Source organism: Cupressus sempervirens, chromosome 1 (genome assembly GCF_028749045.1).
Source record: "Cupressus sempervirens isolate cs-2001-9-10 chromosome 1, ASM2874904v1, whole genome shotgun sequence".
NCBI classification, from domain to species: domain Eukaryota; kingdom Viridiplantae; phylum Streptophyta; class Pinopsida; order Cupressales; family Cupressaceae; genus Cupressus; species Cupressus sempervirens.
Window position 1 is genome coordinate 428,143,560 of NC_143118.1, and position 288,358 is coordinate 428,431,917.

General features: G+C 35.2%; 1 protein-coding gene across 2 annotated transcripts; it reads left to right on the forward strand.

Moving 5' to 3' along the window:
• Positions 1 to 40,924: 40,924 nt before the first annotated feature.
• LOC149578103 (rhomboid-like protein 19) lies at positions 40,925 to 220,430 on the forward strand. 2 transcript variants are annotated; one of them, XM_089827562.1, is made up of 8 exons: positions 40,925 to 41,275; positions 59,906 to 60,030; positions 87,681 to 87,741; positions 126,653 to 126,819; positions 160,464 to 160,578; positions 160,714 to 160,916; positions 161,393 to 161,533; positions 213,968 to 214,519. In XM_089827562.1, the coding sequence occupies exons 1-8, from the start codon at positions 41,267 to 41,269 to the stop codon at positions 214,065 to 214,067; spliced, it is 921 nt and encodes a 306-aa protein (XP_089683688.1). In that variant the 5' UTR covers positions 40,925 to 41,266; the 3' UTR covers positions 214,068 to 214,519. The 2 variants fall into 2 exon arrangements, with proteins under 2 accessions (XP_089683688.1, XP_089683689.1); XM_089827563.1 differs by lacking the exon at positions 213,968 to 214,519 and adding an exon at positions 220,305 to 220,430 and having other exon boundaries at positions 40,937 to 41,275.
• The last annotated feature ends 67,928 nt before the right edge of the window (positions 220,431 to 288,358 follow it).

Consider the following 288,358-nt stretch of genomic DNA (forward strand, 5'->3'; position numbering starts at 1 on the left):
ATAATCTAGTTGTTGAATGAGATCGCTTTGACTTTCCAAGACCATGATTTATTGTTGTATCTATTCAAGGTTACAATATGATGTTGAGACTATTTTCAATCTATTCATCAACATCCATGCTTCTAGTGTAGCATTTGTTAGGATTAAACAAAGGATAGAAATAACAGTTACATGCAAATATTACCAATAACAATAAATAATAGATCACGCATAAAAGAACACAAGACACCAAGATTTAATGTGGTTCACCCAATACCTGAGCTACGTCCACCAAACAACAAGTCCAATATTATTATGATCCAGTAAATACAACCTGATTACAATTCATAATCACTTACAGCTCAATACTGTCACAAGAACCAATTTTGCATCACAACTATAAAACAATCCCTAACCCAAAGAATTTATGAAGTATGTACAGTACTTTCCTAATCAATCACCACAATCTAACAACATTGAGAAATTTGTTGCAAGGGATAGATAACCACCATACAGTAAATGATTTCTATTAAAAGTCGTTATAATGACTACCCAAAAAACTCTAATGCAAAGCATTGAAGTTCTAAGTGTTCTCACCATCAAAGATCACAAAACTCTTTCGAAAATGGTGTAACACCAATTCATCTCCATGATCACTATTACAGGTGTTGGACATTGATTAGTAGGCAATGATCAAATGTCTTCAATGCATCACTACATAGAGAGGAATCACCAACGAGTGCATTTGGAGGTTGCAACACATGATTGGATGTGGCCACCAATGGTGGACTGGGCTTAATGATGTTAGATCATTTTTCTTGATGTTTCGCAATTGAGTTGGCAAAAGAATGTCACTCTACATGGATGAATTCCTTCATCTAGTATGAGATCTCATGAAAGGTCAAATTGTTGATTATTGGCTGTGTTTTTAAAAAATAAAAGCAAAATGCATATCACGACATGGGGAGAATAATCACCCTTGAGTAATAATAGAAAGGTTCCAAAGAAGGGGGATGTACCAGGTGATAACAATGGGGAGGAGCATATGATATTAACATTATCCTTGGGCTTCTAACCCTAAGTTTATTCTATACATGAATGAAGGACCACCAAATATAATGGGAGGACAATCAAGACCCAAAATTATAGTGGGTAAGTAACATAATGGTTGTAATATCAAAGGTAATATCTTTTCTTAATTAAAAAGGGTATCTTTTAGTTAGGAGATTTATTTCTTTACATTAGTGATAACATTATTGATAGGATATCATGGTGATATTTAATTAGTTTGATGTTATGCTCAAAATGAATACTTGGAGAAAAATAATATGATGATATATTATGGAGATAAAATATATTGGAATAATGGGGATCATTTTCAAAGTAGGATAAGAGGGAATGAAATTAGTTAATAATTATCCATATTGGAAAGTTCTTATATTGAGAAGTATATTATTATTTCTTTTATTTTATGTTTAATATAAACTATAAGAGCTATTTTCTTGATCTTTTCCTCTGAGAATGTTCTTACAAGTAAAGGAGGATTAATATCAGATTTAGAGAAAATCTAACACTTTGTTAAAGGGAAGTTTATTTTAGAAGCTTAGAAGGTTTATATTTAGAAGGATTCTAACACATCCATTAGAGGGAGAAGATAGAGGATATGGTTTCATCAACCGTTAGTGATATCGATCATATTGATTCAAAGGGAGTAAACTAATGTTGTGATGGAATCTTTAGTGATTGATAAATTGTAACAATCAAGAGGATTGTAATTCATGCAACTATGTGAATGGGCCTACCCCTTGTGTACATCATAAGAAAGTTGTGACTTTAAATTAAACTATCTACAAGTCTCTCTTTGATAAATGAAACTTGACATATGAGTTGTAGAGTCATTCAAGTGGCACAGTCATACTCAATCAAGATAATGGTGTATTGTGGACAAGCTTGTGTTAGCTTCTACTATTAACCTTAATGAATGTTTGGAGCTTCAATGGATGAAAAGAGAAAGTTGAAACTTAGAAAGAAGTCCTCAAATTTGATGTGATGTAAAAGTTTACAATGATATAAGAGTGGGAATTTTACATTTTGGGGGGAATAATAGGCAATCTTTCATTCCTACTTGAACCATCTTTAGAAAAGGAGATATTCCATGACCCTCATGGGTAGATAAGTACTTTTATATTTTACATTTATCTATTCATTTATTTGTAATTCTATATATACTATAAAGGTTATTTGCTTTGATCTTTTCCTTTATGTTTGAGGATATTCTTACAAGAAAACAAGGTTGGTACTTCACATATGCTACCAAATATTGTGCAAACTAAATCTAATGATAATAGTTCCAAGGACCTTGATGATTAAGATGGATAAAGTGAGGCTCTTAAAGAAAACATCTTTGATGGTTAATATTATGATATTCTTCTTCATTAAGAGGAAGTATGATACTTCTTCGAAGGCAATGCGGGAGCTTAGAAGAATGATACTCAGATGGAGTCTAGAAATACATGCGGGTGACTTTATGATGTTCATGGGCCTACTCCTATGTATATCATGCGGGATTGATTAGTTCAATAGGCATCCTTAGGTAAAGAGAGTTGTTGAGGAAGTAACTAGAGGACCTGACTTCCCAAGATCGATGTTCAGAGGGAGAAATTTTGAGATACATTCCTTTGTGGATGATATCTTCTCTTTGAGGAGAAGTTCTTTACAATACACTCTCCTCCATGAGAGAGAAGAATGAGGTGAAAACCCTTTGTACCACCCTCTGACTAGGTTCATGGTGATTACTATTTCACATATGATATGTAATGAAAGGTGACAATCTTTCATTGACATATATAAATAGAAGGTAACCATTATAAGATGATGATCTTATAAATGGTAGACATATTATCATGGTTCTTTGGGCCAAATTTTGTTGGACATCGTGATAATGAATAGACAAAAGGTAATATTTGTAAGATGACAATCTTGCAAATGATAGGCATGTTATTATGACAGTTTTTGTTCTGGATATGTTGGAAGTCATTGATAACAAAAGCATTAAGATTACTTTAGATATTGTTTCAGACAATTAGAGATCATAATAAATGTTATGATAGTGTTCATAACATTGTGATCGTAGTTATTTGACAAGTCACTATTTCAAAGTGTTAAAGTCAAATAATATGTTGTGTATAGATATCCTTGATACTAATATCTCATAAAATGTTTTTGTCACTTCTCCCTTGCCAAGAGTGTGTTGAAGTATAGCATCAGTCGAAGTGATATACTCATTACATTGAGTATTTGTATTCATGATTTATATGAACATTATTTTATGTCTTATATTATTCATAAGAATTATATATATATATATATATATTATATTATACATTATATAATAATATATTATATATATGGTTAATATATTAATATTACATATATGCTTAAAGGTGATTTATACATATAGTTATCTAAAGATGATTAAATATAGGAACATGTCTCTTGAAGAGACATGTCTCCTCTTCTCATATTTATATGAGATCCAAATCTGCATTTGAAAAGTGTCAATAACATTGGCAATGTTACTACATTTGTAGAAATGATCCTAGAAAAAAAATAGGCTCAATACTATTATGTATATTTTTCTATCTTAGAGGAGAATTTCTAGGGTTCCCACTCTACAAATGGAGTGAAGACCAACTAGTAACCGCACAAATATGCAAAAACTACAAGAAACTAGAAGGAAGAGGCAATGCCATGTTGTGGGAATATTTCAAAAATCAAATGGAAATGCACCAAAGAGAAAGAATTCAAGTCAGTCTAGTGGAAAGACACAAAGCTAACATAGGTTTCGTTACAAGCATAAATAAGTACGTCATTTGTTTAGTTCAACCAAGAACTCATTGGGTGACACCTTTTCGGTATGAGGTTAGAGAAGAAGAAGATAAGCCATACTTAGAACAACTTATATCAATGAAGGAAATGTAAATCCTACCAAGATTTGATACTTATGCTGAAATAAGAACATACTTCTCATGGAAAAAAAAGTTGAGGAGAGAACCCCTCAAAGGGTAACAAGAAGCCAGATCTCAAAACCATTCAAGAAGACATCGATCAACGTGATGAGCATGATAGAAATAGAAGCAAAATCAGGAAGGAGTCCCACTCACTTGACTCAATCACGGGTGAAGGAAAAAGAGTCACCACTAGCACAACTAGAAAAAGATTCATAAGATATCGAGATTAATGATGAAGCAACTAGAGCAGAAATAATTGTAGAAGCAATAGAGGAAGCTAAAGTTGAAACAAAAAATACACCAAGGAAAGGTAAGAGGAAATCTAGTTCACTCCCCATTGAAGAAATTGTAAAAACAACTATTTAAAGGCACATAAGACCATGTGTATGGTAGTATGTAGAGGAAAGTTCAACATTACCAAATACATGACTAACATCATAACCAATCGCATCAATAAAGCTTAAGCAAGCATTTATCAACATTGGAAAGAAATGGCTTGTGAGATAGACACACACATCAATATCAATCACCCACAAGGAAGTGGCAAGGAACCGTATGGTTTAAAGAACAAAGAAGAAGCTAAAGAAAAACATATGCTTGAAGAACAAAGTGAAAGGACTGAGATAGGCACAAGTATAGAAGGAAGAAGATAAGAAATGCATAGTCCAAAAAGAGAGGAGGAGAAACCAAAGGAAGCTATGCATAGAGCTACAAAATCCACCCAAGATAGGTTTGAAAGACCTCAAGCATGATAAAGTACACATGCGAGTTAGACTACAACTATTGAAAAATTGGATGATGCCCCACCTAGCATACATAATACTACACAAGGTACTAAAGAGACATTCAAGTCTCCTATGGGAATGAATCAACAATAAATTGAAGAGACCATCAAGGTTGCCACCATCACAAATGATTCTTCTCTTAAGAAGAATAAAGTAGAAAAGAAGAAGTCACCTAAACTCATATAAGTACAAGACAAGGAGCCTCAGAGGAGAAGTCTCCAAAATTGGAGAAAGTACAACAAGAGTCACCACAAAGAGAATGTGAAGAACCTATAGAGGAAGAAAATAAATAAGAAGAGGAAGAAGTTATGGTTGTAGGGCCAATATCTTTAAGATCTAGGGTGTTTGAGATTAGGACATTCAAACTGAATGACAAGAAGAGAGCACCAAACATGTCAAGGACAATAGGAGGTGAACATTTAAGAAATAAAAGAAGACCAAGAGAATACATGAATACATCCTCATCACCATCATCGTTGTATTCAAGGTTTGAAGATGAAGGAGAATTCTTTGAAAAAGATGCAAATATAGTGGAAGAAAAGATCTCACTAGATGGTCATCATTACAAAAAAGAAACCACTGATAAAGGATGTGGATCTAGATGAGCTCAATAAAAATATAGACAAATATTGAAAAGGCAAGAAAAGTTAAATGAAGTTAGAAAGAAGTAGTACAAGGAAAGAACATTGGTAGTCACCAGAAATATTATTACAGAATTAGCTTATGATGCCACATATGATCCTGGTACATATCTCATCAACCAACTCATTACTTTGGTTGACAACATCAAAGATGAAAGAAGCAACATTGAAGACCCAGTGGAGAAAAATTTGCAAGCTAGAAGAATAGAGAAATTGGTACAAATCTAGTAGAACTCAAGAAGGCCACTCTACAATAAGTGAAGGATAAAATGGTTGAGAAACTCAATACCACAACACATATCATGCAAAAGGCATCTAATCCAAGTTCACTCACATCTAGCCATTTTATCCTTCACTTATTGTAGAGTGGCCTTCTTGAGTTCTACTAGATTTGTACCAATTTCTCTATTCTTCTAGCTTGCAAATTTTTCTCCACCGAGTCTTCAACATTGCTTCTTTCATCTTTGATGTTATCAACCAAAGTAGTGAGTTGGTTGATGAGATATGTATTAGGATCATATGTGGCATCATAAGATAATTCTATAATAATATTTCTAGTGACTACCAATGTTCTTTCCTTGTGCTACTTCTTTCTAACTTCATTTAACTTTTCTTGCCTCTTCAATATTTGTCTTTATTTTTATTGAGCTCATCTAGATCCACATCCTTTATCGGTGGTTTCTAACATTGCTTCTTTCATCTTTGATGTTATCAACCAAAGTAGTGAGTTGGTTGGTAAGATATGTATCAGGATCATATGTGGCATTATAAGCTAATTTTGTAATAGTATTTCTGGTGACTACCAATGTTCTTTCCCTGTGCTACTTCTTTCTAACTTCATTTAAATTTTCTTGCCTCTTCAATATTTGTCTATATTTTTATTGAGACCCCTTTTATATTTTTATTTGTACCAACACCCTTTGTCATTGATGATAAAAATGGGGAGATAAATATGAAGAAGAGGGAAACCAAATAAAAGTAAAGGGGGAGATGCAAAAAAATAAGAGATGAATGAAGTAAAAGGGTAGATAAGGAAAGAATACCCAAAGGGGGAGACAAAAAAATAAGAAAAAGGGAAAAGAAAGATCAAAGCAAAGAAACAAAGGGAGATGAATAGAAAATTCATAGGGGAGACACATGATTCAACTAAAGAAGAAGTATATGTGACACTAAAAATAAAGCACAAAAAAGCAAGAACATGAAAAGCAAGAGGAGAAAAGTGAGGACAATAAAGGTAAAGGATAAGGTTGAAAAGAAGGAGCATAACATGAACATGGTAGCACACCATTAGTGGGAGATCTAAAAAATAGGTGCTAAGTCTATACACTAGAACAATGTCTTCTTTTGGTACGAATGGAATAAATTTGATAGAATGATGGATAAGAAAATGTTTTTCAATCAATTCCAATGGGGGATATTGTTGATCCAACAAGTCTCAATTCCACGAAGATTGTGAAATGGCATTGTCATCGATTGGAAACCAGTCAAAGTAAGGAGATGTTACAAGGTAACATGGTCATTGGTAGAAGAGTAAACCAATATGCACATATAGGTTATGCCACCACCAATAGACAAGTGCAAATGGGTTGTTGATCCCAGATCATCTACAAAGTGAGTCACCATGAATGTAACAAGATAGCAGAATAGTCAGAATGGATGTGATAGAAGCAAAAAGTGAAAAAAGAAAAAGTAGGTAAGGATGAAGGCTACACATAGGTTCACAGAAGAGCTGGTAGGGCTACTAGTTTAGACCCTAGGAGTAGGGGTCATGGGATTCATGTGAACGAGTTGAACAAGGAATTCAAAATCTGAATTTTAAAACTAAGTGGGCTTTTTTTCATGGGCAACTATGCCTTGACATAGCAGAGTGCATATAAGGCACTCAGACTTCATTATCAAATTTGTTGTCAAAGAGAGGAAAATATCTCAAGGAAAAAGAACAAAGGGAAGAGTTGTTGTTAGAAGTGCAAGCTAGAAAAAGAAGTAGTTGCAAAGAGGAGTAATATGATGACAAGTTTATTTAACAACCAAAGTGAAAGGTGAGACTAGAAATACTCATGAAGTAGATAGTGAGATTAGTGCATCTTTGAGGCATGTTGTGATTGTTAAGTTGTTGAGTTGTTATCCTTGCCATCAAGGTTCAAATCTAATGGGGATGAGGTTCCGCATTTGTGACCTCACTGGTTCATAGCTCCAAGTCAAAGTGTTTACCCCTCTTTAAAAAAGAAGAAGAAGAGATTAATTCATCTTTGAGGATATTCAATAGATATCTACAAGGAAAGAAAATGCTATATTTAGATCATATACATTAGATTTCTTTCTTACCATTACATCTAGTTGTAGCTCTTAACAAAGCAAGCTTCATTAGTAAGATTTTGTAAATCCTTTAACAAGGTGTCTCTCAAAAGGATATTTATAAATCCTTTAACTAGGTAGCTTTCAAAGGCTTTTGTAATCCTAATAGGATTTTTACATTCCTAATAGGATGTGTTTCCAAAAGAAACAATTGTAGCTCTTAATCAGGCAACACTTTACATGTATTATAAAGGCTAGTGGGTATATTACTCCCACTATGGTTTTCACCCTCTCATCAAGGGTTTCCATGTATAAATTTGTGCCTCTCAATGAATGATTTTGTGTGTGAGTTTATATGCTTTTACTTTACTACATTTATCATTGATGTAGTGGTTAAGTGGTTGTTGTTCAATTTGTTGAGAATGGTTGGGAGAAAATTTGGTTTAATAGACAATAATGATTGACACCCCCACCCCCCCAATACCAGCTGGAACCAATAGAGGTGACTAGAGATCTATTAAAAATGAAAAACAAAATATAAAATTATTTATTTAGTTTCAAGTTAAAACTATTGAAACCATTAATGTATCTAAGAGTTGATGAAATAATGTGTTAGTTACCTCTTGTTTATCATACTTAATTAACTAGAGTAATCACTTACTCTAACTTAGTAATTTCCAAATTATGGGATGGAATATTCTTCAATGCTTATTTTTCTTTAATGGAAAAAGGGAGATAGGTTGAGTTTTTCCGTTTCCCAAATGTATAAAGTAGAGAGGCCTAAGGAACACAAAAATAACAAAATTGTTCTTAATTATAATAAAAATAAGTTGTCAAGGGACCCAAAACCCTAAATAACAAAAGATATTATAAGATAATCAATAGGCAATAGAAAATTTAAAAACAAAAAATATTCCTAAAAACCTAAAGTTAACCAGAAGATTGATAAAGACAAAGGTAGAAATATATGGACAAAAAGACATAAGCTTAAAATAGGAAAGATAAAAATGGTAAAAAATAGGAATAGGTAAAGCTAGTTTCTCAAGAACCCATTACACCTCCACCTAATGCTTGACATGTCCTACATAACCTTCTTGAAATATTCATGATCTAGAGAAGTACTCTTATTTTTCTTCTTAAGGTTGTCTCTAGTTCTCTTAGTGCTAATACCTCTTAATTCTTAGCTTGATATAATTAAATCATCTATTTTCTAATCTACCCCTTCTCCAAGTTATCCACCAACCATTTCATTGAGTTAGAATGATCTTAAATCATTTATGACTCTAATTAAGCATAGTATAAAGAAAATATTTGTCACAATTAATCTTTCCCTTGACATGAGACACATTTTCTCATGATCACTCTATAACTTTTTAAGGGTTTCCACCATCTTATCTAAGAAATTAAAAATTTATTAATTGTCCTCTATTTTCTATGTACTCTAACTCTAATCCACATCATTCCAAATTATAGTCTAAAACTCATAATTCTTAACTAATCTTCAAATGCATTTCACATATCATTCCACTTGGTAATTGAGGCATTGGGTAGATTATGAAACTAGTCTACCACTACATTTGTAAGGGTTTGAATAAACGTCATGAAAAAAATATCCTTGGTCACCACAACAAGCACCCCATAGGCTACATTGAATGCATTAATATGATCATTTGTTGATACTTCTCCATGTCTGATGAACTTAGGTAAGAGCTCTCTAGCTCCCTTTGGTAGACTATTAAAATTGTCCCCTAGGATCAAGAGACCAACAGTGGATCCCTATGATTGAGCTTGTGTCATTGTTGGTAAGATAATATTCAAGGATTCTAAGCTGATACAAGAAGGAACTAAGGTTCGTATAAAGATCAAATGTTGAAATACCATAGGGGAAATAATAGTCTTTAGTGGTGAATAAGGCTTGCTAATTGACTTGGTTTTCCTTCTCCTTATGGTAACTTGAGGTGAGAAATGGAATTTCTTTAGGGCCTCAACATTTCCTTCAAAAATACATTTATCTCTATCTCATTGGGTGTATCTCTTTCCATCCATCTTATTGGTTTCTATTTCTTATACATATAACAATGAAAAAAATTATGACTACCATGTTCTTCCCAATGAATGATTCCTAATGACTAAAGATGCATAGTTCTAACCTAAAAGTAAATAAGGACATGTAAACCATTTCTTTGGTGTCTAGTTAATATGAAATCAAATGAGTATAAAAATCATTATAAAAATCCATTTTTTTTGCATATAACTACTTTCAAAAATTTGATAGATAATGATAATTCACATATTAGTGTATGTCAAACTATATAAACTTTAAATTTAACCGATCAATAGTGCAAAGGAGATCATTCAAAAAAATCACTCTATGAGTTTAAATGCAATGCTTTAAACTATTTTAATAGATCCAAAATACTTTTGTTCATAGTGAGAGATTTTCAAATTTTTATCTTAAAAAAACCATATCAAAGTAAAATAACAAACTTTTTCAGCCAAAGTTTTGAACCTACATATGTTTATACTTAGCATATTTATAGTATCATCTAAAATATGATTAACCATGAGAATTGAGGTTCAAACTGACCTCTAGATAGAGTTGAAAGCAACTTTATATTGAATAGAGTTTGGGATAAGTATCCTTGTATCTTAGAAGAAAGTTAAAAGAAAACTAAAAAATATTAAGAAGAAGGAATCAAAAACTTGTCATGTGGGCTGACTGTACTCTCAAGGGGTTCTATGTGATGCCTTCAACTCCTTATAGGCATTAACAAATTCCTAGAGCACCAAGACATTAGGATTCATGGTATGAAAGACTCAAAATTTCTTGGATTCTTTCTCCCACTTAAGCTTGGTCACCCTATCTGCGTGTTTTGGTAACTGATTGACTCAAAGGTACAATATGGATTCTACCTTGTCTACTTTGGGTAAGTTAACAAAAATTGGATCTTTCCCTATCTTTATTTGCCCTACTTTGTTCTCAAAAGTCCTTAAAATTATGTCCATGTCATTCTCTACTCTACCATCATGCCATACATAGGTGTGTTGACATTTCAGTCATGTTTTTTATTAGTGACATAGACTTATTCAGATTATAAGGATATATCAAGCTTATTGTACAATTAGCAGTGTTAACCAAGCATTTTAGTTGCTACTGAGTTCTACAATTGCTATCGAGTCCTTTGGATAGATTTCAATTTGTGTTTAGTAGTTACTACTATGGTGATAATTAGCAGTGTAAATTGAGTATCTCAGTGTATGCTGAGTTTACCAGTGCAAACTGAGTTGCGCAGTGCTTACTAAGTTCACAATTGATGTGATGTGAGTCTAGTTTTAATCGAGCTACTCAGTGTTAACCAAGTGACTCAATTTATACTAAGCTTCTAGTGATAGAATTGACTGAGCTATGCAGTGAGAATCAAGTGATTCAGTTTATATGTCGAGTTTCATAGTATTCGTCGAGTCACCAATACAAACCAAGTTCAAGACTACTTGGAAGTGATCAGTATGGACTGAGCTTCTATGTCTATTGAGTGCATGATGATGTTGAGCATTGACAATCAATGCTAAGTATTAGAATCTCACTAAGTCACTCTTCAAAACCCAAGTTTCTACACTTTGGTCAACTTTGTAATATTTGTGTAAACTTGTATTGTGGTTGACTTTGTAATTTGTAATTGGATTGGTATATATGTAATGTATTGTATCACATCAAAAGTAATGAATTGAAGTAATGTAATCATTAGAGGAGAGCAGAAGAGCAAATTACAAAGGCTACAACAGTATAAAGAGTAGCAAAGATTTATCTATCACAGCAAGGTGATTTGGACACTTAGAGGAATCTCATTTAGCAAACCAAGTTGTAGATTAGAGATTAGCCAGTGCTTCGTCTTAATAGGTGGATCAATCAAATCCTTTAACAAGGTAGACCTAACAGTATTGTGTAAATCTCTTTACCAAGTGCATACTTCATTGAATGTTTGTAAATCCTTTTGCAAGGTGGACCTAGCAGTCCTTATTGCTCCTAACAGGGAAGATCATCAGAAGTGATCATTGTAAGCCTTAATAGACCAACTTTATACCGCAGTACTGAAGCTTGTGGTATCATCCTCACCCCAGCTTTACTTTCTATTTGGAAGGTTTTTGGGTCACCAAAATTGTGTGTCAAAAGTGTTATGTATGCTTTAATGTTTTCAGTTTCTTATGCATGCAATTAGATTAGAATACTCATGAAGGATAAATTGCTAATTAAGGATTAAGTTTTATTGGTTACTGATTCAACCCTCCCCTCTATGTAACTTAGCCAATCATAATATTTCCAACAATTGGTATCCGAGCTTTATAGTTCTCAAATAAAATTTTAATAGCTTGATCAAAGATCAAAGGCAATGGAGGTATTCAGACTTGACAAGGCTATTGACAATTAGAAGCTAGATTTGGAATTAGCTATGGGACAACTCAAGAAAGCAAAAGAGAAACTCTCTCAATCCCTGAAAAGAAGAAAAGATCTTGCAATTCAGATGAATGATCAACTCTATATTGAAGAAAGAATTGAAGACATCCATTCAAGCAATTCAAATGAAGTTGATGAAGCAATCAAAGAACTATTTGAAAAGAATAGTACTCTTCAAGAAGAAGTAAGAAAACTAAGAAGAGAGTAAGAAATCCGGTCAATAAGATTGTGTGAAGTCATTGAAGAGAAAAAGAAGATAAGAGAAGAGATAGAAGGAAAGAACAATGAAATTCAACACCTATCCCTTTAGCAAGAAAAATTCATTGATCAACTCACCAATGCAAATGAAGAAATCATGAATCTAAGATTAGAGAATGAAAGATTGCAGAATGATCTAAACATTGAAAGGAAAACCAATGAAAGGATGATAAAATCTCAAGTAGACATGATCAGTTAAATGAGAAAAGTCATTATAGACAAAAGGAAAAGTAGGAATTGGATATACAGAAGAAGGTGAATCATCCAAGCAAGGAGCTCAAAAGAATCAAAAACCTACTTGTAGTCACTATGGTAAGATAGGTCATACATCAAACAAATTTTGGAGCAAGAGGAAAGAAAAATTCAATGGAAAATGTTGCAATTGTAATCAACATAGTCATAGAGCAAATGAATGCAAAGAGAAACCAAAGTTTGAAGGCAAATGTCACAAATGTAAGAAGCATGGACACAAGTCATCAGAATGCAAAACTAAGATATTGAATCTAGTAGAACAAATTGTAAAAGCTATATTTGGTTGGGACTACAACACTTGGTGTAGATGTCATTACTGTGGAGAATTTGGACACATTGGAATGAATTGTGAGAAATATCACATGAAGAAAAGAGATACTACTAGAAGATGTTTCATTTGTATAGAACTTGCTCATCTTGCCAAGAACTGGATGAATACTAGAAGAATTGAAGATGAAAAGAAGGCAAAAGCTGATAACATTAGAAAGCAAATGAGACAACAATGGGTTCCAAAGTCTATTGAGAATGCAAGTCTGAGCAATGATGATCAAGTCACTCAAGAATTGGGTGACTCTAATATTTCCACTTGATTTCTCATAAGAGAAATAGAACTAGGATACTGAAGAAGACATCTAATATCAGTTCTAGATGACAGGATGAAAGATCCATATTAGCATTCAAGATGCAATGGAATCACCGAGTAAGAGGTGCCAGTCATTACCAAGTTACTATGCTTACCCAGCAAGGTTAGGTTGCAGACTCTATCAAGCAAGGTTAGGAGTAACTTAATTTTGTGTGGTTACTAAGTCTCGAAAGACTGTCGAGTATTCAATGCAAGTGAAGTGGAGGACAATTTGTCATTTGAGCGAATAATTGTACCAGGCATTTATGGAAAAATTTGATGAAAAGGTGAAATTGAAATCATTTCTCACCGTGAATTTTCAAGAGCTATCTGTGCAGAGTGATCTTCAGAGCATTCAAGCAATTTGAAGAAATTGTTACTAAAAGATTTTGTATTCTCTCAAACCCTACCGAGCGAAGATGGCATCTACTAACAACAAGTCGAAGAAAGGTTTAGACATGTTGGTTTGAGGTGTGGAATGGAAAGCACCAAATTTCAAGCTAAGTCCTGCAGTTGCAAAAACTCTAGATCCAAGTGGAGTGCAGTCACAAATTCCATGTAAGGTACTATTAATCAATGATATTCATTCACATTTTAAATGTGTTATTCAAGATATCAAAACATTAGAGCTGGATGAATGTCTGAAGGAGTTATGCATTGATGGTGTGTTGAAACCTAAGCATCAACATCTTGAGACAAAAGGTTTAACTCACATTCCTCATATGCTATGAGATTTCCAAGTAAAATGGATAAGGTTTATCCTTACCCGTGTGCACAATGGCAAGTTGTGGTTGGATCAACCAATTTTGATAACCAAGAAGATGATCCATAGGATCACTAGTCTTCCAATGTTGGCAAAGAAAAAATAACTAAAACCCTAGGTTTGGTTGAATTGGAGAAGAAAACCCTTACCGAGTGGGATGGAAGGGGAATGAAGATAAGATGTGTCACTGACATGGAATTGAAGTTTGACATACATATCATAGCTCATAAAATCTACAGTTCAAGTAAGTTGAACATTGTATCTTGTGAAGCAGTTGATTTAGCATACGAGATGGTAAAAAATAACCTGTCACTTGACCTTGCCGAGTTACTGTTGAACCAGTTCAATAAGAACATGGAGAGCATCAAAATTTCCAAAAATAATCCATGTAAGTTCGGTTCACTCTTGACTTGTTTATTTTTCTATTTTCAAAAGTTCTTCCCATCAAAAGGTATAGTAGTTTGGAGGAAAGATGTACCAATTCTATATCAGATTAATGAGTATATTGTTGAAATGGGAGAGAACTATGCAACATTATGGACAACTACTTTGATGCATTTAAAGAGAAGATAAATAATAGATTCAAGATCCCCAAAAAGTTAGTTGAGGATTACAAAGATGATGTTCGTTTCATGGTTGATAGTGACAAAGTACACATTTAGGTAGTTAGGCCAAGAATAGTATGGGTAAAACCTCTAGGATATGAGGTAAACATTGATGAAACGAAAGACATAATTGAGGCATTGATAAATGAGCCTGTTGACACTAAAGTTACTAATTTTGGCACTTATGATGAGGCAAAGGCCAGGATAGAACTAGAAATCAAACTTCCTTAGGCAGTTAACAAAGGAAAGAAGAGGATTGCCAAACTGAAAACCAGTTCGACTCTTTTGTTAACTAAATGAAAAGGAGATGACATTGAAGATGAGGAAGTAGAAGATGAAGAAAATTTAGAGGAAGAAGAGCCACTAAAGAAGAAAGGTAAGGTAATCATTACCAAATTTTCCAAGACATCTACTAATGTGTTCACGAGGAGATCATCCAAGAACAAAGTAGATAAAGTAGGAGGAGACATAATCTTCAAGAGGTCTCCACCCACCTTTGAGGAAAGAATGAAAGAATTTAAACCAGGATCTAGCATTACAAACTTCAAGTCACTGAAAAAAGAGTCCAGGACTATAAAGGAGTAGAAGCAAATAGAAGATATATTAATATCCAAGATGGGTAAGTGGAAGTACTCACATGACCAGCTAGCTCAACAGATTCTTAATGCTTTGATGGAAAAGATTAAGCCAAGATAGGAGCATGCCATGAAAACTATAAAAGATATATATGAGCAGACCCTGAGGAAACTCATGTCAAGTTTAGATGACAAGGAGGTAAAGGAATCTTTGAAGAAAAATGAAGAAAAGTTAACTTTGAGATTCAACACTTATCTTACATTGTTGAAAGATATAGAGCATGTTGTGAAGAATGCTACAAACACATGGAAGAATGTCTATCTTCTTCACAAACTGAGTGATTTTGTAGTTAGTGTAAGTAACAAGGATGATGATGAGAAAGATGAAGAGATTGATAATGAAGAGGTCACTCATTTTGATAATGTAGATGATGAAGAGGAATAGGGGCAAGAAGCTATCAAGGCAGATGTGCAAGATATTGAGGAAACTAATGTAGTAAAGATTGTTGTAGCTATCATAGCCTCACTTCCTCATTCACCTAGCAAAACATTGAAAACACCAAGCCTGGTGAAAGCTTCAACAAGATTGATTGTGACTAGCATTGAAAGAACAAGCACTCAATCAATCTTTGCACATGTCCAGCTAAGTACTTCATTGATAGAAGTGGCAAGAACTTCATCTACTGAGCAACAAGCTCTTCCCTCTACATCAATTTTGGCTACATTAGGTATTTCTTCTATAGGTATTTCAACAATGAGTGCAGTATCCACTTTTTTAGCAAGTTCTACCATTTCTACAATTGTTTCTATTCCTACCATGCAAGTAATAAGTGCAAGGATAGTTGAGATCAAGCCTCAACTGAGCACAATTTTTTTGGGAAAAGGCATAGAGAAGGAAGAAGATATAGATCTTGATAAGGAGATTGTCATTCCTAATTGGGACATCTCTAACCTCAATCCTGATAATATGCATGTTTTTGGAGAACTTCTTCAAAAGAAAGCCAAGCAGCAAAGGCTTAGAGGAAAGAAACAAGGAATTTAAGATAATTGAGGATGCTAAGAATATTTTAGCAAAGGCTCTAGGCATTAAGGTTGATACTTCTCAACCAATATTGTATCAGTTAGCAGAGGCAGTCCAAAATAATAATAAATATTTGGATGGATAGGACAAATTGTTGTAGAAAGCCAAGAAAAAGTTTGAGAATAAAGTTTTAGAACTTATTTCTCAACAAATTGCTATTCATTAAGTAGACTTATCTACTTTTCTAGGCTCTCTAGAGACCTCCTACATCAATGTATCTTTACTTTTTGGTAGAATTTGTGATACACCAATCTTCACTAAGGAAATAAGAGATAAATTGTCAAAGATTGATGAGGATCTAAAGGTAAGTGCACTACAATTGCAACTTGACCCGAGTTCAAGCTCTGCTCACTTCAACAAGATCAGATTTATGATAGATATGCAGGCATAATTGCTAAAAGAAGAGGCCATAATAAGATCAACATTGATAGATATTCAAAACATGATTCTCCCAAACATGGATGCATTGCAGAAGCACATTGCACATTCAAAAATGCTCATCCATGACAACAACTTCTCCATTGCAGACCATATGATAGAATTGTCAGTAGAAGTGCAGATTGCATTGCACACATGCAAGGTGTTGCAAGAGAATTGGGACAAGAATTTGGCACTTATATTAAAGGTACATTTAGATTTCTTGTCACATTTCGGCATTACTATAATATATACCATAAATCTTTGGCATTAATGTCAAAAAGGGGGAGAAGATTGGAGAAGATGTAAGGAGAAAGGGGGAGAAAATTGCAGATTGTAAAGAAAATGTATATTGTATAACAAGGAGAAGATGTATTTAGATGTATTGTGAAAATATGTAATTATACTATATATTATGTATGGGGGAGCATTATTGTATTGCTCATGTACAGAAATACATCTCTTACAAAATTAATTGAAAAAAAAACAAAAAAATCTCAAAAACAGTATACTCTACCGAATTGGAGACATAAGGTAATGGATAAAGATGTTCTTGAACATTCTTGAATTCAATTTTTACTAATAAGTGTTTTTTGTCACTAATGCCAAAGGGGGAGATTGTTGACATTCTAGTTATGTTTGTTATTAGTGACATACACTTATTTAGATTGTAAGCATATACCGAGCTTATTGTATAGTTAACAATGTTAACCAAGCATTTTATTTGCTACCAAGTCCTTTGGACAAATTTTAGTTTGCATCGAGCAATTACTACTATGGTGATGATCAGTAGTGTAAATAGAGTATATTAGTGTACGTCGAGTTTACCAGTGCAAACTGAGTTGTGCAGTGCTTACCAAGTTCACAGTTGATGTAATGTGAGTTTAGTGTTAACTGAGCTACTCTGTGTTAACCAAGTGACTTAGTTTATACCAAACTCATAGTGATAGCATTGATCGAGCTATGTAGTGAGAATCAAGTGATTCATTTTATATGTTGAGTTTCACAATATTCGCTGAGTCACCAGTATAGACTGAGTTCAAGACTAGTGGAAGTGATCAGTATGGATCGAGCTTCTATGTCTATCAAGTGCATGACAATGCCAAGGATTGATAATGGATGTCGAGTATTAGAACCTCACCAAGTTAGTTTGCAGAACCCGAGTTTCTACACTTTGGCCAACTTTGTAATATTTGTGTAAACTTGTATTGTGGCCAACTTTGTAATTTGTAATTGGATTGGTATATATGTAATTTATTGTATCACATCCAAAGTAATGAATTGAAGTAATGTAATCATTAGAGGAGAGCAAAAGAGTGAATTACAAAGGCTACAATAGTATTAGGAGCAACAATGATTTATCTATCACAATAAGGTGATTTGTACACTTAGAGGAATCTCATTCAGCAAACCAAGTTGCAGATCAGAGATCAACTACTGCTTTATTTTAATAGGTGGATCAGTCAAATCCTTTAATAAGGTAGACCTAACAGTCTTGTTTAAATCTCTTTATCGAGTGCATACTTCATTGTATGTTTGTAAATCCTTTTGCAAGGTGAACCTAACAGTCCTTATTGCTCCTAACAAGGCAGATCATTAGAAGTGATCATTGCAAGCCTTAATAGGCCAACTTGATACTGTAGTACTAAGGCTTATGGGTATCATCTCCACCCCAGTTTTACTTTCTATTTGGAAGGATTCTGGGTCACCAAAATTGTGTGTCAAAAGTGTTATGTATGCTTTAATGTTTTCAATTTCTCATGCATGCAATTAGATCAAAATACTCATGAAGGATAAATTGTTAATTAAGGATTAAGTTTTATTGGTTACTGATTCACCCCTCCCCTCTCAATAACTTAGCCTATCATGATATTTCCAATAAGGTGATGTTAATACATCACATATCATTAGTGAGGGCTTAGCTCAGGTCATTAAATTATTTTTGTATCTTCTCAAACTTGACGAGGAAGCCCTAAACAAAAAAATTATCCAATCCATATTCCTTTTGATTGTGACCAAGAAACATGCATCCCCAAGTTTTAAGGGTTTCTTTGTTAGGAAATTGGTAGTCTTATACTTATGAAGATTATAGATTTGGAGGGAAGTGATTATCCACTTTATCTCCTCTATTTTCCACACTTGGGCTTGAATCTATATTTTACCTATGAGAGAGGAAGTGTCATCATATACCTGTCTAGAATCCAAGATGAACTTATTGCCTTCTCTGTGTAATGCCCCTCTAACCCTGACATATAAATTAAGATAATAAGAGTTGTAATTAACACACTCAACTTATTTGAAGGTACATTGTACCTTATTGTTTTTTCCCAGCCACTATGTTTGGCAATCTAGCATGACAATGATATAAACCTATATGACTAAGTGAATGTGATATTATTGTGTTTGATATTATGTCTTTTAGTTAGGATCTTAAATATTACTTAGCACAGAGTGTTTCCTATAGTTGGTAATGATCCCATGTCTACATAATAACCTTCTAAATCAATCCTAATGATACGTTCTGTTATGGGATATAGAAAGTCCTATGATTGACTATTATTGATGAAAATAATACCAGAGAAATATATTTCAATAGTACCCTCATGCTCTTATGGAATAACGTGTTAACATAATATTGCCCACCCTAGTAATGCTATTAATTGATTAGTGTTTGGGGGTAAAATGGAAGCACTCTAATAGGATGTAGGTCTCCACTTTATGGGGCACCGAGCCATTCAAATATGTATGTGTGAGGGGAAGAGGGGAATTTCCAAATATGATTCCACTTTTAACTCAAATTAGATTAGCTAGGACCAAAAGAAGAAGGGTGCTAACACTAAATTCGGATTGTAAGGAGGGATGCAATATAAGGAAATGTACTCTCTCAGGCCCCTGATAGGATAATGCAAATGTGACATTGAACTAATAATGTAAATCTAGATGTTATGTGAGTATAATTAGCCCTATTAAGATGTAAATATAAGGTAAAGATGTGCAAGGAAAATAAAAATAAAAAAATCACCTCAAAATTTATAGAGGAAGATGTATTTTCACTCCAAAACTTGTAATTTGAACTATATCTAAATATTTGTCCATGAAATTTGGACTGAAAATACGAAAGGAATAAAACCTAGAAATCTCCCTAGAATATGAGATAGAATGACTAGGTCAACTTGGGAATATGTCCTACAACCAAGTTGACATAGTCCAATGATCTAGAAGTGATGACTCCAGAAAGATCAGGAAGTGTATAATCTAGATCTGCAATCCTTTTCATTGTCACCCTGCAAATCAACACCAAAAGCAAAGGTTTTATGGTTTGGGTTTGATGAGGGCTTGCCTTGGTCAAGTCCTAGGTTAAGGAATTAACCTTAATTGAGAAATGTGAATGTAAATGATTGTAAAACAAGACAAATGTTAGGATTCACCTTGCTTAAAACCCTTGTTTGTAAAATTTTTGTATGTAAATATATTGTAGATCTTGAATTAGGAATGTAGGGTGTCTCCAATATTTACAATAGGTCTACCACAATTACATCATGGTTTCATGGATATACAAGTGCATTAATGAAGAAGATATATGCTTCAATGTGTATCTTCTCCCTTGATGGCCAACAATAAGCTAAATCTTGAAGAGGAAATGCTCACAAAGGATCCTTCAATGGAAATCCCCTTGCTTGAATACTTGAGCTCCTTGAATGTAAAGGCAAAAAATTTTAGTAGAGAGAAAGAGCTTGAATTACTCAAGTGGTGATGTAATTTTCTTGATACAATATGAAAATGAAGCCTCCAAGTCACCTTATATATGAGTTTTCAGTTGGGAAAACAATATAGGCTAATTGAGTAACAATAAAAAACTAATTAAACCCCTAATGTATTTTGATCCCTAAGCTCCAAAGCTATCAGAGTCTAGGTCAACCTAGGTCAGCCTAGTCCAGAACAGGTCGACCTTGGTCAATCTAGTCCTAGAGATCAGCTCCTAGGTCCCATAGAAAGAAGGGGTAGATACCAAAGAGATAAGGTGGAAAGATGGAAGAAAACATGAGAAAAGGAGGTTTAGAAAAGACATATCCATGGTCCAAAGAGGGAATTATGGAGAGGGATCTCAAAGGTATTAAAATGCAAGAGCGTCCATTTTAAGATTGTACATTAAGCCCCCACTTTAGCGAGAGTATGAGTTTCCTCAAACACACAATAAAGTAGATCAAGAGAAAAAGAGAAAGTCTTATTAACATTTAGGAGGAAAATAAATCATCAAGCCCCCAAGATATTCGAGTCTTTATCACATCCAAAAATCATAATAAGTGAGATAAGTTCTTTGAACAAAGGAGTGTAGTTACTTGCCCAATAAGGTTTGTGTGCCTTATTGTGAACCACACAAGAAAAAGAAAAGAAAAATGGGAAAGGTCTCTAAAAAAGGAGATTGTGTCGAATAGTCTAGTAAGCGTGTGTGACATGCTAATCAACCAATCGAAAGATGAACCAAATGGTCTAGCAAGTGTGTGTGGCATGCTAGTTAGTCTATTAAGGGATTCAACTTGAAGGGAACTTCATGTCCCAAAAAGAAGAATCAAAAGTGACTCAGGAATAAGGATGTGTGTGTCCGTAGGGGATCGAGATCAAGCTTCCCAAACTATTAGCAGTCAAAAGAAGGATCAAAATACGATTGGGCCTCCCAAACTGTCCATAGTTTAGAGAGAGATCCAAAATAAAAAAAGAGACCAAGCCCCTAGGAACCATCAGTAATTCCTGGAAACTAAAAAGCAAGAAAGGGGTAAGCATGAAATAGCAATGCATATACCTTTAGAAATCATACCAAGTACTAGGTTGAAGTACTCCAAGTTATACACAAAATTTGTGTTTGTATTCCATGGACAAAGGATGAGCAGAGTGTATGCTCCTGTATAAAAGAGATTGTAATACCTTAACGGGAGAAATAAATTCAACAAAAGCATACATGCATCCACTATATAATGTTTCCATTATGAAATGCCCCCAAGAAGAGAAACATATCAAGTGAAATGAGCACATGACAAAGAGAGAGAGAACAAAAGGGATCTCAATAAGATCACATGATAACATGTAATATTATGTCAATTATGAAAATATCATCATTCCCCAAAGGAAGTAGAACTATGACACAATGGAGGAAAAGATACACAAGAGCTACGAAGAAGAGTCTTTTTGGACCAATAACATGGAGACAAAAAGAATTAGTGCTACCATATCAAAAGCAACCAAGAAGACTACACAAGATCATTAGTACGAACAATAGCAGAGTTACAAAATATAAGAGAAAGATATACAAATAGAATAATGTGTATGGTAGAGTGATTACATTATCCTCTTGAGCTCAATAAAGCAACAAGGATCATATAAAACAATCAAAAGACAAGACATAAACAAAAACACAACACGAAAATAAAAAGACTATTATGAAAAGTGAAGTCCACATCAAGCATTCTTTGTGCCCCCACCCCACCACCCCCATCTTAGTCTAAAATGCTAGGGAAAGGATGAAAAATCACAAGAGGAACAACATCCATCATAGTAGGAATCACAACTAGTTCTAGGCAAGGTCTTTGAGAGTCACTATGCTCATTGCTAGGAGTGATTGTAAGCTACGTAGAAAACATGTTAGGAAAATCACTATCCATATCAATTAATTCCCCATCACTACTAACATATTCATCATCTAAAGTATCTTCCATATCTAGATTAATAAAATCTAAAATACAAACAAAAATGTCATGTTAATCCATATGCAAAGTATTACCTTGTTTACCCTCTTCCAAAGATGCATGCATATCCTGATCAAAGGAAGGTAAAGACTGAGTTGAAGATGTAGCTTGAGAAGCAAGAGAATGAGATATAGCCTGAGCTTTAGGTTGACGGTTCTTATGACTATGATGAGCATGTTGATTACGAATAATCTAATGAAATAAAGAAGGATTAAGATCAACTACCATAGGTTTTGAAGAAGGAACATCATTGGGTTCAAGTACAATAGTTGAAAGAGTAGATGTAGAAGGTAAAGTAGATTCAAAAGTGGAAGTAGCCAATGAAGTAAGCAAGACAGGTGTTGGTAGACAACCCTTAGGAAGACTAAGCTCCATGATTTTGTCTATCCTAATTTTTTGATAATTTCTATAGAGGTGATTAGTACGAGTAGGTGGTTTCTTAGGACGAGATGGCCAATAAAAATCAATCTCAACACAATCTCTAGGACGTAATGTTTTATAAAGAGAATGGTTAATAGTAACAATGTCTCCGTCATGAGGAAATTTAAGGCATTTTTGAATAGGAGAAGTGACAATTTTCATGGAAGAAATCCATGGGATACCAAGCTTAACTTGAAATTGATCAGAAGTAGAAATAACAACAAAGGTAATATAAATAAATTTCCCTAAAAGTTCAATAGATAGAGTGATAGAACCTTGAGGTCGATAGAGAAAACTATTACAAGTTTGTATCCACATAGGATTTGAATCATAAGTATCTCTATGTAATCATTTATTAAAGAGGTGTTCCTTGGTGATGACATTCACAATGTAGGAATGAACAACCAAAGTACTAGTTGAAGGACTATGAGAAACTCTAGTAATAATGTAAAGAGGACCATTAGGCACTTTAAACATATCAGACTAACTAAAGCTAATAATGGGTGTTTGTTGAGGTTCAAGTGGAGAAGAAATCAGAGGTTGAGGATCCAACTTAACATGATTAACCAAATAATTTGCTTCTTGTATCTTCTCATTAGAATCAATATGAAAATAAGAAGAAGAAGGTTGATTAATAACATTTTTTGAGTGTTAAGGTAAAGGATTAGTGTAAATAGGAAGATTCTAATTAGGTGGTGCAACAAATTTATTCATGTTATTAATTTCAACATCAATAGATGTAACCTTAGAATCAATAAGGTCTTGGATAACATTCTTCAAACCATAACGCTTTTGAGCATCATGACTTGGTCAAAAATGATATTGACAAAAAGTATTTGAATCAAAAGACCTAGGCAATGACTTACTTGGATCAATTGGATGAATAGGAGCAAGGTTTAGGACATGAGCTTTAATCAATTTATTCATCACCTTAGACAAAGGTTTAGATAATTGAGTATAGTGATGATTAAGGTGATATACAAAGGAAAAAGTAGTCATACCTCGAGATGTAGTAGCCATTTGATCATCAATTGTATTTGACTCGATTCTGATGAAAGGGTTAGGTTTATAAGACTTGTTTGAATTTCCAATGCCATCACTCTCATCACTAGAAACATGAGCCATTAGAGTAGAGCTCTCAAGTTGACTCACTTGTAACTAGTAATGCTGAAGCACTATGTATAGATGTGAAAATGAGGTATACTTAGTAAGGAGGATCTTATCCCTAATGTATTTTTTAAATCAGAAATAAAAATGCGTTGAATATCATGATCAGTCACAACATAAGAAGTCTGAGCACACAAATGTTTAAATCTACCAATAAATTCAGTAACTTTCTCTTTAACATTTTGCTTACAATGCATCAAATCAGCTAAAGAAATTTGTGGACCAATATTATTCTAAAATTATTGAATGAAACCATTAGCAAGAGTTTGAAAAAAATTAATAGAATAAGGAGGTAGAGAGAAATACCATTACAAGACTCTATCCCTAAAAGTGTGTGGAAACAACTTAGCCATAAGCCTATAGTCATAAGCAAAATCACTACATATAGTCAAGAAAGTTTTAACATGAATTACGAGATCTCTCTTACCATTATAAGTCTCAAGATGAGGTACCTCAACATGTTGTGGAATAAAAATACAAAATATATATAAGGAAAGGGGATTAACAACATCAAATGTAGGAATATTGTACTTAGATTGAGTTAATTGAGCAAGTTGTTGTTGTAAAGTAGAAGTGGTTTGAATCAATGTACTAATGGTAGGATTAGAAGACACACTAGTAGGCATAGGTATGCTGAATGGATTAGGAAATTTATTACAAACAAAAGGCATATGTAAGGATGTTGATAAAGGATGAGAAGGAATGGGCAAAGGGTTTAGATAGGTAAAAGGAATTGCATTATATGACGGTAATGAAGAAGGAATGAAAGTAGGAGGAACACTCATGAGAAGTGACAGAATAGGAAGACAGACACTTAAAGGAGTGGACAGAAGTGTAGAAGTAGTCATAAGTGGTGGAGCATATGTAGGAATGCTAGAAAGAGAGGTAGAAATCAGGATAGAAGGTTCAACGGTTGTGGAAGGAGGATATCCTAACTCTTGAGCACATTTCATCGAAGATTTAGCATGAGTATTAATAAGGTGAGAGATACCACACAAGATAGAAAGATTATTGTCATTGTTGTTAATGAGTTTCTTAAGAGCTTCAATGTGAGGCCTCGCCCCCGACTCATCGTAGCATAGTGATACATTACTCTTATTTTGTTATCCGCGACTCGAGATGTCGAGACATTATCTGAAGCTTAGAACATATTTTATTATTTCATGTTGTGTGATGTTATTTCTAGATATATTTGATGATTGTCATTTAATGTTCATGTATATGTATGTTGACGAAATCAGTAGATGTAGGATTGAGATTTGATTTAAGATATTTCAAATGGTTAAGAATTATGAAGGATGAAGAAACTTTATTGATGTATGTTTTAAATTATGAAAATTTCTAATACGTATACATATATGTACATGTGATTTTACGGGACTACTGATGTGTGCAATGAGTGTGCAGATATTTAGCCGAGAAACCCTACGGAGGAACAAAACTGATCTCCATGTGCTAAAATTTGGAAACCCTGTTGTTCGTAATTATGTTCTTTCAGTGTCGCTTGACACTCGTAAAATGTTATGTGCTTCGGTATGCTAGTTAGGGTTAATTGTTTAACCTTTGGATTCAAGTTGGTTCAAGTTAGTGTCAATTTTTCTATTAGGTTCTTAATTAGGGTTAGTCATCACTAATTCGATTTTGTGCTTAATTTGCAAGTTAGAGTTGTTAGATAGACCTATTTTATCTCTAGATTTTATTTGACTCTAACCTCTTCCCTAAGGCTTTAAAACATGTTTTTTTTCTAACTAAAGGGTATGGGTATGGGTTAGGGGTCTTTTCCAACCCCTAAGCCCCTTTTTTTGACTTTTGAGGTCACCCAAAAGTCCCCTTTTTGCCTTTGTGCGAAATTGCAAGTGGTTGTCATGAGTTGTCTTACCTCATCTCCACTTAGGGTTTAACCTTGGTGTAGGTTGAGTTAGGAGTTTCTAGTGTGGCTAGTGGGTGGTGATAGTTATTGCTCCTTTTTGGGTGGTTGAGTTGGAGGCTTATTTAGAGGCCTTCCTTGGTCTAGTGGTTTTGTTACCCAATCTCTACATTTAGAGAAGTTTTCTTGAAGCTTGAAGGAAGGAAGGGGATACTCTACTCAAACTGGTTCATTGCCATTACCTCCTTGTGAAGGTAGGAAACTCCCATCTCCCTTATTCAGTTTTTATGTTTTGTTTCATGTTCTTGTTACCTTGTTGTTGTTTTATTGTTGTATGGTTGTGGGTATGTTGGGAAGATTTGTAAACCATGTCTTTTTGGTTGTTTTCCTTTCTTGTTTATGTTTGAAATTTTGAGTTTTCCTTGCATGGGTGTTTTGGTATTACTCACCCTAGGAGAGGGCAGAAGTGACCAATTTTGGGAGAGGTCTGTTTAGTTGGACTCCAACCTGTGTAGAGTCTCTTCACAGGATGAGAAGAGGGATAAAGGGTAGGGTGTTATGGGCCCCTACCCGTCAGCACAAACCTGGTATGAGTATGGCAAGTTAAATGGAAGAACGAAAGTTCTTGGTTATTGGCCCCGATTGGGCATCTGAATTTGGTGTTGTGCTTGACTTCTCCAGTTGGAAGAATCCACCTCTCCCTAGTCTTGATTCATTGTGAATCTTATTGTGTAAACCATGTGAGATTTTGCATGCTTGATGTTCTTTTGGTTCTGCTTGGTTGTCACCCGATCAGTTATTGGTATCCTCCAGGGTTCTAGAAGTGAGATGCAGAAAACATTACAAACTCCTTGATTTTGATCATGAAGAAAATTTGATTAAATTATTGAAAATTGGGATTGAGATCCTATTGTAAATTGTATTTTTAATCCTTATTGTATATGGCAACGAAACCAGGTTTTCTTCCTGATTCTTTCCTGGCTGAGCCTTTGAATCAGGTTAGCCAATAAAGTAATGGATGAATGTATTTGGTTCTCATAATATTTGTTCATAATGTTCAGTTGTACGAGTTCTCATCAAAATAGAATAAATAAATTTGTATATATATAGATGGGAGAATAGAATCATAGATAATGTCTTGATTTATGAATGTTCAAGTTTTAATTACGATAATGAAGAGTTGAATTGATATAGTGAGTTTCAATTATGATGTATAAGTATTATGATGAGATCAATCAAGAGCAAACCCTATATTACGAAATCAAAGATAATGCATTTCTTGATAAATTGCATGGTGGTTATAATCAAATTTGAATGAGAATAATCCACCACCTTTTCTTTTATTATGTGTATAGTATCATTCACCTCCTAAGTTCTTCAAATATTATCAATTGGACTAAGAGGTTGTATTCTTGAAATCAATAATAATAATAATCAGAACTTAGAACTCATACCATGTCCTTGAAGAATTAATATAAAACATACATGTTTAACTAGAGATTGAGAAACTATACCTAATGTACTCCTTTGCATTGGAATACTTGTATTAAGGAAGAATGTTAATAATAGAATTATTCAAATCCTTAGTAACATAAATGAAATGCATAAAATGGCATGACCATGCCTTGTTAAAATTATGCTTCAAAAAAAAATATGCACTCCCAGGAGTAAAAAACTCTCTGGAAAATACATGAGGAGAAAAATTCATTGCTTCCAAACCCACAGAGCATATTCTTGCTCAGATTCCTTCCTAAATGAATAAAGAAACAAATAAATATTATGTAAATCTTATGGGTGCATAATTTTGAATATATAAATACGTATATTTTTAAATAAAATCAATATCTAAATATCTTTTCTTCACCTATAAAACTTTATGAACTTATTGCTCTCCTTGGCCTTGCACGTCAGTTTAAGCTTGCCTTATAAAGGTCTTTAGTGTCTGCCTCATGTCATAGTGGATGGGATGGGTGGGTGACGTCATCCTGCCACCTTGTCCCATCCCCATTTCTCTTCATTCCTAGCGGCCAGTTTGGGGAAGATGGTATTTATGAGAGAAAGGCAATTTGAGGTGGTCACCTTCATTCCTTAAAAAAAAACTCCCTTGCTCACCTCTGTTCACGTGCCCACCTCTTGGGTTGCGTTTTCCTTACCTTGGGCTGCATGGAAAGTGGGGTGGAGAGAAGCTAGGTCATGACATGACTTTGATTTTGAATGTTGGTTTAGTTGGGATGGTATTGTTGCTAAAAGTTATTGCTGGTTTTAAAACTTTAGTATTTGTCCCCCCTACGTACCTTCTCCTTGATGTGCAGGTTTGGGATTGCGTGGGGCCTAGGGAGAGGAGTAGGGAGGGGTCACATCCACTTGACTTGTAGCCAAGTGGATGTTAGGGGCTAGGGTGTAGGTAAGATCTTAGGGTAGGAGGGTTAGTGGTTAGATGCTAGTTAGTAGGTAAGTGTAGTTAGTAGTGTATGATTTAATTGTTTTTCAATTTTAAATGTAGTTAGAAATTTAGAATATGATTAGTATTAATTTAGATAGTTTAGTATTTATTAGTTGGTTTCTTAATTAGTATAGTTACCTTTGTTTTTTTTTTGTTATTTGAATTTTGTTTTAACTTATTAGTTTAGTCTAGCTTCTATCTCAATCATATCAAACATAGAGCATGTTTAAATATTAATTATTAATCAATTTTCAAAAACAAAAGTTGTGGGTGTTTTGCCCTCTTAGTTTGGGCATGACATTCAATAGCAACAACACTATCAGGATTTTGATTTTCTTGAGCAAGCCAAGTTTCCAACTTATCAAATTCACTAGAAAGCTTATCAACTTGTGAAGGATGAACTCTTAAAGTGTCATCTTCATCATGAGATGAATGAGAAGATTTATGCTCCATTACATGGTTAGGATTATGAGAAAATAATGTGAGTATCATCATGAGTCGTAGAAGGGAATTCATGATCAAAGGAACCCATGAGTCTATGACTTCATCTTTGGGAATGCTATAGGTTGGACTTCACGTAATCAAGCTCATAAAAAAAGAAGAGCACAAAGGGAAAACCTATTGAGATCTAACCAAAGCAAATAAAATCCAATATAAAAGTGAAACATATGCAAAATAATCCATCATCAAAAAGACAAGGGGTTCACATCAGGCTCACCAAAATGTTCATGGGTACAATGGATGTACTCTACTAGGATGTAGGGCTCCACTTTATGAGGCACTGAACCATTCAAATGTATGTGTGAGAGAAAGAGGGGAATTTCCAAATATGATTCCACTTCTAACCCTAATTAGATTATATAGGACCTAAAGAAGAAGGGTGCCAATACTAAATTCAAATTATACAAAGGGATGCAATATAAGGAAATGTACTCTCTTAGGCCCTTAATAGGATCATGCAAATGTGATATTGAACTAATAATGTAAATCTAGATGTTATGTGAGTATAATTAGCCCAATTAAGATGTAAATATATGGTAAAGATGTGAAAGGAAATAAAATATAAAGAATTGACCTTGAATGACTAGAGGAAGATGTATTTTTTCTCCAAAACTCACAAATCTGGCCTGTATTTGAATATTCATCCATGAATCTTAGAATGAAAAGACGAAAAGCAATAAAACCCAAAAATCTCTTGGTAATATGAGACAAAAGAACTAGGTCAACTTGGGAAGACATCCTACAACCAAGTTGACATAGTCCAATGATGTGCAAATGACGACTCTAGAAAGATTGTGAATTGTAGGTTTTAGGTCTGCAATCCTTTTCACCACTACCCTGCAAATCAACACTGAAAGGAAAGGTTTTGTGGTTGGGGTTTGATGAAGTCTTGCCTTGGTCAAGCCCTGGGTTTAGGAATTAATTGTAATTGAGAAATGTAAATGACTATAAAACAAGTCAAATGTTAGAATTGAACTTGCTTGAAACCCTTATTTGTAGGGATTTTGATGTAAATGTATTGTAGATCTGGAATTATGAATCTAGGGTATCTCCACTCTTTGCAATGGATCTATCATAATTTCATCATGGTATCATGGATATAGAAGTGCATCAATGAAGAAGATGAATGCTTGATGTAGATCTCCTCCCTCAATGGCCAACAATAAGCTAGATCTTGAAGATGAAATTCTCACAAAGGATCCTTCAACGAAAATCTCCTTGCTTGAATGCTTGAAACACTTGAATACTTGAACTCCTTGAATGCAAAAGGAAAAAGTCTTCACTAGAGAGGAAGAGCTTGAATTACTTGCCTATGTGATGTGAATTGCTTGATGAGATATGAAAATAAAGCCTCTAAACCACTTTATATATAAGTTTTTGGGTAGGAAAACAATACAAGTCGATTGGGTAACCATAAAAAACTAATTAAACCCTCAAGGCCTTTCTAGCCTCAAGCTCTGAAACTGTCTGGGACTAGGTTGACTTGGGTTGACATAGTCCAGAATTGGTTGACCTGGGTCAATCTAGTCCTAGAGATCAGGTCTCAATTTCCATAGAAAGAAGGGGTCGATATTAGAGAGCTACAGTAGAAAGATGGCAAAAATAGGAGGAAAGGAGGTGGAACACATGCATATCCATGGTCCAAAGAGGGAGCTTATGGAGAGGGAGCTCAAAAGAATTAAAATGTAAGTGCATCCATTTTAAGATGGTACAATTAGATACCTGCATTTGGTTATTTATATCTAGATCATAATTCATACTATGTTTTCAGAATATGGTTTAATGGAAGCACTTACATTGATATGATTCATTTTATTTCTATTTATGATTTTGGCTTAGCTTGCTAACTCTATTGAAAAAAATTATTCAATTGTATTTTGTCTTCAATGTTACACAAAATGTCAAGCCTTGACCAAGCAGTCAGTGATAGTCGAGCTCACTCAAGCATCGAAGGTAGTTTCTTATGTACACCGAGCGTTTAGTTATAACTAAGTTTAGAGACAATATTGACCAAGCTTAGTCAATTAATGAAGCAAAGTCAATATTGACTGAGTTGGGTTAGTTAACATTAGAACTACTATTCTAACCAAGTTGGGTCACTTAACAAAGGGATCCTCTATGTTGACAGAGTACTCAATTTTATATTAGCCGACTATCAACATATTAAGTTTGATACATTTATTGGTTAATACAAGCCAACATAAGGGATGAAAGTTATTTGATTAAAAGAGTATTCAAGATGACTTGAAAAGGTGAATCATATATATGAAAGGTCAAGTTGAGGATTGAAATGTGAATTTGAACAAGATGAATAAGGAAGCAAAATTGAAGGATATTTGTAAAGGGCAGAGCATCCGAGCTGATCGAGCTAAAAAGAATAGTCTAATCAAGGAGGATCAAGTAATCAAGCCAGAACCGAGATCTAAATCATAAAATTTAGTTGCATCAACAACTGGGTCAAGGCATTGTTACTCTCTAACAATTGTAGCAGTGAATCAAATCTCCTAATAGAGTTAGCCTAATAGCTATTTAGAAAATCCTCTAACAAGGTTGCATTTCTAAATTGAAGTGTTTAAAGACCTCTAACAAGTCCACTCCTAACAAGGTGAATTAAATCCTCTAACAAGGTCACGCCTAACTGTGTGTTTTGTAACCTTTAACAGGGTTGGCTCCTAACAGGGCTCAATTTAAAAGAGTGAAAAATAGTAACTAGTTGCAATTGGCAGTTTTCTCAAATTGGGTTTTGCATGTTAATTCTTGGTGTCTCTTGTGTTCATATTATTTCCTTTATGTTTCTACACAAGTTAATAAAGGCTAAGCAAATTAATATCTTAAGATCTAATTATCTTTTTGCTAACTGAGTGACAGTAATATATTCAGTGTTAACTGAGTTACAACAGGATTTGATTTTTATATTGCATTGACATCTTAAAAGGGAATTTGGATTTGTTTTTGTAGTAACTGATTCAGCCCTCCCCTCTAAGTTACTCCTTTCCATTTCCAAAAATTAGTATAAGAGCTTTTGGTGCTTGCAAATAAGGTTTCAAGGACCTAGGCTAAAGATCAAGATGTCTTATAGAACCTAAGTTGAACAGAGATAACTTCCAAGCATGGTAGGAACTCATGAAGCTGCATTTGAGACATAGGCCTAAAATACCTAGAGAACAAGTATGTAGCACCTGTTGGACCTCTGTCTGTGGATCAAATTGTGGAAAAGAAGAATCACAACATAATGATGATTGACATTGCCTCTACTCTCAATTATGTTGAATTTGATGAAGTCAAAGATTGTCCTATTACTCATGAAATGTGGATCAAGCTAAAAGACATCTATGGAGGAGATGACAATGTGAGGAGAGCTAAGGCATAAATTCTAAGAGGTTAGTTTGATCAGATGAAGATGAGACAAGATGAAAACATTGCACAATATAGTGAAAGAATCAAAGCATGTTTGAGTGCAATTAGAGCCTCAGGAGGAAAAATAGATGATGTGATAGTAGTCAGCAAGGTACTTACAACTCTTCTTCATGTTTATGGAATTAGAGTTTCAACTATTCAAGAAATGAGATGTGATCTCGAAAATGATATAACTTTGGATGCATTAGTGGAAAGGTTGACAACCTTTGAGTTAGATAACTTTGATAGCTATGTTCCTAACTCTGGTAGCATTGAGTCTGCATTTCAAGCTAAACTATCAGTCAAATAGAAAGGTGGAAAATCTAAAAGCAAAAAGTCTGATAGTGAAGATGAAGATAATTTTGATGATGACCTTGAAGTCATTGAAGCCCTACTTTCTAGAATATTACCTAAAGGAAAAGGAAAGTACAAAGGTAAAATACCTCTAATATGTTTTTCTTGTGAAGAAGTTGGTCACATTTTTGCAAGGTGTCCAAACAAAGAAGGCAAAGAAGAAAAGAAGCATGACAAGTACAAAGGCAAGAAAGATTTCAAAAGATACAAAGACTACAAGGATAAAGGTAATAAATCTTGTTACATGGCTAAGGACTCTGATAGTAGTGATGAAGATGAAATGGTTTACATTGCTATTAAAGATGAATTAGATGATGAAAATGATAATATGGCCCTCATTGCTCGTATTAGCAAGAATGACACATAGATTATTTCTAGTGGTTGTTCTCACCACATGAATGGTGATAAATCAAAATTTGAGCACTTAGAACACTATGATGGTGGGAGTGTTAGATTTGGAAATGATGAATCTTGTTATGTAAATAGAAAAGGTTGATTTACATTGACTAATGAACTTAGATGTGACAATGCTTACTGGGTTGAAGGATTGAAACACAATCTACTTAGTGTGGCACAGTTGAACAACATTGGATTTAAGGTAGAATTCATGAATGGAAAGGCCAAGTTATTGGATGGAAAGGAAATCTATTTGGGACTAGCAATCAAACAAAAGGTAATCCATTCTATCTAGATATGATTGAAAGCTGATGTTTCCTAGCTCAAGTAGAGGAAAGTTGGTTATGGCCTAAAAGGTTGTGTCATGTGAATTTTGATAACCTAGTCAATATAAGCAAGAATAAAAAAGTGAGAGACATTCCTATTCTAAAGAAACCTGATATGGGGATGTGCAAAAAATGTGAAATTTGGAAGATGGGAAAGACAAATTTCAAAAGAAAGAATTATCATTTTGAAGAAGTTTTGGAGTTGGTTCATACATATCTTTATGGACCTATTGGCATAGAAAGCTGCTATGGAGATAAGTACTTCATATTATTTGTTGATGATTATTGTAGGATGATGATAGTGATGTACCTAAAAGGCAAATCTGAAGCCTTTCAAAAATTCAAGTAGTATTTGGTTAGAGTGGAGAAAGAAATGGGAAAGAAACTAAAATGTCTACTTGGTCAGATAGAGGAGGAGAGTTCATTTCAAATGAATTAAATGAATTATGTGATGAAAGAGGAATCAAAAGATAGGTATCTGCACTAGGTACACCTCAGGAGAATGGCATAGAAAAAAGAAAAAATTGATCCATTATGGATTGTGCAAGAAAAGTGATGATAGAGAAAAATGTTGCAATCAAATACTAGAAGGAAGTAATCAATATAGCAGTTCATATCGTAAACTGAGTTCAACTAAAGGACATAGATCAAACATCTTATTAATTATGGTATGGTTATAAACATAATGTTTGTTATTTCAAAGTATTTGGAAGCAAATGTTATATCTTAAAAGAAACCAGGAAAGGAAAATTTGATGTGAAAAGTGATGAAGGCATATTCTTAGGATACTCTAACAAAAGAAAAACATATAAATGTTTGAATCTAACTACTCACAAGGTCATAGAAAGTGCACACGTAAACATTGATGAGTTTGCAGAAAAGAGTGAAGAACAAAGTAGGAAAGAATTTGAAAACCACATAAACTTTGTCTACTTTGATACTTTACCTGAAATTCAAGCAAACACAATTGGAAATCAGTAGTCTTCACCACCTGAGTCCCTTAAATCTCTAGTTCAACCCGAGTTGTAGCCAGTGCAACCCGAGTCACAATTTGAAGGACCTAAGTCTCAATCAGAGGGACTTGAGTTTCAACCAGTGCAAATTGAGTCGTAGTCTAAAAGATTCAAGTTATAGACAGTGGGACCTGAGCATGATTCAGGAGCTTTCCAAGAATAATGATTCCAAAGAAGTAGATTAGACTACTTACAGATCAATGATTGGAAAATTACAGTATATAGTGTATACAAGGCCCCTAAGTCCCCTAAGCCAACTTATGGTTATATTTAGACCCCCAACCTATACTACTACCATGTGGGTGTCTTATTTTCACTAAAATAACACTAGGGAACCACTTAAGTCTCTCTAAAGTTCCCATCAAATTTTAATTTGAATACCATCATGAAAGTGACTCATCTCGACACTCTCCAAGGTGGGTTATTTTAATTTCATAATGAGGATTAAGCTTAGGTTAAGTGACTTCATGCCAAAGAATCCTCTATGACATGTCATTTACACATAGACAACACAAGTGTCAAATGACACACACACATTAAAATACTTTACACATCACGATGACATGTCTCTAAACAATCATGATCTCTAACTATAACACTCATGCACAATCACATTACGAAATAGACACAATACAATGAGGTTTTGAATCTTCCAAAGATTCACCTTGGCTTTACCGTGTTCACATAAGATTGAACCTTGTTTTCCCCAATAATCTCCATGGTTCTCTTTCCTGCACACTCAACTTAAACATCAGTATCTCAATAAAAATACATACAGAAAAATACAAGATAATCCAATATCACATAATTTGTATAACATATAAAATTAACTTTCATCTAATCATTCTCGTAAAATATTCAAAACATTGAAATATGGAATATGTGTATCAATAGTAATCTCTCTTAATATAACTCATTATCATTCTGAATATTATCACAACTCCTTCTAACATAACAATGATACTCTAAGCCCTCTTTAGTAAATCATGAAAACATATAAAATGAATCTTAACATATATGTCCTAAGTGAAAACCGCTAATGTGCAGACTATTTAACTAGTACCTTTCAATCAAATTAAATATAATGACGTTCCTAGCAATATCCCTTTATCACATTATGAGGGGTTTGTGTGATTTTCTAGGGTTAACTCCTCAGACTGTTAGAATGTTTCAATAATTATGTCATAACAATTTAGAACCAATTTTCCAAACATATCCATATGTCTTAATGTCATCACAACCTATGCTCATAGTTGTTCTTAGTAGAAAAAATGCTATTTTATCTTATAATAATCAAAATCTACATTAGCCTCTAATAGGGTCTCATAAATCATTATCAGTAACAAAAATTTCCATCATAACCTAATTAACTCCTAATCATAATTATTTCATCAAGATCTATGATAGGGTATTAGCGTGGGCCTTACACTTGTGTTAATGTTATTTCCTTTGTATTTCTGCAACTAAGCTAATAAAGGCTAATCACATTAATATCTTAAGATCTAATTATCTCTGTGCTAACTGAGTGAGAGTAATATATTCAGTGCTAACTGAGTTACAACAAAATATTCAGTGTTAACCAAGTTACGATAGGATTTGGCTTTTATATTGTGTTCACATCTTAAAGGGGACTTTGGATTTGTTTTTGTAGTAACTGTTTCACCCCTCCCCTCTTAGTTACTCCTTTCCATTTCCAATAAACCCATCATGCTTATATAATCTATTTATCATGTGTTGGAAGAGGGGAGGTAGTAGTAGCCACTCCTATGGGATTTTAACATGATGTCACACTCCTCCTTTGTTGGTTCTCTCTCTCTCTCTCTCTCTCTCTCTCTCTCTCTCTCTCTCTCTCACACACACACACACACACACACACACACACACACACACACACACACATGTTGTGTATATGTTATTGGTTGATGATATAGGTGTGTACAAGTACCAGATATTGACTCCACTTGGATACATAGGTCCAAGAGTGCCTTAAAATCCTTGAATAAGTTGTTGATATAGAAATGATATCATGATTCACATAGATACCCTTGAACCTATAATTCTATTATGGAGTTACACACTTGGCTTGGGGATTATATAATATCTTTTGTTATTTGGAGATTTATATGTCTTGTGGATTTTTCTTTTAGTGACTATTAGATTTAAATAAGTAATTAATAATTCTTGCCTTGGTGTTATAATGTATATTTGTGGGGACATATATGGTTGCACACATATATGCTTGAGTAAATATACCAATCATTACAATTGTGATAAGCTAATCAAGTGCTTTTGTATGTGTCAATTAATCACGTGAACTTATGTGTGGGTGTATTCATAAACATAGGTAATTAATTAAAAAATAATAAATAAAGAGAAATATATAAGAGAGAAATAAAATAAAATAATTTAGTAAAAATAGTAGGCCACTTTCTAGTGGTTCAAACCAAGGACCTCCTAACAACTAGATTAGTGGATACCATTGATCTATTTGTGTTCCTTATGAATGCTTCTTGTAATTTTGTTAGATAAATATAAGAAAACTAATATAAGAAGTAAATAATAGTAGCCTAAGTCTAGAGACATTTGAACCTATAACCTAGGGACTAGTAGTGGTTGGTCTTGGCCATTAGGCCATTTGGAATTCCTTCAACCCTAGGCCTAGAGGAATTAGTAATAAGAAGTAAAAATCTATGAAATTAAACAAAAACATAAAAATAAAAATAAAAATATAATAACAAATGGATCAGTTGATATATTAAATACATTTTTAAAAATTTAATCAAACACTTCGTTGCACTGCTGGGCAGTCCTTGTAACCAAAACAACTTCATGAGAATTTATAAATTAGATCATCTAGGAATTTGGGAGGGAGGTGAGCCAGAGATCAAATAAAGGAATTCAATATAAGATTTTCTTAGCATTGCTCAAAGGATGTTCTTGTAGTATATTCTCAACATGTCAAATCCTCCAACAATAAAACCAAGTAGGTTCATGCCCAATGAATTAGATTCCTTTGGAGCAATAATGTTCTCTAAAGTTTCAATGGTTTAATATTCTATGTTGTCTATGTAATTTTTATGATGTGGGTGTATGTTAGAAGAAATTAAAACAATAAAGGGAATGGAAGACAATAGTAGTTAGTGAACTATACAAAACCATTCAAATAGAAAAGAGGCCATAGTTTAATAAAATGAAATCATTGGGGGGGTTGATAAAGCAAACCTATGTCAAGTTTAATTGATAAAATCTTGATGGAATTAGATTGAAATTAAATTTAGCCAATTTACCTTAGTAACATAGAATCTGACAACTACATAATAATTTACAAAAGGGGAAAGAATTTAAAATGCATTTCAAGCTACAATTATTACAAGAAAATTGAACCTCTTGGAATAATATTTCAATTAAATCATGTTTTTATAGAAAGTAAATAAAAATTTAAAGTTAATTTTACTTAAAGAAAGTAAATAAGTTTTAGAAGTTAGTTTTTCTTAGATTCATAAAAAAGAAAGTAAATAAATAATAAATGTAATAATAATTTTACCTTAAATTATATATATAGAACTTTATTACCTCAGCACATTATTAGAATTTGATTACTTCAATATGCTATTAAAGTCTCATAGATGCATTAATAGGTAAGTTGTCTGCTTTTGGATTGGGTAATGTTGATAAGAGCATACCTAAGCTTGGAGCTTCATTCAAGTCATTTATGACTCTTGCTCCTGCAAGAAAATAAAAGGATATTTAAAGTAATTCTTTTGCTATAACCTATTGCTCTAATGGTTATGAATTTGTTCTATCTAAAGAAAAAGAATATGAAGAATTAGAAGTATCATTTATTGGAGATTACCTAGGGGAAGTGGTAAGTACAATGGTATATTTCCTTTAATTTTTTTTTTATTCAAAAAGATTGGACATCTTTCTTTCAGATGCATTGACAAGGAAAAGAAGGACAAAACAAGAAGATCCAAGGAGAACAACAGGAAAGCATACCATCTAGATGAAGAATGTATAACCCATGAGGAATCCGATGGAAGAGACAAAGAAGAAATTGTGCTTGTTGTTTTAAAAGAAAACGCCTCTGAAGGTGGTGAAAAGGTATTGGTTTCTAGTATGAATCATAACAAAGATAAGATAATTGATAATGACTACTCTCATCATGTGACAGGTGATAAAGTCAAATCCATCAAGATGGAAGAATTTGTCAGAGGCTCGGTAAGGTTTGGTAATGATACACCTTGGATAGTAAAAGGTAAATGATCCATTGATTTGAACAATAAAAAAAATTATGACGATATCTACTAGGCTAAAGGTTTAATGTACAATTTGATAAGTGTTGCTTAATTGAATAACAAAGGATGCAAATTGGAGTCCAATGAATGCATGCACAAGATTATTGGAAAAATAGGAGTTGTGATTGCTACCGGTGAACATACCAAAGGTTCCTTGTTCCATCTAAATTCTACTATTAAGAGCTGTCTAATTGCTAGAATGGAAGATTTATGATTATGGCATAAGACATTTTGTCATGTACACATTTTGCTAATCTAATCAAAGTGAGTAAGATGAAGATAGTGAGAACTTTGCCTAACCTAATGAAACTAGACAATGTAGTGTAATAAGAATGTCCGCTTGGAAAGTTAACCAAGGTAAAATTCATACTTTATTCATCATGTTTATGTTAGGCAAGATACTAGGAACACTAAATCAATAATTAACATCAATGACAACACAATAACTTATCATCATGCAATTGGATTCGTATCATGACATTACTAACATTACCTACCATCACACTATTGGTTATGCCAACAAGGTAATGAGCTGAAGCCTATATTTTGTTTTTATTATTATTTGTTGAGATTAATTATAATTATGTGTTAAGCTCGAGTAATCTCAAATGCAAGACCTCCCAAATGAGAGGCTCACAATTTATAATTGTGTTTTAGGCTCTTGCCTACCTAATCTGGTTATACTACTTAACACACCCTTAATAAATTTTGTATCGAGGGAGTAAGATATATAACTTTTTAATTTTCTATTCTCCACCACAACTTAGCATTAGAATTATAACACATTTTTTTCTTAGTCTCTTTAACTATTTATCACTAACTCTATTCTTACAAACTTAAAATGAGAAGACTAGACTTGTTAAAAAAAGTTTTATTATAATGTCCTTATCACATGAAAACCAAACCTACCTTCATATTAGATTGTCATGCTTTAAATGATAATGTACCTATTTTATAACAAAAAATGGCATAAATAAAATGATAAGACTTGGTGAAATGTACTACATATAATGACATCCACATCAGCTACTAAACACATAAAAATAGTAAATCACTTTGATTGAAGAAATAAAATTATACAAAACAACAAACTTTTGATTAAACTCTACTTAAAATAATATATCTTTTATAAAACTAATAAAATAAACCATATATAAATTAAAAGAGTAATATGAACACTTTTAACTCTACTTAAAACAAGTGCCACTTAGTGGCTTAGTACTTGCCTTTAATAGTTTAAGTTTTGATTTTATTTGTAGATTTAGCTTTAATTTAATTTAATATTTATTTAATATATTAAATACTTTAGTTTTTATTTGTTCTATATTTTTAGAATTATATTAAATGTATTTTTAGGTGAGATTAAAAAATAGTTTTAAAATATTTTATTTTTTCTAATTTTATAATTTAGTATTTAAGTTTAAATAAAGAATCAAAAGAACTATTTAATAATATTTAATATTAGCAAACAATTATAAATATTATAATACATTAATTGTTCAACATAAATATAACTAAAAATAGTAAATGATATTTATCCACCTAATTAAATATCTTATATGTACAAGTAAATAAATATAAGAAATAATAATATATATTAGAATTAACACTTTATATAATATTTATATTATAATCTTATAATTCTTAAATTTCTTAAATTTCATTTGTAAATGAATTTTATAATTTATAATTTATACTTTTAACTTATAAATATCACCATGGAATTGTTTCTAATAATTAGGGTAAACTATATCATCCAATAATTTTGATGACAAGGATGGAGTGAGAGTTAAAATAATATTTTTCAGATAATTTTAATGATAAGGATGGAGTGGGAGTTAAAATAATATTTTATAAAATTTCAAAACATACAAATCCTCATATAAGACTTGATTCAACCAATTAAAAGAGAGATAAATAATTTATACTTAGAAAGTTAAAAGTTTAACATCTATATTTTAGAAATGTAATACTCGTAATAAAAGATCAAATATAAAAAAAATTGATTGTTATTATACCTTTATTTAATCACCAGTTAACCTCCGTAATCCAAAATGATACAATAATACTTAGCCTATTGACAATAATATATCTTTTATAAAACTAATAAAATAAACCATATATCAATCAAAAGAATAGGAACACTTTTACCATATAAATCTTGATCCTAAAAATTATTTACCTCATGCACAGAAATAATTTCTTTTAATATGGACGTGAATTTAAATTTCATTGGAACATAAATAATCACAAAAAGCCCCAAATTACCAACTTTTGAATTTCCACAAGCAAAAGTCGGGAAACGGGAGCTCACGTTCCTTTCCATTCAGTTTAAAAACGCACTTAGCCGAGTTTAAAGTCAAAATGCATTCGAAAATGGGCTGCAAATGCATTGTTTAATCATCTCCTAAAGAAAATTAACAGATAATTGCAAGTATAAAGAAAAACTCTGTGACATGGCAGCGGCATTTTGTTAATAGGAATAAGATTGGCCTCATCGCTAACCTTGTAAGATCATAGCACTATCCAACAGAAATAAAGATCCGAACAAGATTGGTCATAAATCCGACAAACAACCGGCCAGATCTGCAAGTATTTTACTTCTAGTTCAATGGAAGGGGTAAGTACAAACACCCATTTTTATCAAACATGTCAATTTTAAGATCCAAGTCGTCTCATTGATTGGTCAAAGAGAAGATGGTAGTTAGAATTGAAATTTAAGACTGATGTTATATCTGAATGTATGTCCTACGAAGTAACTTGAAAGGTCTATGATTGATTTTTTCAAACGAAGTTATTTAGTGAGACTCGAAACCGTGATCACCCATTAGCTAAGACATGCCTGTTTGCTTTCGTTTTGATAAAAACGTACCCGTTTTCACAGCATTGTTTAATGACTTCAGCTATTTATATGACAAACTAAATTTCTGAGGCCCAACTGCTGGGAATGAAAAGTAAAAGGCAAGAATGTTCACTTTGATCTTACTTAGCAGTTTCTCATGGTCTGAGGATCTTTTTTCTTTGAAAGTTTGATCGAGAAGTAAGCTTTCTTTTCCTGTTCGTTAGTGGAGTGGTTCTATTGGAATAACTCTCTGAAAATTTTAGAAGATGTAAATGACATCGGCTTATGATTTCTGCATTGTATATAGACTGTTCAGGCTAAATGCGAGAAATCACATGGGAGTTTCATATCAATCATTTTTACATCTGTTGATTCTCTTTATTGAACTTGAAGATTTGAACACGAAAGTTAACTGAATATTTCAGCATATTACATTGCGTTTGGAAATAATGTCGAAATTTGTTTTCCCTTTTGGAACATGAAACAGTTACCCTTAGAAGCTAAAATGAAACTTCTATGCTAAGAACTCACATCCATTCTTCTATGTTCATTAATTATTTTCCAGACGGACGGACGGGAGCTCACTCAATAACACATGTTCAGAACAAGTGTGCTTCTATGTTTCTAAGCATTCTCTATTTTTAACCCTCCTTTTTGCACTTTTAACTAATTAATGTGTAAATAAATAATCATATAAATAAAAATAGCACCTATATGCATAATTATATAAATAAAATAATATCTTATCCATGCAGACTATTTATTGCCTTTGGAGAAACTTCCGTGTGACTAAATGAATGAATGAAGCTTATAATAATATCCACGAGGCCAAACAGCTTATGGGACCCTCGGGTAGCTAGCAAACAAAACAACAACGAAGCCCAAACAGAGAGCTTACACCATTAGATTTCTTTATCCTTCTACAACTTGGATCTTCTATTGTGTATCTTGCTCAGGGAATCTGCGACCTTTATAATCCTTTCTTCTTCAAACAACTCTCTCAAGGTGTTCACATTTAGTGTATCAATGTAATTGGTCCTAATATCCTTGTAGGCTGAGCACTCTATGATGTTATACAATTTTGTCTCCACCATGTCTTGAGCGCAATAACAACATCTTCTGTCTGCCCACTCTTCTTTAGGGATTTTCCACCTTCCACTTTCACATCTTAGTTGGTGCAAACTAGTTCTTCTCTGTGCAATTTACATTTTTACTTTTCATTTTATTTTCATTCTTATGTAGTTCTTTAAGTATGATTGTGTGTGCAATTAAAATGTTTGATGTAGTACTCCTTTTTCCTCCAAGATGTTCAGTCCACATGCTTTCCTTGAATTTGCCTTGAACATATATTTTTATTTCCCCATTGCTGCTTGGGCACTCACTCATTTTAAGACTTCAGTTGTCTATTTAACTATTTGACTTCAGTTTGACTTTGAAAATGCCCTATAGCAGTAGTTATCTTTTTCTTCAGTTGACCTTTAACCTCAAACAGTTGGTCCTTGACAGAAATCTTACAAGAGTAGATTAATCTTATGAATGTTGGCCTTGTCAGACCCTTAGATAGGTGTTTCCTTTGACTGATTCAGTCAACCCTGCAATTATGACAATTGCTTCCATTAATAAGAAAGCCAGTCAACCCTAACATCAGTCTGTTTGCTCCTTTGTTCCTTTTAGTCAGGTTGGCCATGCTTTGTTTGACAGTTAAGATATACACTGTGATTCATTCTATTGGCCCCTTTGCACATCAAATCCGTTTGGTGACACCTTTTACTGTCAATAGGTTGGCCCAACCAAAATGTTTAGAACAAAGAATCTTTCACATAGCATTATGAAAGTGATTTGACAGTTCCTTAACAGCAATTCCCCCTCTCTTCTATTTTCTTCCTTGTCAAATTTATTTAGAGTAGCCTCTCTTAGCGTTTCCTCCCTCTTAATCAGCATACCTTTTCCTAGAGCTTCCCTACTTTGAAGAAGTTTACTTCTTCATTTTGATGTTCAATGTTGGACTGAATGCATGGAGTTAGGCCCAAATTTAAGAGAGTGGATGCTTGCATTTATTATTCTAAAAAGTAGTTGTATGGGTGGTTGCGACCTACATTCTAAGTTGCTTTTTAGATATAATTAATGGGGTGTTAGTACATGATTAACTAAGCATTAAATGCCTGTCTGCAAAATGTAGTCTAGCATTTTGTCTAACATATATTATATCTAACATAGAACACGCAAAGTATAGAAGTGAAATAAATTAATTGCATTATCATTTAGTGCATGTTTTAAACATAATAACTATGCTACTGAATGAGCAGGAAAATCATGCATACCTGTTCATGCTTTGTCCTGAAATTCAGGTGCAAGATAGTTCAGAATTGGGCAGGATAAGGAGATTCTATGGTTGGAAATATCTTGAGTCATTGATGCATGTATCCTGGCAATTCCATGTTGGATGGGGTGTTTCTATCGTATTCCATGGTTATTCCAGCATTAGGCTAATCTCTTGACATATTTTATTTGATCTCCTGACCATAATATTTTTACTGCATTCATCACCCATAGAGTGCATTCTTTCTGCTTGATTGAACCTGCTGATTCAGATTCGGGGATGGGTTCGGGTTCAAGAATAAAATTTGTGGATTCGTCATTTTTTTCCCTTTATGATTCCTATAGATTTGTCATTTGTGTGTGTGTATCTATATATGTATATATATGCATTGTATATATAAATATATATATATGCATTTTATATATGGATTTGTGTCTACTTATTCCATGTTTGGCCTGCGGGTCCATGGAGATCCATGCAGATTTGTAGTGAATTCCCCTGGGTCCACGTGGATTCGTGACTGATTCCTAAATCTGCGGTTTCAGACGGATCCACAGGGTCAAATCTGGAGCCTGCGTGAATCTGGCACAATTGGAATCTGAATTCGATTCATGGCCTAGATACTTGAATCATATTTACAAATTCTTATGATTTGATCAAAAAAGGATATATAATAAGGAAACATTTATAACAAATAATTAGGATTTATTAAGGAGATGGCAATTTTAGTTTAAATCTTAATTTTAGATTGTACTGTATATTTAGTATATCCTACAATTTAGGATTTTAATATTTACAGTATTTTTAATATATAAATTTATCTGTTGTGATTTAAGGATGAGGAGTTTTCCTCATCTTGATGATAGATCATTGAGTAGGAGATTTGAAACTTTGATGCAAAATAAACTTACATAGTGGAATCCGAAAGCATTTACTCATTTTCATGGACCGTGAAAGACTCCTGCTTATAAAGTATCATACTGTTTTTCTTTGAATGCAGTTTTTTGATTTTAAAATAAAAAATAAAAATTGTTTCCTTCCTATATAACCTGTTTCAAATCTGTAATATTTATGGTATTCATGCTGTTTAATCAGGAATCAATTGCATGGTTTTTGAGTCAAATTCATTGATCCATATCTCACAAGTGAGCATGAATCGTCCATTTAGCATTGAGTGCATGTGGGTGATGGTGTAATAACCCCAATAGGTTATAACTACTTCAAACACCAAAAATCTTTATACTTAGTTGTTTGACATTTCGTCAAACACTTTGCAAGCAAGCTTTGATACCATTGTAATAACCCCAACAGGTTATAACTTCTTCAAACACTAAAAATCTTTATACTTCAGTTGTTTGACATTTCGTCAAACACTTTGCAAGCAAGCTTTGATACCACTGTAATGGCCCTCCTCAAATCTGCTCTAAAAAATGCTGATGAAAGCTCAAGAAATTTCATCAAACAATTCACATGCAAGGGACGTATGACTGATATAGTATTTCAGCTGGCTTTAAATGACTCTTTTTCCAATTTGCATCAATGAGAATCTTGTGCTAGAAGACTCCAAATGGACTACACAATGGCCTAACATGAGTGTGCTACCAATTTTGACAATATTCAGTGCATATATATGATTTAAGCATGAGAAATGAACACCTACAACCAACTGACATTTTTACAAACAGTTGGTATGCGAACTAACTAGCTGATAAATAATGATATTGAATTGCTTAAATGACACCAACAACTATTATCTTCTTAATTTGCAATGAAAATTTCTAATACAATGCTCATGAAATATGACCAAGACTTTTGACATTTACATGGATTACAAAATGATAATGCTGGTATAATGCACACTTACAGCTGAAACTTATAACACCTAAGAAAGCAATACTAATAAAGGAACCTGGTTGTAGATGGCCTGTAATGATTTTTCTTCAATGCTGCCCCTTCTGCTTTGCTTTTCCGATTTGCTTTTTCGAACTGCTTTTTCGGATCTACTTTTGAACTGCTTTTTCCGCCTGCTTTTTCGGTTCTACTTTTTCAGACTGCTTTTTCGTATCAGCTTTTTCGGACTGCTACCATGTTGAATCTCAAGATCATATCTTTCAATGGCGTCAAGATTTCCAGCTTGAAGGGATTTCGTCCTTCAAACTATTGAGACATAATCTCCAGAAAATTTTCCAATTTTTTTGATATTTCCAAGTATACTTAAAAGAAGCTCTTCCATTTCTTTTATAGTGTTCTCACAAGGGCTCCATCCTTCGTTTTCTCAACATGGGATAAAACATAACTCCCTTTATGTAACTTATGTCTCCAATGTGTTATAAAATAAAGGGGACTCTTTTAATTTAAATATTTTCCACAAACTATAGTCTATGCATTAATAAAGTTAAATATTTAAATTTAACTTTATAAAATAGCTTTATCAATGCATAACAAATCTTATTAGTGATAAACAAGTCTTCTTGTCGATTTTAAACAATTACCATCGACATACCGTTGCCACTAGATGTCCGCCCATGCTCGAGATGACTTACTATAAATAGTAAGTATGCCCAAAGTTGCCTCAAAACCCCTCAAAAAGACCTGCAACTGAAACTATCTAGGCCAAATGGCCTCTAAGTCTCTTTAATGTCCTGGTTAGCCTACGGGACCGTGGGGAAATAAGCTAATGACAACATCATGCTATGAATGCTAAAAAGGGGACATTACAGATGGTCATATTTATGGTAGTCATTGTTTAGCATATGCATGATATTTGGTATGTCTTGATGATATTTATGTGTTTTATGTACAGATGTACTCCATCCGCCCCCATCTCCCACCAATTTCTTTTTAATGCACCAGCATACACATACTTGTACCCAATTTGGTTTGGAGACTAAGCACAATAAGCTTGCTTTACATGATCTACAATTGACAAAATATTAATAGTCCTTGTTGTCTTGCATTTTGTCACCACAAAATGTTGGTAACAGCACGAAACTTTTCCAAGCTAGTTTCGTGTCTCTCTAAGCTTGAATTTGATATTCAATTGCTTAATGTTGATCGATTGATCCATTTCAATTCGAATATCAAATTGTTTCACTGAAGGCCTTCGTCAAGTCGTTTTTGTTTTTCTTTTTGTCGAGCCTTTGCTTGATTTTTGAAGCCTTCAGAGTCCGTTCTTTGCTTTTGAGTTTGTGTTTGCTTGTTTTTGGTCCTTTGAATTCGCTCATCTTATGCCTTTCGTTTTTCCCTTCGATTCGGTCTAACCTAGAGGTCAATTGGAGTTGTCAGTCAAGAGATATGGTCATTTTAGTGACTCAAAAGTGGACATTTTAGGTGCAACAACACGAATTAAAAATATGATGTTATATTTTCATTTTGACATTCACTTTTTGAAAATATAACATTTTATTCACTTTTTGTTATGTTTTGAAGTTACTTTTCATTTAAATTTATAACTTAAAGTGACTATAGTGCACTTTATGTTATAATTTTAAGTTGAGTTACTTTTAAATTTTTCACTTAAAGTGACTATAGAACTATATAGTTACTTTTTAAAATTTTGATTTTTAAATCAAATACTTATATAAATGTCACTTTAACTTAATGTTTATGACTTATATTGATTAATATAATACATAAATGTTATTTTTGACCCATATTGTTGACATTTTTATAAAAATAAGTGAAATGCATAACTTAAAAGTCTAAAAGTTGACATTTTATATGCATATGCATGTAAAAAAACTATGAAAAGTGGAAACTTTTCATGCTAATGCATATAAAAATTCATTTTGAGGACCTTTTTCAAGTCATTACATCAAAAACTTCTTAAAGTGGACCTTTTTGATGCAATGACATGAAAAGTTGAGTTTTCATGCTTGTGCATGAAAAAGGTGAGATATGTTTTTAAAATATGTAAATGACTCCAAAAAGTGAGATTTTGGAGACTTGCACATTTTAAAATATGTAATGGGCTTAAAAAAGTGAGATTATAACCAAAAACATATTTTAAAACATGCAATTGCATCAAAAAGGTCCTATTTTACCTTATTACATGTTTTAAAATATGTAGTGAACATAAAAATGTCCTATTATGTGAAGAAAACATGTTCTTGCTCCAAAAACCTCCTATTTTGATCATAACTTTTGATTTTCTCCATGGATTTGGATGAAATCAGTTGCATTCAAAACGTGTTGGAGAGGTGATCATTTTGCCCTCATCAAAAATCAAGTTATTGCACCTAAAAACATGTTTGAAACTTCAAGCTAGGGCACGTTTTTTGCATAAAAATCCATAAATCTGCCAAGTTTGATCATGTTTTTGCATGAGATCAAGTCGTTTTTACCTTTTTAGGTGATTACATTGGTTGAGGATCATTATTTTGGTGTTAAATCATCAAAATACTTTACTTTGAAGATCACGTTTTTTGCTTGTTTTGATAAAAACGGCTCAAGAACTTTCAAATCTTTAAAACGTGGCAATGAGGAGCTAATTTAGGGCCCATTTTGTGATCTTGCATAATAATCTCCTTGTTTGCTGCCCTCTATCATTCGGATTTTGGAGATTTGACAAATTCTCATCATTTTTGAAGAAAATTTCAAAGAAAGAGCATCTTTTCCTTCATTTTTGGCACATATTCATCAAGTAAGTGGACTTCTTCTTTCTTATGTTTTAATTCATGCTTATCCTTGCTGATTTGATGCTTGAAATCGTTGGATGGATGCCATTTGTGAAAATCTTTGCCTTAGAATGTGCATTTTTTCTTTAAATATGAAATTTTTCTTCATTTTGATGTCTTTGGTTCTTCTCCAAGTTCCAAATTCGAATTTCATCTTTGGGAATGCATTACATCTTGGCATGTTTTGAGTTATTTTCAAAGGTATGTTTTTCTCTTGTTTTGTTTTTTGTGTGCTTGTTGCCGGTTTTTCTCTATTTTGGAGAAGTTGCAAGTTTTTTCCCAAAAACTTGTTTTTCCTTCACTAGATGCGAAAGCATTATCATTTCATTTCACATTCTGTTTCCATGTCATTACATCTCACATTTCATCCGACAAATGCGATTACATGTTTTCCACTTCATTCGCCATCCGCACATGCATGTAATCCCATTTTCATCCATCTCATTTTTTGCTTTCATTTGCACGACACGATTACACAAAATGCTTTACATGTAATTGCATCTAAAAGGTCCGATTTTGATCAAAAGTCATATTTTGAAAAGACAAAAAAGATGTTATTTTCACTTTTCGTGAATTTTGACTTCTTTCTTCCTCCAAAAGTGACTATATAATTCATTATCTCACCTCCATTGTTTCATTTCCATCTTCATATACGCATTCGCACTTACATGAATAAATACATGTTTCCATACATGTTTCCACCTCATAACATATTTTACATGTTACCCTCCATCTGCATCCGTATATGCATGTAAAGTATACACATTCGCATTTACGCCTCATTTTTTCACCTTTTGTTACATATTGCATTTACATATATGCATGCTTCATTCAATAAAGCTTTGAAAACATTCAAGTCATTTTTGAAAATCGGCAATCTCCATTTACACGCATTCCCATGCACCAAGCACTTTACTTCAAAAAAGTTGTTGATGGAAAGTTGTTCCGAGTGTACATCCAAACATAGTCAAGAAGGTTTCCAAAGTGTCAATGACTCCAGTTTGTGCTGATCTACAAAGGAGAATTCACGACGACTTGAGCGAGAAAAGATGGATCACATAAAGTTTCCACATGATAATGGATAATTCATCAAAGAGAGCTAGAGGTTATCAAAAAACGCAACACTATGGTTATCAACGTGAATGCAGCAGTACAAGATATAGGAACTCCCAATCTTGTTATCATCTAGGATTGCATCATCAAGTACAAGGCCTTTCAGAATTGTTCTTTTCTCTTCCGTCTTCTTTCTTCTTCTTTCATGTTTGTAGTTGGAGAAGATGCATTACATGAAAAAATGGAATTACATGTAATGCGAGTTACGTGTGTATGTAAACAATGTAATGCGAGTTGCACGTGCAGTTGCATGTAATCCTTTTAGTTTCTGTAGTTAGACTTGGTCAAAGTTGGTTGAGTTGCTCCCACTTTTTCCTCCCCCTTTTTTCTCAACTTCTTTGCCTATATAAAGGAGTGCCCCCCTCATTGTAAAATCATCATTATCTTTATGCAAAAGAGCTCTGGAGAAATTGTGCCAGTAGAACTTTGTTTGTGTAGCACTATTTTGAGAGAAAGTGAATACAAAGGAGCATTTGAGACTTAACTTTGATTAAGTGAGATTGTTATTTGTGTGAATTGTAAGCTTTGTCTATAATTCATTCAAGTTACCTTCGATTCATACTATCTTTTGTCATTGATATTGTATCTTGTGATTGATAGAAAAGAGTTAAGAAACAATTGAATCCCGAGCTTTGACCAGGAACAACTGTGAGAATCCATAGCTAGAAGCTTTGTCTGTAGCTTGTATTTTCGTCTTAATTCGCAAAATAGTTAGATTGTTATTACTTTTAGGAGTCTTTGTGCCCTAATTGTAAACATTTTACCACATAGAAGTACAACAGGACTTAGAGCCAAACTGCTATGTTTTGGCTAGCCTTTGAGTTAGTTAAAATTTATCGGTATCACTGTTTCTAGCTCGTGATAGAAGTGTAATTAGAGATTCACCTTGCCCATTATTCGCCTTACGAATAAGTGGATCCTTTCTTGAAAGTTAAGAAGAAAGGATAATAGTAACACCCAATTTATAAATCTCTCAATTTCTTGCTTACCTTGAGTTGATCCAAGGAACAGTGAGAAGGGGGAGCCTTCCCTTTAAGGTAGGAAAGACTCTGTCTCACATGCTGTGGCTGGTCATCCTATTTTGCGATTGAATTTTTACCCAAAACTGTCGGTTGCAAAATATCCACCCAACAGTCCTCAAGGAGGTAAGCGTGACGGCTGAGCCAAAGGTTATGTCAAGAACAATAACCAAACCAAAAGTTTAAATCAACAGTTAGCAACAACTTACCCAACACAACCTGAGATAACGAGACTTCTATTTTTCATACTTCATTCTGGTCACGTGTGTAAGGAATCACATGGTACAAAAGTTGGAAGGATAACTGATCACACTTAGAAGACTGCAACCTGTTGCAAATAAACTTATTTCAATCAAGAAAATGCCCAATAAATTGTTAAGGGCAAGCTATATATTTTCTGGTGTAATTAATGAATGGTTTGCATGACAAGTAATGGTACAAAGCTAGCAACATGAAGGGTTGCAACATCTAATTGATAATTTTACGTGCCTTACTAGGCATATCTTTTGGTCCTTGGACTCTCACCACATAGAGAATGAGAGCATCTCATTGTGATTGAACTAGAACAAGCGGGCTAAATTGATCATTGTTCCTCCCCGCAGTTACCAAAAGCTACTCAAGGATGGGATCAAAGAGAATCCAAGAAATGTTGGGCATGAGATACATAATGCGTGACAACCTTTTGTGGTTTACATCTACAGCACTTTAATGAGCCCAATTGCTTTGATACCAATAAATATCTCAAGACAAATATGTTAAAAATCTTATGATATTCAAACTAAATTCTATTGATTCCAATCTGAAATATGATAATACTGAAAACAGAAACCCTCTGGAATAATGAAATATTTATTTCTGAGATCTGAAAGGGAATCGATCCATAAATGAACCTCTGACTGTAAAGAATAATAAAATTCTGTTCTAGCTTTATCAGTACAGAAAAGAGCCAAAGCTCTTAGATGAGCCACTTTGAATTGCAAAAACCAACAGTTTTAAAAGTTAAATGTGTTGAAGTGCTGGTTTAACCAGATCACGAGTTTTATAAAGAACCATCTCCTAGAATAGACTTATCCTTTATTCACTTTTTTTTTAAATTCCCAATTCTATAATGTTTACGCATGGACAGTCCCAAAAATGATTTTTGATTTGTTTTGTTTTTCTTGTGTGCTTAGTTTCTCAGTATTCTGATTAGGATTTCCAGGCTGTATTCAAGATAGAAAGCATTGCATAAAACATGATACTAAGCAATATATATATGTATATCTTAGAGAAATAAGTGCTGACACAATAAATTGATTCCAGATTTCAAGAATTTATTTGATGATTACAAACCAGGAGTAAATGACTTGCAGACCTACTACAAATCAGAAGTAATGACTTCACAGACCTGTTAAGTCCTCAAAACATAGTAATGGGTGCCCAGAACTAATGCTGCAACCGAGACTTAGGCATGAAAGATCAAAGGAAATAGTGCAGCCAAACTTCAAGCCCCCAAATCACTAAATCTGCTGTAGCATTCACAGAACTTCACCAGCAGTCTCTGACGTCCAGGAGTGATACCATAGAGCCTTCATAATGCAGATTTCAATACTGCCAAATAGTGCAGCAGTCTGTGTCAGAACTGAATAGGAAGGGTGCCCTTCAAAACACAGTTGTATCCTCAAATGTCCCTCGACAAAATTTCCACCAGTCTCACGTCCAGTCCAGGAATGAAGCATAGCTAGTATGAATTGAAAACAGCCCTAGCTGAGAGATATACAGCCCAGGATAAACTAAGAACAGCAATGCAAATCGCTTTCCAACACTCCAATGTGTAACGTGCCTCCAAACTTGCCCCAACACAAACATGCTATGAAGTTTGATCCCTATATCAGAAAGTGAGAACTTTGAATGTATGGTTTGATACCTAGAAATAGACACCAACTAAATTCCCAATATTAATTGCTCAAAGATCCTCCTGACCTTTTCTTCCAACAGCAAAGGGAATGTCATTCATGAGGGCTTTTGTCCTCACAAATCCTTTGAAGAACTTTCCAAATTTCATAATTTTCTTTTATCACTGAGCATGCCTGAAAGAGAGCTCTTCAATCTTTTTTAGGGCGCTCTCGTAAGAGCTCATTCATTTACTTTACCAATTTGGGATAAACAAAATCACTTTTTGCCTTTTCCTATTTTTTAAGGATTTTGCTTTGCCCCTATTTTATCATGATTCCTATTTTTCCACAATGCTTTTTCCTTTAATCTTAAGTCCCCTAACATTTATAACTCCAACATGTTATTAAATAAAGGGATGTCAAATATTTTCCTTTCAGCTATAACCCCAAATTAATAGAGTTAAATAGTATATGTAACTTTCTAAACTAACTTATTAATGCATAAATAATTGTATCAATGATGTTGAAATCCTTTTGCCAGTATCAAACATTTGTCATCAATATGTCACCATCATTGAAGATCTTGATCATGTCCAAATGAATTACTATAAATAGCAAGTATGCCAAAATTACATCTGGACACTTCAGATTGACCTGCAATGAAAATTGCTTAGGCCAAATGGCTTTAAAGTCCCTTAAATGTCTTGGTTAGCCTATTGGACCATGGGGAAGTACATTAACAACAAACTCATACCACTTGTTCTAGAAAGGGGAGTTTAAATGTTTTATGCTAGTCTTATCCTACGTTCTAGAATGGCTCTATGCTTCTCATCCCTTTTCCTTGAATAAACATATTCATGTTATGATCCTATGTAATACCATATAGGCTTAATAATGATTAAGGTCTATGATATTGTGGAGCTTAATTTGGCTGATCTTCTAGGCACCATTTCCATTTCTGTTTGGACAGTACTTGTACCTTGCATATCTTTGTATAACACACCCAATGTAAATTCTCTCTATACGAATCTTTTGTGGATTGTTTTTTAATATACTTTTGCAGTTGTTATTTGTTCTATTTTATATACCACAGCGACTCACTTGTTTATACTCATCTACTTTTAAGTGATGTTACTGTCACATTTCTTTTGTCCTAAATTTTGAATTTGAACTTTACAAGTGACTAACCATGAAACAATCCCAACTAGTTATAGGCTAGACCAACATTGAAATCCTCCACCAATCAGTTGTTTGACATTTCGTCAAACACTTGGCAAACAAGCTTGTGATATCACTTACACAATGAGCTGAATAACCATAGACAATAATAGTCCGTCCAAATAGATCTAACCCTCAGCAATGAATTATAGAAACCATCAATCACTCCAGATTGGTTACCAAATGATTGACTCCTCAGTCACAGTGAAAACAGTAGGAGAAGCCACCAACAAATTTCCAAAATACACAATTCCAATCTCCACTATACTTCAGCAATGGAGAACACCCCAGAACAAACCCTTATACTTCAATAAGGGCACAAAATTCAAACCTTCAGAAAGTGTCACAAAGACAACAAAGAAAAATAATATCCAATCAGATGCCTCTTCCAATGAAATGAGCTTGTATTTATAACCCTTTTTGCCAACAGTTTCCAAAAAGACTCAACTCCAAAAGCTGTCAAGTTTCCTAAAAGAACTCAGCTCTTAAAACTTTCCAACACAACTTTTTAGAAATATCTTTTAATGACATTATTATAATAAAATTTTATTATGCGATTTAATAATTGATTAATAAATAAGAGTTGACACCGATGATAACTGCATCTGCTGCAGGTGAGGACCAACTGCCAGAGCCAACCACTGCATTGCCAAAAATGGCAACTGCCAAAATAGACTTACTAAAAATAGTAAGTCCGCAACTGAGACCCCTAAATCACCTTGTTAGCTCACGAGGGTCTCTATAATGAATTGACTCAACCAACTGTAGGAACCTGCTAAAAAAAGGGGACATTACAGTCCTACCTCCCTAAGATTGCTTGTTCCCAAGCAATCCCAAAGCAAAATGAACATCACAATCCATCGGGATCCCAAGGGTAGAACTGTGTACTATCCTTGCAGTGCACATGTAACTCGTGCAACATCAACACCCAGATAATTGATATCAATGACAAAATCACCTAGAAACTGATTGTAGGCATTGAGGATGATAACAACCCATTGGGACTCAATCCAACTGAAATACCAATTCTGTCCACACTTGAGTCCCCATGAAATTGACAATCACACCTAACTGCACTATGGAGATGACAACGACCTTATGTAGTTGGATCACTATCACCAATTGCCAAAATAGACTTACTAAAAATAGTAAGTCCGCAACTGAGACTCCTAAATGACCCTGTTAGCCCATGAGGGTCGCTATAATGAATTGACTTAACCAATTGTAGGAACCTACTAAAAAAACGGGGACATTACAATCCTACCTCCCTAAGATTGCTTGTCCCCAAGCAATCCCAAAGCAAAATGAACATCACAGTCCATCGAGATCTCAAGGGTAAAACTGTGTACTATCCTTGTAGTGCACATGCAACTCCTGCAACATTAGCACCTAGATAATTGATATCAATGACAAAATCACCTCGAAATTGACTGTAGGCACTAAGGATGATAACAACCCATCGGGACTCAATCCAACTAAAATACCAATTCTGTCCACACCTAACTGCACTATGGAGATGACAACGACCTTATGTATCTGGATCACTATCACCAACTCCCACCTTTGATAAACTGTCCTGAATGTGTGGATACTATAAGTTGTACAACTTGCAGCTGCTGATTGCATCTGCAGAAGATGGTGCTAACCCAACCCATAATGGATGGTATGAAACTGGAGCCAACCTACACCGACGCTAAACCAAATGCTCTATTTGTGGGTCAAAAGAGAAGTGATGAGCACTCCTTACAGTGTAATGCCGATAAAAACTCCAAATCTTTGTCAAGGGCTCATCAATATCAAATTGGGAATCACAAGACAACTCAACTCTCACTCTGAAGTACTAGTTGGGCAAGAATGTGGGCAACCCCCTCAGCAAACCCAACCTCAAAATCCCTGTGGGGAAGCATGGTAGACAGAGTCTCTACAATCTTTCCCACCAACCTCTGAATAGCAAGAGAGCCTCGGATATGTGTACCCTCAGACACTTTGTACGAATCATCCTGCACATTCGAACTCTCCAAATGATACTCCATGAAAGACTCCGTGCAATAGAATTTATATGTGGAAGAATCAACTTGCTCCCTTGCTACCCAGAGTTGATCCCTCTGAAAACGTGGCACAACTGGAATCACATTGAAGTCCACATCTTGCTCTCACCTCATCCATACCTATTGCAACCATCTCCTAGACAGACGTGTATGCCACATCATCATGTCCCTTATCCCCAACTGTGGAAGCAAACACACCACCAACCACAATATGCAACTGAACATGATTTGGGGCTGGTGTTGGCTATACCCGCTCTAACTCCACGGTAACGTCATCCAATTGTGACTATGACTCTTGGAGAGCCAACTAAGTACACTGAAGAGAGTCCACAGTCACCTCAAGCTTGTGGGTGAGCTCAACCACCTTCTCTTTCTCTAACAATGTCTCATAACAGGTACTACCCCCTTTAGAAGGTAATCCTTGTTAGCAACTAGCTGCAAATAGTTATGCTTCAAGATCCTGACAACCTCTTGAAGTGCATGAACCTCTGCTAGAGAAAGAGTACCATCACCGAGCTCGTTAGACATTGGAGCACCCCAACCAGATGTAGGTAGCATCTGACGGATCACATCATAACACACAAAAGATGAAGAAATGTCGCTTTCACTCACCTTCAGCTGACTGGTCACATGATGCCTCTGTAACCCTTGACTCCTATGCAAGCTCTCTATCCCACTAACTGCACTGTGATAGGAAGGTGAATCAAAATTGCCCACCACAAGATCGCTCACTGCATGTGTGCTACCGACCTTGCACACATCCACAATCGAGGTACAACTAGTCGGTACCTCAAGCAACACCTCCTTTGAAGAAGCAAAAGCCCTCGTTGTATTGCACTCCTCGCATGACTCTACTTCCTCCTCAACAGAAAGTCCTTGTAGATTGTGATCCTGATCCTAGGACCTATCCAAAATCTCCTTGGAGTCATCACCTAACAGCTGACAAGGGACACCAAACTTGTTGCAACTCAGAGCATCCTCCAATAAATCATCAGAGGTTTCCATACTCTTTGTAGATCTTCTAACAGAGCCTCAATTGCTATAACCAAACTTTGCATGCATGACTCAACGTTAGTTGGTGAATCAATAATGCCAGAGCATGAACCCCCATCTTCTAACTCCGCTGTAGCACCTAGATCACTAGCATCACAACAAGATAGCTCCATGCTCTCACCTCTCCTACCTGACAAAGATATTGCTTCCAACTTTGGAGCAACACTACGATAGCTGACATAGAAGTCTCCAATAACAACTCCCTCCTCAAGAGAGTCTGAACAGTTAGTGGCAACTACATCATCAAGTGCCTTTGAACTAACCACAAGGACTACTTTGGGAACCTGAACTTGCTGAAGCTCAGTGCTGCTATCCACCAAGGGCATTGATACATCTACTGATCTCTATGAAATGAGTCCATCAACATTGCAGATAGGACTAGCAGGTGTCGTACTAAATATAGGTACATTTGCATTATGGACACCTGTCGGGGAAATTTCAAGCGTCCTACCTGCTGACCTTCTAAAGGTGGAAACCATATGCCTCGATGCCCTCTCAGCCGTCTCTGGATTTGACAAGTTCTCTGCCATCCTTTGTTGATGAAGCTTAAGTTTCTCCATACTCTCCCTCAAGGCATTTATTTTCTTGCTATTCTCCACATCATTCCATCGTCTCATAGAACTACTAGTCCTCCTATATCTCTCCATAATTGGAAAAAGCTAGAAAATGTGAAAGTGCTGGTCACTCCCAAAAATCTGAATTTAAAAAATATTTTCCTACCCCACAGTATGACAAGAAACCACTCTAATACCACTAACAATCCCAACCGGTTATAGGCTAGACCAACATTGAAATCCTCTATCAATTAGTTGTTTGACATTTCGTCAAACACTTGGCAAACAAGCTTGTGATATCACTTACATGATGAGCTGAATAACCATAGACAATAGTTTGGAATGTTTGAAAAATAAGAATGTTGAAATTCACCTGAAGCATAGACAACTAAAGTGCCACTGAATTTCCTTTGCAAGTTATTCCACTAATGCCTTTCCATACACTACATATAAATATTACAAACCCTTGCGAGCAATTCCAATTGTTTACATAATTATGAATGCTGGAAATTGAAATTGCACAAATTAAATTTATTGCAATGGAACCTGGACAAATGCAGCAATTTCCCAAAGTCACACTGGCAGTTAGGGACAAATACTGTCCTCAAAGAATGAATCGCAGCCTCGTCCTAACCCCACGTGAGCTTGCAGGAAACAATGTGGATCTTAGAGCATCCACACAGGCCCAAATATTGAAATGGTGGTCCCCAGTAATGAAACGCAGGTCTGCAACAGTGAACACAAGCCTCAAAAGGGTAGTCGCAGGCGTGAAAAAAACAACACAGGTCGACATTTTCTGATCACAGCTTGTCTAGGAGATTAAATGCTGCCTTAACAATAATGGCAGTCAGTGAAAATGGCAAACGCTGCCCAGTAGGTAGCACGGAAGCTCACCCAATCACAAACAAACTCTAATCATTACTGCAGGTGTTCACAAGACAATAACAGTCCCTCCAAATAGATCAAACCCTCAGCAATGAATTAAAGAAACCATCAGTCACTCCAGATTGGTTACCAAATGATTGGCTTCTCAGTCACAGTGAAAATAGTAGGAGAAGCCACCAACAAATTTCCAAAATACACAACTCTAATCTCCACTATACTTAAGCAATGTAGAACACCTCAGAACAACAGCAAGGGCACAAAATTCAAACCTTCAGAAAGTGTCACAAAGACAACAAAGAAAAATAATATTTAATCTGATGCCTCTTTCAATGAAATGAACTTGTATTTATAACCCTTTTTGCCAATAGTTTCCAAAAAGACTCAACTCCAAAAACTGCCAAGTTTCCTAAAAGAACTCAGCTCTTAAAACTTTCCAACACAACTTTTTAGAAATATCTTTTAATGACATTATTATAATAAAATATTATTATAATAATGCAACTTAATAATTGATTAATAAATAAGAGCTCACATCGATGATAATCGCATCTGCTATAGGTGAGGACCAACTGCCAGAGCCACCCACTGCATTGCCAAAATAGACTTACTAAAAATAGTAAGTTCGCAACTGAGACCCCCAAATCACCTTGTGAGCCCACAAGGGTCGCTAAATGAATTGACTCAACCAACTCTAGGAACCTGCTAAAAAAACGAAGACATTACAGACCATTATGACTTGTATTACCTGTCCTGCAACGTCTGATCTATCGACTCCAGATCCCATTTGAGTACTAATTTTTCATTTCCAATGAATTGGTAAAGTGTAAGTCCATTGTCTAGGGGTGTTGCTGCTGTTGTTTTAACATTGAATATTTCTATGGTGGAAGCCCTTTAATTTTATGTAGAAACATTGAGCTGTTAGTAATCAGATGTATTTTAGTGTTCATGCATAAGCTCCTTGGTGTTTTTAACATCCACGGTGGGCATTACCTTGTGCTATATCACTCCTTACATCTTAGGGTGATTGCACGACATATGCATCTTTCCTTGAGTCTTTTTTTATGTTTACATATATACCAATGTCATTGACCAGTTGGTGACTTTATGTCAAACTTTACTATTGGCATTGGGGGATTAAATGCATTTAGCAGCGTGGTTGATCTTGTACACACGGGTGAAAAGGGTTGTAACATTTGTCTGATGATGTGATCAAGCCTTTTTTCACTCTGTGAAGATTTTAGCATATATTCACATCAATGATCAATGTATCTGTTTGTGAAAAGGATGAGGAATGCAAGCGAATTTTGAGTTGTCTTAGGGATGTTGAACTCTACAAACAGATTCAATATATATTAGGATTGTAGGAAGATCATCAAAGGGAATATGATGTCTGTTTAGTGTCCAGTAGAGATATATAGCTAGCATGAAGGCCACTTTTTTTTGTCACAATTATGTAGGTAAGTATCCATAAACGAGATCTAAGCACATAATCTAATAGTTTCTTTTTTTTCTGTTATTTCGTTCTTGATCGATCTAACTTTGAAGTGCTTGTTTGCATCGGTTCAACTGTATTTTGATAGGTTATGCATAGACATATGTAGATTCAAGCTCATATCTTGAAATAACAGATAAGTATTGTTGATCTCAGGGGCTTGCTCAATTCTCAGGGTTTACAAGACTATGCAAAGGGTTAGCAGCAGTTCTTGTCATTGGATACGTCATTTCACAAATTTTTCCATCAGCAGTTGACTACTTAGCACTGGTTCCAGGAAAGTACGATTTGCTATCTTTCATCATATAGGGGTTTAATAAAAATCTACATTTGCTTTTCAAGTTCTTTACCACTTTCTTTCTTGAGTTTGCTTTGTACGATTCAAAATCATTTGCAATTTTTTTATTACTTAAGATGCTATTTTTCATCTCACAAGGAAACAGTCAACCTAGAATCAAGTTCTTATATGCGTGCAAGGTTTTCATGACACAAAGTAGGAAATAATACTTTTTCTATTGAGTTGTCGAATACTATGCGCTTCTATTGATATACTGATGTTGATCTATTTATGTTCTTTCTAGTTGGAACAGGGTTCTTTCTATTTGGAATGCATACAAAAATATTTTATAAAAACATAATATATTTATTATTTATTATTTTTTTAAATTTAATTTTAAATAATGCTTACCTATAGTTAAAGGATTCCAGAGCCACAAAAAAAACAAATGGAGCAAATCAATGCACCGTATGACTTCCTTCTTTACTAAAGGACAACCAAGAAATTAAAACAGGAAGGTCAAGCTCCCTTAATACAAATTTGCCAAACTAGTAATAAAAATTCAATCCAAGTCTCAAGGAGCAGGGGACTTTAACCATCTAAACCAAGATATCCTTTTCTTCCACAGAGGTCCTTCTTGAATCTGGTAAAAATTATGAACAATTCAGATAGTAATTCGAATTGTGCAATCATTGTATCATAATGAATGTGTTTGCAAAACTGATGGGCTGGAACAGAAAACAGAAAATTGACTTCATGGAAACCACGAGAGACAGACCCTGAGATCCATAAGAGAAGCTGATCCATGTGGGATCTCTTAAGTCAAACTCACTTAACTTGTTAAATGCAGACAGACAGTCTATGCACATTAAGAACAATTGCAAAGACTTCCCACTGCCCACCTGCAAATGTTGAAAAATCATCCTGTCTGTTGGCTTGCGTATGACACCCAACTTTTAAAATCTTAAAACCAAATCCAAAAGAAGAATCTGCTCAATTTCCCAATCTTGGTATCAGTTTTTTTGTTGACAATACATTTATAGAAGTGACATCTTGTATAAACACATCATTCAATGACCTCTTGAACCATTGAACTAAAAGATTGAGGTTCAAAGTTCAAATTCAGAACACAGGTTTGTCAGTTTAGAAGTGCAAGTTCGGGTTCAGAGATTAAACAGTTCAAACATACAGATTTAAATTCATGGTTCGGATTCAGTGATTCAGAATTTCAGATTCGTAGTGATCCAATCAGAAATAGAAAGCTCAAACTCAAAGGTACAGCCCAAAGTACAGTTTAGAAAGTGTGTTGGAGATACTGACACATATAAGCAAGTGGGTAAAAGACCAACCAACAATTCGCTGGCCTATATTGGACTTGTAAAACCTATATCAGAGTCTTGATGTCGCCCCAATTGTCAGGAATTTTTCAATTGTGTATATCGAGATGGCTTTGACCATTGCCCAAGTCGGTTTAACTGCATGCTTGGAGCCTTCAATCTTAAGATGGATATAAGGGAGATGGCTCTGGAGGGTTTATCCCCCCGAAAACAAGTTGAGGAATTGTTGAATCAGTCCAGTAAATATGTAGAAGAGAAACTTCTTCAATTGAAAGAAATGATTATCTGTAATTATGAGCCAAAGGTTCAGATTCCCATGCACTGGATTATCAAGGCATGCATAAAGACCTATAGGCAGCTCCATCTGGCACCATTGCTTTTCCCTATGCATGTGCTCATAATCTTACTAGAGTTGATCCTACCCAAGGGCAACGGGATAGAATCTATCAATTAATTGGAAATCATTGTGAATGACTTGTCGCCCAAGTTATGCACTATTATTTTCATATAATTCAAAGGTGGTTTGGGTCGTTTACCCTCAACTTCACAGAGCAAGAGCTGATATGAAGTAATGTTTGATAATAAGTTATAGATAAGCATGTCCCATGTGATTGTGGAGTGCTCAACAACACAATTGGCACTAGTCGATCCAAATAAGGAAATGGGAGCATGTAAACGGTTTGGCAAAATGCTAGTGGCAGTGTTCGACAGGAATAATGCACATGGAGAAAACTACTTGGAAAAGTCACGGGAGTCCATACTCATACCAAACGGCTCATCAAGGTGTTATGTCTTGTAATACCATTAATTTTCTTGATAGGGCATGATACATATGATGGATAGGCTCTGCATTCAAGATTGATGCTAGGCTACTGTTATCGGGTTCCATTTCAATTTAAACAAATTGAATTGATTCAAGTCAAAGTTAACCTGTGCAGCATCGAAGGAAGAAGTTATAAAGACAACATGCTTTTGGTAACAGGATTGGGACGTCCTCGTGAGCAATGGATGTCGAGGGTGCCAGTGGTTGGATGTGGCAGATCCTATGCTACCTATGTGACAGTAACAATTTAGTAACAATTTATTTAGACACCATAGCTGAATGGAATGGACGGTTTTGAGAATCTCTACCCAAGTCCACCATTCCAAAATTGCAGAATGTAACCCTTGCCTGATCTTGCTTGGTTAATTAGCAAAAAGAAAATGATGCATATTAGTGTTAGTAACTCCACAGTGCTTCAACAGACTAAATAAGTTTGTTGACAGAGTATAGTAGAACATTGATGGTGTAGGAAGCATTGCTACTCCTGAGAAGTGCTTGGAATCAATATATCAATAACAAGGCCGTAGTTTTGCTTATACTAGAGATTCTTCTATTAACAATGTTGCAAATGAGCAAGCAGGGGATCGCTACGAACTGTTTGACAAAATGTCAATGAAATTGTAATGTTTGTTAGTTGACGATGCTTAGACACATGTGGGTATTTATTTGAGTAATGCATGAAGTGAGAAATTGCAGCTTAGATGGTCACAAGGAATGGCAACACTTCATAAACTTGATGCTGAGTTTTCCGAACTAAGTTGTCGGGTCATTGATGAAAACATGAATCGAGTTCATGCTATGTGATGAGAAAAGGGTTTCCAACAAGTTACGGTCATTGCCATTCATCAATCTCCCATATGCTTCCTATCCTTTCAAAGGTTCGCCTTACTAATTCATGCTCGAAGATGAAATTTATTACAAATGATTTGTAATTCGGGATTCTCAAGAAGCGGGTAGTCAAGGCACCACAATAGTAGCCTCTTTTGCAATATTCCCTCAACTTATCGACAAGAATGAAGTGAAATGTTGCTCCCATCACTAATGAAATGTTGCTCGAACAAATTCAAGTTTGTTGGCATACTCCTGGAGCCTAAATGGAAGTATTGCAACAAAACATCAATACGAGCCCAAATTTTCTACCCAGAGCTAATAAAAAAGCTCGTGTGTCATTCAAAGTTAACCACAGTGAAAAAGCAATGAGCCCCGTGTGTATGAGGAAGTTTACATTACCCACAAAGACATATTTTGCACAGGTTCACAGAGTAAGCTCCCACGATAGTCTCCAACTGTGAAGCGATTTTCATTCCATCAGTTCTTTTTTTGTCACCGCCAATTGGACAGAAGTCAAAATATGGGATATTTCCCAAGAGATATGCCACATGTCCACGTATAAAGACATATATTATAAAAGTATCATGTTTATAATGTATAAACTACTTTTATAATGATATAGAGGGCAAGCTGAAGATAGGTAAATTTTTTTTGGGGTTTTTATTTCAAGATTCAATTATCAAAACTGAATGAGGTTTATCTGAGAATGGATTTTATAGGAGTCTTTTTCCAACAGTCATGTGGCTACAGGGAGAGGGAAACATTTTTCGAATATTGATTGTAATGGAGATAGGAGGGAATTAGTATGATCTGCTTTGTTTTCCGGGTAGCTTGACAGGATTGCAGGGACAGAATGATCTTGTGGTTGTCTTGTTATGTGTTTGAAATAAAGAGGAATTTATATATATCAGATCTTGAGGTCTGAATATTTATTTCTCTGATTGAAATTGATCAGGTGGTTATTTCTTCCATATTTTGAATATTGTTCTATATTGTCATGTCAAGTAAATGAATCTATTGGTTTACGTACTCAAGTTCTGCAGATTGAGGTATTTAAGTCCCTTCGATTTCTCTGCAATAGGGAAGATTTAGTGAATGGTCTGCTGGCCATTTGTTGGTTTTTTCCCTAATTATTCTTGTCTGGAAACACATTCATTTCATATTGATGAGTGAATGTCAATGGCCTTCGTGTCTTTAGGTTAAAGACATAATCTGCATTTGATTCATTGAATATCTTTTTGGAGGTAGCCTTCGTGTCTTCAGGTTAAAGACATAATCTGCATTTAATTCATTATATATCTTTTTGGAGGGAGCTCTACCTCCCAATTTAGAGGGAAGCTATCAATCTCATGATAGTCTTTCCAACTGTTAGTTCAGCCTATCTTCTCTTTTTGGGTGTTTAAGGGTCATATGTGAAGGTATTTTTGAGAGGACAAATCTGTTTACTAACACCGTCAATTAGTTGTCAATGAGTTGCAAATAGTCCCTTGTAATACATCTGGCATTTGCAGTAGAAATGTCCCTGAAGTTGCCCTTCCTTCCCCAAACTTACAGCAGGATCCCTTTTCTTTATTTTCTGCAAAAGACTACTGATAATCAATGAAATCATTCTTTTTTCTGATTTTCCTCACAGGCTTACTAGTAAGTACTGCCCATATTCTGAGGCCAAACACCTTGTCCAGCCAAACATGTCATGGTAAGCTGCATTTGTACTTAGTAGGACATGATTATGTATCTTAGTGCTGAAGTAGTATTAGTAAGGCTTTCATTCTGACAGGGAGCTTTACTTCGAACAATAAATTCTCCAATTTTCTGAACAAGGATATATACAGTCCACTCAAATCATACTCAGAAAGACAAATATGGCCAAAAAAGGGACTCACAGAATATCAGTTTAAACGATGGATTGCACAATCTTATATCTTTGAGCTCACATAATACCAGTGAAGGGATTAAACTAGAAACCTTGGCTGCAATCTAACCAGCCATCTGAGAATCCCACTGCATTTTTTGTTTATATTCGAGTCCCAAAGACAGAAGCACAAATGTAGTAATTTTTTAGGGCACAACACAGGATTGGAATCAGTATCAAGGAAAACATACCTATGACTACTTGTGAGAAGTGCAGGAGATATGTTATCATCTGACTTCCACAAGCTAGACTGGTGAACAAACTCTAATCAGCTTAGGGTACAGGACACAACCACAAATATACATATGTTTAGACAAAATAAAGGAAAATAAACATTTTTAAGAACGGGAAAATGCTTGGCAATTTTTTTTTTAAGATTGCATAAATACCATTTAGACATGGTGCTGGCCATATCCCATCCATGATTTGTCTTTCATTTAGTCAATTTTTTATTTTCAACCAATCTGCCAACTTATTGCCAGTTCTGTACACATGCTGGAAGGAAATATGTTGAAAACGTCATGAGAGCCAATTTTCTTCCAGCCCTCCTGAATATGGGAATTAAATTATCAATCCTCCTTGCCTTGGCTTTTCTTGATTGCACAACCTTAATAATTTAACCCAGTCTCCTTCAATCATGATAGTTTTCCATCCCTTAACTGTTGATGACTGCTATCTATATGGTTTATACCTTTGAGCATTGAGAATCTCTGGCATGTTTTTTCTTTCTCTCCTAGTATCTGAAATATAGATTAGTAAAGGTTGACCCCTTGAGCCTATGACAGCAGTGCACCAGATAACTCCAGGCTATCCTTCATTGCCCTATCAATATGGAGCTTTATTTTTTTGGCCGTGGGGCATTTTCATGGGGAGCTTAGCTTCATGAGCTTATATTGTTGAACCATCGATGAAGAAACATAAAATTAGTTTTTACATAAAATAATTCTCTTTGGATATTAAAATCATCTTGTAAAATAAAGTTAGATTATTGATAAGTCCTATGGCTTCAAAGCTGTAGGTTCCAAATCCCTAAATTTGCATCTCTTCCCAAGTGCTATGGCCATTGAACTTGGAAATTAGGTCACACACTTATGATTAGGTTTGGGGCATTGAGGACCAATTATTGTGGTGGGCAGCACCTCCTCCTCTTCTCACTTTGCCAAACCAAGTTAATTACTGCTTTCCATAGGAGTGGGTGGGAGGATACTATGGGGGGCAATGTAAAGATTCAAGTGGGTGGGAAACTATAGTTCGGGGATAGTTCATTGGGAATCATAGTTCGCCTATTAGCCCTACCCCAATTATAGTTGCTAGCAGAAGCTAGAATCAGCAACTATAATCTCCCTTACTATTTTAAGGGTTATCAACTATAATTGCAACCCGAGCCTTGATAATTCTATGGGCACTGATTAATGGGAGAACTATTGCTTACCGCCCCTCTTTATCTATGCCCACCCATAGCAGAATATGGAAATGACACGTGGGCTTCGAGCATCATTGATGGTTCAACACAAGATGAGGAGTAGTCAATGCTAAATGATTTGACCATGTATAAGAATCAGATTTGGTTAGTACCTTAATCTTCTATCAAGCAAAAACTCTTGAAAGCTTTGCGTGAATCCCCTATGATGGACCACTGGGGATAATTTAAAACTTACAAACAGCTAAGAGAGCGCTTCACATGGAAGGGGCTCAAGAAAGATGTATTGCAACATGTTAGGGAGTGCAGAGTTTGCCGACATAATAAACACGAGCATTCTTTTCTTGGTGGATTATTGCAGCCATTTCCCATTCTAGAGAGGAAGTGGGACAACTTGTCGATGGATTTTATTACTGCCTAAGGCTCAAGACCGGGATTGTATTTATGAGGAAGTGGATTGTTTGACTAAGTTTGCACATTTCTTTGCTATTGCATCGACATATACCATTGTTCGGGTGACAAAATTATTCTTTAGGGAGAATTTCAGGTTGCATGGGTTGCCATGGATCATTGTTAGTGACTGGAATAGTAGGTTCATGAGTCTCTTTTGGCAAGAGCTTTTCAAATTATGTGGGACCGAACTTACCCCGAGCACTAGCTATCACCGTCAAATGGATGGTCAAGTTGGGATAGTGAACAAATGGGTTGAGGGTGATCTCCTCAATTACATAGTTGTGCAATAGAAAGCGTGGATGACGTGGGTGCACCTAAGTGAGTAGTGCTATAACACCACATACCACTTGTCTATCCGGATGACACCTTTCATGGCTCTCTATGGGTATGATGCTCCAAATTACATAGATTTTCCCTTTAGTGACAATAGAGTGTTGATGGCCACAAACCTATTGTAGGAAAATCAGGACAGCATAAGGTATTTGAGGCAGAATATGCAAAAGGCACAAAATCAGCAAAAACAATATGTAGATAAGTGTAGAGTGGAGCGGACCTTCGAGATAGGAGGCATGGTCTTTGATTTGAGTGAGGGTCTGTGGGACAAAATCCCCATTGGCCAACAACCTCGACATCAAAACCTAAGGGTGGTCTTGGGGCTAATAGAGAATAGGAAGATGCTACTTGACTACCGTTGAGTTTGGGACCACATTGGTATGGCGTCGTCCTCCATAACAGGCTGATTGGTATGGCATCGTCCTCCATAATGGGCTGAGTGGTATGTTTGAGATTTTAGGATATTGACAACGTGAATATTAAGGACAGTCCGATTGGAATTAGCGAGTGGAGTAGCTAGCGGGACAGCCTGGATACTATTGGATTGGAGTCCATCAACAGTCTTGAAGAACAATCAACTTTGACAATGCATGCATCAAATGAATTGGATTGGGGTATAATATGTGTTAACATATACTTAGATTGGTTTGAAACACTAGCCTTTGTCTAAGGATGCCTACACATTCTTTAATGGGTCCAACAAATTGACTAGTCTTGATAGCCACGATAGCAGAACAAAGTGAATGTTGAACATGGATGAAGCATCATTCATGCTTGAGGCTGCATTACCAGGTGGTCGGAGCTCAACATTCACTTTAGCCATTCTAATAATGTTAATTGCATAGGTTGGTCTAACCAGCTGAATAGACTAGCCTGAGTATTGTATTTGTAATGTCTGACTAATAAATTGTTTTGTTGCTGCTTATTAAATTTTTTTTCTTGAATTAGATTGTTTGTTCAAATTTATATTTATTCTTTCATTATACTGTAAGCAATCCAAAAACGTGGGAAGTCCCGTTGCACTAACAACACAAACCTACAACTTCTTATTTGCATAAATCCGAAAGACAACACAAGAAAGTAGAATACTAGTAATTTTCAATCATCAACATAGAGGGAGCAATTTTCAGATAGGCTAGGTCATTTCACCTTCTTAAGATGTGATTTGACTTGGAGTTTTAGTGTTCTTTGGTTTGGTTAATATAGTCTTATGTAATGTCCGGTTTTGTAAATGTTATTGCAAGTTTGTAATTAAAAGTAAAAATATTATGTTATTATGTAACTTGTAAATCGAACTTTATAACCCGAAATACAAGCTACAACTTATTAATGTCGTTTAAAATTTGTAACATGTTCTTGCAAACCCAAAATGCAACTTTAAAGTCTATATTCAAGTTCTAAATATGTAATGACTTGTACAATGCTTGAATAAATCCAACCTCATAACATGTGTTTTACAAACATTTTAACAGGTCATGATTTGCAAGCCTCATAACATGTTGCTTTTTGCAAATATAATAATATGTTTGGTTTTAAAATGTCGCAACACGTCATGTTTTAAACGTGTTGCGTTGCAGACGTGTGAACTGTTGGGTGAATATTTTACAACTGACAGTTTTGTGAAAATCTAGTCCCAAAATAAGATGACCAACCACAACATATGAGACAGAGTCTCTCCTACCTTAAAGGGAAGGCTCCCCCTTCTCACTATTCCTTGGATCAACTCAAGGTAAGCAAGAAGTTAGGAGATTTGTAAAGGGTGTTATTCTTTCCTCTTAACTTTCAAGAAAGAATTCACTTACTCGCGAAGCGAGTAATGGGCAAGATTAAATCTCTAAACTACACTTCATCTAATAGTTGGAAATGATGATACCGATAAGCCAACACCAACTCAAAGGTTGATTGAAAGTGTACTGGTTTGGCTCTAGATCTTGTTTTAATCTATTCTATAAGAATAACCTCTACCATTGGGGCACAAAGACTTCCAAAAGTAGGGAAATTCTACCTATTTTCCGTGAATTTGAGATGATAACACAAGCTATAGTCAAAGCTTCTAGTCTATGTATTACCACAACTGCTCCCAGTCAAAGCTTCGGCTCTGATTGCTTCTTAACTCACTATGATCTATGATTAAAGACACAATAATAACATGAATCAAAGACAATTGGCACAAATTACAGTCAAAGTTTCTAATTTGCTCTATCACAATTGCTTCCAATCAAAGCTTCGATTCGAGTTGCTTCTTTTATTCACTTTTCTACCAAATTGGTACTACACAATCAAAGTTATGCTTGCACAAGTTTGGCATAGCTTTCTTCCATACAACAAAAGATGATTTTTACAATAAGAGGGCACTCCTTTATATAGGCAAAGGAGTTGAGAAAAAGTGGAGGAAAAAGAGGGAGCAACTCAACCAACTTTGACCTGATCAAACTAGATGTGAGAAATTATTGGATTCATGTCATGAGGACATGCAATTATTACAAAGTAATTGGAAAATATTCGCTTGTTATTAACAGTGATCAAGAGATCAATTTATACAAGAGACTGAATGATGTTTCCTTAAGAAACACTTGTAAAGAAGAGAAACATTCTATTCTAGAAACAAAAAACTAATTATTAGAAACATTCTAATATTTACAGAAGATTACAATAGATAACCATTAAATACTAAACAAAGATAATAGAAACTATTTATAATAGTAATACCCTCCCTTAATGGTTAATCTATCCAAAGCACGAAGCTGTCAAAAAGCATAAAAGGCAAATTCTATCTGCTCAGAGTGCTTCCCACTGTTCGCTGTGGGTTGCGAATCAGATTGCTTAGATAGGGCAGCTAAGTGCTTCCGACATTCAACCTTCATGTGCCCATACTTGTGGCAATAGTTGCATTGAATGTTCTTTGTCCCGGAGCCTTCTGAATCTGGAGCAAAGGATGTCTGCTGATGGTATTTTGGATAGTGCTCCAAAACTTTGCAGATGAGCATAATGCTCCAAAACAAACTGCAAAAAACCATGATTTTTAGGAGAAAACTGAAAAAACTGAACACGATTTTTGAGGTGAAAAATTAATCAAACCTTACAATACAAAGCTTTGTTTTTTAGGAAAAACGGTAAAACCCAATAGATAATTTTTGAGGAAAAATTTAAAATCCCACAAAGGAATCCCACACAACTTTGCGAATTACAAAATTAGAAAATTTTAAGGGAAAAGTTATAGAAACCCATAAGAAATTTTTTTAGGGGAAAAAAAAAAAAGAAGAAAACCCATAAGAAATTTTTTTTGAGGGAAAAAATTATGAAAACCCACCAGAATTTTTAAGGGAGGCAAAATTCGAGACTTTGCATGGTAAAACAACCCATGCAAACAACATGCAAGTACATGCAACCCTCAAAAAGTAGAGACCTAGAAAATTTTAAGGGTGACCTAGAAGAGAGCTCGAAAAACCCAAAAAGAACATGTCAGTTTTTGAATCGGCTTGCTAAAAAATTGAGACACCTAGAAAAACAGACAACCTAGTTGAGATCTCAACAGGTTCATCAAGAATTCGTAACTTTTTTTTTGATCCGGTACAAAAATTAGGATTTTGAACAAAAATGGCCCTACTGCAAAAAATGGCGGAAATGTGCAGAAAAATAGATGGAGCTGTACAGAAATGGGTTGTAGAACCGAACTAGAAGTTGGCGGATTTAGATCTCTCAAAACAGAAACCCTAGTGGGATTATAGAGAGAGCTGGAAGCAAATATGCTTGTAAATAGTTTGAAAATAAAAGACAGATAGTTTCAACCAAGAAATTATAATTATTTTTGAAAAAATTTAGAGTATTGGCTCTGATACCATATTACGAAGCAATTGGAATTTATATTTGCTTGTTATTAGCAATGATCAAATGTCATGTCCCCATTTTGAGAGGCAATTTGATTTAATTAATTTAATTAATTAGGTTGTCCAAAATAATGAATATTTTGTGAGGATGACTAATTAATTATTTTAATTAAATAAATAAGTGGTATTAAGTTAATTATTTATAAAGTTATCAAATAAATAGATATTAAAAGGTAACTTTATATTTAATTAATTTAATAAAGTGACTTGAATTATAAAATATTTTATAAAGTCACTTAATAGATAAAACAAAATAATGTTCTAGAAGCTTCTGGAGAAAGTGGAGGAAAAAGAATAAATAGGCACCTCGGGCTTCATTCTAATCATCCAGATTTGTTATTGTTGATGTTGATGTTTGTTGATGTGCATTGTGGAGCCTAGGGTTTCTGCAGTAGTCACAACTGACCATTGAGAACGAAAACTCTCAATTGGTGCGCAATTTTGAGGGTGTGAAATATCACTTGAATTATTGCAGCTGGGAGGAAGATACTTCAGTTTTCTATTTGTGCTACATTGAGAAAAAATATTTGAGTACAAAAAGCAGGCCGAAAAAGCAGGCCGAAAAAGCAGTTCGAAAAAAGCAGGCCAAAAAAGCAGTCCGAAAAAAGCAGGCCGAAAAAGCAGAACCGAAAAAGCAATCCGAAAAAGCAAATCCGAAAAAGCAAAAAAATTATTACAGCTATTTACAATTAGGGGCGACAGCTAGAGAGGCACGACTTGGGCACTTGAGGAGGTTATTTTCTGTTCAGTGGTATTGCAATACATCTATTCTCTAAGGCGACTTCATATGCCAGGTCTGATGTGTATTTTCATAGTTGCCTTTCACTATAGAGTGCTATTGTAATTGTCATTTCGTATCAGACCTATCATTCATTAATAGATACATCATTCATTTTTACATTTCTCACAATGGTATCAGCAATCCATGGCTTTAGTTGTATTTAATCATGCATGTGATTAGCGTACTGCTAGAGGGGAGTATTGAAGTTAGATATTTAGTATTGCATTAGTTTTCATTGGCAGCTGTAGGTGCATATTACTTTACCAGCAATCATCATATTTTGATATCTTTGTAAATGCCAAGAGTCTTGGCTAACTTAGTATGAATATTGTATTGGATACTCATTCTCAATTAAGGAGATACAATTGCTGGTCATTAATAGTTGTCTTTGAGCGTTAATATATCATTTTTTATCAGTCAGTTAGCTTGCATACCAACTGTTTGTTAAAATACCAGTTGGTTGTAGGTGATCATTTTCATGATTAGAACTCATATATGCATTCACTATTGCCAAAATTAGTTGCATGTTTATGTTAGGTCATTGTTTAGACAATTTGGAGTCTTTTGTAAGCATTCTCTTTGAGGCAAATCCAAACAAGAATCACTGCAGCAATCTGAAAAGTTATATCAGTCAGAGGACCCTTGCTTGCAAAGTGTTTGACGAAATGTCAAACAACTGAAGTATAAAGATTTTTGGTGTTGGAAGAAGTTATAACCTATTGGGGTTATTACATCAAAAGATCAATTTATACAAGAGACTTAATGGTGTTTCCTTAAGAAACAATTGTAAAGAATAGAAATATTCTATTCTAGAAACAAAAAACTAAATATTAGAAACATTTTAATATTTATAGAAGATTACAATAGATAACCATTAGATACTAAATAGAGATAATAGAAACTATCTATTATCGTAATAGATAATAGCAACTCAACCAACTTTGACCCGATCAAACTAGATGAGAAAATTTATTGGATCACAAGTGAATCCTTTGTGTTTATCACACACTTAAGATTTGACACTCAGGTCATATGAATAATAATATGCCTTAGGTGCAATTTCTTAGGAACTACATTTTGAGTTGCATGTTTAATTTTTGGTCAAATGCAAGTTCGAGTTCACTTGCAGTTGGGTCCTCAAGACTTGACTGTACTTTATGTTTCTCTTCCCCAATACAAGTACAACCGAACTTGTATTTCCTTTCACTTGTAATGCATTCTTCAAGTTTCAGTCCCACATGAAATGTTGCAATTCATTTTTCTAAACTACAAGTGCAACCAAACATGATATTGTAATCCCACTTATAGTTGACCTTTCATAACCCAAATTTAGTTCAAAATGCACTAAAAACCACTTGAAATTAAGTCTCTGAGATCCAATCACAAGTGCAAGTTCACACATTCTCCCTAGTACATGTGAAGTTGCATTCTCATTACTCACAATTGCAAGTCAATATCCATATGCTCAAATTTCACTCGCCAATCAGAAGCCTTGAAATTGAAGCTTTTAAAGTGGGCGACTTAAATTTTTGGAGAAGTGCAATCAACAGATTTGAATGAAACAGCATAAACTAGGCAGATGCAAAACATTTAGAAAATAAATATGATGATCTTAGTGAATTTGCTTGGTTTCCACACCTGTGCATTATCATGTAACTTACCTTTGTACTGGGGGGTGCGGGTGCGGGGATGAATCAATAGGCAAGTTACAACTTAAATCCTTAATCCTTTAAAACAAATTGATCAATAAACTTAATCATGAGAGTCATAGCACATGATATATGTAGAAAAGTCCCAGAATGGGAAAACAACCACAGTGAGAAATGTTAAATCTGTAACTTGTTAAAACATACTGATCTGATAACAGATCAATTAGATCTGATATAGCATGATAAGTAAAGGTTTACATCTTTGCATTATTTCCTTTGCAAGATTGGCATCTATCCTTAGAGGTTTAGTTTAATGCTAATCTAACACCATTGTTTGGTTTGTGATTAATATCTAATTATTCCTACAAAGTTGCCGACTTCTAGAGGTTAAGCAAATGATTTTTGGACTCTTAATCCCTATACTTCTAGAGGGTAAGGATGAAGTCTAAGAGCACACAAGATCAATATAAGTCTGCTCCTTAGTCATTACTGCCCTCATACGAATTGCAGAAGTAAAAGACAGAATTCTGATTTATATTTTTAATCCAGTTAAAGGCAATAATCTGAAGTTACTCACAACAAGTTATAAGAAGATAGAGAAGGTCGAATTAAATCTATATCTAGTCCAAAGAATTTGATGAAACTTTACATGGTATCAGAGCTCTGGTAGTCGAACCTAGGCTCTGCAACACTCAGTAATCAGACTTAATATATATCTATCAACTATCTCCTATCTTCAATGACATACAAAATCAGACCTGAGGACAGGTTTGATTGGAAAGAACACTTTTATGCCTGGAAATTCAGAATCATGATGATTCTTGAAGAGAATGATGTAAAACAATTTGTTGATAGAGCATCCAAACAACCTCCAGTTGAACCTCATAAATCTATCTGGAGTAGAGGAAATAGAAAAACCATTCAAATCATATTAGATGGAGTAAAAAATGATATCGTACCGATGCTTACAAAACATCAAACTGCATTTGATATGATGAATGTATTACGAAATGCATATGAGGTCAACAATGCAACTAGGGTTCTCACATTGAAAAGGCAACTAAAACACATTCAGATAAAGAAAGGAGAATCAATAAATTCTTACTTCCTAAGAGTTGTCGGCATTAGAGATAAACTGTCAAGTATAGGAACCATTATTAGTGACACAGAATTAACACAAATGGCTATAGATGAATTACCAGATTCATGGGAGACTTTTTCACAAGGAATAAGTGTCAGAGATAAATTTCCTGACTTCAACAGACTTAAGAACGATTGTCTTCAAGAAGAATCCAGAAAAATGAAAAAAGGAGGGAAACTGAAAACAAAAGATGAAGAACTTCATGTTCTTAATACAAACTCTTATAAGGGCAAGAAGAAACATTTCAAGAAGAAAAAGGGAAATCAAAATAATGGAAAACCCAAGAAAGATCTATCCAAAATAAAGTGTTTCAAATGTGAAAAGTTTGGACACTACAAATCTAATTGTCCTGAAAATTCTAAACAACAAGCAAACTGTACAAATGTTACTAGGGAAGAAGATACCTATGATCTTGAGAATTGAGTATTGTACTCTTCACTATCAAATGAAATTTCAAGTAAAGCATGGGTAATTGATAGTGGATCTTCTAGACACATAACGGGATACAAAGAAACACTAGATTCTTTATCAGAAAAGGTTAACGGTGAAGTTACCATTGGTGATAATTCAACACATTTCGTTGAAGGGATTGGGAATTGCACCTTGAAACTAAAATCAGGAAATTCTCTTCTTCTCAAAGGTGTACTCTACGTACCAGGAATTAAAAGAAATCTAATCTCAATTACAACGCTTGAAGATGATGGGCATAATGTTGCATTCGTGGACAACAAAGTATTAACTTGGGCAAAGACCTCCTCAATCAAGAAAGCAAAGTTGATTGGTTAGAGAAAATGATATTTGTATGAATTGAATACAGAATCTAGTCGACCTATTCAAGCCTCAATTCATGAAGCTGCAAACATAAATGAAATATGACACAGAAGATTAGGGCATCTAAATTTCAAAACCTTATCAACTATGGAGAAGATGGTTACTGGATTACCTAGACTAAATAAAGACCACTCAAGCATATGCAAAAGGTGCACTCTGGGTAAGAACACTAGAAGTCTATTTCATGATAGCACTAGAAAAACAAACAATGTTTTAGAATTAATTAATTCAGATTTATGTGGACCTATGTCTGTTCCTTCTCTTGGAGGATTCTGGTATTAGATTTTGTTCATAGATGACTTTTCTAGGAAAACATGGATTTACTTTTTAAAATGTGAAGAATTAGAAGAAATTCTGAAGAGATTTAAAGAATTCAAAATATTAAAATATTAACTGAAAATTTTTCAGGACATAAATTAAAACCCTTAGAACTGATAACGGAGGGGAATATACCTCAGACTTGTTTAAAAGGTTTTGTAAAGAATTAGGGATTAAGAGGGAGTACACCGTTCTTTATAATCTAGAACAAAACGGGGTAGCAGAAAGAAAGAATAGAATAATTATAGAAGCTGCTAGAGGTATGATTTTTGATGAAAATCTAGAATATTATCTTTGGGTAGAAGCCTCTTGTATTGTTGTCTATATTCAAAACAGAAGCCCTCACTCTTACCTTAGAGATAAAACTCGTGAAGAAGTATTTACTAAGGTTAAACCCAATATAAGTCATCTTAGGATTTTTGGGTGCCCCGTATATATCCATGTTCCAAAAGAAAAGAGAACCAAGTTGGAATCCTCTGGGAGGAAAGATATTTTTGTAGGGTATAGCGAAACATCTAAGGCATATAGGATTTTCATACCTGGACAAAAAAGTATTGAATTTAGTAGGGATGTAATTTTTGAAGAAGATCTAGCATTCAAAAGAGTCCTACGTTTTGAAGAATCTTCTCCTTTATCTAGTTCTGAAAGAAACAGTGAATCTGGGTCCTAGAGGGAGAACTTAGAAGAAATTGAAGATGAAATTCAAATTTGAATCTTGAAGAAACTTAAAATTCAAAGAAAAGGCCAGTTTAGGCCATTAAAATAGTCGAGGTAGCTCAAGACTTTGTTGCACCTTCCAGAATAGTCAGAGAAAGCAAAAGACCTAAAAGATTCTCTAGTTATACAACAAACATGAGTGATTTATCCAAAATAGAACCAACCAATTTTTTTGATGCTATTAACATACAGCTTGGAAAGAAGCTATGACAGAAGAATACCAATCTATTATGAAGAATGATGTTTGGGAAATTGTTCCAATACCTAAAGGAAAATCTGTTGTTTCTTCCAAGTGGATATTTAAAATAAAGCATGCTGCTGATGGTAGCATTGAGAAGTATAAAGCTAGATTTGTAGCCAGAGGATTTTCTCAGAAAGAAGGGATTGATTATGAAGAAACCTTTACTCCTGTTGCCAGATATACCTCCATAAGAGCAATTTTAGCAATTGCCGCATCGAAGGGATGGAAAGTACATCAGATGGATGTAAAAACAACATTCCTAAATGGAAAGATTACAAAAGTAGTATATCTGGAGCAACCTGAAGGATTTGAAACTCATGACCCTAACATTTTTGTTTGCAGGCTCAAGAAAGCTCTCTATGGGCTTAAACAGGCTCCATGGGCTTGGTATGAAAGAATTGATAAGTATCTCATCGGCTTAGGATTCTCCAAGAATGAAGTAGATCCAAATTTATATTATAAAAGAGATAAAGATGATATGGTAATTCTGATACTGTATGTTGATGATTTATTAATAACAGGTGATGATCATCTTATAGATCAATGCAAGAAAGATCTAATTAGAGAACTCGAGATGAAAGATTGGGACTCCTTCACTGCTTCCTAGGGTTGGAAGTACGGCATAATTCTGACAGTATCATACTTAATCAAGGGAAGTATACATCATACATTTTGAGGATATTTAGAATGTGGAATTGCAAATCTATGTCTTCTCCAAAGGAGACTAATCTACATAAACTTAAAGAAGCAACTGTAGAATCACCTTCCATAGATTCTACTCTTTATAGACAGATGGTTGGATCCCTTATGTACTCAGTAAATACAAGACCTGATATTTATTATGCTTTTAATGCTTTAAGCCAGTTTATGTGTGAGCCAAAGGACATTCACCTAGTTGCAGTTAAACACATAATGAGATACTTACAAGGCACTCTTAATTTTGGACTCAAATACGAGAAGGTTGGCTTAGATTTACATGGATTCACTGACTCAGATTGGGGTGGAAGTGTTAAAGACAGGAAAAGTACTTCAGGATGTTTCAGTTTAGGATCAACAATGATATCTTGGATATGCAGAAGGCAGTCTTCAGTAGCTCAAAGCTCCATAGAAGCCGAATACATTGCAGCCGCATGGCCTCTCGAGAAGCAGTCTGGCTAAGGAAGTTAATTGTGGGATTATTTGGGCAAGTCATGAATCCTACAATTATTCATTGTGATAATCAGAGTTCCATCAAGCTTTCAGTGAATCTAGCTTTTCATGACAGGTCCAAGCATATTGAAATTCCTTACCATTATGTAAGAGATATGGTAGATAGGAATTTTGTAAAATTAGAATACATTTGCATTGCAGATCAGACAGCAGACATTCTCACCAAACCTCTATCTAGAGTAAAGATAGACCACTTGAGGAGAAGACTTGGTATGGTTGAATTGTAATCCATTTGTATTCTTCAAATTATGTATAAAATAATTTTATTTGTTAGGCTATTGATTGTTATGGGCTCTACCATTTGTATTCATTATTTAAGAGGTGACGATCTCTGAGATAATGAACACTTGTATAAAAGACATTATGAGAGATGACGATCTCTTAGATAATGTGCTAAACAGTAGAGTTCTATTGTAAGATCTAGATGAGTTTAAGATCATATTGTGATGTAGACATTGCTATGTCTATGAGTCACAATTTGGATAAAGGAAGAATTTTAGTATTCTTCAGGTTTATCTTGTATTTTGGAAGGTCTTAAACTCAGGATCATGTCGTGATATAGAAATACCAATATCTATGAGTCACAACTTGGATAAATGAAGAAATTAAATTACTCTTTAGATTTATCCTGTACATTGTATTCTTTGCAATACTGTTATCACTAGTAGCAGTGATTTGTCATACTATAGGCTTAGTAATATGACATTGTATGATGTGTTCTATGATACCACATGCTAAGGAGATTCAGATAGATATAGAGTATCAATTCTTGTTTGGTCATTTTTATTGATGTTGCTAGATATGATATCTCTCAGTATGATTATCAAGTTAAGAGGGAGTGTTAAATCTGTAACTTGTTAAAACATACTAATCTGATAACAGATCGATCAGATCTGATATAGCATAATAAGTAAAGGTTTAAATCTTTGCATTTTTTCCTTTGCAAGATCAGTGTCTATCCTTAGAGGTTTAGTTTAATACTAATCTAACACCATTATTTGGTTTGTGATTAATATCTAATTATTCCTAGAAAGTCGCCAACTTCTACAGGTTAAGCAAATGATTTTTGGAAGATACATGTCCTTTCTAAGGACATGTCTCTTAATCCCTATACTTATAGAGGGTAAGGATGAAGTCTAAGAGCACACAAAATTAATACAAGTCTGCTCCTTAGTCATTACTGCCCTCATACGAATAGCAGAAGTAAAAGACAGAATTCTGATTTACATTTCTAATCCGGTTAAAGGCAATAATCTGAAGTTACTCGCAGCAAGTTATAAGAAGATAGAGAAGGTCGAATTAAATCTATCAGTCCAAAGAATTTGCAGAAACTTTACAAGAAATATTGCTAGGATCTACTGTCCTAATCCAGCTTCATAGAAAGACTGATTACAATTGTTAAGGGTACCAATTCTAAGGATTCACCAACTCCTAATTTTAGAGCACAAACTCTAAAGAAGCACCAACCCCTGTTGAGGGCACCCACTAGGTATCTTATTGGCACCGAACCTAATGATCTTACAATTCTTTCTCACCGAACGTTACAGACTTTCTTCTTTCATTGCATAAGCATTCTAATAAATTCATTTCATCAGAATATCTTTCAGAGCATAAGATGTTACCTCGGTATTTTTCTGCCTATTGTGGTGTCTACACGACCATGATCGACTCCTCTATTCTACAAATATTTTCACACAAATCCTTCAAAATATTATACCATTTTGGTAAAATCAATTAGAACCACTTGGAAACAAACAGATATAGCTAATCACCACTTTGGAGTATCAGTATTGATAGAAGGATATAACTGAGAGGATAAGTAAGTTTGCTCCAATGTCAAGGCAGCCCGATGTGGACAACATATATGAACATTGCTGCTATGCCCAGACAGTTCGATGTGTAGAACATATATAAATATTTCTGTTTATTCCCTCAAATCTCTGCCCACAATCAGATCCCAATTCTGATATAGCATCTTGCTCCACTGATAACTAGAGATTTTATCAGAAACTTTTGTGGAAGAGTCACTATGTCTTTTTGTGAAGTTCAGTTACGACAGCAACTGTAGAATAGAATTCTTGTCACCACTACTTCTATTATTTTCAATGCTATTGGCCAATACTTAAGCTGGTTTAAAATGCAGAGTGAATTGCATCAGAATTCTTTGCCAATATCAGGAGTTGCCAACACCAATAATAGGATCGTGGGGGTATTTATGCCACTAGAAAATGTTCAGTTTAGACCTGATATCGGGTAGATATGCCAGTTCCACCTTTCTGCTGCTACTGAGAATCACACAGATTATTGGGAAGTGTAATGAAAACATTCTGTTGTTCTTCTAACAATGTCTCCCTTGTAACATATCTGTTAAACTGCATTGATTCTTGAACAGAACTCAGAACTTTATTTTGTTCCGCCATCACTGTCAAAGTGATCTAGAGGAATATCTTTAATAAAACTGAGCTTTCCTTATATCTATACCTGAATATCCTTCTTTAAAGATGTCCCAAAAATATCAGATTGGTCATATAAAGATCATGAATGCCAATCAAACATCAATCCATCAATGGTAATACAATGCTACATTCAATCCATAGTACAAGGTGCTTCAACACTTTTTGACATCAATGACAATTTTGTCTAACATGGCATTGAAGCTCGTTATGGACCTCTTTTGTCAACTTCTATTCTTCAGTGCATGCCTTATTTCGAATTATGTTGAAGCTTCTGACTGATATTATAAAAGGAACCATTTAAAATTTGGCTAGCATCAATGTATCTCTTTTAAATTGTTTGATGAATAATTTTGGAGCTTGATATATTTTTTTTCTAAGATTAGGAATTGAAACACGTTTATTCATCTTTAAAAACAGAGACTGCAAAAATAGTGCCAGAATTTTCTTTGATCGTCTACAGCATGTCTGGCATTGAGACATTGGACAGCGCAAACCAGGATCCTGCAAAGTCTAATGGTGGAATCTTGGTAAATGATACAAGTTCCACCCGAGATAGGGGTGAAGACATTAAGATTTCGTTGCCTCTGACAAATGCAAATTGTTATGCACCAGTACAACTTCGTATTATAGGTTTCAGCTTGTTTTACACATTCTGAATGTCATTTGGTGTTGAATTATCATAAAACACCTAGGGCCTTAAACAACCAAAAGCTTCTAATACAAGCTATGAAAATTCAGAGTTTTCCAAATGTTCTCTTTAAAAGATTTCTCTCAACTCTTATTAAACCATCTTTTTTATATTTATTGTGATTTGTGTAACCCCTTATTCACAGGCTTTTTAATACAAACACATATTATGAACTTCCAGATCACCATTCTTTGTACTTGTTGCCAAGGCCTCAAGTACAAGCAACTGATAATGATCACTAAATCGGTTGGTTTAGGTATGGAGGAATGTAATGGTTTACTCAAAACTTGAGGATAATAAAATAAATAAAATTTTGTAGAATTCACTGATATTGCAAACTAATGAGAAAATTAGTGACAAGGATAACATATGGTAGTTCCCATAGCAAATGTATAATGTCCCCTTTTTGGGACATTAGAAAAGTTAAAAACAATTTTATATAATATTAAAATTGACTTGGAGAGCATGGACTCAAATTATAAAAGGTCAATTTAATATTATAAAGTGGGCTAAAAAGGACATGGAGAGATAAGACGAAAAATTAGGAAGGGAATCGAAGAGTCACAGCTGTGAGAATAAAATGAGGAGAGACTCATTCATTTGGGGATGCTTGATTTATGATTCAGATTTTAGTTCTTTCTTTCGAAAGATATTTGGAAAGCTTAAGCTTTGAGCCAGTGGAAGGACGTAGCCCTTGTGCTTGTAGACAGTGGATGCAAACCCATTGTTTGTGGAGACATCACTTTAGGTGTCTCGTATGTGCTTATAGGTTCTCTTTGTGTTCAAATCTGATTGTAAAACTATGTTTAAGATTGGATTTTGAATGCTGGTTATTGTATTGCTGTTGTATAATGCAATAACGTTATTTTAAGGAGTTTTATGAGAGTTTATTGGTTTCATTTTGTTGGTTTGTAATGCATTTCCATATGTTTGAATCTTGAATCTTATTTTGAGAAAGAATGGGTTAATATCTATTGGTAAATCTACTGGTTTCTATTGTGTTTCGTAATACATATGCCTGTGTTTAAGTCCCAAATATATTGTTGAAAAAAGAAATCGAGTAAATATCCGATCTGGGATATTTCAATGGTATCAGAGCTAAAGGTCTTGCTAGCCTGTGAGGTTTAATAACAATGGAATTTATAACGGCTTGGTTAGATTTTTGGAAATGGTCACATTGAGTTTCTTTTCGAGTGTCCCTGGTGAACATACGTGGACAAGGAAATCAATCGCAAAATATTGATTAATCTCCAGCTTACCGAGCACTCGCGTGGAAGTGAAAGTTGTTCATATTTCCGTCCTCATCAATGTCAAATCTATCACAATAGAAGTTAGACCTGTACAACAAAAGCAACACTAAAAGCATGTTTGGTAGTATTCATACATAACAAAATTGTGCTACGTAATCATATATCTATTCCTATACCAGTGAAGACTATGACTATAAAAATAGAAGAGCAGTGATACTTTATTCTGAAATGTGGAGACATAAACCAACCCATTTGATCGATATATTGCAGAGTTACTATTCTCTACAAAAGGTTCACACTCGTTAATAAATGCCACTGATAAACATCTATTATCGTCATTTGATGCGGAGACTAGGACAACTTCTTCCCTAGTTACATCAGGATTAACACAGGAGAGAGATGCACAAGGAGCAATTGTAGCATCTCCATATTTTGCATTGACGACATTTGATTCAGTAGATCCTTTTAATGGAATATCTAAGTTAATAAATGTTGAAATGCCCATAGGAGATGCTGGGACAAATCATAGATCGAAAGGAGACAAAATAAACAAATGACTAGGGATGAAGCATGGGCAGTTAAATACAAAATACGACAGTGAATATGAACTAGTGTCGACATTGGAAAAGGGCAATGGAGCATCTTGGAATGTAGAAATCTTACAGGGAGTCATTATTGTAACAAGATTTGTGGATATTGTCGAATGAATTTTAAAGCGATTCAGCGTTTGAGTGTATGCTCAAGAAGGAATGCATCACGAGATAAGAGTTAGAGTTGGGAAACAACAATAACACATAACAGTGGTATTGAACAATTTTTGGTATAGACGAAATTTTTATCGTGAATACCGGTTGCATGCAGTAACTGTGAAGATAAACAATGTGCTTGAAATAAGTGTAGCATGTGTTTGAAGATGCATTATTAATACATCTGCAGAGATTGTAACTATATTTATGTTGTGTATGCACTAAGGAAGGAGTATTAACAGTCTCAGATTGAAGGAAGCAAAGTTATCGTGACGAGATTGTGAGACTACAGTTTGGGAAATGAATTGGAGTTTCCTTTTCTTGTTCGTTAACACCTATCATGTGTTGTTTGTGTGGAGGTATTTCTTGTCAGTTAGTCATTTTCAAAAAGAAATGATCATAATGTAATGTCTCTGGCAAAAGAAAAGTATTTGTAGGGGATTAGTAGTAGAGACGTTATTTTAGAAAAATCATTCATGCCATTGTTATTGAAGAGACACAAATCACTAGAAAATAGGAATGAGCAGTTAACTGTGCGTGGACTTGATGGGTCGGTGTATAGCAGCATTGACAAGGCACTTGATGATTGCATTATTGGGCATAATCCTGGGCTTTTGAGTTTATTGAAGGGAGGCGTTGTTTATAGTAATGTTGTCACAACAGTTTCACCAACATATGTTAATGAAACACGTTGCTCCTGGTGGTTGTCCAATATATTGATGCAGATGAAGCAAAGCTAATTCCCCTAGTTGCATGCATAACCAGACTTGTAGCACAAAAGGATCTTCATCTTATTTGTTATGCAATCAATCGTGTTGCGAAGCTGGGTGGACAATTTATTTTGCTTAGAATAGCACCGGAAATCCTTTGGAAGATAAAAATACTCTCTTATTGGTGAAGTGATTTGTTTATAGTGATTTTCTGCAAGTAGCTTGTCCAATTCCATTTGACGAAGCTGGATTGTGGAAGGGTCAAAATGGGCATGAATTGAAAAGTCAAATTCAAAAGCAGTTCAAAAATATGTCGGCTTTGGGAAAGCTACACAAATTCTTGGTCTTGGCACAACCTTTAAGATATTCTTCTCGGTGAATGGCCACAAATTCGAACCGTTACAGTTGCAATGGAATGAAGGATTGCATTGATTAATCTTTTTGAATAGATTATCTGAGTCAGTTGAAACTGTTCGTACACTGGCTCCCATTATTGAAGTGGCTGAAAAGGAAGGCTACAATTCAGTACCCATCTTTTAGACTTATGAAGATTTCTAGCAATCATTTTACTTTCGAGATAAAAACTAATTATAGTTAATAGTTAATGGTGAGAATTGAATTTTATCAGGTCATAGAAAAGTTGGGTGTATCTTTTGGAGCCAATTTTTAGTAGCGAAAAGTGTGAAGAGTGCTTGTGGGTGATTGCATAGCTACCATCAGGTATTGCTAGAAGCAGTGCTATTTGGGAAGGTAATCCTATTAGTTACTTCCATAAGGCGTTAGTTAGCAGGAGTCAGTAGACAATTAGTTTGCAACACTAAGAAATCATTGACAATATTTAGGTGCACCTTTGTAGAGCCATTATTTTGTTATATTAAGCACTGAGGCTGTAATGATTGAATTGTATTAGGCTATTAACCTTCATTGCATGTACGTAACATAATAATCATAATGCGATAAACGGATTAGTGTTGTTGTACATGAGTGTAATTAATCTTTGAACACCTTTGTGCAATTACCTTGAAAACATTTCTATATCTACTGTATGGTGGGGAGTCGAGCTTTCGTACCTAGGACAAATGCAAACTATTTGTCAAAATTCCATTAAGGATATTTTGATTTCCTGTGTCAATTAAAGAATGTACCAGTTATCAGTCTTACAGTAATAGGATAACAACATTCAGGAATGGGAAAAGATTTGGATAAAATCAGGAAAGATACGATGAAGCTACAAGAGCAGTTAGCCTAGAATTCCGAATCCGATATAAGAGCAGAAATACTCAACATTTATATAGAGTATAAAGAACTTCCAACCCAAATTTAGAATGATTTATCATTCAGTGATTACATGAATTTTCATCTAGAGCAGCAAAATAAGTCTCATATGGCAAAAAGGAAGTATTTGGAATTGGTTCAGGATCTCCTTGCAAAGGACCAATGCAAAAATGTCTATAAAGAATTTTCAGTAGACCAAAATCATCTAATAGAGGGTCTTAAAAAAGAAGAGCAGTTAACTACCATTGATTTACAGCCTTCCCGTGATCACATGGAAGATGTTACATGGGGTGCAAGTTTCTACGTTGGTGATTTGGAGGCCAGCTTTGACAAGTAGGTTGATGAGGTCGGTTGCACACAAGGTAATAGCAGATTGGAATTACTGTATGATGAACCTTATATTTTTGATACCCATGACAAGAATTTAGAGGAGCAATCTAAGATGACACTGCAAGACAATGAACTGCCTCAACATGACAATAATGAAATGCATACCTTAAAGAACCAACTAAAGGTTAGTGAAGACATGGTTGTGGCATCTTTGGTACGTTATGACAGCACTGACAAGATCGTTGAGGATCTCTATAGGAAGGCTCAAAAGGGGGAGGAAGGAGATTGACTTGTTGCTGATTTATAGGTGATCAAAACAACTCTTGAAATTATGAAATCAGATTGTTTATGTTTGCTTTCCGACAGGGATTATATTCTTAAGGTTGCTGAAATATATGCTGACTAGTTGAATAGAGAAAGAAATGAGATTAAGGAGCTCAACATGGACCTTAAGTATGTTCGTGAGGCATTGGATGATACTCAGTTTTCTCTTTAGGAAGTAGAAAATCAGATCAGGATCACTAACCATTTTTGGGAACATGAGTGTAAAGAGAGACAGAAGTGTTTCCAAGAAGTAATTGATGAACTTGATAGCATTCAGCAGATGTAGGACTTGGATAGCTGCCCCAAACGATCAAGTAACAAAACTTCAAATCACATTCAGTTTGTAGACAATCCTTTGTTTGAAATAGATGCGAATTGGATTTCCGATAATCCCCTTTTTGTGATAAACGAGGGAACTCCTTTTGATTGTCATGAAGAAGATGGTTTTGATTTTAGAATATGGAATCCTGGTACAATTCCTAACAATGAATCTAGGTCATAGGATGGGAGAAGTGATTTGACTACTGTCGCTTGTCATTGGATCAGTCCAAATATGGTTTCCGATTTCACCCCATACATGAGTTGGATGGGTTTCCTACATCAACCATTGAATAGATCCTGGTGGAGTATTGATGAGAGCTATGTTTCAATCATAGCGTTTAGCTTTTCAGCTTCATACCTACTCATAGAACGTATGGCCTTGGGGGTGTCCAAATTGACGACTACAGAATGGTATTTGATGCACCCATGGTGTTATTCTTAGCTTTTCAGCAACTTGTTTCTTACATCATCTATTTTGGTTAGGTCATCACCATCTACTGGGTTATACATAGCTCTTGGATACACTTTACCTCATCATATTAGATGGTCATGACAACAGGGTTTGGGATCTAGGTGTTGATAGTATGTACCTATGGCTTAGTGAGGATTTTGTTATAGTTCTGCTCAGTTTGAGACTGGATCCGAGGATAATCAGAGTTGTACAGTATACAGGTGCAGTGTTATTTGATAGAGTTATATGGGATCCAGGGATCCAGTTGATGGATGGGTTGCAAAGTGACACCTTGCTTTGCAGTGTGACCAAATTTGTTTTCAGATTGGGCTATAGGGCTACCTGCTAATGCATATGGGATCCTGGTACTCATTGCTTGAGGACAAACAATTTCAAGGAGGGGAGATTTGTAATGTCCCCTTTTTGGGACATTAGAAAAGTTAAAAACAATTTTATATAATATTAAAATTGACTTGGAGAGCGTGGACTCAAATTATAAAAGATCAATTTAATATTATAAAGTGGGCTAAAAAAGACAAGAAGAGATAAGACGAAAATCTAGGAAGGGAGTCGAAGAGTCACAGCTGTGAGGATAAAATGAGAAGAGACTCATTCATTTGGGTATGCTTGATTTATGATTCAAATTTCAATTCTCTCTTGCGAGAGTTATTCAGAAAGCTTCAGCTTTCAGCCAGTGGGAGGACGTAGCCCTTCGTGCTGGTAGACAGTGGACACAAACCCATTGTCCATGGAGATGTCACTTCAGGTGTCTCGTATGCGCTTACAAGTTCTTCTCTTAGTGTTCCAATCTGACTGTAAAACTGTGTTTAAGATTGGATTTTGAATGCTGGTTATTGTATTGCTGTTGTATAATGCAATAATGTTGTTTTAAGGAGTTTTATGAGAGTTTATTGGTTTCATTCTACTGGTTTGTAACACATTTCCATATGCTTAAATCTTGAATCTTATTTTGAGAAAGAACGAATTAATATCTATTGGTAAATCTACTGGTTTCTATTGTGTTTTGTAATACATCTACCTGTGTTTAAGTCCTGAAGATATTGTTGAAAAAATAAATCAAGTAAATATCCAGTTTGGGATATTTCAAAATGAAATATTTGAAATACAAATACATTTTTGTTTTCTTTTATATTGAATCACTAACTCTTCAATGGTTCTCTTTTGGATCTCACACTTATAACTTATTGTTAATTCTGCAGGACTGTACCTTTTGCATGGAATCTTGTAACTGCAGGTTATTTGGAGCAATCAATTTTTGGGGTAATTTACTAATAGAATACCACTTGGCTGTATGATATGGAATTGGTTCACACTCTTCATGAATTGTGTTTTTAAAAAGATTGGGCAGCGCAGCATTATGAATGCACAGCACTCAATATGCCATTTTTTTCCTGTAGAAGATTTGAAACTAAATGAGTGCTTATTTCATCTTGATGGGAACATTTTTGTCTAAATCAAGATATACAGATAACATATTGTAGTTGTTTGTATTATAATAAATTTAGTATCCAGCATATTAAAGTTGTTTTGTACCTTACTAAGTTCTGATATGAATTCCTTTCAGAGAAACATCATATGTAAAACAAGTAAGATGTTTTTTGGGGAAAGGAAAACATAAAATATATAAAAAATTAGTTTCAGCAGGATTCACCATAGAAAAATGGGTAAAACACAATTCAGAATTTGCATTAAGAGAGCACAGATATCATAGAGCATAGTTTATGATGTTATTAACAAGTCATAATTTCCAGATAACCAATTTCCCAGATTGAAGCATTACCTTGAATCAAAATATATTATACATATTTCTTTACCAAGATTTGAATATAGGTTTTTCCTAGAAAAAAGCTGCAGTTTTGAGCAGCGATCAACAGCCATTATGAAATATGCTCAGTGGGAGGGTAAGGGCCAGTTCAGGAAAGAAAGAAAGAAAGAAAAAATCATATTAATGTCCACGGATGAACAAAAACAAGGTCAACTAAACTCATGAGAACTATAGTTTGAATGAAAAATTCTAGGAACCCAGAAATGCCCCATAAGCAGGAAGAACAAAAAGAAGTATGGAACAAGGGAAAATTCACATATGTGGTCAAGAAACTAGTACATAGAGCCAAGAAGAGGGAACATTCCTCCAAAGGTAAACAGTGAAGAAAATTAAAGATTATTATCAGTATTTGGACTAGAAATGGTAAAGTTACTGATGCAATCAAGAATTGTTATGGGAGGTATAATTGTGTAAGTAGAACTCCAATGCCAGGAAAACAACTGGTGGTTTAACCTTCAAGAAGAAAAGATATGTGACAAGGAAGGTGAAAAATATATCGAGATGATGAAATAATGTACAGAGCCTTACTTATAAAGGCAAGGAGAAAGAGAGCCGGTAATAAACTGACAAGTAACCAATTATTAACAAAGATATAATAATACCTAGGTTAAATTCAAGCTTAGAGCACATGTTAATTTACTCCAACAGTTAGGATTGTTTTTGGGTTTATTCCAATTCTTTTGGGAACTCCACACTTCTTTGAGAGACCTGTCATCTTGGGTGAGCACCATGTTTCAAATAATCTGTTCTCCTATGCATTATCAGTGATGTGGCAAGGTCAAAAATTACAATTCTCATATTTTAATATTTTTGTATGTTTGATGGTTGTGTTGAAAATAATTAAAATATTAAATCTGGTTATTTCAACTGAGCAACCAATACATAATCTTAAGAATAAATACTTCCATCATCATCATATTCACAAATAAGCAAAATCGAGATGAATATATCTGACCTTTAACAGTTCAACTCTAAGCAAATTATTGGAAACTTGAAGTCATTAAATTCTGAATTGCATCTTGACATAAGCACTCCAAATACATACTGAACCTGGTGAAATAGTTTACTGCTTTGTGCAACTTTATTCTACTGAGAATATTTACAAATATCTGCAGCTAAGGCAAAGTTCACCTGTTCAAGAAACACACTTCACAAATATGACAGTTTCAAAATATGCTTCTGAAGCATTCGTCCAGTACTCTAAATACTCTATGTTTTTGTCAGAGTGAACTCATGCATCCATGATACTACTCCTTCCAGGGCCATGATCTTAAATGTAATTAATGACATTCCTTTTTAATTAAACTTTAGGTAATAATAATTAATTATTATTTAATCCCCTTTTGGAAATATTTGAACTTGAGGAATTAAAAAATATTATATTTATAATCCTTTCAAAAGTGGGACAATAAAAGTCCTCCCACCCTGAGATTGCTTGCCCTTAAGTAATGAGACATTTGTAAACTAGACCAACTGCCATCTGCACCATTATGCCAAAACAAAATACCTGGATTTCATATCAAACTTGTAAATACTTCACCAAGGTTCTTTTGTGCCACTGATATAATTGAATGCAACTATATCAACCTGTAGTACTCCATCAATCATGCAAGTTCTCGAATCCCAAGTCTGACAATTGTCCTCAGCATGTATCCTCAAGGAATAAGGGTAAACGTTGCTTATCAGAATCTCCATCAGTTGGAGTCTCATCAATGCTCTAAGGCTTGAAATTGGAAAATTAATTCCATCAACATGTGCAATCAGCTTTACTCAATGCTATGTTTAATAAGATTGATGAACCCATGTCATCTTTATGAGTGAACATGTCCTCTAGGGATGAAAATTTGGAAGACACATAAGAATGAGCTACCCATGCAACCTCATGACATCCAGCTGCCCATCTTTTCACACTTACTACCTTTGGCTCCTTATTCTATCACAATCCTCAATTCTATCTGTCGAGATTTCTGACTATGTTGATCATGCGAATGCATTCACTGAATTCTCAATGCAATATTGGGATCATAAAACTCAATTATGTTTCCATGCCTTCACTTAATTTTCTGCAAGCACTTTCTTGCACGAGCCACTATCATCTTGGCATGGTTAGCTTTCTCCATCCACTCGTCATTCTGCAGTAGAGTCCTCTTAACATCTGCAGTGCTTTCCATTAACTTCCTTGGCTCCTTGTCCATTGCTGACGTATCATTACATGCCATAGTTTCTTCTAAGCATCTCTTTAATATACTTTGCTTCATCCTCACTTTGCTGATTAGAATTCTTAATTCTTTGCTAATGCTGGATCCTCTCTTTTCATTTTATCCTCTTCCACATATTGTCTCATGTCTGGATGTTGCAACAATTCATACCTATGGATTATATCAATCCTCTCAACTATTAGCTGAATTTCCCTAATCTTTGTATTACCTTCCTGTTCCTTAGGTGTAGCTGCAATAGTTATACGATTTTAGGCTTTCGTTAAGGAGTAAGCCATACTTAATTGGTTGCAAAATTCATCAACATCTTTATATTAACGAACTTGATGCCAAGATACCTATCCATAAGTAGCTGCAAATAATCTGATTTCATTGTTTGTAATGCTTCTTTGATTGTTTGTAATTGTGCACCAATAGTTCCACTTACAACCCCTTTTTGCATCTCTTTCATTTGAGTTTTCCACATAAGATCTTCAGAGTGTTTATGAATATTTTCATTCCTTGTTAACACTTATACAATCTTCTCCTCTATGATCAGTAATTGTTCTTTGATCTGTCAAATCTTGCCCTTTCAAATTTCTTTTTTTATTCTCATCAAAGTGACTAGAATTGTTTTTGATATTAAAAGCAGCCAAAAAGCAATTCTAGAATTGTTGTTACACAATGAATCTTTTAAATTGCTTTCATTTGTAAGAACACTCACCTCATCATAAAAATTGACTTACTTAGAGGATACCATGTCATCCTCAAAAGGTTAGGAGACATTATAATTAAAATCCATTTTTCCATAAGGCTTATCAATAGTATCTCCAAATCACTTACATAAAAAGACGAGCACCCATTACCTGTAAAAATGATAAATTCATTGTCATGAAAGGTAACTCTGTTATTATGCTAGGCTAAGACTGTGTTAGTCCAAACTTCTTTTATAGTCTTAGTGAAATTGGATTCTATGATTTCATCAATGTACTCATTTGTAATAGAAGAAACAAATGAGAATTCATCTTCATTTTCATCGGATTCACAAATAATTCCCCCATCCCATATTTCTTTGCAAACTTATTGGAAATTTGTCACACATCATGAGGCAAGGTATTCTCTTCAACTTGTAATTTGAATATCTCTTCTTTCATCTTCTTTTCTTTGTTCGAGTGAGGCTTCAACTTCCCTTCACATTGTTTGAACAAATTGTGGACCACTGCATATTTAAATGAAGAAATCTCCCATTTTTGTTTCCAAACAGTCCAGAATGTAGATAAGATGGGTTATAAAATAGAATCACTCTGATTGATAGACAGGTTCACAATATTCTACATGTTTGCAATGACATCTTTATCATGTGTTCTCTTGATCGTGACCAAGAAATGATGAAATATATTGTAGATGAAGTCTTCCAATTCCATGTCCAATAGGAGGCTAATCTAATTTCTGCCTAGATTTTCAGTGTGACAACCTTTTTTTGAATAATGAATACCACTGACGTCATCAACGTTTTGAAGACTGTCTACAACCAGGTGCAATGACTCCTTCATTGTCTCATCATTTTAGGGAACTTGAGGTCCCAATATTCTCATAATCTCACTTAAGCACTGAGTAACTATTAGCTTGATCTCATTCTCTGTTTGTCTCAACAATCTGTGTTGACTTAAGGAACTATAGGAACAAGAACTAGCTGCAACACATCTGTAATGTCCCCTTCTCTGCACTAGGTCTTACTGGCGCCTTGTTGGTCTATCTCCCCATCTGGATAGGCTAATGACATTGATCGTGAGGATGCCAGCTAGTCACAAGAGTTTATTTGGTTTCATTGGGGAAATATTTAAGTGGATTTATAAAGTTACTTTTTGACTTAAAGTCATTTTATAACCAAAGTAACTTAAGTGACTAGAAAACGAAAATGTCTTTTATCCCACGTCGCCTAGTTGTTTGTACTTTCCCTCATATCGAGGTTATAAAAGCAATGAGCTCCTTGGGATTGTCACCATGAAATATAATATTGTTGTTGAAAAGTCAAGGTTGCTTAAATGTGACTGGCCTTCTTAAGGACAAAACCCCTTAAGGAGAATTGGGAGACTGGACATAGCCCCAGCATCTCTTCGAAATTGTCCAAGTTCAGGTATGACATTTCAGTATAGTTTATTCAGTAAATCTACTCCAGAAGCCAAATCGAAAGGGTAATAGAATCACTTGATAACCTGTATTTCTAGTGGGGGCAACTTATATGGTCTGCATTTGCGGTTATGAGATGGATGTGTATCAGTAGCAGGCATAGGGGAAGCAGAAGTGCAATGTGCAGGGCCTAACTGAGGAGTTTGGATCACTACCCGCAAGAAGCAGCGACAGTAGAACAGTCAACCACGTGCGGAACCAAACTGAGGTTATAGGGAGCAGCTGACTTAACAATCGTTGGAAGGACACGTTTGCTATAAGGTCGTGACTGCACTTTCTCCAGTCACGTCCCTGTGGTGGGTTACATGACAGTCAGTTGCAGCAGACCCCTCACTCAGTAAACAAGAATGTGGGCGTTGCAATTGATATTGCTCACCAGTGCACATTCACCGCAAGCAACACCAATCTGAGATACATGTATGAAGTGGGGAGCTCTGAGGGCGCGTGATCAGGTGTTAGCTACAGGTGCCACCTCTTTATTACCTTGCGTCTGAACATGAGATATGTTTGTCAATTCCTTTTAGTCGGGTGGCTGTAAGTTTTATGTGCTAGCTAGTACGTTCTTTTCCTATATGGATGAAGTAAAATTTATGTGGTTGAATTAAAGATTAATGAAATGCATTTAGTTTGTCCTATGTAATATCTTCCACCTCTTTAAATTAGTGTGACTGTCATCACCTTAACAGAAGAGTTCGAATACTTAGCACACCATAACAGCATTCTTCTCTTTGTACTGGTTATTCTTGGCTGTGTCCTCCTACATTACGAGTATGGATCTTTACAACATGATCTGAAGTGAATGGTGTACTCTTCTCATGCATCCATGTAATTCATTGAAGGTGTTGAAGACATCTTCCCTAGGTTGATGTCGAATTTCAAGCTTGCTACTCACTTCATGTCGAACTTTCATGAACCACTGTCTGTCTTTTGATGCCATGGCTCGATCTACAAATCGAAACTCTGAAATTCCAGAACAGGCTGCCAAGGTTATCAGCTCTGATACCACTGCAAAATCCCCTATCTAGTTTCAATAGAAACTTACATTCTTTATAATAATTATTTGATAAACAGTATGTTCAAATGAACACTTGCAGAATTTGTAGAGATAATGATGGTTATTAAAAATGTTTGGAATATATTTATAAACTCGAAGAATGATAAAGTAAATATAATATTCGGATAATCATTCCATTTTTGAAAATTCAGCTTGGCAACCAATGCTGAATCTTAAGAATAATATTTCCATCATCAGCATATTCACAAATAAGGAAACTGCAGTTACAGATGAGATGAATATATCTGACCTGTAACAGTTGACCTTTAAGAAAATTATTAGCAGCTTGAAGTCATTAAATCCCGAGGTGCATGTTGACATAAGCACTCTGAATACAGACTGAAACTGGTGAAATACTTTACTGCTACATTCAACTCTATTCTACGGAGAATAAAGTGTTGGTACTTACTAACTTCTATGGCCAAGGCAAAGTCTACCCATTCAAGAAACAGACTTGACAAATGTCATAGCTTCAATATATCCTTCTGAAGTATTCACCCAGTACTCTAAATACTCCATGATTGTGTTGTAGTGAACCCCACTGCATCCATGATACTTCTTCCAGGGCCATGCACAGACCATAGCCCAAGCACCAACAGTACGAAATTCTCATGATTGGAGAAGAGGGGTCACATGAGAGATTAACGGAAACTCTTATGGAAGACGGAAAAAAGAACTGGCTCATTAGACAATCTCCACACTTAGAGATATGTGACCTACATTCAAATAAAAACCTTCAATAAAAACAAAACCCAAAAGACTCGCTTAGGAATGAGAATGCCACGATGAATGAACATATGTAACCAGCTTTAATAAAGAACAGTTCATTCTTCAAGAGATCTTATAATAAAATGAAGCTGCCACAGAATATTGCTCACACTGATAAATACTTATGATTCTGATTAATCTTTTCGAATCAATTATATCAGAAAACCATGCCTTCGTAGGGTAAGTAGAATCACTGAGCAATAAATTAATATATCTCATGCCAAATAAAACAAATGAAATCCACGTTTTGCCTTAGCATATTGATGCCAATCATATAAAACAATATGATAAAATATCAAGCTTTTCAATTTAATAGTTTAATCTTCACAAAGATTCTAATAAAGTCAGGCCTAATAAAATTGCTCAATTCCCAGTTATTCATGGCTAGCAAATAAATATTTCATCAAATAATTGAGTAGATCCTTCTGTATAAAGATTTATTCAATCTCCTTTCAATAGCCTCCAGAATAATTATAAGATTTAATCACCTGTTTTAATAAACTGCAATATTGTCTCTATTCGGGAATGGCTAAACACATCTTCATTGTGAACGTTTGATATATACGCTCGTAATGCAGATTTGATGAATATCCCTGAATATTAATTTCAGAAATTTGTCTTCCTAGACCGCTTCCCAAATTTCCATGACCAATTGTTGGCTCCAGATGAAAAATCTGAATTGTCCTTTTGAGACCATCTAGAGTAGATCTCCCAGTGCTGAAAATGGAACTCCTAGGTACATCCAAGAAGTCCAACTTGAGAAAACTCTCTAATCTTCACTGAAGAAAAACAACTAATCAGTTCATGTCCTGCATTAATCTCAGAAATTTGTCCTGCTTAAATTCAGTAAAGTCATTGTTAGGATATACCCTTTGTTCCTATCTATTGTTGTTTCTAGATGTCATTATGAGACATCTTTTGGAAGTTATTTGCTGCCAAAGCAACAAATTATGAGGGCTTCAGTGGAGTTCCTTTTGAAGGTGTGGATTCACTTGCTGGGGGTTAGAGATTCTCTTTGTCATAGACATGATCCATTTGATTCATGAGTTTGGGAATAGTTCAAACCCAAATACTCTATGGACTATTATGCCATCATGTTGTGCTCCAAGCTTTCTAAATCCTGGGAAAGTGGTATTTTAGAATGAGAAGGCAAGAGATCTTTAGGTCAGATTTCCACATTTTTGGTATTGAAACTAGTTTGCTCATTTAATCTATTGTCATTTCTTTGATAGACGTTGTTATACCCCTTGAATGATTTTCTCTCCATATTCTCTCAACAGAGTTGAGGAATATATGTAATGTCCCCATTTTGGCTGACATCGTTTTGCGTGTTAGATCAGTCTACCATGGACTCTTGTAGACTGGTGGTTGTGATGAGAGAGTCATTTTTGCATTTCTTTGGGGATTGGATGGCTTATATGCTCTTGGAGATATTATTTTATTTATATTTTATCATTACTTCTTATATTGGGCCTACATGTTCTAATTTTAAGTTGAGTTGCACTTTTTATTTTATAAAGTTATTTTATTATAAAAGTGCATTATAAGGGGTTTTAATAATAGATGTTTCTAGAAGTTCGTAGTAACTTCTTAGAAAAGTAAATAAATAGAGGGCTTGGCCTCTCATTTGGAGACGGGGGATTTGATGATTCTACTACCTATCTCTATGAGCATTTGTGGCACCATTCAGGTCTGCAAGTATTCAGCCTAATTTCTTGAGAACGATACCTCTCAAGAGATTGCATAATTGAGGAAGTGGAATATCTTTTGAAGGGTTGCACTTTGGAGCTAGCATTCAGCTATCTCAAGTTGGATTAATTTGCAATATTGAAAGAGTTGTTTTGAGGAAGTTTCTACCTTCAGCTTCTTGAGGGTCTGGTCTTGCATCATTCATTTGGCCAATCTAAAGTTCATTTGGAGGTTTCTCTTTGGTATTCATAGTGTTCATTTTCAAGCATTGAGAATCTTCAGCATTTCTAAAAGATTCCTAAATCAAGGGAGTTACACTAGCATCAAAGCTGGAAGGATATTGTTTGGCATCAGTTAAGAGGTTTTGATTTACATCTCAAATCAGAGGGTTTGATTTTTTTGCGAGTGGAAGGGTGATTACAATCAGCATTTTATATCTCCAAACAAGCAAGTTCGAGAAGGGTCTGACGCATTTTATTGGGATTTCAAACTGACAGGTAGGGCCTCAATTTTTAGTTCGAAACTTACTGTTTGGGCAGTATTTTCCTTTGACAACTTGAGTGCTATAGTCCCTTGGTTCAAGCGCCCCTTTCCAAGGCATTTTCGTCACTTGTTTTGGAGTTTAGAAAATTACAAAAATTACAGGTTTGAATTCCTAGGGTTTCTTATAAATTACAGGTGTTAATATTAAATTTTCGGCAAGGGTTTATATGTAAATTTCGGGCCAAGCCTGGGAGCAATTTTACAGTTCGATTTGCATCTAAAATTGGGGCCTTTTTTTTTTTCCTTGGATTGCTGGGAATGAATTTAGGGATCATTCCGATCCAGTCTGGGCAAGTTTCGTCAGTCATTAAGAGCAGGAAAAAATTAAATTAAAACTCGCAAGTGCTCGGCACGTTAGCAGGCAGTTCAACTGCTCAGAAGAATTCAGTGAAGTTGCAATTAAAAATCACTGCTAGGTTGAATACAATTCAGAATGCTGAAGATTAATTCATTCTGGGAGGACTAGTTGTTCCAGAACAAGTCAGTAGAAAGCTCCATATTATCTTGAAGCCAATCAGGCTTTACCAGCTACAGTAGTTTGAAGAAGTTGAGTGGGAGAGGTTGCTGGACAGAGGTGAAGGCACTTAGTAGCTGGCTACTCATCTTCCATTGGTGGCGACGACCTACTACCAGGTTCCTTAAAGCTTTGTGTTTCAACATTACTATAAATATTATACAGAGATTGCCATTTGTTTTGTTCACCAGCTAGTAAGAACTTGGTTATGTTTATTTTGGTGGAAACATATAATCAATCTTGAATAGTATTTGACAATTTGTAATAGCAAGGTTTTCCTATGAATAAAGAGTTTCAAAGTTTACATATTAGTATTTCCAAAGTGTTTGTTTTAATGTGAGTGCATATGTGAGTTATTTTGATATCCGTATAAGTACGGGATACTACAGTGGTATCAGAGCGGTTTCCTGCCAGCCTGATTGGGTTATTTTAGATTGAATTCAATTATCAGTATGGCTTTAACAGGAGACAAGGATTTGGAAGAAAGAATGCACAATGTAAAGAAGAAATTAGATTGTCCATTTCAGTGAACAGAAGACCTAAGAACTTTGGAGGAGTTGGAAACTTATTTAGTCGAGTTTGATCAGTCAAGACCCGATGCTTTGCAAACAGCTTTATCTCCAGCATTTGGTTCGTTGGTTGAAATTGAAGTATTTGCAAGGTGTAGATTTGAAAACATTATGCTGTTTAGATTTGAAGTATTTCTTAAGTTAGCGTTTAATAATTAAATAAGGCTAAGTTATTAGCCATTTTGGAGTAATAAGGGGTTTTTGGCCTCATTTGGATGCGCATCATATGGTGTGATAGCTCGTTGGAAAGGTCTTGAAATTCTCTATATCTTTCTCTTTGGTCTTAGGACAATTTAATGAACAGATTTCTATCTATGAGGAAAAAGGTCATTTTCTAGTAGCATGACCACTTTAAAATAAGAAATTATAACACTTTCACTACCCAATGCCACTTGGAGACACTTAGGGTTCAATTTGCAATTGAGAGGGGCTATAAGGAGATAGAAGCTTCATTCTAAGATCATCTTTTGCATATTTGACAACTTGTTTATGAATTTGCTCTGAATGGACGATGTCTAGTTTGGGACGCAAACCCCAGGTTAGTGATTGGCTGGGACATAGCCCTCAACAATCTTTGGCACCGAATCTCTTTGGCATTGTGCATGGTGATTAAGGACAGAGGCATCAATTCTCATTGGGGTTTCAGCATGGCATATCATCTTTTCAGTTGGGACGTGGTTCAATGTAGCCTATGGGACACCATTTGTAGTAGATACACCACGTGGTGTATAGAATATTGCTTGTATCCACCTCCAAATGTATGCTGGATTCAAGAACAATCTTCACCTTCCAGTTTGACATCAAATTTGCATGCGAGCTTTGGGAAATGCATTGGATTTATTGCTTGGCTCTATAATTCAGACAAATCTGCCTAGTACGGTTTGCAATAATTCTGATTTTTACTGAATACCTTATTTATTTCAGTCTTGTTTCATGGTTGTTGTCCCGTATTCCTTTCTATGTTATAAAACCATAAAAAACAAACAAATCTTTCTGCACTTCTGTCTAGTTCTGCAAGAAAACATAAATAAACAGGAAAACAGATTTAAAAATATAAAACTACAACATATCAGCAGAAGAGATCCATCAAGGATCTTTCAATAAATGAAATATCCAAGCATTGCTTCCATCCCAAGCTCTTGAATATCTTGAAACTCACCTTATTCACATATTACCCTTGGTGATTCAACTTCAAGGTTTGATAGATACTTGTATGTCGCACTTTTTTCTTTCGAGAATGTTGCCTATGCAAGCATCATTGGATATCAACATGGTTTCTATTGAGATTAGTAGACACCATAGTTTTCTCCGTAAATCTATCATGTTTTCTATTGGTTAACCTCATTTCAATACCCAGTGGATGCCCCTTCTCACCTTCCCTTGAAGGAGATAGTTGATAGAGTTGTTCAAGAGGATGATACACATTGTAGGTTTATGGCACTTTATCAACCATGCGTAATGTCCCCTTCTTTGCGCTAGCTATTTGGCGCCTAGTTGGTCTATATTTCCATCCGGATAGGCTAATAGCATGTGATTTAGGATGCCAGCCAGTCACAAGAGTTTTGGTTTCAGTTGAGGAGATCTTAATGGGAAAATCTAAAGTTAAGGTCATTTCATTTTATTGAGTTGAAATATAAAGTACTTTATTGTTTAAAGTCACTTTATGACAAAATGACTTAAGTGACTGAAAGACGAAATAGTCTTTTGTCCCACATTGCTAAGATGTTTGTATCTCCCCACACTTTGAGGTTATACAAGAAGGACTTTGCATTGGGGTTGCCACCACGAATATATGTTGCTTTTACAAATCCTAAAGGTTGCTTAATGTAACTGGATAATTCCTAAGGACGAAACCCCTTAAGGAATAACAGTGAGACTAGATGAAAACCTAGCATCTCACTTTTGCACTTCAGAATTATAATTCCAAATTGATGCATGGAAGATCTTTGAGGAGTGGGAGTTCAGTGACAGAGAGGATACAAGTGTTGAAGACTTTCAAGAAATTATTGCGTACAAGTTAGTGCTTATATTTTATGTTGGATGACAGTCAAGATAGGCAGGCTTTACCGTTGCCAAGTAGAGATAACATGGGTTCTGAAGACTACCATTTGAACATAGTTGGAGAATCAGGTCACTCATAGCAAGTCGTCACACAGCAAGGTTTGCAGCCATTTTTCATTAGGAGGTCAGGTGTGTAAGGTGGACCACATATAGCTGGCATGTCTACAGTTTGCGATCAGTTAGCAGCACCACCGAGGAGTTTACAGACCGATAGGGTTAGCAAATAGGGTGGTTGTCACGGTAGTTGCTCAACTTGATTGTAATACCCAAGTGTTGCGGAGACTTCACTTTGAGTATCACCTATAGGTGAAGCAAAGATATAATTTGGGGCGGAGGAAGGTAGTAGTAACATTGTTCTTGCTGCCGAGAACTACCTACAACACATCAATGACAACAGGGAGTTTTGAAGAATCCATGAGCATGGTCACTCTAGGTGCTACGTCACCCTTCTTGCACTTATATAATTATTAGAATCCAATCTTTCATCGGGTGATTGTAATATTGTTGTATGCACGTTTTAATATTGATGAAATGAGATTTTGTGAGTGAATTATCCATTTCTGAGGTTGATTATCTTTACTGCTATAGGATCATTGTTATGAGATAGCCTTCTATCCTTTCATAATATGTGAAGTGGAATTCTCAAGCTTACTAGACTAGTAGTTTTATTTATACTGTCTACTTGACTGATATTTGTTCAAGATAAATTGGTATCCAAGCATTTAGCTCAGTTGCGTGCAAATTGTTCCTAAAAATTTCAATGAAGAAACTCTGAAATTCTTTATAAAACTAGGGAAGGGATATTACACCATGCTGCTCTATCACAATATCTTCTACCAAAGAGATCCTTTGGAGATCACAACAACATATACTTACTTTCAAGTTAAGTTTATAATCTTTTCGTTTAGTCTAAAGTTTGCCTCTTAGCTACATCTTTTCAATTCAAATTATAACTTTTTGTCCTGGGGGACGCATTCTTTCATACACATTTCTATTTTTCTTTAAAGTTCTTTTGCTTTCTTGCTTTTTCTGTGGACACCTTTTGGTGCTTCCCCACTACTGACGTTTTTCCCTTTTGTACTGTTTCCAGTCCCTTAGACCCTAGTTGGTCTCTAGTTGGACATTAATAAACTTAGCTTATAAAACACCTTGTAAAAATAATTGCCATGAAGCCTAATGCAATCCTTGTGTACAATTGCTTGTATATTATGCCCTTGGGTGATCTTCCACATTTGCAAACATTCAAATCTGTGAAAGATTTTGTCATGACAGATAATTCCTACCAAACCCTAACTTTGAGAGCTTTGGAATACAAAAAACACACAATTATAACATGAATCAAAGACAATAGGCACAAATTACAGTCAAGGCTTCTAATTTGCTCTATTACAATTGCTTCTAGTCAATGCTTCAAATCCAATCGCTTCTTTTATTATCTTTTCTCCCAAATTGGTACTGCACAATCAAAGTCATGCTTGCACAAGTTTGGCAAAGGTTTCTTGCATACAACAAAAGATGATTTTTACAATGAGAGGGTACTCCTTTATATAGGCAAAGGAGTTGAGAAAAAAGTGGGAGCAACTCAACCAACTTTGACCTGGTCAAACAAGGTGAGAGAAGTTATTCGATTACATGTCTTAAGGATATGCAATCGAATTACATGATTACATAATTTCATGCAATTCATTCTCTCCAACTACAAACATGAAAATCACTTGAAGAAAATGTTGAGGTGTTTAATTTTGAATGAATTAATCCTGTAGATTGTTGGTAAAGGCCTTGTACTTGACGATGCAATCCCGGATGATCATAGGACCGAGAATTTCCTGTATTGTGTTACTGCATTCACCTTGATAACCATGGTGTTGCGTCTTTTGATAGCCTTTGACTCTCTTTGATGAATTGCCTATTGTCATTTGAAAACTTGATGTTGTCAAGCTTTTTCTCATTCGAGTTGTCCTGGATTCTCCTTTGTAGATTGACACATTTTTGAGTCTTTGACACTTTGAAAACCTTCTCGATGTTGTCTGGATGTAAACTCAGAATAACTTACCATCAACACCTTTAACTTTTTTTTTCTTTTCCTTTTTGAGGCAAAGTGCTTGGCACATTCTCACACGAACTTAGGTTCTCAAACAACCATTGGGGAAATGGAGACCAAATAAATTACTGCTTCTTGAGGATTAACACATCTTTTCGACACAATGTCTCTGTTCTTTGAAGAAGTTCTAACATATCTTGAAGAGTGTGCCGCAACATGAAGATGAAAACATATTCCAATGAGATTGGATCCATGAAAACTTTGGGATTTGAGTTACAATAATGAATCTAGGAGGAATGAGTGTTTGAAGTACGGATTAGATACTTATGAGATGCATATGATGACTGAAAACGAACCAGAAAGCATATGTATTTGGGCAAAAAGGGCCAAAATTGGATTCTCAAGGGTGGATTGCATGTGAGCAAAGATGAGCTTTTGTGGGTATGACCAAGAATGCAAGTTGGGATGCATATGAATGTGTGCAAATGATGACTTTGGTGTTTAAAGAGTGACCTTATACCAAAGTCAGATTCTTTGGATGCAGTTACATGTAAAGTGATTTACATGTAATCATGACCTGATGTAAACATGTAGTTATGTTTAGAGGATGGAATTACATGTAAGTGGGTATGGAGGTAGTTACATGTAAATGCAGATGGAGAATGAGATTACATGTAAATAAAATGAATGTATTTGCAGATATTGGAAAAAGGAGCAATCTGCTTTGGCATGTATTGGTGGAATATGAAATGATATGATGCACTTGCATGAAAAGGTAGAAAGTGGAGTGATGAAGAATGATTGTGGATTTTTGGGAAAGAACCTTAAGCTTTTTGAAAGAAGAAAATCAAGCAAGCAAATGATAAAACCAAAATAAGCACAATACAAAAACATACCTTTGGTTTTTCACTCAAACATGAGAAATACCAAGCTGGTCTTCTATGCAAATTAGAAATTGCAATTTGGGAAAATTCCAAACACTTGAAAATCAAAGTTTTCATCTTATTTAAAGAAGATTTGCAAAATACATTCTTTGGACAAATGTACAAGGATGAACCAAAATACGCAATGAAATAGCAAAGGATTGAAAATGTCAACTTACTTGGTGTTCAAAGGGCTAAATGTGGAAGATTAATAGATTTGAAAGAATATTTCTCCTCCAAAAATCAAATCTTCAAATAACTTCTTGACCTTTTCAAAACTTGCAAATGATGATCTCCATGCTCAAATACTTGGGCGTTTTCGCATGTAGAAGGGAAAATGCAAGTTAGAAAACTGATGTAATACAAAAACATTTTGATGTAATGCATGTAGAAGGACATTTTTGGGAAGAAATGTGCCCTCCAAATGCACAAGTAGGGGTTGTTGTTGATGCCCTTGGTAAAAAACATGATTCTCATATGCCAAATCTTGCATCAAAACTCCAAAACGCCTTCTCCATTTGCAAACATATGGGTTGGAAGTGCAATTGTTTGAGCATTTTTGAGAAAAATGTGACCTAGAAATGCAAATATGTGAAACATTTTTGCTGGAAATGATGAAAGATGTTGTTTGCAAATGCAAATGCCAAATCGTAGCCTGCAAATGCAAATGCATGGGCTGGAAATGCAATTTTTTAGGCATTTTTTGTTAATGTTTTAGCATCAGTGGAAGTAAATAATGTGTATCTGATGTACTAATCAGTGTTTCTGTTTAACAGATATAATGCTATTGCTGATTGTTAAATCTATATGCATATATGTGTGTGTGTGTGTATGTGTCTAGATTAATATATGTTTGCAAAACATTGCCTATCGACAGTATGATTAACTGCATATTAAAGCAGTAAGGAAATTGTTGTTTGTATTGGCACATTAATAAATGAGTTATCGGGCTCATTAACTTGTATTGAGATTGGGCTCATTACTTTAGTTAGTTTGTATTAACTAATGGGTAGTTAGTCATGCCACCGAAGAGGCATGACCTTATGTGGCCTTTGGCCACGTAGAGTCATCACTCTACAGGGGTCATGACTCTCCGCCTACATATTAAAGGGAGCAGATCGCTGAGGAATGTCATCAATCAACGGCATCACAGGATCCAACGATCTGCAAGTATTATCTTATTATTATTTCCAGTATATTCTACATAAATCTAACTTGTAGTAAGATACAACATTCAGATCACATTCAGCATACAGTTTAGTTTCTCAACAAATTATAAAACGAAGATACTGAATTAGATCAGTAAGAGATCATCATCATTTGAAGACATACTTTGCTCTTCTAAAGTACAAGTAAGAGTTCCATTTCATTGTAATTGTTTTATCTATCGGAGATCCATAAAACTTACCATGGTATTAGAGCTTTTTTGATAAGAAAAAGTATTACAATCTAAAATCTAAAAACTCGGATTTTATAGAAAGGGGGCTAAAAATTATATTATTAAAATGGTGAATCATGTGAGACTAGAAGATAGGCTTGAGGGTGCATCTAACTTCTCTTCATGGAAAATTAGAGTATTAATAATATTAATAGAAATGGAGTTAGAGGAATATATTGAATCAAATATATCCATGCCTGAAAATGAACCAGAAAAGGTAACATGGAAAAGACATAATAATAAAGCAATGAAAATCATAATAGATTCTGTAAAAGATCAGATTATCCCATCCATATCTAGTCTCAAGATTGCATTCAAAATGTCCTCCACTATTCAAAATACATTTGAAATTAACAATACTAGTAGATTATTAACTCTAAAGCAAGATCTACTATATATAAAAATGAAAAATGGAGATTCTATAACTTTATATTTTCTAAGGATTTCTGACTCGCAACTATGGAAAATCGAGTTGATGACAACGAACTCAGCATGATAGCTCTAAGAGGTCTTCCTCTATCATGCTAAACATTTATCCGAGTTTTAAGCTCTTGACCAAAACTTCCTAAATTTGATTTATTAAAGAATGAATGCACACAAGAAGAATCTAGATTAGTCTCAAGAGGTCTAAGTACAAATCAAGAGGGAGAAGTTCAAGCACTTCATGTGAAATCAAACATGAAAAGAAAATTCAAATATAACAAAAGGGAATCTAACAAAAATCACAAATCAAACAAACAACGTGATTGGTCCAAAGTTAGATGTTTTAAATGTGATAAAATTGGTCACTCTCATATCTTCTGCCGGAGAAGAAGTAAATACAAGCAGCCTTAGCGAAAATTAAAGGAGAAAGTGTAGAGAAAGAAGAAAGAGAAAACTATGCCTTTTACTTAGCTCTTTCAAGTGAATTAAATTCTAACCACTACACTTAGATTATAGATAATGGAGTATCCCGACACATCACCGGTTTCAAAGACAAATTTGAAACCTTCTTTGAACAAGCCTTAGAAGAAGTCACAATTGGAGATAACTCTACTCACCTTATTAAAGGAATTGGTTCATGTTCAATTTTGCTAAATTCAGGAGTTACACTACAACTGAAAAATGTTTTATATGTACTAAGAATCAAGAGAAACCTAGTCTCTATTTCTGGTCTTGCTGATCAAGGCTTCAGAATTACATTTCAAGAAGACAGAGTTTTATCTTGGCCCAAGAACTCTAATATTAAGAAAGCCATTTCCATTGCATTTAGAGATGGAAGTCTTTATAAACTTTGTAATAATCAGAATCTAAACCTAGCTCTTAGTCATGAAACTTCAAATTCCACTGAAATTTGGCATAGGAGGCTAGGTCACCTTCACTATCGAGCATTGTCATCCATAGGAAAAATTGTAAATGGTTTACCTAGTCTAAAATTTGATCATTTAAGTATTTGCAAAGGATGTGCTTTAGGTAAAAATTCTAAACAATCATTTCGTAAAAGTGTTCACAAATCCAAATCCACACTTGAACTGATCCACACTGATCTTTGTTGTCCAATGTCTGTACCTTCACCGAATGGGTGTTTCTTCTATGTAATTTTCATTGATGATTACTTTAGAAGAACTTGGATCTATTTTCTGAAACAGAAATAATCAATTGAAGTCTTATCAAAATTCAAAGAGTTCAAAGCCTTAGTCGAAAATCAATCAGGACAGAAAATTAAAACTCTAAGGTCAGACAATGGAGTTGAATACATCTCTGATATTTTTAAGAATTTTTACATTATTGTTGGGATTAAGAGGGAGTTTTCTGTACCTTATAATCCTCAACAAAATGAAATTGTTGAACATAAAAACAAATCAATTGTTGAATCTGCCAGAGCAATGATGCACGATCAAAACCTTTATTATTCTTTTTGGGTTGAACCATCTAATACTGTAGTTTACATTCAAAATAGATGTCCACACTCAGTATTAGAGAACACCACTCCAGAAGAAGTATTCACAGGCATTAAACCTGATCTAAGTCATTTAAGAATATTTGGATGTTCAGTTTATATTTATATTCCTAAAGAGAAAAGAACAAAACTAGAACCTTCCGAGAAGAAGGGGATATTTATTGGATATAGTGAAACTACAAAAGGGTACATAGTCTTCATTCTAGGTTAAAGGACAATTGAGATTAGCAGAGATGTAAAATTTGAAGAAGATATTGCCTATAATATTTCTAGAAACAGTGATGAATCCATTTCTGAATCTATTCCCAAAATAGATGAAATTCAACAAACAGAAATTGAGAGGGAGAATAACATTGAACAATCTTCTTCCTCCATGCCTAATCATGAAGATTTTGAAAATGTAAATAATAAAAAGAGGCCACTTTGGGCTAGGAAAATGATAGAAAAAAATCAGGTTGAACCAAATAAAGTGATTTGAGAGAGCAAAAGAACAAGAAATCAATCATGTTATGTTGCATTGTTAACTGAACTTATAAAAACAAAACCTTCTAATTTTAAAGAAGCACTTTCATATCAGTCTTGGAAAGAAGCAATGATTGAAGAATATAACTCTATATTAAAAAATGATGTATGGGATGTTTTACCAAGACCAAAAAACAAATTATTTGTTTCTTCCAAATGGCTGTTCAAAATTAAACATGCATCTGATGGCAGCATTGAAAAATACAAAGCCAGATTTGTAGCATGGGGTTTCTCTTAGAAAGAAGGCATTGATTATAAAGAAACAATTGCTCCAGTTGCTAGATATACTTCAGTCATAACCATTTTGGCTATTGCAGCATCCAAGGGATGGAAGGTACATCAAATGGATGTCAAAACAGTGTTTCTTAATGACAAGATTGAAGAAGAAGTCTATATCGAGCAATCAGAAGGATTCAGTACTCATGACAGCAAAACTTATGTTTTTAAATTGAAGAAAGTGCTATATGGTCTCAAATAGGCTCCCAGAGGTTGGTATGAAAGGATAGACAACTATCTACTGAAATTAGAATATTCCAAAAATGAAGCTGATCCTAACTTATATTTCGAAACTAATGGTGATGATATGATTATTCTTGTGTTATATGTTGATGATTTATTGATAACAGGTGATGAACATCTCATAAAAGAATGCAAACAAGAACTCACAACAGAGTTTGAAATTAAAGACTTAGGTCTACTGCACTACTTTCTTGGATTAGAAGTCTGGCAACAGGATAGCTACATTCTTCTAAATCAAGGAAAGTATATAGTCGACATCCTAACAAAATTTGGAATGATGGAATGCAAACCAGCAGCTACTCCTATGGAAGTAAATCTACACAAACTGAAGGATGATATGATAAAATCTGAACCTACAAATTCTACTTACTACAGACAAATTATTGGTTCTTTAATGTATTTGGTTAATACTCGTCCTGACATATGCTATGCTACTAACACATTAAGTCAGTTTATGTTTGCACCAAAGAAGATACATCTATATGTAGCTAAGTACATTTTGAGATATCTTAAGGGTACTATTGGAATGGGAATCAGATATGATAAAGTCAACATTGAACTTCATGGATATTCAGATTCTGATTGGGCAAGCAGTTCTATTGAACGAAAGAGTACTTATGGATATTGCTTCAGTGTAGGATCTGGTATGGTTTCTTGGTCCAACAAAAACAAACTCAGTTGCATTAAGTTGCATGGAAGCAGAATACATTGCATCTTCTTTGGGTGCTAGAGAAGTGGTATGGCTACAAAAGTTGTTAACAAATTTGTTTAAAAGACCTTTGAAGCCCACTATGATTCATTGTGATAATCAAAGTTGCATCAAGCTTTGAACCAATTTGGTCTTCCACAATCGCTTCAAACATATTGAAATTCCTTTCCACTACATTCGAGATATGGTGAATTGAGGAATCATTCAACTAGAGTACATCTGTAGTAATGAGCAAACAACTGATATCTTTACCAAGCCTCTTGCTAAAGTGAAGTTGAAATACTTTAGAGAAAAACTTGGTATGATTAATTTGTAATATTGAATATTAAATTAAATTTTAATTCATATGAGTTTATGCTTCTATTGTGTTGTTTAGTAGCATCATATATGTAATGAAAGGTGACGATCTTTCATGGACATATTTATTTAGAAGGTAATTATTTACAAGGTGACAATCTTGTAAATAATAGGCCTGTTACCATGGACATCTCTAGACATTGCATCGAGCAATTAGAGATCATGTGTAACTAGTGTTCATGGACATCTCTAGATATTGCTTCGAGCAATTAGAGATCATGAGCATCAAATTTTCATGGACATCTCTAGACATTGCTTCGAGCAATTAGAGATCATGAAACCTTATGTTATTACTATGCACATCTCTAGACATTGCTTCGAGCAATTAGAGATCATAGATAACAAACTCATGTTACTATCATGGACATCTCTAGACATTGCTTCGAGTAATTAGAGATCTGAGTAACAAATTTTCATGGACATCTCTAGACATTGCTTCGAGCATTTAGAGATCATAGGTAACATTTCTATTGTGATTACTCTAGATATTGTTTCAGATAATTAGAGATTATTTTATACATTATGACAGCGTTCATAACATGGTGCTTTTTGCTATCTGACTTCTAGCTGTTTTATTGTGTGAATATCAGATAAAGCAATCAGGTATTCGATACTGAAATTCTAATGGTGTATTACTTCTCCCTTGCTAAAGAGGGAGTGTTAATGTTTTAGCATCAGTAGAAGTAAATAATGTTTATCTGATGTACTAATCTGTGTTTCTGTTTAACAGATATAATGTTACTGCTGATTGTTAAATCTATATGCATATATATGTGTGTGTGTCTAGATTAATATATGTTTGCAAAACATTGTCTATCAGCAGTATGATTAACCGCATATTAAAGCAGTAAAGAAATCGCTGTTTGTATCGGCACATTAATAAATGAGTTATTGGGCTCATTAACTTGTATTGAGATCGGGCTCATTACTTTAGTTATTTTGTATTAACTAATGGGCAGTTAGTCATGCCACCGAAGAGGCATGACCCTACGTGGCCTTTGGCCAGGTTGAGTCATGACTCTACGGGGGTCATGACTCTCCGCCTACATATTAAAGGGAGCAGATCACTGAGGAATGCCATCAGTCAATGGCATCACAGGATCCAACAATCTGCAAGTATTATCTTATTATTATTTCCAGTATATTCTACGTAGATCTAACTTGCAGTAACATACAACATTCAGATCACATTCAGCATACAGTTCAGATTCTCAGTGAATTATAAAAGGAAGATACTGAATCAGATCAGTAAGAGGTCATTATCATTTGAAGACATACTCTGCTCTTCTATAGTACAATTAAGAGTTCCATTTCATTGTAATTGTTTTATCTATTAGAGATCCATAAATCTTAACATTTTTAACAAAAACGTGGCTCCAAAATGCATATAAATTGGTCATTTTTGACTTGTGTATGTGAAAACGTCTTCCCTTTTTGATATAACATGGATCCAAATGCAAAAACGTGCAGAAAAATCCAATTTTCTGGGCGTTTTTAGCATGACCGTGGTCAAAAAATGGAAGTGTTTGAAGTGTTTTTGACATAGGAAAGCAAAAGCGGGTTCCTCAAATGCATTTGCATGTGTTGGAATGTGAAATCACGGTCTATGGATGCATTTACATGTTAGAAATGTATTCATATGATTGCTGGAAGTGCAAATCGCACTCCCAAGGAGCCATTACATGTTTTAAAAATATGCATTTGGAGGTTGAGAAGGAAAATCACATTCTCCATGCCCAAACGAATGTTTTAAATTGCATGTATTTTGCTAACAATGCAAATACACACTCCCTGTGCTATTGTATATTTTAAAAATTTATAATATGATAAAGAATGCAAATTGCACTTTACATCATCTATATATGTATCATGTAATATGCATTGGGCATTTTTGGCCTTGGAAGGCATAAATGTGGACTTGGGATGCAATTACATGTTTTAAAAATGCCAAATCGCACTCTCCTAAGGGCATTACATGTAACACTTTCACATGTAAAAGGTCATTTCCATGCAAATTGCATCCTTGGAGGTCCATTACATGTTTAAAAAACATGTTTTAAGTGTTTAAAAATGCCTTTCTAGTGCAAATCGCACTCTTGGAGGCCCTTTACATGTTAACATGTTAATGGGTTGAACATTGTATTTGCACAACTTAAGAGATCCATTAAGCACATGTTTAATTGATTTTTGAAGAAATATCACTTAATTGACTAAGAAATAACATTACATATCATGTGCAAATATTAATCAAAAACCAATATCTAACTCTAATGTTTTGAAATAAAACATAAAGTAACTTAAAAATAAATCAAACTATATAGTTTAATAAAGTCACTAAAGTGAAAACTTAAAAATAACTCAACTTAAAAATATAACATAAAGTGCTCTATACTCACTTAAGTGATAAATTTAAGTGATAAAGTAACTTAAAAACATAACATAAAGTGAATTTATGTTATATTTTTCAAAAAGTGAATGTCAACATCAAAATATAACATGATATTTTAAATTATGCAATTGCATCTGGAGAGTCCACATTTTGGGCACTACGTGACCAAGTCTGCAAATGATATGAGGCCCTCGCTGGAAACTTTCTGTGTAACACCCAGGTGTGACCTTGTTATTCCTACCGGTTTTGAGGTCATGACCCAGCAAAACTTCCAGTCCACGACTCCTGGCTATGTGTGACTCACTTCCACTCCGACTTTATGCTTTAATCCAACAAACAACACCGGCTACGGTTAGGGTAAGCTTAGTTCCTTACTCTCTTTCGATTCCTCACCAATAACATCCAAGTCTAAACAACCTTTGTATGATGTTCATCATGTGGCTTCCTGTGATGAAGAACTTTTGATTAAATATGATCTCCTACCTTACTAAAAAAAATCCATCAGAACTATTTAGCAAAACCAATGAAGAGTTGGGGTGACGTCTAACTTCTTCGGAAAACTAAACATGAGGGATTTCATCCTCACAGTTCAGACTAGTCACATTAAAGCGACCAAAATTTCAGAATATTTTGAGTTCATAAATTCTTGTTGTGAATCCCAATGCAAGGTCCCTTCTTTAATAACCTCAAAGTGAGGGAAAAAACATTGAAATTAGGGATGTGGGATAAAACAACAATTTTTTCCTGTAGTCACTTAAGTCACTTTATAAAGTAGATGACTTTATAACATAAAGTAACTTTATCCACACACTTTAATATAATAACTAGAATACTTAAGATAAAATGTCCGACGTGACTGGTAGGCATCCTGATAGTTAATGCCGTTAATCTATTCGGATGTGGAGATAGATTAAACTGGCACCATAACACTAGTGCGAAGAAGGGGACATGACAGTCCTCCCTTCCCGGGATTGCTTGCCCTCAAGCAATCTCTATGATGGGTGCTGTAGAATAGACTCACCTTCCTAGGTGGCGTGCTCATATGGTATGTCTTTCCAACGAACTAGATATTCTCTGACAGTTCTGTTATGTAACTTCCTTTCCCTGGTTTCAATCACCTCATCCGACACCAAAATAAGTTTAACCACCTCATCAAGTGGCGGAAAACTCTTCGAAGGCACAATCTATTGGCCAACGGCCTTCTTGAGGCATGAGACATGAAATACGTTGTGGATTTGGTTGTCACCTGGCAAATACAACTCACAAGCAACCTCTCCCACCCTCTTGGTGATGCAGTAAGGTTCGTAAAATTTGGGCTTAAGTTTCTCTGATCCACTTTTCTTCAAGGAGCTCTGTCTATATGGCTATAGACGAAGAAAAACCCTGTCACCCAGCTCAAAACTCCGCTCAGTATGATGCCCATCGGCATATAACTTCTGCTGGTTCTGTGCCTACTGAATATTATCCCTAAGAGCTCTGAGGATGTCTTGTTGATCCAAAATCCAATCTCTGGCCAATGGCGTCTTGGTGTCCTATAAGGCTAAATCAATGAAAGAGAGGCTCGTAACCATAAAGGGTGCAGAAGGGAGTCATCCAAATAGACATGTGATAAGTGGAGTTAGAGCAATACTCCAACAAATACAGCCACTTAACCCATGCTCTTTGTTGACCTGCAATGTAATTTCTCAAGTACCTCTCCACCCATTTATTCAGTATTTCGGTCTGACCATTCGTCTGCAGGTGATAGCTAGTGCTGGGGGTCAACTTTGTACCTGTCAATCTATAAATCTCTTGCCAAAAGGTGTTGAGAAACCTACTGTCCCTGTCACTCACAATAGTCCTGGGTAATCCATGGAGACGAAAAACCTCTCGAAAGAACAACTCAGCCACCTGAGAGGCTGACCAATCTGCGACAATCGTGAAGAAGTGTGCGGACTTAGTCTGTCTGTCTACCACCACAAAAATGCAATCTCTGCCTTGGACCCTAGGCAACCCTGTGATAAGATCCATGGAGATACTCTCCCACCTCTGAGCTGGAATAGGAAGATGCTGAAGTAAACCTGCCGGAAAGCCCTATTCAGATTTGTACTGTTGACAAGTTTGACACTCTCTAACATGTTGCAGTTCATTGTCTTTTAGCCCCTTCCAAGAGAATCTTTCCCTAATCTGCATGTAGGTTTTGAAAAAACCCAAGTGCCCTGCTGATGGTGCATCGTGTATGGTGTGCATAATATCCCCCTTTAGTTTAGATTTGGGTACTAGGTAGATTATATTTTTGTAATATATAATATCATTCATTACCTTGTACCGCTCATCCCCAATTTGCTGAAATCTTAGAAATGGTGTAGCACTCTAGCACCCTTCGGGAAAGAGCATCAGCAACTATATTATTTTTCCCTTTGACATATTCGATGTCAAAATCGTATGCTTGGATCTTGCTGACCCATTTTTGCTATCTTTCATTCAATTCCTTTTGTTCCAGGAAGTAATGTAAACTATTATTATCGGTCTTCATTGTAAATTTACTTCCCACCAATCATTGCTTAATCTTGGCTAAGGCATGCATTATGGCTAGCATCTCCTTATCATAAGTAGAATATAGTAATTCACTGCCCCTAAGTTTCCTGCTTTCAAAAGCTATGAGATGATGATCCTGCATCAATGCTGCCCCGATTCTTCTTCTCGAAGCATCACACTGCAAATCAAAGGGCCTAGAGAAATCAGGAAGTGCTAGCACTAGACATGTACTCATCACCTGTTTCAGTTTATCAAAGGCTGCCTCTGAATCCTTTGTACACCTAAATGCCCCTTTCCGTGTTAGATCGGTAAGGGGTGCTGCTACTTGGGGAAAACTTTTGGCGAATTGCCAATAATAGGAACAAAGACCAAGGAAACCCCGCAACTCAGATACATATCTCGGTGGTGGCCAATCCAGGATTACCTGTATCTTTTCTTGATGCACCTTAACCCTCTCGACACCAATCACATGACCCAAATAGAGAATCTCGGTTAACCCAAATTCACACTTGGACTCTTTTGTGAATAAAAAGTGTCCTTCCATAAGGCTAAGGATCTCATCTAAGTGCCGTAAATGTTCTTCCCAATTTCTGCTAAAGATTAATATGTCATCAAAGGAAACCAACACACTCTTAGCTGTTTTTGGAAGATACGGTTTATGCATCACTGGAAAGTGGATGGTGCGTTAGTGAGCCCAAATGACATCACCAAGAACTTGTAGTGTCTGTAGTGGCATCTGAAAGCTCTCTTATGCACATCGTCCTCACGGACTCATATTTGGTGGTACCCTGATCGAAGATCTATCTTTGAGAGATAAACAACCCCATGGAGCTTATCCAGTAACTCATCAATGCGGGGGATCGGATACCTGTTTTTAATGGTTCTCTTGTTCAGGGCGCGGTAATCTATACAGATCCGAAGGGTGCCATCCTTCTTAACCAACACCATTGAAGAGGCAAAGGGGCTAGAACTGGGTTTCATATGTCTCATATCTAGAAGTTCCTTGATCGTCTTCTCTATCTTTTCCTTGTAGTGCCTGGGGTTACGGTAAGGAGTGGTAATGACTGGTTTGGCGCCCTCCTCTAGCTCAATAATATGCTCAAACCCTATATCTGGTTGAATCCCTGGGGGCAAATCCTCAAATACCCTCTTGTGCTTGTCTAGGTATGTCTGAATGTCACAATGGTACTGCTGTCCTGTATCCTGTGTCTCCTTAGAAGAGATGAAGCATTGTGTCGCCCATTCTATATCATCATGCCTCATTGTGGCTTCCATCTTGTGAGCTATTATCAACCTGGGTCCACTATCTGGTATGGCTTTTAGGACTACTAACCGATCACCCTATGAGAATTTCAACTGCATGGTCTTGTAATCAAAAGTGTACTTGCGGAGAGTCCTCAACCATTGTCTACCCAGAATGGCATCCAACCCATCCAAATCAACAACATAGAAGTCAATCTCTAAAAGATAATCATCAAATTGTATCTGAAGACTAGGTACATTCTTTGTGCAACTCAAAACCTCACCACCGGCTACCTTCACTTCGAACTCGGTTGTGTCAACTGTCTGCAATCCCCTCTTAGATACCATCCATGTGCTAATGAAATTATGGGATGCTCCTGTATCCAAAAGACAAACAGTGTGCTGGCCCCTAACCACACCCTTCACTTTGAAAGGATGACATGCTGGATCACTAGAAAGAGTGGCTATAACAGGAGTTTGTTCCATAGTGACCTTCTTTTTGTCTTTAAGGGGCTGCTCTTCAACCTCTTCCTCCTCGCTGTCTCCAACATCATCACCTTCTTGTTGCTCTCCTTCATCCTCGGAAAGAACCTCAACATAGTGAATCTTGCCTTTACCAAGGCATATGTGATTAGGGGTCCAAAGTTCCCTGCAAGTAAAGCACAATTTCTTCCTCCTGAGTTCATTATGAGTCTCAAAATCCAATCTGGGAGGATTTGGTTTTTGTTGGCTTTTGTTTCCCCTGCTCGATGTAGACCCTCTATAGGGTTTCTTCAGAGGTTGCAATAGTGAAGAAGGTGAATCCAAATCATGGGTGATCTTAATCTCGTCATCCAGGGTGTTCGGTTTAAGTACTTTAACCAAACCCCTAAATCTGTCTTGTAACCCCTCTGTGAATAACATCATCTTGTGCTACTCTGACATATCTGGCACCATAATTGATATGCATTGAAACTCATCAATGATCTTATCCAAAGACCCACTTAGCCAAATTTGTGTAATAGACTTCAATATCTTTCTTGTCAAAGCGAGTGATCAGCTTGGAGCTGAAAACCTCATATGAAGTTATGAGGCCATGATCTTGGGTGTCTAATCTGTGATGCCACCAATCATACGTTGCTACCTCAAGGTGCATTGTTGCAAATCTGATGGTTTCTGCTTCTGCCATAGGCTTAAGTGTCAAATAAGTATCAAGCTTGTGAATCCAAGCTCTAGCTGATGTCTAACTGCTGCCATCAAAGGTGGGGAGAGTTAACTTGTTCATAGCATGTTTTAGGTCCTTGTTAGGTGCCCTCGGTCTCCAGTCCTGCTGCTGTCTATCGACCTCCCTGTTTTGATTTAGGTACTGGACAAAGGTCAGATTTTGTTTAATTCTGTTCTGAGACAAATCCCATTCATCAAACATTGCCATAACATTGTCTGGTAGTAAATTTGGTGCTGGTGGTGGTACTGCTTCTTCTACATCAAAAACTGGCATTAAAGGCCTGTCAGTATTGCGTGTGGGAGCTCTAACAGCTTGGGGGGATCCAACTACACTATCACCTCCACTGTGATGGTTTAGTGCTCTTTTATGGGCCGGAACCAACTGCTGCATAATACCTACTACTGAAGAGCATTAGCAATGGTGTTTTGTCCATCTTTGATAGCTTGCAATGTTTCCCGAACTTCCTTGTCCTGCTTAGTTTCAAGATGTGCCATTTGAATGTTGTTTTCCGGTTCAGCCTTTCTTGTATGATCAACCTGTGGAGTAATATCGGTTTGTTCACCTGTTCCAAATACTACTTCCTCATCCACTGTAAAAGTATCTTCAATCTCAACGTGATCTGAAGAACCTGTTTGCTCTGGCTGTAGATGACTGAATTTGTGCTGTCTTTTACTCATTCCTGGCTATCATTTTTGGATAAAGAATAAGTTTGCAAAATTTCGGTTATTTCCCAGAAGATAGTAGGTCTTGTAGCTCTGATACCACTGTAATAATCTGAACTTAAATTTTATAATCAAAATGCTGAATGTATAGTTGAGAGGAATTTTGTCAAACAGTTCTTAGGCAACTTGGATATGCTCTGATACCAATGTAATAAACTTTACTGAATCTAACCACAGAGTTCAGATTTATGATTGGGTATTTTGTCAAACAGTTATCAAGTGATATTTACTTCAGCAATAAATATATGTTCAAAATAATAAATACCATTGTTTAGTGATTCAGAAACTAGGAGCTAGTGAGTGTAACCATTAATATTTCAAAGAGATTCATCCATGTAGACAGACTGATTCTTTGCATTTAACATTCATTCCACATGATGATAGTAAATCAGTCAACCTTCATTATACTCAGAGTACAATGGCAGCGTTATAGGCCAGAAGTTTAAACAATGCATAGGGAGGGAAAAAAGTGACAGACCCATAACTGATGTGCCATCTTGGATGTGTCAACTTGCAGGTCGTACAATAGTCGCCAAGGCTGAAGCTCGACTGCAACTCGACTGCTATACTCTCAGTGGCCACCCTAACTACCGGAGGAGTGTCTGCTAACCGTGTAGGAGGAGAGAGTCACTATGTGACCAAGTCTGCAAATGATGTGAGGCCCCTGTTGGAAACTTTTTGCGTAACAGCTAGGCGTGACCTTGTTATTCCTCCCGTTTTTGAGGCTGTGACCCAACAAAACTTCTAGTCCACGACTCCTGGCTATGCGTGACTCACTTCCACTCCAACTTTATGCTCTAATCTAACAAACAACATTGGCTACGACCATGGTAAGCTTAGTTCCTTACTCTCTTTCGATTCCTCACCAACAACATCCTAGCCCAAATGACCCTTGTATGATTTTCATCGTGCGACTTCCTGTGATGAAGAACTTCTGATTAAATATAATCTCCTGCCTTACTCAAAAAAAATCCATCAGAACTACTTAGCAAAACCAATGAAGAGTTGGTGTGATGTCCAACTTCTTCGGAAAACCAAACTTGAGGGATTTTCTCCTCATAGTTCAGATCAGTTACATTAAAGCAACCAGAACTTCAGAATATTTTGAGTTCATAAATTCTTGGTGTGAATCCCAATGCAAGGTCCCTTCTTTTATAACCTTGAAGCAAGGGAAAAAACATTGAAATAAGGGATGTGGGATAAAACAACAATTTCGTCCTGTAGTCACTTAAGTCACTTTATAAAGTAAATGACTTATAACATAAAGTAACTTTATCCTCACACTTTAATATAATAACTGGAATACTTAAGATAAAATCTCCGACGTGATTGGTAGGCATCCTGATAGTTAATGCCGTTAATCTATCCAGATGTGGAGATAGATTAACCTGGCGCCATAACACTAGTGCGGAGAAGGGGACATGACACAATCTCTCCCACTTCTATGGGAAGATTTCTCCATCTTATTACTGCTTGAATCAACAAGAGTCCGAGAGACTTAATGGCATGTAATTACACAAAGCTAAAAGAGGGCATTACTTTCATCGTGCTCTCTTATTTCAGGATAGATGTTACTTCTGCAACATGATCTTTAATTGCCAGTTTAATTTACGTAAAAACTTAAAAATTATTAGTTGGAGCAATAATTCCCATAAATGGAAGATTAGACATAACAATAACGTTCAATGCACCAACAATTTTCAGTAACCTAGGAGTTCATGACAGCTCGAAGTCTTTCCATGAATCATTATGAGCCTTTGAGAACAAGAATGAAACACACGTGCAGTTCAATGTCTCCAACATATATTTCACCTTACATGCACAAATAGTGAAAATGAAGCAGCGCAGTCTGCAAGCTATTTCCTTCTGTGAGTGTTCTATGCCAATATCTGACGTGATAAGGAACTCAAAGTTGGCAAAATTAAAACTGAGAACCTAACTGCAATTCTTTACACAATCAGCAGCTCAAAGTTTGCAAGACTGAATTTAAATACCTCTTGAACGGTAGCAGAACACTCAATTTTTTTTCCAGAAATGTCATCACATAAAAATTTTAATCAACACAAAATCTGAAAATAAACCTGCATGTTTTATTTGATGCAATTTGATTTACATCTAAGCTCAAAGTCTTAGAGTGCTTTTCAAACCTACAAAATCTTATTGCCTTGCCTAAAGATAACAGATTACAGAGAGCGCCCTCCAATATATAGGCGAGGGGCTCAGAGCAAAAGGTGGGATAAGTCCAACTTACTAAGGCCTTTTTCCACAACTAACTATCTGCAGTTGACTTATTTGACATTGCAAGCCCTATTGTATTTTGACTTGCAATGTGATGACATGTAATTACTAGTTACAACTCTGCAAGTGATATTATCACATGCAATTGCATCACTTTTCATTTTACATGTAATTTGTCAAAACAAAATTATATGTGCATAATTGAAAACTAAGTGAAGTGTCTAATAGGACACGGCACCTAATTGCATCACTCCTTGTTTAAGATATTCTTCATGTTTTCCATCCTTGTTACTGTTATCTTCTTTGCTAGTTCACACATGAAACTCCATACTTAACAATACATCAACTATTTTTCCAGACGGAATATTTATGTATGACATGCATGCATAGCACTCATAAAGAATTCTTGGTCTCTTTCACTAGAGATGAAAACAATCTCAAAGGCTTCCAATTTTTGGTCAAGCTTCTTGTATACTTAGAAATCACTATCGATAGGACCTGATCTGGAAAGTTGCATGAGAACGAGATGTGGTTTGAGTCTTATAATCTGCATAACATGTTCATGGTATAGGGATACATGATCAATGTCATTAGCTGCCTAAGACATGACAACATCTAAGGCAAGCAAATGATAAGCAAGTCGGATCTTAAAGTAGTGACTGCAAGACAAAATGCCAACAAACATGGAGAAGAAAAATGCCAAAGCACCAAAACAAATTCCCTAATATGTATTCAAATTTTTTTAATTGAAATACTAGGGCACAGGGGTAAAAGAGAATAAAAAGGAAAAACATTGACAAAACCCTTGTTCATTGAAAACATAGAGATTCAATGAAGTCTAGACTCTAAATGATCAATGCTTGAAAAAACGTGTAGAAGACATTAGATAAAAATGTAAAAAACCTAGCTCAAAAACAATGCAGAAATGAGAGGAGAAAAACAAGCTCGAAAAAAGATTAATTTATGTTTATAAGCTGTATGTACAGGCCAGAGGTCCGATACTGAACTCAGACTTGCAACTCAAACTTTGAGACCCGAAATTAAGGGAAAAACCAGTTTTGAGACAATGAAACTCAGCAAAAGCAGAGATCAAGGAATTGGGTTTGTCGATGAATGGCTAGGGGATGAAAATACACCTCGAAAAATGTGTCTGGAGCCTTAGGATGTCAAAATTTGGTGTGTTATATCTGATTTCGGCATGTCAAAAATCACAGACAGCAATGCTGTATATTTCCTCAAAGGTATGATCAATAATTTGTGTAAGGTTCTTGGTAGATAACACTGGTCATTTCGGACTTAAGTGATTCTCTACAAAAAATTGATGCATTATGTGATACAATGATGTTTGGTTTCTCTCCGTTAATAATTTGATTGTGTGAAGATTATAGCTACAGTCGGATTGATTTAATTGTAAGATACAATGTTGACATAATATATCATATATATAATATTATAAATAAATAATATTATATATATATATATATATATATATATATATATATATATATACATTTATAATTTTATATTATATATAATACATATGTTATATTGTATTGTTAATACATATTAACTAATAATGATTAATCATAGAGACACGTCTCCTACTCTTATATTTATAAGAGATTGGGATATGCATTTGGAACATATCTATAACAATGGCAATATAATTACATTTGCAGAAACAGATCCATGTTACTTAACATGGTGTTAGAGCTGGAATGCAAATGTGAGAGAGAATAGAAATGATATGAAGAAAAATTCATAGAAAGGAGGAATTGAATTATACATGGTTGGCATTGAACATTCTATAATATATTAGAAAGAGGGAAATATATAGATTATCTTGGATCTCCCTGAGTATACACAACACGAGGGAGAACACACAAGAGATTGAACGTTGCAGTCAAGAGCCAACATCCGAATCATTACAAACACCAGAGACACAATGTGTCCAAATCAACATATTCAACCAAAAAGAGGGTTCACGATAATCTGCAACACAAATCATCGCAAGCTGTAACGTGCCAAATAGAGAAGGGTTTTTGACATCCAGTATCAATTGGAGATTATCAATCTCCACCCTCGATGTATACCTTGTAGTTCGGGAGAATTCAGGGAGTAAAGACATCGAATAAATAGAATAAGAAAGGAACACCGAACACTTAGAGAAGGAAAATAGACGTCAACTTCCCTGAGAATCAAGGGGAGGAATGCACAAAATAGAAAATCGAAGTCTTTCCATCCAGTTGAGGTACCCCATGGACATACACAGTGAATGGAGATCACATCAGGCCTTCAAATATCGTATTAAGGGTAACATTTCATGATAGACAGCAAGGCAACATTCGCAAATGCATGGAATTGTTTCATGTGTAAGCCTATGAATACATCACCACTAGAATGATTGCTCAGAGTAGTCCAATGTCTCTGAAGTCCACAATATTAATATTCATGTATCACTGATTACGGGATTTTTTGTTTGGAGTATTGAGCAGCATCATCCTCCTCATCAGATTTTTTTTTTATACATGGATACTACCTGGAGATACACCTAAAATCATGCACTGGAAATTGATCAGAATTAAACTCAACCATTCATAAGACTTCAGTTCCCCTTAAAACATAGGAAAAGGGCACCCATGCAATTGAAGCAATAAGGATAAAGTGGCCATCAGACCCCACGGATAAACTAAGAATGTAATATTATACATCTACCAAAATGGGGGAAAATAGACGTTAATGATTGTGTCTTCAATTGTACACATGTAAATATTATTCAAATTTATATTTGAACACCATTTTCAAGAAGCGATTATCACGTTGGGAAAGTATTGGATCAAAGAGACCACCCATTCAAATAAGTAAAAATGCATGATTGCTATGTGGAACAATGAATGCATTCTGAGAGGAATATGACCAAAGGTTGAACATCTTTAAAACAATGATTCATGATTAAAATCCATAGAGGGCTTTCAAATCTAATTTCTAATTGGAAGCTTTGGAGCAAATTGAAGAAGATCGCAAAGAGGGACATTATAGTTCCATTGACAAACTTTCAAAAAAATTCAACATCCAGAGCTAGAATTTGATACTAAAATCTAGAGCCAGAATTTGACGCTAAAATCAAACTTATGGCACATTCAAAATTTGTTATTGATGATCATTAACATAAGATAGAGACTAATCAAATTTACAAATAATTATATAGGAGTTGACAATGGATATCATATGAGACTGTAGCCATATACCAAAAAGGGAGGCATTTGGGTTTAATGAATGCTAGAGGTGTCAAGGATATGGTATGGTAGAAGTGACTAATATCTACGTTGCATACCAAAACAAAATACATCCATTAGTCAATATGGTCACTGAGAGAATGAGAATCGGTACAATAATATATGGAGAATGTTAACAAGATGAGATTACTGGATAGCATGTTATATTTATCTCTTCCTTTATCATTTTGACCCACTTCATTAAATGATTGCCTATTCAATGTTAATGGTTTCATGTTATCTATTGCAGGACTAAAATAACATTTCCTGATCAGCTAATGATCATCCAATCGAGACTTAACTATTAGTGCCAACTCTTCTGCTAGCTAGCTTCTCTAAATTGACTTCATATTTTCTATTGCTTTCCAATGCATAACTAGGGGCTTGCTGCTTAGTATGCTTTGGTGAGTTAGAAAATACCGATTCCTGTTCTAGCTTCTCCCTTTGCATATCCTGCTGGCTAGAATAACACAAAAGGTTTGAAATAAGATACACATTCCAAATTATTTAACTTGGGGCTAAAACCAAAATTTACTAGTATCAAACTATCCTTCCTTGTGTAGCTTGGAGAGGGGAGACAATCTCTACATTGAGAAAACTGATGGTCTAAGCGATGGTCAATAACATGGCCTATGAAGGCCTCATAATCTATCATAGAAGTATATAAGATTGCATTCAAGAAAGAAAGATATATATGTGAGTAGTCATGGGATTGAATAGTGATTGAAAACTCCATAAAATGGAATAAGTGGAAATTTTACATTGTGGGGGGAATAATAACCAATGTTTCATTCCCACTGGTTGACAAATGCTTATATGAAGACGTTTTCTAATTTGTTACATATGGATCCTCATTGGAGCAACTTGTATCAACGATGCTAATGTATAGATAAGTATTTTTTATTTTTGAGTATCACATTAATCTATTCACTGTATTCTCTTTAATTTTTATGCTTATCATAAAGAGTTATTTGCCTTGATCTTTTCCTTTATGTTGAGGATATTCTTACAGGAAAAGAAGGTTGGTACTTTACATATGCTACCTAATATTGTGAAGACTCAATCTAATGATAGTAGCTCCAAAGACCCAGATGATCAAGATGGATAAAATGAGGCTTTTGAAGCAAACATCTTTGATGATTGAGATTATAAGATTCTTCTACATTAAGAGGGAGTATGAGACTTCTTCTAAAGCAACACAAGAGCTTAGAAGATTGATACTCAGAGGGAGTCTAGAAATACATTTGTGTGACTGCATGATTTTGATGGTCCTACTCCTATATATATCACGAGGAAGTGATGAATTATCACTAGAAAATTAGATATCATATTCAGAGTGAGTTTGACAAGAATCCTTGGGGAAGAGAGCCTTTAAGGGAGTAACTACTAGATCTGAGTTAACAGGATCATTGTTCAGAGGGAGAATTTTGGAGGTGCAATCCTTTGTAAATGATATCTTCTCTATGAGGAGAAGTTCTAAGTAAAATTTATTGTAATGTATTCTTCTCTATGAGATAGAATTGAGGTGAAAGCCTTTGTACCACCCTTTGACTTGGTTCATGGTGGTCTCTATTTCACATATGATATGTAATGAAAGGTGACGATCTTTCATTGATATATATAAACAGAAGGTAACCATTGTAAGGTGACAATCTTATAAATGGTAGACCTGTTATCATGACAAACTTCATTAAGTTGTCCCAGAGTGCTGGAAGTTGTGATAACGAACGTATCAACCAGAAGGTAACTATTGTAAAGTGACAACCTTATCAATAGTTGACCTATCTTCTAACATCAAAATGTGTTGGAGCAAAGTGTTATCATGGTTCTTTGGGCCGGATTTTGCCAGACACCTTGATAACCAACTTATGATGGTTCTTCGGGCGAGATTTTGCCAAATACCTTGATAGTCAACTCATCATGGTTCTTCGGGCCGGATTTTGCTGGACACCATGAAAATCAATTTGTTATGGTTCTTCAGGCCAGATCTTGCCAGACACCATAACCTCAATTTATCATAGACCACACTTAAGGTGGTGTTCAAATCTTCTATTTTATTTGCTTTAATTGTTCAAATTCCATGTGTAATATATGTTAATATATATATATGTGCACGTGTTGATGGATTTATGTTGATATCTTTTAATATGTCATTCCAAGAATATCACATTAAGATGATATATCTCCATATGCTTGAGAACATAATGTGTTCCATAACAAATCCTCCCTAGCTAAGAGGGAGTGTTAAGATTATAGCTATAGTTGGATTGATTTAATTGTAAGATACAATGTTGACATAATATATCATATATATAATATTTTAAATATATTATATTATATATATATGTGTATATCTATTATATTATCTATATATAATATATTATACATATATATTATATATAATACATATGATATATTGTATTGTTAATATATATCAACTAATAATGATTAATCATAGACATGTCTCTTCATGAGACATGTCTCCTACTTTAATATTTATAAGAGATTAGGATCTGCATTTGGAACATATTTATAACAATGACAATATAATTACATTTGCAGAAACCAATCCATGTTACTTAACAGATTGAACACTTAAGAATCACACCGTTGTTGGCAAACGTTTTGTCACATAGTTGTTGGCACACATTTTGTTGAACTCAATTTTGTAATGCTGATTTTTAGGCTTCTTCAAAAAATCACATGCTCCCATACATTTTCTTGGCCAAAAGCGAAGTGAGCATTGACTTTAGTGATGCTCTCAACCATTCTTTACCACAAATGTTGCATTTCCATTTCCTTGTGCCACCACCTGATGGCAATGAGGCTGTTATTCTTGTAACATTGTTTGAGAGTAGATTTGGGATCATAAGGAACTCTAGCCCACTCTGTCCAAAAGTGTGGAGGGACAATTAGTAGTAGGTGGACTTGGTGGTGCATTGCCAATGAAACTAGTTTGCCCTTGCGGATTTGACCCATGCTCACCCTCGTCATTGGTGTCATCATCATGGTCAAGTTCATAATCTGATTGACTGGCACTATTACTATAAGAATGAGTTTCCATCTCATCATCACTCATTTCATGACTTTGGGAGCTTATTTTGATACTGCATCTCACCAAATGAAAATAAAATTAGTAAACATAATCTCAGCCTACGCCTTGTTTATTTAATTTAGAAAATGAAGCAAGAAGAATTTAGAAATGAAATAAGAATAAGAAATTGAAACAACAAGAAATGTAAAACAAAAATCTAAGAACTTAATTTAAAAAATAAAAATGAACATTGATCTGAAAATAACAAAATAAAATAGAAAATCGGTTAGAAACCCTACGTTTTACTTGAAGATTCTCTTCAACAAGGTGAATAATCTTCCTTTGCTTCTTCTTGCTTCTTGTAACTTCTCTTTTACTTGCAATCACTCTTTTCACTTCTACAATCACTGTTTTCTTAGTTCTTCAGTCTTTTTCTTGTGGTTGCAAACACAGAGAAATGAAAATGTGAATACAAATGAAGCTTGGAGGCCTTTTGAAGGAGAAAACAGTGGATTGGCCCCATATACCCCTAGAATTTTATAAGAACCAAAAAATACATTAAAAATGTGTGTTTCTCTTTTTAAATTTACTTTTTCATCTTTTTGTGATAGTGTTGAAATGCTTGAGGGATGTGTGCCCGTCAGCGTTCTGGAATGCCGGAACATCCTTGCATTTTCAGTGGTGTGTTCATTTCGCGGTGGTCTTGATGTGCCCCCATTCCGGGAACGCCAAGGAATTTGGTGGGGGGTGGGTGACCGTATCCCTGGGGTTTACCCATAGGGTTTTGTAAGAACCATAAAATGCATTAAAAATGTGCGTTTCTCTTATTAAATTTACTTTTTTATCTTGTCGTGATAGCGCCGAAATGCTCAAGGGATGTTGTGTGCCCCTCAATGTTTTGAAAAACTGGAACGTTCTTGCATTTTCAGTGGTGTGCTCATTTCGTGGTGGCCTTGATGGGCCTCCATTCCGGGAACGCCAAGGAATTTGGCGGGGGTGGGGGACCGTATCCTTGGGGTTTACTGGTAGTAACACAATGTGTTCTTTCATTTGATTGAAAAAAAATGATGTTTTATACTCTCATCCACAGATTTGTATAATTATTGACCCAGACCATGTACATTGTAAACCTTAGGAGTATCATCCATGACATGAATATACAAAGATAGATACGGGGGACAACCTAAGTGATTGAATCTAGTGAACTTATATTGGCCTCATTGTTAGCATTGAATCTAATAGAATTATGTAATTACCAACTCATTGTTCCACACATTATAAAACAATTCTACTTAGAATATAGAACATTATGTTATGTAATTTTGTTGGCTTTTATTTAGACTTTTGTTTCAGAAGACTTTTTTGCTGTGTTTTTGGTTTCTATCCTAGACTTCAGTGGATCTGTATGGCATGTTTACTTCTTTGAAGAGTCTAGTCCAGATTCGTACAAAACAATTACTTGTAGCATACATCAACTGCAAATGTTTTTGTTCGAATTTTCTCAAACATGCTTCCTTCCTGGTCCTTGAGAGCCTCTTAACCTTGAATGGATTTTGTTCTTTTGGATACCTATTATTATTTTCCTAAATCTAAAATTTGAGTTTATTGTCATGCATGGACTTTTATCTGAAACAGATCTAGTTCATTTATTCATTCAATCCATGACCATGAAACGTTTTTCTAATCTCTTGCAGTTAATTGTAAATATTGCTGGACTTCTTTTTAGTGGGAAATTATTACAGCCGATATGGGGCGCAAAGGAGTTCTTGAAGTTTATTGCTGTTATTAACTTTTTTGCATCATTCAGCACATTTATTCTTGGAGTCCTTTTGTTTTACATGACAGGAAGGGAGCATTTTCTGTAAGTACTTCCATTTCATTTGCTATAAATAGTTAAATGTTCCACGAATCAATTATTTATAGATTGTGTTACATCACTGAAATTTAAATGAAATTCAGTTGTGCATGTAAAATAATTGAAATTAATTTCACTCTCATCTTTAAAATGGCTATTGCTTACCATATTGATAGTAAAGGTTAAATTATATGAGGTCTGGATGTTGTTGAAGTAAAGCCCTGGAATAATAATCACGTCAAGTGTTTGGTCATGAGAAAGAGCAAGCAATAACATTTTTGTGTGTGTTTCATTAACATTGTTTGTTGTTTAAGCTATTTTTCTGAATAATAAGTTACTTAATAGACACAACATTGTGTCATGAATTTCTTTCTTGAACTGCTATAACTAGTTCTCTATAATTGCATGGAGATTGATAGAAAATGAAAATTAGTAACAAAAAGACAATGTAGTAGATTAAGTAATTTAATGATACAAGATTATCCCATGGTGAAGATAAGACGAATGCAATACAGTTTATTAAGTCTACTTTCTAGATTGCAACACTCAGTGCAACCAAAATTTCGACAAGACTAATGATTATGTTGTTAGAGATAATATTTCCTAAAATGCAGTATACAATAGCCATCTAAGGGCCAAAACTATTCTAAAATCAGCCAATAAAGCTATGTCCAGAGAAAATATATCAGAATACATTAATTTTATTGCCAAATAGGATTTTATAATAAGAATTGCAACATGGAAGCTTCTTGGCTCTCTCTAAAATACCATTGACAATGTTCTAATTTGGTATGATATATCTTCCAATGCTATGGGATATATCATAGAACTTTGTAGATGATAGCCATTCCCCTTTCTTAAAGGTTAAACTATTCCATACACATTCCTTTTCTAACCATGTCCAACAATAATAAAAAGGCGTCGAGGCAAAATATTTTTGATTCCTTAAGTTTTTTGTTTTTAAACGAGTTGTAGGAGACCCAGATAATTAATGGTGGTAGCTCTTCAAATAAGGTTTTAATAATCCCATATGAATGGTAGTAGCACATGATTGGACTCTTTTTTTTAAGGAGGGGTAGACGTTTTGACCTAGAGCTATGAACCAGTGAGGCCACAATGGGGGACCTCATCCCCGTTAGATTTGAACCTTGATGGCAAGGATAACAACTCAACAACTTAACCATCACAACATGCCACTATTGGCAGCACTGGTTGCACTTTATATGAACAAATGTATCCGGATTTCCCAATAAAATCATCCGTTATTTGAGCTACTTTGTGCAAATGATTCATTTCTTTGGAATTTAATATGCTCTACTTAGGTTTTTAGGACTATAATAAACACTAGGGCAACAAGCTTTAAGACCATTAAAACTTGCTCCATGAACCATAAAAGAAGTTGCCAGTGATTATAGCCTTCATTTTTTGGAAACCATATTAAAAGCTGACAATGATGCTATTTCAAGTTTTTCAAGAGGTTTCTAGACCTAGTATTTGTTGGTTTTGTCTAAAAAGATAACTTAGTAGGATAAAGTGTTGTATTTTGTCAACATAGAGTTGTTCTATTGGATTATCCTATCACTATGCATTTAATTAGTATACTGAAGCTTAGAATCGACCCATGCAGACTGTGTAATGTAATAATTTTGACAAGAATAATCATAGAATATACTGATCTACATTAATATTTGCCAAGTTGAACCATCCACCAGTTGTGATGATAATCAGTGTATCCTAACTTATGTTTTGCAAGAACATCCTGAAATCGTTCTAACCCTTGACTGTGAATTTAAACATATCAAATTTGTTTTTGTGGCTTTATTAAATGATTATACACACCAAATTTCTGAATACACACGTCTGATAGCTGTAGTACGACCCTGTTCTGTTCTTACTGTACAGTGTACTATCCCTCGTGTAGGGTCTGACTCCATACAACATGTGTGCTGACTCTTGTTTGGGTTCTTTGTATGGTCTGCTGTTGAAAGCTTCTAAGTGCAGATCATTCCTTGCTCCACTGTACGACCTATGTTCTTTGTATGTCCTTTGCTCTTCTCCATCCTATGACACCTATTCTTTTTGACCGTACTGCTTCTGCTCCTCTCCACTTTACAATCTCTTTCCTTCGAGTATTGCCTTGTCTATAGGTGTACGATCCAATATGCTTCTTGTTGCTTCGTATGACCCCCTCTTCACTCTATTTTGTGACTACATACTGTCCAAATTTGTACATCTTGTCATTTGCCTTGGATTTTTCTAAGAATGTGACTAGCTTCACAAGTAATTTATAAGTGCCTCTTTTTTGTGTTGGGGTTAGATTTTTTATAAAGCATTTTGTTTAATGATGAATACTCTATTTTTATTATCATAGCAATCCTATATGCTATGATGCACTTTCTTTCATAGGTTTGGCATTGGATGACAAGAGAGCACCTAGAGCACGTCATATGTTATAGGATTGCCAGGATATCCTTAAGCCACTTAAGGATATCATTTAACACATGCAAAATCAACAGAAGATGTATTCAAATCATCATAGGATGGAGAGGTTATTTGTGGCTGGGGAGATTGTTTTCCTATGTCTTCAGCCCTATAGGCAGAGTGCACTTACTACGTGTGGTGCAGAGTAACTCAAGCTGAGATTTTATGGATGACAAAATGTAGTGAGGAAGATTAGAGAGGTGGCCTACAAGGTTGAATTGCCTTTTGAAAGAAAGGATTTCTTGTATCATGCTTCCTAAAGTCCTTGGGAAAACATATCATACCTTCACTTGAGTTACCTCCATTGGATGAGGAGAAGAGATTAATTTTGGTTCTTGATGAGATTTTGTAGACGAGAGAGTATTTGCTACACTGGAGTGATTTCCGTGTTGAGGATGCCACCTGAGAAGGTGAGGCTATATTGCAGCACCCAACCAATTGCTTGTGGGCAAGCAACTCCGAGAGGGGAGGAACGTCATGTCCCCTCATTAGACTGCGTAGCAAATATCTAGAGGTTGGCCTATCATCTGAGTTCTTGTGGGTCAATGGGATGGTTAGGGGACTCACTTTGAGGTTGATAGTTGCAGGGGTTCTTGGAATCATTTTGAGTGCTTCCATGACAGTAGCATCACTTGGGGGACCACAAAGTAGAAAAGGGATCTCTGGAGAGGTTTCCAATGTTTGAATGAGGTTCCTAAATTTTAGGGTAAGTTACTAAAATCGAGGAGGAATTGCTAGTCATCTTATACGGGTTCGGTTAGCAACAATGATCATAGCACTTCAGACGATATTCCAATTTGAGCTTTGTATCTCTATTATATCTAAGTTACCAGATTTGCTTAGCAGACCTGGAATAGGCGGTTTGGTTTGGTGTGAATTTGTATTTGGTTCAGATTCGTCTGAAATTTTCTGTAGGGCTATCAAATTCTCTACACATCCGCCCAATGGAACCTTAGACGATGTTTAGGTGAATTTGAGGACTTTGATAATTGCCGCACTAGCCCGGGAGGAGTTCTGACCAATTTAGAACAAATTAACATAATTTTCCAAATTCAAAGATTCACATATCTCCTTATTGAATTATAATCACAACTTGTTTGTGATCATTCTATGTCCTTGATCAATATTGATCTTGAAATACCCATAATCAATGTTGAATAGTGCAATTATTTATGTTCTTCAATAGTTTAGAAATAATCTTTAGTGGCAAAGTACAGTGTGATGGACCAATGTAAGAAGCGCACCAAAACATATGGTTTGGAATAATTCATTCCCAACTGTAGTCCTTTGTTTACAACCCTGCTTTTTTTTCTATTTTGAGGTAATAAGATCTTTTCATCAGCTAGAGAATATGATATTTCCTCTGGGTATTTCTCAACAGGATCTTTATAAATTGTAATATAATAATCATAATAATAATTAAGTCCACAGGCTTTTATAGTGGCAGGAAATGTATTGGCAAGCATTTATAGTTCTGATAAAAAATTGTGCTCATCTTCATTTCTACTAGTTGAAATATCTACTCTATCTGTTGCAAAAATGGAAATATGAATTTCAAAAAAATTTGAATATTTCTTTTTACATTCGGTCTGTCTAATATTCTAAATCCTTAGTGTAGGTACCTGAGCATGAGTCGAGCAGCACACAAATTCTGTAATGACACCGTTAATTTGCATAAGCTTTGATTTGGGGTTGGCATTGGTGCTGTGATGAGACTTGTAAGTTGTAACAGGGTAAATAATATGCTAACGTGGGATTCCTTAAGAATGTAAAGGATCGATAATATAATGCCCGACAAATATAAACTCCTCTTCAAATATATGCCATGCAGGATTAATAAACTTTTCGATAAATAAATCAATATTCAGTTGCTCGAAATAATTGTTTCGGCAGACTATGGAAACACGGTATACAAATTATCAATCAAATTCCAATTATTAGTCTTTTGTGGTGATACTTAGCTCTGTATATATATATATATATATATATCTTGTTACGAGGAACCCAAAATGAACCCAAACCCATTCCAAATTTTTTTTTGACAAATTTTGAATCCAAATCTCGAACCGGCATCCATACCAGAATCCAAGCAGGGAATTTAGCTTTTTATTAATAAATAGAGAAATACATTAATATTCTCTAAGTCATGATTTTGATAAAATGATAATGAAGTGATATTATAGTCAATTTATGAAGGAATATATTAAAATGAGTCCTTCACCCTCTTACCTAGGGAATATAACATATAATATTATAATAAAAGAGCAGGCACTTAAAAAAATGTTGCCATACCCCTTGGAGTTCGAATTCTCGAAGTTTCCATATATTTTATCAACACGAATTGAACATGAAGGGAAAAAACCCTAGAATGGTCGAACTAGCAATGGAGAGAATTAAAAAAGAAAGTTGGCTCTCATTTTTGGCATCCAGGATTCAATTTATCATTGTGGGAAGACTCAGAGCTCTACAAATGATTATTTGCAGCATATCTAGAGCTTAAGGATGACGATTCCTAATCTCAGTGAGTGGGATGTATCCCCCCCAAGCTCACCTGGTGTTTATGGTTTACATATTGGAGGAATTGTGAACAGTTTTAGCTGAATAGGCAGATTTCCTTGTGATCTCAGGCAAGGACAGAAGATAATTACATACGCTGCAGATCTGGAATGTTATAATTTGTTGTGAAACTAACCAGGAAGATTGTTTGCTAGTTGTATATCTCCAGAAGTGACCTTTTCCAGCTGAGGATTGGACAGTAGCATCAGTACATCAGATTGGTTATATCAGAGGGGCAAAAGTTGTTGTAAGATAGCCGATTGGGCACCTTAGTAGAGTCTCCAGACGTGTAAACTTCCTCAGCTGGTCATACACCTTGCCATGAAGTTGACATCAGCTCCTGAGGTTTTCCGGAATTGTAAACTAATAAAGTGTCCAGTATTTGAGATTAAGTTGATTTCTGCAGAAAAACTGCATGGAATGGTTTTCATAGTTTCTCTCATGAGTAGTTAGGGTCCGTTTGGTTCCTGGAAGATGGCAGGAATTGGCTATTTCAAAATCCAGGTTTGAAATTTTTTTTGTTTGTTTCAAAATTGGCAAAATGGAATTAGCATACAGGACTTCCAATTTTGCCTCAAAACCAGGTTTCCCAACTTCCTAATAGCAAGTAGGAATTGGAAATCAAAACCTGGTTATGTTTTTTTAAGGAGTGTAAAAACAATAGATTGGACTACTTTTTGAAATTTGGCTTCAACTCCAAGCTTACACATAAAAATGTGTCTTCACATGCATCTTCCAAGTGAAACAAATGGTTTAGGTAAAATCCCAAAAAATCGGAATGAAGATTTGCAAAACCTTGATTTGGCTAAACCAAGGTTTGTAGAAATCCAGGTTTTTTAAATTCCATGAACCAAATGGACCCTTAAAGAAGATTGAATTTGTTCTCAAAATTGTCTATTCATTCTTGGTTGGAATTTTAGTTTAGTCTGCTGCTGCACTTTCCAGAATCATTGACAAACAAAAAATCAGAAAAAAAACATATTAAAAAACAAAAAAAATAAAAACCTACAAAAGACCAAAAGTAATACCCTTATTCATTGTCAAAGGCTTTTATTAACAAACATCAATAATTGCTTCAAATACCTAGTTCGGATCTTTCAGTGGTATCAGAGTAGAGATTTTGGCAGCTTGTAGGGTTTGGTGTTCACTTCCATGCATCCGGGCAGAACTGTGATATACAGATACTATTCTCGCAGGAGATCTCAGGCACTGTTAGATTTGGGTACAGAAGAACCAATAAATAGGGTGATTTACGTGATGGTAATTGACAGGTCCAATCAGAGGATCCCGACCCTGAGTTGATGAGAATTTTAATTAGTACACAACTATTGATAGCACAAGAATAGCACAGATTACAAGATACCTGGATCAATTGGAGTTGGGTAGTCATAGGGACTGGCATGGTAGGCATGGGAGAGCAAGTAGGACAGTTTTAGTTGTTGGCAGTCATAGGAGCAGTAGTCCACTCTCATCAGATGATAGTGCATTTGGTTCTGCTAGACATGAGACAACACCTACACACACAGTTGACAGACCCTTACAGCTACACTTCCTTCCTAGAGAGGAGCAGGCACTAGTAGATCCCTTGGATGGTATGGGACTTCAGCATATAGTGATGGCAGCTACATATGAGTGACATGCTTTACCTCAGTATGTTAGAGATCCATTCCACTGCCCAAAAATTTCTCAGTGCAGGGACGTGTTGAGGACTAGAGGAGATAAATGGCCCAGACAATAGAAGAATGGGGACCTTAATCATGCTACCAGTAAGCTTACGCTATCTCCATTCAATGGCAGTGGGAAGATGAGTGCATGGGCCTGGGTGCCCAAGTTGGGCATTTATTTGACACTTAAGCCTATGCTAGAGCAGGAGGCTATTCAGTTTGCAGGCTTGGAATTTCAGCATTGTATATAGAGTAAATATTTCTAAGAGTTGATAAATGTGTGTTTGCAACATTTTTTCTCATAAAGACAAAGTTCTTAGTTTTAAGCCCTCTCCAAATTGTAATAATTATGCTCTAGTTATAAGTGTTTTCAGTTGGTTATTAAACCAAGATCAAATTGTTTTTTCCTATGTTGAAGTTGCCTATCTTTTGGAGTTTTGGTATCAATTTGCAATAACTATTTCCTTTTGTAATTTGACAATATTTTTTTTATCATTTATCATTATGAATTTCTCAAAGTGTAACTTTTAGCTGTATAACTTCCATTTTCATTGTTTAAGCTTAAGTTTGATCTCTTTTACAAGTTTTCTAAAAGACATTATAATTTAATTGTAGGCATGGTGGATGCTGATTGGCAATTTCCATAAACATGGTTTTTGTGGCATGATTAGCAAAATTTTGCAAGATGCAATGCAATGATATGTAACTAATCATAAAAACATGGTTTTATTGCATGATTAGCAAAATATTGTGAGATACAATGCAATGATATGTAACTGATCTTATAAAATTTACTGTGAAAGCTTTTAAGCAATAGCATCTTTATCCCTTGAGAACAGACTGGTATTGTGTCTTTATAATGATTGTGCGAAGAGAGGCGCATGTGCTTCAAAAATAGCAAAGGCAGCTTATCCATGAATTGGTCATACAAAAATAGTTGTGATGGTGGCAAAGTACTAACCGATGGGTTGGACCACAGTTTACAGACTTGGACTCGAAGAGTGCTTGGTAAGCCCAAAATTTTCAACTCGACAAAAGCTTGAGAAAAATTGACATCTCGAAAGAGAAAATGCACAGTTTTATAGAAAAACTATGTGGGAAACACATTTTAACCAGCATTTTACCTATGTAGACATTTTTGCCCACATTTATAAACACAAGAGTTGAACTTGTGAAGACTTGCTTAACAAAAAAAATCCACAAATTGGAGAGTACTAGAAACGTTTGCAAACGATGGGTTGTACCATGGAAAATTTTGTTTGTGCTATACGTGCACACGAATTAGGCCAATGGAGTAAAGAATCTATGGTTAGTCTTGGGTGTTTCACATGAATTTGGCATAGTATAGGAAGATGCTTTTAGTTGGCTAAGATCAGCATAGGCCAAAATACCTGTAAATAAAAGAAGATAAGATGGCTGCAAAGAGAATTTAAATCTGTCAAGGAGTGTATTCAGACAATTAATGGTGGAATTGGGACTGATGGTTATGAGTTTTTCGCACTCAATCTAAAACCATGGTAACTAATATTATTGTTCAATGTCGACAAATGTTGCCCTCTAAACTTATCTTCCACCATGTTAAAATTACCTCTCAAAATCTTGGACACATGTTATAGGTTCTTGGCTATCAATTCCATAAAGGGCCCTAAGTTTGGGGCGCAAATCAGATGGATCAAAAACACTTGACCCTTTTTATTAAAGATATTCCAAGCAAGCCAATTGCAAGGAGATGAACCAGCAACGACAATCTTCTCATTCAATGGTTTATTAATTAAAATTAAAAACAGCAGAAGCCCTTCACCTTATTATTTTAGCTTTAGTTTTAATAACAACCAAACATACACTGCTATGCCCTTAATCCTATTGTGTTTATAGGTTTTGGGTGGATATATTGCAACTAACAATTTATGCAAATTTAGTCACAAAGTAGGATTACCAATGATAGCATGTGAGACAAATTCTCTCCTACCTTAAAGGGAAGGCTCCCACTTCTCACCATTCCTTGGAGAAACTCAAGGTAAGCAAGAAGTTAAGATATATTGTAAAGGGTTATTACTGATATTCTTTTATGTTATTTCAAGAAGGAATCCTCTTACTCATTGAGCGAGTAATGGGCAAGGTTAATCTCTATAACTACACTTCTATCTAATAGTTGGAAACAATGACATTGATACCAAACACTAGCTCACAGGCTGAATGAAAGTGTACCGGCTTAGATCTATGTCTAGTTTTTCGAATCTATAAGAAAAATCTCTACCATTGGGGCACAAAGACTTCCAAAACTAGATTATTTCTAAGCTATGATTCTAATAAATTGCACGAATACAAGATAGTAATATTATCCACAATCACAATTTCTAGTCTATATGATTGCAATTGTTCCAAATCATAGAGGCGAATCCAATTGCTTCTCATACTCACTATGTGCTAAAATACATACAAGATTAACGTGAATAAAAGACAATAAACTCAAATTACAGTCACAACTTCCAATTTGATTTTATGACATTTGTTTCCAAACCCAACTTCAAAACAAAATGCCCTCTTTGTATTCACTTTTCTTTCAAATTCAAACTACATAATCATAGTTATGCTTGCACAAGTTTGGCAGAGCTCTCTTGCATATAATCAAGATGATTTTAAAATGAGGGGTACTCCTTTAAATAGGCAAACGAGTAAGAGAAAAAAGGAGAAAAAGGTGGGAGAAACTCAACCATCTTGAATAAGTCAAACAAGAAAGAAGATTTATTGGATTACATGACTGAAGGTATGTGCAATTAGGTTACATGCAACATATCTTTTGAAAGTACAAAGTTGAAAACATAGATGAAGAAAATGTTGAGACTACTGAATCGATTGTGTAGATTATTAGCAAAGGCCTTGTTCTTGGTAATGCAATCGTAGAGGATCTCAGGATCATGTGTTCCTGTATTTCGTGCCATTGCATTCATCTTGATAACGGTGGTGTTACATCTTTTGAAGTTTTGACAGCCTTTGATTCTCTTTGATGAATCACCAATTGATATTTGAAAACTTGATGTAATCAAGCCTTTTCTCATTCCACAGTTGTTGTGAATTCTCCTTTATCAAATTTGCACATTCTGAATTTTTCGGCACTTTGAAGACCTTAATGATGTCTGGATGTGAACTCAGAACAATATTCCCATCAACATTTTTAACTGATTTTTTAATTTTTTCATAGTGATTTGTGCATTGTAATGCCCCGCCAGGGAACCTGAAAGGAGAAGACAAGTTAATACGAAGTTTGGTGAATACATTTTTTTGAAGTTCACTTAATCATAGATGTAAAGGTCCTAACAAGTTCCCCTAAACAATATTAGTTAGTTTCCTTCATACTTACTACTTAAGTTAATCCATATATTAGTGTTATGTCTCCTTATGATTTGATACATTAACCAGCCTAATATCCATTTACAAATAAGGAACTAATAGCCTAATCCTTGTAATCCTAGTTATCGAATTTCACATGTTGGAGTCCAGATCCGGATTCAGGTCTGATTTGGATTCGGATCCTCGCGTGGATCCGGGCAGGATGAAGGATCTTGTCCGGATCCTCAAGGATCCAATGTGGATCGGCGGCCAAGGAAGCAGTAAAAACAAAAAAAAGTGGACCCAACTCGGAATTAATTAATTTTTTTAAAACCCTAAAAATGACCCTTTAATTCATTATACAAGTTCATTTTCTCTCACACTTGCTCTCTATTTTGCTCTCTCATAGTTGCTAGTTTGATGTAAAGTGTTTGGTTTCGAAGGAGATCGGTTGTGCTAGTTTATAATCATGAAAATAGATCAATTATCAAGTAGACTAGATTCATAGATGCATACAATGAAATGATTTAGTTTTAGAATAATGTATATTTTGTTAAGTATAGTGGATCTTTGATAGACAAACAAGTACAAAAGAATGCTTGTAGAGAAGTTCTAATTTGAATTATGCAGAATATATTTGATTGTGACTTCAGCAATATATTTGATTGTCTTCCTCCTTCAGCAGTAGTCGTAGCACTAGATTGCTTGTAACAAATGAAATGATGTGGACAATAGTAAGTAATGTTTTCAATATGCTGATGCTGATTCTAGGTACTCGAATGCCAAGTAATCGATACTTTCCCTACGGCAGGTCATAGATATATATACAAAATGTAAAGGCATGACTCCGAAGAGTCATGTCTCTACGTGGCTCAAGGGCCACGTAGGGACATGCCTCTTTGGAGGCATGTCAATTTACATAACTGCTAAACTTGACTAATTTATGTTATGGCCCGATAATAAATCAGGGTCCGATAAGGGTTTAACACTTGATAGAAGCAAGGCACGATATGTATGAAACCCGATACAAAGCATGATACTGAAGTCTGCCGACAATATGAAGCCCGACCATTATGAAGTTAGTTAATAATATGATCTTTACACTACCGATAATCCATGAGGCATAACAGGGATGTAGGCATACGTGTATGTATACATATATTAACATGTATACATATATGTATGCTTGTATCTCTGTGATTCACAGAGAACAGTAGTAACTTTAGTGTATCAAGAAATTCATTTTTTGCTTCTTCTGACACTAAACATTAACACTCCCTCTTTAGCTAGGGAGAAGTAAAACATTAGTTAAGTCAGAATCATCATATAAGCAACACAATATGAACAGTAAATGATCTCTACTTGCACTTAAGCAATGTCTAGAGAAGTTTAAATAATCTCTACTTGCACTTAAGCAATGTCTAGAGAAGTACACATAATCTCTACTTGCACCTAAGCAATGTGTAGAGAAGCTCAAATAATCTCTACTTGCACTTAAGCAATGTCTAGAGAAGCCCAAATAATCTCTACTTGCACTTGAGCAATGTCTAGAGTAGCCCAAATAAAATTTATTATTTACAAGATCGTCACCTTATAAATAATTTTCTACAAATGAATATGTCCATGAAAGATCATCACCTTTCATTACATATCAAATACTATTAACCAATGGAGGCATAAACTCAAATGAAATAAATCTTTTATTTCAAAAATTTGTCATTACAATTAATCATACCAAGTCTTTCTCTAAAGTATTTCAGTTTCACTTTAGTTAGAGGCTTGGCAAGGATATCAGCCGTTTGATCATTTGTACATATGTTTTCCAATTGAATGACTCCTCGATTAACCATATCTCTGATGTAATGAAATGGAATTTCAATATATTTGGAGCGGTTGTGAAACACTGGATTAGAAGAAAGCTTAATACAACTTTGATTATCATAATAAATCATAGTGGACTTCAAAGGTCTTTTGAAGAGATTTGAAAGCAACTTTCGTAGCCAAATTGCTTCTCTAGCACCCAAGGAAGATGCAATGTACTCAACTTCGGTGGAACTCAATACTATTGAAGTTTGTTTCCGACTAGACCAGGAAATCATACCAAATCCAAGACTGAAACAATATCTTGAAGTACTCTTTCGCTCAATGGAACTTTCAGCCCAATTAGAATCTGAATATCCAAGTAGTTCAAGGTTGACTTTGTCATATTTGATTCCCATTCCAATAGTACCCTTTAGATATCTTAATGTGTATCTAGCAGCATGTAAATGTATTTTCTTAGGAGCACACATGAACTGACTCAAGGTGTGAGTTGCATAGCATATGTCCGGACGAGTATCGACCAAATACATTAGGGATCCAATAATTTGTCTGTAATAAGTAGGATCTGCAGCCTCAGATTTGTTCATATCATCTTTTTGTTTGTGTAGATTTATTTCCATAAGGGTAGCAGCCGGTTTAAATTCCATCATTCCAAACTTGGTTAAGATATCAATTGTATATTTTCCTTGGTTTAGTATAATACAGTTGTCTTGCTGCTAGATTTCTAATCCCAAAAACCAGTGAAGTAACCCTAAGTCCTTCATTTCAAATTCTGTTGTGAGTTCTTGCTTACATTTCTCTATGAGATGTTCCTCACTTGTAATTAGCAAATCATCAACATATAATACAAGAATAACCATATCATCACCTTCAGTTTTGAAGTATAGAGTAGGGTTAGCTTCATTTTTGGCATATCCCAATTTCAGTAGGTGATTATCTATTCTTTCATACCAGGCTCTGGGAGCTTGTTTAAGTCCATAAAGTGCTTTCTTTAATTTACAAACATGAGTCTTGCAGTCATAGGTATTGAAGCCTTCTGGTTGTTCAATGTAAACTTCTTCTTCAATCTTACCCTTGAAAAATGCTGTTTTGACATCCATTTGATGTACTTTCCATCCTTTGGATGCTGCAATAGCTAGGATTGTTCTGACTGAAGTGTACTTGGCAATAGGGGCAAAGGTTTCTTCATAATCAATACCTTCTTTTTGAGAGAAACCTCGGGCTACAAATCTTGCCTTGTATTTTCCGATACTACCATCTGCGGCATGTTTAATCTTGAACAAGCATTTGGAAGAAACAACTGATTTGTTCTTAGGTCTTGGTATAACATCCTATACATCATTTTTCAATATAGAGTTATAGTCCTCAATCATAGCTTCCTTCCATGATTGATGTGAAAGTGCTTCTTCAACATTAGTAGGTTCAGATTTTATGAGTTCAGATAGTAATGCAACATAACAAGATTGATTTTTGGTCCTTTTGCTTTCTTGAATTACTTCATCTGGTTCAACTTGATTTTCCGCTAACATTTTTCTAGCCCAAAGGGGTCTCTTCTTATTGATATTGTTAATGTTTTCAGGTTCTGTATGATTAAACATGGAAGAGAAGTCAGAATTATCCTCCCTCTCAATTTCTATAGGTTGATCTTCATCTTCTTCAAATATTACATCTTTGCTAATCTCAATTGTCCTTTTCCCAGGAATGTAGATCCTGTATCCCTTTGTAGTTTCACTATATCCAATGAATATTCCCTTTTTTCCGTAAGGCTCCAATTTGATTATTTTCTCTTTTGGTATGTAAAGATAGATTGGACATCCGAATATTCTCAAGTGGCTTAAATCTTGTTTAGTGCCTATAAATACTTCTTCTGGAGTGGTATTTTCTAATATGGAGTAAGGGCATCGCTTTTGAATGTAGACAGCAGTATTGGATGCTTCAGCCCAAAAAGAGTAGTGAAGATTTTAATCATGTAACATGGCTCTGGCTGATTCAACAATAGATCTATTTTTCCTTTCAGCCATTCCATTCTATTGAGGATTATAAAGTACAAAAAAACTCCCTCTTAATCCTAATAGAAATACATAAGTTTTTAAAGATATCAAATGTGTACTCACCTCCATTGTCAGACCTTAGGGTTTTGATTTTTTGACCTGATTGATTTTCAACTAAGGCTTTAAACTCTTTAAACTTGGATAAGACCTCATATGACTCCTTTTGTTTCACAAAATAGATCTAGGTTCTCCTAGAGTAATCATCAATGAAAATTATATAGAAAAGACATCCATTAAGAGAGGGAACTGACATAGGACCACAAAGATCTGTATAAATCAATTCAAGAATGGATTTAGATTTATGATCACTTTTCGGAAAGGAATGTTTAGTATTTTTACCTAAAGCACACCCTTTACAAATACTTGAATGATCTGCTTTCAGATTAGGTAGACCTTTTACAACTTTACCTATCGAGGAGAAGGTTTGAAAGTTAAGATGACCTAGTCTTCTATGCTAGATTTCGGAGGAATTTGACTTATCATTACTAAGGGTTAAGTTTAAATTAGGATTTTGATTATTACAAAGCTTATAAAGACTACCATCTTTGACTCCAATGGAGATGGCTTTCTTAATAGATGAGTTCTTAATCCAAGATAGAACTCTATCTTCTTGAAATGCAATTTTGTACCTTTGATCAGCAAGTCCGGAGATGGAGACAAGATTTCTTTTGATCTCTGGTACATATAGGACATTCTTGAGTTGAAGTGTGATTCCAAAATTCATTTGAATAGAACAAGAACCAATTCCTTTAATAGGGTGAGAGGAATTATCTCCAATAGTTACTTCTTCTGACTCATGTTTTGAGAAGGTTTCAAACTTATCCTTAAATCCGGTGATATGACGAGAAGCTCCACTATCTATGATCTAGGTATTGTGATTAATGCTTAATTCACTTGAGAGAGCTATGAGGAATGCATAATTTTCTTTATTTATTTTCTCATTATTTTCTTTTTTAACTTATGCTAAAGCTGCTTGAATTTTCTGTTTTTCTGGACATACATAATAGGAGTGACCAAGTTTATCACATTTAAAACATCTAACTTTGGACCAGTCACGTTGTTTGTGAGATTTGTGATTTTTGTTGAAATCCTTCTTGTTACTCTTAAACTTTCTTTTCTTATTTGATTTGGTGTATAATGCTTGGATGTCTCCCTCTTGATTTGAACTTAGACCTCTGGAAGCTAGTCTAGACTCCTCTTGAAAGCATCCATTCTTTAGTTGATCAAATTTTGGAAGTTCGGGTTGTGAACTTAAACCTCGTATGAAGGTTTCCCATGGCAAAGGAGGACCTCTAAGAGCAATCATGCTTAGTTCGTTATCATCCACTTGGCTTTGCATAGTTGCAATTTGATCTTTTAATTCAGTGATTCTTAGGAAGTAAGAGGTTATGGATTCTCCACTTTTCATCTTTATGTAAAGTAGATCTTGTTTTAAAGTTAATAATCTACTTGTATTGTTAATTTCAAATGTATTTTGAATGGAGGAGAACACTTCAAATGTAGTTTTAAGATTAGCTATAGATGGAAGTATATGATCCTTTACTGAATCTATGATGATTTTCATCGCTTTATTATTATGACTTTTCCATGTTACTTTCTTGAATTCATTTTCAGGCATGGGTAAATTTGATTCAATGTAATTTTCTAATTCCATCTCTCTTAGTGCTATTAATAATCTGATTTTCCAAGATGAGAAGTTTGATGCTCCATCTAGCCTATCTTCTATTCTTACGTGATTCACCGTTTTAATGGTTGATTTAAAACTTTGTTCCTTAACTTTTGAAATCAGTTTTAAATTATGCAGAGGAGTTCTAATTTGAATTATGCAGAATATATTTACTTATCTTTGACTATGACTTCAGCAATATATTTGATTGTCTTCCTCCTTCAGCAGTAATCGTAGCACTGGATTGCTTGTAACAAATGAAATGATGTGGACAACAGTAAGTAATGTTTTCAATATGCTGATGCTGATTGTGGGTACTAGAATGCCAAGTAATCAATACTTTGCTTGCGGCAGGTCATAGATATATATACAAAATGTAAAGGCATGACTCCAAAGAGTCATGTCAGTTTATGTAACTGCCAAACTTGACTAATTTATGTTATGGCCCGATAATAAATCAGGGTACGATAAGGGTTAACACTTGATAGAAGCGAGGCACGATATGTATGAAACTCGATACAAGGCATGATACTGAAGTCTTCCGACAATATGAAGCCCGACCATTATGAAGTCAGTTAATAATATGATCTTTACACTGCCGATAATCCATGAGGCATAACAAGTATGTAGGCATACGTGTATGTATACATATATGTATGCTTATATCTTTGTGATTCACAAAGAACAGTAGTAACTTCAGTGTATCAAGAAATTCATGTTTTGCTTCTTCTGACACTAAACATTAACATATTTCTCTTATTTTTTAGTATATACAATGCATATATATAATATAAATGCACGAATCATAATTTGGAAAAAAAGAATCCTGAATCCACAGATCCGATTCATGTGCCTGAATCGGATTCGTTTCACGAATTGGCAACTAAGCTTTTAATCAAATATATCTACTTAACATGCAATAAAGATACATGAAATAGATTTAAACCATCAACTGCTCATGTAAACCAAATCATAGATTGTTCATTTGATAACATTATGGTGAGTACATGGTTCTTTTATTCATCATACATTCATCTAAATACAAAGCAATATATCATGTCATGGCATCATCATAACTTTATTCATCCTTTAAAATAGTACAATATGTTCACATTTCAGTTTATTTCTTGATAACCTTTACCCTTTTTACATAGCTTTTCATTTTGTTGTCGGACTCTCAGTCTATCCCTTTTAAGCTTCTAGCTTGAGAAGTTGTCAATGCAATTATGTTCAAGTTCCTATCTAGATAGCCCCTAGGTGGCTCTCTTCTCATCAAACATCCTAAGGTTTCCCTTTTGAGTTCTTTTCGGGTTTTCCCTGCTCCACTTCCCCCTTATGCCTTCATGCGGGATTTTTGTTGTTCCATTGCATTAAACTCTTAGGTGATCTAGGATTGGGAGGGTTGATTGGTTGAGCAATTTCCCGATGAGAAGAAAGCTCTTTGGTTCTACAGTTCGGTTCCTACCACAAGCAAGTGTTTTCTTCGGATTCTGTCCATTTTTGCTTGTTTTCCATCTTTGGCAAACTTCATCAAGTGAGGCCCTGAAGAATGAGCAACAGTGGCATCCACACGAGTATATCTAGTCGATTCATGATGAAAGGACCAAGAGAAGTAAAAATATAAAGGTATGAAACTCTTAGATTGAAGATTTGAAGCCAGAGTTCATTTCTATGTAAAGAAACAAAACTTCATGTTTTTAGATACTCACCCTCTAGAAGCGAACAACTTCTAGTGTGTTTCCGAAGATTAAGATCATATCCTGATCGTTGATGCTATCTCAGATCAAAGGCTGTGATTTAAAAATGAATAGCTATGGGTATAAAGCAAGAGAATTCGTGCTCCATTCAGAAGATTCCACATGTCCAGTGGACCCAGGTGCAGTGTCATAAAGAATTTAATGTGGGCCCTTGATATGCATTACTAAACGATGAATCCACAGTCAGTGATCCATCGTCAAGATATATAAGGAAAAGTGGCCAAACTAAAGGTAAATATTTCTGAGTGCTTCTCTTTTCGGGAAGCAATGGTCTCGATGGTGCTTTTTCGTCTAATGGAAACATTCAAGGTTTCTTTTCCGGAAGACAAGAAAGGTAAAGAATTCTTAAACTTAATGTAGTGATATATTGCAGAGATGCCAGAAAGATGCTTATGATGGAGTCAGTTGCAAAGAAGAGCTTGATACAAAGGAAATAAAGTGTTCATGTGCTCAAGGCAGTGAATTCTTTTTGCGGCTTCTCCAAGCTAAGTTGTGAAATCAAGAGAAAAAGCCTTGTGTGGAAAAGAAATAGGTAAAGAACTCAAGGTACGAAAGAGTAGATCGCACATTACGGCCCCGAACCAAAGGAAATTGAAGGCAAATGTAAGTCTACGGAAAAGCAAGGTAATGCCTCTTTTCTTGCAGTTAAAAGGATTTTAGTGCAAGCCTTTACTTCGGATTCTCAAGTAAAGAGGGTAGTTCTCAGTAAAGTTAAGTAGAAGGATCCGGAAAGGAAATAATCTTTCTACTATAGGAGATTAAAGTGAATTTTATGGTGGTTGGATTTATGAGTTATCATGTGGGTGGGAATATGTTTCAAATAGCCGTTGATCCTCCTAATTTATTACAAATCTGACCGTTCTGGTTGTTAATTATGAGTTACTTCGTTCGTGTGGCACCAACAATCCAATTTCCGAATCTATATGATTGGACTTTTGCCAAATGAGGTCCCTCATTCTGCAACGGCTATTTAGTTGAAATAATTGCTTTCTCTATGTGAAGTTATAAGCTAATGATAGTTAGAGTTGTTGGGTCTGATTGTTTGATTGGATTAGAGAGTGAGCTATAGAAATTTTCTGATACCTCTTTCAAGTTTTACGATCTTGGTAATTTGCACAAAAGATTAAACACTGAGCCCCTCCATCCAATCACACAAAAGTTGAAGGAAAGTGGTTTAGTTGAGGTTGTTGGTTTTCCAATGGCTGTGTATGCACCAGAATTGGTGAAGGAATGCATTGAAAGGAAACCACAAGAACATCAGAAAGTCCCAGCCATGACAAGTAGATAAACTTCAATATGCAATCAAAATACTGAGAATCGGGCACCTTGCCCTATAGAAAGTGGCTTACCTAGTTCACGAAAAAAGAAACAATGGCATCCTCAGAAGAAAGCAACCAGTCGCAGCCAGAGGGAAATGCCAGAAAACATGCCATGAGATCAAGAGAAATGCCAAATTTTCCTCCATTTTGACTAGGGTTTTATCAAACCCTTAGTTCCTTCTCTCTCATATTCGACCAAGTTTGTAATAGAATGATATGTTTTGTTTTTTGCATTTTACAAAAACATATCATGTCAAGATTCGTAATGATTTCGGGTACATAAACTTTTTGAGGGAGTTTATTTGTTTAGTTTGAAATTTTATTCATCATAAAGTGATAGACCAGCCACGTGATAAACAATGTTACTATTTTGTTGAGATCTTTTTATTATATTTATTATTTAATAATTGATATCTTATAAATCAATTATTAAATAATAAATTTGATGAAACAAAATAAAATATGAGGAATTTTGGAATTTTTAAATTCAAGTTTCAAGGTTGAGTCACGGATTGTTGTCTAAAAGTATCAAAGGAGAATTGATGTTTTGATTTCCTAAATTGGAAGAGTTGAAGTTCAGTTCAAACTGGAAGGTGAAGACATTTGTGATGACTTGGTAGTAATGGTCAGTTTGGAGTTGCCATGTGTCTTAGTGTTTGTATTTGATCAGAAGTCCCAATTGATGATTTTTGAGTCATTTCTGGAGAGATTTTTGGAGATCTTGGTGTTTTCCTTAACTTGTCATCATGGAGACCTAGTAAAGACACAATTTGGAGGCCATTTGGCAGGTTTCTCTAATTACTGGAGTCCTTTTTGGAACAGATTTTTCTGAGATTCAACCCACAGTCCCTTCTTTTACGGAAAGATTGTTGAGTTTGTTTCTTGTTATATACTTCTCATTTTGAATGCGAAAAGGGGGCAATTTTAGGAGAGAGACCTTTGTATTTTCTAGGAGATCATTGTGCTGCTACTTCACATGATTGTATCTGTTTTGGAGGACTTTTTGAAAGAGCGTTTGAGAGCTTTTATTCATTCCAGATCTTTTTCTGATATCAAATTGGTGATTGATGTCTTTTTTTGTGTTTCATAACTGAAACCTTTCAAGTATGTCTCATTTTTAGAATCTTTTATGGTTAAATATTGTTTGCACAGGTCCAAGGTTGTATTAATTTTCTGAACATTAGCGCTGATTAATTTCCTTCTAGTTTCTCACTGATTTAAAATCTGCCTTGGAAATATTGGTGTGTCAAACGTTTTTATCAGAAATTGTATCATCTTTGGTATAAGTTCAATCTGTGTTAAGGAAAAGTTTATCTCCATATCATAAGTTTGGTGTATCACCTTCTATTTTCTGCAGTTTAGTTTCCACTTAAGTTTTCCTTTTTCATCCCTTTCCATCTAAGTTTATGTTTTCCATCAGTAAAGGTGTATTCATTAGATCCATCACATAGGAACCAGCCTAGAATCCGGAGGTTCAGTCAAACCACAGGTTGCCCACACCTCTGATTGATCCCATGTTCTCTAGAAATATCAAGTGTTTAGGTGCTTGAGATAGGGTGCAATTTCTGAAGATAACAACACTAAAATCGGTATTCACCACTTTCAAACTCCCTATCGCTCCATGCCATGTCATATGGTCTTTGACTTTGTTTTATACTCCCCCATTTAAAGGGTCATGTCCTTTTGTTCGCTTAATAGTTATTATTATTATTATCTATGATGTAAGTTGGTTTTCGTGTATTTAGGAAGTATCCTTAGGATTGAGTAATAGGATTTATTACTTTTATCCATTCCTACATTGAGAATTGTAAATATTCATTACTTATATTTTGATATTAATTTAATATTTATATAGCTATTAATTGATATTTATACATTGATTTGTTGATTAATAGCTATTTATTTACTAATCAATATATTTGTCTTTTATTAATCATTTAATTAGTAAACAATTAGGGATATAATTTGTAATTAATATTAGATTTTTTTATTTAGGGGGTATATTACAGTCCTACCCTCTCCAAATGGCTTGTCCTTAAGCAATTATAATTTATCAATTCATTGGCTAGATTACAATCAATCCATGACTCTTGTAAATTTTCGCATTTGAGTTAAATTATATAATTGCTAGTTTGAAGATGGAATGAAGTGCACTTATATTGAGTGGTATGAGAGATTCTGTTTGTTAGTCAAATTGGTGATCCTGAGATTGATTTGTGTTTGATGATCAAATGTAATTTAATGACAAATTATAGACTTCATAATGTCAAGGTCAATGGGTTACTTCAAAAAATTTGGAGCATAATTTGATTGATGGTTTCATAATCAAAAGGTGAATTTATGATCAGTGGCAATTAATAGTTTCAATGCAATATTAAATGAATTCTTTGATGATGATTATCACCTATACAAAGGTGGACATATGTTATTAAAAATAAATCAGTTTTAAGTGGATGGTGAGTAGCCCCTACTAGTTAGCAGCTTAAGTCCCTTTTTGCTTTTTACATGAACTCTTTTAGAAGGATCACAATTTTGATATCGAAGGGCACTAGATACTCATCTACAAGTAGGTCACCTCAAGGTATTCAGACTGTGTGTTCATACCCATCTTGGAATCTTTCCTCAAGGCTTTTGGAATCATGTTCTTACCCATCTTCGGCTCTTTCCTCAAGGCATTGAAAACCATGTCCTTACCCATCTTGGAATTTCTCCTCATGGCATTGGAACCCATGTCCTTACCTATCTTGGATTCTACATGTTGGGTGGATATTTTGCAACTGATAGTTCTGTGAAAATCTACTCACAAAATAGGTAGACCTGCCACAGCGTGTGAGACAAAGTCTCTCCTACATTAAAGGGAAGGCTCTCCCTTCTCACCGTTCCTTGTATCAACTCGAGGTAAGCAAGAAGTTGAGAGATTTGTGAGGGGTGTTACCAATATTCTTTCCTCTTAACTTTCAGGAAAGAATCCACTTACCAACGGAGCTAGTAATGGGCAAGATGAAATTTCTAACTACACTTCTATCTAGTAGTTGGAAATGGTGATACCGATAAACCAACACCAACTCAAATGTTGATTGAAAGCGTACCACTTTGGCTCTAAGTCTTATTTTAATGTATTCTATAAGAATAACCTCTACCATTGGGGCATGCAGACTTCCCGAAGTAGGGAATTCTAACTATTTTTCATGTATTTGAGATGGTAATACAAGCTACAGTCAAAGCTCCTAGTCTATACCAATCAAAGCTTTGGCTCCGATTGCTTCTTAACTCACTATGCTCTATTATTGAACACACAATCTAACATGAATCAAAGATAGTAGGCACAAACTGCAGTCAAAGCTTCTAATTTTCTCTATTACAATTGCTTCTAGCCAAAGCTTTGAATCCCATTGCTTCTTTTATTCACTTTCCTCCCAAATTCGTACTATACAATCAAAGTTATGTTTGCACAAATGTGGTAGATTTTTCTTGCATACAACAAAAGATGATTTTTACAATGAGGGAGGACTCTTTTATATAGGTAAAGGAGTTGATAAAAAGGAGGAAAAAGTGGGAGCAACTCAACCAACGTTGACCATTTCAAACAAATGAGAAAAATTATTTGGATTGCATGTCATAAGGACATGTACATTGAATTACATGTCATATGTCATAAGGACATGTAAATCGAATTACATGTAACTACATATTTTCATGCAATTCATTCTTTCCAACTATAAACATGAAAACTAAAGAAGGAAGAGAATTGAAACAAACCTAGGGATTATTCTGAAGGGCCTTATACATGATGATGCAATTTTGGATGATCACAGGATCAAGAGTTCCTGTATTTTCATGCCAATTTATTCACCTTGATAATCATGGTGTTGCATCTTTTGATAGCCTCTGACTCTATTTAATGAATTGTCTGTTGTCATTTGGAAACTTGATGTGATCAAGTTTTTCCACGTTTAAGTTGTTGTGAATTCTCCTTTGTAGATTGACACATTCTGGAATCTCTGACACTTTGAAAACCTTCTTGATGGTGTCCGAATAAAAACTCAAAACAACTTTCCATTAGCACCTTAAAGTCTTTTTTTTTTGAAGCAAAGTGCTTGGCACATTCCAACATTAACTCAGGTTCAAGGACAACCATTGGGAAAATGAAGATCCATTGAATTACGTCTTCCTTCGAATCAAAGCACTTCTCGTCGACAAGATGTCTTTGTTCTTTGAAGAAGTTTTGACATATCTTGAAGAGTGTGCTGTAAGGTGAAGATGAAAAGATCTTCCTATGAGATTAGATCCTTGAAAACTTTGGCATTTGAGTTACAATGATGTATCCATGAGGGATGGGTATTTGAAGTATGGATTAGATACTTATGAAACACATATGGTGGTTGGAAATGAATTGAAAAGCATATGTATTTGGATGGAAAGGGCCAAAGTCGGACATAGAAGAATGCATTGCATATTGTCAAAGATGCGCTTTTGTGGGTATGGCCAAGAATGCAAGTTGGGATGCCTAGGGATGTGTGCAAATGACGACTTTGGTGTTTAAAGAGTGACCTACCAAAGTCAGATTCTCCGAATGTAATTACATGTAAAGTGATTTATATGTAATCATGACTTGATGTAATCATGTACTTAGGTTCGGAGGATGGAAATGCATGTAAGTGGGAATGAAGAATGAGATTACATGTAATCGCATGTGGAGAATGAGATGCAAAGTGTTATGGCATGTAATGATGGATGTGGAATGAAAAGATGCACTTGCATGAAATAGTAAAAGGTGGAGTGAAGTGTAACACACTTAAGTTTTTGAGAAAGAACTTGCAACTTCTTCCAAACGAAGAAAAACGAGAAAGCAAGCAAACAAACAATGAAAACAAGCACAAAACAAACACATGCCTTTGGTCTAACACTCAAACATGTCAACAAGCGAATAGCTTTCAAGTGCAAATTCGAATTTGGAGTTTGGGGAAAATTGATAAGTGTGAAAATGAGAGTTTTTATCATATTTAAAGCAAAAATGCACTTTTCATGGCATATATATCAACAAGTGTGATACGTCAAGCTAAAATATGCAATAGAATAGTAAGATAAGCACAAATTAATGAACAAGATTGAAAATTTCCACTTGGAGATAAATGAGCCAAATATGGAGGAGAAAGAATTTCCAACTTTGAATTTTTTCAAGACAAACTTTGACCTCTTCAACCTTGCAATGATGAATCCAAAATGAGCAATGAATGACCGTTTTTGATTGATATGCCCAAAAAAGTGGTCAAAGATCACCAATGTATGAGTCGTTTTTGGCAAAAATACCAAGTTTGAAGCCGTTTTTATCAAAAATGCGGTCTCTTGCTGTCATGAAACAAGACATTTTTGCGATTGAGGCAACGTGTTCATTAATAGCAAATAAATGGATCAAAACCTTAAAATGACTTCTATTTGAGCCAAAATATGATCAAAATTGCCCAAAATCTGGGCGTTTTTCACCAAAACGTGGCTCAAGAATGCAAAATATGGTTCATTTTTGTCTTGGATATGCAAAATGATGACTGCCAAATGCATGTGTATGCATTAAAACTAAAAAATGCCCCCCTTCTGATGGATTTCGTGGCTGAAAAAGAAAGAAATTCGGGCTTTTTCGACAAAAACATGCCCTCCAAATATCACAAGATGCATTGTTTCTCGCATGGATTTCAACGCTTTTTCGACAAAAACATGCCCTCCAAATATCACAAGATGCATTGTTTCTCGCATGGATTTCAACGCCTAATACATGGGAGTGCATAAATATGCCAAAAAGATCTTGATCTTAGAGTTTTCAAGTCATTACAGAAAGGGAAAACATGAAGTTTTTTGGCTCATTTATCTCCACGTGGAAATTTTCAATCTTTTCATTAATTTGTGCTTATCTTACTATTCTATTGCATTTTTGATGGAAAACATGTTCTTGGAGAGGGAAAACATGAAGTTTTTTGCCATTGAATCTTCAAATTTGGGTTCTCTCTTTGCCAATGCATGAAAAGAGATGCAAAACATACTCTAGGAGTGAGTTTACATTAAAAAAAACATGGATTGCCTTCATTATGCAAAACGCCCTCTATGAGTGCAATTGCATATTTTAAAATCATGCATTTGCCCTCAAGATGCAAAACACATTCTAGGAGGAGCATTGCATATTTGAAAACATGTTATAATATGCCTTTTAGTGCAAAACGTGGTCTCTTGTAATAACCCCAACTGGCTTTTGCTACTAGAAATAAGATCCTTCTAAAATTTCTAGACTTTTTTGTAACTAAGTCAACCATCAAAATATGCTCAAGCTTGCAACCAAAAACTTGTATTATTGTTTCACCACCAATGACTTTATTTCATTGCTATAATTAGTACATCACAATTGCTCATGATCTAGCAAACTGTTATTTAATATGCAAGAAAATCCAGAAACAATGCAACTTGCAGCAGTTCACAATTTTGATCAGTCTGCAAACTATACAAATATTCTCAACACATTTCATTTGCCTTCACTATTAAAATTTAAATAAGGAACCTGGTCTAAATTAGCAGCTCCAAATCGCTGTAGACTGTGAGTGCACACATGAATTGCAGCAAACTAAAAAATGCATACATTTTATTGTAATTCCCCCCTACACAGCCACTGTTGTTTGCAAGGAGGAAATCTGCTCAGCTTGTATACTCACACAAGATTTGTTGAAATAATAGCAGGCAGTCAAGAACAGATCAAAAGGAAGAGAAAATACACCAGACACACCGATCACTGATACTTACTGCCCAATATTTCAGTATTCAGGATTCCCCAAACAGGGATAGTAATGTCTGAAAATGCAAATGAAACTGCTCCCAAAAACATAGATATAACACCCAATTTGCAGGTTAAACAAATGCCACTAATATGTAATTATGACATTTGAAACTCTGAGAACCACACACCACAAACCAGGAAATTCTGGGAGTTCAAATACTCAGCCAATACACCCAGAATACAGATTAAATACTTGCCCAATAGCAGCAGAATTGGCATCCAAAATTGCAAGACACATTGACACCTCTAAATGGAGATTTAGAGGCCTTCCAAGTTACAGTATTACAGAAAGGAAAATGCCCTAATCTGGTTGGTAAAAATAAACAAACAAATCCTGTATACCTCAGCACAGAATTGGATGTACCAAACCTCTTCAGCAAAGACTTGTCTTCTTAGCTACAGGAAGCACAGTATGAAAAGACATTGAATTCACCAATAGACAATCAGCTCCTCAGCCACAGTAGAAGCAGTAGAGGAAGCTCTAGGATCAAATCCTTATACTTCAGCAAGGGCACAGAAAATCAGAACTTGAAAAGCCACGAAGGCAACAAAAACAAATAAATATTCAAGGGTGCTTTTCTCAACAAATGGGCTTGTATTTATAACTTCTAGATTCCCTTTTGTTGCCAAAATGTAACTTCACTCAGGAAGCTTGACCACACAACATTAATTAGAAGCTTCCATTAGATTCTTTCACTTGACTTGGCTTAACTAATAAATAAATGACAGTTTCCACTGATAACTCAACCTTCAACTTAAGTGAAATTATAAAGTTAAATTATAACTTTATAATAAGCCATTTAATTATTTAATAATAATTTGGCTACTAAAAATATAATAACTCCCAAATTACTCATCATTTAAATATGTTGTCTAAAATAGGAGTCATACCTATTATTTCTCCATGTGACCAAATGCACTTTCCAAAAATAGAAAGGGTCCATCACGATCAACACCAACTTACCATAAATAGTAAGTACACAAAATTAAGCCCAAATGAAGTCCAATCTGAGCCAAATGAAGACCAGCCTGTAGCTTATTGAATTGTGGAGAAGATAAGACCCTCCCAAGTCAAGCTACTACCTCAGAAGACCCTCTATCCACAATAATTAGCCTATGAGGATCACAATAATAGGCTAATCCTTGAAACTTCGATGCTGGAAAAAATGGGGACATTACATAATGTGATTTTTTTGAGTTTAGGATCGATATATATATATATATATATGTTATGCAAGTTGCCTAGACATCATCTATGGACTCCCTTAAAGTTTACAGGTTCAAGCCCATTTCATGAAGATTTATGGGATGTGAACCCCTTCCCTCTATTTAGAAAAGATCCACTAGATTGGATTTATACAAGCCCCTCCTTGGTATCATTTCAATCTTCTTTCTGGTCAAATAGTGATAAATTCAAATTTGTTTTTGATATATTTATTTGAATGTTTAAATATGTTTGTGAATAGTTTCTTTTATGATTATTATATATCCATTAATTATATGCATCTATGTTCATTTCAATAATCCCTCATTTTTTTCTATAATTCTAATATTATCAAGTGACTTAACTCATATATATTGAATAATATATAGTTATGGAGTATACTTTATCTTTAGTAGATCCCACCTTTCTGCTGATGTAGGGGAGTCACCTACTTAATGCAAATGGTCGCTGCTATGACTGTACTGATTTCCTCCCGGTCTTATTTGGAGGTCCTTACACTCCACGGAGGCCATTTGCTTTGGTGATGTGATATTTTAATGGTCTACGCTATATAACTACTTTTTTTTGTTTGCTTACATGGCACTACAATTGGTATTCACTACTTTCAAACTCCTTATTGCTCCATTGCATGTCATATGGTCTTCGACTTTGTTTCATACTCGCCCATTAAAAGGGTCACGTCCTTTTGTCCGCTTAATAGTTATTATTATTGTTATTTATGATGTAAGTTATTCTTGTGAATTTGGGGAGTATTTTTAGAAGTGAGTAATAGTATTTATTAATTTTGTCCATTCCTACATTAAGGTTTGTAAATATTCATTAGTTATATTTTAATATAAATTTAATATTTATTTAACTATTAATTGATATTTATACATTGATTTGTTGATTAAGAGCTATATATTTACTAATCAATATATTTGTCTTTTATTAATCATTTAATTAGCAAACAATTACGGATATAATTTGTAATTAATATTAGATTTCTTTTTTTAGGGGGGATATTATAGGTAACATAGTTTCTACAATATTCTCTCTTATAGTTAATTTTATTTACATATTCTTTCATTGTACTCTTACTCTTATTTAATTATTTTAAATCTTATTTTAAATATATTATATATGTTACTATTTATATTATGACAATAATAATTTATTATTATTTCTTATATTTATATTTCAATATTAATTTTAATATATGATTTTATTATCATTAATTATTTTATAAATTCTAATATACATGTTGACTGTAGGACAAACATATTTGAAAAGGTAGAAAATTTATATAGTTGCGAATCCATCTATATCAAATTTGATCGGTGGAAGCTCCTTTATATAAAGTTGGTACACTTTTGTGATGGATAGTGTGCATGGTGATATAGTATGATATTCTCCTATTCCAGTCAACCCAAAGTTAGTTTTTTATGCTAAGAATTAGCTACAAGTCATAGATGGTATACTTTGCTGCCCTCAGTATCTCTAGCATGATCTCATGGCTTGAGGTTTCCCCTTAGCCAAACGGTGGCTCATTCCCATCAACAATAGGTTGAGATGTGTTGTCCTGCATTTTGTCACCACAAAATGTTGGTAACAGCACAAAAAATTTTCAAGCTAGTTTTGCATATCTCTAAGCTTGAATATGGTATTCAATTGTTCAATGTTGATTGATCAATTGACTTCAATTCGTATATCAAATTCTTCTACTGAAGGTTTTCATCGAGTCCTTTTCATTTTTCTGTTTGTCGAGCCTATGCTTATTTTTTTAGGCCTTCATCGTCTTTTTTTTTGCTTTGAAGTTTGTGTTTGTTGGTTTTTAGTCCTTTGGTCTTGCTCATTTCATGGCTTTCGGTTTTCCCTTTGATTTGGTGTAACTTAGAGCTTAATCGGAGTTGCTAGTCAAAATATATGGCCATTTTAGTGCCCAAAAAGTGGACCTTTTTGATGCAACAATACGAATTAAAAATATCATGTTGTATTTTTTATTTGACGTTCACTTTTTGAAAAATATAACTTAAATTCACGTTATTTTATATTTTTAAGTTACTTTATGAATTAGATTTTCACTTAAAGTAACTATTGTGCACTTTATGTTATGTTTTTAAGTTGAGTTACTTTTTGATTTTTCACTTAAGTGACTATATTAACTATATAGTTAAATTTAATTTTTAGCATTTAAATCAAATGCTGTAGTAAATATTACTTTTTAAATGATATTTACATGTTATATTGTTAATATGATATGTAAATATAATTTATGCCCCACTTAAGTAAATACTTTAATGAATTTAAATTGACATATGCTTATTAAATCACCTAAAGTCATCAAAAGTGAACATTCTATGTGTCATTACATGTAAAATCCATCAATAGTGGACCTTTTACATGTCATTACATATAAAATTCAACTTGGAAACATAAATCCATCAAAAGTGGACCTTTCCCATGTCTTTGCATATTTAAGTCAACAAAAGTGGACATTTTATATGCCATGACATGTAAAATCCATCAAAAGTGGACCTTTTACATGCCACTGCATATAAAGTTCAACTTAAAAGCATAAAGTCATCAAAAGTGGACCATTTTGATGCCATCGCATCTAAAGGTGAGTTTTATGACTTAAAATTGTGCTATTGCATCCAAAACATGAGATTTCACTTAAAATATGCAGTTCATCCCAAAAGGTCCGATTTTAACCATGTGCATATTTTAAAATGTGTAATGCCTCCTAAAAGGTCTGGTTTTGGAAGAATACATGTAATGAGCCTCTAAGAATCCAATTTTGGAGATTGTGAGAGATTTAGTTGATAGTTTTTCATGAGATGTTCTCCAATAGGGTCGTTTTTGCTTGGCAATGGATTTTCTAAAATCAAAAATTGATTTATCTTGCTAAAAAATGTTTTTTCAAACTCCTTCCAAGGGCATGTTTTTGGAAATTTTTTCAAATTAATCCATATAGAGTGATTTAAATCACGTTTTTGCAAGGAAATGAGGCGTTTTAGCATCTTCAATGATTTGTAATACATCTTGGCTCACATTTTTGCACTCGGAAGCCAAAAACGAATTCATTTCATGCCTTCTATGAATCACGTTTTTGCTAAAAACGCCCATAAAATTAGGGTTTACATCCACTTTTTTGCATTTTGGAGTCACATTTTTGCATTTTGATCGATGCATATACATTTGGGGAAGTTCTATTTGCATTCACAAGTGAAAAATGACTGAAAAAATGCATTTATTGCTCACGTTTTTACAAAAATGGCACAGATTTGTACATTAATAGTTGTTGAATGCAAGTACGGAAAAAGTCAAATTATTGTTTAAGAATTTGGATTTTGAGGAGAATTGGTCTTTAAACTCTATAATTGTTGCTATTTTTGCTCTTTGGTCTCCAAGTACATGGATTTTTTCAAACTTGCTCATTAATTCATGCTTATCTTGCTATTTCCATGCATATTATGGCTTGTTATTGCACACTTGTCCATATATATGCCATGAAAAGTGCATTTTGCCTTTAAAAATGAAGAAATTGTTCATTTTCATGTTTTTGGTTTTTCTCCAAACTCCAAATTCGAAATTGTATATTGAAATGCTTTGCATCTTGACATGTTTGAGCCACTTTCCAAAGTTACATTTTTCTTTTGAATTTTTGTGCTTTGTGCTTGCTTTCCAGTTTTCTCCACTTTGGAGAAGTTGCAAGCTCTTTCCCAAGAACTTGTTGCTTCATGCAAAAACATCATCACGTTTCACTTCCATCTTCCATGTCACAACACTTTGCATCTCATCTGACAAATGCGATTACATGTTTTCCATCTCATTCACCATTTGCACATGCATGTAATCCCATTTTCTGCTTTCATTTTCACTCATCTCACTTTTCGCATCCACTCGCATGACATGATTACACGAAAAGCCTTACGTGTAATTGCATCTCAAAGGTCCGATTTTGACTAAAAGTCATTTTTTGAAAAGTCAAAAAGATGTCATTTTCATCTTTCATGTGCTTTGACTTCACCTTTTCACCAAAGATGACTATAAAGCTCATTATCCCTCTTCCATTTTCCATTTCCATCTTTCGATATGCACTTACACCTCCATGAGCAAATACATGTTATTCCACTTCTCATGTTATTACACATTTCATCCCATTCGTCATCCGCACTTGCATGTAAGCTCATCTTGCATCCACATTCACATGTCATCTCACTTTTCATTCCTCATTACATGTAATCCATTTTCCGTGTAATGACATCTTGAAAGCCTAAGTCACGTTTAGAAATCAGCAATTTTTATTTGCACGCATTCTCATGTGCCAAACACTTTACATAAAAAAGAAGGTTAAAGGTGTTGATGGAAAGTTGTTCCGAGTGTACATCTGGACACAATCAAAAAAGTTTTCAAAGTGTCAATGATTCTAGAATGTGCTGATCTACAAAAGGAGAATTCACGACAACTTGAACGAGAAAAAGCTTGACCACGTCAAGTTTTCAAATGACAACGGACAATTCGGCAAAGAGAGTCAAGTTATCAAAAGATGCAACACCGTGATTATTAAGGTGAATGCAGTGGCATGAAATACAAGAACTCCCAATCTTGTTATCATCTGGGATAACATCACCAAGTACAAGGCCGTTTAGAACAATGCCTAGAATTGTTTCCTTCTCTTTCGTCTTCTTTCTTATTCATTCATGTTTGTAGTTGAAGAGGATGCATTATGTGAAAAAATGTAATTAGATGTAATGCAAGTTACATGGGCATGTAAAGATGTAATGCGAGTTGCACATGCAGTTGCATGTAACCCTATATTTTCTCTTGTAGTTAAACTAGGTCAAAGTTGGTTGAGTTGCTTCCACTTTTTCCTCCACCTTCTTCTCAACTCTTGTGCTTATATAAAGGAGTGTCCCCTCATTGTAAAAATCATCTTTTGTTGTATGCAAGAAAGCTTTGCCACATTTGTGCAAGCATAACTTTGATTGTGTAGTACGAATTTGGGAGAAAAGTAAATCAAAAGAAGCAATTGGATTCAAAGCTTTGACTGGAAGCAATTGTGATAGAGTAAATTAGAAGCTTTGACTATAATTTGTGTGTATTTTCTTGATTCATGTTATTATTATGTGTTTAGAAAAAGAGCATAGTGATGGAGCCAAAGCTTTAACTGGGAGTGGTTATGGAAATATATAGATAGAAGTTTTGTCTGTAGCTTATACTTCTTTCTTAATTCGCAAAATAGTTAAGTTATTCTTACTTTTAGGTGTCTTTGTGCCTTAATTGTAAAGCTTTTCCATATAGAAGTACGACCGGACTTAGAGCCAAACCTAGCCTTTGAGTTAGTGAAGGTTTATCGGTATCACTGTTTCCAACTCTTGATAGAAGTGTAGTTAGAGATTCACCCTGCCCATTACTCGCTACACGAGTAAGTGGGTTCTTTCTTGAAAGATAAGAAAAAAGGATATTAGTAACACCCATTTTATAAAATCTCTTGACTTCTTGCTTACCTTGAGTTGTTGCAAGGAATAGTGAAAAGGGGGAGCTTTCCCTTTAAGGTAGGAGAGACTCTGTCTCACACACTGTGGCTAGTCATCCTATTTTGCAACTAGATTTTTACCCAAAACTGTCGGTTGCAAAATATCCACGCAACAAGATGGATCGACATATTTCTTTTTCTAACTTTATCGATCATCTTTCCTCCCTCTAGGAAGTTGAGATCAAAGAACATTTCATCTTCAACCACCCATTTATTATGAGACTCATGGGAGGTATTAATGCCTCTATAGGGGTTCAAACAACAATCTCTCTACTTTCTTTAGTTATTCAAACCAATGGTGTTTGACTCTTTACTTTTCAGCAGACCATAACTCATTGGTATCAATTTTTACATGCAACTTCTTGGGATTCTAGAGCCCCTATGTTGATCATCTTCTTTTAGGACATCTAGGAGATATGTGGTCCTTGATGGTTACGTTTACCATGGATGTAGATAGGGGTGTGAGACTGTGTCTCTGATAGCTTCTCCTATGTTCCCCCTCAACATCATGTTCTTGTTTCTTTTCAATGTTGTGGCATAGCTACTTGTTTACTTCAACCCTATCCTCTCGAACCGGCTCTCTAAACACAGGGACACATGTATATTATGAGCTTGTTCTCACTACTTAAGGTTTTATTCAACCTTAGATGTTAGGTGTAATCATAATTTGGTTACCGCTCCTTGCTTTTGACACTTTGTGATGAACATTATTAGATCTTGTATCAGTACCTTCATAGTGATTGGTGGTGGCATTGGCAATTTTTCAATTTCTAGCCTAGAGAGTAATACTTAATAAACTTAGTTTTCCTCTATGGTTTCTCTTTGCTCTGTATGGTTTGTGTTCCTTTTCTTCATTGTTTGTACCTATTTTTTGCTGGTCCCTTGTTGGTTTCTATTTTCTACATTTGTTCTTCCCCTTGATATGACTTTTCTAGGTTTCTGTTTGTAGAACCTTCTATTGTATACTATTGTTCTTGTGAGTCCTTTCGACCAACTTTTGGTCATCCATGGAAGTTAATATAGTTTCTTTATTTCTTCTCAAAATGTAGCTTATTTCTCCCAACATCATGACACCCTACAAGGATTTAATAACCAAGCTACAAGGATTTAATAACCAGCTTGGCTTTGTGTGTTCGCGATGGTTAAGTAAAATAAAACTTTGTGCGTTGTATTCATAGGAAAAATTGTTTGCTTTCTGAGTTTATTTTTCTAATTGTAAGAAATCCTTGAAGAACATGGTATCTTGTAATTTACAGCTCAATGCAAGATAGATCTAACGTCATAAAATGTCTTATTATGAAACTCTCTAGTGGAGTCTAGTTGTGATTGGCATCGTACAATTTTAATTTTTTGAAATAATTGAGAAAACATTGCTACTTCTTGAGACTTGCACAAGTCATTCTCAGATTTGTTAATGAATATGATTTTTTTTTTTGATACAGGTACATGCCACTTTCAGGTTTTCATGGAGTCTTGTCAGGGTTTCTTGTGGGCATAAAACAAGTTATGCCTGACCAAGAAGTTGCGGCACTGGGTGCTTATGTCATACGAGCCAAGGTACCCTTGACATTCATGTATTTGGTTTGTAGAGTCTTTTCAATTGATCCAAATGCCTTATTAGATCTAATCGTAAATACCCTTCGTTGAACAAACTGCTGATATTTAGTTTATGCTTGTAATAATACATTCCAGTGGCTACCTTCGCTTCTGGTTTTGTTGTCCGTCATTATAAGCTTTTTGACCACAGAATCAATGCCATACCTACCATTTGTGATAGTTGGAACTTATGGGAGTTGGCTATACCTACGTTATTTTCAATGGAATCCGGATACACATCTGAAAGGTTATCCAACTGAAGATTTTGCTTTCTCTACATTTTTCCCAAGATTTATGAGGTAATAATAATGACATACTCTTCCAGGCATTCTAATTTCTAATTTGTTTCTTGTGTATCATTGTCAAACTCAAATTTGGTGCAATAATATAATAATATTATTATATTTTGTGATTTTTTCTTGCTTGAGCACTGCATATTTTTAAGTAGCATTTACTGTATTTTCCCTTTCCATTCTCTTCATCTGTATCCAAAATTTTCTCCAGAGAAAATGATGTAAATTGAGTTGTGTATGCAAAGATCTTTTTCAGTCGATGTTTGTTGAAGTATGTAGTTATATGATTATGCCCTAAAACAGGTTAAATCTTTTGCATGAAGTTAGTACAGCCTTTTTGTGATGTTGCATTGTATTGAAGAATTAGTACAGTATTTTCAGATGAAGCAGTCTATTGTTGTGAATCGCAGGTTACTTTATCATCTTTTTTCCTTGCTGGGCACTTTTGTAGCTAACTTAAATTCCATTTACTCATATTGCAGACCAATAATAGACATATTTGCCACATTGTGTCAAAAAATATTCTGTCAAAATGCACCAGTGCCCATTGAAGTGGGAGACAGTTATGCTGCAGGTGGTGTACATGCACCAGGATCTGACCCCTTGGAGGTCTCTAGGAGGAGGTACACATCTTTTCAGTCTACTTTATTGTTAACATAATTTCAAATGTTCAAATTGACTTATAAGATGATCTTTCTTCCATAGACTATGGCGATTAATATATGTCCTTGTTGAACCTTGTAAGTTAGCCATTCAATTATATTCGTCTGAAAGAGCAGTTGTTAAGGCTATAACTTTCTGATCAGTTAAATGTTTAACTGCACCACTTTTCTGTGCATCATTTTCTTGTGAGAACTAGAAATATTAGAAATAGTTAAATGTCTTTTATTATTATTAAGAACAATTCATTTTCTTTTATCTAATGAGAGTAGGAAGGACTTAAAATCACCAATTCAATTATCTTTCTTCTATAGATGTAATGGCTATCAATAAGCATCCCAGTATTGAAAATTGTATGTTATCAAATGGCTTAACATTGTTCTGTTAGAATATGTTCACTCGTTGAAAGTTCAGTTGTTAAGACTAAAACATTCCAAGTTTTAGTTTTCATATTTTCAATCTCCTTTTGTTTCTGAGATACTTTATGATAGCAGCTAGCCTAGACATGTTGGCATGTTTGGTTGCTGGAATATAATTTAAGAATTGGCATTCAGAATGCTGAATTTGGGATTCTGGAACTTGGAATTCAGATTATGATTTAGGGAATTTGATTGGGACTGTTTGGTTTACCAAGAATTCTCCGTTTGGTTGCACATTGTAGAATTGGAATACCAACCAGATTAAGCATTATCTTTTTCTTTTTTTCAATTTTTTAACATGAATGAAATGTATTTTTAATATATCGTTTTCGCTTGATTGAAAATGTGATTTAAATGTACGTTACATTACATGATTTTTAATTTATTATCATTAAAACCATGATACACAAGGAAAATACTAACTACAAACAAAAAAAACTACATTAATTTATAAATTATCGTGATATTACAAAAAAATTGCAAAATGTCTGTATACAAAATAAACATGTAGCAAAGTTTTATGTTTATTAAGCTTATTGTCACATAAGGTTCCAACATGCAAGGCCAATAATTACACATAGAAGGCTGCGTAAAAAGATTATTTCAGCCTCTTGTACCTTACACATTTTGCACTCATTTCCTTCATCATATATTTTAGCTTTTTCTGATGCAATGCCAGCCCTGGCCACCTCTCATGCCTTACGCATTTTGCACTCTTTTCCTTCATCATGTTCAATTCTAGAGTGGACATCATCAACCCACCGGAAATGTCGACAACCATCGTTCCCCTACAATACAAAATCTGCATTAGTTCATACTAAAGAGATTACGTGTCATTAATTTGAAACATATAATATATAACATGCCATTAATAACCGCCTTTCTGTTTGTACAACACCAAATATGGCACCCATGATTATTCTTTGTGTGTGACACTTTTACTAGACACGACCCAACACCACATGGGCAATCATAAATTGGCACATCTCTCACAGCCATGAATCCTGTATCAATAAACAATGTACCATGAAAACTTTTCAGAATGTGATGCAAGAATCAATCTTGAATCAATAATTAAAGAATACATAGAAGATACTACATAATAAACGATAACTATCCCTATAAGCAATGAATAAATGAGTCTTGAATCAATAAATAAACAACACATAAACAAGATACTACGTGATAAATGATGATATAAAGGATACACACTCCTGCCCTCACATTGACTCTCAAATTGGTTTCTGCAGTTGCTACAGGCTTATGATTCACAAAATCAGTGTTAAGAAAACTTCAACAGGCTGGCAGATGAGGGGAAAATCACTTTACCATTGTTATTACTGATGTTAAAAATAAGAAACCTAAAAACAGCTGAAGTCTAGTGCAAACTGCTGATGGTTAAATTATAAGTATATCTCTAAGTTTGGCACATTTAATATCAAAGAAACCCTAAGCAAAGTAGAGAAGCTCAAATAGGGAATGTATCTTTTTCCAGAGTGATATGGAGAGAAATAAGACCTGATTGTTGTGGAGGACCTAAAAGAGCAAATGCTGTTGATTTGATAGTTGATTGGAGGAATCAGATCACTGAGTGTGGGAATAGCTCAATAATAGTAGCTGCAAGCTTACAATGAAAAGACCAAGTCCTATCCCAAGCTTATTCAAACAGTAGCTTACACAAGCTGCAATTAATTCCAGCTGATGACAATAATTGCTTTTGTTTATTTATACAAAAATTCTACAAACAGAAACCTTGAGCACAAGATGCAGAACAATAGCCTTGGGCATTCAAAGATTACACCTAATGACAGAAGGAATCATCTGCTTGAAAATCCTGCACATCAAATAGCAATTTCAATATAGTTAGATCTTACCAGTGCATTTTATATCCAAAGCAACTTTATAAAGTGTGAATATTTCAAAATTTCGAAGTAGAATATTTTTAAATGTTTATAGAATAGATATATGATTCTTATATTTTAGGTTTCAATTGTGTATGCACTTCAATTGATGTTTCAGATAAAATACTTAGTGAATGCAATGATCTATCCTCTTTTTAAAGTCAAAATATATCTTTCTCTTCTTTGTGACGAATCATTGATTGTGATCCAAAACTTCAATGGAAAAATATACACAGTTGAAACCAAAATCAATCATCTACTAAATAATATCTCCTAAACATCAAACACTTTGCCATGAAAGATATTCCTCTGGTTTTCTCAATTGATAATGTTTAGGTGATTTGAAAAAGGGCAAATATTAGCTCCATAGTATGTAGTAAACTTAAATAGGCAACACAAGGATATAAATGTACATGGCCGTTTGCCTTTGTAGGCACCATTTCAAGGTTCATTGAGGTGAATACACACTCAGAGATACTCTAGCAAATCTTATTGAAGCATTTAATCAAGGTCCAATTTCTAAGAAAAACCCCAACTTGGCAGAATCAATAACACACACCCAAAAAGTGATAAGTTTTGATGATGCATTTGAATAACAATACGGGTTTGCAGTTTTTAAAAAAGTGTCTGAGACAACAAGTTTTGGAGGGATAAGCTTCCCCACTGCATTTGAGTAACAATACAGATTTCCAGTATTCAATGTATATAAACTTCAAATGTCAATGTCAAGATCAATTTCAGATACTCCATGAAATACAAAAGGAATACAGCTGCAGAGGACTAGTTGTCTTAGCAGCAGTTTCCATTGCTTCCTGCTGCTGAGATGCTCTGCAATGACGTACTGAGTGGGTGAAGAATCTGCCCTTGTAGGGAGCTTGTTATAATTTGAAGAATCCGACTTTTTTTCCTAAGGGAAATTGTTGTGAATTGAGGAATCCAAACCTTTTTTGTTATGAATTGAAGAATCCAACCTTCTATTGTCTTTGCCACAAATTCAAATTGGAATATGGCTTTTTGTGAAAAACAGTCTGTGGTGCTGGGATATGATAAGTCCATCGTGGAAGACACATTTTCTGGCATAAAGCTCCTCCCTTGAAAAGGAAGAATAATATCCACATAAGGCTGGTAACTATGATTAAAACAGATCACAGTGGTCTTGCTGCTCTACATATACAGATGGATTATACTCGTAGCTGAAATGATCATTATGTCGTTCGAGATAGAGTAGATATATATGTCGATTGAAAGGAGCTCTAGCTATTATGAAAGAATAGTTTGCAACACAAGCAGTTCTTGTTTCAAAGAACAAAAGAGTTTCACAAATATAGATATACAGAACCTCTCACAGACAATGCAACATTCCATTTATAATTTCAAGGGAAAAGAAGCTTCAAAAATAAATATATTATATATGCAGATTCAAAATTACTGACAAATAGTTGCCAAAAACATATGTTCTATATCCATCAAATGGAATGTGAATCACCAAAGTTAAGCAACATCTAACAGTTATAAAACCGATCATAAAAGTATGTGAACTAAATGTACTAAAGCCCTACAAACTTTATGTGAACATATTTTGTTCACTCCTTTTCATTCATTATCAAGAACCCTTTGGCTCTATCAAGATCAGCCACAAAGGTGTCAGATGCTGCAATTAAAGTAGTAATACTAAGTTTACTGGTGGCTTTTTGTGCAGCATAGACATCTTGTAGATCTTTTAGCTTACGGTCTTCACCCAATTCGATAAGCTGAGGCTAAAGGAGGGTCTCATTTAGCTTATCGATCGAAGGAGACATGCCATCCATTGAACTAGACATATTGGCCTTCTTCCTCTTTGACCTCCTTGATGATGATGCTGAATGAGCATCTTTTCCATTTGCTGCACTACACTGATTTGACATAGGAATATTCATGTCCACATCATCCAAAACAGCATCAGCATGAATAGGTGTATGAATATCCCCATAATCATCATCAAGATCTATAGTCTCATCCATATTGTGTCCTCCTATTTCTTGTGCTGTTGCAGCTGTTGCACCCTCAGCGATATCGTTACTCACAATCAAGGCTAAATCATTATAGTATTGAAAAGATTGTCTCTTAAAGACTGACATTTTAAAACTCCTTCCTCTGCATGTTGGCATAAAGATTGAATTACTTTTTTGACTATCAATGGTAATAACTTTGTTTTAAATAAGGAAAAAACATTTGAACGGGTATGTTACCTTCAAAAGTTCTTCCCAAACACTGTCATCAGCATCCATAGATTGCGTTGACTTGTTCCAAGCAAAGCCACTAGTACTTTTCAGCTCTTGCCTTATTTTGTATCCCGTCTTCCAAGTTTTCAACTTGTTCTTGAAATTATCCTTAGACAAATTCATGTTCAGCTCTGTATTGAACTTTCATTCAATGGCTGTCCACACTTCTTTTTTAAAGCCGCCCTTGCCTTTCCTTCCGATAGTGATCTGTTCATGGAACAAGTCTAAAAACCTACGCTCCTTGAGTGGCTTCCAAAATACCTTCTTGGAAGGAGGTGTTTGAGCGACTTGATTCAAGGAAGGTGTTTGAGCAACTTCAACATCATCATTGTCCATGCTCATCAACATTGCTGTGTATGACATCAAAAGTGCTGAAGAAAATGGACCACATAAATAAAAGATTATAATCAAAGAAATGGTCTCTGGACTATTGATACTGTAGATCCAATCATACTGCAGATCCAATCATACTTAATTAAATATTGCAGATCCAATCGTTCAACCACAGATCCAACCATACTTAATTTTATATTGCAGACCCAATCGTTCAACCTACTCTCCTTGAGTGGCTTCCAAAATACCTTCTTGGAAGGAGGTGTTTGAGCGACTTGATTTAAAAAAGGTGTTTGAGCAATCACTGAAATGGTCGCTGGACTATTGATACTGTAGATCCGATCATACTCAATTTCATATTGCAGATCCATTCGTTCAACCACAGATCCAATCATACTTAGAACAAGCTTAAAATGGCCCCCTCACTTTGATCAATCAACTTAGTGGCATCAGACATTGAGAGGGAAGAGAACTAGCATTGAATAGCGTTGACAACATAGATTGTGAAATACTAATTTCAGAGTCTAGGTTGATATAATCCAATATCTCAGAATTAGCATATCAGCAAATATAGAATTAGCATTCTGTCACATACAGACCTGATTACAACTTATTCCATTTATTTATGAAAACATTTTATGGGCTCAAGAAAGTGTACTGCAAACAAGTAGTGTCAAAGAATGAAGCCAAAATATTGTAGACACTATATACCAATAACAATAACAAAACCACCAACCAAATTTATGGAATAGACACAATAGTATGTACTGTGGCTGATAATCCCCATATTTGAACAGATTTTGAAAAAAGGCTGTGATAATATGTGTATTTGTTCGGAGATCATCACCGGGCACATAGAGGCCTCAAAATATCTGTAAACTTTAAAAATTATTTGTTCTTTATTCTTTCATCTAATCAATACAGTATGGAGCTTCCTCAATTGATTTTGCTCTCAAATAACATATGCACACAATCACAAGTTCAACTGAGAAACAGGAGAAACTACATTCAATGCAAGGAGTACAAGCTAGTAAACCAAATTCAACATGTTCATAAAATCCTTTACGACATAAAATTCAACATGTTTAGAAATCCTTTTCTATCATTTTCTCCATGAAATTCACTCCAAACAGTTTGTGAGGAATTCTCTCTTTCTAGAAAAGCACATTCCCATGACTAAAACAACAGAAAACTTCAATATAGAAAAAAGTACAGCAGAAAACAACTCCTTTAATAATAGCAGATGGATTACTATATAAAAGAAAAGAAGATAAGATAAGATAATGATATTAATGTCCAACAAAAGACCAAAAAGAGGTCTATGGGACTGAAAGGATTACAACAGTGAAGCAAACACCAACAGGAGCACACAGAGATGTTCGAACAAAAAGAAAGAATACAGCTAAAGACATAACAATAAAGAATAGAGATAGGGAAAGCGCTAGGAGTCTTTCTTGGGCGAGAAGAAATTTGTCACTGAATGAAGCAAATGTTGATGTGTAGAGGTACTGCCCTATCTCTGGCCTCTCCCAGAGGAGTGTCGCTGGTGCAAGTAGTCAGAACGGGATTTGACACATCTGGAAAGCCCATTAAACCAAATAGAGCTGGAAGACCTTTTCACGCCATGCAAAGGGGATAGTGGTGTAAAGAAGGCAGTAATGAGCTGAGTAGATGAGTGCCAGTGGGGAAGCAGTGTCTGGATCGTGCTATCACGGACCGTGGTGGCCTCACAAAGATAAAGTGCAAGACATCTCTGATCATAATAGCTGAAAAAGTCATGGAGAGAAAAACACTCCCTAAACAGACAAAAGAATCTCCCTCTAATCTCATAGTAAATGGGACATTGAAAAAGGAAATGAGCCTCATTCTCCACCTCCCCTAAAGTACAGAGCATACAGATCCGCTCCCCACTATCAATATGATGATTTGTCTGAGCCCAAAGACTGTGAGAACCAACTTTGAAAGAACATATTCTCTCCATATAAAGTAATCAAGATTTTAAAGTATTTTTATTCCTCCAAAGCAATTGATTTATGTGTGCTCATAATGATTTGAAACTGGGTACCCATTAAGAAATAATGTGAAGTTTAATGGACTTAATAGGGCACTTAAGAAGGGGCAATCATACACACAATCACAATCTGTTTTAATATATAATTTTTAGTTTCTTGACAAAGAACACAACCAATCAACATATAGGTACATGGCAGCAGAGGACCTGCACCAGCAATCAGTTAATGAGATCTATTACAATCAGAATCACTAAAAGCACATCAAGAAGTAGAATAATACAAAACCATTGTAATAGAAATATGTTGTTTCCTCACTAAAGCATGACCTTTTAAGATTATCATGTTTAGAATCTCAGACAGTTCTAATAAACCAAAACAAACACTGAAACATGCAATTGTAGTTTGTTGTATAATAGCTGAATACTAAAAAAAGCATGCATCATGCCTCCAAATTTAAATTGGAATATTACATTCTTATACAACATGCAAATACTATATAGTACACTTTCACAACTATAATCGAGATCTGTAATCATCCCACATCCTTTTTGCTATGTCATCTCTAAACTTCTCCGAATCCTCTCTATCATGTTGAGTCATGTCATATGTCTCAAGTATTGGTACATGTATCCCCTCATGATCATCTTCCTCATCAATGTCTACTTCAGAAGGAATACCGTCTTCTATGGTAATGAAGTTGTGCAATATGCAACATGCCAAAACTATCAACATTCATAACACCAAGTCTATATGTATCTGATTTGACCACACACAAAGTCTAGTCTAGCTCGCTCTTCTTGAAGTTTACAATAAATTCATGATAGGATTAATTGTATTTTAGTAATTCCATAGATCTTATGAAATGTGTCTCTACAATGGTTTTAGGTTGTTGATGGATCTATTGAAAAATAGAAACATTCTTGGACACATTGCTATGAAGAGAAGAGTCATTTGTACTCTTGTAGTTGGTCTAGCTGCCTTTGCTGCATCAATATGAGCGTCTGCACAAGAAGATAGAAGAGTAATACGTAAGTGGAAAAGAATAGACCTAGGCTCTGCTACACCTATGTGGGTAGACCAGTTCTCCGGCTGGCAAGGTCTTCAAATTTGATCAAAATGAAACTAAATGCTGAGTGTTTGAATGGAATGAATTGTATAAGGTTTTAGTAATGGATTTGAGGTTTGTAAGAAGGAAGTTATAGATTTTTTTGACTTTGAATATAAATCCAATACTTAAATGACAAAAAGACCAGTGCTTTAGCTTATTCGGGCAACAAAGTCAACTACAATGAAGATTATAACGTACAACTTTATAATGTTCTATGCACATAAACTATAAACAACTGAATAATTAAGACACGACGAATCAAATATATATATACACAATTCTAAACTAGTCCAGATTGCGTTTTAACTCCTAAGGTCGAGGAGACAGATTGGACACAGATTCAAAAACAATTAAATATTTCACAATATCTATGATGATCAAGTTTAAAATGCCATAGATGACCTTCCACTTATTTGGAATAAATTGTTTACAATTTTTAAAAAAATTATTATGAAGGACAAATCAACTGTGGTTTAAATCTCGACGCCATTTAAATAATAAAAAGCAATAGGCTTTTATAAATCATAATATATAGATTTATATTACAAAGTCATATTATGCCCTTATTCCTCAAGACAAATAAATGTAAAATACTTCTTTTTATAATTGCTTGTCGAATATGTCTTTCTTGTTCTATTTCAAAATGAAATAACCCTTATTTATATTCTTTTTATTCAAAGGTGTGACTTTTCAAAAAGTCATTTTGTTTAATCCCGACCTTATGCCTTTTAGCAAATCATTTTTAATTCTTTAGTAATGTTAATAGTAGGCGCTTTAATTCTGGGGGCACAGGTCAATTACTGTCCAAAACCATGCGTGACCTTTGAATGTTTGAATGAATGAATGAAAGATTTTTAATGACGTCCACGAGGCTATAAGCCTAAGGGACCCACGTAAAACAACTAGTCAGCTTGATGTGATTTCTCCGGTCTGTCTCTTTTGTTGTGAATCTGCATAAGTAAGATGGCCCCCTTGAAGAGTCTTGGTCCTTCGAAAAGGTTTTGTATGTTGTTCACTTTTAACGTTTCTTTGTGTTGGCTGCAAATGTCTTCGTATGTTGTACAATCCTTCAGAGAGTGCTACTCTATTTCCACCACACCTTTGTTGCAAAATCTACAAATCTTGTCCTCCCACTCTTTCTTAAGAACCTTCAATCTGCCAGTTTCACATCTCAAACTGTGAGAACCAGATCTCAACTGAGCGATTAGGAGTTTTTCCTCTCCTTTGATATTGGCTCCTAAATATTCTTTATTGTCATGTTCGCATGTGGGATTAAATTCTTTGATATGATACGCTTTTTTTCTACCTAGCTGGTTTTCCCACATGACAGATCTGATTTTTCCTACCACCCATTTTTTTATTTCCGAATTGTTTTCCGGACATTCTAGGTAGTCAATGTTCCACTTATTGAACCATTTATCATTTTGTTTCTTCCATGTCTTCTTTCGACGAGCTAGTTCTCTGTCAACCACCCACTAGGCTAACGATGTGTATCCATTTTACTCACCTTTTTTAGATAGCTCAACAATCTAACAATTGCCGAGGCCTCCACCAGGAACGTGCCCGCCTCCGCTAAAATAATCTCGTATGGGACTATGGATTTGATTTTGATATTAGTTGTGATGAAGTGTTTTTGAATTTTTTCAATTTGTCACCATTTATGGTTTGATACGCTGCTCCCCCATACCTCGCTGCCATATAAAATAATTGGTATCACCAGCAACCCAAAGAGAGTTTTCTTAGTCTTCCAATCCCATAACTCTACTGTCCTGCACCTGTTTTGAAGAAGATAAGATGCCTTCCAACCCCCCTATATCCTTTTTGATCTGCATGGTTCCCAACTGAGCCGGTAATAGAAATCTATCCCCAAATACTTGTATTCTTCTACAATTTCTAGCACTTTGTCATTAAATATGAAAGTGCATTGTTGTTTTCTCTTCCTCAAGGAAAAGACCATGATCTTGGTCTTAGAAGTGTTGACCTCCATCCCTACTTCCATGCAAAAGGTTTCTAAGTTCTTCAAATGTTCTCTCAGCCCCCTCGCTATTTTAGCAATGAGAATGAGGTCATCAGCATACAAAAGCAATCTGATCACATATTCAGCTAGCTGAATTCCCTCTCCATTGGCTTTGTTTATCCATTCCTCTAACTTGTCAATATAGAGGCCAAACAAGGTAGGTGATAACGGGCATCCCTGTTTGATCCCTATGTCACTTCCAAAACATTCTGACATGCCCACTTTGGTTCTGATTTTTGCTTTAACTTGTTTGTAAAGTTTATAAACAACAGCTCTATACTCTGTTTGGACCTCTAATTCTTCCATCCTATTCCATAACTTACCCCTAGGGACGGTGTCAAAAGCTTTCTTAAAGTCAACAAAGCAACAAAAAGCCTCTTCCCCCTGTTTATCCCATGTTTTTCTATGAGGAACCTTAGGGTAATGTAGTGATCAATGGTGGAATGTTTTGGTCTGAACCCCACCTATCCCATAGCTCTTTTCCCTTCTTTTTTTGCCCATCCGTTGATTCTCCGCTCTACCATACTCCCATATAGTTTTCTTAATAGGGGTTTCACCATGATGGTGTGATAGTTGGAAGGGTTGTTGACATCCCCGCTCTTATGGAGAGGAATAACTACACTAGTGGTCCACTCCATGGGAAAGCAGTCTTGCGTGACCATATTAAAAATGTTCCTGATTTGTGGAGTCAACAAATCTGTTCCCCACTTTAGAAATTCAACTTGCAGTCCATCAATATCTTGAGCTTTTCCACTCGCTAATCTCCTTCTCCCTAGAGTAATGTCTTCATCAGAAAATAATTTATTTGGATTGTCGGTTGTTGGGAGTGAAACTTTGTCCTCCGGTCTCTCATAAAGAGTCTTTGCATACTCTAACCATTGAGAATCCATAATTTTATTTTCAACTTGTTTCCTAGCTTGTTGCAACTTTCTCCAAAAATCTTTAAGATTGTGCTTTCCTAACATGATTAGTTCCTTCCTCCGATTGATCACATATTCTTCTTTTTTTGGATTTGATCAGCTGTTTGTATTCTCTTATGATTGTTTTGTTTTCCTTTTTTCCTTTAAATTTCCTTTTTGCAGCCCTGCATTCTTCTTCATACCATGGGTTAGTCAGAAAGGTGTTTGAGATGCTCTTCTTTATCCTTGTTCTCTTGCAATCCTTTAGTGCTTCCTTAATTAGTGGGATTAGGAAACTGTTGCTGATGTAACTTTTCTTATCACTATTTTCCTTGATATTTGTGATGTCCTGATGCATTTGGAGTTGCTGTTTAAGAGCAGTGCAAAATATCTTTTTATTATCGTTGTTTATAAGAATCTTGCCCTCTTTATGTCCTTTTGTGCTTTCATCTAGGACCTGATCACTTTTTCGTCTTTTGACCTTCATATTGTATTTAATACAAAGAGGCATATGGTCTGAACTTAGCTCTATGGGATGTTATTTAACTCTGAAATTCACTAAATTAGTGATGATTGATTGCGAACATATTAGATAGTCTACCACACTTTGACCGTTATACGTTTTGCAAGAAAATTTGTTTGATTTAGGGCACATCTTCATACCATTACACACAACTAATCCATGGAGGCTGCATAGCCCTAAGAGCTTAGCTCCAAAGTGAGACACACCACCTTTTTCATCTTGAGAAGTCTGTTTGTTGATATTGTCTTCATCTTCTTTTAGCCACAAGGGATTACTGTCCTTTGTTAGATCATTGCCTAGTTGAATAGCCTGGTTACTTGCTGCCCTAGCATTAAAATCTCTTAGAAGGATTGTGTTACCAGTTTGATTAAAGGAAAGCATGTCTTTCTTTAAAGTTGAAAATGGATCTTCATTGTCTAGATGTCTCTTTTTGTAGAATTTAGAGCTTTTTGGTCCGAAATAGCACGCTGCTAGCCATGTGATCACTTCGTCATCTGTAATGTCCCTTTTTTGGAGGTAATTTGATTTAATTAATTTAATTAATTAAGTTGTCCAAAATAATGAATATTTTATGAGGATGACTAATTAATTATTTTAATTAAATAAATAAGTGGTATTAAGTTAATTATTTATAAAGTTATCAAATAAACAAATATTAAAAGGTAACTTTATATTTAATTAATAAAGTGACTTGAATTATAAAATATTTTATAAAGTCACTTAATAAATAAAATAATGTTCTAGAAGCTTCTGGAGAAAGTGGAGAAAAAAGAATAAATAGGTACCCTGGGCTTCATTCTTGGCAAGCAGATTTGTTGTTGTTGATGTTGATGTTTGTTGATGTGCATTGTGGAGCTTAGGGTTTCTGCAGTAGTCACAACTGGCCATTGAAAACGAAAACTCTCAATTGGTACGCAATTTTGAGGGTGTGAAATATCACTTGAATTATTGCAGCTGGGAGGAAGATACATTGAGAAAAAATATTTGAGTACAAAAAGCAGTCCGAGAAAGCAATTCGAAAAAGCAGTCCGAAAAAGTAGTCCGAAAAAGTAGTCTGAAAAAAGAAGTCTAAAAAAGCAATCTAAAAAAAGCAATCCGAAAAAGCAAATTCGGAAAAGCAAAGAAAATTATTACAGCCATCTACAATCAGGGGTGGCAGCTAGAGAGGCATGACTTGGGCACTTGAGGAGGTTATTTTCTGTTCAGTGGTATTGCAATACATCTCTTCTCTAAGGCGACTTCATATGCCAGGTCTAATGTGTATTTTCATAATTGCCTTTCACTATAGAGTGCTATTTTAACTGTCATTTCGTATTAGACCTATCATTCATTAATAGATACATCATTCATTTTTACATTTCTCACAATGGTATCAGCAATCCATGGCTTTAGTTGTATTTAATCATGCATGTGATTAGCATACTGCTGTAGGGGAGTATTGAAGATAGATATTTAGTATTGCATCAGTTTTCATTGTCAGCTGTAGGTGCATATTACTTTACTAGCCATCATCATATTTTGATGTCTTTGTAAATGCCAAGAGTCTTGGCTAACTTAGTATGAATATTGTATTGGATACTCATTCTCAATCAAGGAGATACAATTGCTGGTCATTAATAGTTGTCTTTGAGCGTTAATATATCATTTCTTATCAGCCAGTTAGTTTGCATACCAACTGTTTGTTAAAATACTAGTTGGCTATAGGTGATCATTTTCAGAACTTATACATGCATTCACTATTGCCAAAATTAGTTGCATATTTATGTTAGGTCATTGCTTAGACAATTTTGTAAGCATTCTCTTTGAGGCACTGGAGCAATTTGAACAGTTATATCAGTTAGATGACCCTTGCTTGCAAGTGTTTGACAAAATGTCAAACAACTGAAGTATAAAGATTTTTTTTGTGATTGAAGAAGCTATAACCTGTTGGGGTTATTACAGTGGTATCAGAGTTATTGACCTGCCATCTTGTTGGGTAGATTGGACATTGAATCAGTTAGTTTAATCATGTTTACTTCAAGTGCCCAGAAGCAGTGGGACAAGGATATGAAGAAGCTTAAACAAAATTTGAAAAGGTTGGATGAAAGTCAGAAAATGATGAATGAATTGATGGCTTCCATGTTTAAGAGGACTACATCACAGAACAAAGAGGAGGAGGAACAAGAGGTCTCTACAAGTGAGGTATCTAGAAACCTCTACAAGGAGTTTGTAGCAGTTAGTGACCAACATATAGCCGAATCTAGGGAGGACAAAAATCAGACCAGCTTGGAGGAAGATGTTGGGCACACAATACTTCAAGAGGACTTCAAGGATGAAGCTAGAGATACTCCGCATGGTTTACATAGTTTGAGGAACCAGCTAAAGATGAATGAGGATGAGGTAGAGTCTGAGTGGCAAGAGTTTGTTTCAGCCAGGGCTACCTTGTCCGTTGAGGGAGTTACTTTGTCTGTGACCCCTGATGATATTTGTCAGGATCTGGACTCTCAGTTAGTTGTAGAGGACGAGGGAGCTAGAGATTGTGATGATGAGATAGTTTCAGCAGTAGCTTCTTCGGAGTTAGATGAAGATGAATCCGATGCTTGCATTCAGGGTGTGGAGGTGTACTCAGATGTAAGTACACTGAGCGTTGGTGATCTTGAGGGGAGTTCATTTGGTTCAGCTTTCTCTCATAGTGTGGACAGCGTATTCGAGACGGTTCATAGGAGGCCCGTAGTGCAGAGCCACCATGTGACTGGCTAGTTGAGAGTTGGTGAGAGAGATATCACTACTGCTCTTGAGCATTTTGATACTGCTCGTCAGTTGTTGGCCGTTAGTAGTTGGGGTGCTTCTATGACAAATGAGTCTAGCGGTGGTTACTTTTCTTTGGCAGAGATTCATGCCTTGCGTGAAGCTGTCAGGGTTTTGAGACAGGATTACTTACAATTGGTAGTTGACCGTGATCACTTGGTTGAGTGGGGGAGTACAGCCTATGAGGCACTCTTGGATCGTGAGGAGGAGGTGAGTGAGCTTACCTAGGAGCTCATAGCGACTACTGAGGCTTTGGAGGACACACAGCGAGATCTACAGGAGTCGCAGTTTCAGTTAAAGGAGGTGACCGTGGAGTTGGAGCATTTGCGGTCTAAACCAGCCCCAGACCAAGTTCATTTGTATATTGAGGTGGTTGGTGGTGAGTACACTCCTGCAGTTGTTACTGAGGAACATGTTGTTGGGGCCGACACACATGTTCAGGATTTGGATGTACTTGGTCCTAATGAGTTTGGGATACCAGTGGAGTCGATTCTCCAGATTGATTCTTCTCACACAGATGACAGTGTGGTATAGTTGGTTGTGCCACCTTTACAGAGGGATCAGTTGTGGTGTGTAGGGGAGTATGTTGATGCTTCCTCATATAATTTTTACTGCACTGAACCGTTCATGGAGTATTTGCTGGATAGTGCACGTGTTCGTCTGGACTCGCATAAAGTGTCAGAAGGTGTTCTCATCCGAGGTACTAGTGTTATTCGTAGATTGGTTGGGGAGATTATAGTGATCGTTTCTACTATGCTACCTCACAGGGATTTTGAGGTGGGGTTTGTTGAGCGGATTGCACAGGGTCCTATCCAGCCTATAGCCACTCGGAGTTAGAGATTGGAGCCATCTGTTGATTCCCAGTTCAGTGATGGTGAGCCAGTAGCAGAGTTTGGGGGTTCCTACCGGCATTATACGGTGTGGTACGCTCATCATTTTTCTTTTGACCTAGAGATAGAAGATTTGATTTCACGCAGGTGTAGATCGGCTCCAATTTCTTACCATCCATTATGGGATGGATTGGCACCATCTTTTGCAAATAGAATTGGTAGTTGCAAGTTACACAGCCTGCAGTATCGACACACCCAGGATTGTTTATCAGAGATTGGATTTGGTGGCAGTGACTCAGGTACCTATGGCTGTTGTCATATCTACAGTACAGTTGGGTGCGAGTGTCAATTAGACAGGGATTTGAGTTTTGATAGAGTCGATGTTTCAGTTGGCTTGAGTTCCGTAGAGTGGTTTCTTCTATCGGCATCTACAATTGGTCTTCATTTATCAGTGATGTCAGTTGTTTGGGTGTTGAGTGCAATTTCTCAATTGCTAATTTTTGTACTGTGTATTTCTTCACGGGAGTATGGTGAGGATTGGGATATTACACAGGTTTTCACTTGGGATCCAGGTCGAGGAGAATGGTACTTGTTGCTGAGATTGCTTGGGGACAAGCAATTTCAGGGGGGGCGGACTGTCATGTCCCTTTTTTGAGGTAATTTGATTTAATTAATTTAATTAATTAAGTTGTCCAAAATAATGAATATTTTATGAGGATGACTAATTAATTATTTTAATTAAATAAATAAGTGGTATTAAGTTAATTATTTATAAAGTTATCAAATAAACAAATATTAAAAGGTAACTTTATATTTAATTAATAAAGTGACTTGAATTATAAAATATTTTATAAAGTCACTTAATAAATAAAATAATGTTCTAGAAGTTTCTGGAGAAAGTGGAGAAAAAAGAATAAATAGGCACCCTGGGCTTCATTCTTGGCAGGCAAATTTGTTGTTGTTGATGTTGATGTTTGTTGATGTGCATTGTGGAGCCTAGGGTTTTTGCAGTAGTCACAACTGGCCATTGAGAATGAAAACTCTCAATTGGTACGCAATTTTGAGGGTGTGAAATATCACTTGAATTATTGCAGCTGGGAGGAAGATACTTCAGTCTTCTATTTGTGCTACATTGAGAAAAAATATTTGAGTACAAAAAGCAGTCCGAGAAAGCAATCCGAAAAAGCAGTCCGAAAAAGTAGTTTGAAAAAAGCAGTCTGGAAAAGCAATCCGAAAAAGCAAATTCGAAAAAGCAAAGAAAATTATTACAACCATCTACAATCAGGAGCGGCAGCTAGAGAGGCACGACTTGGGCACTTGAGGAGGTTATTTTCTGTTCAGTGGTATTGCAATACATCTATTCTCTAAGGCGACTTCATATGCCAGGTCTAATGTGTATTTTCATAGTTGCCTTTCACTATAGAGTGCTGTTGTAACTGTCATTTCGTATCAGACCTATCATTCATTAATAGATACATCATTCATTTTTACATTTCTCACAATGGTATCAGCAATCCATGACTTTAGTTGTATTTAATCATGCATGTGATTAGCGTACTGCTGTAGGGGAGTATTGAAGATAGATATTTAGTATTGCATCAGTTTTCATTGGCAGCTGTAGGTGCATATTACTTTACGAGCCATCATCATATTTTGATATCTTTGTAAATGCCAAGAGTCTTGGCTAACTTAGTATGAATATTGTATTGGATACTCATTCTCAATCAAGGAGATACAATTGCTGGTCATTAATAGTTGTCTTTGAGCGTTAATATATCACTTCTTATCAACCAGTTAGTTTGCATACCAACTATTTGTTAAAATACCAGTTGGCTGTAGGTGATCATTTTCAGAGCTCATACATGCATTCACTATTGCCAAAATTAGTTGCATATTTATGTTAGGTCATTGCTTAGACAATTTTGTAAGCATTCTCTTTGAGGCACTGCAGCAATCTGAAAAGTTATATTAGTTAGATGACCCTTGCTTGCAAGTGTTTGACGAAATGTTAAACAACTGAAGTATAAAGATTTTTTTTGTGATTGAAGAAGTTACAACCTGTTGGGGTTATTACATCATCTTCAATCTTGAGCCATATAAATTGTTTATTTGGGTCCTCTTTCTCCAATTTTATGGTTTTGTTCCACGTATCTTTTATCAAGATAGTAATCCTTCCATGACCTTTACTTGTCTTTGTTTCTTCATTCCACATGGAGATTTTATCAAGATAGTAATCCCTCATGTTTGTGTGTTTCTATGAGACAAATAATGTCTTGTCTCTCGGCTATGGGCCCCAACCCTGGTCCTCTTCTCTATGGATATCCTTTACAATTCCAACTCACCATACTTAGATACTCTTGTGGGCCCCTAAGTTCCTATTCCTGATTCGCTGATTTGTCGACAATCTGTGCATTACTGTTTTTCATCCAAGCCAATTTGCCGGCAACCCTTGCTGATTTTACTTTTTCCTACGCCTACCTCCTTTCCTCTTGTTGGATAATGGTTAGGTCCTCGTCTAAGTATATTTGGGTGTCTTTGAGTAGCCCCCTATTCTTCAAAATTGCACTCTTATCTTCTATGCTGCTGAAAGTAACTCTCACATGTCTATTTTTCCCCATTCCCATACTTCTCCCAATTCTGTTTGCTTGCCGGATTTTACCCGTCCATTTTAGTTTGTCCCTAAGGAAGTCATGTGTTAAAATCTCCGTTTTCTCACATTCCCCATAGTCTTTCAAGCCTATGATAATGATGTTTACAGCCTTGTCTTGAATTTCTTTCTCTTCTCTAATTTGTCAACTGACTTGTTTTTGAATGACTTCCTTCTATTCCATGGATGGTTCGTTGACCACTTGTGCCCATGATTTGGCTTCCTTTATTTGTTCTTTTAGTTCGTTTTCTCTTAGCACCATGCTTGCTAATGTTGCTTGAACTTCCTCCATTTTTTTTGTAGTATTTGATTTAGTTATTTTTTCCAAGTTATTTTCTATTGTCACTTTCTCTTCGTTCAAAGCTTGTTTGATAGTGATTATTTCTTGCTGCCCTCTCTCGATGTCATCTTGAAGATTTAAGACCTGCTTTTTCAACCATTTATTTTATCTTTCAAGTTCTCAACTGGTTATTGTGACCTCCTGTAACTTTTCTGTATCCTGCTGTCCTTTCTCCTCCAAATCCTCTACCCTTCTTTTCATGTCCATAAGGTCATTCACATACGTTTCCAAAGACCAAAGCAAAGGAGAGCAGGAGGGGTTGTAAGGTTCTTTTAGAAAGCCCCCCTCGCAGATTCCTTTGTTTACCCCATCTTTTATTGTAGGGATCTTTGTCACAGTTTCTTGAGATTCTTCTTGTACTGGTGAAACATCTTTTGTTTGTTCCTTTGTGTTAGTTACTAGGAGGTTCTTAGCTGTCCTTGGTAAAATCATGATAAGTTTCCTCTTTTGTAGTTGTCTTTTCTTCTTTCGGATCTGTCTTCGTTTAAGTATCCCTAGGTATTGCTTTTAATTGACGAAAATGAATTTGGTGTCTGCATCATGATGTTTTTCCCGTTGCATTTCTGGCGAGATGTATTGACGATCTGTGATAGCTCTTGGTTGTGATTGCTTTTGAGGACTACAGAGCGACCACTGTGCAATCCTAAGAGTGTTCGAATACTAGTTTAGGTTCCCATACTGATGCTTGTCTTAATCTTGAATTTTTATTGTAGAGCCTCCTATTCTTAGCCTCACAAAATTCTGCATTGTTAACCCAGATGAAGAATCTCTTTGTGTTTGTTTTCACTGTATGTTTAGGTGTGGTGCTTGTTTTGTTGTGAGAGAAAAGTTGAATGCAGTTTGATAAGGCTACCCCTTTGGTGCCCATGTGGACTTCATGCCTACAAATATCTTCTACATTACGGAAGTGAGTAGGCTCCCTTAATACTTGTTACTCCATTCGCTAATCATCCTTTCTGGCGTTAAGTCCATCCATCGATGAGTGAAAGAAATTTTTTTATGAATATTTGTATCATCACAAGGCGTCTTCCATCGGTGCATGCAAACTGTATTTTTTCCTTGTGATAGCTTCTTTCTGTACGTTGACTTTCTTTGAGAGTCAATAACCATCAATCTTTGCATTTTAGTTCCGTCTCAAATGTATATCTTCAGATCATTCTGCCGAGATTTCTTAGGGGTCATTCTTATCTGGACTTGGCAACAAGATAGTTGTCTCAATCATCATTTTTGTCTTAGTAATGCTTACTACCGTGAGTGGAATACGATAATATTTCTTTGTCCATGTTGGCACCGTCATGCGTGAATCTAGGTAATGTTTGGGATCTATTTGTGCCATTCTGCATATTTGATGATTTTGAACATTTAAAAACCTTGTCATTGTGGACATTTCCACCAAGTCTTAATCTGATGCGGCTTTCATTCTATCATCATTGATGATTGCTTGTACACGTCTTTGGTTTCTTTATGGATACTCCAGGTTCAAATTCATCGTTTAGGATCATGATATTGGCTTTTCACTTTATTTATCTCTCCTCATATCAGCATCTATCTTTCACAATTGTCCTCTCATATTTTAGCGTTTGAATTCTCCTTGATGGCATATAATTAAGGCTTATATTGCATCTGTGTATCGCACAATCATAATCAATGTCTTCCTTTTGCTAGTTCACCCCAGTATGATCTGCATCCACAAAACTTCTGTGATTCTGTGCTTACTGCTGGATGATTGGGAACACTGAAGAAGCTATTTCAATGTTGATTCGGTGATGTAGCCTGTAGTTACAGGCTGACTGTGTATCATCCCTGTGTAGAAATTAATTGTGTAATTGCAACATGAATAGCCCTGTCCACCAAAACTGTCATGTTAGATGTATCATAGCAATCATACTAACATCTCCTTCCTCCATAACAGAATTGTTCATATTTAGGTTCTGGTCAAGGTGATCAGCAACACTTATTACTTGGGCATGACTCGTATCTCCTTTACGCACAATTTGAACTCTTCTCCCCTATCCATGTCCAATTCATCCAATTTCTTTAGAATATTTAGCTCTATTGAGATCTTGTGATGTAGTATCTGATACTTTTACCGTCTCTTTCCATTCTTTCAAAGCATTGCCTATACTAAGAAAATGATTCGCATTCAATCTTTATAAAGATTGCAAATGTCTTTTAGATGATGCAGGTACATTAGGATCAAACGTGCCTTCTTTTCTATTATCAAGAAATGGTGATGGAAACTCAGAAGCAGCTGCTTTTAACATATCTCCTATAAAACTATGTCTGTCATCATGACTATCTTCAGGAATTGTAAAGTTTCTACAAATTTTGTACTAAATAATTCCAAGTACTATGTTATCCTTTGTTGCTGAAAATGATATTCTTAATATTCTGAAGTATGGAGGAGTTGTCAACTTTTATTTACTGAAATGTTATTTATCTCTGCAATAAATTCAGATTCGTATTAGTGCTTGAGGGAGCAGACTTGTAATTCTTGTGTGTCCTCAAACTGCAATAATTCCTAACATTAATATCATGACCAAAGGGCATGTCCCTCAAAGGGACATGTCCATTCATAGGTTGGCTTACACTCCTTTCCAGAAATCGGCGACTTTGAAGGAGATGATTAAAGATAAACATAACTAACATACAATGTTAAGTTTAGTTTAACATAAACCTATCCTAAAAATCGCCGCCCATCCTAGAGGTGTATGACAAGTATTTAATGTCTTGAATTGATATTAAAGGAAGAAGACTAAGTGCGGTCTGCACTCTCAGACCAGAATATTATCACAGTTACGAACTTAACAGGAATAATATCATTTTGAGCCTTCATAATAAAGATTTTTCCTAATCCTTGATTTGCTATATGATTTCCATTGCTTTATTACAGCTATATTTTAGATGTTCATACTAACTTTCCATCTTTTCTCACTCTTCACAATAATGGAGAATAATAAAAATGTAGACTAAAATGAAGGCTCCATCAAGTTGTTTGAATTTAATTTGCTGTTTCAGTTTTGCATATTGTTCATAAATCTAGCAGATCAAAAAATTCAGGAAATGCAAATAATTAGGACTTCGAACTCTAGAATGAATTTCCTTCCATGGATAAAATCCAGTTGAACTAAAATGCATTCATAAACAAAATGTTAAACTTCAGCACCCTGTCATCAATTATACATTACAAAAGCAAAAGCAAGGAAACTAATAATGTTGATAGATATGTTGTCTAAGCCACTTATCTTGGCAATGGCTACAGTGACTTGCTTTGAAGCCTTTCATAAAAGATGCTTTCATTGAAGATATGGGATAATGTCAGAGAAAATAGATATTTGGGGATACCCTAATAGTGAGCAATACATATTATGAAAAGACATAAAAATTCTACATTCTATAAAGATTGAGTTTGCACTACTAAATTTTCTTCACAGTCCATAGTTCTATTTTCTTTCCCATATCTTGTATTTCAATAGATCACCTAGTTGGATCCAAAGACTATTAATCTAATAGTTATAAAATGTAAAACTTAATTGATCAATATGTAGATTATTTAATGAACATGTTCTTGTTTAGCAAGGACTTCTGACTTTTTAAGCTTCATTTGGGTTTATAGGTGTATATCATCTGTTGAAAGATATGGATAATGGTTATATGATTGAATCACAAATTTTCAATCAGATCAGATAGCTTATGTACACTTATGTACAGTATTCTTTTATCATATTGCATGATCAATTATATATTTTTTTTCTTTCTTATTATAGTTGACAGATCTTGTAGTATGATCTAAAGACTATTAATCGAAGTGTAGTTCAGGCTGTCATGCTGTTAAAAACACAGATAATGGTTGTATTAATGAACTGTAAAATTCTATTGAATCAGGAATTAGATAATTCGTTACCAATATCATTTTATCAAACTAGATGATTTTATCATAATTTTCCTTCCTTTCTTATCATCGTTAGGATAGTTCTTGAAATTTAGAGTGGAGAAATAGAAAAAAGTTTAATTAAACCAAGAAACTAAACTAATCAAGCGTTAAGTACAAGTATATGAAACCACTCTTTAAGAGTCACATGGGTAGCTTCCCTAAAGCCAGCAGAAACAGAAATAAAAATGAGGGCAACCAAAAAAAGCTAACAGCTCTTATACCATTTTGTGTTTGACTGTGTACAAAACTTTTAACATCAATTACATTCCATAATTTATAATCAGTTTTTACTCATGAATAGATCTTACTTATTCAATAAAGCCCTATCTGACATATCAAAACATAAAAGAGAGAAAAACTACAAGGAATTGATAAAAAAAAGGGATCGCAAATTTACAGCACCCTAAAGGACATACCCATAAAAAGACGAATAGGACCTATAAACCAGACTTTCAACCAGTGCACGCGAAATCAATTCAAATCGGCCGAGTCACAAACACCACAATGCCAAAAAACGTAATTTATACTTGGTGCCTACTTTACTTTCCAGTAAGCTTTGAGAATAAGTTATGGGCATAGGGCATAATGCTTGGGCATAATAGTTAATAGGTGATGAAACATGATCAGAAAATCAATATTTAGAAAACCTTATATACAATCAAATCTAAAACCAATTAATAACTATGTGCATATATTGTGAATATCTGATTAAGGATAAGAGTCATTTTTCCCCTTACTTGGTATCTAAAAGAGAGGAGCTTATTGGAGAGGATCTGGGCATTGGCAAGAAATTATTCCTCTGAAGTAATCCAAGAAAAAGAATCATATGAATTCCAGCCTCTTGGTGGGGAAGCCGCTCTAGATCCCTCAACTCTTTCATCATATGAATTCAGGGCTTCTACTGATTTGGGAGAGCCAAAACCATACAATACAACTAGTGTCAAAAGTAATATGATCAAAACAAAAGGCATGGCCAAAAGTGGCCTGCAAGTCGCTCATCTGCACAATCCCGTTTCCTCTTTCTTTGTTGGTCTTGGCTTTCCAAAAATTCATGGAAATACTTTGAAAGATGAAAACATTAGAGAAAGAAATCCAAACATTGGGGCAGAATAGTAAATGGTTTGAATACGTCATCGAGTCAAATGTATGTACATTGGCATTCTGTTCAATTTCCTATGAATACAAGTCAGCGGTCATTGAGCATTTGACCGTTCTTCCTAAATTTATCCAAGCCCACAAGGAACATCCATAAATCTACTCAGTGGAGACGTTAGTAGACGGAGACCGTTTTTGCCAATTTGGGTTCTCGATTTCTTGTTGGATGTCGGTAGAGAAATGGCCTTGAAAAGTTAACGCAGGTTACCGCATTTCCCAAACTAATATGGAACCCAAAGAACTTTTCCTGTGTCTCTTTTGACCGTGAGGAGCAAAAAGAAGCAACAAAACCACTGTGAGGAGCTCAAAACAAGGAACAAAACCATCGAGATGGTTAAGGGTTCGATCCCCGACAACGGCAATAATTTTGTGATCATTACCCTAGTAAAAGATAGCACCACTATGTTCAGAGCTCTTACTTGGAAAGAATGACTAGATGTCGGCTTCCTCTTTCCTTTCCCCCAATTTCTATTTGTAGAAAATGAAAATCCTCTAGGCCAAAATGAAAGACCAAAAAGCCCAAATGACACACCAAATGAGAGACTAAGAGCCCAAACGAGAGAGCAAGAGAAAACACATACTTGTGCAGAGCAACCAAAGGTGGGAAAAAACAGAGGCGACAAAAATGAGCAAAGTGAAGTGTGCGACCAATATTATAAGTCTAAAAATTAAAACAGAGTGGAAAACAAAATAGGTCATCTTGACTTCAAATAAATTTCATTTTAATTGTTGTGTAATGCCCATTTTGGGCAAATTGGAATTAAAACGAGAATTACACCCATTCCACCTATTTAGAGGGAATACCAAATCTGGGTTTTGGGGGATAAATGGGCATACCAGATTCTCATTTTTCCATATTCCAATTCCAGATGGACGAAACCAAATAGCGAATTAGAATTTTTTTAGGATTCCAAATGCTAATTCTGGCATCCAAATGGTCCCTTATTAGGTAATGTTCGACTCTAGTAACATAATTTAGATTGTAGAAATGAAATAAAATTGTAGATTATCTGTGAATGGCCAAAATAGATCAATGAGACTCAAAGTGACCCATTGTTAGAATACGAAGTACTAGGACAGAATTAATCCTAGGTTTTGGCAAGTAAATAAATAGTGTTGAAGTATAGCATCAGTTGAATTGATGTACTTATTACATTGAGTATTTGTATTCATGATCTATATGAACTTTGTTTATGTCTCATATTGCTAGTAAGTGTATGTGTATGTGTATATATATATGTATATGACTTACATAAGCTATGGGACATGACTTTGTTGTAGCCTCTGTTGGATTGAGTTTATTAAAGCTACCTCATTGATGATAAATTGTCCTTGAGATAAGTATCTTATATATATAATATATATTATATTTGTAATATAATATATATTAAATATTATGCAATATATATCTTATATATATATATATGTAATATAATATGTATTATATATATTATGCATTATATATTATTATATAATAATATAATAATATTATATTATATTACATATATGGTTAATATATTAATATTATATATATGTTTAAAGTGAGTTATACATATAGTTATTTATAAACTAAATAGTGATTAACTATAGAGACATGTCTTCTCTTCTCATATTTATGAGATCCAAATCTGCATTTGGAAATCATCAATTACATTGGCAATTAAAATACATTTGCAAAAACGATCTTAGTTACTTTAACATGGTATCAGAGCAGACTGTAAATGTAAGAAAGAAAGAGGGGTTATATAACAACAAATACAACCAAGTTTTAAGAACTTCTTGGTTTGTAGAGTACCAGCATCTGCAATGACCTTCATGAGTAGGATGTATGTTGGCAGAGTACATCCTAGATCTATTTAAATCTGCCTCATGAAAAGACATCAGAGAAAGTCATCCTCCCACATCTGCAAGAGTATGGAAATAAAATAGAATTCATTTCCAAAACCTCTAAATTTCCAGTGCTTGCAACATCAAAACAAATTCACGTTAGAGGCCCAATTTGAATCTTGAAAGTCCTGGGTAACCATGAAATTTCAATATTTCGTTGGAGCAAAATAAAGGTTGGCGTAAATAATCTTGTATTTGTAAACTGGGCATGATTAATCTTATGGTACCCAACACCTTGCTATGTAATGGTATGAGGAAATAAAGCTTACACAACATTCATTCAACTATTGTACACAATCGCGGACTTCCACCAATGGTCAGTAGGCACTTCATTGACAATCAAATTGGGCACATAGTAACTGCTAATTTGATCAATCTTTTTTGATAGCGGTTCCTTCATGTTATTTGCATTTCCATCTAAGATTACACAAGGATTACAAATGCCATTGTTGATTCAAGAATTGAGCCTAAGGAGTGAAGTTTCAATGTAGGGAATCTTTGAAGACTTTCAATACAATGAGACGAGATGAGATAATGTGTTCAAATTTTATCTTATTTTCCCTTACTCAAGAGAAGTTAATCTGTTTTATGAACTCGGTGACAGATTAAAAGGGTTAGACAATATGAAATCAATAGTTGTTGGTCCAGAATGGAGAAATGGGAAATATGGAGTCAACGATAAGTATTCGGATGACCTACCCCTATTTGTAAGCGATTATATGGAACTCGTGATTAATAGAAAATGATAATCAAATATTTAAGCTTCCCCAAAATATTATTGATATCGTGCAAAGTAATGAGAAAACACAGTGAAGAGAATAAGGAACTTGTAGTCGAGTCGTATCATAGGGGAGTGTCGAGTCTTTATATCAAGTGATGCTTCCGCGATGGTCGCCTTCATTCCGGAAAGGAACAAAACTGAGCCAAAGTCCTAGACAATGATATGCATTGCTCATTGGGTTGGGCAACTGGGAACTAAAGGCATGTGTAGTATAGAGGGGTGAAACCGAAGCGAACAATGAATTCTAGTTGAAGGAAATGAATTCTTGGAAAAGAAATCATCACGTCTTCATTATAAACGATATTTATTTATAGAGGCATGATTTTCTTCTCAAAAAGAGTTATAAATAAATGGAAGGCTCTCAACATGTAGGAGAGGTAAAGTGGACACCATTGACAGGCATTGTGGAGATAGTGTATAGGACAATGTTAGTTTCATCCTGTCAAATAATAGTCCTTGATGTCAATGGGGTGGTAAGTAATGAGGTACATGGATAGAAAAGCTAAATTCAAATGTAGAATATCGAAATTAGTTAAATTAGGGATTAGTAATATTCTTAGTATTAATTTAAATGAATTCCAAATATTATGAGAAATAGAATGGAACCTAAAGATAATGATGAATATAGTTCACTTTGTGATAACAAAGTTAGTGATTTTGTGAAATTTCCTATGTTCCACGGAGTTTCCGGGACGGGGACGTTTTAGGGGACGGGGACGTGTTTCCGGTACGGGTACGGGTCGAAGCCAAAATTTAGGGGACGGGACATCAGGGGACGGCGATTAAAAACATAGGGGATTTTTTTTAATATAGAGAAAAAATTCAAATATGTATATCATAACATTGATAAACCATTCACCATAGACATTTTAGAAGATAAATACATGGAATATTATCAAATGGCAAATACTAAGTGCTTCCATTATAACAATATCACATACATATATAGCAAAAATTAAAATGCCTAAAGGCTTCAAGTATCATGCTGAAATCATAATGAAATAAAGAGAAGTCCAACTAAAATAGTTGGTAAATAGTAAATACCAAACGCAGTCTTGCCTCACTAAACACAATCTTTGCTCATTGCTGCTACTGCTCTTATGTTTTTTTCCTTCCTCTTAGCAAGTATGTTAAATCGAAAAATGAGTAGAAGAGTTAGTGTTTTAATGGACCAAATATGGGTTGCATATTGTTATTATGTCTTTAAGATGACTAGGGGCCACACGAACAACAAAAATTAGGAAAAAATTTTTTTTTGGGGATGGTTTGCCTTTACCAGATTGACTGGAAAAAAGGGGACGGCCAGCAGTTTCGGGGACGGATAGGGGACGGCAAAACTGTCCCCGATACTGCTGGCCGTCCCCAAGTTTCCTGCCCAAAAAAATTGGCCGTTTCGGGGACGTTTCTGAATTCTTCAAAAAAGGGACGTCGCAGGGTACGGCCAAAATCCGTACCCGCGTCCCCGTTTCGTACCCGGTACGGGTACTAGGGTACAGAGGCAGGGGACGCGTCCCTGTGGAGCATAGGAAATTTCTAATATTTCTATTAGGAATATAGAGGAAATAAAATCCAATTATGATCATTGAATTTTAATTTTTGAAGTAATAGAATAAAATTCTTCGTGCTAGTGTAAGATTTGGGGTCTTTTCTATATAAATGACTAAGTTAAGTATTATATTAGTGCTACTCGTATTTATATTTCGAATGTCACTTGGACATTAAAGAATAGAAAAATTATATAGTTTCAAGGCAAAATAAAATAAAATAAATAAAAAATCAATATTACACTATTATGATGAATATCTGATTATTATTATGCTTGAGTATTATAGTTGTCTCTCTTATTTTAGTATTCCTTTATGTCCTATATGAGCTATTTTCTTTCATCTTCCTTCGAGAATTTTACTGCAGGAAGAGGGAGATTGAGATTCATATGGAGCCTAACATTTCATTAGAGGAAGCAACTTTAAAAGAAAGGGGGTAGATAGATGATATGATTGAGTCAATCTTCAGTGATCTCGATCATATTGATTCAGATGGAGTAAATCGTATTGTGTTAAAATCTTCAATGATCGATAAATTGTAACAGTAAAGAGGACTATAATTTATTCAACTATGTGATCTTAATGGACCTACTCTTTGTGTACATGATATGAAAGTGCAAGTTGGAACTTAGACAAAGTCGTCAAATTTGATGTGATGTGAAAGTGTTCAATGATATAAGAGTGGTAACTTTACATTGTGGGGGGAATAATAGGCAATGTTTCATTTCCACTTGAACCATCCTTAGAAAAGGAGATATTCCATGACCCTCATGGGCAGATAAGTACTTATATCTTTTACATTTATCTATTCATTTATTTGTAATTCTATACAAAATATAAGGGATAGTTGCTTTGATATTTTCCTTTATGTTTGAGGATATTCGTACAAGAAAAGAAGCTTGGTACTTTACGTATGCTACCAAATATTGTGTAGACTAAATCTAATGATAGTAGTTCCAAAGACCTTGATGATTAAGATAGATAAAGTGAGGATCTTGAAGAAAATATCATTGATGATTAAAATTATCAGATTCTTCTACATTAAGAGGGAGTATGACACTTCTTCGAAGGCAATGCTGGAACTTAGAAGATTGATACTCAGAGGGAGTCTAAAAATACATGTGTGTGACTACATGATGTTGATGGACTTCCTCCTACGTATATCATGAGGGAGTGATGTGTTTGACAGGCATCCTTGGGTAAAGAGAGTTTTTGAGGAAGTAACAAGAGGACTTGACTTCCGAGGATCAATGTTCAGAGGGAGAAATTTTTGAGATGCAATTCTTTGTGGATGATATCTTCTCCATGAGGAGAGAAGTTCTAAAGAGAAATTCTCTATAATGTGCTCTCCTCTATGAGAGAGAAATATAAGGTGAAAACCCTTTGTATCACCCTATGACTAGGCTCATGGTAGTTACTGTTTCACATATGTAATGAAAGGTGATGATCTTTCACTGACATAAATAAACAGAAGGTAATTGTTTGTAAGGTGATGATCTAGCAAATGATAGGTCTATTATCATGGTTCTTTGGGCCGGATTTTGCCAGACACCGTGATAATAAACAAACAGAATGTAATTGTTTGTAAGGTGACGGTCTTGCAAATGATAGGCCTGTTATCATGGACATCTCTAGACATTGCTTTGGGCAATTAGAGATCATAGATAATGAACTCATGTTATTATCATCGACGTCTCTAGACATTACTTCGGGCAATTAGAGATCATGAGTAACAAATTTTCATGTTATTACTATGGACATCTCTAGACATTGCTTCGGGCAATTAGAGATCATAGATAACATGTTCATTATGATTACTCTAGATATTGTTTCGGACAATCAGAGATCATAATGTATGTTATGATAGTATTCATAACATTGTGATTGTAGTTATTTGACCAATCACTATTTCAGACTGTTAAACTCAGATAACATGTTGTATATAGATATCCTTGTTTCTGATGTCTCATAAAATGTTTTTGTTACTTCTCCCTTGCTAAGAGGGAGTGTTGAAGTATAGCATTAGTCGAAGTGATATACTCATTACATTGAGTATTTGTATTCATGATCTATATGAACTTTGTTTATGTCTCGTATTACTAATAAGTATATATATGTATGAGTGTATGTATGTATGTCTATGACTTACATAAGCTACGAGACATGACTTTGTTGTAGCCTTTGTTGGATTGAGTTTATTAAAGCTACCTCATTGATGATAAAAAGTCCTTAAGTATCTTATATATATAATATATATTATATTTGTAATATAATATATATTAAATATTATGCATTATATATCTTATATATATAATATATATATGATATATGTAATATAAATGTATTATATATATATTATGCATTATATATTATTATATAATAATATAATATAATATTACAGATATGGTTAATATATTAATATTATATATATGTTAAAAGTGAGTTATACATATAGTTATTTATAAATTAAATAGTGATTAGCTATAGAGACATGTCTTTTCATGTCTCTTGAAGAGACATGTCTCCTCTCATATTTATATGAGATCCAAATCTGCATTTGGAAATCATCAATTACAGTGGCAATGAAAATACATTTGTAGAAACGGTCTTAGTTACTTTAACAAACAGTGCAACATTGAAAACAATAAGCTCAAAATATTTAATGTCAATAATAATTATGTTGCTAATTGAAATCTTTGTGTTGAAAGAAAACATAATTCACAAGTGAGTTGAATCGTTAAGAGATCTTATATGAAAGATTGTGATTGACGGGTTTGGGATGAGTGTTGTGTTGAGTACTTGGTCAAGCTAGGGCCATTGTGCCCTAGCCTCGCTTTTCTTTTATTTTTTCTACATTGAGGGTGATTGTAGGGTGGGGTTCTGTGGTTCCATTGCTTGTAGGTTGTTTGTTTCTACCCTGTGAAGTGTTTGGGAGTCTTTAGTCTAAGTTGGCGGTTTTGTTGGTAGGTGTATTGTAGTTTAGAGTTGGGTTTGGTACGAGGGAGTGTTTAGTGTTAGATTTTGGGCTCCCTTTTAGGGGTTGGGGATTTTGTAATGATCCGATCTTTTGGCCTTCACGTTCTCCAAAGTCTAAGTGGAGCATAAGAAGAAATTAAATTAATTTCTTATAAAGTCATTCAATTAAAGATTAAAAGGTGACTTTGTATTTAATTAATTTAGTATTACAAGGGATTAGCTTCTAGAGCATGTATTAATTATTGGAAGGACCGAAGCCTCTCGTGATTTAATTAATTATTGCCAGGGAGGAGTTTCTAGAGAATGCATTAATTATTGGAAGGAGGAAGCTTCTAGCCCTTGCAATTAATTAATGTTTTAGTTTCTTCTACAAGGGTGGAGGAAAAGGATAAATAGGACTGAAAGTCTCATTGCTGATCATCGGATGATTATGAGTTGCATTTGATAAGAGCTTGGATGTGTGAAACACACTCTTTTTTTGGCAATAGAGGACGTTCATTCTCTGTTGTAACATTCTAGACGTTATTCCCTTAGGGTTTGGCCTTTGGAATACATCTCTTTGTAATTGATTGCAGCATTCTCAGCATCAATATAATTTCAGCCTTGGTTCAGCTTTTGGGCATTCCTGAGTGTCCATTACAGTGGTATCAAAGCTATTAGTCCTGCCATCCTGTGGAGTTCTTATAGGGAATTTGGAACAGCGAGATAAAGGGAAAAGAGTTTGACAAAATGTATACTAGTCTATATCAAGAAAGTGTAATGTTCAAGGTACTGAATACATTACAAGCATAACAGGCGAATGGATAGACAAATGGATATGATGTTGCAGATTATGGCTAGACAGATGGGCATCAATATTGACAATCTGTATGTTGCTCCAGTGCAGAAAGAAGTTGTTTCCTCAGGTGGGATCAAGACACATATAGAGCCACCTAGCTATGATGCTGGTGATATGGAGTCCATCGATGTAGGATTAGAAGAATGCAAGGATACTATCATATCAGCAGCCACTTCTATGTCAGTTGAACCATCCAACGAGGAGTTTGGCAGTATGCATGTGGTTGTAGATGTGTGCTCTGATGATAGTACACTTGTTATTGCTAATGAGGTGAGCAATATAGTGACAGAGTCATATTATACTATCGATCAACAAAGTTTTAATGTTCACTCTTGGGATAGTACTATGTTCAACTTGGATGCAACATTGTCTTATGACAATCTGATGTTTGAGGCTGATGTTGATCATTCACCTAAGTGGAGTTGGGCTCAGTTTTCACCATCTACAAAGATTCAGTTTTGTGTTGCAGCAGTTAGGAGGAAGAGGTTTCATAGATCTTCTATGGAGCCGCCTTCTAGTGACATCCAGACTTATACTTCATCAGCACAAGTTTTGGTAGCTAACTTGCAGGACATGTGGTTGGTTTTAATGATGTTCATTTGTAGTTTGTTTAATGTCCATATGGATATCACATATTACTTCAATTGGGATCCAGGTGGAGGTTGGAGTTCATTATGTTATTTAATTGCTCGAGGACAAGCAATTTCAAGGAGGGCGGATTTGTAATGATCCCATCTTTTGGCCTTCACGTTCTCCAAAGTCTAAGTGGAGGATAAGAAGAAATTAAATTAATTTCTTATAAAGTCATTCAATTAAAAATTAAAGGTGACTTTGTATTTAATTAATTTAATTATTTACAAGGGAGTAGCTTCTAGGGTATGAATTAATTATTGGAAGGACGGAAGCCTCTCGTGATTTAATTAATTATTGCCAGGGAGGAATTTCTAGGGTACGCATTAATTATTGGAAGGAGGAAGCTTCTAGCTCTTGCAATTAATTAATGTTTTAGTTCCTTCCAGAAGGATGAAGAAAAGGATAAATAGGGCTGAAAGTCTCATTGCTGATGATCGGATGATTATGACTTGCATTTGATAAGAGATTGGATGTGTGAAACACACTCTTTTTTTGGCAATAGAGAACATTCATTCTCTGTTGTAACATTCTAGACGTCATTCCCTTAGGGTTTGGCCTTTGGAATGCATCTCTTTGTAATTGATTGCAGCATTCTTAGCATTAATATAATTTCAGCCTTGGTTCAGCTTTTGGGCATTCCTGGGTGTCCATTACAGATTTTCGCAATGGTTTTTGTTCTTAATGGGGAAGCCTTGGGTTTCCAATTGCTTGGTTGTTGCTGGCTCCAAACCGCATCTTGGGTCTTCTTCTAAAGTTTATGCACATCAACCCAATTCATTTTATACAAGGGAGAGCTCTAAATTAAAATGATGAATCATTGTTTCACATAGCCATGATCATTTAGTCGTGGTAATTCCTTAGAATCTGCATTTCTTTGTCGGTGCTTTAGCATGGATTCGTTTCACATGGAAGGTCGAAGGTGATTCGGAGATTATGCTAGCTGTGACCAACTATTTACTGGTTGTCTTTACAAACATGTTAGACATAAATTGGGCTTTTGATGGAAGCCCATATTTTAATAACCACGAGGGATTGTTTGTCAAACCTTGGCTTGTGAGGTTTAATTCAACAAATATGCCTTTGTTGTTGCAGTGGTTTTTGTTCTTAATGTGAGAGCCTTGGGTTTCCAATTGCTTGGTTGTTGCTGGCTCCAAATTGCATATTGGGTCTTATTCTAAAGTTTATGCACATCAGCTTGATTCATCTTATACAAGGGAGGGCTCTAAATTAAAAAAAGATGAATGTTGTTGCACATAGCCATGATCGTCCAATCATGGTAATTCCTCCTAAATTGATTATGGAGTATGTAGATTATTGGAGCAGACATGCATTGATATGTAAATTCCTTAGAATCTGCATTTCTTTGTTGGCGCTTTAGCATGGATTCATTACACATGATAGATTGAAGGTGATTTGGAGATTATGCTAGTTGCAAACAACTATTTACTTGTTGTCTTTACAAACACGATAGACACAAATCAGGCTTTTGAGGGAGGCCCATATTTTAATAGCCATGTGGGATTGTTTGTCAAACCTTGGCTTGTGAGGTTTAATTCAGCAAAAGAGATGCCTTCAAAAGTTCTTGTTTGCGTTTGTTTATGAATGCTCCCAAAACTGATTGACTTAAGTAATGCATTGACAAATTCTTTAGAAATTTGCTTGGGCTCTTTTGCTTCACAGGTTCAACAACTTGATTACAAGTCTTTCCCTTTCTATCGTCAGGTATGTCATGTGTATGTGGATCTCTAATGTAAATGTCCTTGTGTTAGAAAGAATATTGGTACTTTTGTTGGTGGCTACTCCATTAATTCCAAAGGCAAATGAGGGAGATAAGGGTTGTCAATTTTGTATTCGCCAAATTGGTTCAACCCTACAAAAGATTTCATAGGATAAACTCTCTAAGACATTTTGTTAGTTGCTCTTTCTTGGTGTTGTGTTTGGTTTTTGGTTTTCTCTTTTTTCTTAGATTGGTGGCATTTTCAATTATGCTCGTTTCAAGCTATCTTAGGCCTCAATTGGAGTTGTCTATCAAAAGTTATTAAGGGATTAAATGTTTTGGAGGTGGGTTTTTTTGGTCTGACTTCATATCTGTTGATGCGAGTTTTGTATCACTTACATAACATATTAGGATTTGAATATTCAATATGGGATATCAAACATGCAACTCCTCTCTTGAAAAGTTATTACTCATGAAGACATAAGCAATAGCTCCAATGTTCCTTACACCGTTGGATACTTGCTCAGTTTTATCGATGTGATTCGCTGATAATCACGTAGGTAGCCTTACGCAAATTGTTGAGGATGACTTGGACTTTGGTGGGATGAAGGTGATGGTGAGTCGGTTTGCGAAATATGTGAAGGCAGATAATGTTGATGGTAGTGATGATGGAGGGTGTGTCTGCCGATGCTGATGTTGATGGAAAAGTGATAGTGGTGGAAGGTGAATGGATGTGTTCTAATACTCGACCTACTCTGACTTCTTTCCCTAAACTTCGACTACCCAGCTACTCACTATTCTACTCCTACTCCTATGAATGGAAGGTTAGCAAATGGACGGGGATCGAACCTAATGAGAGCTGACCAACGGCCTCACTTCCACAGGTGTAATGATTCAAAGGAATAATAAACTAGCTTACCACACAAAGCTTCCCAACCAGCCGCTAGGATGCTAGTGGTCTAGTATTGATCCCTATCAAACATTTACCAATGCTACCATACAACTATCCATCTATTTCACTCCTACTTATCAACTTGAAATGAAACCAACTTTAACAACTTGAAAGGAAATCTAACTAAGTGGAAGTAGAAAACATGCAATAATATCCAATGTTCTTAATCAACATGCAAATCGCAACAATGAAGAAGAGAGCAATTTTGGTATTATCTTTGCAACAATTTCTCCAACCCTTTTACAAATGAGAGCAAATGGCCTTATATAGGGGCCAAAATTACAATGGACGGTGGAGATCAAAACAAGATCAACGATCTAGATTGGATCCTCAAAACCCTAATTAGGGTTGCCACCCCATCGGCCAATGAGAAGACACCACCTCATCAATGGACCAATGGAAAAAGTGCAAAAAGTGGCAACCAATGAGAAGGCACCAAAATGATGGCCAATCAGAAATAGACACTTGTCCTATTCTAAAAGAAAGAGAAATTGCCACTTGGGCTTACATCAAATGATCTTCTAATATAAATCTTCCCTTTTCTTTCATTTTCTTAGCTAAGGCAATGAACTTAGCTAGCCTTTCGTTAACTTCTTCCATAGGAGGACAAGGTGTGTGCTTCGCCCTGAGTTCTGCTGACTTTGCCATGCTGCTCGCTGCTTGAAGTATTTTTTTGTGATCCTTCTCATATTCCTTTGCAAATCCAATAAAAGCATTGAGGGAGGAAAGGGTGCCCAAATGTTTTTTCTTAATAGCAACCTTTCCTAACTCATCCAACCTTGATCCAAAATCTGTCTCATTGATATCCTCTTCTCTAATATCCTCAAAATCAAGTGCCACCCCAATGTCGCTCATCATGGTTGAAATAGAAGTGTCGATGCTTGGACTGTGTCGTGCAATCTCATTATGTATTTCCTCAAGTGTTCTAAATCTGGTAGTCAATGCAACAAACCAAGATTCAATTATACTCAATCCTCTCTCATCAACCAACCTGGCCCTTTGCAAATATGCCTCTGGTAGCCCAATGAATACCTGTAGCCTAGGAATAGCCAAATCTCTGATTGGAAGGAAACCTTTCCACTCTTCTTCGAATAATTTGAACTTGTCTCTAACGACCACTAATGACTGGAATGTCGAGATGAAGGAAGAAAAGAAATTTCGCCCATCTTGGATTGTATCATGGATCCAATCCCTGACTTTGTGTAGCTGAGCTGATATCTCTCCTGAACTGCTCCCGCTGTCTTGAGGAAGGGCTGCCTGGTGCAGCTATTGGATGGGCTGGCTATCTCTCCAATATTTGTTCTCGGCCTCCAACTTTACTATCCTTTCATTTGCCTTCCTTAACTTTTCTCTGATTGATGCTATACCTTCTTGGACCTCCTCACACTCCATATCATCTGTATTCCTTCCCAAGTTATGTTCCACTATCTCATATTCTTGGGCCACAATCTCATTCACTGCCTTGTTGACTGTTGGAATAGCAATCTGAACTTTTCAGTGATCATCATTGTCACTCTTGATTACCCTTGCCACCGTTTTTGCCATTTATTTTTGGTTCTCGCTATCACCCTTTTCCATTAACCCTTAGATGTCCTTAGCTGTATGGGTCGTTACCACCTCGCCTCTTGGCATAAGCATTTGTCTTAACCATAGTGGTGCAGTGCATTTCCCCAAATTTGGATTTGGTTCGACTAACAAAGCATCACCAACGGCCTCGGGTTCCTGACTTATTGCCTCGATGTCGATTGGTTCATCTTCTTCTCTACTAGTTTCTTCCATATCATTTCCTTGTTGGTTCTCCGAGAGAGGGGAGTACTCGGTGCTTTCACTATAGCCACTTGATTCCGAATCAGAGCTCACCTCCACCGCGGCCCCTTTATCATTTGAATTGACCTCTTGGCTTCTAGCCTCAATTATACTCTCTCTTGATGGCACTGCATGCTGTCTCTTGGCTGGAGGCTCTGGATGTTCTTTGCCTTTCTCTACCTCCAAAACTTTCTTCTTGCTATTTGTAATCATTTCCTGTTGCCGGCTATTTCCTTCATTCCTTTGTCCGACTGATTCTGCTTGTCTCTCTTTTGGCTTCATCATCTCATAGGTAAGGGGAATCCTTTGTCTTTGTAGCTTCCTTAGTCCCTCATTATACCATGACTCGATATGTAAATCCACTACCCTTGTGACTGCTTCCAAGGAAGGATCCTGATGGTCATCCCAATCCACTAGATTTAATTCTGTTCCTTCTACTGTATCATAGTCTTCTCTCAACACATTTCCATCATCCTCCAGTTGATTCGGAATATCAAGGCCTCTCCATCTAATAGCCCTCATCATGTTCACCGTCAGCCTTGAGAAAGCTAGCTTTTTCACATGAAAGTCATCTTTGGCGTTGGCCCAAAAGTCTTCTATGGTGGGAACGTGCTTGAATTCATTTCCATGAGATACCTTGATAAGGCCATTAGGATCGAATCCTTGCCTTGCTTTGTACCATCCTAGATGATACCATTCCAATTCCTTCTCTGTGGCTTCAAAGGAGGCCCAATTTGGGCAACTATCATTGCCAATTACGATTCATAACAAAATGCCTGTTTTCCCTTCGTTTCTCATTATTCTATCATAGTGCTCAAATTGTCTAGCCAATTCTAACAAAACTACCTTTTCGGGTGGGTACCTTGGAAGCCTCTTAGGACAAACTGTACTTCCTACCACTCTAATGAATGTAAACTACGAAAATTAGATGAACCAACTCCCATATTTCTTTATCTTTGCTTCTGCGTCCGATGAAAGTCTCTTAGCAGGTGTTCCTTGCAGTACCCTTACTGTCTTCATAGCGAAGGCATCACAAAATATCTTGTAATCCTTGTTATTGTGCAAATGGAGCTACGGATAGCATTCATGTACCAAATATTGCCCCGATCCGCTACCAACTTCTCCTAAGGCCTTAAGTCTCGGACTCTTGTACAATCTAGCAATTAGGTAGAATAGATAGGAGCCCATGTAGAATTGCCTTTGGTTTTGCACGGTTCGGAGTTGCAATTCTAAGTCCTCACTTATGATCTTGGCCCAATCAAACCTTCTTTTCCCTTTCTCAATCTCATCAATGAAGAAGTACATCTAGTTTTCAAATTGCATCCCTTGAGCTAGTCCCATGATCCGGCTGAGTAGAACAACGAGATCACCATATTCTGGTTTGAAATCTGCCATTGTGAGCCTCGATGATCTGTTAACTCCTTTCTTTCCCTCGCGTATCCAATTTTGCTTTAGATGCGTGTAATAGGCCTCTTGGTTATCTTGAAATGATTTAGTTGCTTGGAGGTCCATCATCACAATCATCATGCCCTTGTACTGGGGAATGTTGAATGTTTCTTCGATTGCTTGTTCGCCAATGCTGGCCAACACTCTCTCCCCTTCATCAAAAATGATGGATTTACTGTTTAGATCAAATTTGGATGCACATTCCATAATCAATTCTGGACAAGGCAATGTGGGAGGAAAAGCCGCTGCATGTACAATTCCGCTCTTGTATATCCTTTTTGCCAAGGGCGATTGTCCTTCCTTTAGTCTGTCCCTCATCCGTATCATATCCACTGTACCAATATTGGTGTCGGTTATTGTCTTCATTTTCGAGAAGAAGGGAGTTTTGGGCATCATATCCTCTTTGTCTTTCTTAGTGTTTGCCCACTTGGGATTCTTACTTGCACTACCATCCTCCATGCTCATTGCCCTATTACGGGATGGTAGAGTGGCGGACCAGAAGGCAAGAAGAACCAAGAGGAGCAATTCTTAGACTAGAATGAAAGATTGATGTTAGCTTAAGGACCCCTTGCAACTCTAGATGATGAAAATTCACCTTAACCAATAATCTTACAACGACTTTTCGGAACCTAGGACAAGACCTCAAGAACTCCAAATCCCTTTGCAAATTAGAAATTTAAACCTCTAAAACTATCCAACACTTGCTCAATCAAATAGAAATCAAACTTTCATATGCATCCCTTCTCCCAACAAGATTGCCAAGTCTGATATAAAAAATGCAGTCCTAAATAGGGAAAAATCAGACCCGCACCATGAATTGTCCATGTCACAAAATCAGATCTGCCTCAAGAAAATGCCGAGAGTGAAAAGTTCTGCCCTTGTCTTAATTCGCCCAAGCATGGAAGTCCTCAATTTGCCCAAAAATGTCACCTAGGGCACAAATCGCAGCACATGGAAGGAGAACAAATCACCAAAAATCTACAAAAATCTGCCCACAAGGAAAATCGCCAAGGCCTGAAATCTGCTCCTCAAGAGAAATTCGCTCAAGAATGGAGAGGAATCTACCTTAGAACAAAATCGCCTAAGCATCAAAATCTGCTCCCAAGGAAATTCGCCCAACAATGGAGAGGAAGGAATGAATTGTGAAGAAGAAATGGGAAAGAGATCTCCTTTATACCCAATTTCTTTTCCCTCTAAGCTGGCCGACCCGGTCCTGGAGGAGAGAAAAAACCAAAAATTAACTCCAAGTCATGGCCCATAATTAAGTACTTAGCTCAAAAATTTAATTTTGCCCAAAAGAAAATTGCATTTTAAATTTGCCAATTAACTCCAAATTGCAAAAAGAAATTAAATAATGCCTTGAGGGTGTTAAATATTTCCATTTAATGAGGGTTTAGTAATTAATACATCATTAAATTTGGATTTTGGCTAACCAAAAGCCATTTTTTCAATATTAAATTACCAAATTCATTAAAAATTAAAAAGTTTTCAAGGCAAATTAATCCAATTAAAGCCCATTTTTTTGCAATTTTCTACCAAATTGATTTTGCCAAGCTATTAAAAATTTTATGACAATAAAATTGCCTCCTAGAGTCAAAAATCGATTTTTTGCAATTTAACCCCATTTCAACAAAATTAAAATTTTCACCAAAGAAAAATTTGAGATTTTCCAAAACTTTAGCTTAATTAAAATTTCCCTTTTGAAAATCATCCAAATTTACACAATTAAAGCCAAATTTTCAAAAGAAATTGTCTAAGTACAAAATTCACAGTTTTATCCTGCCAAGTTGAAATTAACTTTGAAAATTATTTGGCCTAGGGATAGAATTGATAGCTCGGGAAAATCAAGTTGAAACCGGGTGAAAATAAGCTAAGCCTCCCCACATTTTTCCTGAAGGTGCCAAGGCGTGAAATTTTCAAAACTCAAAAATTTTGGGCAATTAAAAAATTTGCCGAGGCAATTAAAAAAAAGAAGAAAAAAAGAAGAAGGGGGTTCCCAAGATTTGGGGCGATGTGTGAAAACCTCACAACAATATCCTTATCTTAAAATAAAATCTCTCATTAGTGGGCTTTTCATTGATAATTGCGTGGAATAAAAAGTGTCTTCTATGTGTAAGATGGGCTTAGAACCCCATTTTAAAATTTCATATGATTTGGATGAGATTCAAACATAGTTTTTAATGAATTTCTAATATAAAGGTGGACTTTTTAAGTCCCATTACATATCTCTTCATTAAAACTATAATTACATGTAAATTTAAAACATGAAAGACCTATGTGCAATGGTGGTGTTTTTTGTGTCTATTGGATGACTTTAAAACATGTTTTAACATGCGCTTTCTTTCATAAGTCCTTTATAAGTCAATGGAGGCAATTTTTAATGCATTTATGTGTATTAAAAACAAAGTTATAAACACATGTAAATGGGGTAAAACAGTTCGTCATTACTTTCAGTGGCCTTTTTAAACATGAGTTGAATTTTTTGGGAAGGTAAACAAGAACCCTTGTAAAGATTAATATAAGATGACCAAATATTTTCCTTTCTTGGAGATGAATCGCAGTCCTAGTTATTGGAGGTGATTGATAAGTTCTAAAATAAATTTGTTTGAGGCGAAGACTTTTCCATCATAATAAGTGTGACACATTTTAAAGGTGATTTATATTAAGAAGAAACATCAAAATGGAATATTTTAATAGATGTTTGGCAATGGCGAATGTTTTTAACCTAATGTTAGTAATTATTAGTTCCTGCCTACTGCAGGTAACTTATGCTTTCGCTTAGTCCATTGTATTAATAGCTGCACCAATCAAATTTTAGATTTCATTCATATAGTAATGTTTACAAAAGGTTTTGTAATTTGCATGATTTTTTGGAATTGAAAAATACAATTTTTTGAAAACCTTATTGGCTCATGAGGAAAAAGGCAATGAAAAAATTTAATTTTCTTCAACAAAAATACAACTATTTTTTCCAACACCTCTATTAATGCAAGCATTAATTGCAACTTTATCTTTTCTTTTCTTGTGACAAGTGGATAAATTTTATTAAAAAATAATCATTTTCCTAACACCTCATGAATGCATTAATTTCAATTTTACCTTTTTCACATTTGTGACCAGTGGACAAACTTTTTAAAAAAAAGACAATCACTTTTAATTGATGTTTATTTTTGTAATTTGTAAAATGCTATTAAATATAGATATTTTAATCAAGTATAGGTATTTTAATCAAATATAGACATTTTAACTCTTTTAAATTGTCAATTTCCAAAAATTATTTTTTATATAGCTTAATTTCATATTTATTTTAATTTTAATTTATATATAAGTTTAAATTAGAATTTAGTTTCTTTTATTTTGACATATCTAAACCAATGCTTTTAATAAATTTATTGTTTATTTTTTATTTATATATATAATTTTTATTATATTGATATTTTTAATTTATACTTTAAAATACATAATACTAATTTTGTATCAATTTTAATAAAGTTCAAATTGTTTAGCTTTGTATATTATCAACTTTATTTATGATAAGTGTGTTTGGTTTTTTAAAGCATAAATGTTATTTTTAAATTAATTTATGTTTATTTATTTTTATGCATTAGATTTAAGCTTAAGAATATTGTCCACCTTCGTCAATTAGATGAATTTATCGCTTCAACAAGATATATCAAACAATTTCATCATTAAAATTAATCAATTTTGCTCTTTTTAAAAAAAATAATATAATTTTATCTATAACTTATATATAATTAGTTCATAAATATCTTTGGTATCATAAATGTTCTTTACGATGTCATCTAATTTTAATTTACCATGATACTATAATATTTATTTATATATTCTTTTACTATTTTAATTAATATATATCATTGCAGTTATATAATTTAATAATATACTGACTATACTATGTAATTTAAATTTAGCTTACCGCTATAATATTCTATTTGTCATTACTATTTATTTGTTATTTTATTAAACTAAATACATTATATTTTAACCAAAACCTACTTCAATCAACCATAAAATCGTGAAGGCAGGGACTTTGACGCTTGCGCCCCTTGTTAATAATATTGTCATGACGAAATAAGAATATGGGAAAATACAATTAAAAATTTCATTTGTCAGCATCAATATTATATTGTTGGAGTATTGAAATATATTGTCCATATTCTGTTGGTATAAGACTATTATTTACCATGTATAACCTGAAGGTGAATTATTATAAAAGATCAGTGAGCCAAGGTTTGATTTAATATGTCTCTTGATAAATACTTGTGGAGGCTTATTATTGAGAGCCTTTGAATTATTTAATTGATTGATATTTCCTAGTTGCATACATAGTGCCATGAAAATATGGAACATTTGTGATGAGATATTGAACTGCTACGGTGTAGCATTATTTTTGCTTTGCCTGTGATTGCGCAGGGAAGTGGAAATCATGGAATAAATTTGGGGATTGCTCTCAAGGATGTATTTCATATCTCCTATTGTTTCAAAGTGATTGAATATATCGGCTCCATTAATAATATTAGTGGTATTCACAATGAAGCATGCATGGTAATTGACTATTGGTTGGAGTGGTCACTGGTTAGAAAAGAACTGTTACAAAATCATTTTCTGTATTTTCTGTGGAACGCTGTCGGTTGGTGATTGTAGACTGCAGGTCTTAGACTGGAACTCATTCATTAATGGGACTGGCGACATAATGTGGAAACTGAGTTTTAAGCTACTAAGTAGGAGTTGGGTCTGAGTCAGATTCAGCGGGAATCATAGGAGTTGTCAGCCATGATTTTTCCGAACAAAAAACAGCGACATCTTTTTTCTTGAACTGGTGTTAAAGGTTCAGGTTGAGTCTACTCCTGGGAGCGACAAGCAATAACGTTCTTTGTTGAGGCTTGACGACTTAGGAAGCATTGAGGATTAGACAAAGCAATGCTAGAATCAAAGTTGTTACTCCATACAAAACTAAAGGTGAGTTGAGCTGGGTGGTTTAGAAGCTACAAATAAACTTGCCTTCATCACTTGAGATTCATAGAAGCCATCAGTTTGATTGGGTAGTCTGGAGTTTCTTGTTGTTGCTATTGTGAAGTCCTTTTCAAATGATGTTGTTATTCTTGAGCATTGGCAAAACCACTTCAGAATAACATATCTATTACAGATCCTGTTGTATAATACTTATCAGCAACACTGTCTTCCAGAAGACAGGTTAATGGTTGTACTATAGTAACCATCAATTTACAGGTATTCCGTGAGAAACCATTCACATTCTAATTCTTGCCTTATTGGTTGCTGGCCATTATTCTGTACCAAAAAAAACAAAAAAAACAACACTGAAACTTGAAGAATACGGTGTTGAAATTGATAGAGTTTAGGGGTTATACAACTGCTACATAGTCATTGTCGTAGGGAGGCTTGCTCAGACTATGTGATTTGAAGGCAGTACTTTACTTTTGGGCTCAAACAAGGGTATGACATTATAGTAACAAAAAAATCAGTATACTGATCTTTGGGAAATACTAAAACGTTAGTGATAGCATTACATTTAGAAAATTGACCCTGCATACTTCAGACAACAGTCTCTTCAATGGTCATTTTGAGGTGGCAAAAAAACATAATATCAATCTTAAACAAGTGCAAAAAGTTTATACCAAAACCAGGGAGCTTATTGCAGTGTGCAATGGAAAGCAAAACAAATCAAGACAATGGAAAATTTGAAGAACAATGTGTTTTCTGAAAGATTGAATAACACCTTTAATGGTGAACAATTAAGAAACTTGTGAAAAGAAGAAACATTTAGGAATGAATTGTACATTGTTGGAATGCAATTAGAGTCCATGAAGTCTCGGGATAGTCTTCTTTCTAAGTTGGGTCAGTTGGATTCATGTTTAATAAAAATGGATCGGTTTGATTGGAGATTATTGAATTGGGATTTGCAACCCTCAATGATTATCTTAGTCTAGCACTGGATAACGGAGCACCCATGTAAAAATGTGAGGCTATTAGATCCTGCTTGCCTCAGCAAAATTATCAGAATTATGGCACCAGTTGCACTTACGATGACAACATATTAAGAAGGGCATTACAATTGATTGTAGACAACCTATGTTGGCTACATGATATCAGGGACTCTACTTTTGGTAAGAATGATCTTTTTTAGAACTCATGAAAAAGACCAGATCTTTCATTCTCATGTTAGATCTTAGTTGTGAAGAAATGATTCTACAGACAATATAATATTTTTTAAGAGAGTACAAGAAACATCAACTAGACAATGTGAGAGTTTGCGTAAAAACCACCATGTCATTAATCCTAGACGAAGAAGATGACATATGTAAGAAATTACAATCTGATTTGTTGGCTATGTGGAGAAAGGAGAATAGGATCTCACCCATGGCTTACGAACTTGTGGAGGAATTAATTGAACATAAGTTTGACATGTTCAAGGAATTTATGGTTGAACATGAGTTAAGATCACCAGGCATAGAGGTTGCAGAGCAGAGTCTTTAAATTTGAGCAGGAATCAAATAAGGAAAGAGAAGTTTTGTTTTAATTGCAAGCAAGCTTGGTCTCTTGGTAGCATTGAGGAAGTTGAGAAGTCCGTAGTCCAGGTTCAACATGATGAGACACATGAGAGGGAACCCAGTTTGGATGATGGTAAGGATCATACTAGCATCTTATTTGGTGAATTGGAAGTGGTTATTGGCAAGCCTTTCCATGAGAATGACCATCTACAAGATATTCATGAGAAAGAACTATTTGAAAACCATAATATGGTAGTTGATGAGACATTACATTTTGAGACAAAGAACAATTTTGAAATTGATGCAGCCAGAAATGAAAACTCTTCCAACCAAGGGGATGCCCAATCTAAAATCAAGAGCAAGAAAAAGAGCAAGATTATGTTACTATAGGGGATTCTTTTAAGGACCAATCAGAAATTCTATGTCAAGATGATGATTTTGGAGCATAAAATTTGGAGGACAAGCTCAAAGTATTGGATGATAATGGTCATTGTAGACTTAGGGCATTTTGATAACACTCCTAAGAACATTGAAGGAACGTTGTGGGAAGTTAGTAGAATTGGACAGGAGAAAGGAACAATACATAAAATCAATAGTGCTTACCTTCACACTCTTAAGAGGTCATTGAAAAGAATGAAATCAGATTACTTAAAGTTGCTTAAGGGCAGGGATATGACCATTAAACATGCAAAAGATAAAGAGGAGGTAGATGAACTTTTTCCTCAATTGAGTATGACACTACTTATATCAAGCTGAAAATCATTTTTTTATGACAGCTACTCCCATGGAAGAGGGTCTTTATTTTAAAGCCAAGGAAATCATACAAATGGTAAAAGAGATTCATACCCTTTTTAAGAATATATCCTCTTCACCTTATCCATATGAGACACATTATGCTAATAAAGACTATAAGGACCAACAAGAAGTCAAACACATGAGTTATGATTTTTACAACAACAGTTACATGTTTTCACAATATAATGAGGTAGAGGATGAACAAGCAATACAAATACTGAAAACTTACTTGATAATGAACCTCTTAATAGTGAAGATGATAGTTTGACTATTGACATTTCTAGTGAATCAAAAACTTCAAAGATGCCTTGATGGAATAATGAAGGCTCCCACAATTCACTAGTGGATTTTCCATTGAGCTTTGACGATGTTGCAGCTGGTAATTTATTGGTTGGTGATTTTTTCTTCATCCATGCTATAGTTATCAATGGCTGCTCTGCTTGTTCTATTGGTACATTTTCAAATTTGGCAAGACCAACAATTGAGGCAACTCATAGGGTCCATGATTAATCCAAATACAAGTTGTTTCTCCAGAATTTTCATAATCAAAATAAAAACTTTCAAACCTTTCATCTTTAAGAGCACAGAGAAAGAAACAACCTGGTGTGCTTCAGGTGGTAACTCTTGTTTAAACCTCAATTGATCATCCACAGCTTCAAGAGGTCGCAATTAGTGATGAATCTTCCCTCTAACATCTACATCGAACTCATTGGTAGTCTAGGTAGGATCGATCTTGGAATCAAGCTCATGAAATATCGTTTTTGGGGGCTTGTCCCTATGAACAATGAACCATGAATCCTTGTGAATCTCCTCAAGTGTATCCTCAAAGATCAAGGAATTTTTTGATATTCTCCCCATCAAACACCTCTCCAAGTTGCTCGAACACAATATCCAAATGTAGCATCAACCCAAACTGTTCTTTATTTTCCTTTTCCATGGGAGCAACTTGATCACCACTCAACAATCCTTGCATATCCTCGCCAGTAGAAGCTTCATCATCTAGCATGTAATTTCCCTTTGAACTCTCTTTAGGAACATCTTGCCATTGTTTATATAGACTCTCACCAAACATAACCATCATACGTCTTTGTGAGTTGCCCATCAACTTCCATTTCAAGTGGCAAAATTTCTGCAGGTCGAAGTTGATGGTGAATCATGCCACTTGCAACAACTTGATCACCTTGAAAGGCTTTGGGCAATGACTCCTTTTGTATTTCTTCCATAGGATCTTCAAGCATCCCCCTAAAGAATGTAGTGGAGATAGTGCCTTGTATTGGTTTATCAAAATTTTCCTCATATTTGAACTCTCTTGTGATATCTTGTAATTCATTGTTCAACTCAACCACTTGATTATCTTCCTCTTTAAGGATATTTGAAACTTCTTGCAACCCATCCTCAAGAGTCACCCCTTGAATTATGCATGAAAGCTCACCAAAGATTTCCTTTTCATCCACCTTTCAATGTTTCATTTGTAGTTCTTTGTGTGCCCTCACATGTTGACCTTTGTCTACCATCCTTTCTCTCTCTTGGATAAATTCAATTGTTTCCTCGATTTTCTTGTCAACCTCTACACCTCGTGATATAATGTGTGAAGGTTCACCCACTTGCTTATCTTGAACATTAGGATCAACCATATCATTTTGATGTATCTCACCCTCTTCATTCTTTGGTGTCCAACTTAAAAGCTGAAAGAAATCCTTACCACCCCCCACCGATATTTCCTCATACCAACCCAATTGAAATTTGACCAAGTCAATGGTGTCTTGGCAAGATGGGCAAGTAGATTCCGAATGTGAGAGATTGTGTACACTGCACCAAGAACTTCTTCTATATATTTGTTTTTGTTCCCTATTGATATCTTCTTTGGAAACAAGAAAATCTTCCTCCGAATTGACAAGGACCGCAGGCCCATGTATTTGTGAAAAAGAATTTATTCCTCTTAATGCCAAGTTCACTCTCAAGAGAAACACCAAACAATTCATCTCCTCATGATCTATAGTACCATGTATCCTGCACTTCCCTAATGCTGTAAGTTGAGACAAATCCAATGGAGGTAACCTTTTGTTCAAATCAAACCAAATGGGAAGAATGTCCACCTGCCTGTCCATTGAGAAACTTTTCTTTTTTGAATTCTTTGATTTTAAATTTTTTTTTTTTGGATTTTCACTTTAAAAGAGATCTCTCATCTCAAATCTAGCTTTGAAAGCTCATTCCTCGTCAATCTCTGCTCAGAATTTAAAAGTTGATCTAAGAATGAAAGTCATTTAGCCCTCCTAGTGCCAGATAATGTTGATGTCAGTTTTGTACCTCTACATAACATACAGTAATTAAACACTTGATATATGATATCAAATCCTCAATTCCTCTCTTGAAAAGTTAATACTCATGAAGACATGAGAATAACTCCAATGTTCTTTACACTTGTGGATACTAACTCAGTTATCGATGTGATTTGCTGGTAATCACGTAGGTGAGCTTACGTTATTCATTCGAAGATAACTTGGTGGTACTTCTCTTGCTTGACTTGTTCTTTTCTCCTTGATCACTTTCACTTTCAACTACTCCTACCACTAAATGCTTATTGCTCTACTACTACTCCTATGGATGGAGAAATTAGGAAATGGACGAGGATCTAACCAAATGAAAGCTTGCCAATGGCGCTACCTCCATTGGTGCAATGATTCTAAGGGATACTCTTAGGATTTTCACACTGACACCTATCTTCCAACCCAACTTTAAGTACAAGCGGAAAGATGATATGCAAGTATAACTTAGGAGCGATTGGACTAGATTACCACACAAGGCTTCCTAACAAGCCGCTAAAATGCTAGTGGCCTAGTATATAGGTCCCTATCAAACATTCACTAACATCACCATACAATTAGCCATCTACTTCTACTCTAACAACATGAAATGAAATCCTACTTTAATTTGAGAGATGAGAAGAACCATGCAATACACCAAAATGATCATGTATATCCACCATGCAAGCCACAACAATGAATAGAGAACAATTTTGATAGTATTTTGGCAACAATTCTCCAATATAACTCTCTCACAAATGAGAGCAAAATGGCCTTATATAGAGGCTCCAAATTACAATGAATGGCCGAGATTAAGAGGCAAAATCAAGGGCCAAGATTATATCTTACAAACCCTAATTACGGTTACCATTATTCAACCAATTACATGAGGGTACCAACTTTGTGGGCCAATGAGAAAATTACAATAATTTGTCAACCAATAAGAACATAGGACACTTGGCATGATTTGATTGCATGCACATGAAAGTGCCACCTCATCAACCTTCTCTTATAAATTTATTCAATCCTTGAGATAAGGTGAAGCCTTGGATGCTTGAGCTTGTCCTTAGAAACTTTCTTATCACCACTCGAACTTGCTTGTTCTTGATGTCCCGACCCTGAAAGGATGAGGTCTTCATGCACTTGGTGTAATCTTGCCTTGGCCTCAATGGCTTTCCTAGATGTGAACTTCTTTGCAACTTGAGAGCCTTGCTCATGGACACTACCTTGAAATCGAACTTAACCTCCCCATTATCCTTGCCTTCCTTAACCTTCCTAGTCTTCCAACCTTCCCATTTGAATCCAACCAAGCTAGCTTGCACGAATAGCCAAGCCTTGCCTAGCCTCAAATATTTTCAAATCTCTTCTACTAATCCGTTCTTTCTTGAAATTGCGGGGCTTCTTGAATCTCAATCTTCAATCAAATTCGCCCTTCACCCGATTTCATTCTTCACCAAAGCTCGCACTTCAATCTTTGCTGGCTTGCAATCAAATAGAAGGGCTAGGACCCCATGTGGAATTGCTTCTAGTTTTGCACTGCCCTAAGTTGTAATTCTAGATTTTCACTTATAATTCTAACCCAATTGAATTTGCCCTTTCCATTTACAATTTCATCAATAAAGTAATACATCCAATTCTCGAATTGTATACCTTGAGCTAGGCCCATGATCCGGCTGAGAAGTACAATGAGGTCGCCATACTCTGATTTGAAGTTTGATCGGGTGAACCTTGACGCCTTGGTGACTCCTGTTTTGCCTTCATGTAGCTAGTTTTGTTTTAGGAGAGTGAAGTAGGCATCTTGATTATCCTAGTGGAACTTGGCAGCCTGATCCATCATTTGTCTCTTAATTGTATCATGTTTATAGTGCCAGTGTTGGTGTCACAGACTTGCTTCAATTTTGAGAAGAAGGCGGTCTTTGACATCATGTCTTCCTCGTCTGTTTTGGTATACATCCCTCTTGAGTTCTTGCTTGCACTAACATCTACCATCCTAAACACTTATTTCTGCCCCTTTGTTCTAAGTGATATGGACTACCCTTATCAATCTCCAACCTTCTTTCTATCAATGGATTCCAACTTATTTCCACCTCACCAAGTCCTATCACTACAGTTATCAATCTCCAATCTTCAACCTAGGAGTGGGACTACCACTTATTTCTGCCTCTTCGTGCCTTAGGATGGACTACACTTATGAATCCCTCTCCAATACCTAAAGTGGTCTAGCTTATTTCTGCCTCTCCAAGTGACCTATCATGAAAACTACACTTATATCTCCCAACTCCAGCCTATCAATGGGATGATGAAGTGGTGGATGAAAAGTACAAGCAAGAGATGAGGAATGAAACCAAGCAAGAACAAGAGAGACAATTTTGCCCTTAGAGTGGCTTCCAAACATGGAATGAAGTTCGTCCTTCTACCGACAAAGAACACCTTTGGAAATTTGTCTGTAATGTGAAAATTTAGTCCTCCAAGAAAGAATGTGAAGTCATGGCAAGTGAAATAAGACCGTGGAATTCTGTCCACCTTATGCAAATACTGAAAATGCTTATTAAAACTCCCTGTCTAGGGCACCAAAATGTGTGAAAATCTTCCCTTATGTTGTCCAAATCAGACTTGATCAAATTCTGGAAATTGTCATTGAAATACTTGATTTGAGGCAGAAAACAATGTCCTCAAAGCTGCCTTCAATATCCTTCAAAAAAGTTGCCAATAGTAGAAGATGTCAATAAAAATTGCTAGAGTTTGGTTATGACCCAGCTAGGGCACGAAGTGCTGCAATAAAACTTGTCAAATCAAGCCCTCAAATTTTTCATAAATGATATAAATAAGACCTCCAAAATAGTATCCAAATTCTGTCCAAAATGCCCTAGAAGTTGCCGCCAATAAAACCCTAACACGCACATGCAAATTGCACAGAATGAAGGTGCTCAAATGTGATGAATTTTGCTGCCTTATGAAGACTGGAATTGACGCCAAAGGATCAGATCTGAAAATGAATCAAATGCTGCCCAAAACAGTCCACAATGGAGGCACCAAAATCGTAGATGCTAACACATGCCTCGAAACCCTAGCTCGCTGCCCATGAACAGATCTGATATAAAATCGCAGCCCCTTTGCAAGAAAAAAAAATCAATCCTACACTAAATTCGCCCAAAAATCAGGCCTCCACAAAATTCGCCCAAGCAAGAAAAATTTGAATTTGCCTCAAAATCACCTAGGGCAGAAATTCGCCCAAGATGGAAGAAGAAAAAAAAATGCCTTCAAGCAAGAAAAATCTGCTCTAAGAAGAAAATTGCCTAGGCTGGAAATTGCCTATCCACAAATTTTGCCCAACAGATGAGGACGAGGAAGATGGAATGAGAAATAAAAGAGGGGGGAGCCTCTCTTATACCAACATTTCACTAATCCTCCAAGTTGGTCGACTTGCCTTGGGAGAGACAAAAAATTAAATTAGGCCACCATTCATGGTCCAAATTTAAATGCATCATTAAAATTACCTCTTCCATAGTGAAATCAACATATTTAATTGCCAGTTAGGACCAAAATTGCGAAATAAAATTAAGAAAACCTTGGAGATGTTAAAATTTCCATTTAATAACGTTTTTGTAATTAAAATATCATTTAAAATCAAATTTAGCAAGCTAAAATCGATCTTCAATTTTAATTTATCAAATTTTTTTTTTTTAATAATTTTAAAATCTTCAAGGGAAATTTAACCAATTTAATGCAAAATTTTGCAATTTAATCCATTTTCGATTTTGCAATGCAATTTTTTTTTTTAACCTAAATAAATCATTTCTCTAACATCCAAAATCGATTTTTTCAATTCAATTTCACTCTCACAAAATTTTCTTTTCACCAAAAAAACGAAATTTTTTTCGAAACAATTAAATCTAAAAAGATTTTTTATTTTGAAAAAATGCTCAAGATTATACAATTACATCCAATTTTCAAAATAAATCATCTAAGTTTAAAAATTTGTAAATTTATCCTGCTGAATATTATTCTAACCATCGAAAAAAATGTCGTCTTTGAAATTTGTTCGGCCTAAGGATAAAATTGCCAATTCCGAAAAATCGAACTAAGACTAGGTGAAAAATAAATTTAACCTCCTCCCTCTTGACCCAAAGGCGTCCAAGGCATAAAATTTTCTAAGATCAGAAATTTTTGGACAACTTCAAAAAATGATTGCCAAGGCGATAAAAAAAAAGGGGATTCCCAAAAATTTTGGGGTGATGATGTGAAAACTTCACAACAAAATCTAGATAGCCAATTTTAGTGAGTTTACTTCTGAAAATTAAGTTATATAATTTTTTTAGACTTTAAACCTTTTGTATCTGTCATTGTGCTTTGCCCTATTTCGGCATATTTGTGTGGTTGTTTTCCTCTCAAGCAATGGTTTCTTACTTCAGTTTGCTAGCACGACTCAAAGCATAGAGATGTATGATATACTATAATTCAATCCAGAACTCATCTTTCAAATTTGCATTGTGAATACAAGCACTATATCTTAGATGAGTTATATTAAATATAAAATCTTCTTGGGGTACATTCATGGGAGTTGGTAGCTTTTATGTAAAGAATTTCTAGGTTTTCATAGTTAGAACATCTTGCTAATATCAATGTAATATCTTGCTTTTACTTCTACTTTCCAACTTCAATGCTTGCCAAGATTGTAAAAACTCCTCGGAGTTCTGCTTGTTTAGTTTTCTACCTGTACCTTTTTGCTTTTAAAACCAGCTAATAGCAAGTTTCAAACAGTGGAAAATAATTGAAATGGCTTGATGAAGATTGGGTTGTTTCCGCATTTGTCTTTTACTATTTTTCATTGTTTGGCAAACATTCTCCGGTGTAAAACAGTAGGAATTTTCAAAATTGGTAAGAATGAATATTAGAAAACTTGTAGCCATCATGATGCACAGATTCACGAATTGGATAGATTAGATGTTGAAAGACGTAGATGCTTTTTTTATTGAGGAAATAAGCAGACAAAAACATTGTCTCATATCATAAATAAAATTTTCAGAGAACGGGGGGCCCGAGCCTTGGATGAAAGATTAGGGACTGCAAATTCTGGAGAATCTGTTGGTGAACATATGCCTCAAGACGCTTCTAACAATGTATGACTGTTTATGAAGGGAGTTACTTATTCTCCTAGGCCTCTGTGTTGCATACTTTAAATTAGTTATTGAGGAAGTCAACAGAGACGATTTTCTATGAGCAATCCGTAGCAAGCACATCCACTTTCTATGCTATTGGACTTCTGTCATTTTGAATCCACTTTTTGTTAAAGCTGCAGCATTAGGTGCAGACAAGAATCTCATCATTTTGAATATAATGTTCATTGATTTTTCTCTGAGGTAGTTGGAAAGTTAAGTATCAGTTTAGTTTTTTCATTCTTTTGAGTGAAAAGGAAAAATAGTTGCAAGAGTTCATTTCAAACAGCAGGAGAATGTATATTTAGATCAAAGGACTATGTTTTAGGTGTTGTGTATTACCTTTGTATGCAAAAATTATGTTTCTTAATTTATTGCTATATAACATTTAAACAAATTTGAATGCAACAATTTGGACAAAATATGTTTTAACATTTTGCAGAATGCCTTTGGTTATTGCTGAATTTTATATTTGACAACCTTTTGTACATGTCATGATAAAGAAGCTGAGTTTCTTTTATATGTTTCTTTCCAGTATTTTGGCCTGCACATTTTTTCTACAAGCTAGGAAGTAAAACTTATTCCAAGAAGGTTCTTTATTAGTTTCAAAAAATATCTAAGTTGCCGATTTGGGTTCCGGGAGGGGTTCAGGTTCGGGGTTCGGTTCGTGGGTTTGGCCAATTTTTTTTTCCCTATTTGGGTTCGTGGGTGGGTTCGTGAGTATATATATATATATATATATATATGTGCAAAAAAAATAAAAACTCACATAGTTGTAAAAGTAAAACTAAGTCATTCCATAGTATGAATATATCAATGTTATTTGATTATTGATCAATGCCAAATGTCAAAGATAAACATTAAATACTCACTCATTAATCTATGCTAATGTTGTAAATAAAATCATACATTGAATTATTAAAATGCAAAATGGAATTTCAAACCATAGACTACTTCATCAGATTGATAGATAATAAATTATGACTTAATAAAGTTTGAAACTGTGAAACATAGTGATAAATCATAAATGACTCAATGAGTCAATGACAAATGTTTAAACATAGTTTATCAAAGATGCAAATGCCCTTCAAGGGTCAAATGGGTCATCAAAATATGAGGGATCAATGGCTTCATCCTCATCTATATCATTGACATTTTCCACATCATTGGAATCCAAACCGGTTCCACTAGCCCCAAATGCAGCCACATCCTCCTCCTCAACATCTAGCAAGATAATTCTAGATATATCTTGGACAGTCATATCCAAGTCAGAAGTCTCAGGCAGTACATCTCACAACTTCTCTGGTCCATTCTTATATCCTGGATCCTTGCGTGATAGGAGGCGCCAGTTGTTGTGAATAAATACCAAGTCCTCTGCTTTCTTCGAACCCAACCGGTTACCCTTCACTGAGTGATAAAGGAGCAGCAGAAGAGCTCGCAACCTAAAGAGACAACCAACAAATTTTAAAAAATTAGCTAAGTAATTTTACAATACAATAGGAATTTAAGAGTGCTAATTCGACAAGCTAAGTGGCCATAAGAAAAGGAAAAAAAACTTAAATACATACTTGTGACAAGATCTTAATGGCAAGAGGTTGGAGGTACATGTAACTTTCCCCATGTAAGTACCACCATCCAATGACATCCAATCTACTTTGGTCATTGATTCCATCAGGCTCTGCATTTTTGCTTGAGACAAAATCAACAAACTCTCTCCTAACATTTGATGCCACATCAGGATCACTAAAGAGCCTGTTAAGTGCCTTCTTATACCCAGCAACAACTTCAGGATCTCTATATGGTGCCACTCTACCAGGATTAGCAAGTATCTCACTGCTATAATGTCTAGGAGAAACTGCATATGCTAGGAGGTGTAAAGGTGTAGTCATCTTGTTCCAACGATATAGAACAATTTTCTCGACCTTAGCGTACAAGATATCAGGATCTTGCTCTCTCCTCTGAATGACCTGGGATGTCAAATGATGTACATGTAAGTTATCTTGATATAGTGTTAATAACTTAATTAAAATCAAAAATCAAAATCTCTCAATAAACAAGGATAAAGTATTGTATAAAAATTTAAACTTACTGATTTCATTCTTTCTAGCATGGAGTCCATGGCATCATATATGTTCCCCAAACAAGGCTCATCCGTGTCGGCATACCGAAGCATAGACATGATGGGCTCGGTGAGTTCTAATGCATATTCCACCCTATTCCAATAATCATCACTCAAGATCAAATCCTTTACAGTTTTGGCCTTTTCTGTATCAGCTTGCTTCCATCCACCCCATTTGTTGCTAATAACCATTTGACCCAATGCTTCTTTCACCCTCACAAGTCGTCTAAGGACGATTGTGTGTGAATCAAACCTTGTTTTAGCAACCTATTACCATGTTAATTCAAATTGCAAGTTAATATGATAAGTTGATAACACAAAAATTTAAGAATATGTATTAAATTTTGTAAAGTATGACACAAAAATTAAAATGATAAATGAAGCTAAATAAAGTTTAAAATTTACCTTCAATAATTCCAAACGGGAGAAAGTTCTGAAAATTGCTTGTGACATATGGTGTTTTGTCACAAACATTTGGATCTACTCACCCTCCTCATACACATTTTTCATCCATTCAATTTGGCTGCCCATTGTTTTCATCACCAAGTTCAAGGTGTGGACAGTGCATGGTGTACAAAAGATATGCTCATATCGTGCTTCTACCAAAGCACCTGCAGCCTTACAAACTTTAGCATTGTCCGTTATTACTTGGACAACATTGTCAGCTCCCACGGACTCTATGGATTCAATGAGAAGTTGGGCAATAAAATTTGCATTCTTTACTTTCCCTTCACAATCAATTGCCTTCAAAAACATTGCCCCCTTGGGGCAAACAGCAATCACATTTATTAATGGATGGTTTTTGCAATCTTTCCATCCATCAGAGACAATGCTCATCCCCGTTTGGATCCAAGAATCTCTTATTGGTTTGAGGAGGCTTTCTACATTCTTTCTCTCCTTATGCAATATGGTGGTTCTCAACTTTTCATATCCAGGGGATTGGTAACCATGAGGTGCATCATTTATTGCTTTCGCCATCTCTCTCCAATAAGAGGATCTCACTAAGACTGAATGAAACACCATTTGTAATGAGGCAACGCCCAATCTTTATGTCAGCAATTTCTCTCTTGTCATTTTCAAATGCCATATCTAATGGGCCTCTCTTGCGGGATGCGGGTGTTTCTATTTCATCTTCATCCATAGATGGGGTAGGAAGGAAGGCATGTGGTTTACTAATTGTTTGAGAGGGTGTTGTTGGTAGTTTTTGCTTTGACTTATCTTTTTTTGCTTTTGACACTAACCTATCAGCCTCTTCTTGTTCTTTTAACATGCTTGCTATTTGAGAAGCCAACAACCCTTTTTTACCTCCCTCTGGGTGCCCCTCACACATGGAAATCCCTTGACTTGGTGGACCTATCAAATGATGTTTAACTAGGAATTAGGAGCTTCTATATTGGTTTTGGCAAAAATTGCATTTCCATATATACCCTCCCCCACCAACACATTGCTCAATTCTTGTTGTATACTTCCACAAAGGAGAGCCTTTATCAATTTTAAATCTTTGGGATCCCACCCCACCCATTGAACCCTGACTACTCATTCTTGGATTCTTGCAATCTATAAAAACAAATTTAAAAAAATATTTCAAAACTTATACAAAGCTTGATAAAAATTTAGAACAATAAATATTAAAAAAAAACTAAAAACAAACTATGAAAGAAGCAAAAGGAAGGATCAAATACATACCTGGAACACTCAGCACTGATTATTTGAAGGATTTGAGACTCCACAAACAATCTCTACAACTTTCTCTTCAAACTTGCAAAATGGCCACACCAAAATGAGAGAGCAAAATAACAAAGCAAATGAGAGATTAGATGAATGAAATGCATCTAATAGGCCTTACTTTAGGGTTTGGCAAAAAAAACAATAAAAAAAACATATTTTTAATCATTTTTTGGGCCATTTTTTGGCCCCACCTGCCGAGGGTCCGCTCGGATTCACCCGGGTCCGCGATGGGTCCTGGCAGGGTCCGTGTTTTGGCCTGCGGGTCCTCCCGGGTCCATTCTGCCCCATAGCACGGACCCGGGAGGACCCGCAGGCCAAAACATGGACCCTGCCCGGACCCGTCGCGGACCCGGGCTCGAATCCGGACCTGGACCCGAGCTCCAGGGTCCAAATCTGGCAACTTAGAAAAATATTTCATTGTATACATTTTCTTGAATTTTAGTACTACATTTGAGTTGACATAAGAAAAATGCATATAGATTTTGCATCCTAAAAATGACAGGTGTATATAGGAAAAATGCATTTAGGTTTTGCTTCCTAAAAATGGCAGGTGTATGTAGAAATCAATGTGAAGCATAAACCGTAGTGTATCTGATCTATGAGAATCAAACACTATACCACCATAATAACGATGGTAAGTTTTACCAGTGTGATCAAACTACCAAAGCGTGAGGATCAATGAACATTATTCACTGCTCCCTTAGGGGTAAAACTTCTCCTTGGATATGGTTTTCTACCTTTTCACAGGCTGGATGGTTTCTCTTGTTATAAGATTTAATCATCAGGTCATGGAGATCATGTAGCTTTCAGGAACTGGTGTGCTTCTGCTGCTGGGTTGTTGTCTATAACAGAGCTTTGTACCTGGAATTCAAAAAAAGTATTGGTTAGCATTTGAGGGCTGAGACTGACCAAGCTCCAAACAAAATGCAGACCATAAACATCGGTAATTATGTCACACAGAAATCTGAACATGTTGAATGGTTTTCCCATGACAGTCCATAATGTTAAGGAAGCCTCCTCCTCATTTTATGATAAGTGAAAAGAGTGTGTTATAGAAAAACTTATGATATACCCTGAGCTGGAACAGGACCTGACAAGATGGATTCGTTGGAAATCAAGAACTGGCCTCATCTATCACATGATTTATTTATCATTCTGTTTGGTGACAGATTATTACAGGATAATCTTTTTTCCACACAATGCTTCTTGTTTGACTGTTTTCCACCATAGACTATTATGTTTCTATGGAGATTGTGGATTATTTGTCGCTCCTTGCCATTTCCTCACAGGCCTGTATCTCCATTTTGTCCAAATGCCTATTTTTGGATTTGCAAATTCATTTGGCTATAAAGAACTCTATCAAGTTCCTTCAGTTCATTATGTTGATTTTTGTTGAACATAAGTGCACATCAGAGAATGGTCTGCAATGAAGCTATATTGGTCCAACTATCAAGTTGTCTTTGAAGAAAAGTTGACCTTGGCCTTAAGCGTAATTAAATTTTGGGTGAATGGTGAAGAAAGAAAATTATGTATGTTGTGGCAGTACAAATTCCAGTTTGAATAATATGCTAATTCTTTCACATTCTTTGTAGATCTAATGGGTAGCAGAGTTGGCTTGGGCCATGGGTTTACTCCCAATTGGTTTTGGGTTTGACTTTGTTCCTAGATTTAAGTGGTGAGACATGGGGATATTAGTCTTTCCCTACTTCATATAGGTACCCTAGATACGGATGGTATACCCTGAGCTGGAACAGGACCTGACAAGATGGGGCTCTTTGAAAATCAAGAACTGGGCTCATCTATCACATGATTTATTTATCATTTTGTTTGGTGACAGATCGTTACAGGATAATCTTATTTGACTGTTGTCCACCATAAACTACTATGTTTCCGTGGAGATTGTGGATTATTTGTCACTCAGAACTATTATATTGTTTGTTATTTCCTCACAAGCCTCTATCTCCATGTTGTCCAAATGACTATTTTTGGATTTGCAAATTCATTTGGCTATAAAGAACTCTCTCAAGTCCCTTCAGTTCATTATGTTGATTTTTGTTGAACATAAGTGCGCATCATAGAATGGTGTGCAATGAAGCTCTATTGGTCCGACTGTCAAGTTGGCATTGAGACAAGTTGACCTTGGCCGGTCTTGTAATTAAATTTTGGGTGAATGGTGAAGAAAGAAAATTATGTATGTTTTGGCAGTACAAACTCCAGTTTGAATAATATGTTAATTCTTTCACATTCTTTGTATATGCAACAATGGATGTTTCACATTCTTTGTAGATGTAACGGGTAGGAGAGTTGGCTTGGGCCATGAGTTTACTCCTGATTGGCCTTGGGTTTGACTTTGTTCCCAGATTTAAGTGGTGAGAAATGGGGAGATTAGTTTTGCCCTAGTTCGCATAGGTACCCAAGATACGGGCTGCTGGTTGCCGGGCAAGGTTGCGGGGATACCTCCGACATAAACAAATTAAAAATGAAAAGACAATGGAAATTTCTATCGGAAGAAAATCTCAAAGACAGAAGTTTGTTATCCGGCATATGCAAGCATGCTTTATGGAACATTAAGGCGTAGGTAACATGTGAACTATATAATAGCATAAATGTACCTTAACCATCAAGCCGACTGAAGCAAATCAAGTTGTGGTGCTTCTTGTACATATTAATAATCTGAAAGCTTATTAAATGAACGATTTGTAATCATCATTTTATCGGACCCTTGGGCAATGAAGTATATTCATGTTTGTTTTCCAAATTAATTATGGATTCGATGTGGATTGTCCCCACTTGAGTTATGTTCGAAACTCTGAAATATACAAGGACCAATTGTATTCAAGTATAAATGTGTCTGCAATTGTGATGTAAATATATGATCTGATTTGGCATGGAAAGTAGCAAAAGAGATTGGTTTTTGCATAAAATGATTTCAGTTGTCTGCATACGTGTAATGTCCCCTTTTTGGGACATTAGGATTTCTGAAGTCAAATTCATAAAATATAAATTTTTGCTTAAGGTAGCTTAATATAAATTTATTAAATGGGTCAAATTAATATTATTAACTAGGTTAAAGGTGACAAGAAGGAAAAGGATGAAAGGACTAGAGAAGGAAATTGAAGGGTCATTGTTTTGGGCATAAAAGAAGGATGAGGATTTTATTTCAGTTATGCTTGGATTTGAGACTTATTTTTATGGTTTCTCTTTGGAGAACTTTAGGAACTTGCTAGCGTTCTCTTATTGAGGATCCCAAAGACGGAAACCTTGGAGCTCTTCTTGGGTGGATTGGATGTAGCCTCAATTTGTCTTTGCGGTGGATTCACATCAGAATTCACATTGGGCTTTTAGGTGCATTCTATTGTTTGTTTCCAATATGGTTGTATTTTTGCATTTAAGATTGGACTTTATTGTTATTGTATTGCTATTGTATAATGCAATAGCAAGTATTGAAGTTTAATGAGCATTTGCTAGTTATTTATTGGTTCATTGTTGTTTTATTGTGTTGGTTATTTTGCATAAGATATATGTTTATAACTTTATAGTATGAAAATTGTTTGAGGGAAAAGTTGGGTATAATAGCTGACTAGGATATTACAGTGGTATCAGAGCAAGTTTTTCTTGCCATCTTGTTGGGTAAATTCAACATTTCATTCTAAATATATTGCTTTTGATTCAAAAGCACACATTACTAAAAAGTTTTATCAGAAATAAATTCGAGGAAGAATATATTGGAGTTGTTTTGGGAGTTTATAATTAGTAACAAGAAAAAGGGTTTTTTTAAGGCCATGAGGTTAATTCATATTTGGTGTGCAGAGGGAAAAATTAAGAGCAGGTGCAGAGATTTTATTTCAATTGCTTGAGGGCAGTTGTTGCCACGGTGACTTGGAATTAATGAAATATTCAATCTAGACAATGAATTTTAAGAGCCAAGATTATAGTTGTGGGACATTATTTGGAAGGAAATAAATTTAATCATCAAGATTGTAGTCGCATGCCGATTCATTAGGAAACCAGAAGTTCGTTTGTCCGGAGGTACATTTCAATTTATGCAGGTGATTGAAGATATTGTGGGCCCATTCAATTTCTTGTAGTCTAATGTTTGATACTATTTGCCACAAACATTCATTGGGCCGATATTTTAACGACTATCAATATTTTATGTCACACTCCACATATCTCTATGGGCTTTGGGAAATAAGAATTAAACATATCAATGTTAGACTATTTTCGGAGCTTTAATAATTCATTCGAACACTCAAATTTTGTCGTGGAAAATTATGTTATAGGGGTTGTTTCTGCATTAACTATTGAAGCGTTACAAATTATTGCAACCGGAGCTTGTGACTATAGACAATTCTGTGTTTTGTGAAAGCATTGCATTGGGTACAGTTGAGGGCCATCCATATTGCTATGAAAGGCTTATTGATGTTTGAGACCAAACTATATTTTGGAAATCCATGGGCCATTGCCGTTACAATTAGCATGCAATCAGTAATCCTGAGCATTACTGAAGTCATATTATTGAGAGCATGAAGGGCTTTATGCATTCATTCTGATATATTTTGTCTGGATTATTGTTTGACAACAACAGGGAATAATTGTGTGAAAGTAACACCTATTAATCCTTGCCAAGATTCAAGTCTATGAACGGGTTGTATATGCATTAACCAAAGTTGGGAAGTAGGAAACATCAAATCCTTGAAGAGATTATTCCAATTATTTATGGTGGCGAATAGTCTAATTTCTTGTACAAAAGTAGTCTTCAGTGTGTATTATATGCGGCGCATTGAGGATTGGAAGCATTATCATTGCCGAGACTCATTTTTCTGAAGGAGAGTTGATATTTGACTCATGATACTATATATTGTGCCCTGCGGTCATTTCCAGAATCCAAAGAAAGTTGCGATAACTTGCAAGCCCAGGGGGGAGATTTGTTAAAAAAGAGGTTCGATTCAGTTGTGCCATAAGTTGCCGGACAAAGAAGAGAAGATTGGAAAATTGAAATTTGGGAATTTACATTACAGTTCATTGGCTTGGTATTTGGTTGTAGCTTCTGCCCTCAACATTGGAGCCATATGCTCAAGGGAAATAAAAGAAAGTCTTAGCGGTAGTTGAAATTAGAGATTTTCGAATAATGAAAAAGCCTGTCATTGAATAACTCAAGGCTCATCAGGTTATACCTTATCTTTGGCAGCGTATACAAGAAACTATAGGGAAGGTACCGAGAGTTGCAGAAGTAATAGAGTAACTGTTAAATTTTTCTGGCCTGAATACGGTAATTCCAACTGCAATGAATAGAAAAGGCTATTTCAGTAGGAGCTCAAATGAGGTGGAAGAAATTGAATAAATCTTCTTGGTTTTAAACAAAGCCATTTTTATGTGAGAAATGTTCAAATTCTACAATACTCTGTTGATATTTGCACATATGTTTGCTTTTTCTGGTTGTAGATTGCAGGGTGAATTTTTTTGCTTTGAATCAATGTCATTCTCGAGATTGTTGGATTGAAGGAGCGTTGAACTTAGCCACTCTGTAGCTGAGAATTTTTATTGTCGTGGTAAATCTTACTTGGTAAAAACCAAAGCATTATTGTTGGAAGAGGTGTAGTGTGTTGTGGGTTGTAGACACTTGCCATTGCAAATACATACATAGGATCTCATTTCTATCATCAACAATAGCAAAATTTACAATAAAAAAACTCCTTGCTACAGGGTAAATTTGAACTAAATCTGAAATGATTGGTTTGCAATATTTGAAAATCGAAGCATGCAAATTCAAAAAAGAGGGCCAAAAACCCCTAAACCGAAAAATAGCAGCAGTAGAAGAATAATCCTCCACATGTGTGGAAATCTCATCAACAATTTCAAAATCAAGATGAAGCACAATAGGGTTACTTATAGAAATAGGGATAGTCGAACGGATCCCCTTCTTCAGAACAAGAGCTACAATACCTGCCTCAAAAGCAACCACATCTGCACAAGAAATTGCATATCTCCCCCCAGCAACCCGAGACACATCAGGAGAACGGAGAGCATCGACAACATGAGCAATTGGAGCAATGGGAGCAGAACCTACGACAACGACTTGAGTCACTACTGGAGGGTAGAAAGCCTCCACCACCACAGGCAGAGGGTGAAGAGAATCCTCGACAACAGCCAAAGGACGATGGGTGGGAGAGACTGCATGTTGAACCCCAACGTGAGTAGCGTGGGTGGTAGTAGGCGCAGAAGTCGGAATGGGAGCCTTCACATGAGTGGGAGCCTTCATTTCAAAAATCCTTTAGCAGTATGAACTCAGAGTATTGTCATTTTTTATTATTATGTAAAAATAGGTTTTAAAGGACCCAAAACCTTTAACGAAGTATCAGAGAAACAAGAACATAAAAGCTTAGAGAACAAAAGGCCTCAAAGCCAAAAGAGAACATACAGAAAAAGCCCAAAAAACATGAGGCCAGAATACAACTATGCAAGAAAAGACAGCAAAAGAAAAGCAAAATGACAACTACATAGTCTTCAAGAGGTCCACTACTTAGTCTGCCAGAATGTTCATATTTTTCGCAGAAGCTTTCATGTCATCCAACTTTTTTGCTTCCACTCCTTCATTCTTCTTGGAATTAGCCCTTGTGTGTTTGCTCAGGGCGTGGTCCTCATTCAGAGCATGCGAGTCTTGGCCTTTACTTTGCTCCAACTTGTTAAATAGGGTGTTAAAGTTGTCAGCCATAGTCTTCAAAATAATGCAGTTTTGATCTGCCAGTTCTTGATTGTTTTATCCATGTTACTCACTCTGGAATCAAGACCATCCATACTTTTTTGAATATCTTTGCCTAATTGATCTAAATTCTTGTTCTTGATCTTCATCCTAATGATGGATCACTATGTGTGATCCAAAACGTTGATGCTAAAAAATATAGACACAATCAAATTCTAGAAAAACTCTGATATTGCTAATGGATTGTGGAAATCAAATGACACTAATTCTTGTTCTTGGTTTCAAGTGTTAGCACACGCTTCATCAAATTCTTTACCTCTTCTACATTGCCAATAACCTCAGAGAGTCTATCAATGTGTTGACCTAGTTGTAACGCCCCGCCAAGGGATCCAAAAGAATTAACCTAAAGTTTCACTAAGTTTGCTAAACATTTTTTTTTAAAAAAAATAAGAAAGTATGACATACACATCAAACACCTAGTAGCGGAAGCAATAACATGTAATCACCGACAAACATACATTGCAAGTTACATTTCTTAAAGATCCCAAGACGTTGAGTCACGTTTAAATTTAATTAAATCTAAGTCTAACAACTATCACATACATATGAAAGAATAATCAGAAAGTCCCATGTCCATAATATACATTTGTTCCGAATGCCTCTCGGCAAATTAATTCGGAATGCTCAATCATCCACTGTACAAGTCACAGGGTATGAAAGGCTTAAAAGAATATACATATGTAAAGATCAAGATACAACATCCTCAAATCCATGATACAAAGTACAGTAAAAATATATGAAACTATTCACCATACATGATACATTCATACATCCATAATGATAAAACATCTATCATAAGATCTAACCATCCATCATAATAATCCAAGAACATAGTGAAGGTAAATGCCAATCACGAAAACTCCAGCCACGGTGACCACGGAACGGATCTCAATGGTAAGAGTAAAAGCACTACCACCCGACCGCGTGGAACCTAAATGGTCCACTCCCACCGTGCTGAGGAGATAGTCTCAAGTCCCAAATAGGATAATGAAACCTATAATCATAAATACTCTCTAAGTCCAGGAAATCCTATAAGTATGCTAACTCAAGGGTTCCTAAAAAGATGACATCTAAATCCCAGAGGTACTACAAGACACGTAGGAAACCTAATATGCAAGCGGGAAAGTGTCATCGCAAAAGTCATGTAGAAGTTACCCGAGCAATCCCTTAGGAATCTCGGGTCCCTACTGATCCTGCGGCCATTAGTATCCTCTCGTACTGACGAGGCATACTATGGAATGCAAGGTCGTAACCAAGCGTTCTCTCTACCCCATCCTAGTCTGTACTAGCACTCAAGGCATGAGAGAGAACATACAATTATCTTGTTAGGTTCATTTTCTCTCATTTAGTGTAAAATGTTTTCACTTATTAAAAACGACTTACAATGGGTTTCTCAAGGCAGCCTCTTAGGGCTCCGACCCCCATTGCAAGCCACTTCCCGACTCTACACATAGATAACCTACCCTAGCTCATGAACTCGTAAATCAAAGAATCATAATAAAACCATCTCAGTCCTATACGAGCAACTGAAAAACATCATAAAAAGATAATCCACAAAATTATATCAGTTCTTCATGAGCAACAGATAACATCAAATAGAAATCATGTAATCACGACAGTTCTCTATCAGCAACTGAAGGCATCAATGATAAGTCACAAAATCCAATGGTTCTCTAATGAGCAACTAGAAAGTAATACAAGTATAACTGATCGAGACTCAGAAATGGTTATCAAATATAACTGATCAAGACTCAAAAATGGTTAAGTTAGGTATTCTCAAATACATACACCTCAGCTTTACGCAAGGAAACTGGAAAGCAACAACAAATAGTAACACAATCATGTCATAGAGCACTTCATCACATTACCATGGTCAGGTTAAGAAAGATCGAGACCAAATCATCATGACATCACATTCACAACCCCGAGCCTCTGGTAACAACCTAAACTGGTCAACGCTAAATCAACCCCAAAACATTCAAAGTACAAAGACAACATCAAAGTCTCAGAGATTGGATCTGAAAGTATATTATTTGAGTTAAGGTAAGGTTTATGTTTCAGTTTAATGTCAAATTCAAGTAACTAGGTTTTCACAACTACCCTTTACGATTAACTCTTTTCTATAATAACTTTCATTAAATCAATAATCCAAATTTATAATTTAGTCAAATAAAATTCATTATTAATTAACTTAATTAAACTAATTTTAATTAAATTAATCAATAATCATTTGATCTAATTACTTATTTTAATCTAACCATTAATTGTTAATTTATTAATATTTAAGCAAAATTATTAATAAATTAAAATTTACAAACTATGTTAAATGCATTATTATTTAATTATATCAAATATTAATAAAAATTAAAATCTTTATTAATTAAAAACATATATATTAAAAATTTATTAATTAAAAATTTTATATAATAATAAAATTTGTTTTTATAAATTATAAAAATTTTATATAAAAAAAAAAACCAAACAAACAAAAAAAAAACAAGTTTAGGCATACGTTTATAGCCCGTCGGCTGAGGAGACACTGCGGTCTGCCGCAGGCCTGCGGCGGCAGGTACTCTGTACCTGCCATCGCAATACCTGCGACGCAGGTACTGTCGGCCTGCCGATAGTGGGGGGCGGGTACGGGGTGATTCCCTCCCCCCCCACTATATATTATTATATATTTTTTATTATATATATATATATATATATATTTTTTTTTTTTTAAAATTTCAAATATAATAAAATAAATCCAATTTTATTTTAAAAAATTAGTTTTTGTTTAATTTTCAATAAAACAATTTTTTTTTTAAAGGATATATATATATATATATATATAGAACTTTCAATTTCATTAAAACAAAACCCTTACTAAATTAAATCTTAATTTCTAAATCAAGAAAACAAGGGTTCTAATTAATTCATCCAGTCTCCATGGATACAAAAATTATTGACGAACAATTAATAAATTCACAATATTGAAAGCTTAAAACTTTCATCATAGAGAATTCAGATCTACAAACCCCAAACACGAAGAAGGCAGGAAGGGATAATTGCATATTTAATGGATAATAAAAAATACAAGACCCTACCTGATCCTGATGCTATTATGCAATCTCCAGGAACTGTATGCGAATTCGCTCCTCTCAATAACCTTCCCCTCGAAGACTTTCTTCGTATCAGCCTTCTGAAATTTGCTTCCAAAAATTGTCTCTCCAAAAATTCCCGTCCAAATTCGTCTATCAAAAATGAACCCCCAAAGTTGTGATAAGCAATTTCTCCTCAAATCGGGGCACTAATTGTGCGTTTACCCGAGAAGACTCTTTGCACAACTCAGTTAACTCCAAATTAACTTTTATTATCTTTTCTTATTCTTTTGCATTCAACTTTCATGCACATTAAGTTGAATTATTAAATAACTTTATTTAAAATTTCACTTGACTTCTATTCTTAATTAATTTATTACTTTAATCTTATGTGCACTTTTAAGAAATTAAAATAACATTATTAATTTTTATAATTTAATCTTTTAATTTAATTCTTATATTTAACTCATGTTTAGATCATGCAATCTAGAATTCTTAATAAATTAATATCTTTCAACTTTTTAATTTATTTTAGAACTTAATTGATAACATATTTAATTAATTTAAATAACAATAATATTTAGCATTTATTTAAAAATGAATTCCAAATATATTATTATTAAATTAAATAAATATTATCCTGTTCTAAATATATCTTTGAACTTTAATCTCCAACTTTAATTCTTTTATTTAATTAATTAATTAATTAAATATAAAGATATCATAATAATTCTTTATTAAATTAAATCATTTATTAGTCTTTTTAATTAGACTTAATTAATAGAAAATACACCAAGGACTCATAAAGCAACATACGAAAACTCATCATAGAAAAATACATACCAAATCAAACAAAAGGGTTATAATCACGAAATTACATCATTTGATGCATTCAGAGGGTACTTAACTCAGATACTTGTCCTAATTATCAATTAGGACAATTGGCTAAAGGGTTTAGGATTTGGACTTAAGAGTTTATCTCCCCTCTCTTACCATTGAGACAGTGCGATAGGGTACGTTCATCCTGACAATTCAGGAAAGTCGATACCCGGTACCTGCAACCTGCATAAAATCCACGCATGTACAAACACAATATTCTAAGCTAAACAGACAATGGCAGGAAGTGGTGCATCGTGTAGATCGTGACTAGCAGGTGACTACGACTCCCTTCCTTAACCATATCAAAAACACCATACATAAATAAAACAACACGCACACCATACACATGCAGTATGGGGTAAGTATCCATAAGAAGCACATGAAATAATAAACCATCTAACTAATCATCATCGATAACTGAAACCATTGAATAATCATCATACATGCATGAAATATAGAGTACCAAGTAATCTCATCATATAATAAACTCAGTGTAAACATCATTTGATAATCTCTAAAATAATAATACTAATCATCAAACATAAATTGGCCTAAAAGAGTTTGGCAATCATATCATAACTGTAGCTCGAAAATGTAGACTAGGGGCAGGCACTACATCCACCCCCCTTAGACTTAGGCTTACTCCTGGAAGCCTATAAACAAATAGGGATATAAATCCCGTAATCTAGATGCATCCTCCCATGTAGCTGAAGAGTCATCAGTAGGGTCCCATTGGACCCTTACCTGCTTTATGGTTCGACCCCTGAGGGTCAACTCCCGCTGCTCCAGAATACGTATTGGCTCCAAAGCCAGCTGCCCATCCTCTACCTGCAATGCATTCCAATCAAGAATATGTACAACATCAAGAATATACTGTCTAAGTACTGAAACATGGAAAACATCGTGAATGCGAGCAAGGCTGGGCGGTAAAGCAAGACGATAGGCAACTGGACCAATCCTCTCAAGAATATCGAATGGTCCCACAAAGCGAGGTGCTAGCTTCGAGCCCTTTCCATAACGGATCGGACTCTTCCGCGGACGCACTCTTAAGAAAACCTTCTCTCCCACAGCAAACTGCTTATCTGACCTATGTGCATCAACATACTTCTTCTGCCTATCCTGTGCCGTTGTCAAGTGCTCTCGGATACGCACCACTTGTTGCTCCATGTCACGAAGCATCTCTAGGCCCAACAGGATGCGATCCTCAAGGCTATCCCAACTCAAAGGTGTACGACAAGGGCGTCCATATAAGGCTTGGAAAGGTGCCATGCCAATAGAACTGTGATACCCGTTGTTGTAAGCAAATTCCACTAGATAGAGATAGTCCTCCCAATGAGTCTGCCTATCCATTACGTACATCCTCAACATATCTTCGAGATCCTGATTCACTCTCTCCGTCTGCCCATCTATCTCTGGGTGATATGCTGAACTGAAATTCAGCTGCGCTCCAAGATCATGCTGTAGTGATGTCCAAAATGCGGAAGTGAAAACATGATCCCTATCCGAAATGATCTTTCGGGGAATACCATGTAGTCTCACAATGTCACGCATGAAGACATTAGCTACTGAAGTTGCAGTGTAGGAAGACCTGATTGGTGCAAAATGTGCCACCTTGGTCAACCGGTCAACGGTGACCATGATAGCATCATGACGACAAAGAGTCATAGGTAATCCTACTATGAAATCCATAGAGATGATGTCCCACTTCCATGAAGGAACGAGATTCGGTTGCAAAAGTCCTGCCGGATGCTAGTGTTCTGCCTTGATTCTCTGACACTCAAGACATCTAGCCACAAAATCAGCAATATCGCGCTTCATCTCGGACCAATAGAATAAACGTCGCAAATCTGCATGCATCTTCTTGACACCTGGATGTGCCGAGTAAGGTGCATGATGAGCCTCTGATAGGATCAATATGCGAAGCTCATCCAGTAGCGGCACGTAGATCCTTCCTGAAAGTCTCAAAAGGCCATCTGACTCTAGGACATAGCCTGAAAACTTACCCTCCAAGGGTCTCCCTGAATTGATCTCACTGCACACCTCCAGATACCATGAATCAGTGGGGAGTGCCTGAAGTATCTGACACCTCAAATCGACACTAAGAGTCATAGATGATATCACATGTTTCCTGCGACTCAAAGCATCAACTACAACATTCTCCTTCCCCTGGATATACTTTACCTCAAAGTCATACTCGCACAAAAACTCCATCCAACGCCTTTGCCTAGTATTCAGATTAGGCTGTGTGAATATGTACTGAAGACTACGATGATCGCTATGTAGTTCAAATCTGTGTCCCAACAAGAAATGTCTCCATCTCACTAAGGCATGAACTACTGCTGCTAACTCAAGGTCATGTGTAGGATAATTCAACTCATGATCCTTGAGTTTGCGTGACTCATATGCAATCACTCGACCATTCTGCATTAGAACTGCTCCAATACCCTCAAGGGAAGCATCTGTACACACCATGAAATCACCTTCTGGATCAGGTACTGCTAAGATCGGTGCACTGGTCAGAAGCTCTTTGAGTTTTTGAAAAGCTTCTACATACTTTTCTGTCCAAAGAAACTTCTTTCCTTTCCTCTGAAGGGAGGTAATAGGGTGTGCTATTCTGGAGAAGTTTTGAACAAATCTGCGATAATACCCAGCTAGACCCATGAAACTACGAATCTCCGACACAGTAGTGGGTGCAGGCCAATCTATTATTGCCTGGATCTTCACAGGGTCTACAGAGATACCTTCGCCTGAAATAACGTGTCCCAAATACTGTATCTCTGATTGAAAGAAATCACACTTTGCCGCATTGGCATACAGTTGATTATCTCTCAAGCACTGCAAAATTAAACTCAAATGTTCCTCATGTTCCTTTTGGGACCTAGAATATATCAGAATATCATCGAGGAACACAAGAACAAATCTATCAAGATAGGAACGGAACACCCCATTCATTAAGCACATGAAAACTGATGGAGCGTTCGTCAGCCCAAAGGGTACCACTGTGAACTCATAATGCCCGTAGCGAGTTTGAAAGGCGGTCTTATGAATATCAGCCTCCTTGATGCGAAGTTGATGGTATCCTGACTTAAGATCAATCTTAGAGAACACTGTAGCCCCATTGATCTGATCAAATAAATCGTCAATCCTTGGTAAAGGATACCTGTTCTTTATTGTCACCTTATTCAGCTATCTGTAATCAATGCAAAGGCGCAAAGAACCATCTTTCTTCTTCACAAAGAGCACTGGAGCTCCCCATGGTGATACACTAGGTCGAATACTACCCTTGGCCAAAAGTTCCTCTAACTGCAAACACAACTCACTTAGCTCTTGAGTGGTCATACGGTAAGGAGCTCTAGAGATAGGTTCCGCTCCTGGAGTGAGCTCAATGCTAAAATCAATGTCTCTCTTCGGAGGCATGCCTGGAATCTCACTCGGAAAGACATCAGCATACTCCTGTAAAATAGGGTGATCTAGGGTCTTCCTCGTAGATTCTTCCTCATCTAGCTCATTTATCGTAACGGCAAATACCTGACATCCCTTACGAAAGCTTGGCTTTAGTTGCATAGCAGAGATCATCCGTAGGGATATAGGCCTTGGTAACCCCACAATCTCAACATCCTTCCCTTGGTTGTCCTGACACATAATGGTCTTCTTTCTGCAGTCTATACTAGCCCTATGAGAGCCAAGCTAATCCATACCTAAGACCACATCGTAGGAGCCAAGAGGAATAACTCGAAAATCAACTGAAGTCTCAAACCCTCCTATGCTAAGTCCACACTTATGAACTACAGAATCTGTGGAAACTTTAGCACCTGAGGCTAGCTCCACTTGCCAACCATGATCTTGCTTAACCGACTCCAGCTTACACTTGTCAACTAGAGATGGAGAAATGAAAGAATCTGTAGCACCTGAATCAAATAATACAGAAAGAGGTGTACCTCAGATAGCTCCTGTAGTCTCAACTACTGTCCCCTGATGGTCTGCCTGACGGTGATCCACCGCTGCAAATACTCTATGAGATCCACCTGCATTTCCGACTATAGGCTCAGATGCTGCTGGCCTGGGTCCTGAATACTAAGATGCTCACTGTGGGCAGTATGCTGCAATATGACCAATCTGTCCACACGAATAACATCCCGTGCCTCTACCAAATCCTCTCCCTATAGGTGGTGCATTCGACCGCTGGTGGCTACCCCTGCTAGCAAAAGACTGGCTGCTCTGTGCAGGCCGAGATTGCTGATTCTGTCTATTACGTTGAGCATTGCGATTGATCCTAGAGTTGGATCCACCGCCACCACTCTGTGCCTGAGGGTAAAATCCCTTATGCTGCTGAGGCTGCTGCTGAGAATGCTGCTGAGAATACTAATTCCTCCTAGGGAAGGGAGGCTTCCTGATTTCACCGGAATTGTGGTTGCCCTTAGATCCTGCTATAGTAGGCGCTCCCACAAATCCTCCTTGCCCAAAGTTGACACTCTGCTCTACCAGGATAGCTCGATGTACCGCATCCTTGAGGGTCTTAGGCTCAAATACCTTAACACCCCCAATAAAACGGTTGTTCAAGCCTCGAATGAAATGTTGTGCCAACTGTGCTGGGTTGTCACTGAATCTCGAAAAAGGCATGAGCTCATAGAACTTGCGCTCATACTCTAGAACGGTCATAGTGAACTGTCTCAGGTTATGGAACTCATCTGCTCTATGCTGCTTCCATTCCTCTGGTAGGAATCGCTCATGAAAACTCTCCAAGAAAATCTCCCAAGTGACACTACCCATGTCAATGCCCAACTTCTTCTCCTCAATAGTCCACCAGGTGGCCCCAAATAACTCTAGATTGGTAATGGCAAACCTCGCTTTGACATTACTGTCAAAGTCCTGCATAGCAAAAATCCTGTCAAGGGCAATAAGCCACTGCTCAGCTACATACCCAGAACCTTGTCCATTAAAGGGCTTGATCTTGGACCTCTGAAGGTCCTTCATCTGAGAAGATACTATGGCTCTATGTCGATCCCTCTGAGGACTCCTAGATCTGCGTCTATGCTCATGCCCAACCTGGTGTGCTCTATCCTGCTCAAGAACAAGAGGTAAGCGATCAATAAGGGTTCGCATAATTTGCCTCAGATCAACCTCCTCAGAGTCGGCATGTCCCTCTTCGTGGTTCTCTTCCTGATGCTCACTGACATGCTCTTCCCTATTCTCTTCCTGAATGGGGCTCTCATGGATAGACTCATGAACACTAACATCTCTGCCTCGTCCACGACCTCTACCACAGCCAAGGCTACGACCCCTAACGGAAGATCTTGTCCCAGATACCATCCTACAATAATATCCAAGACACAAGATGCTAAAATAACCATGAAACATACTACTGAAATACATAGATAAAAGACACATGTTTTGCAAACAAGATATTTTCAATTTTAAGTTTACCTATAATTTCAGTTTAAGTATAATTTCAGTTTTGAAGTTTTGAGTGTTGAAGTATGAAAAATAGGTAACTAATAGTTTATATACTGTTTCATTTCAACTAGTTTCAAGTATCAGTTTAAGGTTTGCATTTTTATTCAACTAGTTAACACTAGTGGCGTTCCAATATACCTAGTGCTCCCAATGTAGAAACTCAGGCTCTGATACCAGATGTAACGCCCCGCCAAGGGATCCAAAAGAATTAACCTAAAGTTTCACTAAGTTTGCTAAACATTTTTTTTTTTAAAATAAGAAAGTATGACATACACATCAAACACCTAGTAGCGGAAGTAATAACATGTAATCACCGACAAACATACATTGCAAGTTACATTTCTTAAAGATCCCAAGACGTTGAGTCACGTTTAAATTTAATTAAATCTAAGTCTAACAACTATCACATACATATGAAAGAATAATCAGAAAGTCCCATGTCCATAATATACATTTGTTTCGAATGCCTCTCGACAAATTAATTCGGAATGCTCAATCATCCACTGTACAAGTCACAGGGTATGAAAGGCTTAAAAGAATATACATATGTAAAGATCAAGATACAACATCCTCAAATCCATGATACAAAGTACAGTAAAAATATATGAAACTATTCACCATACATGATACATCCATACATCCATAATGATAAAACATCTATCATAAGATCTAACCATCCATCATAATAATCCAAGAACATAGTGAAGGTAAATGCCAATCACGAAAACTCCAGCCACGGTGACCACGGAACGGATCTCAATGGTAAGAGTAAAAGCACTACCACCCGATCGCGTGGAACCTAAATGGTCCACTCCCACCGCGCTGAGGAGATAGTCTCAAGTCCCAAATAGGATAATGAAACCTATAATTATAAATACTCTCTAAGTCCAGGAAATCCTATAAGTATGCTAACTTAAGGGTTCCTAAAAAGATCGACATCTAAATCCCAGAGGTACTACAAGACACGTAGGAAACCTAATATGCAAGCGGGAAAGTGTCATCGCAAAAGTCATGTAGAAGTTACCCGAGCAATCCCTTAGGAATCCCGGGTCCCTACTGATCCTGCGGCCACTAGTATCCTCTCGTACTGACGAGGCATACTATGGAATGCAAGGTCGTAACCAAGCGTTCTCTCTACCCCATCCTAGTCTGTACTAGCACTCAAGGCATGGGAGAGAACATACAATTATCTTGTTAGGTTCATTTTCTCTCATTTAGTGTAAAATGTTTTCATTTATTAAAAACGACTTACAATGGGTTTCTCAAGGCAGCCTCTTAGGGCTCCGACCCCCATTGCAAGCCACTTCCCGACTCTACACATAGATAACCTACCCTAGCTCATGAACTCGTAAATCAAAGAATCATAATAAAACCATCTCAGTCCTATACGAGCAACTGAAAAACATCATAAAAAGATAATCCACAAAATTATATCAGTTCTTCATGAGCAACAGATAACATCAAATAGAAATCATGTAATCACGACAGTTCTCTATCAGCAACTGAAGGCATCAATGATAAGTCACAAAATCCAATGGTTCTCTAATGAGCAACCAGAAAGTAATACAAGTATAACTGATCGAGACTCAGAAATGGTTATCAAATATAACTGATCGAGACTCGAAAATGGTTAAGTTAGGTATTCTCAAATACATACATCTCAGCTTTACACAAGGAAACTAGAAAGCAACAACAAATAGTAACACAATCATGTCATAGAGCACTTCATCACATTACCATGGTCAGGTTAAGAAAGATCGAGACCAAATCATCATGACATCACATTCACAACCCCGAGCCTCTGGTAACAACCTAAACTGGTCAACGCTAAATCAACCCCAAAACATTCAAAGTACAAAGACAACATCAAAGTCTCAGAGATTGGATCTGAAAGTATATTATTTGAGTTAAGGTAAGGTTTATGTTTCAGTTTAATGTCAAATTCAAGTAACTAGGTTTTCACAACTACCCTTTACGATTAACCCTTTTCTATAATAACTTTCATTAAATCAATAATCCAAATTTATAATTTAGTCAAATAAAATTCATTATTAATTAACTTAATTAAACTAATTTTAATTAAATTAATCAATAATCATTTGATCTAATTACTTATTTTAATCTAACCATTAATTGTTAATTTATTAATATTTAAGCAAAATTATTAATAAATTAAAATTTACAAATTATGTTAAATGCATTATTATTTAATTATATAAAATATTAATAAAAATTAAAATCTTTATTAATTAGAAACATATATATTAAAAATTTATTAATTAAAAATTTTATATAATAATAAAATTTGTTTTTATAAATTATAAAAATTTTATATAAAAAAAAAAACCAAACAAATAAAAAAATAACAAGTTTAGGCATACATTTATAGCCCGTCGGCTGAGGAGACACTGCGGTCTGCCGCAGGCCTGCGGTCGCAGGGCCTGCGGCGGCAGGTACTCTGTACCTGCCGTCGCAATACCTGCGACGCAGGTACTGTCGGACTGCCGATAGAGGGGGGCGGGTACGGGGTGATTCCCTCCCCCCCCACTATATATTATTATATATTTTTTATTATATATATATATATTTTTAAAATTTCAAATATAATAAAATAAATCCAATTTTATTTTAAAAAATTAGTTTTTGTTTAATTTTCAATAAAACAAAATTTTTTTTTAAAGGATATATATATATATATATATATATTTATATCTAGAACTTTCAATTTCATTAAAACAAAACCCTTACTAAATTAAATCTTAATTTCTAAATCAAGAAAACAAGGGTTCTAATTAATTCATCCAGTCTCCATGGATACAGAAATTATTGACGAACAATTAATAAATTCACAATATTGAAAGCTTAAAACTTTCATCACAGAGAATTCAGATCTACAAACCCCAGACACGAAGAAGGCAGGAAGGGATAATTGCATATTTAATGGATAATAAAAAACACAAGACCCTACCTGATCCTGATGCTATGATCCTGATGCTATTATGCAATCTCCAGGAACTGTATGTGAATTCGCTCCTCTCAAAAGCCTTCCCCTCGAAGACTTTCTTCGTATCAGCCTTCTGAAATTTGCTTCCAAAAATTGTCTCTCCAAAAATTCCCGTCCAAATTCGTCTATCAAAAATGAACCCCCAAAGTTGTGATAAGCAATTTCTCCTCAAATCGGGGCACTAATTGTGCGTTTACCCGAGAAGACTCTTTGCACAACTCAGTTAACTCCAAATTAACTTTTATTATCTTTTCTTATTCTTTTGCATTCAACTTTCATGCACATTAAGTTGAATTATTAAATAACTTTATTTAAAATTTCACTTGACTTCTATTCTTAATTAATTTATTACTTTAATCTTATGTGCACTTTTAAGAAATTAAAATAACATTATTAATTTTTATAATTTAATCTTTTAATTTAATTCTTATATTTAACTCATGTTTAGATCATGCGATCTAGAATTCTTAATAAATTAATATCTTTCAACTTTTTAATTTATTTTAGAACTTAATTGATAACATATTTAATTAATTTAAATAACAATAATATTTAGCATTTATTTAAAAATGAATTCCAAATATATTATTATTAAATTAAATAAATATTATCCTGTTCTAAATATATCTTTGAACTTTAATCTCCAACTTTAATTCTTTTATTTAATTAATTAATTAATTAAATATAAAGATATCATAATAATTCTTTATTAAATTAAATCATTTATTAGTCTTTTTAATTAGACTTAATTAATAGAAAATACACCAAGGACTCATAAAGCAACATACGAAAACTCATCATAGAAAAATACATACCAAATCAAACAAAAGGGTTATAATCACGAAATTACATCATTTGATGCATTCAGAGGGTACTTAACTCAGATACTTGTCCTAATTATCAATTAGGACAATTGGCTAAAGGGTTTAGGATTTGGACTTAAGAGTTTATCTCCCCTCTCTTACCATTGAGACAGTGCGATAGGGTACGCTCATCCTGACAATTCAGGGAAGTCGATACCCAGAACCTGTAACCTGCATAAAATCCACGCATGTACAAACACAATATTCTAAGCTAAACAGACAATGGCAGGAAGTGGTGCATCATGTAGATCCCGACTAGCAGGTGACTACGACTCCCTTCCTTAACCATATCAAAAACACCATACATAAATAAAACAACACGCACACCATACACATGCAGTATGGGGTAAGTATCCATAAGAAGCACATGAAATAATAAACCATCTAACTAATCATCATCGATAACTGAAACCATTGAATAATCATCATACATGCATGAAATATAGAGTACCAAGTAATCTCATCATATAATAAACTCAGTGTAAACATCATTTGATAATCTCTAAAATAATAATACTAATCATCAAACATAAATTGGCCTAAAAGAGTTTGGCAATCATATCATAACTGTAGCTCGAAAATGTAGACTAGGGGCAGGCACTACACTAGTGCTCTCTCCCCCCTTGTCGTCTTGTTGAGCTGATCAAAGTCCCTTGATATATCTTGCATTTTTTGTTTTAGGGTACCAATATCCTTCATCATTTTCCCCAAGTTACCAATGATTCCCTTTAGGAACCTGTGGTCATCCTTATCCTTGTTTTGCCCAAAGTAGTCCTCATGCTCCCCCTGTTTGTTCCTATGTAGATGCACCTCCTTAAATTCATTCTCATCAACCCCATCCTGAGAAAGCACCTTTTTTTCTTTTTCTTTCAACCCTCTTAATTAAGAGTTCATCATCAGAGGGGACAAAATCTCTTTCAACATTCTTCCCCCTATTTCCGAAAACCTTTGCCAAAGATCCTTTCTTGTCAAAACCCTTTTTATGCTCCTCATAATCACTATCTTGTTCTAATCCACTCTCCTTTTCTTTCTTTTTCTTTTTGGAAGAGCTTCCAAGATCACCTTTTTGCCTCCTTTTCGTTTCAACCTCAACCACCTCATCCTCTGTTTCTTCATCAAAATCCTCCTTAGATTCACTCCCCTCTGTCTCACAATCTAGAGATTTCTTGCTCTACCTGGGCCTATCCACCTTTTTTGGTTTAAGAAGGTTCATTATTAAAACCATTAACCCCTCATGACAGGCGTGATCTCCCTCAAGATCATTTTGAATGGCTAAAGTGGAATTACCCAAAGATTGTCTAAGGTAAAAGGGTAAATTTATCCTAACCCTATGCCTAAAATGGTTAACCAACATGAAATGGTGACCATATATCTTAGTGAAGCGACCATCTAAGGTAGGATAATCACTACAAACATAACAAATCTCCAGGGGTGCGAAATGGAACCAGGGCTAAAGTAGGAATTACCTATTTTCACCAATTTGTTGCGTTCCTTAGTCGAGTTTGCAAACTCTTCAACCGCCTGATCTGAGAGCTTCCTGTCTCGATAGAAGTTAATACCCTTCGTGTCAAGCGTCATTGCTTTAGCAATGATATCTTCATAAACCACCATCATCTGATTCCCCACCAACACACTCTCACCTTGCCTCATTGCTTTAGCAATGATATCTTCATAAACCTCCATCATTTGATTCCCCACCAACACACTCTCACCTTTCCATGTTTTCATAAATTGCCGGATAATGGCAAGGTTACTTCCTTTCAATTTTCCATATAACCAGGAAAATTCCCTTGCTCCAGTATGTCCCAAATCTCGCTCTTCTTCTTTCACTCTTTGCAGCTTGCCGTTTCAATTCTTTTTCTCCTTCCTCCCATCTTGTCACTAAAACGAAGACCCTCTCTTCTCAAAAAAACCCTTTGCAAAAGAAAATTGGAGTCGAAATCACAGCTAAGGATTATTGTGGGAAAAAAGACCCACAATCCATGTGGTATTGAATGGTAATGCACTGTCCTTCTCATAATAGCATGTCGCTTCCCTATCCTGCCCATATAATAATTACTCCTTGCTGGCATATTCATCTTTAAAGAAACATTTTTGTTTACTTCTAGCTTTGTCATGCTCGATCGATAAAACTCCTCAATAGGGATGATATCATTGTGATTCCAAATTATCTTTTCATCACTCTTGCATGCCAAATTAGCCACCCAATCAACAACTTGATTCGTTTCTCTATAGTTGTGAGTGACAACACACATTTCAAATGAATTGATAAGATCTATGGCCTTACCTATGATATTATTAATAGTCCAAGAAGGATTAGTAACTTTATTAAGACAATTGATTATACTAAGGGAGTCCCCCTCAAGCCATGTCTTATTCAAATTCAAACTTTTTGCATGGCTAAGACCATAGAGGGCCGCACTTGCTTTTGCCACATGGTTAGTTTGAACTCCAATAGGAATGGCCATTCCACCCACTCTATCCCCATTCATATTCCTAATGATGATACCACAACCAACTATTCCTGGGTTGCCCTTCAAGGCCCCATCAAAATTAATCTTATACCAATCCTTCAGAGGACAATCCCATCTTGCTAGATCCCTAAGGTTAGGACCATTTTGCACTAAACTAAGACCATTCAAATTCCAATTTCGAAACACTGATTCTTCCCAAACATTATGAGGTTGGTGTCCTTTTCCATAGGATTTGATATTCTCAGACACCATATTCTTAATCTTACAGAATAACTGACCTAGATTAGTTTCTATACCCCTAAACACCCTATCATTACATTCCTTCCAAATGCCCCAACAAAGGAACGGGAGAATATAATCCACTAGGATTATATTTCCATATCAGAGCATCCCCCTCATGGCTGAAAAAGACAACATTCAAAATCTTGTTGAGATCATTAAGGTTTTTATCCACTCTATTGAGGTTCAACCAATTATTCTCCTCCCAATAGTCTCCTACAAAAATCTCGAAGAGATTGTTGCAGTGCTCCATAAAACCATTCCACCTTTGATCAACATTGAGGGGGTGATTAAGAATCCAAATATCATCCTAAAAAAGAACAGTTCTCCAATTTCCCACCTTCCATCTGACCCCTTTCTTAATAATTTGTTTTTTTCCTTGTGCATGTTTCCAAATCATTGAACCCCCTTGTAAAGTCTCATTGTTAAGGAAGTGTTTAAGATCTTGATTCTCCCTATTGTACTTATCATTCTAAATATCTCATCATTTTCCTTCCTCTTTATGCCATCTCCATATCAACTTGGCAAGCAAAGAACCATTCATAGGGGCAACTCTTCTTAGACCAAGGCCACCTTTATTGAAAGGCATGCAAACTTTCTCCCATGCAATCAAGGCCAATCTTTTCCTTTTATCCATACCCATCCATAAGAAAAGCTTTTGAATTTTTTCAATTGGCAAGGCAAACTTTCTAGGGATTGCAAAAACACTCAAGGCATACAGTGAAACATTCTATAATGTGAATTTGAAAAAAATAGCCTTATTGGCCTGGCTAAGGAGGGACCCTTTCCACCGTGCTAACTTCGAATGGATTTTATCAATCAACGAACTCCAAAAAATCTCAGGTGGGTCCAAACAAAGGGGTAATCCCAAATAAGAGCCCTATAAGGTGCCAATCTCACAACCAATAATTCTTTTAATTTTATTTTTCCTATTATCATTAACATTGATGAAACATATCACACTTTTGTTCCAGTTGATAATTTGTCCATAAGCTTGCCCATAATCCTCCAAAGCATTCTTTATATTTCTAGAATTCCTCACTGAAGCTTCTTCCATCACTAAAGAATATAGTGATTTGTTGGTACATCAAGTGATTCACAATTGATTATAAGTGTTGTAGCTATATGCTTAATTGTGCTAATTCCTAGACATACTATTGTCTATGTTTGATTGGAATGTGAACTATAAAGCATATACATACACTTGTTTGTTACTGCAATTCTGAGTAACAGTTCTTTCTAGTAGTGCAATGTAACTATCCCTTACAGTTAAAGTTCAAAGTATCACATAACAAACTTTGGCTAAAGCCCCCTCCCCCTTTTAGTAATAGTGAGCATCATACTGGTTGAGGATTTTTTGACTGAATCGCCTACTTGTTGGTGGAAGGAATTGGTTAAATTTGGCACACACTTGAGACATCTCTTATAGATGTATTAATTCTAGAGAGGAACCTTAATGTGTCATTAATTTGGGAAACTTTAAGCAACACAAATATATAACGAGGTGTGATAGGCACTATCAACCATTCATTTCTGGTCTAAAATTTACAAGACAATGGACAAATATGTTTAGGTAGTTGACCAAATTTATTTTCAAGGATGAGGAACAAGTTCTTGAAGAGAACCTTTACATTATAGAACAAAAACTTGTGTGTACGCCACAACCCAATGACAAATTACTTGCCAAGTTGGGAGCATTAGAAAATTGTTTATCCACAATAGTACAACTAGGTTCTAAGATTAAACGAGTGAATGTCCTTCTTGTTGCGATTCCTTTGGCTAAGCCAACATTGTTGAGGCATTCTGATAGGGAGGTTATGAAGGAGGTATTCCAATTGACTGTGGAAAGTTTTCATGGGTTGTTGAATGTCAATAACTGAACCTTTGATAAGATCGTTAAGATTTTGGAAAAAGTTGCAGAACTTAGAGCTTGTGTGATTATGATAGATCTTGGTTGTGAGGATCTAGTTTTTGATATGTTCCATAAGTTTTTTATTGCCATTAAAAGGAGCCACAAGAAAAATGTTTTATCTTTCATGCAACAAATTATGTCTTTGATCATTGAAGAGAGTAATGATGATTTCCAAAACCTTTTATCTACCATATTGGCTGATTTAAAACAAACACATGTCAATTCTTTTCATGCTTATAGTTTGGTTAACAATATCATCAAACAATGTGAACAAAAATTGAAACTATTTTTAGCAAGGGGCATGATTTTAGAAGGGAAGAAGAATTATTTCAGCCTATAGAAGTGGATGAAAAGAAAGATAAAACTCAATCATATGGGCAACTTAACTGGGATAAAGCTCAAGGTATTATGAGGGGCCACAAGGCTAACAGAGACATGATTATGGATCAACCACTTGAAAATTTGACGGAGTTTGCATGCATTATGACTTCATGTCCATTGGATGATGACTATAGGACTGATGAAGCATTTTTTGGATCAACTTCTTGTGTAGCATCGATGGAGGGTAGGCATGAGGAATCGAGATATTTATTCTTGTGATGATAATACTTTCAACCAACATAATGTTGATTGCATGAAGCATAGTAATTCACTTTTCGAGATGGATGCTAATTGGATATTGGAGAAACCAATATTTGAGCTTGATGGAACCTTTTTATCAAGAGTCATAGATTGATTATGATTTCAACTAGGAGGTGATTGATTTATTACATTTGACAGAGCTGCATAATGTTGATTACAAATTAGTCTTGGATAGTAACTTGGCTAACAATATGGCCAAGGAACATATATGGAGAGAGGACACTGTTGATGGGTATGCATTGATTAGTTTTTTTCCTCATTTATCTAATGCCCATGGTTACTCTACTATCACAGATGATGTGCATGATGATAGCACTTGGGTTGTTACACGACACTTCATGAAGAAGGAATCCATATCCCGCTTGCTTCTTCAGGACAATTACAGGTTCAACATACATGTTAGAGTGTTGTGACAATTGGATATTTTGGGCATTCTACTTTTTTCTTCTATGGAATGACATGATATTTGAGACAGTTGGGAAGGTGAATGACCTTTTTGTTTGTGGGACCAGGAGGATTGGCTACATGGTTAGTATTGTTTCAGGGAGCTAGTTGGCATGATGTTGAGTTCCCTTTTCTATTTGATTCTAGCAGTGCTTTGATTTCAGCTGGAGTGGGGTTCTTAGTTGGATTGAGAATTTTCTCACATATAATAGTAGCGCAACAACTTGCCAGAGCAACTTCCTTGAGATTGATGTGGGACCCTGGTATTTAGATTGTAGACTCGTGATTGCTTGAGGACAAACAATCTTGAGGAGGGAGGACTTGCAATGTCCCCTTTTTGGGACATTAGGAATTCTGAAGTCAAATTCATAAAATGTTAACTTTGACTAAAGGGAGCTTAATGTAAATTTATTAAATGGGTCAAATTAATATTATAAAGTGGGTTAAAGGTGATAAGAAAGAAAAAGACAAAAGGACATTGTGGAGTCTTAGACACTTCAAAAACCTTCTCGATGGTGTCTGGATGTAAACTTAAAATAATTTTCCATCAACACCTTTAACTTTTTTCTTTTTTTTTGAAATAAAGTGCTTGGTGCATTCCCACACGAACTTGGGTTCCAAAAATGCCATTGGAAAGTGGAGTCCACACGAATAATTGCGTCTTGAGAATTTAAGCACGTCTTCTTGATAGGATGTCATTGTTCTTTGAAGAAGTTCTGGCATATCTTGAAAAGTGCATCGCAACATAAAGGCAAAAACATCTTCTAATGATATTAGATCCATGAAAACCTTTGGGTTTGTGTTACAATGGTGAATCCATGAGGGATGAGTGTTTGAAGTATGGATTAGATACTTATGGAACACATATGATGGCTGGAAATGAGTCGAAAAACATATGTATTTGGGCAAAAAGGGCCAAAATCGGACTCTTAAGGGTGAATTGCATGTGGGAAAATATGGGCTGTAGTGGGTATGGCCAAGAATGCAAGTTGGGATGCATATGGATGCATGCAAAAGATGACTTTGGTATTTAATGAGTGACCTTCTACCAAAGTTGGATCCTTCATATGTAATTATATGTAGAGTGATTTACATGTAATGATGACTTGATGAAGACATGTAATTAGGTTTAGAGGATGGAATTACATGTAAGTGGGTTTGGAAAATGGATTTATATGTAAATGCATATGAAGGATGAAATTATATGTAATTGACAATGGAGAACGAGATTACATGTAATTGCTCCCAAGATGTAATTGCATATGAAAGGAATGAATGCAATATGCTTTGACATGAATTGGTAGGATACAAAAAGAAGTGTTGCATTTGCATGGAAAGGTGGAAAGTGAAATGGATGCAATATGCACTTGCATTCTTGGGAAAATTTCTTCAAATTTCTTCCAAAACAAGCAATCAAACAAACAAGCAAAACAAACATGCCAACAAGCAAGTTACTTTCAATTACAAATTCGAATTTGGAGTTTGGAAAATCCAAATGTGAAAATGAGATCTTTCATTATATTCAAAAGAAAAATGCACTTTTCACGACATATTTATGAACAAGTGTGCAACGTCAAGCTAAAATATATAGCAAAATAACAAGATAACCACGAATTAATAAGGAAGGTTGAACTTGTTTACTTACTTGGAGATTAATGAATATGGATGATTAATAGGTTTGAAGACAAATTCTCCTCCAAATTCGGATTCTCAAATAACTATTTGACTTCCTCCACACTTGCAAGAATTGGATATTAATGTGCAATGGATGGATGTTTTGCATGAAAATCCCCAAAAGCGTGGTCTCTTTCCTTCAATACACAAGACATTTTTTGCAAAAATACCAAGTTTGAAGTCATTTTTATAAAAAAAAAAAAAGTGATCTCTTGCTGCCATGAAACAAGTTGTTTTTTCTATTGAGAGGAGGAATGTGTTCATTAATAGCAAATCTATGGATCAAAACCTTAAAACAACTTCTATTTGAGCCAAAATGTGATCAAAATTGCCCCAAATCAAGGTATTTTCCAACAAAATGTGACTCTAAATTGCAAAAATCTAGGTCATTTTTGTCTTGGATATGCAAAACCATGACCCCCAAATGCATGTGTAGGCATTAAAACTAAAAATTCCCCCCCTTGTAATTGATTTTGTGGCTTAAAAAGAAAGAAATCTGGACATTTTGTATAAAAACATGCCCTTCAAATATCACAAAATGCATTGTTTCTTTTATAGATTTCAACGGCTAATGCATGGGAATACATAAATATGCAAAAATGACCTTGATCTTGGAGTTTTCAAGGCATTACATGGCAGATGCAAGCATTGTTTTTTAATGAAAAACATGTTCTTGGAGGAGGAAATCATCAAGTTTTTTACCCTTGAGTCTTCAAATTTGGGTTCACCTTATGCAAATGCATGAAATACATGCACAACACATTTTCTAGGAGAGGTTAAATGTTTTAAAATGCATGTGTTTGATCTTTTCATGTAAAATGCACTTTAGGAGAGTGATTGCACATTTTAAATATTTTTAAAGGCAAAATACATTCTCCAAGCCTCATTGCATATATGTAAAACTCACTCTAGGATGACCATTACTCATTTTCAAAACATGTAAATGCCTATTTAGTGCAAAACACATTCTTGGAGGATAATTACATGTTTTAAAAACTCAAATATGCAAGTCTCACTCTAGAAGGCGCATTGCATATTTTAAGTTACATGTATATACATGCCTTTAGTTCAAAAACACATTCTCTAGGAGCATTTGCTTGTTTACATGCAAATGGGTTGAAAGACATGTTTTGCACAACTCAAGTGATCAATTAAGCACGTGTTTAATTATTTTTTGAAGAAATATCACTTAATTTGGTCATAAATAATATTTACACTATATAGTTTAATAAGGATGTGCAATTATCATTCAAAAAGTAATATTTACTTAGATGTTCTAAATTAAAACATAAAGTAACTCAAAAATTAAATCAAATTATATAGTTAATAAAGTCACTTAAGTGATTTTTAAAAAAATTAACTCAATATGAAAATATAACATAAAGTGCACTATAGTCACTTAAGTGATAAAGTAAGTGATAAAGCAACTTATAAACATAACATAAAGTTGATTTATGTTATATTTTTCAAAATTTGAATGTCAACTTAAAAATATATCATGATAATTCAAAATATGTAATTGCATCTGAAGAGTCTAGCTTTTGGGTGCTAAATCGACCATATCTTTTGATTGCTAAGTGCAGTTGAGCCCTGAGATAGACTGAAACAAATGGAAAACCAAAAGCAAACAAACACACTCTCAAAAATATGGAAAATGATGTTGAAGGCTTCAAAAATCAAGCATAGGCTCAACAATTAGAAAAATGAAAAAGACTTGACGAAAGCCTTCAGTAAAAGGATTCATTATATCAATTGGGGTTGATTGATTGATCAATGTTATCCAATTAAATAATGAACTAACTCAGAGAAAAATGAAACTGAGTTGAAAAAGTTTCATATTGTTACTTGCATTTTGTCACAGGACAACATATTATATAAATAAAAATATCACTAAAATGACGATGCCAACATAAAGAGAATTGAGTCACCTTTTATGTTTGTGTATGGATTTAAATGTCATGAATTGAGAGATGAAAGACAATAAGGAAACAAAAGGTGTTCAAACAAAACATGATGAACATTTCAACGACATATTTTAAGACACCTTATAGTTAAATTTAGTTAGCATATGTTTAATGGGAATAGAGTCTAATCTATGCATGCAAATTATTTAAATCAACTTGAAGTATAGCATTCATCTATAACTCTCTTACGCATTACACAATATATTAGGAAAACTAGAAAAAGAATATAATGCAATCAATTCAAGTAATGGGTATAGTTGTGTATAGATCGTATATATGTATTCAAATATATTAAACCTAGAACGTGTTGAACAAATACACAATTAGGACAACTGAAACAACCACTACTTAATGAAACCAAACCTAGTGGAGGGGACTATCTTTTCAATTCACAAGAATGAACACTAGAATTAAATATGCATTAATAGATTTCACATTTCAGGAGTTTGTATTAGATCCAAAACACAGTATTTAATGACTTTAGCAACTTTGCACATCGCTTAGGACCTCTAATACCATTCATCATCTGGGGACCTTGTCCCTCATTTATCGAACCCAAGACCTTATCATTCGTTCATCACATAGGACACACATTATCACCTGAACACCTAGGATTGCTACCACTTATTTGGCTAAATAAGTGTTGGCATGATTGGCAAGAAAAGAATATAGTTGTTGGCATTGATGTCAACTAGGCCACTGGGTCAAGTATAATGCACTCTCAAAGAGTTAGATGCTAATGAAGATATTCAACTTATTCATGACAATAGAGATGAAAATGTGTTGCATACATGTTTTCTTATGGCTTCAATGCATAATAATTTTCTTGGGTTTGTAAGGAAGCAAAGGTGTGTGGAATCTCTTCCTACTCTAATCTTTGAGAGGACGACTATGCAGATTCAACTAACTATTGCAGAGATCTCAAGAAATGCATAATAACATAATGAAAATAAAAAAGAACACAAAACAGCGATTACCATGGGGAAACCATTCCAGGAGAAAAACCCCACCCTCAAAAACTCGCACAATGTATTATCAAACCAAGATGATTACAATACACTTGCAATGCAAGTTCTTATAGGAGCGCGTCAACACAACTCAAACTCGGAGAGACTCCTTTTAGCACCAGTCTTGCAAACTGAACTCAATTATACAAACACCTCCCCAAGCCCTCCTTTTATAGTGATTTTACAACTTGGAAACCATTTGTGGTTTTACAAAACTATATGCAAAACTACAATGCCACATGTTACCCATTTTTGACATTTACATTTCCAATATGGAAAAACAACCAGGTTAAAATAGTAATCCCGTCCACAATTTTGTCTCTTAGTCTATATCCCCATAAAAGTCACAAAATTAGTCATCAAGGTTCTAAAAATGACTTACCTATATTCTCCTATGGACAAGACTCATTTTTAAAAACTCATTAACCAATTTCCAATGTATAAACAAGTGGAAAAATTCCACAAACAAATTCTAGAATTTTCCAAAAGAAGATTGCAAGGTTGAGACACATGTTCTCAACATTCTCCCACTTGTCGAACACCTTGCAAGAGTCAGGGTATCCTAAATATCATGGACTTAATTGCTAAGGGCCCAGAGGCCCATAAACTTTGAACACCATCTAAAATTCTCTGTTCTCATGGGCCTAGTTAATGCATCAACAACATTCACCAAAGTCTATACCTTTTCTAGCTTCACCTTGTTGTCCTCGACCATATCTCTCACAAAATTCTCGCATGAAAAGTCGAGTTCTTCGCTAGGCATATTGCACTCTCGCTGTCACTATAAATTGTCACTGCACCTTTTTTGAACTCTATATTTGAACACAATCTCTTTAGCCAGATGGCTTCTTTGCAGGCATGAGTAGCTGCTATATACTCTACCTCAGTAGTGGACAAAGTGACCATAGCCCGTCGCTTACTCATCCAACTGATTGCACCACCAAATAATGTAAACGCATATGCATTGGTGGATCTTCTTCTATCAACATCACTGGCCTAGTTCGAATCCACATAGCCTCAAATATCCAAGGAAGGCTCGTTTCTTGTTCCATGAAAACATATTGAGTACTCTGAGGTACCTTGCAAGTATCTGAAAACTCTTTTTACTACATCCCAATGTGCTCTTCCTGGATTAGACATATAATTGGAAAGTACTCCCACTGCTTGGGCAATGTCTGGTCTTGTACAGACCATAGCATACATCAAACTTCCAACAGCACTCTGATATGGTACTTGACTCATCTCTTCCATCTCCAATGGGGATGTAGGGCATTGTGAGCTAGAAAGATTTGTTCCCATAGTAACAGGAACACTCAATGGTCTTGAATCCTACATATTAAACCTTTTCAAAATAGTACCAACATACTTACTTTCGCCTAGCCAAAGCTTTCTGTTCTATCTCTTATAATCTCCATTCCCAGAATGTGCCTAGCTGCACCAAGATCTTTCATTTCAAACTTTATCGAGAGTTGAGATTTTAACTCTGCAATCAAACCTTTTCCTTTGCCAATAAACAACATGTCATCGACATGCAAGGCAATAACAAGGAAACCATCACTATCAGATTTGAAATATATACAGTGATCAAATTTAGATTGCACAAATCCCAAACTCAACACATATGTATCAAACTTCTGGTACCACATCCTAGGATTCTGTTTTAAACCATATAAGGATTTCTTCAATTTACAGACCAAATGACTTTTACCTTTCACCACATAGTGCTATGGCTGTGACATGTAAATTTCTTCCTCCAAATCTCCATGAAGGAAAGCAGTTTTCACATCCATTTGCTCGATCTCTAGATCATAAGTTGCTGCAATAGAAAGCAATAGTCTAATGGATGTCATTTTGGCTACTGGAGAAAAAATCTCACCATAATCTACTCCCACAACCTGAGAGTAACCTTTTGCAACCAAACGTGCTTTATATTTCTCAATGCTTCCGTCTGAACCCATCTTCCTTTTGAACACCCATTTACAACCAATAGGCTTCTGTCCTTCAGGCAATGGTACAAGGTCCCATGTTTGATTCCTCTTAAGAGCTACCGTTTCTTCATCCATGGCTATTTTCCAGGACTTTGAATCATTCATACCAAGAGCCTCGTGTATAGATCTTGATTCATTAATATTAGCATTCAATGCAAATATGCACCTCTAATCATCAGGAGAATACCCATACCTTTCAGGTGGTTTCCTTTGTCTAGTAGATCTTCGAACAAGATCTGGTTTAGGTTTAGGAGGTTCAGGTTCATGATTAGGTTCTGCCTCTTCCTCTAATGATTCAGAACTCATAGAGCTCTCTTCAACATCTTGTCTTTCTAAGGGCCTCAATTCAACTTTCTTAGGTGTAGCAGGAAATTGATTCACATCTTTCTTTTCTTCAATCTGTTATGGCTGCACTGTAATAGAAGAAGGCTTAGTTTCTCTAAAAATAACACTTCTGGAATAAAATACCTTTTGTGCAATAGGATCCCAAAGCTTCTACCCTTTCACACCATAAATATATCCGATGAAGATACATTTGATAGCTTTGTTGTCCAATTTTGTCTGCTTCTCCTTTGGCACATGAGCATATGCCTCACAACCAAACACTCTTAGATGTCTAAGTGAAGGCTTGTGGCTCGACCATGCTTCCATTGTCGTCTTACGAACAAGAGTTGATGTAGGAGACCTATTTATTAGGTAGCAGATAGTGGCTACAACTTCAGCCCATAACTTTTGTTCTAGTCCAACACCACTCAACATACTCCTAGCCTTCTCCATCAGGGTCCTGTTCATTCTTTCTGCAACTCCATTCCGTTGTGGAGAATATGGAGTTATCTTCTCTCTTTTAATACCACAATCTTTACGAAATGTGTCAAAATCATTGGAGCAAAATTCCCCACCATTATCAATTCTCATACATTTTATTTTCTTTTTAGTCTGCAATTCAACCATTGCTTTAAATTCTTTGAAACGACTGAAAACTTCAGCTTTACTTCTAAGGAAATAAACCCATGTTCTTCTACTGAAATCATCAATGAAAGAAACATAATAAACACATCTACCAATAGAAGGAACATCAAATGGACCAAATACATCCGAATGGATTAGATCCAAAATACATGAAGACTTATGAAAACTTGAGCAAAACTAAATGCGGTTTTATTTACCATATATACAATGCTCACAAAAATCAAATTCAAGATTGCAGTCATTTAACCCATCAACAAGGTTCTTATTTTTCAAGGTTCATAGACCCTTCTCACCTATGTGGACGAGTCTTTGGTGCCATAACATGGTCTTCTCTACAGGCAACTTTGATTCGGTAGACAGAGCACCCTTGGGTATCCAAAAACCACAACCATCTGTTGAAAGAGAAATCTTCTCTTTCTCGAACTAAGTAGTCTTTTTCACAATCTTATTAGAAGTACTATTGCACTTGACTGTGCGTGCATCAAGCTGGTACAATGTACCTAATCTACTTCCTCCTGCTACTATCATAGCACCTCTCACCATTTTTACACTTGCTTCAAATAACTGTACATGCACACCCACATCTACTAGCTTACTAATAGATAACAAATTCCTTGCTAGTCCAGGGATATGCAAGACACAATCAAATCTTCTAATTCTACCATCAGAAAATTTCACATGAATACTTCCACGACCAACAATAGAAAGTACTGAATTATCACCCAAATACACCTTACCACCATCAAAACTTTTGTACTTAGTAAACCAGTTTCTATTAGGAGTCATGTGGAAAGATGCACTTGAGTCTATTAACCATGCATTTTCAATTGCATGAGTGGCCAAGGCTGTGATGAAACCATCTCCATCTTCCTTCTCAAACTCGGAATTAGAATTTTGCTTCTTCTTCTTCTTTTTCTTCTCCTCTTTGCAGTCCTTTCAGAAGTGTCCAGGTTTGCCACAATTCCAGCAGATTGCCTTGGACTTACTAGGAGATTTCGATCTCCCTTTATTTTTGGACTTAGAATGGCCATGCTGCTTTTCGTTCTTGCCTCTTTCTTTTGGTCTTCTGTGAACATTCAAAGTCTCTTTGGCATTCAGAGAGACCTTCCTTATCATCTCCTCAAAAAGTAGAGAACCAACAATGTCCTCCATCTTCAAGACAATTGAAGTGCTCCCTATAGCCATCACAAGACTATCCCATGAGTCTGACAACAAACATAGCAAGATTTGGCACCTTTCTTCTTGATCCATTGGCACCCCTACTGAGGTCAATTGAGTCACCAACATATTAAACTTTTCTAAATTCTCAAAAATTTGTCCACCTTCTTCCATTCTCAAGGAATACAACATCTTCCTCAAGAAAATCTTGTTCACACGTGATTTTGCTTGATAGATCTCACTTAGCTTTTTCCAAAGCTTCTTCACGGTAGGTTCTACATGGACATTAATCAGAATCAAGTCTGCAAGATACAATCTGATGAGACCTTTAGCTTTTCTGTCTGTCACATCATATTGTGCAGCTAAAGTTGGATCTGTGGGCCTTCACTTTTTCTCATCAATTGCATCCCATAGATCCCGATCAATCAATAGATCTTCCATCTTCAGCTTCCACATCTCAAAGTTTGTGCTAGAAAACTTTTCAACACCAATTCTCCCTAACATGCTTGCCATCTTTTCAATCCCGCAACACAGAAATGAAATACTCTGCACAAGCTCCCACTCAAACCTTGATTAGCGCAAAAAATCCTGTACCCAACAAATAGAACCAAAACTGGCCAGGCTCTTATACCACTTGTAAGGAAGCAAAGGTGTGCGAAATCACTTCCTACGCTAATCTTTGAGAGGACGATTATGCGAATTCAACTAACTATTGCAAAGATCTCAAGAAATGCATAATAACATATTCAAAATAACAAAGAACACATAACACAGTGATTACCGTGGGGAAACCCTTCTGGGAGAAAAACCCCACCCTCTAAAACTCACACAATGTATTATCAAACCAAGATGATTACAATACACTTGTAATGCAAGTTCTTACAGGAGTGCATCACCAGAACTCAAACTTGGAGAGACTCCTTCTAGCACCAGTCTTGCAAACTGAACTCAATTACACAAACACCTCCCCAAGCCCTCCTTTTATAGTGATTTTACAACTTGGAAACCACTTGTGGTTTTACAAAACCATGGGCAAAACTACCATGCCACATGTTACCCATTTTTGACATTTACATTTCTAATATAGAAAAATAATTAGGTTAAAATAGTAATCCTGTCCACAATTTTGTCTCTTAGTCTAAACCCCCATAAAAGTCACAAAATGAGTCATCAAGGCTCTAAAAATGACCTACCTATATTCTACTATAGACAAGACTTATTTTTGACAACTCATTAACCAATTTCCAATGTATAAACAAGTGGAAAACTTCCACAAACAAATTATGGAATTTTCCAAAAGAATATTGCAAGTTTGAGACACATGTTCTCAATAGGGTTCATCTTTGAAAGCTACCAATTAAAATGTTTGATTCTGTCTCAAAGGTGATTGCCATAAAATAGTTTGCTCCATGAACATCATATCGATTAATTTTTGAAAATTAATTGTTGGAATGTTAAGTAGAGCAGTTAAAATATTTGTTATGAATTCTATAAGTTGATCAATAAAAAAGGAGGAGCTGAAATATCACGTTGCAGACAAAAAATGGTTTGTCATTGTGATTAAAGATATATTCTTGTTTGAAGGGAGTATGTGGTAGTTATAGAGTTGGTTGCAAACCGGTTTTGGGAATACGAAAAGTCTTTTTATGTCAACTCTTGTCTTTATGGGTTATTGATTCAAATAAATTATGCACAGATGTATTAACAATGATATAATGTTGCAACAAGATATTTGCGACGAGTGAAATTTGGATAAGCATTGCAGATGAATCGTGAGATAATGTTGCATTTAGTCATGTAATACTTTTTGGATTAAAGGATTGATGTGACAAATGTTACACGTTTTTGAGATATAATCTATATGTGAAGAATGCTTTGCCACAAAAGTAGGAAAATATTATAATGCCTTCGTATAAGGAGAATATTGAGATTGCATCATTCTACAAGAAAGACAATTATACTAATTCTTCAAATATACTAGTGTTTGCTAGTGTCTTCAATCAACTTGAATAGTGTTCTATATTGTGGAGGGTTTTATGGCTATATGTAAAGAAAAAGTGGTTGACATTTTGTCATGATAAATAATTTTGAAGTATAGAGTAAAGGTAATTTTCAAAGTTATGATTTCATTTTTTTTTAAGGTTGTAGATAAGTGACTTGGATGGGAATAGACAAACTATCTGAATAAAGATTATTTTCTTTTGTAAGTTGTGTGAGGGTTTGGTGTTCCTAGGATGGATGTCTTGAATGTATTCAATGAGGCTTATGTTGGTAGTGAGGCATACATGTACTTGGTAAGGGTTTAGTAAGTGAGACCATGTGATCAGTAAGATCTTTGCTAATAAGATATACATGTAACCAATGAGGTTAACAAAAATCATGGGGCCTTTACTGCAGGGGCAATACAATACCATGTCCATTCCTCTTTAGGAGTTTATAATGAGCAAAAACAAGGGGCAATATATTGCCTAAATAGGGGGAGGGGGGTTTTGGGATGGGGGATTTTATAGGAAAATAGGTGTGGGTGGTATTGGGTGGGTATCAGAGGGGTGACAAAAAAATGAGTTTGGAACATTTTTTTGGGAAATATGGGAGACTCTTTTGTATGCCACGACTGCATGTGCTATGATTTAAGTTCACTAAATGAAGCTCCTATGATAAAAATAATCTTTCATAATGGTTTCTCACCCAAAGGATTTTCCACTCAAATATAGGGTTATGATCTATACATGTTTCACCTTTGCATTTTATGGTTATTTTTGCTATTACTTATTAATTCAAAAGCTTGATATGATATGTCATATTTTCTTGAAAGAATGATGGCCGATTGAAATCTTATGAATTTTGTATTCTGTGATTGAAAGGTTTTCATTTAGTGACCATTGATTCACATCCCACTACCCCCCTCTAAGTGGTATGTTATTCCAACAAGCAATATTAGAACCACATGTTCATAGCAAAAATTTAATTGACTTGGGATGATATTTGACACAAAATACCTGGGTAAGAAGTGCAAGAATAAAAGCCCTTCTTGAAAGGTGAAAAGTCTATTTGATAAGAAAGAGTTGTATACTATAGAGGTTAATATTTTTTGTAATAACCTTGATTCTAAAGGATGTCATCTAGAAATGTTTGAAGAGACTTAGGTTATGGAAATTGTAGATGATCATCAAATTGATAAAGAAGTAGACAAAGTGGAAGAAGTTGTTAGTATTGAATTACTTTTTGCTTCTCTAGATGAGATCAAGAATCTGAAGCAAGAGAATTGGAAAGTCAATGTGGGATTTCAAGAAAGCATTAAGATTAACATAGTAGTAACACAAAATATTAAAGAATCTAAAAGGATAATTGAAGTTTTGGATGTTCAAGTTTTAAAATGGAAAATAGTTGAAGAAAAATAAGAAACAAATTAAAAAATAAAGAAGAGATATTTAAAAAGTTAGCACGCGATATTGTACCTTAAAAGGGGAGTTAAGATGATAACTCTTTGCCTTGAAGGATAAATTGATTATCAATCTTAAATCAAACATTGAGAACAACAACAAAAATATCATATATGACAAGGTTTGATTTGGAAGTCAATAATTGAATGCCAAAAGCTTGAAGGACAAAAGGTTACTTTAAGGAAAAATAGTGAGAATGTCAAGATGTAGTTAGGAAAGAATGAGAAAAAATTGAATATGGCACCAATGTTGTAAATTTGATGTTGGATAATAAAAGGTATTCCAAGGATCCTATTGATTTAGGATATGAGATATGACAAAAAAAACTTTGGATGGAAAAGGACCAACATGACATAGTTTTAGCACCAACAATGGAAAAGAACAAAGGTTTAATGTGAGACAAACCCTAAGAAAGAAAATAGATTTGAACTATAAATTGTTACCCCTAAAAACAAAGACAACAAGACATCCCAAAATGAGATTATCAATAGTGGATAGTTCAAGGACATTAACATAGGAAGAAGTAGAGTCAACAAATGTATTGAATCTCCACCTTCTTGGTGAGATCACACAACAAGGTACAATTATCCATTTCTTGGTTATTGTTATTTGTATAATGACTATGGTCACTAAGTTGTAACTTGTAGAGTTGTTGATAGAAGATGATTTAATTTTGCAAGGAAAAACTCTTTTTGTTCCTAATTGAAAGTGTTACAATTGTCACGACCTTGGTCATATGGATCCAAGTTATAAATTAATCACAAGAAGATCTACAAACATTTTCAGAGGAAGTATATTTTTGAGAAATGTCAATATAAGATGTTATGTATGTAGCAACTTATGACATAAAGCATACTCTTTTAGAAGTAGCATTGAAAAAACACCTAGAGATCATAACAAGAAGAAAGGTTCCACTAGGGTTTAGAGAAGACAATATAACCTAGATGATAAACAAGATGAACCCATTAAAGCACAAAATGCATTTCATGCACATGTGATATCATCTAGAGCCTAAATAGAAGTAGAGACTAGAGGGGAATTAAACATGTTCATTGTTTTAGCCCCTTTGAGAGATTAGAGAGGAATGCATAGCTAATGATAATATATTTAGGGAAACACTTTGAAATTTCAATCAACGTAGTTACAAAACAATAGTAGTCATTCAGATTGTAATGAGATAATCACAATGACTTACGGATAAAGTCCAACATTATAAAGAAGTATGTTTTGTAATTATTGAGTCAAGAATATGTATCATGAGAAAATGTAAAGTAGCGTTTACGCACAACTTTTTCATTTAAGGAAGTGATCTATAAAGACTATGAGAAGAGCATGAAGTAACAATGATCGTGTAGAAGAAAAACTATTACCATTGCAAATATGAAGACAATGAACACATTCAAAGATGAGAGGTTAATAGAATTTGTACTAACAAATTTAGAGTGCATAGCATAGTACATGCATTGTGGTGAACAACAATAGTGAAGGATCATTGGAATTGTGACAAATAAGTAGTGTCAAGAGTGATTTGAAGCAATGACCAAGACAATAATTGAAGACAACAACATTGAATATTGTGGGAAAATATTACAGTCAAAGAACAATTTAAAAGAAGACACATCCATACAAATATTTATTAGAAGTTAAGAGTGTAATGATTACTTATGAAATATGACAATAACAAAGATCATGAAAATGGTATTCAAAACACCATGGTTATAAGGAAGATAAAATCAATTGCAAAGTTCAACACCATGAAGTTGTGTAGTCAAAGATATCACTATCATAATGATATAAGTAAACAAATGCAATAAGACTATAAGGATGTAGAGGTGATAAAGTTTGTATACATAAAGGCCATCAACCCTCTTCATAAAAGGATATTTAAGAGATGGTTTTTGATAGAAGTTTTCAATACATGATAATCATTAATGGGGTAAATGTGATGTATAGTCACAAGTATGGTGACGATAAGGAATAAGGTTGAAGACTGATGTGTATGGAATAAAACCTTCCTATGTAGAACAACCTCAAACATGTCAAATGTTAGAGATAACAAGCAATATAAAATAATTAACATATCAAAATAGAACTCATTCTCTACAGTAAGTTTAATTACAACCTTCGATGAGCTAAATCAAGGGCACCAAGGCCTTGTTTGATTTTCTCTTTTTGGTATTGTGGGTGTGCTCTCCCAACAAAATATACATTGATCCCACAATGATTTGATGCTAGATGAATATAAACTAAATGCAAACTAGATGAAGAATATTGAAGAACTCAAAGGAGTAGCTATTAGGAAACCATCCTCAAGAATTCAATGTCAATGAATGCAAGTAGATAGGAATGAAAGCAATAGTTAATCTAAAAATTGCAAACTAAGAAAGAGCTATCGTTGCAGCTAACACACTCAATGCTATGAATCTAACACTCCAACTACTAAACAAGAGTTAGTAGAAATACTAAATGCATGAATTAAATGATTCAAGAAAGAAAACTATTGCAATAACTCTAATGTAATAATGGGAGATGAATTGCTTGAGAGAAGGACTCTATTTATAGATTTTTGGGAGGCCTTGGGGAGTTGACATCTATGCAACATCCACATAGGTGCCACAAGGGAGATACATAAGTCATGCAAAGTTCAAGTTTTCTCACACATGTGAGCAACTTGTGATGTGAAGGGTCAAAGTACTTTGGAGGTGTTCAGTGCAAGAGGTGTAAGAGGAAAATGCCAATAAAACACTTTTAGAAAGTGTAAGAGATGTTGTAAGAGGTGTAGGATCTCCTTGTTTGAGGAAAATATGGAAATGATTGGAAAGATCATTCCTTGGGAGGGTTGCTCAAACATGTGTTAGTAAATAACTAGTGCTAATAGGTGTAGAATCCTAACTTATCCTAATTAACCTTAGTTAATTAATGAGATAGGTCTATTAGAATGAGAGTGATGCTTAGCTTAGACTTAAATTAAGTTTAATTAATTGGAATAAGGCTTAGAAGAATTAAGTCACGTGAGGGAATAAATAATTATAATTTATTTAAAAGAAGATTTATTGAGGAAATGTATTAAATTACATTTAATACATTAGGTGGATGTATTTAATTTTTTCTTAATACTTTAGGTTATGAACCTATTTAATTAATAAGTAGATAAAAATAATGAATATGATTAATTACTTCAAATTAATTATAATGTTATTAAGGATCATTAATTAAATGTAATTTAATCAGTGTCAAGAGTTTATGGACGATTAAATGTCTTTATTTCGCTCCTTTTTGTTATGGTGTGGAAGCAACATCATGTCAAAGTAAAAAAGAAAAAAAGTATTGTCTAGAGAGATAAAGCATCGTAAAGGTGGTGCTAAAGTGATGGTGGAGTGTGCTCCCTGAATAAAATTGAGTGAAATTTAAAATTGTGGGCGATTCTTTTGAAAAAAGAAAAGAAAAGAAAAATTTGTAAGAGAAGATAAATTTGACAATTACATGACTTACATAATAGATAAAACGAAATAGGATTCATAGCCCTTGGGGGCTAGAGGAAGGGTGGGCCATACAAGAGAGAGAATGAGAGTGATGTAAAGGGAGTGCATTTTCGTGGCTGTATAGCCACGGGCGATGTTGAATACCGAAGAACAGATGCAACTTAGGACAAAGGTGCATGCCTACAAGAGACTAATTGACACAAGACCATCGATGAAATCTCCCCTTTGTCAATATTTAATTTTGGCATGTTCGTAATGCATTTATTAGGGTAAAACTGGGTTTGGGATGTAGATGAGAATCGATGAATCATCGTTTGTAGGCAGACAAAAGAGAGGAACATAGATAACCATCCTTGAATGATCATTTGCGACGATGAAAAAATATGGGGAAGATGACCATCACTGATGGTTTTCTGTACAGATGACGGTCAATGGGGTTGACAAAATCTGAAGACCCAATCATTGATCCTCCTCTTCGCTAATTAGCGTCTGTGCCAATTATCATCTCCCACAAGGAATCAGCATCTGCATTGATTCAACTAAATTTTTTGGTTAAAATCCTGACATAGGGAACAAGAACAAGACTGACGTGGGAAGCAACAAGGGACTTGACAACCCATTCAAGACCAAAATGGGATGAGAGAAAATCAATGTGGTTTGCCCCATTCGACACTAGGAGACCAAGAAATTGGACAAGTTGTATGCCTACAGATATAGACCTTCGTTCTGCTATGGATTGATTGACACTTTAGCTACTAGAGGAGGACGACTGACAAGATGATGATCTTTGGCTTGGCACCATTTGTTGACTATGAGTGATGAGGTTAGTGGGAACTGACTTAGCAGGAGTACCGAGAGGACATTAAGGAGGATTTCTACTACGTATGATATGTGAAGAAAGACGACTTGTGATAAGGAGGAAAACCTAGATGATTACATGTCATGCTCTCGATGGTTTGGAGGCAGTTCAAACATATACAAGATGCGGTGCTAGATGGATTCCTCCATCTAGTGGTTACCTGAGAGGTGGTCACACTGTGGGGGTAGCGGTTACCATTTGACTCGCTAGGTGGTCATGGCTGGGTATGGTGGTAGTCCCTTGGGTACGAGAACATGATAGTGTTGGAGATGGAGGGATCACCCTAACCTATACAGCAGGCAACACATCGACCAATAAGATTAACCATTCCAAGGTAGATGCATGCAAGAGAGTAGCCATAGAGGAGGGTGATGGGGTTGGGGAGATGGTGAGGATGAAGATGATGGATGGGAGGATAGTGGAGATGATGGGGGAGCTAAACTATTTGGACAACAACATTGAGTATGACAAAGGAGGGGTCCTACAAAGAGGAGGTGGGGTGTTGTGCATGTGCTAGTGGGAGTACCAACAGTAGCACATCCAAGGCCACAAATAATAGTAGCACAACCACATGTACATGGATTGAGGTAGGATGGTCCATAATAGGTCATCTTGCCAGCATAGGGACCACCTCCTAGTCATGTTTGATAGGAAGAATATGATACTATAGTGGAAAAGAAGGCCTATTTATAGATAGACGTGGCACAAGTACAAGGACTATTAGTTGTTGAAAGGACGATGACAGATAGTGCCTAGGAAAAGGTCACCCAACGGAAGTGATATCTAAAGGCAAAGAGAGCTCTAATGGATAGTGCCTAAGATGCTTATGATACACTATAAGCCATAGTGGATTTTGGTGACTTTAGGATTGTGGAGACTCACACTAGTGCCATGGAGACATGGGGTTATTAGGATGAGAGACAATAAAATAGATGCCTTGACAACATAGAGAGAGTTTTGGTAGCATTGGGCAGAGGAGTGTCGAGACCACCGCAAGATGATTTATTAAGGATCTACCATGCTAGGTACAACATGGGTGATGCAAGAGGCCTTCTCAATGCAAAGGCATGTGGCCATTGTAGTATGAGAGGTTGCATATTCCAAGAAGTTGTATCATGAGTTTGTGCAAACAAATTAGAGGGCACTAGATTTCACCAAGTGAGCTACCCCATCTCAAACCATATTACAAGAAGTTGTATCACGAGTTTGTGCCAACAAATCAGAGGGCACTAGATTTCACTAAGTGAGCTACCTCATCTCAAACTATATTACAAGAAGTTGTATTATGAGTATGTGCCAACAAATCAGAGGGCACCAGATTTCACTAAGTGAGCTACCTCATCTCAAACCGTAGGGAGGGTGGGGGCATTGCAAGGCTTAGTGAGCTTGCAATTGAGACCAATACACATGGATGGAATGAGAGGTACATGGACATCCTGACAACCAACCACCTAAGAGCTTACCAGACATGATTGATATAAAGCTTTGGTTTTTTAATGAGATTACATGTATAGTGACACCTAGGTGGATTTATGGTGTATATTATTGTTGTACTCAATTAGACTATTGATGTACTTTATGATGACACTATTGATGTAGTTATGGATTATGGATTGTGAGACACTATGGGCATTTATTCTTTTATGATCTATGCATTAGATTATTATGATGGTCCTAAATTCTATGTATGCTGATGTGATATGTGTGCATGATGGTTTTCTCTATGATCACATTACAAAAATTGTAATGTAGGATGTGTGTGACTTTCATGACATTATGCTATATGATTATCCAAATGAGTTTGTAATGCAAGGATTGTGTGGAGGATGTGCATAGGATGTTCATGAATTTATGGTGATATGACCTAAATGATGCTTGTTTTATTATGGATGATTATGATGTATGGATGGATGAAATTTTAGATATATTTGACATGCAATATATGATGGATATAGTAAAATTCTTTGTTAGTGATTAATGATGATGAGTTTAGTATATTTCAGCTGAAATTTATATGTATTGATTAATGATTAGTGCTATGGATGAATGTAAAATGTGAATGGGTAATAACTTGAGATTAATTATAGGACAATAAATGAACATAAAATAATGGAATGTATCTTAATAACTAGGTGAAAATGGATAGGATAAACATAACCCTTGTCTCAATATTAATATGTGCAATGAATAGCTAAATGCATCCTAACTATATGATACAGTGGGACTATATTGTGTTTACATTAGAGAGCACACTCTAATTTGATTTTGTGAAGGAGGTATGCACCATGTGTTATAAAAGCATAGATGACATGGCTCCTTTGCATGGACTAGATTCTTAGACACAATAGATGGATTTAGGGAATGGATGTAGATCGTGTTGTCATAATGGAAGAGAATACAATATACTTATTAGGGAGGTCTTGTGTAACATCCCAAATTTTGACCAAAAATTTCATATAGCCCTTGAGGTTTCATGTGAAGTTAGTTGATAATCAAAATTAGTTATGATCATGTGAAATGGTAAGATGGTTAAATCATTTTAATTTCATATGAAGATGACATGTTAATTAATCGTTATGATGCTACTATATTGTTATCTTGAAATCTTAGAAAATTGGTAATTCATCATGGGAAATGGGATGGTGGTTTTCCATTATGATGGGTTATTAATAATAATTTATTATGGTAAATTGTTATTATATTGAGGAATATAATATAATCATGGAGAATTCCCTTACAGAAGTACATCGAAGGGGGGAAGCATTGCCAAAAAGGAACCGGGCATGGGGGCACTGCCATCACTAAGAAAATAAGTACAAGTCCTAAACCACCATGGCTAAAGGTAAACATCTACGCAAGCAAGAGTGTACATTGGATGACTATGAGCTAACTTGTTAAATTACATATCATTAAATAGTAAAGAGATCACTAAGCATGAATTGATATTTGAGCAAACTTGTACCTTTGAAATTGTATAGTTGGAGCCTCCTGGTGCATAGGCATGTCTTATCATAGTGGACAACATGATACCTAAATATCTATACATGTACATACATGTATATGTGTACATATGTAAACTAATTAATTATATATATAAGGACGTATACACATACTTGATGTTTGGCATATATATAAGAAATATACGGTTGGGGTTTTAAACATGTACACATATATACATACATACATACATACATATATAGGCATCTATAGATACCATGGTGTTATATAATAAGACAATATTATTATTTCTATCACCTTTGACTAGGGTCTTGATTATTATTTTTTCCTTGAGTGGCCCTCTATGTTTATTTCTTCTTTCATCAGGATTATTACTTGGAAGATAACAAGTCAAATATTTGAATCAGTGGCTTCAATTTCTTTGAGCATTAGCTTTATAACTCTCGACCACCTACCTTCTTCTTGATAACCAATGGAGTGCATGGGGAGTTATATACACTTCCTGTTGCCTTTAGTTCTTGACTTTTTGGAAGTTCAGTTCTAAATCACACTTATTGCTCTGAGTCGAAGACTTGCTATTTTTTTTACCAACTTTAAATTGCAATTCATAAGTTTGTTGCACGATTGAAACTTGTTGTAGCTTGACCACGATATTGATCATAACCATCATATTCAGGTCATGAAATATGTTTAATCAACTCCCTTTATATGTTCTTATCTTGCAGATAGTCGAAAAGATATATTTCCACAATGGCATGATTATATGATGCATGCTAGTCGTAACCAAAAGGGCAAGGGATTATCAATTTTGAAAGCATGTGATGTTTCTTCTCGCCATTTTATTTTGTTTGAGATTCTCAGGTGATATTACCAATACACCCTTACACTCTTATGCATGAGGGACATCATCGTAATTGCTTTTCAATCATTTGTAAATGTGTAACATGTATGTTGCATGCAAATATATTTTTAATACAAGGCATAAGATTTGATTCTTTCTTTTATTTATGATCTTGCATGATAACTACATAGGGACTAATCATAGTTCCCCTAACATGTTCTTTACTATATTATGCATAGAGTGATCTTGTGAGAATTTGAATCCTATATTATGATACTCTGACTTACTCACTGGTATTTGTTGTATACTAGTTGTAAGAATCATAAAGGTATTCAAGAAAACCATATGTTAAAGATCTCATTGTTATAACAGTTTCTTGTGATGCACCCAAGGCTAGTGAAGTTGTGTGAATGGGTGGAGAGGAGAGGAATCCTGCAAGGAAGAACAAACTATAATCAAATTCTCAAATTGCATTAACATTTGAAAAAGAAATTACTAGCTAAAACATCCAAGTCATCTCATGATGGTCCAAGTATACTTAGTTGTCAAGTCGAGTGGTGGAATTAAGTACTAGGATGCTCAGTGGCTAGTCAAGTTGCTCCATGTCTATTTTTGTGTAGGGAGGGCCTTTCTCGTTAGAGATTGTGTGGGGATAAGTTATGGTCTGAGGTTGGGAGGTCAAGCCCCTGACAATGTTTTCCCTCTCCACAAGATATCATGACATACTCCAGGTTAAAAAGTTATGAATTCAAACATCCATTGATAACATGTATTTTACTTTTATGATGTTTGCACGAGTAGAAGAGATGATGGATCGATTTATATCGTTGAATCAATTATTTCCTTTAATGAAGGCAACTTTTCTCGTCGATATAATTGGTAAATAGTTAGATCGATTGATCTTCCAATTGAACATGGAGTATATCTATATACAAGAGATAGGTTTATCTAATGGATTGCTATTTTTGTCTTTCATTTATGTGAATAATGAATATGAATGAATCTTCTAATTGTATATTTTTTCCATAGTTAGCAATGGTTAGAAAAGGAATGATACAATAGTATTTGATGCCCTAAGTGATAGAATAGTTTTTTGTGCTCTAACTGATGCCCTAATTGATACTGTGGTATTTGATATCCTAAATGATAAGTGGTATAACTAATTGTTCCTATGTGGTATTTATGGACTAACCTGGGTTTTGTAGAAGCGTCCCTAGATGGATTTTAGTGTTGAATCCTACGGTATGTAGATTTGAATTTTGTGTTAAATTTATTAATGGTGTTTCCAATTGTTGTTTATGAAATTTTCCATTTAACTAATGGTAACCATTAATCTCATTCACATGAACATAACTGATATAATTGTCTTCCTGTGAATATGAAGTAATAATTGTTTTTCTTTGATATGCTATGTAGTTAGTTAAGACCCAGGAAAAGCAGTTGTTACATCTTGGTACACCCCAAGCCTTTTTAGGGACATTGGTTGAAGTATAGAAACTTGTTCTGCACAATAAGATATGCATAATCATAATTGTTAATTAACAAAGTGTACTAAAGTATCAACAAATAGAACATACCACAAATGACACATGTATCAATATACACCATTCAAAATATACCAAGATATTGAAGATAGAGACAATTATGAGTAGAATTTTACTAACACATAAAAATAAAATCAACAAAAGTTCATCATAATTAAGCAATCATTTGGTCAACAATTCTTTCCATGAATGAGTTTTTGATAATGGAACTAAGAAGTCAATTTAGGAAGTATACATTTGAGAGGGAAAAAGATTAATTATTTTTGTCAAAGTGAATATTCAATGACAATATTTGTAAAAGGAATAATGACCCAAAAATTTGACCTTGGGATTGATTTTGATAAGCACTCATGTGGTCAATGTGGTTCTAAAAACTCATTTTGATAGGGTTAAGATAAGTGTGATGAGATCAATGAGGAGCTTCTTACTATGAAAGAAGGGTAGAGTGACTATCTCACAGAATAAGGTTCTTTGAAGTGGATATGTGCAAAATCTTAGAGCATCAATGTGGTGTGTTAGAAATAGGAATTATTGATTGGGGGGGGGGGGATGAGGGGGGTGAATAAGTAACTTACAAAATTTAGTTGCCAACTAGATATTATTAATTACTTTGAACCATACATAAGAAAGTAAACAAGTAATGTTGAACAGTAATAGTAACCATGCACAAAGATAACTCATGACACCATATTTTGTTAACTAGGGAAACCCTAGCCAAGGGAAAACCTTAGTGGGGATGATACCCACTAGACAATATAATGATATATATGTTCCTTATTAGAGGATGGACCCTATTAGGAGTCATTGAGAAAATTCAATATAGAGAGTCCTTGTTAGGAGACTTTGAATCCCTATTAGGAGATTCCAACCTTTTTAGGAGTTGTAGTATAGTAGATGCAAGATGAGGCCACTGCCCAAACATGCACTTCAATTACAAGAAGAGCTTACTACCCAAACAAGTAATTAGACTTCTAGAATGTAGGTACTGTAACTTCTTTCTTCACTGATATTTGATCTTCATCTTAATCTCGGATCACAAAAATAGCTTTACAAAACTTTGCATATATCACTTTTACAGAAAGTTCGCATATCACAATGCATCACAAAATTCTACACTTCTCATTGCAAGATGTCCTCTACATAAATACCATGTGTTTTCACAAATTGTTTCTGAGTCAACTAAGACGACAATATACTTTTCCAACTTAGAGTAAACATCTAGGATGTCGGCCCCAATTGGTCAAGTAATTATTTTGTAAACAAAATAATTCATTTCCTTTAATTTTGTTGTCCTGTTTCATTGGTAAAACACACATATCTCTTTTCCATACAGTCTGAGGTTATACATGTCATCATCAACATGTATACAATCTCCATCTAACTTTGCTAGTCATAATATGATGTCGGTAACAAGTTACATACAAAACAATACACTGTTGTAAACCAAATTCACACTTACACAATTTTCTAAGTACCAAAAGCTAAGTATCTTTATTTTTGAGGTTTCCTACAAGCATGTACATCATGTGTTTCCATGAATGACAATTATTACATATCTTCATTAGTCAATTGTCAGCAATCTCCCCCTTTGGCATTGATGGCAACAAAATAGGGAAAATTGGCTAAGTATTAAAAAACTTGTCGAAAACATTACAGTAACAATGCATTAATTAACTTTTACAAATTATCCATCTTTCATATGCTCCCCCTTACAATATGATTTCATACCTTACAAGTTTATCTTCTCCCCTGTACCTGATTTACAATTTTCTTATGCATCTTCTCTCCCTTTGACATCAATATCAAAGGTTAGAGTGTCAAAAAAATTGTCAAAAATTGCTCTAAATTTTTTTGTTCTTTTGCCTTAAGCTGATATTATCTTCATGAAATCATCAAAAATTTCCTTAAGACTAGTTAAACCTTTTATCCATGTATCCTTGGCTGATTTAGCAGAGGTGAAAATAGCACATAGGGCTTATGATGCAATCTCAAATGCATTAAGATTGGAATATAAAAAGTTTGAGTAGGTGTCATTGGCTTTGACACACTCCTCCAACTGTCTCTCAACAATAGATATTTTTAGAGCAATAGACTCTCTAAAATCCAATACTCTCTTCAAAATTTGTCGTTTCTAAAGTTCTAGTTTCTTGATATTACTATGAATACTAGCCACTTTTCCTTCAAAGCCATCGATTTTACTAGAAGGTTGTTGTATCTAGCTAGATAGAGCCTCTAACTCACTCATCTTACCTTTGATCTAAATATCAAGATCGTTGGTCAACTTGTGAGATAGGGAACACTTGATGTACAATACCTTTCCATCCTGTTGACATTTTCGAAGTTCCTTGATACAAGTATCAAGACTTAGCAAATCATTCTTGATATTCTAACAAATGGTGCTAAATAAATTAGCATCATGTGAAATGTGTGCCTCTGATTCTGGAACATTCAACAAATTTGTACATTCTTCATCAAAAGATTTTAGCACTGCTTATGACCTTTGTTTAGGATCTTCCTCTGTATGTTGGATTTCCAAAGTACTATGTAATCTATCAGTGACCTCCATCAAGGTGCTTTGCAGGTTCTTCACTATCTTGTTCTTATGAATAAGCTTTGACAAAAATGAGATCAAGTCAGTTTGATCATCATCGTCAATTGTCAGGCTAGCAAGTGAAAGCAAAGTAGATGAACTAGATGGTTTAGATTCATCTTCCCTTTGCTTCTTTTTAGCTACCTCTTTAACTCTTATTTTTTCTTCCTTTTTCTCTTTTCTTCCTCCCCTATTCTCTTCTTTTTATCTTCTTCTAACTTCCTCTTTTTTGCTTCCTCAACTCTTCTTTTCATCTCTTCTTCAAGCAATTTCTTCTTGACCTCTTCTATTTGTTTCAATTGATCTTCAATATCCTCGACATGAGATTCAAGTTGTTTTGAACTCTCAAAAGGGTTAGTATCATCAATGTTAATGGTAACATTGGTCTAATCAATTTGTATTGTTTCACCACTTACTAACACTTCCAAGGTTTTGGGTGCTAGTGAAGATGTTGCCTTGGATTTTGTCAACATCTAACTTATAGTTGTTGTAGTTTCACTTCTTATTTTGTCATGCTCACCGACCATAAAAAGAAATGGTCTCACCTTATTTCTCAAGCAAGGTGCTAGATTGTTCAACAATATCTTGACTTCTTCTTCATCATCAGTCTTGCATATTGTCCTTATCATAGACTTCTGAAGTTCTATGTCCTCTTCTCAAGTTGGTGCCTTCTTCTCAATAAGTTTGTCATAGATCTTCTGGCTTACCGTGCCTTCAATATCCTTGAGTTTTAGATTGTTAGCTATTATATATATCATGGTAGAGATATCAATTTGATCTTTCTCTATATTGTTATACAAGTCATAATTTTTTTTCATATGAACAAAGTTGCCTTCATTAGCAATAGCTGAATTAATCTTCTCTATCTTTAGTTTCCAGGGTTGTCGAGCTTCTCCTGCTGACTATTTAGAAGTACTAACTCTCTCTACCTATTTAGCTTCTTGTTGTTGTTCTTCTTCTTCACTAGATTCAACAATTGTCAACAATGTCTTTTGTCTCTTTCCTCCTTTAGTGGCTTGTTGCTTGACCCATTTTGTCTTGGTGGTCACAACTTCCACTAATCTTTCTGATTTCCTCTTCGGATCACTTGTCTATACATTTGTCACTGTTGCATAAGGAATTCTTTATTTCAAAGATGTCTTTGCAATAAATACTGAAAAAGGTTGCACATACATTATACCTTGTTTCATAGTCTGTCTAACTACCTCTAACTCACTTTTAGTCATGTTGGCCTCTGTTAAAGCTTTATTCATTATTGCCCCTATCTTCTTGTGAGATGCCTTCTCTAAGGATGCCTAATTACCTGATTGGTTAATTTCTTCATAAGTCCCAAATCTATAAACAACTTGGTCCTTCTCATATTTCAACAATAAATCAATGTATACAACTGCTATTTCATCACTCAATTCATAACCTGAGGGATCAAAAAAAGTTTCCCGAGGTTCTACTTCTTGAATATAAGTAAAATTTGTATCAACCATAACACATATATCATCTTTAAATCTATCTACAATTGCAGGTGCAATTCTGAATCTTTGTCTCATCTCATTCTGAAATGTTTTCATTATCGAATTCCCACTATCCAAGATTTTATCTGCTAGATGTCTTCTACATACATTTTTGATCTTCTACATTGTACATCTCTCACTGCTTATAATCTCTGTGACTGACAAATATGGAAATCTTTTAATTACATGAAAGAATACATGATTGACCAGTGACTGAAATCTAAAAACACCATTCTTAGTCCTCTTGATTTTCTTCGAGTTTTCAAGAAGTTGCATTCTTATAATTTCACTAAGGTTAGCTTGTTTCTTCTCAACACATATCTTATAGGTTGCATAAATGAATCTAGCTGATAATTCATTAATCTTAGAACTTGCGCATATAGAGTAGACAATAATTCTACTTGGGAATCTTACATCATCTTGTTTAATGGTGTTGATTACCATGGCCTTTCCATTCTAAACTACTTTTGTGTAGCTCTCAACCTTCTTCTCAACAAGCTTCTTGCCTATAGATACACTGCCTTGTTTGCTAAGACCAGTTACCTCATGAATAAGGTTAGCTGAAATATCAACTACATTATCTTCCATCTACAGTTTTCCATCATGAATTCTACTTAGTATTATCTGTGTCCACTCATCGGTGTCCAATTCTCAGTAGAAATGTTATTTGAAAAGATCTAGTTCCTTCAAGTGTTCAAATTTGGGTTTCACAATCATATCATGGTTAAAGACTAGTTCCATATCCTTGTTCATATACTCACTCCCAATAGATTCAAACTTGTTGTTAAGATAACTTCCTATATCTTCCAAATAAACTAAATTTTTCAGAGTAATGGATAATGTTGAATTAGGGTTTCCTTCTACGTGTTTCACAAAAGTAACCTTCAATTTTAATCTCTCCTCATTCTCAACATTATGAACTACTAAAATATCCATGATTCTATCAAATATAAACTTTTATCGAATAAATTACTCGGATAAACAATAAAATAAATCTTTTAGAAAATAGGGTTTGCTTTGAAATCGCCTTGTCAAGTCACTTCTGAGTGCTCTATGCTTTTGAGTAATCACAATGAAGTGATAATCAAGTCTGTACTCCATTTATTCCTTGAACTCAAACTTGCATTAATTGCATACTTTGCAAACATGAAAAAGCTATCAATTATATTTTGAATTCAAATATCTGCTCAAGATCTTCTATCCGATCTAAAGATGCTACTCGAGGTTTACTATAGCTTCCTTTTGTCATGGCAATGCTTCACAAAACTTAACTTCATGAAATTCTTTGTGAAAATATACTTTTCATCTTCTTCTATAGAGTTGCCTTTCTCTATAATAACAATAACTCACAATTCCTTCTTAACTAGTTTAGATAAGCTCCAAATTACAAGTAAGCCTAGATATCATCTAAACTTATCTCGATACACCTTTTCCCAACTTTGCTACCCATAATTCTATCTGTAAATGAAGTTTCAAATTCTGGTGTAGTGAACAAGCTTAATTTAACTTAATTGAATCAAACTTGATTACTGACTTCAATCTTTCTATCTCATCATCTTCTAACTTTTCTTTTGAGATGTCTAATCCTTTTACAAATGCCTCATTGAGTTCTCCTCGAAGTTCATTGACTAAATTTCTTTGTTCCTCATTGTCTTTGTTAGTTCTAAAGTTCCTTTCATGATTCCTTCTATCATTTCTGACGTTTCTTCCATCATTCCTTCTATTTCTAAAGTGTCTTCTATTTTTCCTTCTATCTTTGAAGTTTCTATCCATTCTGAAATACTTTTATGTATGTTCAAAGTTGTTGGATAGCTGACATATTGGAATTCTGCTTCTAGGATTCTATTGATCATGAGGTGCATGACAATTCCAAGCTATGTGTCCAAAGTTGTTACACTTATAACACATGATTTGTCTTCTATCTTCATAAAGTCTTCCTTCTCTCAATGTCCTTTCATTGGATCTTCTTCTATCTACAAGGTTAGTGTTTCCAAACATTCTACTATTCCTTCTATCATTATCATATTTAGGTTTCCTACAATCATTTTCTCTATGACCCATACCATGACAATTATGACAATAAAAATCCTTAACATGATTAAATGACTTATTTTTACAATCTCTTTTCATATGACCTATTTCATTACATGAAAAACACTTACCTCCAAATTCACACCTGGTTTCCTTAGGATATTCCATTTGCTTTGGTTCATCCAATATCTCAACTTCCTTGTTTTTTCCAACTTCTTTAGGCTTATCAGAAGATTGGTTGGATTCAATTTTATCACCAGATTTATCTTTTTCCTTCAGATCTAATCTAATCTTAGGTTTCTTTGCAGACATGTTGAATAGATAACCAAGACCAGTCTTATCATAAGTAGGTCTCTATATTGACATTGAATCATTAAGCTTTTTCTGCTAGAATAAAGCTTCTCAAGTTGTTTCTTGCATTGAGTTAACTCGCCTTTCACAATAGTGTTGTACCTATCAAGTTTTTCATGATCTTCTTTCAATGTTTCAAATTCAGATGTCTTCTTTGCCAAACTTGCTCTAAGATCTGCATTCTTAGTCTTCAAATCATATTCAACTTTTCTAGGGTCATTCTTCAAAGTTAGATTTAGATTGGTAATCTTCAATTCATGCTTCAAGATTTTGTACTCTGTCTTTAGCTTTGAATATTCATCATCACTAGTTTCAAATCAAACAGATTCAGGCTTGGATTTGAGATGTTCAATCTTTTCCTTCAATTGTCCAATGTATACTTTGGAGTCTTCATATCTATCCTTTAGCTTATCTCTTTCTTCAATAAGGAGATCAATTTTTTCAGGTGCCTCTTCAAGGTTCTTCATCAATAGTTCCATATCCATAGGGATCTTACTCAAGCTGTTAAGCCTCTTCTCAGTAACTGTGCTCTTATACCAATTGTTAGAAATAGGAATTATTGAGAAGGTGATGAATTAGTAATTTACAAACTTAAGTCACCAATTGGATATTATTAATTACTTTGAACCATACATAAGAAAGTAAACAAGTAATTTTGAATAGTAACAGTAACCATGCACAAAGATAACTCATGACACCATATTTTGTTAACTAGGGAAACCTTGGCCAAGGGAAAACCTCGGTGGGGATGATATCCACTAGATAATATACTGATATATATGTTCCTTGTTAGAGGATGGACCCTGTTAGGATTCAATGAGCAAATTCACTATAGAGTCCTTATTAGGAGACTTTGAATCCCTATTAAGAGGTTTCAACCTTGATAGGAGTTATAGTACAGGAGATCCAAGATGAGTCCACTACCCAAACATACACTTCCAATTACAAGAAGAGCTCACTGCCCAAACAAGTAATTAGACTTCTGGAGTGGAGGTACTGTAACTTCTTTCTTGACAAATCTCTAATATTTAGCTTGATCTCAGATCACAAAAATAACTTTACAAAACTTTGCATATATCACTTTCACATAAAGTTCGTATATCATAATGCATCACAAAATTCTACACTTCTCATCGCAAGATGTATTATGCATAAATACCATGCCTTTTCACAAATTTTTGCTAGGTCAACTAAGACCACAATATACTTTTCCAGCTTAGACTAAACATTTAGGATGTCAGCCCTAATTGGTCAAGTAATTATTTTGTAAACAAAATAATTCTCTTCCTTTAATTATGCTATCTTGTTTCACTGGTAAAACACAAATATTTATTTTACATATAGTCCATACTAATTTTTGAGGTTATACATATCATCATCAACATATATACAATCTCCATCTAACTTCACTAGTCGTAATATGATGTTGGTAATAAGTTACATACAAAACAATTCACTATTGTAAACCAAATTCATACTTAGACAATTTTTTGAGTACCAAAAGCTAAGTATCATGATTTGCAAGATTTCCTACAAGCATGTACATCATGTGTTTCCATAAATGACAACAATTACATATCTTCATTAGCCAATTGTCAACATAGAGGAGTAGAGAGAACTCCTGCACAAACATGTGACAAGTAGAGGAATCCACAAGCAGATAGGTATAAGGGAACAAGTGTTCCTAATAGATAACAAATCCTAGTTTGCTACACATGGTTCCTAAGACAAATTTACACCATGTTACTTATCCAGAGCATTTGATTTCCAAGTTTTCACTACTGGATGATTTATTTCACTATATCTTTTTCTTTGTTTCTTGATTTTTTTACTTAAAAAAATTGTATTGTTTTAAATTTTTTGACATTATCATGGTGACTTTTTTTCACCATAGTGATGATTTTTTAGAACTTTTTATTTCTTAGACATTTTTAAAGGATAATTTTACACTCTTTTTTGGTTTTTCTAAAAAAAATTCTTTATACATTTTGACTGCACAATAACTCTACTAACAAACTATGCATAGAAGTGTTTCTTATATTTGATATTAACAAGATTAGGGAGTGGGTTTTCCTTGAGATGACTACTTGATATGCTCCAAAGTCAGATTTAGCTATAATAATAAATGATGCCAATTAGTTAGGCTTAGACTTTTCTTTCTTTTCTCAGTTCTAGAGGCTCTTAACATTGTCTTTTAGGATTAGATCTATAACCAAAAACTTGTGAGGCTTGTCCTTCTTATGAAATTACATGCACATGCAATTTTGATACACATAGGTGGTTTAGGGCATTGATGGGCCTCTAATCAAGGACTTGAAACTCTTGCAAGTAAGCAACTCAATATTCTTCTTCAAACATTAGATTTTTAAGGAGATTTTATGGGAGGGGAGCTTAATTTTAATGGGAAAAACAACCACATTACCAAAAATAAGGGAAAATGGAGTGGCTCCCATGGGAGTATGATGGAGGTTCGGTAGGCCCAAAGGGTTGGAGAAAGATGGAGATTTTGGTTACACCCAATGTCATTGACTATCTTTTAAAGGATTTTCAAGATAGTCTTATTTCTAGCCTCATCTTAACTATTTCCCTTGGGGAAGTACTTTTAGAAGCAACGTTGGGTAATGCAGAACTTATTAAACAACTCAATGACATCCTTGTTCTTGAAAGGGAATCAATCCTCAATTAAGATGTCCAGAGGTATACTCTAGCAAGAGAATTAATGTAGTTTAAAATGAACTTTGAAACTTGTTTAACAAAGTAAGAGGGTTAAGCCATATAGATCTCTTCATGTAAATCACCATTTAAGAAAGCACTTTTAACATCCATTTGACGAATAGGCCAATTCACTATAGAATCTAAAGAAAGAACATATTTAATAGTAGGCATTTTAGCAATGGGGGCAAAAGTTTCATTATAATCTAATCCTTCGATTTGTGAAAAGCTCTTAGCAACTAGTCTAGCTTTAAACTTACTAATCTGATTATTGGCATTCAATTTGGTTTTGTATAACCATTTGCACGAAAATAAATTCTTGCCATGAGGTAAAGTAAATAAATCTCAAGTTTGATTAGCAATTAAAGAGTCATATTCCTCTTGCATGGCCTTTTGCCAATGAGGTTGAGAGTTAGCTTGTTCAAAAGACTTAGGATCATTAGAATGCATAAGTGAAGTCATTAAAGAATAATTGCAATAATTAATCCTCCTTGGTTCAAGTCTACCAAATCTAGTGATATAATCATCACTTTCATTAAGCCTTGAGCCCATTTATATTTTCTGTTAGTAATAATAGAGTCATCACTAGAAGAAGAGTCATTATCTATAAATGGATCATTAGTATTAACATGATTATCATTACTAGTTGGAGAACAAATAGGGGGAATAAAAGATGGTGCTTGAAGAGAAGGGTTAAGAGTGGGAGTAGGGTTTAGAGAAGAAAGTTGGTCCTCCACTAGCACTATTTTTGTGCCACTAAATTTTTCATCTTGCATATTAGAGCAATCTTGAACACCATTTTCTAGAATACAAACATCCTTTGCAACTTGCACTTTTTTAGTAGTAGATTCATAAACTCTATAACCATTAGTATTTTCATCATACCCAACCAAAATATAAGGAGAAGACTTAGCATTGACAAATTTATGTATTTTTGTTTAGGGATATAAATATAAGCAAAAGATCCAAAGATTTTCAAGTGATGTGAATCGAGCTTCCTACCAGACCAAGCTTCTTTAGGAGTTATATCCGTAGGAGCTTTTGTAGGAGTCCTACTAATAAGATAAGTGGCACAAGATAGCTTCAACCCAAAACTTATAATGCATATTCTTAGTATGTAATGACCTCCTATGCGCTTTCTTTCTGCCACAACTTTTTTTTGTGATGTATAAGGAATAGGAAGCTCATGTTTAATTCCACATGATTTCAAATAAGAATGAAAAACATTATTGACATATTCCTTCCCATCATCAATTGTAAGAATCTTAATTTTAAAACTAGATCGTCGCTCAACATATAAATAAAATTCAACAAAAGTATTAAGAACTTGATCCTTGCAAATAGATCCAAGTTCTCCTTGAAAAATTGTCAACAAAAGTAAGTGCATACCGTGTACCTTGGATGAAGTTATTCTTCATGGATCCAGATAGGTCACTATGGACTAGGAATAACTTATGAGTTGCCCTTTATTATTTACCATATGGAAAGGGCTCCCTATGCATCTTACCACTCATGCAACCAGTGCAAACAATTTTGGAAGGAATAATTTGAGGCAATCCATCAACCATATTTTCTTTTTGCATCAAAATAATATTATCATATTTTAAATGGCCAAGTCTTTCATGCCATATATTGAAATCAATAGTGGTATGTAAAGAATACCTTGAACTAGAAAATTCATGAAATTTGAATTATCTAATTAAGCATTAGCAACAACTTGATTGTTTTGAGAATCAATAACATAGTACATATCTTTGTAAAATTCAAATTTATAATCTTGACATAGCTTAGCAATATAAAGAAGATTAGTTTTCAAATCGGGAACATAAAAAACATTATGCAATTTACCGTTAGGAACACTTACATCACCTAAACCTTCAACTTTGCAAGTATGATTATTAGCTAATTGAATATGAATGTTAGCCAAATCAAGTTGTAAAGAATCAAAAACTTCCTTATGAGAAGAAACATGTTGAGAAGCACCACTATCCACAATCAATTCTAATGGGCTAGAGATATTATAACTACAAGTAAAAGCATGACGAGTATTAGAACCATTAGAATTACCCTTTTTATGATTTGATTTTTGATGTTGATTATTTTTGTTCATGGCTTTCTTATCATTTTTATTTTTGAAACAATTATTAATAACATGACCATCTTTGCCACAATAAGTACAATGAGGTTTAAAATTTGAATTATTCCTTTGATTATTATTATTATTATTTGTATTATGACGAGGACGATTATTATTATTATTATTATGAGACTTAGCATGGGGTTTTCTATTTGAATGATTAGAGTTATTAAATGATTATGGTTATTATGATGAGATCTAAAGTTATTATTTGAGTTCCTAGACATGAAGGCATGTTCACTCGATTTAAGAATACCAAATTGAATTAGCTTAGCTTCATCTTGACACAAAAAGTTTTGAAAAATACCATAAGTCAATTGAGATGATAAACTAGGAATAGAAAGTTGATCATGAATATTAGTTATAAATTTATGAAATTGTCTAGGAAGACATTTTTTAAGAATAGTATGAATCATTCAGATATCAGCTAATTGAACATCTAAACCAATCAAATGAATTTTAAAAGTGTTACACATGAATGGTCCACATTTATTTTATACATAATCATGGTAATAGTTGATTTTATATTTCTTAAAGAGGTGATTTCTTATTGAAGTCTCATTGTAAATCTTAACTCTTTTGGCATTCCTTGTTTTTAAGCCTCTTAGTTGAACAAATCTGTGAACTTGAACATTGAACATGTTGTTCACGATTCAAGGTTCATTCATAGATTCATTGGGCATTTTGGTTGGGTTATGAAAGTCAGTCGTGTTTGAATACTAATGCTCATCATTGAAGTTGAAGTTGCACCTTGAACATGTTGTTCAAGGTTCAAGGTTCATGAGTCTGTTTTCATGTTCGGTCTAGTCATGAGCATAGTCTCAAATATATCATGACTATTGAACTTGAACATTGAACTATTTTATAGTTCAATTTTTCATGTTCACTTGGTCATAAAGATTGACACCTCTGGTGCCACATATCTTAAGTGATAGCTCAGTAGCATCACAATATTGCTAAATCTACGGAAAGGATTTGCATTAATGTTAAGTTAAGAGTAATAATGAAGAAGTATATCATGGTATGTTCTAAACTTTGGTGAGCTATTAATGATCATAACTCTTGTCTTGTCATCCATCTTTTCATTTGTCTGCATGCTTTAAGCCCAAATTTGATTTTTTAAATGAAGCTTGCCTTGTTTTCATTCCCCTGCTATTTCCACTTTGGTAAAATTGTTTTGTCTTGTCTAGTGTATGTGGTGATAGCTTAAGTCTTTGTTCTATAACCTGCATGTGCTCAACTCAATGAATCTCTAAACTTTAATTTTGGAAGCATCTTTTCCTTTTGCATTTCTTGAGAAGTTGTGCATTCTTCTATATCATCTTGCTATGGTTTTATTTAAGTCATAGCCACTCCTTTCCACTTGAAACTGTAGATGCTAAAAAATGGTTCACCTATATGGTTTCATCACTTCCTTATACTAATTCATCCCATTTTCTCATTCTACTAATTCTGATCTTTTGGCCAACTTGATCATATCTCAACAGTGTCCGTCATCATCCATGTACTCTTTTACATCAATTTCATATCATTTTGAAACCATTTCATATCAACTCAAAATCACGCCAAATCAATCCAAAATCACTTGGAATCAGATTAAATCATCATGAAACATATTAAACATCCAAAATCAATCATCATCTATCCAATCCTAGGCATTGTTGTGACTTTCAATGCCTTGGAATCCTATCAATCTGACCTTAGTATTGTCATGGCTCTTAGTGTTAGGTCAAACTATCATTCATGTCATCTGATCTTTGACATTGTTGAGTCTTCCAATGTTGGATCATGGCATTATCAATCATTTTAATAATATTGATTGCATCTGTCAATATTATTATGATCAACCCTATCAACCAATCTTGATCCTATAGCATTTTACAATGTCAGTTAAATGTTACATATCTTTAGTTCATGTCATGTGTCCTTGGCATGTTATCAATTTTGATCAATCAATTTGACCATGGCTTTGGTCTATCTATCATCATCCTAGTCGATTTCCATTATCATTACACTTCATCAAAGGATACTATCGCACTTATTTAATCAAATTGGCCAATCATTTTACTAATTTTCTCTATAGGATTAAATAACCCATAATTTAATCTTATGTCATTTCATTAATTATTCTTCTTAACTAACCTTCTCAATTAATTAATTTTATTAATTAATTGGTTCATCATTCACAAACCATGGAAATTCTCAATTTCCTAAGTCATATTTTCCTCCATTAATTCCATTTTCACTAATTTCTATTTTGTGGAATAAACAATTTTTAATTCAAATATTCCACAAAATATTGACATCATCATGACATGGGAGTGACGCCTCGTTGATTCTCCTTTGACACTTGGCTAAGATATGTCATAATGCAATATTCCTATTCTCTTACGCATATCCATATTTGGCTTCATTCATCAAAGATTCTTGGCTTTAAGTGGGCTTGAGGTGTCATATGACACGTCATAGATTCTCTTCCCTCTTTAGCCAAGCTTGACTTCCAAGAATCATAAAATCTTACACTTGGCATCTTGTGTCATATGCATCATGGATTTTCCAAAGAATCTCTTGCCATGACGCATATCTATGGGTGACAAATCCAATGCTCCCACCTTGAGTGTTGATTATAAAATGAGCACTCTTTCTCTCATTTTCAGTCCCTAGCTTCTTGTTTTCCACTCTTTTCATACTCACACTAAAATCACAACTTCAAGTATTCTCATAGCATTATCATCACTATAGGCTTTTGCTTCAACATTGTGTGCATTATAGGCAATTTTGGAGCTACATCACATGGAGAAGAAAGAAGGACATGGGAGCTACAAATAAAAGAGGGAGGTTTTAATATTGTTGCTTTCTTTATTCATTTGGATTTCATGGTAGACTAGAGGGTGTTAACATATGATTATTGAGTTTGTGATTTTCTCATAGTATGTTAGACATTAGCCCATTTTCTAGGTCCTACATTTTGGTGAACCTGACATAAACATGCTTATCTAACTTGGGTTTTCTTGTTTTATGCTTGTAGGTGCAAGGAAGGAGCTCATTTGGAAGGGTATAACTACTATCTGCACTTCCTTATCACACCTAGATTAATTAGGGGGTCTAATAATATGGTTTTATGCTTTCATTTTATGCATTTTGGTAGTTTTCTATCCTAGAGTGCACTCTGCTCTGTTAGGGTGCACTTGGGACCCCTAGGATGCAATTTTAGGAGTCTAGGAGCCACCATAACCCTTGTTTGCTATTCCTAACTGACCAAATATGCCCAAAAACTACCAACTATGCCCTTCTAAGCCTCGACTGCACTATGGGCATAGTCTACACTGTCTAGGCACACTTGGTAGTATAGGTATCAAAATTTCTAGTTTCTGAGTCTTGATTAAGCACCATTTCCCCACAACTTGTCATTGACCTCCCAACTACACCCATAAACTACCAACTGCACCCTATTGAGCCCAAGTGCACCATTGGTAAATTTAGCATTGTTTGAGTGGACTTGGGGGCATTCTGAGCCATTCTGGCCTTCTGTGGTGTAGTCTGCTCTATCAGAGCACACTTGGTTCACAGAAAACACACACATAACTCATAATCTGCAACTAAGTTTTCCATTTTCTTCTAGGACATAGACCAGATGTTTTTGTGTTATTGATGGTCTATTTCCAACATGTGGTGATTGTTGGATGAAGACATGATCATAACAAACTACTAATGCTTGCTTTGCAGGACGTTGTCGAAGACATTGTGTGTTTGTCAAAACCATGTGTGTGGATTTATTAGGTTAGATAACACTTCATTTGGTTCTTTAAATGAACTTTTTCTTGTCTTCTTGGCATGTCTATGGTGTTTAAATCCCTAGGAGTTGCATGGACGTATCCTCTCCCCTCACCATTCATGGATCTTGGGTGTAAGAGAAATCAGTGTAACTTCTATAGGAAGCCTACCTTGGACCAAGATACTCAATATTAGGTATGCCAGGGGACAACTTCAGAGCAGTAACGAGCCAAAATCTAGGTCAATGTTCTAGCCATTATATAAAACTTGATTACGGTGAAAGCCGTGTCAACAGTATTGATGAGTGATAGCTCTCCTCCAATACCCTTGTGGTGCGTCAAACCCCAGTTCTTAGGGTTGAGAGACCTTCTGAGGAAGTTTATCATTCACTTGCTAAATGGAATGCCTTTACTAAAACTATTTTTTAGTGGCCAAAATCCTTTCTATCCATTGGCTCAAGGGGTCACCCATGCCCGTGAAGATATCCTACATTCTTGCAGTCCTTAGTAGAGGCAACTATCCCTTGGGAAGTCATGTCCCTTAGGAAATGGATCTTGGTAGCCTTGAGAAGTGAGTGTGGTGTAAGGGGGAGCTTGTGGTGCAAAGATCCTAGGTTCTCCACTCTGGATGAGTGCAACTAAAATTTGGTTCAATTAGGAATTCAGTGGATATAGTCCTAAAGCCTAGGTTGTGGTGTGCTTGTTCACTTTTAACAACAACTACTCTTGTCTTAATGTATCTTGCATGTGTGTAAACATTACTCAAGATAAAAACCAACTCTCAAATTTACACCTTGAGCCTTGTCACAACATTACACATTGTCAAAACATTACAACTCTTGCCAACAGTCTTCAAACTTGGGTCCAATACATTCAAGGCTTAGAAAACATGGAATACTACATCCCTAGAAGTGCTTGGCATACCTTAGGTCTCATAATAGCATAGGATCCGCTTACATTCACCCTAGTTAGAGCATCATACTCGCATTATCTAGGCTTCATCTTGCATCTTCTAGTCGTCATTGTGCTTCCCTCATCCTTCACATTTCATTTACTTAGTTTGCATCCTTTAATCTTTGCATTTCAACCTCAAAACTTGCATTTTGCATTGCCCATCTTGCATCTTTACATACCAAACCTTCTTATTGCACACTTTGAACATCATTATAGGTGTCCTAAACATCATTTTGAACCTTCATTCTAGTCCTAGCACTATCCCCTGCTACCTAGCTCACTGTGACATCAATCTAGAAACCCCAACACCTAAAATTGCCTTAGTTTCAATTGAGCTTCCCAACTGCGCTCTGAAACTACCAACTATGCTCAAACTAGCCCCAACTACACCATAGGCATAGTTGGTACTGTCTAGGTGCACTTTGTAATTTCAGAACCCAATTTGGGCTCCTAGACAACATTTTGAGGCTTCAGAGGTGTCCATAGGTACCTAGATAAGCCCCCCAATCTTAGTATGTCCTAATTTGCATCCTGCATCTCCTAGCCATCATTTTCATCACTTAAGACACCATTCTCTATAGTGTAACCTTCATTCTACATCTCCTAACCCATCATAACATTAGCCCCATCATCCTAGCTTCCTGGCATATCAACTTGGCAACCACATAACTCAGAATCAACAAACATTCATCCCATCTTCCCAACTATGCCATGAAACTACCAACTACGGCCAAACTAGCCCCAACTGCACCATAGGTGGAGTTGATACTTTTAGAGTACACTTGGTGCTGTTAGGGCATAGTTGGGCACTTGTATGACCATTTTAGGCCCTGAAATTGCATGTTAGGACCCCAAAACTGCATCTAGGAGCCTTTGTACCTCCTCATTTTGCATTTGACCCAAAACCGTATCTTGCACCCAAAATCCCATTTTTCACCTTAGGATCTTTGCATATTGCATATCTGATCAGGATAGCCATCATTTGGAGTCACCTAAATGTCATGTTGAACCCCAAAACCTTTGAATTTAGTCAAAAATCTGAACAAAGTATGAGTCCTAGATTATCTCCTAGTGTTGATGGATGATGGATCTTGACTAGTCTTTCTATCTTTTCTTATTATTTTCTTTGGTCAAATTTTGTCTATGTCTTGATAGATTTGACCTTGTCATCTTTTATCAATTTGATCTTTTTGTCTTTTATCACTTTTTGGTCAAGATCCAAAGTCCATTATCACAAGGTTAAACTCCTAGACAAAATACTTTCTAAAGATTTCACCTAAGTTCAAAACCTTGCATATACCCTTATCATTGGCATAATCATATTCCTAGGGTCCCGAAACATCATTTTGACTTACCCTAGTGGTATATTCCTCCCCCCCCCCATCTTGCATTGTTCAAAACCTTAGCATCATTTCCACTATCAAACCATGTCAACTTGTCTATCAACCAAATTGTCTTCTTGATCACTTGTCCTCATTTTGCATATCCAAAATGTCATTATCAACCCTAGAACACCATCTCTTGCATAGTCCACCTTGCATACATCAACCCCTAGCATCATTACCAAGTCCAAAATCTAACCCTAACCTTCACTTTTCATACTATAGGGTCATTTTCATCCCCTTTAGTTAATCTCCAAAATGTCAATTTGCATTTGCATTGGCATAGTTTCTGTAGGGCATTTTCATCTTGCATGTCAAAACCCTACTTCATCTAGCATTTTCCTAGGGTGCATAACATCCTTACACACCTAAAAATCCAAAAAAAACACTCATTTCTGCATCCTTAGGTATCATGCCATCACTCACTAGGACACAATCAGCTCAAAGACCTAAAGAGCTTTATCAACCTTTGTTTTCTGAGGTGCCAACACAACCAAAACCTCGTCCAAAACAAAAGAAGAGCAAGAAAACCCAACAAACTTTTGACTAAGACCAAATTGAGGCATCACAACCTTTACTTGCAGACCCCTTAAACATGTATTCAGAAGATCACTATAACAAAGAGATGATGCAACAAACCTTAAAAAATGCACCTACCATGAGGTTTACTTCAAAGACTTCCCCTACACATGGGATGGTTCAATGGAGTCTTGAATTTGAACCTATATTCGTGTCGATACCACCCAAAGGTGGAAGTGTACCAATCACACCCAAGGAAGAACAAACACACTCCTTTGAATTCAAAAAACCCAATGCAAGTACCTTTGACTATAACACATCAAACATACAACAAGGTACTGTACACATAAGTGATGACTTTGACACTGACTATGGAATCACTAATGAAGAAATGGCTAGGGCTCATCAAGAAAAAAATTTCTGCAAGAGCTTCAAACTTTTTGTAACCCAAGAAATTGTTGAATTCAACCCAAACGTGGAAGGACCTAAGTCCAAACATCAAACCAACACACCAATTAAAAACATACAACCCATGATCAATTTGGACTTAGATAGGGGAAAATAAGCTTTGGAGTTTTCAAACACAATAATGGCACCTATAAGGTCCCATCAAGAACCAACCATTGAAATCCTCCAAAGTATGTTTTAATACATCAACATTAATCCCTTGTTTGATGAACCACAACTAATGAAGGGAAACAAGACTCTCCCTAAATATCCCAAGAGGACATCAAGACTTGATTTTAGTCACATGATGCAACAACAAGATGCACCTAAAGGGACTTGTGCTCTAGGGATGCCAAACATACCTCCTTTGGAGACAAATCAACAAAGTGCACCTTTGCTCCTAACCCTACCAAGTGTTATGACATCAAATGTTATGGAGCCTCCCATGAGTACACTTTAATGAAACATCAACTACAAAAATCTCTATTGATGCACAAAGGAAAAGTCTTATTGACATTACACCTATTCCGAAAAGGAATGCACCTAATTGTCAACTCAATATGATGTCCCAAGGAGAAACCTCTAACACTCAAAGATGCCAAAGCAACAATACCAACATGGCGATCACTTCTAAAGGACATAACTAACTACCCTGACAATGTCAAACTACAATAGTCTAAGGTCTTAATGTTTCCAACACACATGTGGCATATCAACAACAACACCAACCACAACAACAACAACCTCAAGTGGTACAAGCATCCAATGTCCCTAACACACAATCCAATGTAAACCCACTTGACTTCTATGCAATGTATCAACAACAAGCCATGTTTGCTAAACATCAAGAGCAACTCAAACAATAGTTGGAATACCAAAGATGCCTTGAGCAACAAATTGCATACCATCAACATTTGTTACAATAGAAACATGTGCCACAACAACCCCAATAGATACCTCTACAACAAAAATCACATGCATGGTCTCACATACAACCAATAGAGGTATCCCAACAACAACCACAACAAATGGCACAACAACACTATACGGTACATCAATCGTAGTCGATACCACAACAAGTGCCACATCAAATACCACAACAAGTACCCCAAAATGTGTCACAACAAGTACCCCAAAATGTGTCACAACAAGGACCCTTTTGTCTTCAAGGTACTAACATACCTCCACCACCTAGTGACACATCACCAGACTCATCTAACACAAAAATGTCAGAACTGAGTAGACATAGTTCTCGCCACAGTAAGTGGTCTACACATAGACAAAAAAGACTTAAAGGGAAGACTATCATGCAAAACCGTAATGAAGAGCTATTACAACAATTCAAACAACTTTCCAAACAAGTCGAGGCATTGGGAGTCCAAAAGAAACATGCTCTATATATAGAAAGGGACTTACCTCCTAATCCATTTGATAAAAGTCTATATATGCCTCCACTCCCAAGAAACTTAGAGGCTCCAAGATTTGATAAATACCAAGCAAAAGGAAACCCTATTGATCATATCAAAGAATTTTGTGCCTCATGTACTGAACTTAGTGATGAGCCCACTTACCTCATGAGATTGTTCCCTTGTTCTCTGGGTGGGCCCGCACTTGAATGGTACTCCAAACTTCTCGGTACTATCAAATCTTGGTCAGAGCTAGTAGACAAGTTTATCTCTCACTTTGCCTTTAACATTATGAATGAGGTGATGCTTTTTGATTTGTGCTCAACTAAACAAAAGATGAGAGAACCATTCATCACATTCTTACTTCGTTGGAGGAGCTTAGTAAGTCAATGCTCACTAGAAATTCTTTAAGAACAACAAGTTAACTTGTGCATTGAAAACTTAGTCTCAGACTTAATGTATGAGTTAAAAATCAAGAGTCCAAGTACCATTTCTAAACTGATGAAAAAGGGGCTAGTATTGAAGATGCTCTTATCCATAAGGGAATCCTCAAGATAAACAAGGAAAACACAAACACCAACTCGTCTAATGACAAGGCAAAATTTTTCTCCAAAAACAAGAATGTGACCAATGATGGCCTTGTGGATGCTCGTACAATTAGCACAATTCAACCTCAACTGACTTTGAAAGGTGAAAATCCTACGAATTCACAAACTCTCAATCAAACATCAGCTCCACAATAGAAAACTGAGACTTCCATGCAAGAAAAACCCTGAAGACACCCTAGAACCAAGGATAGGAAATTCACACCATTAGGGATACCTCTTGAGATGGCACTACAATGGTTACTCAATAATAACTTCCTATAGTTACCCTCGATCAAAGACAAACTGTTAACTCAAGTAGATTGGTGGGATGACAAAAAATTCTGTGATTACCACCGCACCAATGGACATAAGACCTCATCATTTCCAACTAAAGCATGCAATACAAGACCTCATTGATGATGGTATAATCATAGTTGATCCATCACTATTAGCATCCAACTCTGATCACACTATCTTCAAAGATCCTTTGGGTAATCATGACAAAGAGAAACCCTCCAGTTCAAACTCAAACTCACAAGGTAATGTGAATTACGCATGCATTGGATATGACTACACCATTAACTATTTCAATGAGTCTGATTCCTGCGTATCCACATTCACCTTAAAGGTTAAAGACCCTCATTGCGCTGTCACTACATGTCGTACCAAGATCACTCTTCTTGGAGCCCCATCTAGAGCTACTGCTTCTACTAGACCTACACACCCTAGTAGGCCTAATGCTACTACTTCATATAATTATAGCCTTGTTGAATAGCTCGACAAGACCCCAACACAAATATCCATTCTAGACCTACTACGTGCATCTCCCCAACATCAGAAGATCTTGGATCAAGCCCTTAAAGAGTCAATAGTCCCAGATACCATGGATGTTGCCTAGTTTCAAGCCAATGTTGGGAACCAATTTGCCTCACAACATATCACCTTTTCCCCTCAGGATATTCCTAAGGACAAACCTAACCATAATGATCCCCTTCATCTTGAAGTCTTCATCCATAATGCCAAAGTTAGACGTGTCTTAATAGATGGAGGAGCATGACTAAAAATATGTACTCTTAACATTGTCAAAGGTTTGAGTTATTTTGAAGATGATGTGGATCCCTCTCACAGAATCACAATAAAATCTTATGATGATGGTGAACGCTTCTCCAAGGGCATCATCATATTACCCATCAAAATTGGTCCAGCTACTAAAGATACATTGTTCCATCCTAGATATAGAAATTAATTATAACATGATACTAGGACACCCTTCACTTCATGCTATGAAAGTGGTGCTCTCTACATATCATCAATGTTTAAAATTTTCCCATAACAATTTGGAAGTTACCATCCCTGGCAATCTAGATCCTTTCCAATTTTGTGCTAATCTAAGAGATGCAACTGCATACCAAGTCCCAACAAACAATGAAGCACAACCCACATATTCCTCTAAATATGTGGATGCAGATATACTCCTCAGTAAGGCCAAGGAAAAGATGAAGATAGAAGATAATGGGTGTGGAGAGTACTTTATGTCTCAAGTATCCCACATTAGGGAGTCACCACTTTCTCCCCAGTCTTTACATAAATCACACCCATTACAAGACCAACATTCTAAGATCAGTACACAAAATACCACTTCTACCAATGAGAATACTTCCATTTGTATGGAGAAAGCACAAGAAGAACAAAAACCCACTTTGATATCTCCTAACAAGTATGGACCTGGGTTTACTATCATGCAGAAACAAGGCTATGATGGATATAATTGTCTTGGATGCCAGAAACAAGGAATAATTGAACCTATCACTACAAAAAGACAACCTCCTAGTTTGGGGCTTGGATTCAAACCATTACGAATAGGTCCTCCTAATACTATGGTACTTACATGTAAGACTAGATGTTTTGAACAATGAAAAGGCATCTGAGGATATCCCACCTGAAACCAACAATCCTCTAACTTCTGAGTATAACCCCAATGATACAATGGAATCTAATACCCATATCCATACCTTTAACCAAAGACCATTCAACACTGATGATGACATCCCCTCAAGTTATCCTAAACCATTGGATTGGGACCAATGTGGACCACCAATTTTTGATAGATTCGATAATGATGACACTCTTATAATAGAATTTGAAATATATGGAAGCATTATGAACAAAAATCATATAGAATCAATTACTCTTGAAGTGAACACATTGGCATATTGTTGGGAGTCAACTCCATCTTCTAGTTACGAAACTGAAAGCAAAGAAAAAAATAACAAGCATAGGTCTCTTGGTGAAAACCAAAAGGTGCCATTAGACCATGAAAAATCAAAAGCTAA

Coding starts and splice junctions, on each gene's coding strand:
- LOC149578103 (XM_089827562.1), top strand. Junction 87,742..126,652: donor TGGAGCAATCAATTTTTGGG/GTAATTTACTAA, acceptor AATCTCTTGCAG/TTAATTGTAAATATTGCTGG. Junction 160,917..161,392: donor TTTTTCCCAAGATTTATGAG/GTAATAATAATG, acceptor CTCATATTGCAG/ACCAATAATAGACATATTTG.